This window comes from Euwallacea similis, chromosome 11 (assembly GCF_039881205.1).
Source record: "Euwallacea similis isolate ESF13 chromosome 11, ESF131.1, whole genome shotgun sequence".
Lineage (NCBI taxonomy): Eukaryota > Metazoa > Arthropoda > Insecta > Coleoptera > Curculionidae > Euwallacea > Euwallacea similis.
The window spans coordinates 2,718,093-2,986,714 of record NC_089619.1 but is presented as its reverse complement, the minus strand read 5'-3'; the positions used below and the strand labels follow the sequence as shown (position 1 = coordinate 2,986,714).

At 35.0% G+C, this 268,622-nt stretch overlaps 20 protein-coding genes across 33 annotated transcripts; 12 read left to right on the top strand and 8 right to left on the bottom strand.

Moving 5' to 3' along the window:
- The first annotated feature begins 20,585 nt into the window (after positions 1-20,585).
- Positions 20,586-22,731, top strand: LOC136412008 (tRNA-uridine aminocarboxypropyltransferase 1). The gene is made up of 2 exons (XM_066394850.1): positions 20,586-20,818; positions 21,919-22,731. Exons 1-2 carry the CDS (start codon positions 20,615-20,617, stop codon positions 22,663-22,665), a joined length of 951 nt encoding a protein of 316 aa, XP_066250947.1. The 5' UTR covers positions 20,586-20,614; the 3' UTR covers positions 22,666-22,731.
- A 280-nt stretch (positions 22,732-23,011) lies between these two features.
- ebi (transducin beta like ebi) lies at positions 23,012-26,943 on the bottom strand. Of its 2 annotated transcripts, none has more exons than XM_066394847.1 (6): positions 26,766-26,943; positions 26,424-26,711; positions 26,031-26,320; positions 25,652-25,804; positions 25,407-25,598; positions 23,012-25,118 (listed from the first exon to the last, which is right to left on the bottom strand). In XM_066394847.1, the coding sequence occupies exons 1-6, from the start codon at positions 26,821-26,823 to the stop codon at positions 24,618-24,620; spliced, it is 1,482 nt and encodes a 493-aa protein (XP_066250944.1). In that variant the 5' UTR covers positions 26,824-26,943; the 3' UTR covers positions 23,012-24,617. The 2 variants fall into 2 exon arrangements, with proteins under 2 accessions (XP_066250944.1, XP_066250946.1); XM_066394849.1 differs by having other exon boundaries at positions 26,424-26,703; positions 26,766-26,879.
- A 7,877-nt stretch (positions 26,944-34,820) lies between these two features.
- LOC136412135 (diacylglycerol kinase eta) lies at positions 34,821-149,818 on the top strand. 6 transcript variants are annotated; one of them, XM_066395060.1, is made up of 29 exons: positions 34,822-35,361; positions 42,029-42,139; positions 84,244-84,324; positions 91,354-91,493; positions 106,571-106,763; positions 107,966-108,057; positions 108,783-108,985; positions 118,765-118,961; positions 119,674-119,819; positions 119,886-120,060; positions 122,402-122,599; positions 124,918-125,088; positions 130,414-130,619; positions 131,110-131,259; positions 132,861-132,920; positions 133,386-133,560; positions 134,875-135,169; positions 135,612-135,815; positions 138,185-138,426; positions 141,509-141,712; positions 142,054-142,285; positions 142,432-142,626; positions 142,702-142,879; positions 142,940-143,127; positions 143,188-143,513; positions 143,569-143,748; positions 144,044-144,319; positions 144,594-144,857; positions 144,939-149,818. In XM_066395060.1, exons 1-29 carry the CDS (start codon positions 35,215-35,217, stop codon positions 144,993-144,995), a joined length of 5,286 nt encoding a protein of 1,761 aa, XP_066251157.1. In that variant the 5' UTR covers positions 34,822-35,214; the 3' UTR covers positions 144,996-149,818. The 6 variants fall into 6 exon arrangements, with proteins under 6 accessions (XP_066251160.1, XP_066251157.1, XP_066251156.1 ...); XM_066395059.1 differs by having other exon boundaries at positions 122,387-122,599; XM_066395063.1 differs by lacking the exon at positions 141,509-141,712 and having other exon boundaries at positions 34,821-35,361; positions 122,387-122,599.
- Positions 149,819-151,681: 1,863 nt separating this feature from the next.
- GluRS-m (putative glutamate--tRNA ligase, mitochondrial) lies at positions 151,682-154,851 on the bottom strand. Of its 2 annotated transcripts, none has more exons than XM_066394885.1 (8): positions 154,726-154,851; positions 153,601-153,839; positions 153,345-153,540; positions 153,079-153,293; positions 152,780-153,011; positions 152,519-152,679; positions 152,130-152,439; positions 151,682-151,801 (listed from the first exon to the last, which is right to left on the bottom strand). In XM_066394885.1, the coding sequence occupies exons 2-8, from the start codon at positions 153,669-153,671 to the stop codon at positions 151,703-151,705; spliced, it is 1,284 nt and encodes a 427-aa protein (XP_066250982.1). In that variant the 5' UTR covers positions 153,672-153,839; positions 154,726-154,851; the 3' UTR covers positions 151,682-151,702. The 2 variants fall into 2 exon arrangements, with proteins under 2 accessions (XP_066250982.1, XP_066250980.1); XM_066394883.1 differs by having other exon boundaries at positions 153,605-153,839; positions 154,726-154,845.
- Positions 154,852-155,100: 249 nt separating this feature from the next.
- On the top strand, positions 155,101-158,591 carry SCCRO (defective in cullin neddylation 1 domain containing SCCRO). Its single transcript, XM_066394886.1, has 4 exons — positions 155,101-155,233; positions 155,341-155,543; positions 156,455-156,845; positions 157,175-158,591. The coding sequence occupies exons 1-4, from the start codon at positions 155,231-155,233 to the stop codon at positions 157,361-157,363; spliced, it is 786 nt and encodes a 261-aa protein (XP_066250983.1). The 5' UTR covers positions 155,101-155,230; the 3' UTR covers positions 157,364-158,591.
- A 1,382-nt stretch (positions 158,592-159,973) lies between these two features.
- On the top strand, positions 159,974-164,512 carry Idgf4 (Imaginal disc growth factor 4). 2 transcript variants are annotated; one of them, XM_066395066.1, is made up of 8 exons: positions 159,974-160,155; positions 161,539-161,798; positions 161,856-161,988; positions 162,044-162,214; positions 162,269-162,437; positions 163,453-163,712; positions 163,872-163,919; positions 164,178-164,512. In XM_066395066.1, the coding sequence occupies exons 1-8, from the start codon at positions 160,038-160,040 to the stop codon at positions 164,387-164,389; spliced, it is 1,371 nt and encodes a 456-aa protein (XP_066251163.1). In that variant the 5' UTR covers positions 159,974-160,037; the 3' UTR covers positions 164,390-164,512. The 2 variants fall into 2 exon arrangements, with proteins under 2 accessions (XP_066251163.1, XP_066251164.1); XM_066395067.1 differs by lacking the exon at positions 163,872-163,919 and having other exon boundaries at positions 159,975-160,155.
- A 1,574-nt stretch (positions 164,513-166,086) lies between these two features.
- On the top strand, positions 166,087-173,836 carry LOC136412139 (chitinase-like protein Idgf4). Its single transcript, XM_066395068.1, has 8 exons — positions 166,087-166,282; positions 170,319-170,578; positions 170,637-170,769; positions 170,842-171,012; positions 171,070-171,238; positions 171,342-171,595; positions 171,746-171,856; positions 172,616-173,836. Exons 1-8 carry the CDS (start codon positions 166,150-166,152, stop codon positions 172,717-172,719), a joined length of 1,335 nt encoding a protein of 444 aa, XP_066251165.1. The 5' UTR covers positions 166,087-166,149; the 3' UTR covers positions 172,720-173,836.
- A 757-nt stretch (positions 173,837-174,593) lies between these two features.
- LOC136412136 (exosome complex component 10 homolog) lies at positions 174,594-177,877 on the bottom strand. The gene is made up of 11 exons (XM_066395065.1): positions 177,737-177,877; positions 177,277-177,681; positions 177,032-177,222; positions 176,644-176,974; positions 176,241-176,588; positions 175,844-175,992; positions 175,627-175,789; positions 175,326-175,565; positions 175,008-175,268; positions 174,825-174,950; positions 174,594-174,765 (listed from the first exon to the last, which is right to left on the bottom strand). The coding sequence occupies exons 1-11, from the start codon at positions 177,815-177,817 to the stop codon at positions 174,667-174,669; spliced, it is 2,394 nt and encodes a 797-aa protein (XP_066251162.1). The 5' UTR covers positions 177,818-177,877; the 3' UTR covers positions 174,594-174,666.
- Positions 177,878-178,686: 809 nt separating this feature from the next.
- LOC136412284 (ATP-binding cassette sub-family F member 2) lies at positions 178,687-182,635 on the top strand. Its single transcript, XM_066395314.1, has 11 exons — positions 178,687-178,844; positions 179,052-179,228; positions 179,289-179,529; positions 179,615-179,769; positions 180,725-180,992; positions 181,123-181,321; positions 181,375-181,568; positions 181,648-181,774; positions 181,830-182,021; positions 182,079-182,282; positions 182,354-182,635. The coding sequence occupies exons 2-11, from the start codon at positions 179,075-179,077 to the stop codon at positions 182,489-182,491; spliced, it is 1,872 nt and encodes a 623-aa protein (XP_066251411.1). The 5' UTR covers positions 178,687-178,844; positions 179,052-179,074; the 3' UTR covers positions 182,492-182,635.
- A 283-nt stretch (positions 182,636-182,918) lies between these two features.
- LOC136412287 (transmembrane protein 98-like) lies at positions 182,919-184,338 on the bottom strand. The gene is made up of 3 exons (XM_066395316.1): positions 184,012-184,338; positions 183,516-183,951; positions 182,919-183,280 (listed from the first exon to the last, which is right to left on the bottom strand). Exons 1-3 carry the CDS (start codon positions 184,161-184,163, stop codon positions 183,215-183,217), a joined length of 654 nt encoding a protein of 217 aa, XP_066251413.1. The 5' UTR covers positions 184,164-184,338; the 3' UTR covers positions 182,919-183,214.
- Positions 184,339-184,968: 630 nt separating this feature from the next.
- Kap3 (kinesin associated protein 3) lies at positions 184,969-188,634 on the top strand. Its single transcript, XM_066395313.1, has 2 exons — positions 184,969-185,196; positions 186,089-188,634. The coding sequence occupies exon 2, from the start codon at positions 186,097-186,099 to the stop codon at positions 188,536-188,538; it is 2,442 nt and encodes an 813-aa protein (XP_066251410.1). The 5' UTR covers positions 184,969-185,196; positions 186,089-186,096; the 3' UTR covers positions 188,539-188,634.
- Positions 188,635-190,262: 1,628 nt separating this feature from the next.
- Positions 190,263-191,677, bottom strand: LOC136412286 (uncharacterized protein C18orf19 homolog A-like). Its single transcript, XM_066395315.1, has 2 exons — positions 191,106-191,677; positions 190,263-190,899 (listed from the first exon to the last, which is right to left on the bottom strand). The coding sequence occupies exons 1-2, from the start codon at positions 191,474-191,476 to the stop codon at positions 190,461-190,463; spliced, it is 810 nt and encodes a 269-aa protein (XP_066251412.1). The 5' UTR covers positions 191,477-191,677; the 3' UTR covers positions 190,263-190,460.
- Positions 191,678-191,970: 293 nt separating this feature from the next.
- On the top strand, positions 191,971-197,782 carry Wdr59 (WD repeat domain 59). 2 transcript variants are annotated; one of them, XM_066395042.1, is made up of 12 exons: positions 191,971-192,266; positions 192,327-192,462; positions 192,527-192,794; positions 192,896-193,109; positions 193,190-193,491; positions 193,547-194,213; positions 194,709-194,847; positions 194,946-195,091; positions 195,263-195,383; positions 195,626-195,655; positions 196,991-197,221; positions 197,282-197,782. In XM_066395042.1, exons 1-12 carry the CDS (start codon positions 192,160-192,162, stop codon positions 197,570-197,572), a joined length of 2,652 nt encoding a protein of 883 aa, XP_066251139.1. In that variant the 5' UTR covers positions 191,971-192,159; the 3' UTR covers positions 197,573-197,782. The 2 variants fall into 2 exon arrangements, with proteins under 2 accessions (XP_066251139.1, XP_066251140.1); XM_066395043.1 differs by lacking the exon at positions 195,626-195,655 and having other exon boundaries at positions 191,975-192,266; positions 197,282-197,761.
- A 592-nt stretch (positions 197,783-198,374) lies between these two features.
- Positions 198,375-204,541, bottom strand: dbo (Kelch-like protein diablo). The gene is made up of 8 exons (XM_066394961.1): positions 204,311-204,541; positions 202,703-203,066; positions 202,067-202,645; positions 201,469-201,670; positions 201,198-201,341; positions 200,967-201,107; positions 199,814-200,015; positions 198,375-199,717 (listed from the first exon to the last, which is right to left on the bottom strand). Exons 2-8 carry the CDS (start codon positions 202,989-202,991, stop codon positions 199,526-199,528), a joined length of 1,749 nt encoding a protein of 582 aa, XP_066251058.1. The 5' UTR covers positions 202,992-203,066; positions 204,311-204,541; the 3' UTR covers positions 198,375-199,525.
- A 2,040-nt stretch (positions 204,542-206,581) lies between these two features.
- LOC136412143 (CBP80/20-dependent translation initiation factor) lies at positions 206,582-211,445 on the bottom strand. The gene is made up of 2 exons (XM_066395076.1): positions 209,424-211,445; positions 206,582-208,127 (listed from the first exon to the last, which is right to left on the bottom strand). Exon 1 carries the CDS (start codon positions 211,006-211,008, stop codon positions 209,671-209,673), a length of 1,338 nt encoding a protein of 445 aa, XP_066251173.1. The 5' UTR covers positions 211,009-211,445; the 3' UTR covers positions 206,582-208,127; positions 209,424-209,670.
- Positions 211,446-214,708: 3,263 nt separating this feature from the next.
- Tat (Tyrosine aminotransferase) lies at positions 214,709-219,253 on the top strand. Its single transcript, XM_066395254.1, has 6 exons — positions 214,709-215,025; positions 216,227-216,515; positions 216,833-217,030; positions 217,085-217,337; positions 217,392-217,640; positions 218,731-219,253. Exons 1-6 carry the CDS (start codon positions 214,827-214,829, stop codon positions 218,839-218,841), a joined length of 1,299 nt encoding a protein of 432 aa, XP_066251351.1. The 5' UTR covers positions 214,709-214,826; the 3' UTR covers positions 218,842-219,253.
- Positions 219,254-220,816: 1,563 nt separating this feature from the next.
- mnd (minidiscs) lies at positions 220,817-229,915 on the bottom strand. Its single transcript, XM_066395234.1, has 5 exons — positions 229,381-229,915; positions 224,039-224,291; positions 223,748-223,984; positions 223,361-223,685; positions 220,817-222,024 (listed from the first exon to the last, which is right to left on the bottom strand). Exons 1-5 carry the CDS (start codon positions 229,625-229,627, stop codon positions 221,626-221,628), a joined length of 1,461 nt encoding a protein of 486 aa, XP_066251331.1. The 5' UTR covers positions 229,628-229,915; the 3' UTR covers positions 220,817-221,625.
- Positions 229,916-236,368: 6,453 nt separating this feature from the next.
- Positions 236,369-240,947, top strand: LOC136412259 (uncharacterized). Its single transcript, XM_066395274.1, has 4 exons — positions 236,369-236,459; positions 237,866-237,992; positions 238,820-239,093; positions 239,150-240,947. The coding sequence occupies exons 1-4, from the start codon at positions 236,445-236,447 to the stop codon at positions 240,681-240,683; spliced, it is 1,950 nt and encodes a 649-aa protein (XP_066251371.1). The 5' UTR covers positions 236,369-236,444; the 3' UTR covers positions 240,684-240,947.
- A 1,875-nt stretch (positions 240,948-242,822) lies between these two features.
- On the top strand, positions 242,823-247,699 carry LOC136412120 (HEAT repeat-containing protein 6). 2 transcript variants are annotated; one of them, XR_010752391.1, is made up of 11 exons: positions 242,823-243,184; positions 243,240-243,389; positions 243,442-243,984; positions 244,240-244,382; positions 244,509-244,647; positions 244,700-244,887; positions 245,112-245,341; positions 245,408-246,317; positions 246,377-246,614; positions 246,696-246,828; positions 247,150-247,289. XR_010752391.1 is itself a non-coding variant. In XM_066395029.1 (11 exons), the coding sequence occupies exons 1-11, from the start codon at positions 243,032-243,034 to the stop codon at positions 247,570-247,572; spliced, it is 3,255 nt and encodes a 1,084-aa protein (XP_066251126.1). In that variant the 5' UTR covers positions 242,825-243,031; the 3' UTR covers positions 247,573-247,699. The 2 variants fall into 2 exon arrangements, 1 of the variants encoding a protein (XP_066251126.1); XM_066395029.1 differs by having other exon boundaries at positions 242,825-243,184; positions 246,691-246,828; positions 247,150-247,699.
- Positions 247,700-248,889: 1,190 nt separating this feature from the next.
- On the top strand, positions 248,890-259,738 carry CngB (Cyclic nucleotide-gated ion channel subunit B). 4 transcript variants are annotated; one of them, XM_066395075.1, is made up of 13 exons: positions 248,890-249,029; positions 251,079-251,272; positions 251,827-251,949; positions 252,395-252,623; positions 254,251-254,451; positions 255,594-255,828; positions 255,883-256,035; positions 256,099-256,290; positions 256,351-256,532; positions 256,803-256,966; positions 257,041-257,254; positions 257,825-258,065; positions 258,914-259,587. In XM_066395075.1, exons 1-13 carry the CDS (start codon positions 249,003-249,005, stop codon positions 259,006-259,008), a joined length of 2,250 nt encoding a protein of 749 aa, XP_066251172.1. In that variant the 5' UTR covers positions 248,890-249,002; the 3' UTR covers positions 259,009-259,587. The 4 variants fall into 4 exon arrangements, with proteins under 4 accessions (XP_066251172.1, XP_066251171.1, XP_066251169.1 ...); XM_066395074.1 differs by lacking the exon at positions 258,914-259,587 and adding an exon at positions 259,662-259,738 and having other exon boundaries at positions 255,883-256,290; XM_066395072.1 differs by having other exon boundaries at positions 255,883-256,290.
- Positions 259,739-268,622: the final 8,884 nt, after the last annotated feature.

Here is a 268,622-nt window from a genome sequence, read left to right as displayed (position 1 = left end):
TGCTTTCGATCGGGAATTGCTGAAATACCTGCTTTGTTTACCATAAGTGCCTTCAACTAGAAATATAGATGTTATCTGCTCTCCAATCAAGAACAGGTAGCACTTGTTGCTCAAATAATGCAATTATAGTTAAAAAATGATTAGCAATAATTTGTGAGGCTTGACCAAAGCCATTGTAGGCTAATTATGTTATAAATCAATTAGTCCGTCGATTTGCATAAAAATGTTGTTTGGTAAACTACAAGAATGCCGATGGTAATACGCTATACCCAATAATGGTACCTGCTAATAGGTTGAGGTAATGGGGTTTAGAGTGATTGGAGACAAGGAGTTTAGTTTAGAGGATGAATGCAAAAATTCCCCGTCTGGCCAGGTAACTGTACTTCCAACAGAAATTTTCGTAAATTGGTTACCAGTCAATGGTACTGTCGGATTCATTCTGCATTGAATTGTTACAAAACTTTGATTAAATTGCCGTCACTGCTTAACAAACGGACTATCACTCTTGACGAATCGTTGTATCAATAAGACTAAGAGGTCAGTGACTAGTCATATTCAATAAAATGTATCAGAGATCTATATCTAATCTTAGGGATAGGCGCAGAACATAGGTTTCAGCTACTGCCTGGTGCTTAAAACAATGATCAATTAATAATTATTTTCTGACAAAAAACTTCAAACAAATCAGTCCATCGACAGACAAAGATCCAGAACGATATTGCATGCCAACTGCCAATTGTACATCGGAAGCTTCGAAGAGCTTTCCAAAAAAGCTCCGTTCCGCAACACAGTTCTAAAAGCAAAATTGTATTTTATTTTGTTATTATACATACATTTGAAACGTGAAATATGTATATTCCTATTGTTTACGGTTGCGATTTGGCATTATTGTTCAAGAATAAACGTTTACGTGCGTAACAATGGTGGCATTCAAAAAGTGTCACTGCTCTCGAATTTTGTTACCAAATAATTCGGGTTTTGAAATATGATAAATTAATGTAGGAATAACACTTGTATGACGAGGACTCGACATAAGACTTGTAGAGCAATTATCACTATTAATTCAAAATACGATTTCTCGAAATTTACAATGTTTTTCAGGTTTTTTTGATATTTGCGAATTTATTGGTATTTTTAAAAAGTTTCGATTTCTTTCACGCTTTCTAGAAAGACGTGGTTTTATCGTGTTTTTTTTCAAAATTTTCCATTTTTTAATTTTTTTTTTTTTGAACCATTCTATGCGAGCTAAAATTGTTGTGGTCTTTTCAGATCGCAAACGACAATTAATCTAATAGACATTTTTTTAAATCATTTTTCCGTTTAAAATCGACGGTCTTTTCGAACAGCTATCGATATTGCACCTGTTGAAAACCAGAAATTTTCTGATCTACGTCGTTTTCAAAAGAAAAAAATGAAAAATTATAGCATGCAATGACATTTCTAGTAGGGGCTTCTACTCAACGAATAACCATAGAAATGATGAGAATGTTTCCAAGGTTATACGACTATAATGCTCACCATTCCTATGAGATCAAGATGCGCAAAATAAAAAAGTTTTCTGTATGTATAGTTAATGTCAATACACCGAAAAGATTTCTGGCCGCAGCTCTATAAGAATATCGTAATTTTACATCTATTTGTATACATATGATAAGGCCTATTAGTTTCTATAGCGCAACAAATACTACGGAGCGTGAATTATAAGTTCATCATTCACACTCGATAGCATTTATTTCTTGGAATGCACTTCAAGTACCACACTAGCAATAAAGACGAATATCCCAAGCCCCATATGTTTCCCTCTGTAATAGCTTTAATAAAATTGCTATATGCGTAACAACAGCCAGAGGCTGAAGCAAGTCTTAAGCTTTAAGTATTTAGTAATTTAAAGCCTAATGGATTTCAACGGACAATGACATGGTTCTATAATTGGAAACTCACATTAAATGCCACCAAAAGCCAACTTCTATCCTCAAATCACCTAATTAAAGCAGAATCCCTAACATAGTAGCAGACGGTCTCACAACTAAACCAAAAAACGAAGTAAAATACTTGGGACCATCCCCACTTGGGGGGTGGCCCCAAGCATCTTTTTTCGATCGCTATAATAAAGCAAGCGATAGCAATAAAAAAAAGTTCCAATGATTGGATACGGAAATATCCAACCATCGTCCCTCCCTTCTTCGAAGTTTCAGTAAATTATCGCAACAGTCCAAACGGTTGAGACAGCACACCATTTCGTGTTCACTTCCGAGAATAATAAAATAATTCAGATAAAGATTGTTCAATAATTCAAACCGTGATTACCTTAATCTCCTCACGACATGGTAACTGATCATTTGCGAAAACTACTGAGTGTTAGTTTTGGCTGGCCGGTTTTTTACCAAGCAGTAACGAAGTCCGCATCGAGACCTACTTGTCCGCGCTTGGTTGGAACCACCGAATCAAATTTGGGTTGCCGTCATTGGTTCTTGGTTTAAGGTTCATATTTCGGTACAGATGATACAGGCTTGTAATGTTGCTGCATTATAATGCGATTTTAATTTGGTTAAGATCTCTCGCATGAATTTCATCTGGGTTACTTGCTGATGCTCTTTCTTGGAAGGTGCATGGGTTCGTAACGTTGGCGTAAATAATCTCTGAGCAATACGTCATGGTTCATTATGCACCAGGTGAGTATACACGTTGGACAGAAAAACTGACCCAATTCTCAGATTCCTACTCAAACACATACCCTCGGAAATGGAATACCCCATTTCTGACCATATGGTGGAATTGGGGATAACATACACTAAACGGTTTCTGTCAAGAGGCCCCACAGGTACCAGCTTGTACCTAATAAAACTATTAAAGCAAAGCAGTTTTTATGCGTTAAACAGGGTATTTAAGTTGGGTTTAAATTGGAGGGTCCGCCGGCTTTGGCTTAAGGAAAGGGTCACATAATTACGGTAGTACATTGCCCTTGAACTTATTTGGGTCAGCCAGAGGCGTCTCGGGGATGATTATACGGAAGAACAGAGATTCCTTTTAACACAACTCATTTTTTACATTGTAAAAAAATAGGCATCGACCCCTCTAGTGCGAAGGTAGTTTTTATGTCTATGGTGTCTGCCTAGGGGAGACTAAACTCGAAAATATCTTGCCTCTGCCACTGACTTTAACGACTTAATTTATGCTCCAACCCTTGGATGATGTAAGTTTACAATCATCTAAAAGAACAACATTTGCTTTCCTTTATTGCCATTGGAACAAAAACTCTTGACTAAGACACGATCGGAGATACAGTAGTTCTTGCGGTATATTTATCGATATTGAACACGAAGGCTTTTATGGAATTTACTGGCCCAAATTAAGTTCTGTGAGACTGTAAACAAAAAATGTATGTATAATTTAGAAATGGGTTAGAAGGGTAAGTTTCCAGAAAAAATCCGGTGCAGCTTTCTTTCTCAGGACTGATTTGAGCCGTTGTTACATCAAGGGAGGTTTTATGGCACCTTTCATGAGCAACAAAAGTCATGGTAATAATTCTGAAACTTAAAAGAGTGGAAAAAATTGTGTAAGAATGTCTATATCGACGCGAGTAATTATGCATGCAATAAGAAGTAATAGCGATTTATGTGACGAGTGGAACTCGCAGCGAAAAGACCTCCCTCGATATGACGCGAGTTACAAGAAATATCATTTCCTAATGAGGTTAATATAGTGTTTTTTCTACGCTCAGGCTAACCTTATGATTTCACTGAAGTCTTATATTGTTTGCCCGATCTTGATTTTTTCCGCACTTAGGAGCAAGTAGTTTCAGATTAAACCAGATGTATGAGTAAAGCTGAATTTGTATGCATTATACAGAGATAAGCGATAATTCAGTTTTCATCATTCAATTTAAAAACGCACTGTGGTGAAATTCATGCGTATCACTTTTTACATAGTATTTCTTTAATCGCTTCAAGATCTTGTCTGGTTCTAAAGTTGTAAATTATTCAATAAAACGGTGCGTTTTTGATATGATCTCTTCCGGTTCTCCATAATTCAATGCGATATGTATTGCATTTGAGATCACGGAGCGAATATTTCAGGACTCAACCTCACAAGTGGTCAACGAATCAACTAACTCTTAAATATTTTTGAGTTTCTTGTGAAATGATTTTACTTTTCGATGAAAACTTTTTTTGAAGTGACCATTTTTTAGCTGCCTAAAAATTCCAAATTGAGCTACTCGTGTGAGATTAAGCTACTTAAAGCCGCTCCTTTGAGTCTAGATATATTATACACTTTTAATGGACAAAGATCTGCAGATGCGCTCGTTAATTTCCGATTAATCTGCCGGAAGGTTCGGTTTTAACGCTGATTTCATGCGGGTTTGGATGTGTCTCGATTTAATTGAAATGCCATTGTTTACCAGACTAGGTTAAAGATTGTTCTCGGCTTTTAAGTCTTCTAGTAGCAGCAGTCGTGGGAGCACTTTTCTCGGACGAGTTCAGGGCTCAGTGGTGCAGAAAAATGAGAAATCACTGCGAAATTTCATCACACAAATGAGTAAAATCATTCGGTTCAAGAATCGCTATCCCCTTAGTCATGCACCTATTATAACGTCAAGTTCATTAATACCACATTTCTCTATCAAGGTTGACACGTTTGCTGTACTCGTAGTAACACGTGCCTTTGCCAACATTGTCATTCAAGAACACTCAAGGTTCTCTGTATTTATGCTTTCTCTAAAGCTCATTATTTCCATACTTGCTGAAGAAAACGCAGACAGTATGACTGGTTTGTAAAAGATAGGAAAATATACAGACGGTACAAAAAGGAGTGCTCTAAAATCCCACCAAAGAACAGTTCCATAATAATTGGCACACTTAGTAGGTAAATATGCATCTAACAAAGCCCTATTGTGATTCCGTTGCATTGGTAGGCGTTATGGTATTCTGCGTCAGAACATTGTATCTACATAGGAAGTACCATCGGCAACCATGAAGGCTGGAATCAGGCCCGAAAAATTCTTCAAATGTCAATCAGAAAACAATAACATACTCTACGGTTTAGCCTCTGACCTACTATAGGCGAGTCTCAAAAAACCGATCCTAATCTTAAGTAGGTATTCACGTTACAGTTAAACACAATATATTTGTCACAGTTCGACCTACTTATCAAATGAAATAGATAACTATTAATCATCCAAATCTAATTGGTCGGTCGTGTTAAATAGATCGATTCGACTGTATTCGAATTTCAATAAGTACACAAAGGTTTCTAAAGAGGGTTTTGTGCGAATTTTGCTTTGATTCCAATGAAAAGCGACAAAAAGCCAAGCAATTTTTAAAAGTTTGTTGCAGTTTTTTGGCGGATTTTAGCTCAAATCTTCCAATCGTCCAGCTTGATTATTTGTAGACCAAAGGTTTTGTTGCCTATAAATATAGAATTTTAACTTCAACATAGAAAAAACACTGAATTCCTTAGGAGTTCTTTCACGTTAATGTGAAGATACTCAAAAATTATCTTTTCACTAGCCAAATCTTTGAAACGTTCAGGAGGTTCGTTATTATTGTGCCTTTGGGCTTCATTGAAGAATACTTTTCCCTTAGCTTTTGAATTAAGTTTTTCCTATTTTTATTTCTGAAGAGAGAGAGAGAGATGATGAGATGGCCGAGTAAGTCGGGGGGGGGGGGGGGGAGTAGTAGAAGGAATCTGCTTCGTAATAACTTTTAAATGCAAACGTAGAATTAAAATTTTACGTTAAAGTTGCAAATAGTCATTATCATTTAATACCAACGTAACATAAGATTTGATAAGATATATAGGGTGTCCCAGATTCAATGTTATAGCCATTATTTTGATAATCCTTGTAGATAGAGAGAAAATATTCACACAAAAGGTGTAGGGTGCATTTAGAGCTGTGTTAAACACAGTAATTTTTATATACGGGGTGCGTCAAAAATATTTTTGTATATCTTTTGTTTTTTAAAATGGAACCCCCTGAATATTTGTCAATTTTCGGATTTCTGTTTCAATTCTAGACTCTTTTCATATAAGGTATATATGATCTGCAATCAACGATTTCCCAATTATAATAATGTTTCAACACATTTCTGAATTTATTTAGAACTTTATTATAAAAAACATTGAAGAAAATTAAGTACGTACCTATTTACAAACATGGTTCGAAACATTCTTCGTTACGAATGAGACGTTCGTTCATTCTCCTAGTAAATTTTCTTAAGCAAGCAGCCTTAACTATTGCAGGGGTAAGGTGTGCACAAGCCGTTCTTACTCTTGTGTTTCGATCTTTTAAATTTTAAGGTTCGGAAAAATAGACAGTACCCTTTAGATAATCCCACAAGAAAAAGTCAAGTGGCGCCAAATCTGGACTGCAGCCTAGCCACATAAAGGGTCCTCTAGTTGCTATGAAGTTATTTTCATACATTGTTTCTAAAAATTCTCTGACTCTCCTAGAATTGTGAACAGGTGTACCATCTTGCTGCCACTACAACAATATTTTGTCTTCCAAGGGAATGTCCTCAAGTAGTAATGACAAATCATTTAGTAGAAAAAGTAAATATTTTTCTCGAGTTAAAGTACCCTCATAAAAATAAAAACATTATTATAATTGGTGAATCGTTGATTGTAAGCCATATGTACCTTATATGAAAAATGTCTAGAATTGAAACGGAAATCATAAAATTGACAAATATTCAGAGAGTTCCACTTGATAAAACAAAAGATATACCCTTAACTTATTTTTGACACACCCCATATACAAAAATTATTATGCTTCATACAGCTCTAAATACCTTTTGTATGAATATTTTCTCTCTATATACAAGAGTTGTCAAAATAATGGCTGTAACATTGAATCTGGGACACCCTGTTTTGGCCAGCGAGCGTGCGAACGCAACGGATGAATGGAATAAAAAAATCTCGCGTTATGTGCAAAGTATTATTACCGAACGTACATTTATCAAAGAATACACTCGGTTAAACGCTTAAATACATCTGTGGTCGTGGTACCTTTTTACCACGCCAGAGAGCTTCGTCCTCCAAAGGCTATTAAGCCCATCTATGGTGAGCTTAATAGCTCTTGCTCCCTCTCGAAGGTAATCGCCGTATTGCTTGCAGAGGAAGTGGATGCCTCATTTGCTCTTCAGTTGGTTCGCATTCATGCAGGTCGCATATGTTCGTATTTTCTTTCTTTTCATGTTTCTTTATATTGGTTCTACAAATAGCTGGGAAATTATATCGACAACCATCGCAGAGTGTTGCATTGTCATTAGAAAGGGAGTCACCCTGGAAAGTCTCCGGCTCCAGGTGTTTCCATTAAAGACACCTAAGCCCAGGCGCAATACAACCTTCAGTACTAATCGTACAACACTTTGGCTTGGGGCTAGTACCTCGACTTTTTCAGTCTAGATCTGATGTTTTTAGTTATTTAGAAGCGACACCTCTAGCAGCATGTAATGATTTACATCACGGATGTCGATATTGGCTTTGCTGGCATCCGTTGCCTGCATGCACCGTAACTCATAGAGGAGACATCCACTCCTTCACTTCCCATCCATTCAGTCTTTGGGTGAAAGTTAATAAGCAGTCTTCTTCCTCAATCGCCCTCCGAAAATGTACAGGGTGTTACATAAAGAAAAACTAATCTGGCTGTATTTTGAAGGATAAGAATTTTTTTAGGTCACTTTCGGAGTCTTCGTTTTAACACACACGCCACCGTTACATTTTTTTTCATTATCTACAGGGAACTACATAAAGGAAGACTGTTCGGTTCACAATCTCCACTGAATAATCCTGTACCTATTATACAGTATATATGTATGTATAGATATATTAAATACAAACTACACTACATACTGATTCTTTCGGAGTTCGACAATCTTAAGGTAAGCTGTTTCACGCAAATTTTAACTCGTTATTTCACGACCATAGCCCGTTTTAAAACATATAAAGAAGCTACAAACCAGAACCAGAAGCTTCTCATAACCAGGTTTAAAGAGTACCTATTAATAAGAAGCTAAGAAGCGTGTGTGCAACATGACAAACTCCAAAAATAAATATCCAAAAAATGTTTATTTTTGTGTTTTTTGGTTTGTTAGCTATCGGCGAGTCTTGAAGATTTTTCCACAGAAAACAGAATTGTAAAACAAGGTATTTATAGTATAGTACTTGTGGTAAGGTAAGTACTTCTAATACAAAAGGCTGCTTGTACAACAGCTTGTTTCTCTTCGAGGTAGGTGGCAATGGTAGTATTGAATTAATCCCTTGCCAATAAAGTACCCAAAGGAACCAAGATCAAACATCAAACCGGCATGGAACCACTTCGCGGCGCAGAGGAACTGGGCGAGTGGGTTACTGGGTCAAAGCGCCTCGCAGATGTCGGTGGTACCGCGGTACTGCATGCAAACCACCCGATGGTATCGATGTTGCCAATAACAACATTCGTAATTTTTTACTGGACTTATGTTTGCATTAGAACCCACTAAATTTTACAGCAAGAAAGAGCAAAACTACAGTTAAAGAAAGCAAAAACTCAAGAAGGCATCAAATTGAACCAAGTCCCATTTAGAGAAATTGTATAATTGAATTAAGAGATTAATGATCAGTTATAGATGTTAATTGTTTACTTTAACAACACAATGTAGATACAATGCATATGAAGTAAGTAATGTAATTACCTACAAAATGAAAATTTACAAGCAACCTGCTTTGCAGCCATTCCATTGGTCGCAATTGGTTATTGCAGATAGATAGAGAATGAAATTGATAACAGATGGTCAAAAAGTATTGCAGATAATTGAAAAGATTAAGCAAAAAATGAAATTTGATTTTGAAATAAGGGTCCAACTCAACATATATAATAAAAAGATAAAAACTTATCAATTTTTAAACAAAGTGACTGGAAAATCACTTTCTGCAGATACATGGGTGCACTTCCTCCGTTGGTGCGCCCTTTCTTTGACTAAATTTGATTAGATTTTTCCATTAATTTAATAACTTTAATCGTTAATAGAGGCTTTTGATAAAAGCAAAATTGTATATATACAAGCGATATTTGTACTAATGGAGAGTAGGTCATTTACTTTCATAGTAAGGTTACTTACGCATTCAGTAGGTACTTACCCGCAATTTGGATTTAATTTAAGTCTAACCAATACATACCTCGAAATACAATATAATCTGTCATTAAATTGCAAAACTTTTCGTGTCCTAAAAATGAAACATTGGCAACATTGGATTAAATTATAATTAATTATATTCTAAGTAGAATCTACAGTTTTATTTGAATACACCAGCATGCATTTTCGTCACGATGGAGGGTTATGGAGATTGAGAGTGAAATTGTTTTTAATGATAATTATTATTCATGATTTATCTCTTTCAAATCAGAAAAAAAAATCAGACCTGCGCATAATATCCATGATAATTAAAGTTGTTTTTTCATTGTTGGGTTGTGGTCATGTCTTGCCCAATTTTGCCGTAAGTTGCCTAAAGTTAAAACTCTAATGGCAATGAAGTATTAAATTCTGCCTTCCTCTATTGAATTGGATTTATATCCTCTTAATACGTCATAACATTTTTTTATCGCCCCAATTATGACCAAAATTGTTCTCAAAGAGCTTAGAAAAAATGGAATGATCTAGGCACTGTCCTCTAGAGAAGGAAAAGGATCTACGAAGAAATGAAATATTTTCATATAAGGCCAGGAAAAAATTAAAATGGAAACAGTAGGAAATTTCTAAATGTTAAAACGTACTTTCGTTCTACACAGAAATGAGCAACTTTGGTTGAATTTGACCCACTTCGTATCTCTTCCGGTTTTCAAAATACGGAGAGCAGCGAATTTGAATAATCCTCTATGGTAATCAACTATTCAACGTTAATGAACATATGTTCATCAACGAATATATACTAACCATTATTACTTCAATCATTATTTAGGACATCCTAATTTACATATATCAGTAGTTAAATATGTATCTGGTGGTTAATAGACAGATATCTTTAACCATCTGAAACAGTATCGAGTGATGATACCAAACAATTTTTGATTCACCGTGATAATCACCATTTACGGCTAAAATCTGGACAAATAAACAAAACCAGATGAGTAGGTCAAACTTGCATTTTCAAAGCGGAAGGTTTTCGTTTGTGACCAATATCAGCTCCTATTCTTCGGAGCTACAGTTATGTCCGCGTTCACAAGTATTACCTACATGTTTCAATAAGTGACTTATTAGCATTGTTAATTTATACTCATTTATTTTATGTGCTAAAAAAGTAGGTGTTCTCTAGTGTTAGATGGAGATGATAGATGAAGAATATAAATATAAAATATACCGCCGCTCAAGAAAACGGAACTTTTTTTTGGTCATTTTCATGACACTGTATATATTTCTCGGAACAGTTGAACTGATTTGAATGGTTAAAAAAAAATGTAAAGCTGAATTCTTTTATATTTATGAATGCGTTGTGCTTTTTTAGAATTTTATAGAGTTATGGTTATTATTATGCCTCGTATACAGGGTGTTCACCATTTTTTGGTCAATTGTAGTTCTAGATTTGTTAGTATACTGTGAGCTTTTAACTAAATCCATACCTCTAAAGTAAATTTTTAGAATTCGGTTTGAAGTCGGAGCAAAGAAAATATAAGTGCTTTTTAAAAATATGTCATTTTAATGACATTTCCAAAATTTCACCACCGTACTATCTCATAAGTTAATCGGAAGATCTAACATTTCTGGATAAAAAATAATTTAACTTTATAAAACCAGCCAATATCGAACATCCTACAGTTTTTTTTTAATTTTAGACAAAATTCATTGTTACAATTTAGTTTAATAGGGAAAAATAATTACATAAAATGTTTTACAATTAATCGTTAATTATTTAATTAATTTTTGTTAAAATTTAACTTCCAATGAAAATTCAAGACGCGACTTTTGAGACATGCATTAAGTCTAGAAGCTAAGTTATAATAATACATCTAAAGTTACAATAGAATTGGCAAAACGGTGATCACTCCAATTATAACTTTTTTGCAGTTCCTTCTGAAACATCCTGTATAAGAAAAAAAATAGTCGTAATTCCAAAAAAGCTAAGTCCTCAGAAAGATGTAGTAGAAAGGAGCTTTCAAGATCAAATTTAATCATTGAAATTAGTCGCGCTGTTCTTGAGATATTTAATCATAAAAATCACCAAAAAAAAAAAGTTTGTCTCGTTTATTTTGAACGGTAGCTGTATGGAAGTAAAGGATGGTGAACGATAAACGTAGGGCGCTGATTAGGCTATTTGCTCGGCCATATAAAAGATCTGACTGAGAAACTGATAACAAATGCCTCTTATATTTCAATGTTTACTTGAGGTTTTTTTTCATTATCACCCCTTATATAGAACGTGTTTCCTAAACATACGGCCCAATTTTAAGGAACTATTAATAATAATATTATGATGTACCTTTTAGATATGTCAGAGTTCATCCAGAAATTTCAGGGTGGTGCCCACGAAGCAGGGCGGCCAGAATTTTACGCAAAAATAATAACACCTCGTAGATTTTTGCAATTTTCATAATTATTTCTAATAGAGAAATTAAAAGTATGATTTTTTTTGTCCGTTGAAATTTTTTCGCATATCGTGTGGTTGTCGATATTAAAATTAAGTTTCACACATATCTTTGCACAACCTTAATTCAATTAAAAAAATTTAAAATAAATGTTTGTAGCGCTTTCAAAACCTATAAAAATGGTTAAAAATAACTACGACCCAATAGAGGATGCATGAATCCAATCTCCTTTTAAGTAACTAACGAACTCTTTCAAGGGCAGCTTTTTTCCTTCAGACATTTGTCCATACGACCTTTTGTTATCATTTTAACCCACAGAATGATGAATTTTCGTCGTTTTGGAAACACCCTGTACAAGCATCTTCTCTCATAGCTCATTAAACTTTACATTGCAGGACGTCTAATCAAGTAATAAATCCAGAGATTACTGAGTTGTAGTCAGCGCGCCAAACACGACTCTGTCATTGAGCCCATTTACACAGCACAATTTATTTACATTTTACATTCGTTTAAACACCATCGCCTAACACAATCATCACATAACTCGATCGATCCTAATTGGATCTCTAGGCAGTCAATAGGAAAGTAGAAAATGGGATGAAACACTAAATTGTCCATAAAGAGTGGGTTATAAAACCTTAACGTGTGTACCAGTATTTTAATGGCATGTGCATGCAGGTTCTATCTCAAGTCCCATATTCATATTATCTTAATTGAAATGTATGGTACCTATGGTGAATGAGACTATGGTCTATTCACCTTTTACAATCAATGCAATGGGTTTATGTATATTGACAGCACCAACTTTCTTCTTTTTTTTTATTTTGGTGTGATAAGAGATGTGTAGTGAGTTATAATGACTCGTCACAATGAAACTTCCGGGTACATTTGTGGGCTCAGCCAGGCTCAGAACAGTGGTCTTGTTTAGGGTTTTTTTTCGAAAATGTTCGTTCAATTTTTATTTGAAAATTTAAGTCATTTTACGACTTTGACCTGCCTTTCATTGCCGTATATTGTGACAATGCTAAATTATGTCGAATCGCTCAAAATATCCATGCTTCAAATCCTGATATGTATTTGGAAGTAATAGTTGGTGTGAGCTTTGCTGAGATAGATACATCAGGAAAAAGTATTGCTTAATTTTCAAAATTTTATATTATGCGTTTCGGGAGGAAACGGAATTGTTTTCAATATGTGTTTAGAAGGTCAAAATATGAAAACTAAGCGATAATGTTGTAGTGCGATTTTCTAAAAATTCGCTGAACTTTGGCATACATAACACATGTTAAAGGGCCCTTAGATATCATTCTTTTTAAATTTCATTGATGTTCCTTCAACTCAAATTCGTCTTCGTCAAACTTCAACCCCGTTTTTCCGCGAACAGCTGCTTTTAGCAAAAAATAGCGAACGGTAAAAGTTAGTAGAGGATAAGTTTTGGCCTACAGTAAACTAGAAAAAAGTTATGAATCTTTAAATTCAGGTATATTACAGCATACCGCGCCCTCTATCGACAAACAATAACCTGAACAAATATCCGAGTTTCTCAGAATACCGCGTTATTGTTCAAAGATATAATCAAGAAACGAAATTAAAATGGTAATTTGAATATCCTGTCCCTCGAGATCTTGGGAACTTACCCGTTACCGACCCATGTTATTATGACCTTTTCATCTTAAAAATTTTCAAAGATTCGTCCTTTAAAATTTTCTACATACTTCTTTAACACCCTGTATATCGCGCAGAGCGGCAGAGCACTAACTTCAATTTCTTTAAATGTGATTTTTCAAGAGTATTTAAATGTGACGCCTAAAGACAGTAGATTTAATCCCTTGAGAAATACTTGAATTGATTTAAAAATCTCTAACATTACATCATATCAGGTTGCTGCCATTAAAAGAAAAAAATTGCTCCAGATATTCACACTCGAACTAACGCTACGTTAAAATCACTTGTTACATAATATGATTCCGTAACAGGTATCAGCTGATTGCAGTCTATTGTCGCGGACAGTTAGTGCTTTATGTCTCCCGTAGTGATGGACTGGATATACCATGCATATCGTCTGACCCTGTCCGTGTCGGTTTTGTTTAAGTTTAGTTTTTCAACATTACGTTTTATAGGGGGCATAATTTGCATCTGTAGGAAGTCAATGTTAAAGGCCAAAGCCATATGATCTGATCCATGTTCGTTGGTCAAGCTTTCGTCGCTTACCTTATGTGTAAGATTCCTTGTGTGAAGTCCGGTGTTGCGTCTGGATCCTCCGCAGATGGAAATTCCGAAGATGTATGTGCTTAATAGTCTGAGTTTTCTAAAAATCTATTTAGCTCGAGTGTCTTGTTCCTGTTAAGGTTCAGGTCTCCACAATGATTGCGTAGGTGGTATCGTGGCCAGTATGTTTTATTCTACGTTGGAGAGTGGATGTGTGCATGTTAAAAAAGCATCGATTAGCCTAAGCAAGGGATAATAGATTGAAGACAGTTGCTGCAGGGCTCATTCAGGAAGGGGGGAATTGGCTTTGCCCCGCTTTAGTTTTGGCGTAAGTAATGCCGTTGCACCTCCTCTGGCACCATCGATGGGACGGCCATTAGGTGTTCCATACTGAAACATAAATAAATTAATGGATAAATTCTATTCCAGCAACGGCGGGACCGTCGCCTTAAAACTGGGATAGACAGGGCGCTTGATGGTAAGGCGCACAATTAAATTTCTTCCATTTCAACATGTGCGGTAACATAGAACCTATGTACTATATGACTTGCAAAAATTTGAGCCCCAACCCAAACCGCGCGATGTGTCAAATAGCAATTAATTCCAATTGAATTTAAATTGATGGTAGATAATGGCCGCGCATACAATACATAGAAGAAAAATAATAGACTGTAAATTATATTCAGCAACGAAGATCAAAAGTAGGTCTTCAAGAGTGCTTATTTTTATAACACGGCAATTCAAGTATTGTTAGAATGACGAGCACGTATTGTGGAACACAATAAGGTATTCGCTTCATGCGGCAGCGACTCCGTGCCGCGAACAAGGGTAATTATGGTTAAATATTTTCGCTTTCTAATGTCATACTAAGCATCGTTAATTCAGGTTAGTTTAAGTGTAAGGAATCAAACATCTGCGGGCTAGAACCTGTTCCGCACACATCGATTGATATGTACATGTTGTGCCGTTGTTTGGACAATAAAACCAAATCGGAATCCCGCAGATTCGTATATTTAATTGAATTAAGTGGCACATACTAATTCAGTTTGTTCGCCAAGACTAGACTGACTTAGCTACACACTGATAGAAGCGATAGGGTAAATTAATTGCTTGGCTTGTCCCGACTGACATCGCGATGGTGCTCCGTAATTGAATTTGAATGCTAATTAAATTAGGTGACCTGCAAAGTACCACAAGTAGTCGTACGTTAATGTCTGCAGAGAGCTTAAAATATCCCGAAGAACGCACTGACGTGAGGATGAAGAACGAAAAAGAAATTCAATGGGGTCTCGCCACCCTCGTGGTGGGGCGCTTCCCTATCGTACGGACGGGACACAGCCGACAATAAAATGGACCTACACAGAAATCTGCAAAGGTCTTTCGGACAAAAAAGAAAAGGTCTGCATGTATGATCGAAGGTTAAGGATTCTAATGGCGTTGCGAATATAAACATGTAACTACGTGCTTTTACTTTATTTGATGCGTATCTATCTTGTATGTAAACCGTCTATCATCCACACGACCTGATGGACACCTTAATGCCTAATAAGCTTATTATGATTTAATAAATGACGGTGACCCGTTTGGTTCTCGTATAGTGCACAGAAAAATACCCGTAACATATTTGACTGCCGACCTTTTGGATGAAACCTTTGACTTTAACTTTGCATGTTGGCGTTTTTGTTCTTCGTCGTTGTGACCTAGAACCGTGACAATAGTAAAGCTCTACCTAATTGGTATCCTGAAAGGGATTTTTAAGCGTTTAACGTCGGCAACGAGGTAAATTTGCCGTGATTTTTGGTCAAAGTAATGAGGGACTCCTCAACTAGTTGTGCCTATTTACGCTTATTTACAGCAGAAAATTGCTTATTGCAGTTTATTGATGTTTTTTGATCGTCTAACTACATACATCAACAGAGTCTAGGGATAATGACGAAAAATCGCAAAAAAATTTGATTCTCGTACAAAAACCAAAAATTCTTATATGTAGTGCTTCTAACATGTCTCATAAATTAATTAAAGTTGGTAGGTTTTAGAAAAATGTACAAATCTTTAAAAGTAAACGTAAACTGTTGCAAAAACGAAAATCTTAAAATTTCAGATTTCCCCACAAACTCAGTAAATAATGAAAAAAATTAACAATTTATATGGCCTCCTCTACTGTTTAATACGGCTCTGCACCGTCTGTTCATACCCATAATGAGAACATCAATATCGTTCTGATCAATTGCTATCCACTCTCTTTGTAAGTATGAAATGAACTGTTTCTGTGTATTAAAAGCCAGATTTTCGCATAAGACCCGTCGCTGAATCATATCCCAGACGTGTTCCATGGGGTTTAAATCTGGAAATTGTGCTGGCCAGGGCAAAACATTGATAGATTCTTCAGTCAAGAAATTTTGAACTACGCGTGCGGTATGTGAACGAGCATTATCTTGCATAAACATGAAACTTGGTCCAACAACTTCTGCATAGGGAATCACTACTAACTGAAGACTACTATCATGATAGTTAACGGCATTTAAAAAGCGCTTCAAGGAAACGAGATCAGTTCTACCGCCAATGCTAACTCCGCCCCAAACCATAATTATTCCTCCACGATAACTGTATACCTCTTGAGCAGTTTGCAGACGTTCTACCATTCCAAGTTCGCGCCATATCCTAGTTCACCTTGAATCAGGACGAAGACCAAACCGAGATTCATCGGAAAACAGAACTGTGTTCCATTGTTCATTTGTCCAATTCAAATGTTCCTCATGCCACGCGACTCTTGTTTCTCGATTTCCATGTGATAAGGAAGGAACTCCGGGTGGCCGTCTAGCATGAAGATTGGATGCATGCAAACGCCTCCAGACTGTTTGAGCATTCAGATTATGCGCAAGGTATAATTCTGATATCATCTGGAATGCTATTCGAAGTCTGTTTTTTCTGACTTAAAAAGTTATAAAATGATTTTGAATCGGGGTTGTTAATCTTTCCCGACTCTCACGTATACTGTTTGTTTCACGAAACTGAGTGCAAAGGCTACTAATGACACTTTGAGAGCTTTGCAAATGAAGAGCAACATATTGTTGGGTTGGGCCACCCTCAAGCATCTCAACAGCCCTGTACATTTCTTGTTCTCTTAAATGTCTTCTTGCCATAGTCCACTGAACTAATTCCCAACTGAGCGATTTGTGAACATTTCTTTAAAAAAAGCAAAGCAATAACCGTTTTTGCCAAATTTTATGTTTTTATACATTCTTTGTTTTGTCGTCGGTCTGAACATTTTTTCAATCTTTAAATATTCAACTGATAGCAGCGCGTCTATTTACTAACAAAAAAACTGTTCTCACACGACAACAAATAATTTGCGGTGATTTTTTCGTCAGTGTCCCTAAATTCTGTTGATATTAGTTACATTGACAAACTCGCGTATGCTCCCAGACAAAGTTATGCTTCTCTGCACCTTCTTAGTTACATCCGTTTTCTAGTCTCATCATTATGTAAGCAATTATCTATAAAATCTTACACGCTCAAACAAAACTGATTGTTATTCGACTGAAACCTCAATTCGGACTCGGGAGTAGGTCAGCCAAATTTGAAGGCCAAGGAGGTAATCTCATAAAAATCCCGTTGTCTTCAGTGAATCAGTCGTAACAATGTTATGAAACAACTCGCAATTTTTGAGCATGGCCTACACATCCGCATGGACCACTTTATTTACCGTTCAAGAGTATTGTTGATTGTGTGCGAAGGATGTTAATACAGTAAAAACATGACAAGACAAAATGAAGATTTTGTAATTAGGGCTGAGTGGTCAGGTGAAAAAGAGCATAAGTGCATGAGGTAAATTAAGAAGCGTAAGTTGGTTCGTTTTATAAAGGGTTACTTGCACGCTTTCTTTAATAGGCCGATCGTAGATTTGCTTTGAACAGGGTTTTCAGCGGTGGTGGCTAAAGGTCCTAGGCGGGTATCTTACCTGCATCCGTTTATTTCGAAGTAATCTAACTAAGCACTTTTGAAGTAATTGAACTAGGTACTCTACGGCAAGTTTATGAATCGACGAATCTTAATTCAATGATTCATAAACGAAGTTTAATTCAACTTTATTTATTTCATATGTACAAGTGCTTCAAAGTCTCTTTCGCGGCAAGATCGGATAAATTACCGAAAGCGAACGGCATTGTTTGCTGTGAATGATAAATTCTTTTCACTCATGATACATCCATCTGGCTACGTGAATGTGTTAATTCTCAAACACATCTGCTTGTTAACATTTAATTTCACATTATCCCCTAACTTTCTTATTTAGGTGTCTACCTTTCCGGTGCTAACAACCGCACTGGTTAGGTAGAACCCGATGTATTGAGCATTTACTGGTTGCCTCATTCGAAAAAGCGGCCATAGGCAGAAGTCCGAGATGATTTTCATAGATACGACGAAATTAGAACGGATCATTAGCCAGCTTCTCCATTCCTATCGAAATTATCTTGCTGGCAAAGTTATCAGGACTTGGAAAAGCCGGGCCTAAATGAGATTTAAAAAAATAGTTGTCGTTTCTTAGCAACTAGGTAAATTGTTATTGCTGTCGACCGACTATTAACACGTTTGTTTAATGCATACAAAATCGATCATTAGCGATCCACTTTAACGGTCAATTTTTCAATTGTTTTACTTAGTGCACGATTTTATTATGGTCGGGCAAGTGCACACAAAATAGGCAAAATTCGCGCACTTCCAGCAATACTCCCATGAACGCTAGCCGCATTCAGGCGTTGCCATGATTTTTTTCTTTCAAATTGAACTTATGAATTATTTGATTTATTTAGTTTGAATTTAAAATCACATGTTCACGTGCCATGACCAATACCCGCAGTCGGCGGAAAAATATTCTAACCAAAATACTAATGGACTTTTAATAATCTCAATAGTTACTCTGTTAGCGCGCACGCATTAAACCGCCTCGATTATTAATCGCCTTCATTAATACACTTATTATTTAAATATCTATTCTGAAAATACTTGATAGTAGTGCGATTACTTTTGAGTAGTTCAGGCTACTTCGGGTTAGAATTCAACGAGATTTTACTACGAGCGAGTGTCAAACTTCCTTAACTGCACGCTGCGAGATGAAAGTAGCGCTTTTTTTGCACCCTGTAGAAAGTAGCATGTGTCAAGGTAAAAATAGCCTTTGCGGACAGCATCAATTCGTAGGTAAAGAGTAAAGTTTCTTTAACTCGCACTCACGGGCTGAAAGTAGAATCTTGCCGCACGTGTGCTGTAAAGAGTTTTACCTTACATAAATAACGGTCGAATGAGTCAGTGTCAAGACTTATGCGTGTGCGTGTGTGGATATTGGACATTGGCATGCGTGCAGTAAAAATGTTTGCCACACATGTAGGCGTAAGGACTTTAGCGCACGCTAATATTTAATTGAATAATAATATGGAAGACGATAAAGTTAACCTACTATGCGTTCGTAGTAAAAGTATTATATCTGTTACGTGCACTCGATTGCTGACCGAACTCGGCTTCGTGTCGTTCGGTTAGGTAATAATTGTTTGCATAGTTATTTTTATAACATATCCATGGCAACGACGCATCAATGCGTATGTTGTATGTATTGCTTCAGGATTTCGGAGTACAAACGAGGCAAATGATACCCTTATAGACTGACATAATTACTAAAACTTCAATAGATGTATGGTCAAATGGCTTATACAATTCTCATTTTCTTGGCATTATCGAACTGGATATGCCGAAGAAAAAGCACTGTATGTGCACTACCAGAAAACAAGACAAATTACTTACTGCTCGAAGAAATTACTAGCCTCGTTCGCAACTCGGTCGCAACTCATTGCATGCTACTTGCTCTTCTCGTTCTGTAATATACTAACACCTAACAAGTGCGTAAAGGGATTTACCTCACGCGAATTGCAGTTGACCTAATAAAGCGATGTGGAGTTTGGTCGTAATCAACTAGTGTTGTAAAAATATTTACACATGTGTTAAATAAAATATTTTTCCAATTATCATATGTGTGTTAACTTTGCTATTTTCTGTTCGTTTAACTAAAGCTATCGCACGCTAAAATCTTTACATGTAAACGTAGCACGTGCGGTAAAGTGACTTGACCTCACCCATTTGCTGGCTGAAAATAGGAATTTAGCGTCCGGTAAAAAATTTTGCCGCACGCAGAACAAGGTGGTATGTGTCCGTGTCAAAATCTTCATGGGCAATATGTGTGGCTACGACTTCACGTTGCCCACTAAAATTTAAAAGAGTTTATTTAATTAAACTGTTACTCAGTTTTCAATGTTGTATAGTTTATTGGAAATTTTACATCACTAGTGTAGTTTATGGAGTCCAATGATTTCTTAGTTGCGTATGTTGTATACATTCCGACAGTCACTGAATGTAAATATTTATAATCACCTTAGCCCATAAATGATTGAAGATCCAGGTCAAGCTGATTATGTTTTTATACTACTTTAGAGCAAGCAATAAGAGGAGACAGCGATATGATCTAGAAAATATTCTTGTGAAAATATTTGCCCACATGATTTTGACATAACAATGGAAAATAAATAGGTTATGGGAATATGTGAGGTTAACATTTCTATTTATGCGTTTAAAATTTTTTAAAAACTGTTTACGGATTTTAAATAAAATAATTTGAATTAGCAATATTCTTGACTAATTATCCAAAATTTGTTAATTTATCTACCTGTAATTACTCGAATGAAAACTAAGTATTAAAATTAATTTTTATCCTAAAAAAATGTGAGAAACCGTGTATATCTACAGAATCAAGTAGATATCATTTGACTTAGCTTTTCTTCTAAGTATTCAAAAGAAGAAACAGAAATGGCAAATCCAAATGATTCCAAGGCCCACCAGCAGTTCCTAGATAAAAATCCCTTTGAAGGTTTTAAAATTGACAGTACAGAAATATTAAATTGCATTGAAGGACGACATCCCTGTCCCAAATGTGGAAAATCAAGAAAACTCTTCTGTTATTCTTGTTATGTCCCTATTTCACCATTAGAAGGAAGACTGCCAAAAGTAAAGGTTTGTGTTTTATGAGTTGCTTAGTAAATTGACTTAGTTCTTAATAAAACTTGTCTTTTCTATTTTGGATAATTTGTCACAAAGCCAAAAAATGCTTCCCATGTAAGGTAACTGCACTACTAAGGTTGTAGAAAATTAATGAGACAAGTATTGAATTGAACATTGGTATTTATGACCTGTCACCTCAAAGTTGACATGTGGATAAATTGATATTTAAATTTGACATATTATGGGTCAATTATTCAATGTGTAGCGCCGCTCCAAACAATATTTTATTCAATAACTGAGAAATCAACAATAATTGAGGAATTTAAATTTAATAAAAATGCAAATTCTGACAAGAGCACAAAAAATTTCATAGAATTTTTGGATACCATCTGCAAAAATGATTCTCTTCAGGTGCATAAGCAGGCTTATAGTTGTTATGTATCAGGTTGAGTCTAATGAAAAATTTCTTTGCCAGAGTGGCACAGTTTAATTCTTATAATACATTTATACCTTAAATTGACAATAAACTAAAGTTTTGTTTTTGAAATTACAAAAACAATGGACTGCTATTGTATAAATTATAAATAAAATATGTATCTTCTTGAAATTTAATACCTCTTTTTGTTCCTAATCAATAGAAATAGTTGATTGAATTGCTATGATTGTAAGACTGATTAGTTCTTTAAATTTTCTATTAAAATCTTCATCAGGAAATATTAATTTGTAATGTAAGAATATTTGATAAATTTTTGTACAACAGCTTGAGTGCTTTTTTCCGATTCTGTTTGAATTTTCAATGCCCGGATCATGTTTGGCACAGAATAACTTACTTGCAATTGATATTAATCCATTAAGGTTACCAGAAACATAAATTCTCATAAGTAGGTACAACTAAAATTTTGTAAATGCGTAGAAGTTTATACAAAAGTATTAAAGAAATTCTAAACAAGAAAAATAATATATGTATATGTTGCATATGCATACAATTTCCTACCTTATTACTTACTTGAAATATAGCTAGCTAAATTAAGCTTACGTAATAAAATGGAGTTCCATCATCATTTTTGAGAGTATTAACTGCTTATATTAATATTGTCGAAATTTGTTTTTAGCTGCCCCTAAAAATAGACATTATTAAACATAAACATGAAATAGACGGCAAAAGCACTGCCAGCCATGCAGCTCTTCTAGCCAGTGAAGACGTGAAAATTTACACTTATCCCAACATTCCTGACTACACAAATGAAGCTGTTGTCATGATTTTCCCTGGACAAAATGCCATCAGCGTGAGCCAATTGTTGAGTGGAGAGACCTTTGATAGCATATTGGAATTCCAGAATCAACCATTAGATCAGTTACCGGCTGGCTACAATCGAAGTACTTTAATGCAAACTATTCCAAAAACTAGAGAAGAAAAAGAATTTTCTCATAGAGTAAAGAAACTTCCAATTACAAAAGCAGTATTTATAGACAGTACATGGCATCAGTGCAAAAGTATTTATAAAGATGAGAAAATTCGAGCAATACCTTGTGTGGTAATTCAGAACCGGATTTCACAGTTTTGGAGACACCAAAAAGGCAGCCCTAGGTGGTATCTGGCTACCATTGAAGCTATTCATCAGTTTGTATTAGAAGTTCATTTGCATTGTTGGGGTTTAAATCCCGATTATCGGGGTATTAAGAATTGTTTTACTGAGAGAGGTGTTTACAAGCATTTTGAAAATATGTATAGTAACGAAAGTAAAGCATATGATGGTCAATTTGATAACTTATTGTATTTTTTTAAGCATATGTATGATGTAATTCATAGTTATTATAATCATGAGGATCTCTATGCTTATAAAAGGAGACTTATGTGATATGAACACAACACAAGAATAGTATTTCGTTGATTTGTTGTTTCATTTTAAAAGCCACTGCTCTAAAGAAAATTCAGAATCTTTGACAAAGCAAATTACTATAGTTCAGGGCGTAATACAACGTTCTATTTCTTTTTAGAATATGATTTAATAAAATGTCTAACATTACAGACCTACATGAAAATAAGACTTCCCAGCCTGATATCAAAAAATAGCACAAATATTGGCCTTCCAAAATAAATGAAAAACAATGTATTTCTATTAAATTTTAGGGGATCTATAATTGAAATACATTTTTAGCCGATTTCATGGGGAAATATTGACCTGTAAATAATACAACAAAAATATGAAAAACGTATAATATATGCTTAAAAATAATAGTGATTATAAAAGAAATCTAGAACGTCAGTTAATCTACACTTTTACACAACAATGCCTGGCAACCTAATACATCAATCCTACACTGTATTTTCTAAACACCTACATATTACTTCTTGACATGCCAAACGAGTTATATTCTATAATTAAATAACTTACCACTGTGTTTTATTAAACTAAACAAACACATTCATCTCACACACACATATTATTTATTTATTTATTTATATATATATATATATATGTATGTATGTATGTATGTATCGTATAATAAATAAAAGTAAGCAACCTGAGGCTTTTTCCCGAGTAAAAGTAAGAACATAGTTGTTAAAATCACTCCGAGCCAGTTTGTTAACAGTTGCGCACCTGGATAAAATATTGACAAGATTTGCGATAAAGATTCGCTAAAATTGAAGATTTTTATTTTGTTTTATGTTTTTATAATAGACGTTTTTTTATCTTGTAAGATATGGTAGATACGTCACGGGATACTTTGTATGTTATAATGCAGATATAGAATTTTTTTAAAGAAATTACATATTTTGAACCTTAAACTGGAAGAGGAAGGTTAAATAGTCTATTCATAAATACAATATAAAATAACTGTGAAAGACGAAATAAATTTTTCAATAGTCCCTTAAAGATTAAAATTAATAATTATTAAGGCATTGGTAGGCACAGTATACTAGGCTCGAATTTTCCACTAAAGAAGAACCACTCTAATTCAAAGTTTATATAGAAACTATGATTTCAGCAAACTTACCTGCGATAGCAATTTTATTTGTCCATAAAGGAATTGAAACATTGGAATGTTATAGCTTCGGTTAGAGCAAAAATGTAGTTGTGATCATATTAATTTGTTTAATTGCCGTTAATGGTAAAATCAATATTAGCTAATCAGAACAGTACAAATTTACTGAATAGAAGCGGGGCATTACTAAAAATGATATCTTTTTCAATAACATAAATCATTGTTACTTACATGATTGCACTTGCAAATAATAAGGATATGATATTAAAGGAATGGGATATAGGAGCGAGTTACTGAAATCTAAACCTATAAAAATAATCCGAAAATTCTGTCAATTGCCACCGTAACGAAACCAGATTCTAATATATAATATTCCAATTTACGATCAACGATTTTGGTATAGAAAAACTAACAAAATTTCTACCTTGATAAATAATGCTTTTGACCTTTTGACTCGTTTTGGCCTATTAAAAAAAAAACAATGAAATGTATTGCTTTGAAATCCCTGTAGCTCATTTTATTTTAATGAACTGGGTGAGAGGATTATAAGGTGCTTTTGCAATCTATAGTCAAGATTAATAAGTTTAATTTCCAACCTATTACCCAGGATTGACGTATCCGTATATTTCGGCTTAATATACGTAAAAATTTACCCATATTCTGACAATTTGCTAAATATGTAGATTAAATGAAAACTTCTATAACCATTACCTATGCAATCGAACTTCGATTTGGATGAGTCACCATAATAATTTAATTTGAAAACATGGACCTCATGCAGTCGCAAACGAACCTAAACTTACTCCATTGGACAAATAACGCATTAAAGTTTGCGCAAATCTAGTACAAACACGCTTCCATCGGAAGCACTGGCTCCAACCTTATCGCCTCGCGAGTTCCAGCACACTTCAAAGATACCTCCCGTTCCCTTATAACTATGTACCAACTGCCCAGTTTGCGTGGACCATATGTGGACGCACTTGTCGAAGCTTCCGCTGGCTAATAACTTACCATCCGGACTAAAGGCTACCGAATACACGGGTTCCGTGTGTTTCGTTAAAGTGTGCATACAGGCTCCTCGCTCGACGTCCCATAGTCTCACTGTTGAGTCGAAACTAGCTGAGGCGAGAATAAGGTTCATGTTGGGGTTTTGAGTTCCCGGACCAGTTGGGGACCACTTAATGGTATAGATTTCCTTGGAGTGGGCTTGGAGATCGTGAACGCAATTGTCCTGCTTCATAGACCATATTTTTAAGGTCATATCATCGGAGCATGAGGCCAGCAGGTTTCCTTGTGGGTCCCACTTGATTGCGTTTACCTCATTCTGTAGTAAATATATATAAAGTTTTTGAAATACAGAATTATTTTATGTGGATGAATAAAAATGTGAAATGACATCCAAATATTGATCAATATTACAAAATTGTGAAAGAAAGTTTTGCAATATTCAAATGTTTCTGAAATTTGACATTCCCATAAGTAAATATAAATGTAAAGAAAAGTTAGTGGGAAATCCCCAAAAGGAAAGGATTGAATTCTTAAAATTTAAAGTTCTGTATTTGATCAGACGGAATTCATAAATTACCACTCTCGGTGTTTTTCATAGTCTCACCGTATGTCCTTGAAATGATTTTATTGGCCTATCCATTGAAAGTTTGCAAACATGAATACACTGATCTGTAGAGCAGGACGCGAAAGATGTGTTTGTCTGCCAGTCCACGTCCAAAGCGGGCGCTGAATGAAAACTGAATTGTTGAGTACATTCTCCGCTAGCGGCGTCCCAAATGATGGTAGTTTTGTCAACCTAAATTCAACAAAAAAAATTTTCTCCAGGAACACTTGCTAATCCATCCTTACCCCGGCTGATAAAATGTAATTCCCTTTCTTGTTCCATTTTAAAGCAAATATTGGTCCTTTGTGTTGGCCTAAAGTACTAGCCAATATTCCATTTGTGTTCCAGATCCGGGCATAGCCGTCATAACTGCCAGTGGCTAACAGACTTCCATCACACTATAGAATCAAAGATATAATCTGTACTCTTAGTAAAATACCTAAATTGCAATCCCTAAATTTATTAATTGACATTATTAATTAAAAACAGCTTCATAATAGATTTCCACCCAGACTATAAAATGCAATTTGAACCTATTCATTTATAGAGGAAATTTTACTTTCAGCTATATTTCCAAAATGTCTTAAATATTGACATCAGCTAAAATAGGTTCACAATACTTACATTCCAATCCAATGAAGTGACATCTTTATTGCTTGGTACTTCACTATCACCTTTTCTAATACAATGCCTCAATATAAGCTGTGCTCTGTCCTTGGTTGCTGCATTATCGCTCATATCCCAAATCCTGGCTGTGCTATCTCCAGAGCCACTAGCTAAGAGATCTCTAGTTGGATTCCAAGCACAAATAAATACTTCCGATTCGTGGCCCCTTAGAGCTGTTGCTTTTGATGGTGGAATTTCAATGGACATGTCCACTTCCATGCTTTCAACTTGAGAAGGTGCCACTACAGCTAAAAAGAAACATATAATGTTTTAAATTTGTCTACTTAATGCAATTAATACAGGACTTAATTGAATAAAAGATTATTAAGTTTACAATTTTAGCTATCTTACCTTCCTCCCCATTGGCTTCCGTGGTCTCATTTTTCACAGCTTGCTTCTGTTGATTTTGTTGATTCTGCTTTACAGCAACAATATCAGGCATAACTGCGTCTATGAGGCTCAAACTTTCAAGAAGCCTATGCACAGTTCCGTCTTCTCCTATGCTTATTTCAGCCTCAGTATACTGCAGGCCCTTCTGAACAATGCTAAGAAGGGCTGCAGGTGGGACGAGGGCCCCGTTGATGTTTGACTGGGATATATGAGATTCGATGCCGAAAGTGTAGGCTGAATGCTGGAATCCTGTGGAGTTTAAGGAGTTGTTGGGTTGCCTTGTCCAGAGGAGCGTGCACTTACCAGACTCTTGTAAATATCGATAGACAAGAAAATTAACTTCGTCACTTGAGAAACTCATTATTGAACGGCATTTGCTCTAATTTCAATTAAGTAGTTCTAGAAATATTTTTCAATTTATATTCCTTAGGAGGTTGTAGTGTTCTTATTCTTTGCAAACCAAAATGCGGACCGATGAACGGAACACACAATACGGAATACTTTATGTCAAATGTCAAATGGTGGAGTCATCGATGATTAGGATTGAAACAATCGTAAATTTTACATTTCCGACATAGTAAATGTAATAAATTGTTTATTTATTTTTTTCCAACTCTCCAGGTAATGTTGTGATAGAATATAAAATGCGACGTATTTAACTTTTTATAAGAGTTCCTAACACGTGTATTGAATTTATGCTCCTGTTGTGTCTACAATGTAGACAAAGCGTAGTAATAAAGGTAATCGCGAACAATCCATGAGTAAACATAAAGGAACATTCCTTTAGGTTAAAATAAGAAAACAACTTCATATAAACCTAATTCGCAATAATTTTACTTACCGATGAGGGCACTGCGAAATGTAAACAAATGAATAAGACAAGTAGTAGTCCTGTCAAAAATTTTAATGATTGATTAGTTGGGAATGGAATATGCATTGTTCAGTTCTCAAAAAATTAATGCAAATAAGTTTCTAAATCCAACAAGAATTTCAAATTTTATGATGTGATCAGTCAGTACATTACTACACAAAGATTGGGATGGTTAGAACAGGGAGCCGGACCCCAGAAAAATAATCACCTTGTGGAGTGTCGGTATGATTTGGAATTTTTATTATGTACGCTTTAAAGCTAAATATAGCGCCTAAAATTTGCTTAAAAAAACCAAAAGAAAATTGAAAGTATAACTTCTGGTTTTATTTTTGTGTACTTTTTACCTGTGAAATCGTCCCGATTAAAATCTGAGTAACCTTATATAATATACCTGATAATTCAAATTCGCTCCTCCAAATTGGGATCTCCAAATGTAAGAGAGACAAAGTGCGAAATCTGTTAAAAATCGAACTATTAAATTAAACTCTAGGTATACTCGCTTATAGAATGATGTTCGTACATTCTTTTCTTATTTAAGAAAGCAGTGAAATTCAGTGTTGATAGATATGTATATTATCCAGCGAACAAAATTACGTCTATTGACCCAATTTGACGTCATAGTGCGACCGATATGACGTTGAAATATGACGTAGTATGATGTATTAGGAACGGTAAAATGTCACATTGAATCGATGTTTTGTTTTGAAGTTATATGACGTAGCAGCACATGTGTGTATTTACGTTTGAAAATGTTCGAAGGTAATGCGACGTGTTACCATTTTTTTGCTATAAAACGTTTAATTTAAAGCAAAGTCTTATTACAGTATTAGCTATAGAAATATCGAACCTTTAAGAATCATTGCAACCCGTGTGACATTCATACACACATGCGTTTGTTATAGCAAATTCTACTGACGAGATCAGTCAAGCATTTATAATAATTTTCTTAGAAATTCCAAATAATTGTCATTTAATACAGGCACGCATAAAGACAAATTTAAACGCAGCAGAGAAAATAAAAATATATTCGTGTAAGAAACAAATAAAATATATTATCTGAACATAAAGCGAAAGAAACTTTGTTAAAACTCAAAAGTAACAATCCATTAATACTTCATCATACGTAAAATCGATATTTTGTTGTAAGAAATTAACAAGAACGAGTTGTACAGGTCATTTTTGCCCATGCCGTCTAGCAGGCCATTGAGAGGGTCATCAACGTTGTTAAATAAATGTAGAAGCTTGCTGCCACAGTATAGACAAAAATGACCTATGCATTTTGGTGTCATTACTTGGAAATTAATAGGTATTTTAATCCGACTTAAAAATAGGTCTAAATATTCTCTAAATCCTTTCTGAATATAAATCTAAATACTCTCTAAGTAGGTGTATATACTCTATAAATACTCTACTTTTGTTCGTAAATACCTTTATTTACGACCTAGACTAATGCAAAAAAAAACAAAATTAGATACACATTAGATGCATTTGCTGCACGAACTAATAACTTGAAGGCCGTATGTCTCCATACAGCACCTGCTACATCAGCGAAACGTACGATGTACGCCACTAATAACACTCTCTTGTGGCGTTGTTTCTCATGCAACTCCTCAGCTCTCTTCAACCGCATTAAACCTATACTAATATTTGCATCAGCAGGATTATTTATCCTTACAATTCTGCTTGGGCGCCAACAACCAGGATAATCCCCTTCTAAAGTGGATATTCTAGCGTTTCAGAGGGTTGAAGGGTGATTGGCGGTTCTTTAAGCAGTGATAAAAACGTGTACTTCGCTTTGTCCGTAACAATTTTGATCAATACTTTGAGAATCAAGGAAAACACCGCAAACATAGATTTGCTTCTAATTCATAGATAAACGCATCAATAATCACACTCTCAGGATGCCTCAACCATGATACAAGATACTTAGGGTACGTTTATATTGGAAGAGATTTGCTTAGCGGATAGAGGCTACCAGCTTGCATACACAGTTGTGCATACTGTAAGCGACTTGGCCATTTTCTGCTAAACGGGACCTCGTAAATACACCGCTCGTGTTTGAACTTGTCGAATAAAATTGCTCGCATCGCCCTGGATAATGATAAATTAATCACCGCTGTTTACAATAGAATATCACTATAGAACCCCAGTGATCCTCTGCAAAAGAAGGCAGTGGAAGGGAATAGCTGCAAAACTGAAAGTAACAGGTAAAAATGAATTTTATTTACCACAAATTTACAGTATATTCACGTAATTTTTATTATTATTAATTATTCGCAATGCGCAAAATGTTTTCTGGGAGTGCTAAGTCATTTTGTCAAGCAACACTTCCTACTCCGTTAAAGTAATTTTAGAAGATTTCCCTGATATACCCTGGAACACCTATAATATTGTTTAGCTGTGAGACTTAAATAACTAGAGTCGGGGCCCTTTTTTTCCATGAGGAAATTATGTAAAATATAAACTGCTTTAAAGTTGACATTGCTGTTTCAACGTCAGTTTCAATTGGTTTTAGTAAAATTCTCCACTTACAGCCTAAAATTCCGAAACAGCACTCAACGATTCTACGTGGTCTGGATAATTTATAGTTAAATATCCTCCCCTGATTATTTAAGTTTCTTTGTGAAAATGGTCTCATAATATACTGCAAGAGTGGATATCCTTCATCTACCACTATTACGCAAAGAACTTCAAAATTAGTATTTGGGAGCACACTTGGCGATGGTACATTCAGTTGTCCGTTTTCCAATGGTGAATAAAGAGTCGATGAACAAAAGAGCCCGGAATCACTGTTGCGCACCATTCTACAGACATCAATGACGATTAATTTTCCATCGCCGTTTACTAAAGCTTGCAGATTGATGGAAAAAAAGTGTTTATAGTTAAAATAACTTGATTCACTATTGGCAGGGCACTTTATCTCAATATGCTTTCCATCCAAAGCTGCAATACAGTTAGGAAAATTCCACTTTTCGGAAAACGTTTTAACACTTTTCAGCCAGATATCTGTAGCAAGTATTCGTTTTGGAGTGCATCCCATAAATCAGTGCATGTTTCCTTCACAATGACTGAAACAGTGCTTGGTCCAACACGAAATCGCAGGGTAAGTGATCTGAATGATTCTGCACTTGCCAAAAACCTGAAATAAAAAAAAAATCTCTGGCAGTTTCATAATAACGGTCCTAATTCTTTCTTTTTTATTCTAGAAAAAGTAGCAAAAACAAAGTGGAAGAATCTTAGAGATTATTTCAGAAGTGAAATAAAAAAAATTGGAACTGCAAGGTTTGGATGTCCTGCAGGTGCTGTTTATGTTAGTAGTTGGCCTTACTTCAAACAGATGTTATTTTTAAGACATTTTTTGCTCACAATGTCGATGTTCCAATTTTACACAAAATGAAACAGTTAACGAAACTGATGAAGGAAGTAATGATAATCTCAATACAAATACTGAAACACAATCTTCAGTGAGTAGTTATGAATCGCAGTTTGTGCCAATAAGTCCTCAAGCCCTGTCCCCGGCGTTAGTAGCCTGCGAAACTTCATCTACATCTAGAGAATCTAATGCATCACGAGCATATCGCCCTAATAAGCGCTTTTGCCCAGACCTCGAATATATTGCAAAAAGGAACGAAGAATTTATTGCAAGAGAGAAACAAAAACTGCAGCTACTGGAAAGAGAACAAGCGGAATCAGATGACGACGATTTGTGTTTTTTTTAAGTTTAATCCCCCGCATTAAAAAACTGCTTGGAACGGCAAAACTACGTATTCATTCTACGAATTCGTTTCCAGATATAGGGATTGGTATTAACGGAACTGGAAAAGTTGGAAAGTTCTTGCAATCGCAACGACAATTATTATCCGTATCCAAATTCCCAAATAGCATCGCAAATATCTGAATTTCCTAATATAGCATCTTCTCACAATTTCAACCAAGTGTCTGCCTTTGATTCTAACAACCAAATATCTTTATAACGATTTTTGAACACTTTTGATTATGAGAACGGCAATGACGAAGTTTGACATATAATTAGCTGTACTGTTACAATGTAAAATACCGTTATCACTATATACAAATGTTTTCTGCTTTAATTCGGTTTTGCTTATCTCAGAGTGATAACAAGTCTTTGTTCACCACCTATCGGTTTTTTAAAATTAGTCGTTACTTTTGTCAGCACTTCTTTTAGCTTGGAAAGTAAGCGACTGAATGACTATTTAGTCATACGTAAATATTAGAAAAATTTGTCGTCTTATAAGCGAGCTTGAAGGTACAAATTGTTAAATTCACCATGTCCATTCCGCTTTTTGTTAAAGTCACGAACCGAATACGACCTGTAAGGTCTTGGTACGTCATAGAGTAGAGCCAAATTTTCTGAACAATTTTGACATCGTCATTTTAACCAAATTGCGTTCACACTACAATACAAATAATTTGAATATGTGCACCATAACTTTTGGCGCTAACCCCTTAGCGCTCCGCTAGCCTTTAGCCGCTAAGCAAATCTCTTCCAATATAAACGTACCCCTTACGTTTCACATCACTTCTGGAAGCAAATAAGTCTATATCAGGGTGGCCAAAAGATCAATAGTTGCGGTAAATGCCCGTGAGTCCAAAGACCTTACTGACTGTTGTCAAAGTGCAAGAAATCTGTTTCCGTTCCTCAGATGATTTTATGTATGAGACGTACGGAAAAATGTTTCGCTGCTCATGCCGTTGTCGTGTGTTCATATATTCCCATTAAGTTTATACGCTGCCCATCCTGATAACATACAAGTTTGATTCGTATATTTAGAGAGCGCTCACGACTTTTATTATAAAGAAACATTTTAAACACAAAAGTTGTAGGGTCTATCCTAAATCGCTAGAAAATGTCACCTAACACAACGGATGGATATTGCAACGTTCAAAAAGGACGCAAAGCCGGTAAATTTATAAATTAACACCTTATATATTTTTTAAGAATTGAATAGAGCTTTATTTTCTAATTTCAAAAATATGTAACATGTTGACATTTGGTTTAACCGTTTTCGCGGCATTTGCACTTAAAAATCGGGATTATATTGTTGTTCCAAATTGCAGTTACCATGAATAAATAAATGGACCGAACGTCATTAGTAATTATTATTTATTCAGCTGTTGCATTTTCTTCATTACACCCGTAAAATGGGTTGTACAGAAGAAAAAAACTTAGAAGTAATTCGCCTACATTACAAAAACAACAATGATGTTGTTCAAGTGCAAATGAAGTATCGGTTTCCTTTGAAAGCTTTTACGGTCCCTCATGCTCCTTTCTGTAGAATAAAAAATGGATCTAGTAGAAACTGGCATGTAGGAATGAATGCGCTGATACTCCGCTTGCACTTGAACAACATTATTGTTGTTTACATAATGCAGGTGAATTATTCTAAATTTTGTCTTCTGTATAATCTAATTTGCGGATGGAATGAAGAAAATGTGACAGCCGAACAAATAATCATTATTAACGATGATGCGTCCAGTTGTTTATTCGCGGCAACTGCAATTTGGAACAACAGCATAATCCCGATTTTTAAATGCAAATACCGCAAACTGTTAAACTAAATGTCAACATGTTACACATTTTTGAAATCAGAGAATAAAGGCCTATTCAATTTTTTTGAAATATACAGGGTGTTTCAATATAAATTTACCGGGTTTGCGCCCTTTTTTAACATTGCATTATTCATCTGTTGTGTTACGTGACGTTTCTGGCGATTTAGAATAATCCCTGCAGTTTCTGTATTTAGTTTTTCTTTTTTTTATAATGAAAGTTGTAGACGTTTAAATATACGGACCAGCCTGGGCAGTGGTATCGTTAATATTATATTATTAGGTGTACAACTTTGCTTCCGCCGTTTTTTTTCCGAATTTCGCGATTTTATTGTAAAAAACTAATTATACCTTTAGGATCCAAAGTATTGTCCATCGCTGGCCACTACTTTCTCCCATCTTTCGGGCAGCATACGAATCCCGTGTTGAAAAAATTGGACATCTTTTGAAGCGATCCACGATTCTATCCAATTTCTTACTTCTTCATAAGACCGGAAGTGTTGGTCAGCTAGCCCATGTGCCATGGATCGAAACAAGTGATAATCAGAAGGAGCTAGGTCAGGAGAATATGGCGGGTGGGGTAGGACTTCCCATTTCAATGTTTCCAAGTATTTCTTGACCACTTGCGCAACATGGGGTCGAGCATTATCGTGCTGCAAAATCACTTTATCATGTCTCTCGTTGTATTGCAGCCGTTTCTTTTTCAATGCTCGGCTCAAACGCATTAATTGGGTTCGATAAAGAGCACCTGTGATTGTTTCAGTTGGTTGTAACAGCTCATAATATATTACGCCGAGTTGATCCCACCAAATACAGAGCATGATTTTGGAACCATGAATAGACGGTTTGGCCGTCGACGTGGAAGCATGGCCGGGATATCCCCAAGTCTTTTTGCGTTTGGGATTATCGTAATGAACCCATTTCTCGTCCCCAGTCACAATACGATGCAGAAATCCCTTCCGTCTTTGCCTTGCAAGCAACTGTTCACAAGCGAACAGACGCCTGTCAATATCTCTTGGTTTCAACTCGTACGGCACCCAATATCCTTGCTTCTGAATCATTCCCATGTCTTTGAGGCGTTTTGAGATTGTTTGTTGAGTCACTCCCAATGATTGTGCCAATTCTTGTTGACTTTGACACGAGTCTTCGTCAAGTAATGCTTCCAAGTTCGCATCTTGGAAAACCTTCTTTCTTCCACCGCTATGTTGGTCTTCGACGTGAAAATCACCGTTCTTGAAGCGCTGAAACCACTCACGACATGTCCTTTCACTAATAGTGGCTTCCCCATAAGTATCTGAGAGCATTCGATGAGCCTCAGCAGCAGATTTCTTCATATTGAAGCAGAAAAGTAAAACCTCCCGCAAATGACGAGAATTTGGCTCGTACACTGACATTTTCAATTGCGAATAACTTTATGATGAAGACACAAATAGACTAATATTTTTATGAGGTTATGTTAACAGGTGCCCAAGGCTCCTGCATGCCCACATGGGGTTATTTATTTCGATCATTACTTACCGCTACATACATCTATTCAAAAACGGCGGAAGCAAAGTTGTACACCTAATATATTAAATGTTGCAGGCAGACCGATCTGCTGCAAAATACTTTAAACCAAAAAATCTGAATGTTCCAGAAAGGTAATGTGTTGTCAGTCTACTGACAAAAATCCACGTGCCTTCTACCAGTGGTTTATGTATTCGACAAGAAAATTTCCAATGCTAAATCGTCGGGTTTCAATAAAACTTTTTTGCGGCAAGAAAATGGTGTTCTCTCTTGGGTTGTTCTTGGCGTTGGATAATTGGAAATAAATCAATTCTTGCGAGCCAAATAACTATTTTGTTCTCCACATTTCCGGCACGTGCATTTTTTGCAAGGATCCCACAACAAAGTATATATCGATTTTCCCGGGAAAAACGCAATACCTACAACGACATCCTAAATTCCAAAGCAGGCAATGTCGAACACGCAATAGATAAATTCAAATCTGGGGATCGAGCTTTCCATATTTATTCCAGATTTATTGCGAATAGTTAATTAGCTCGGGTCTACAATACACATTCATCCTCTATCAATTCTCGGGACAACCTGGAGCCCGAGGCAAATCTGGATCAGCTCTGCGCGTAACACCGTTTCATGGCATATCTGGATCGAGACGCACGACCTGGAATGACCCCAGAATATGGCGCCCCCTGACAACCGTGCTCCACAGTCATGTGCGGATCGCACTGAAGCAGGCCTTTTTATTTAGGCCTTAATAAATAAGTAGGAAAATTAATATGAAAACTATGTTGTCGGTATTGTAGTGACGGTATGGCGGCGAGTTGTAAGAATGCGAAGAATTTGGGCGGAGTGTCCCCAATCCCGGCCGAAGGGGAGTCGTCGGACAGTGATGGGGAAACCGAGCCGGCCAAATCGTTTCATAGACGGTGGTCAACAAACCGCGAAATAAACAATTCGGTACGTTCAGTGTTCATCAATAAAAGAGCATCCATTCTGATTTTGTTGTGCCTTGTGACCTGGAAAAGCCGCATGCCAGTTTTTGTTCTGTGACATGGATTTCCATACAGTAGCTCCGTGCACTATTTATGTTTTTTTATCTAGGTTCTCTTTACTGGTACATTTATATCCAGTTTCAGCTTATTTACTATCAAGAGTACGTTTGGTGGTTTTTGGAGGCTTATAGCATGTAAATGGACGCTTCAATATTTGCCAATCAGTTATTCTGCAGAGTAATCATTCCTGTACATTGTTTCGTTGGAGGTCGACTTTGAAGGCTGTGAACTTGCCTGTGTATTATTTATTAAATATACGTGTACATTTTTAATGGAATGTTTTTCTTTTCGATTTAACCTTGTGTGCTCCTCAGTTGTTTAGGGTTAAGTGCACGTCCCCCTTAAACGTTAGGTACATCATGAGTGTTCCTATCTATGTATGAAGTATTGATTCTATAAAACAATCCCCTTTTCAACCGACATATATAAGTGTGTCCTAATTCCATTATTTGCTCCATAGACTATATAGAGAAATATAGACACGAGAAGCGAACAACGCCCACGCAACGTAGCGCGTGGCTTGATATTTATGAGGTAACAGGTGCGTCGGAAGGGTTGTACGTTGACGGCGTGGTAGAGGCTCTAACAGGTTGTCATTTTGGGAGTTGACACGTGATAAGCTCTAATGGCATATCTACCTTATGACTAGACATTAATCTCGAATGAACGTAGGTATCTACCTCATTGTTCATGCATAAGGCGTGAATGTGCGAGAATTGTTCATGCTTTGAATCCACAATATTTTTTACGGAATTATAGAAAATTATAAAATAATTTCATGACTTCAATTAAATCCAATAAAACATGTATACAGGGTGAATTTTTGGTGTTTCGCATTTAACCCATTGTAAACAAAGATGATTTATTTAAAATCCCTTTTTACGCTCAAAGCTGATGTTAAATGAGATAGAGCTATTGCAGTACTGATCTTAAAGCGAATATTATTATTAAAATGCAAATAGGAGTACAAAACAATGTATTATTAATTTTTTTAAAGTTTTTTGAGGCGTCGTAACTTTGTTTAGGTCGCCGTTGGCGAAAAAACTTATTTCACAGCGGAGTAGAAAGACAGAATAAGAAAAAAAATACTATAGCCATTTGACGACCTCCAAAAGACAAAGATAGAATGAAACTATAGCAAATGACCCTGTAGGCAAGTGGCCTTGTCGATGTTATTAAATTAAGAATGAGTAACAATTAATTTACGTTACGATTATGTTACGATTTGTAAAAGAAATGGAAGTAAAATCCTTGCTTTTCTAAATTATTTAGTTTTATAAAATAATTTTTATAATTGTTTCAGGACCCTTTCTTTGACCAAGTCTCCATGGCCAATGCTCTTATAATTACGCTTGATATAGTTGCCATTATAAGATTCTCCATTTAGGTGTTTTAAGGGACATATTAATGAAACCGTTACGTTTTTAGGATACTTTTATAAAACTGGATATTTATATCATGGTGTGCAGAAAGTAATAGCTCCCATTGAAAATAAAAAATTTTAGTTGGGGTAAATTGCGATTTTTTTGGATAATTTTTAATTCCGGTTTGACCGGAAAGGACATAACAAGGGTAAATCAGACACCCTGTATTTTTTTACGTTTCTGGATTCAGCAGATCATTTTACATAAAATAGGATTATTTTGGACATTATTAATAAAATTAAATTTTTCTACTTAAGTATAAGATTTTCGATTGTACTACACTTATTTTTTACCGGATTTTGTATCTTTTGGTATCAAAACATGTATAAATATCTAGATTTTCTATGTAATCACTGTTTAAAGGTACGTATTTCACCTTAAAAGTTTCAAATTAGCTTAATTAGCTAGTTCCATATTGAAATAGGTATTAACTGTCAATAGTGAGGTACGGACCTGCACGGAAATGTGACAGTGACGATAAAGGGCCTGATTCTATAGAAATATGTATATGAGAGTGAGCAGGAAAATTTTTGCCTAATAAAATTGACGAATGGAATTTTTTGACCAACCAACATCGATAAAAATTTTACTCTCGCCCTCACATGTTCCTCTAGAATGACCTTATAGAACAGACCTATAGAGTGAGTAAAATTCGCACCAGTCTCAATGTCTCTATTTGTTATTTACGTATAAATATATGATGTGAAATTGAAGCAGCGCGAATATTCGTCGAAGAATTTATTGATGCTTCACAAACATCTGAGGAATTTATTAAAAGGGTAACCTTGACCCACTTAATCTCTTACATGTTTTATGTTGAAGAAACCGGGAGACTTGGTTAGCTCGGGCACATTATCTTTTTAGCTGCCTTACTGTCTTGTAAAATTCCTGCCAACTCTAAAAGCTTTCTTACCACGTTCCCTTTAAAGCTTAAAACTAAATTTATTCTCCCTGAGGGAATAAAATGAGTTTTAAATTGGGGCGAGAACAAACTTTATGAAATATACAAATTTTAACTGATTAGGTAAATAAATGACAACTTATTCATCCGACTGCTGATAATCATAATACTCCTCTAACCAGCCATCAACTTCTGGAGAAAATGGGGCAATTAGTTAATACATTTTCATAAAGCTCCAGTCCTGAAGCTTTTGTTTTATTTTCGCCTCGAAGTAAAGGTAATATTCTCAGTCTGGGATTAATGTCCCAACAAGGAAACTACGTTAGCTGAAAACAAAGCCTAGGTAGAGACGTTAATATGGGCGAAGCGCTTTTGACCCGTTTCGGAACAATGGAAATTCAAACAATAAAATCCTTTAGCTGATAAACGAAATATTAATCATGCCCTACATTGATTTATTTCGCAATTAAGAAACGTCATTACCAGGGATATTTAGGAATTGTCGATTGGAGAATTAAATTAATTAAAGCGAGTGGCCGTAGTAATTTGGATACAATGAGAGAACGTAGTCAATATAATTAAAGTTGTCAATATGGTTGAACAATCCAAAGAGATAACCGAGGCTTAATATTAATGTAGTATTAATGATTATTTATTTAATGAGGCGGCGTCAAAGCTGCAGTAAGTACGTGTCGCAGCAACTTGATGCCTGCATAGCCGAAGTTCCAAATCTGAGAAAGAAAGAATGGCAACAGAACAACATTTGTATCTATTTAAAAATATTATATTAAACTTATTCTCTGTTAACTGAATATAAACAAAGCTTTTTAACATATACAAATTCATTCATTAGTGATTTCCCATTAATGTGCGATTAATGCATGAATTTGAGCGCGTTGGGACTGGCTTGTTCGACCATGACTGCTTGCACTTGACCAATCACCACTAATCTATGTTTAACACGTGATCACTATCATAGTGAAGAAAGTGACTTTATTGACTAATGAGTGAAGGACTTGTGGACGCAAACTGAGGGTTCTATCGGCATAGCGTTACCCTTTGATTTGACCAAATGCAGAACAGGTCAGTAGGCCGTAAGGCCTTAAGGCCTACTAAACATTCTATGATAAATATTTGTTCGGTTGTATTATACTTACAATATAGCATACAAAAACGTTATGGTATCTTCACAAATATACAGCGTTCAGATTTTTTATGTTGATTGATTTATATGTAAGAAATTATATAATATGTAGATTGTTGTTTTTGCTTTTTGGGCATATAGAAATTCCAGCAGTTGTAAACAAGGTCATACAGCACAAAATTGTGAAGTCTCAGATGCCACTAGATTCAAAATGAAAAGGAGGTTCAGAACCTAAATTAAAAAATTCAAGATTGTATTATAAACAATGAAGTTGAGGATGGTTGCAGGGAAAAAACGTCGGATGTTAAATAGTATCACGATATGGACGACAAAAACCTATGAAAATTTTGTTTTTTTCGAATATATCCTGTTGTCGTTTAGATTTTCGATATTTTGAAATTAAAAAAAATTTTTTTTGACACCTTAACCAAATGATTGTTTTTACTAACAACATTTTGTTAGATTTTAAAATACGTAATTTTTTTTTGTTTAATCAAATTTGTGTGTCTTATTTTCCTACCTGAAAAGTTTCACCACTCTCATAGACTATTGCTTAATTGCTTTAATATACTTTCCAAATATTCCATAGCTTAAGAGGGTGATTTGTTGTGCATGTTCAGTCGTTTGCTTTATTAAATCTTAATATTTCGATAACTGCTCATATTCTTTAATTGCAAATAACACATATTATTTATAGTACTGATATTCAAATAACCGATTGATTCGAAATTTTTTGAGAATCAGATCCTCATGCTGTTCATTGTTATATGGAACGCTCTGTATTGTCATTATATTACAAAGGAGACCCAAAACAATAAAGAACAATGAGCGCTTTTCTTGAAAAGGTAAAGCAAAGAATTGCAAGAAGTACACTGCGTGACATAGAAAAGAGAACACCCCGTAAAAATGATTTGATTTAAATAATTTTTGGTATGCATGTTGTTTACGCCAAAACAAATACTTCATTAAAAAGTTGAACAAATTTAATTGTTAAAAACTAAAAAAAATTTAATAATTTGTCGGTCCTCCGCGGTGTCTTTTACATTCTTGTACACGTCTAGGCATGGATCTAATGAGGTGATTGATGTCCTCTTGGGGGATCTCATTCCAGGCTAACTGGACAGCATGACACAGCATCGCTAGGGTTTGCGGGGGATGGGGTAAATTATGCAACCTTCTACCTATAATATCCCATACATGTTCGATCGGTGAGAGGTCTGGAGATCGAGGTGACCAAGGTAGCAAATTGACTGCATTTTGTTGGAAGAAGTCCATAGTCACTCTAGCCACATGTGGTCGTGCATTGTCTTGTTGGAAAACTGGATCAACAAGAGTTTCCAGATAAGGCACAAGATGAGGTTCCAGGACTTCTTGGATGTATCGCTGGGCTGTCATACTGCCTCTGACGAAAACTAAAGGTGACCTGCTACCATATGCAATGGCACCCCAAACCATTACCCCAACAGTCTGATGGACATGCCTCTGTATTGCAAACTGAGGATCCCATCTTTCACCCCGTCTCCTTCGTATTCTTGCCCGACCATCATGCATACCGAAACAGAATCTGGATTCGTCACTAAACACGATATTATCCCATTCCAGAGTCCAATGTATCCGCTCTTGGCACCACTGTAGTCGATTTTGACGATGATTTAATGTGAGGGGTAACACGAGATAGGGACGGTAGGAAATCAATCCAAAACTTCTTATGCGGCGATAAATGGTTCGTATCCCAATGGGCCTTCCATACTCAGCGAACCACTGATCCGCCAGCGTCCTCGACGAGACGAACCTATCTCTTAGGGCCATAATTCGGAGTCGGCGATCTTGGCGTTCTGTAGTTCTTCGAGGTCGTCCAGTACCTGTTCTTCTGCCTGTTTGCCCTTCTTCGAACCATCCCTGACAGCATCTCACTATAGTGTTTACACTACGGTTCAATCTAGTGGCGATTTCCCTAAATGACAGACCAGCCTCTCGTAGACCCACTATTCGACCCCTATCAAACTCGCTCAATTGATGAAAATTTCGCTCTATTCTGGTTCTAGGCATATCTCTACGCAGTTTCTAAGCACACTACACTCCAATAAATGTTATTTTCCAGTTGTATTGTTGATATTTTATTGCAATTTTTATATTTAAAAAAAACCTAAAATTCCGAATAACTCGTAAATACGTAGATAAATATGAGTGAAATTTTGATCGTTTCTGCTATACATATAAACAAACATGCATACCAAAAATTATTTAAATTAAACCATTTTTACGGGGTGTTCTCTTTTCTATGTCACGCAGTATATATCAACATCAAAATAATAACTCCTGTTATTACCTCTATCTCTTGATCATACATCATAAACTCGATTGTCGCGGAAACTTTTTCTTTCTACTGTAAGCTGTTAGAGGAACCACCCAATTCCAACATATCCGTTATTTTGACTCTTTGCCAACTGGCTTCAAAGAATAAAAACTGAAAAATAGCGAGACATTTCTTTGAAAACCCGCCAATGCTTTGGATTTTGTTACTTCGCCTTAAGATATATTGTGACCAGAAGATGAATTTACGACTATTAATGCTGAGCAAACTTGAAATTATTATATAGAGTAGTTTCATTGTCTATATTCATAACTTGAATTTAAAAATAACTCTGTCCCCTCTAATTGCCATAATCCATTACTCAAGAGTTATGCAAAAATAACACCTTCGCCCGGCTCCTGCAGCTCATTTTCCATTATGATGAAAACAAATTCTTGGAAATTAATTTAGCGGGTAACCTTCGCTTTAATGTGGCGAAATTCACCTTTATAAATCGCCGATATTAATTTTAGACCGAAACCCTTGTTTATTCTGATTTAAGCAAACACGATCTTATGACCGCAATATTTCTCCACATCGAAGATATCGCCTTACGCTCCAGATATAACAGGGTGATGGCTCTTAAGTTTTCATCTTGGGTTATTGGATGAATTGATTGAGGTCAAACCCATCATCTTCGACCCTTATCTTGGAAAGTTTATATGAGAAATTTCATTAGATCGTATTAATTCGTATAGCGTAAAATGTTATAGTGTACCTTCGAAAATAATAAGGAAACGTTTGTTCTAGGCCGCCATCAAGGAAGGCTATTTGTTGAAACACACATGGACCTTTCAGAGGTGGAGAAAACGTTACTTTAAATTAATGGGACGCAAATTGTATTATTCCAAAGACCCTAAGGTAAGTGAATATTTTTCATTTTTGAAGACATATTTCAAAACTCCTAACCCGCATCAGTCTATGTCGCAGCGCAATCTCCTATTATTTGTTATGGTTAATAATAGTTTTCGTGGGAATTCAAAAAAGGAATTCAAAATTTGTGTGCATGGGTTAATATGGTTATCAGATGATAATTTTACTCACTTTTGAGGGATCGATCAAAACTGTCGATATTCTATCAACAGTCCTAAGTAATGTGGTCTTCTCCAAAAAAATGCAGTGGAAAAGTGAAGTCCAAAAGACTAAGTTGCCATAGCAACTGTATTGTGTAGCATGTAAGCAACTGTGGAATAAAGGATTTTAATCGCATATTCCTGTGGCGTTAAATCGATCCGTAATCCATCCATGGCCAATTGTTAGTTCTTGAATTTGCTCAATAAAATATATGTCTAGCGCCAGTGGCAAAAAGCGTCTCAAACAAAAGTCACATTTATTCAAATCTAGTGATCGTGATGACCAGTATTGAGGGAAATTATTTCCTCCATCTACCTATCGATTTGGAAGTTCTTTGGTTTGAAAAATTTCCAAATATCCATAATGAAATGCGGCGGCGCATCATCATGTATAAACCACATTTTGCCAAAGCTCACGTTTCCAACTCAAGAAGAGTAAGAAAAACAAACAAGTTAAACTAAATATTGACCAACAATATTTACCCACATGACAGCTATTGATAACAATAAAATTGAATTTGCCACCCAAATGATCTGTACATTCCCAATCCCATCCCAATTTTGTGTACATGTGGGTTATATATGTAAAAAATTGATAAGAAGATAGACTTTCTTGGTAAGCTGGTACAGAACTCGAGAACATAGAGCACATTGTAGTGTTCAAAACACACATACAGCCGCATTTCACCTACTGTAGTTCCCTTTTGTTAGCCTACTCTAGCGGAAAAATGAGTCTCTCCAGTTGTTGCAATCACCTTGTACACAATACGTTATTCGGTATTCAGATTAACCTACTTTCCGGTACCGTGAGCAACTCGTGGAAGCTATACACATCAGTAAACCATTCCTCGTTTACCTTACTTCACGAAGTCTATGAATAAAGTTAAATAAGCTAAAGGAAACTCTAGAGCTTGAATGCTTGTATATTTCATTTTCATGTAGATATGCACTTTATTTTAAATTATTCACTTCATCTATCGCTACAAAAACAACCTTTGAAGTATGTCGATTTAATACTTCCTTCGCATAAATTTTACATTTCGCCAAAGTACTCATATATTAAAGCGCAATAAAGCTCCATAAACCCCGTTAGAAACAAATTACAACTCCAAAACGGTCTCCTTGAGAGCGTTTAAAGTAGGTAATCGACTCTAAAATTAACTTATCAAAAACTAATTTCACAAACAAATTTATGTCTGGGTAAATTGGAATTTCATGTGGAAGTTAAATAACTTTCTTGGAATGACAGACAAGCTTTTTAGTTAGATTTCCGCCCTGGTAATGTCATACTCATGCTAAAGTTGCCTTGAACTGATTTCGAGATATGCATTTGCCATGAAGTTTCTAATAATTTGTCACAGTTTAATATGGAAAGTAGGACGTGAATAGAGGAAATAACTTTTTAAATTTTATCGGCGGATAAGAACTTGTAAAATAGTCTCAACGCAGTTTCGCGACATTCCCTAATGATGAATTTAATGAAACCTGATGCAGCTTTTCATTAAATCTTGGAGCTTTGCAATGAAAATTTGTTCAGGTTCGAAAGTGTGAGCAACACCAATTTCTCATATTTAATAGGACTTATTTACATATGAAGTTAATATGTTATCAACCTTGCAAAAGGCTGCTTTCATACGGGATATAATAAAGTTTAAAAAATAAAAGCTTCCTTCCTTTGAGTTCCTCGAAATATACTCCTGTAAAAGCTTTTTGGACGTAGGTATGAGGTTTATTTATTCTCTACCGCGAGGCCATTAACAAAATTTGGTAAACGAAGCTTTTAGCACAAGCGTCAAGTTAGATTAGATACTTGCAGTAAGGGCCCAACAGCTCCATACACACCAAAACATTGTTGATTTTTAGGCTGAAAATGAAGTCGAATGTGAATAACTTGCCAGTGTTATTTCAGATAGAAATCTCACTTGTTTTAACGTTTCACATTTATATCGTTTATTTTTAAAGCTGTTACTGCAAAGTGGACTAACTTCAATTATTAAAAAAGTTATAAAGTATTTTTTTAAAATAAAACTCTAAAATTACTTCAAAATCTAGGATCTCCTCACCTTGATCGCTCTACGTTACATTACAAACTTGAACAAAATGATCAGTCTTATTTCAAGGCATTTTCCCCAACGTCTTTGGCGCATTCAAACTTTTTTGAATACCTTAAAAACCAGAAAAATATCTCCAGACTTCTGTTGATGTTCAATTTTGGTTATTATTTATATGTGAAAACTGGCGTGATTCCAGTTTGAGTTAACCAAAAAATGACGTTTTTTGTTGCCAAAACTCGGGAATTTATAAAATGGCCCTCTAAACTACGGACTGGATATTCACGTTCGGGCTACCCCGAGTTCGCAGTCTCAGAGACACTATTTCATGCGAAAAAACCAACAATCTTCTAACTATAGCTAAGGTTTACTTTACTGGTATCGTACAATAGTATACGTGTTAAAAACAATATCGAAAAGAACGAGTAGTTTGCATGAATCACGAGATAAAGCGAGCAAAAGCCCCTTTCGAAACGTGGTGCTAGCTAAGGGTCTAAAAAAGTGTCTGCTCTCGGATTTAAATTTAAACATAAACATAAAAACGTTCTCCGATGGATGGCGATGTTGATACGTCGAATTGGGACTTATGTGCCTCTCTGCACACACCCAAATAAAGACGTTTGGCTCGCAAAAAGGGATGTTGAAGTTTAAAATGGGGATTTAAACTTAAAAGCCTTTAGGAGATTATATTTAGATATTAGGATATTTTCATAAGTTCGCACAATACCTGGAGAACATACTGTAAAAATTCGTTAAAAATCTCGAAGATTTTTTGACAAGCCTCAGAATGTTTTGGATTACTTTGGACGTGCCAATATTCCTCCTTAGTCATTTTATGGAGACCATACTATTATCTCTATAATTTATCCCCTAAAATTTGTTCAAAGATAGGATTTTTAATGTCGTAAAGAATTTCAATGTGTTAGGACAAATTCCGACTATTTTTAAGATCATTTGAAAATGCTTATTTGTTCAAGTTAATTCAGGTTATTTCGTCTAAAGTAATTTTGGGTATGAGTCGTATTTGAATTAAGCAATTCAGAGACAGACAGATGAATGTTCTTTTCGTTCTCGACTAGTACTATCAAATTTATTGGATGTTGGTTGGAATCTCACTGGAAAGATAAAAAAAAATGAAAAGGGACTGAAAAGAAAAATTTGTCTAGTATCATCAGAGACAAGGGTCCAAAAGGATTTTAACATTTTCTTGTTTTGGATGGAGATGTACGATCTTAGGCGGCGATTATGCTGGATGCGGATTCGTACGAAAATTTGAGGAGAAAATTAGGATATGAAGAATTTGGTTCGAAAGAAATTTGTTTATACGAATATATGTGACAAAGTGGATAAGCACAATTTCTTCAAAAAACTACACACAATTTCTAATGAAAAACCAACTCTTTTGGTCGTACCAAAACAAGCTGTGAAAAAAGTCATATAATTGGTAACTTCAAAGGGATTTTTGCAAATTCGTACAAAGAATTTTTCGTACAAATTCGAATCCAATGTAACCGCCGCCTTAGGTTTGAAGGGCCAGTCGAACTGGAGACTTCCGCATCACAGGAAACGATGGATCAAATTAATTGGAATTTGACCCTAGGCTCACCGACATGAAGGAGCAAGAAAATGTGAAAATATGCCGAAGACAGGAAATTTTCTTAAGTATCTCTCAACTCGAAAGAACAAAAGTAACGTAAACATTTTTGTCTCTTTTCCCTTTCGAAAGCGAACGAAAGGACCGAAAAATTATGGAATTTGCTCATCATTGAGATTGAGGGGCAAAATGAATTATTAGAAATTGGCAGAAGATTCACACAGTTAACATTTTCTTAAAATCCAAGCTCTTGCACATCTCTGAACAAATTTAAAATTCAACTTGAAAATGTTAATAATGAAATTAAAGCTTTCAAAGTTAAATTTGAAAAATGAAGCCAGTGGGAAATGAAAAAATTACGAATATTGCTAAACTCTGAAGCAGCTTTGTATATGTGTGTAATGATCGTTGGGAACTGAATAGTATTTTATTGGATGGACATATAATGAAGACTGTAATGCTTTTTCGAATAGATTATTAGTTATTTCAATTTTTCTACTTCTCTGAAATTTAAGACATGTTTGGGAATATCTAATGGAAATATTTCAATACTAAAAAGACAAAAATATCCTCCCCTCATAAAGGCATAATTTTAGTTCCATTAGCAGGCCTCACTTAACAGTAGTGTCAAATTTTCTACCTTAGTTGTGCGTGTTAAGATTTTACCGCACACTAATATTTAATTGGATTTACAGAAGACTATAAAATTCACAAACATGCGTTCGTAGGAAAAATATTATATTATATAATAACTAATCTGTGCGAAAATTCTACCTCACTGTTACTGACCGAAATCCACTTCGCGTCGTTCGGTCAGTTGCGGTGTAATATCACTTTCCGCACTTGTTAGTTAAAAAACTACTCTGCTCGTCGCAATTTAATGTTCCAAAAGTAATGCGACCTGATATTCCTTCCTAGACAATTTAGAGTCCCAAATGCTCTCTAAGACAACAAGATTATTTCAAAAGTTATTGCCAGGACACGTAATATATTCTTAGATGCTAAGACGTAATAATGAATAGTGTTTATGACGGAATAATAAAGAAGTACTGAAACAAATTGTCAACAACATGCCTTGTAATGAAAACAGCCACCCTAACAAATCTTTACTCTAATTAATAAGACCAAAGCTCTTATCGCTCTTTAGAAAATGAAAACGAAAACTTTACCATTCTTACCAAGCTCTGTAAATGACGTCAATGTGAATGCCTAACAACTTCTTTACTTAACAAGTCTCGCCTTGGAATCACAATTGGAACAACTAAGGAAATAATTAAAAGAACTTCTGGGGCTCACTAGAAATAGAGCGAAATCGCAAAGCGAGCGTTCAGCATTCATTCTAGACTCTCTAGGTACTTGAAAGCAGGCATTTGATTTGTTCAGGCTCCATGGACAGAAATATTTTTGCCCTTTTGTCTTTTTTTCCCGTCAGAACAAAGGCCTAGCCATGCTGAGGTTGGTAATATTTTATAAAAGAGAAATCTGTATTGTCGCGAAACTTGTTTGTTTGGTTTTAATTAAGAATTCCTTCTTGTAGGTTTCATTAAGGGGAGGTTTTTATAAGAAGGGAGGATTAGAATTTTCATTAAAACTCCTAATTTCACACAGCGTTAAATCTTCTATTCTAGAAACTTAGGAGCAAAGTAAAAGGCCTGAAGCTTAGCAGTAACATCGTGCTAGGCAAATTGTAATGCTTTGGAGATTATTGAAAGTTAATTCATTCGTTTGTATGAGACAATGGATTTAACATAAAGTGGCATTTAGCTTTGAACTTTAGTAACATGGGTTGACGTTTTCCTTGCGGACAATGAACTGGAAGAATTGTTTATCTCGGCATGATGCTGAACAGGAATAAAGACACATGCTAGCTCTGGATAAAATAAAAATGTCGCTTACGGATAAAGGTCAACGTATACCCATAGAATTTAAAGGATCGGAATTTACTCCAGACTTGACTTTCAGGATACTGAAGGTCGCATCTTTTCCTCGCGATAATTCGAAGACTAGAAAACATATGTATATATAGATGCTTTAATAAATTTTGTATCCACTTTCCACGGGTATCAAATGAATGTGTTGCAATTTATAAAATAATTACAGTTTAATTTTTGATGGTTTCCTTCACTTGATCCTAAGAGCTGGTGACATTCCTGGCGTAAACGGATACATAAAATTCCAATCCGTGACTGCTTTCCGATTCCAAGTAAATATTCACATAAGGGTGTCCCACTCCTCCTTTTGTAATCGTAGCAGTACCTCCAGATTTCTGGTTCTCAGCTTCAATGCAGAAAATAATAGCATCTCCGTAGTGGGTTATCTAAGAGGAAGACACTAATATATTAACTTCAATTCTTGATCGATTTAAAATTATACTCACAGTTTCAGATCTTGTCACAAATGGAAAAGCCATTTTGTCCACATGGACATAAGTAACTCTGTTAGTATTATTGAGATGTGTACAAGTTCCATCTACAATGTCGTGGCCAGAGGTGTTCTTCAATGTTGGTGAACTTTCTGTTAGGATGAATAAGGTTGCGAGGGCAAAGATCATACTTAGGGAATTCATTTTGGTATTAGATTTGCTTCTTCTAGTGGGAATCTACTTTGGTAACAAATGCTTGAACTGATTGATGATGTACAACTTGTAGCAGTGTTTTTATACTAGACTGATATTATCATTTTTATCTGCTACTTACAAAATTACTCGAACGTTAAATTACTTTATACACATTCTCAAGAGTTTCTGTTATCCACATTTCCATGTATTGGCTTGAAAGGTATAAATATAATTTTTTTAGAAATTGCTAATTCATACTTCCCCGATATAAATGTGTACATACTTGACTTTTAATGAGTTCCATTAAAGAGATAAGGATTCTGTGGAGCCACTTTTATACAATAACTGATGTTCTAGGGCTCTATTGTTTTCGATTAAATTACTTATTAAGAAACCTAATTTTCTTCATGTAAGTGGAATAATGTCTGAGTAAATAAATAATGAAATATTTGAAAGCTTAGTGTACACAAATATAATGTATGAACCTATATATTCAAAAATAAGAAAACTATTTAAATATGTAAAATCCGAATTAGAACCTCAACTAACGCATAATAATCTGAGCTCACCTAAATCCAGCAACTAAAAACCTCTTGAAGCAAATTCTTTGAATTTGTTGACGAAGTTACGAAATGAATGCATCTACCTATTTTCACTTCATACCTACTCCTAGTTGCAAAATTTAACCTGCTGAGTCACTTACTTTGATTACAATACCTTCACAAGGTCAAAATTAGAAAAATGGTCTTTTATTATTTAAGATTTTCAGTTTTAAGCTCGAATTTCAGAAACACTTCTTATTCTCTTGGAAATAAAATCTAAAAAAAAAGAAAAACACGAACAAAGAACACTTTCCATTTGATCCATATTTCTCATGTTATTCTCATTGCGTGGCAAATTTCACGCTTTTTTCGATGATGAAAAAGATTTTCATTATACCACAAAGAAAGTGAGTATCTTTCAGTTGAATAATCGTTTTGAAAATATTTCTTTCCGAGGAGGGCACGGGAATATACGCCTTTCGCTTAAAAGCTCGCAAAAATTCTACTTTCTTGACTTTCGATGAAATTCAAAGTTTAACAATGAACAGCATTGTTCATTACACGCCCCGAAATACAGCCACTAGTAGCCACTGTCTTTCAAACCAGGGTCATCGCTATTTGTATCAGTGTCAATGTATTGAAATTGGCTTCTCAGAATTTCAAAATAGAAGCAAACACCTGAAGATGTTTCTTTAAGTGTGGAATTGTTACCTCAGCGTTCGAGAGTAAAATGTGTAAAACGAGAAAACGAGTACATATTGACGGATTATTACAAAAAGGAAAAAGAGAATATTGCGAAGATTGCATTGAGAAGATTGCACGAGCGATATTACTGTTTCTTGATCTGAGGACGTATATTTTTTTTATAGAATTGATGTTTGCTATAAATTTTACCCAATTTTTTAAAACAGCAGGATTTTCTTATAAAACTATTTCCAAATCCAAAAATTCATTTCTGAAGCGAACAGTTTAATTACAGATATTGTTTATCTTTCTTAGAGTCTAATAAGGAAAAGTATAATTCATTACATGTCTGAAATCTACTTTCCCGTATTGGGCTTCGTCTTGCGCGGGAAACTGTCAAGCACGGGAAAATGTTACGAGTTCGTAATAAAATTTCTAAATTTATATCTCTTGGATTCATTTCAATATAAAAAAAAATTATCAACAATTCATGGATATGAACATACACTGAGTATAGATATTATTCCTTGAAATCTATTAAGATAAACTTTTAGGCTTGAGAGTAGAGTCACAGGTGCAGAGTTGGAGATCAAAATTTTAACGTAAAGTTAAAGGTTGACCGCCACAAAATTAATAAGATTTTCTGTTTCCTAACATGTCTCTAAATATATTGAATAAAGCAATTTGCTGATCTGTTAATTCTTATGAAATACTCAATTAAAAAGAATAATTCATTAATATATTATAAATTCTCCTTTGTCTGCTATTTTGCACGGTGTAAGCAGAGTGGTGATGAGGATCCCTTCGAGCAAAAACAGCATGAAAATTTAATGGATGAAAACACGAATTTTCCGGGCCTCTCCATTGTTTCTAATTCCATTACGTTATTTGGATAATTTGTTATTGTGAACGTGAAGTGCTCATTCATTCCTGCTGACTGATCGATAACTGTTCCTTTTTGACTTGCTGTCCATTATCTAAAAGTTTCTATTATTTATCCCTCGCCAAATGTAATCCGCCTAGTTTTCTAAGAATTTTGCGGCATTAAAAATAAATCCTTCGCAACAATACCCTTCCAAAAAGCGTCACTTTTCTGATGTACGTAACTCCCTTTTGAATAAACGTTGCATCCTATAAAATATTTCGGCTCAGCTTCTGTCTCATGGGATGAATTTTGATGAGACACAAGCGACTTTCTTCCCTTTAGGGCTTAAGCATGCAAAATGCGGGCTGTTGGTTACCTTTTATACAAAACATCAGAAGTGTTTTATTTGTGTCAATTTGCATTGAAATCTGCAATAACTCCGATTCCGGGCAAGAGATTTAAATTGCGACAATGGAACTTTTAAGAAAAAAATCGTAATGAGGGCACATTTCACCAAGCGACAGCATGCCAGTAATAGAATAGCTTTAGAGCAATTAAATACCCTAAAATGGAAACATTTTGTCGGTTACAAACTACACCATTTGTTTGGATGAAAATGTTCCAGAAGAGCTCCCCAGGGCAAAACTTGAATATCCAGCTTGAAAGAGGTTGACGTGGATAAGATCTGCCTTGTATACTGCGTTCTGGTAAAAGGCGTAAAAAGCCCTTGAATTTTTACTGAAACAAGATATTTTTGGAGCTAAATTTCCCGCTGCTTTTTCAAAATTTATTTGATAATGTATTTCCTTTTACGTCGATAAGCACCCGTATAATTGCCAACCTGGTTTTCTCTTCAATTCATGATGGTGCCACTATTTATGCATGTCAAATAACATAGAGCTTTTCAGGTAAATTCTAAACAATGAAACAGTGTTGAATAATCACATGTGACAATTTGCGGTGAAACAATAGCCGACCTTAAAATACATAAACAGATAAATCTGTTCCATTGTTCCAAATTTCGCTCTAAACTCTAATGTAAGTCTTAAGCTGTTTTGTCTCCATATCATAAGTTAATTTTATATCAGTTTAACGTATTTTATAAATACCTGTATATTAAGTTCTTAAGTAATTTAGGTAAATCACTGTCTAAAATTGCAATTTTGGATGCCCGCATGCAGAAGTAACTGTTACATTCTCTAGTTTTTTTAGAAGCTAGGAATAGTTTCCTAGACATAAGCACTTATACAATTACCCTGGCTGAGAAAAGTATTGTGATGAGTCTCATCTGAGAGGTTGAATAACATGAGTCTAGCTAATTAGCTTTAAAAAGTACTATGGAACCCTTTTATTTCAAAGTTAAAGTCTCATTCATATGTTAATAAAATTAATTAAACTCAACGTGTAACGAAAATGATCATGTATACAGAAAGGTGTTCGAAAGCAAAGAAGAGGAAGGAAAGAGGTGTCGTTCAAAAAGGTATTAAAAAAACTTTTTATTTCTCGAGTATTTTGTACTTGCGAAGAAAAGTAAATAATTAATAAGGAATTGGATTCACTAAAAAGAATTTTAAGCAAATTGTTAGTGGATTTCTTGGTATGGACTATTCCACTACACCTGCGCTTTTTCAAGGGTCCAGTATATCTCGCCAAAACGTGGATGAACCGCTAAAAGTGGCCCTAGACGGACCCCACTAAGGGCCAAAGGAATTCTCGGAATTCACTGCCGCAGTGCAAACAATTTAACTATATTATAAGTTTTAAAGAAGCAGGGCAGTAACAATACCTTGGTCACCTAGGAAAGTCTTGAACACTCCAACAAGTTCTTCACTTACCTCTGCTATGGCTCATTGTAACCAAAACGGACTGATAACCTTTGATTTCTTTACCTTCTGTTTACCTTGTATTAGAACCCCCAGAAATGGCTAAAATACAAGATGTATCCTACACATACAACACAATTTTAAGACCATGTTTCTTGGATTAATGCAATTCAAAAAATTAAAATAAATGGAATTAACGTTTTAAAATCTACAATAAGGGTTTGAAATTACTATTATCAATACATAAATCCAATCTACTTCCAAATGACTCCAGTCATCTTCTGAAAACATCAGGCTTGTTTTTTAACACCCTGTATTTCAGAAATGAAACAATTTCCGACATATATTAATAAGAATTTTTTCCTTGTTTTGACCCAAGAAGTAACATCTTACTCAGGTCCCTGTATATGTTAGATTACTATTTCGAAACTTCAAAAAAAGATTTATTCTAAAAATAAAGTAAATGAAAGTTAAAATAATACGTTTTAATTTCACTTGGTCTTAAATCTTTGAAACTGCAATAAGAAAACGCCGTATGCGAAAGGCGTTATAATTCATGTGATTTTAATAATATCCATTATCAACGATTTTCAAAATGAGTCCTGAGACCATACGTTGACTCCACAATTGCTCCAGTGGTATTTCGAGACCTCTTGGATCTAAATTCTTGAAAGCCGCAAAGAACACTTTTTTAACCCCTATTTAAATAACATCAAAACTCGTAAGAACTTTATTGATTAGATATTAAAAATTCAATAAAATGCGTGACTTTAAACACTAAGACTTTTCTTCAAATATGTGTTATGATTAGGATACTGTTGTAATAAATCAATTTACTAATCTATTCACTTATTATTTGTCAAGACGACCATCGAAAGAAAAAATGCATTAAGAATTAAAGCAAATGTTTATCAATCTAATAAATATGTAAAACATCAACTTTTTTTATTGTCTATTTTTGTTTGTAATGGAATGTCGTTTCGATAAATTTTCATATTATTTTACGTGAAAAATGTTATTTATTTACTTGTGATACTGGTCGATGTTAATAGGTATTCGAATCAGTTAAAATTCATTGCGATAATTTCTATGTTATGGAGAGTAATCTTAAAAATGGTATACGCAATTCAGCAAAGAACTGAAATTATTTGTATTTATGGGAAATAAGGAAGATATGCAAGAAGAACAGTGGAAGTTTTTAATCTTATAAATTCTAATTCTAATGAGACACAGATGCATTTTGGACTTAACACACAGTTGAGACCTGAAGCACAAAACAAATTCGATTGCAATTGCTGAAAAAAAAAGATTTTAGTCTTCAAGACAGTTCGAGTTTGGAATTCATTTCTACTTGAAGCAGTAGCGCACACAGTTGAAACCTGAAACACAAAAAAATTCAATATTAATTCCTGAAAATAATTCAATATTAATTCCTGGAAAAAATTCAATAATAATTCCTCAAAATAATTCAGTTTTAATTCCTGAAAAAGTAATTTTACTTCCTGAAAAAAATTCTATATTAATTTCTGGAAAAACATCTTCAAAATATCTAGAGTTTCGAATTAATTTCGTCGTGAAGCAGAGATGTACACAGTTAAGACCTGAAACATAAAAACAAAATTTTAATATTTGAAACAGTTCAGGTTGCGATTATCACTTTTCCGCCACGTCCAAAGATGATCCTAAGTACCTTCCAAAAAAGCCAAAAGTGCTAATAATTTCGAGTTTCAATTAAAATTCTAAATACGTCGTTCTTATTGATTTAACAGAACTTAACTGTGAATCACAAGAAATAATAATCAGGACTCATTCCCGAGTACTAAAAGAGTGAACCAGAATCATATCAGCAACATCCACGTTTATTCACAAAATTTAAATTATAGATACATTAACGGCGTACCTTACGAGTCTTTAGAATAAAAGAAAACCCGATTATCTCAATTATTATTGCAGACCGAATTACAAACATCCTGCTCATCACAGTACTAACATTCGAGTGAATCACCTTCGAAGTGATATCGGTACTACCTGCCTTTTGTCAAGATCCAGCTGATCGGCCTTAGAAATGAAACATGCGATTTTTCCAGATTTAGTAAAAGGGGAAATAAGTTGCATATTCAAGGCAACGAATTTATTATGCAAACATACCCTGACAGAATAAAAAATACATTTCTCATTGCAAAGAGAACTTAATAGAAAAAGAAGTTAAAGGTTTTTCGAGAACAATACTAATTAAGCCATAATAAGATTAAAAACGTACTTAACTATTAAGTGTCACGTCACCAAATTCAGAATAAAAAGGGCTTCACGAATCCAATTTTAGAAATCCAAGACCGTATTTAAAAAAGTTAAGTTGATGATGGTTTCTAACAATTGAAACGCCGGATTACTAACGTAATATTATCACGTTGTAGAGGGGCAAAAGTTGCAGTGGTAAAATGTCGCTAGTTTTTAATTATCTATTCAAATAAACCCTAGAAAAAATATAAACAAATTTTCAAAATTTTGGTTTTTTCGAATATCTTCGAAAGTGGTCAGAAGTTTTCGATTTTCAAAAAAGCGTTTTACTGAGCTGTAAATTGCGCAACTTCACCCTAATTTAATGAACCTTGTATCTCTTCAAATAACTAAGATGCTCATGTGGAGGCTCTAAAATCGGGTACCCTGTATAATAAAGATAAACCCACTACCAACCTTAATATTTTGTCTCAGTTTGTTAAAACTTGACAACTTGGAGTGCTGAATAATATATGTGATCTAATAAATTTAATTCTCTTATGAACATTAGTCATAAGCATCATGTTGTGATCCTGCAGGAACAACGTGTTTTCCAAAGAAGAAGTGAACATTGACAAATAATTTCGGCTCAAACCAGAGACTCACATAATTGATACTTGAAACATAAAAACATTGAATTTAATTTCCTAAATTACCATTAAAAATCTTAGACCTATGTTAGTCGTGGATACCACCACTGAAGTCGTGGAGCCTTGGAAAGGCACTTTTCGGACCTTCATTTTTAGAACCAAAAAAGTGGTAAAAATTAGGGACAAAAATGATGCTGTATCTCAAAAACTAATAAAGATATTACCAAAAAATTTTCATTTCAAGTTAACTTAAAGATGAGTTTATTTCGTATTTCGAGTATCTTGTTTATCATGCCACCACTCGGCTGAATCATCTAAGAATCGATATCTGTACGAGGCATAGGACGAACGACAACAATGATGCGATGGCCTTCAAACATTCAAATAACTTTTACACCCTTTTTTGTGAGCGCACAGCTCGTCGGTCCAACCATGGAAACGACACGCGAAATAAAATAATATGTAGCGTGTATATGCTTGGGAAACGATATATAAATAGTGAATAAAACCCACTTAGAGTGGTCACCACCAGAGAAAATAAAATTAAACGAAGTTAAATTAAGTACAGGTTGTTTCAATTTGGAGTGTTGTAACAGGAAAAACCTATTAGATAGATAGGAGAAAAGTGATTTAGGTATCACGGGCTCGATTTTTGAGAAATGTTTAATGTCAAAAACCGTTTCCCGATATCATCAGTCCATTAAAATATAGAAGATTTTTCGATTTTTGGCCATATTGAAAATCGCCAATAACTTTCTTATTTATTAAAATATTGGAATTGCGTAAAAATGTTATTAAAGCCCTTTTTGAGAGGAATCTAATGAAGTGTTCAAATTTTGTCTGCTGTTCACCGTTTTTCTACAAATTGCTACAAATTCATTTTTCCAAATATAAATCATATGTGGCCGTGGCTTAACAAAATAAACAATGTTAAACCCTTTTCAACGATATGTATAATTTTAATATTTATGTTTAATATTGATTCTTTTCGACAACCGAGGAAATTTATTAGATTGATAAACATTTGCTTCAGTGATTTTTCCTTTTGATGTTCATTTTGACAAATAGTAAGTCAATAGGCTAGTAAATTGATTTACTGCATGTTTAGTATTTTTTTTTATAATTAAGTATGTTAGTGTATCCCGATGCTGCATCAGCAGTTTACGTTGGAAATCACATCAATTTCATTGTTGAGGTTCCTTCGATAAACGAAAACCACGAAAACAACAATTTGGTTTATGAGAGTGGACTGTATTAAATTTCATTTATATAAATAATGGTAAAGTACTGGTCTAAGTATGAAGTGGGAGTTTGCTTAGTTGGGAAGATTACGAGTTACGTTTACGATCACATGTCTAGAGCGAGCACTGGTCAAAGAGAGCAAAATTACTGCGATCATCCCTTAAGTACTAAACCCGAGGAACTCCATCCAGGGGCGCACCAATACCAGAAGCCATTGCGGGCAATGGTCGCGCCTAAGGTCATAAAATCGCCGCCATCTGGCAAATACCTATACAAGTCGCTTTCATTGAAGTATTGCGATCCGCCGAATTGCGGATCGCGGCAAAGGTCCAATTTAGAAAGCTTCCTTTGACTAGTAGCGTATTTCCCAGCCATAAAGAGCCCTTCGATATGGCCTGATGGGTACGATGGTCTGGCGCCCAGATGGAATCTTTCAAATACGTATCGATGCCCATGGGCGTAACTTAAGGGATGAAAGTACAAAACAAATTAACTAAACAAACTACGCCAAGAAACAATAACCTACAGTCCTTAACATGAATAACCTAAAGTCCTTAACATTCATTATTGGCCAAACATCCGATTTTAATTGCTGACCGCTTCGCCGGCAATAACTAAAAGGAATCATTGTCCAGTAATCTAAACTGTTAGGCGCTAAGGTGACTCATGGCTGAGTAGCCAAAATTGCCATGCTTATCAAGGGTACGCCTATTAACAGCCATCCACATTTTATTATTTAATCTCCGTGAAATATGATGATGAAAATCAATATACTTTGAGTTTTTGAACCGATAAGTTGTGGCTGGTACTGAAGCCAGCTATGTTGTTTCAATTCTTAAATACCCCAAGTATTTAACACTGCAACTATTTCCTAAACGTAAGACATGTTTGAATTTTAAAAAATTTAGTTTCAACGCTATCAACACACTAATGGGAAAATGGTTTTAAAATGATCATAGACGTCTGACTGCATAATGCAACGGCCGACTGTAACAAATGAGGTATCAGAATGTAGAGAATGAATTACCCTTTAATATGCTATATCACTTAACCCCCTTTGCCATTTAAAATATTTGAGAGGGTACTCTCTTAGAGGGTTGAAAGAGGCGCAATGAACACACAACAGGTGTTCCCCCTTGATAACAAATTGACATTTAAAAAAAAATCTATTCTTTTTCCAGATAATAGGGGTGGGAAGTTTTCAAATTGACATGCTATATATACAATATATCTTAGGCGTTAAGATAGATTATCATCAGTTCCTGAATAAAGAAAAAAAAATCATTTGTGTAAATTATTGCGTTTTTCTCAACTTATTAGCTTTTGCACAATTAAAACGTTCAGATAAAAAATATTACTCATTTTTTAATGCTTCTAGTCCTTATGTTCACTGAACTTGATTAATTATAGTTGTCCAATATTACACACCCCCCACTATTTCATAACCAAAGCAAGTTTCATCACGTTTACCTATCAATGGTGGCCTAGCCATAAATACGTTTTAATCCCATACATACATATATCGAACAGAGGATACATAGGAGGAAATTTTCAATTACAGGAAGTTTAAATAATTCAATAATATCGGACTAGCAATGTTTGCTCAGTCATGCCTGACGCAGAATTTTAGGGTAAATTTTGTTATAATGCTCCAAACAAAAAGACCACTGACGTGCACTTAAAGTCGGAAAACCGCGCTATAATCACGATTTTACCGAAAAATTAAAATTTTAGGTATTTCTTGAAGGTTTGAGATTTATTTTTAAAGCTCGAAAATAGGTTTCATCATCTCAAACTCGCTCAAAATTTATGATTAATTTGTTTATACGTTTTACATGTGGCCATAAAATATATTCATTTTTGAAGTGTGTAACTATTACGTCTGTAATATCGGCGGCTATAAAATGGATATTTCGGCATATGTCATTATTACTTCGAAAACTATTGGCAGTAAAAACTGATTTGGATATACATTGCAAGAATTTAGTGTAATATAATCAGATTTAATATTTTATTTTAGTTTGCATTGAAGTTTCATTCGTCAAAAACGTGTTCTAAACGGCAGATATCCCAGTCCTAAAGTTTGAAATTTACTGTTTATGCTCTGCATATCTAAAGCTCTAACCCAAGGTCTATCTAGTCCAGAGTTTCTACCCAACGATAACCAAAACAATTTAAAATCTTCTTTATGATGACAGTTTGCCAAGAAGGGGTTTATTTCTTGCTTGACCATATAATTCGGATTTATAGCCTTCTCAAATTTCTCTATCGCTCTAGCTTCCCTGGGGGTTCAAATGTGCAAACAGTGGGCATAAATCAATAATATCCTCGCCGGATAAATAATTTATGTATGTAATTCTCCCTGGTGGACCCTCAGGTATTTCCTCAGCAGGAATAATCTCATCGTGTTGAGAACTAGATTATTGATCTAAATTCTATAAAGGCCGTGTAAGGTTAAGGGGTCAATTCGTCCCCCCCGGGTGATCAATCTGAAATTTTTACCAATTGTCCCTATCACTCAAAGGACTTACCACATAAAATTTCAACTTCCTAAGTCTCACCATTCAAGGGTAAGACGGGGTTGAGGGTGAAAACTTTAAAACGCCATATCTCGGGAACTATTCATCGTACAACGTGGGGAAAAATGGTGCGTCCTTCAGTAACCACCTTCTTACTTTCATATACTTGGAGATTTATCGGTTGATGCCAAAAGGCCGAAATCTAAAAAAAAAAAAACTTAGGTGATTTTAGAGTATTAGGTATACTATACCTATACTTTGAATCGTTAGATCCCAAATACCGAATTTGATACAAATCTGATTCAACGTGGGTAGATACTTCGAGAGGCCCTCTACCCAGTGCGCAAAAATGGTTAGTGTACCAAAGTGTGAACTCCTCTAAAATCACCTAAGTTTTTTTTTTTTTGAGATTTCGGCCCTCTGGCATCAACCGATAAATCTCTAAGTATATGAAAATAAGAAGGTGGTTACTGAAGGACGCACCATTTTGCCCCACGCTGTACGATGAATAGTTCCCGAGATATGGCGTTTTAAAGTTTTCACCCTCAACCCTGTCCTACCTTTGAATGGTGAGACTTAGGAAGTTGAAATTTTATGTGGTAAGTTCTTTGAGTGATAGGGACAATTGGTAAAAATTTCAGATCGATCTCCCGTGGGGGCCGAATTAACCCCTTAACCTTACACGGCTTTTTGCGTTTAACATCTGTAACTTTCAAATGAGCCCCGATTTACTAGAAATAGTCTCCAGTTTTCTTTCAGGTTTTTAGCTTGGAAATTGTTTCAGCAAACCAGATAAACACTTTGCATAGTCAATCAAGAGGAAAAGTGTTATAAAATTAACTCTCGATATCTTTTGTGACATTTTCATTTCCATTTTCTTCGGCTCGCTGAGCAGAGACATCATTATTATCCTTCGTAAAGACTTGAAGAAGTTGAGAAAAGTATTGCTGTTGGGCAACTTATGATAACGAATAAGTATCGAAGCAATTTGTGCAAATATGAAATAATGAAATTTTAAGGAGTTTTCAATTATGCTGAAGAAATATGAAAATACTGAAAAAGAAAGAGTTCCAGTAATGTTTGAATTAAAACGTGATGGGGCTTGAAGCAAAAAGCCCCGTTTACATACAGAGGGGTTCTAAGAGACGAAAACTTAATTTGTATGCAAAAGAAATTTATTTGGGATCCAAAAATGTTTTGGCATCAGATTAATATTAGTCCGATCTTCTCCGACGTTCTCAGAATATCGCCCATATTGGACCTACATACATATATGGGCAAAAAACACTACTATATACATGATAAAAATTTCAAACGCCAAAATGTCTCCTTCATGTTATCAAAAACCTACTTGAAAACAGCCAACTAGAAGCATGAATTGACGACACTCTTTCTTTCCCTTTTTCTCCCGAATAAAGGCTTCCTCAGGGATCGCCGTTTTCGTTCATGCTTTATATTATATACTTTCTTTTAACGAGATTAAGGGAAATCTGCTAGACAGACTTCGTGGACTTGGTTTAGGTGATCTCATGTGTCCACTTAGTGTCAGGTTGATGTTCCTTTCTTGCAGTAACCCCCCGACCGACCCCCTGTTTTAATGTCTGGAGCGGCTACTTCGGACAAATTTAACTTCCTGTCTTCATCTAGTCCTTTCGTGTCCTATTTTTACTTCATTACTGTCCTAATCATTTGGGTTACATTGTTTCAATATTCTTCAGAGTGGAGGAGCAAGTTCGCTATGTTCCCTATTTAGAATGCGTCTCATTTGGTTTTCAGCAAGTTGTCAGTCGTTGACCATTATTGAAAAAAATAGGATGTATCCAGGGGTGGCATCCTCTTAATGCTAGCACTTTGGACTTTCCTATTCTATTCAGATATTTCCAGAACATCTGATGGCCAACTAATACTTGCTTTATGTAATAAAACAAGTTACCCCATTTTCTGCGTGTCCATGTTTTGATATCCTTAATAAATATCTCGATTCATCCATCATATAAATTAGTTTCCATTACATACGTATATTAATTTCCATTTTGCTTGCCATTTTTTATATGTTGACTGTTTGATAATATTGCGTTGTTCCTTTCTCGATGAGTGTAGTAGGGTTAGTTCTTATAGTCTCAAGGAATCGATGGAATTCCTGTTATGACCAGTAGGTTCACCGTGGGAGCTGTCCTGTATGCTGATGCTAGTCTCATTGCTACTAGTCGCATTATTGTTAGAGCATTTTCTTATAGTTTTCGTATATGATTGCTTCGATCTAAATTGGCACAACATACCCCACTATTGAGTTTATGAGTGCGGTTATGAGTTTTTGCTATTTAGTCTGTCCATGTTTCTTACCACTCTTGAAAGTGTATTTATCATATTTATTGCTAATTTTGAAGATGTCTGTCACGCGCTTTGTCATACACTTATTAGTGCCAAAGTAGACTCCCTTATATTTGTCTAGATTTGAGTTGCTGACTGCGGCCTCTTGTATGTTGATCTCTATCTCCTTTAGTTTTCCTCTTGAATGTCAATCATATTTGTTTTATGCGGCGCTATCTGTATTCTCATATCATTTGGATGATGGGCTATTTTCTTTAGAGTGCATTCAGTCTTTTTTTCAGAATTTTTGCATTTCTTCTTCGTACGACAATCGTCAAGTCGCCAGCATATGCGTGCATACAGAGAGATTCATAACTATGGAGTCGAACTTCTAGGGATTATTTAATGTAACAATAGACATCTGAGTATAAGAACCGTGTCCGAAAATGTCCGAAAATGTTTCCCTAAGATGCTACGGCTTTAAAATGCTTAAGGCAGTTATTTGCATAAATGTGTTGTATCAAATTTTAGTATATTTCATTTTAATATATTTGTACCAAATGACACTGCAGTAATTGTTGAAAGTATCGTATTTGAATTGAATGCACCTGTTTAAACAACGTACATGGTTTTTGCGAACTTACCTAAAAATTTGTTAATCGTTTTGAATGGCTTCAAATTTCCCACTAATTCGTGCAATCAGGTCTTGCTATAGAGCAGGAAATAGTTCCACTCGCGTTTCATAAACCATCGACTTTTATATGTTCCCACAGAAAGACATCTAAAGATGTTAGATCGGGTAACTTACCTAGCCATGGAACTAGACGCCTCGGCCGATCCAATATTGTCCGAACTGATGGACTTGAACAGAAAAGGCGCACCATCATTTTGCAGCTACATTTGCTGTCGAACGTTTAATGGGAACTTTTCAATCAATTCCGGCATTGAACATAAATAAAATAAAATAATTCGATAAAACACATTTTTGCACATACTAGCTGTCTTAAAGCATCGTAAAGCTGTAACACCTTAGGGAAATATTTGCGGAGATGGGTTCTTATACTCAAATGCTTTTTATTGTTGCATTGAATAATCCCTTAAAATTTGATCCCATAGTTCTAAATTACCCCGTATAAAGTGACTTTCACGTTGTTGATTGCGTTAAAAAACTGTTGCGTATAAAACACGACTCCTGCAGTTGTGTTTCTGTTTAATTTGAAATAAAGTTCTACCATGTCCACTTTGTCCTTTCATTTTGTACAATGTGTCCTGCCACGTTCTGTTATAATTTTCTGCCATTTCGATAAAGCGATTTTACACAGAAATTTCAAATCAATATGCACGATGGAAGAGAGGAACTTCCAAATTCATCTGTGGCAAAAATTTGAAAAGCTTTATAAATGGTAAATCCGAAAATTATTTTTAAAACCGTTATAAGTTTCCTAAAATTCTCTCTATTTAAGCAATTCTGTCTCTCTTACGGCAACCAATATCCGCATACATGCAAAACCAATTTGGATCACCCTGTACATTATTTAGAATATTTCATCATCCCTCTCAATCTCTTCGACGTTCAGTGCTCAAGGCATTTCCCCTTTCTCTCGGAAAACTTCGCTTTATATCTCACAAGATGTATCTTATTGAAGTCCCACTAAATTGGGCCGAACAAAATTGCTTTGGGCAATCTTTCCGCTCGTTTGCGCCTGTTCAAGCAGTCACGAGTTATACATCCAAATGGGTCCTTTACTGGAACGAATTTCGACATCGTTTGGAAAACGTTTCAAGCTCGTTTTTGCATGTATTTGTGCTTACTTTTCACCTTCTCAAAGATTGTTTACATTCCCTACCTACGTGCGACTGCTTCTTTTGGTGTTTGAGGATCCAAAGCCAGAACAAATTTGCCTTCGGCAAGATTAAAATTACACTTTCACGGCAAAGATTTTGTCGCGTGTACAAGAAGAATTAAAATTTGATTAACAAGATACAGCTAGGGTCGACCCTCTCATCCAGGTAATGCAATCAACATGCAGATAGCGACCCTCTATGAGAATGATGTCGTTTATGGCCACAGTTATGGCACATTTCGTCGAACACAAACGGCTTCGTTAAATTTTACGCCTCCCAAAATATTGGTACTTTCATATTTTATCGCACGCAAAGTTGATACATCAAATGAAAATGTTAAAACCAGGTCGGACAAACCGGATAAAAAGGGAGAGAGAAAATGTAAATCGAATTTAAAATAAGCTTCAGACTTGTTTATTGTTTATGAAGCAATGATGGTTGTGCCGAAAGAGGCCATTATGAAAAGTGTTTATTCGAAGTTTGCTAACATTAACTCCGGGTCGAGAAAAAGAATATTCGATAGGAAAAATTGATACCCAAAGTTAATAACAAACCTAAAATATCTCGCCTCACGCTGCTTTTGATCAGTGTGTTTCAAGATTTTGCCTTGCCTTCAAAGTTTCAATAGAATTTCCTCTCAAGAAATGAATATAAAGTGGAGTAGCGGAGTGAAAAGCCAAAGGTCTTTTTATTATCGATTCGGTGACAGAAATAGAGCAGGTAATAGAAACTGATATTTCGGGTTGTGACAAATTTTCCGCTCTCTGAAGGATTTATCAGCTGGGGTCTATATTGATTTGTTAGACAGATGAATTATTTCCGTACCAGTGGAGCTTTGAATATGATTTGCCCGGGGACGTATTCAAATTGATAGTTCGTGAACATTTATCATACTTTGCCCGAAGTAAATTGAAATGGTAGCTTGTTATGGAAAAGTGGAAAAGGATGGCTGATGATGCTTAGGGTTCAAAAATTTTGAAAATTTTGAAAATTTTTCGAAAAATTTTGGTCCCAAATATTGGAACTACAATAAAAAAAACAACGTTAACAGAATTCTAGAACGTCTGGCAACTGTGTGCTGTGCAGCAAGATTTAAGAAACTCAATAAATCTCTGAAGCTTGAAACTGATATAATAATAATAATGTTTTGATATAATAATAAGTACCTGGAAAAATATCATATTATTGGTCGATGGTGTGTAGTGATGCTTGCAAACTTCATCTAATTATGGAAAATATTCTAAAGATTAGTATATTGAACCAATCTTATTGAATCGTCTATAGCAAAGATTTTTACCAGGCCTGGCTAATCTTCAAAGGTTAAATCAAGAAAAGACAAACAATTCGCCTTATTACCTTGTAAACGCCAATAATTGGCGGTTTTGAGGTTTGGCTTAAATGAGAACTGTGAAACAGAGGAAACACACACCTCTCTCCTGTTCTTTGAAAACGCTACTAATCATCGACTCTTTAAAATTCAATTAAAATCTTCAAAGGCGACTACATATATTGAACTAAAGTTCAATTGATATTAAAATCATCTGGAATCATATTTTTCTGAAATTCTATAAGGTTTGGAAATCAGAGCTGTGAAGCAGAAATCCTGGAATCTCAAAATTCTCGCCTAAACTTTGATAACACGAAAAGTTCTGTTGTATCCTGGAGATGTATCAAGCGGAACTTTAAGAAATTCTCTTGTGGTAGAATTCTCAAAGTTTTAAACTTTAAAACAGAGTTACATAACAGAGACACAAAATTATCGTACAAACTTTGAAAACACGAATATTGTGGGTTCTAAATTCAGCAAAAATCCTTGAAAATGCGAAAATATTGAAAGTCTGTACAAGAAGACTTGTAGAAGTGCTGTGAATTTTCATATCTAAAAGGAGAGGTCCAAAAAAACGTTCTCCTCTAAATCATCAAAGCACCTATAATTTTGATTTGAAAACGATTATTTGAACGTTGTGGGATCTTTTTTTTTCGAGTTCTAGAAACGTTTCCTGGGGAGGGATTCGGACGGATTCGAAAAACCCGAAAGTCTCTAATACACGTAATCCTCTAAATCTCGTAAATACTCATCATGAGAGTTGAAAGTTCAGGAAAAATATTTTCTCGAAGATGTATATAGCCAATGAACGTTATTGAATCCTATGTCAATTGGTCACCAAATATTATAATTTTCTTGAATCATTCGAATTTTTATTCGAAGAATTTGAAATTTCCAAAAATTCATTTGGTTGACATCTTATACGATTCAAGTCTTAGATTCGTCTAATTACTACTCTACTGAAGTCATAGAAACTTCTGCTTACTAACCAAACATGAGGCAGAATAGATGATGCTAGTAGTATATTTTTCCTGCTAGCCCAACATACTTGCTGTTGACACTGTCGATTTCTGCTTATGTTTAATTGACCCTCGATGAACCGAACTGACGAGAATTATTAGGACTGAAACCTGTCTTTAGGGTGCTCGAGTTAATTATATACAGAGTTGGAACAAGGCATAAAGTCGCAATGGACCTTAATCTTCTCACATCTCTTAAGCTGTTTGTCATTCGAGTGAAGCACCCGCGTTACTTGAATACTATTCTTGTCCTTATCCACCCTACATAACCACTTCGTATGCTTAGGGTAAACTTATAAGTATTCGAAGCTAAGTTAAGGTAAACTGTGCAATTGTGTTTGTGATAATTTGAAATGAGGCCGCCAGTAACGTTCCTTATAGCTCCTTGTCCTTGAGCACAACCCTGAGCTCCAACCTTGACAATATCTCAGACACCTACGCTACAACTACACGAGTACTACTATGCCTATACAAAACCGTATAGCACGACTACAATAATTGAATATCGTAATTATCCAGCTTTGTCCAACTCTCCTTGAACTCCAGGCTGGCGCGTCCCGGGAGCGTCGCGGCGCCCCAATCAACAAAAGGTCGTTTAACCGGTCGGCGTGGCTTGCGCGTCGCACGGCGTCGTTGTAGCGTACTCGATGACGTCACAGTTGTAATCCGGCTGACGAGATACCAGAGCGAACTCGGGAGTCTCTCGAAACTGGCATCTGTGCCAGTCGAACTCTGACGCTCATCCAGAACCCGCCACATCCAGAGCGTCTCCAGGCCGACCTATACGAACTGTCGAACTTGCATGACCGGAATTTTGGCGCGTTTTCCGAAAGCCGCTTCTTTATGGCTGATGAGCTTGGTTAGGGAATAAGGTTAGTCCTTCTTACTAGGGGAATGAGTGTCGTTTAAATAGTTAGAAATAACTGCATGAAATATTTTATGCCACATATTAAAATTTTCAAAGAAAGTTGAGTAAAACTATCAAACATAATGCTTCAAAGAAAAATTAAAACGTCATTTTATTCATTTTTTGCATGTCGAAATTTTCATTAGGAAATTATTCATTTTATTTTTCCCATAAAAGTTAGGCACAATATATATAAATGAAATTGAAAAATGGTACAAACAGTGGAACCACGAAGCGAAATTTTATTTAAGCTTCCAGAATATTTAAAAACGTATATTTAAGGTTTACGTCCAGATATTGGCAATAAAACTTTGTAGCTTAAACGATAAAAGGTGATCATGAAAATCCCTCAATAGGCGTCGAAATATAAGGCGTATGTCTTGGAAAAATTCATATACCGCGCGGCTCTAAATTGACCCTACTAAACTTTTTAACAAATTATTATTCTTTTTTAATTCAAAAGCAATATTAAATAGGACAAAAAATATTATTTTCTTAAATATTGCTTACGTCACCGGTAGCGTCAAATGGACGATTTTTTTAAATTTAAACATGGATTAAGTGACATTTTAAATTAAAGAACTTTCAAAATTACATTCAATGGTATATTGAGATTCAAAATCGATCGATTAGTTTTTGAAAAAAAGTTATAAATTTGGTAAAATATGTAATACAAATTCAGTTAAATAGTTCATAAATAATGAAAAAACTTGTTTGTTTATAGGAAATTAGTTTGTGTTCGATTTTGTGCTCACAGATAGTCTTTAGTTAACAAAAACAAAAATAATAATAACAATAAATAAAAATAAAGACTATCTATAAACAGAAAATCGAAAACAAACCAATTTCCTATAAACAAATAAGTTCTTCATTATTTACATACTTTTTAACTGAGTTTGTATTGCATTTTTTACCAAATTTATAGCTTCTTTTCTTAAAAACTAATTAATCGATTTTGAATCGCAGTACGCCATTGAGTGTAGTTTTGAAAGACCTTTAATGTAAGCTATCACTTGATTCATGTTTCAATTTTTAAAAATCAACGATTTTGCGCTACCGACGAGATGAAGTAAGGAATATTGAACGAAAAACAAACATGCTGCTTTAGAATTATTAAAAAAAAATAATTTGTTAAAAATTTAAGAGGGGGTAGTTACACTTTAGAGCCGCACGGTATTATCAGTTGCCAATCCCGTGTTACATAGTGAATAGCCAATTGCTTAGCCAACGCCTTATGTTAGCAGTTCACAACCGACTTCAAGGTTTTGCCAATGATCACTAGTTGCGTCTAATATAATTAAATAACAAGGTAATTTTGACCGGTTAATTGAACTAAAGAGTAACTAATCGTGGGTTTTGGGTCTTGGGCGGTATAGGAAGATAAACTTTTAAGTTGCCAAGATTTCGATTATTTTTACTATTTTCAATAAGGTACTGGTGTTTAATTAATGGAAAACAAGCTAAAAACATTGAATCAATTCTGTTACACACGATCCAGAACAAACATATTAAAAGTGAAATTAAATTGGCTTTCCGTGTTTTCGGTCTTGGGCGGTAAGAATTTTTTTTGCCGCCCAATACCTGAACCATAGGATTCTCAAGTCAAAGTCAACTGACTGTGACTTGAGAATTTTGGTCCAGTCTTGATGATCAATCGTCAAGTGGCGTCAAGTGGTAAAGTCACAAGACTCAAGATCAGTTGACTTTAACCGACAACGGGCTTTACCACATTTCAAACTTAAATGTAACTTTTTACTTCATTTTGTAACTATGCTGAATTTCTTTCTCTATTTATCTGTGATGAGAAATGCAATCAGTGGAATGACCGCAATGTAGATTTACTTTGAAATTTCCATTTCGTAATTTCATTACATTGTAAATATTTCTGTGTAAACGCTAAAAATTCGAAACTTAAGCTATTTCTTGCGGAAAATAAATCTTCTCTGCGACCTTCTTTTAAAGGCGTAAGTAGCGGTTAAGACATGCCTCTGATTACCCTTTACTTTCCTCTCCTAAAATATCTATGCAAATTTTGTGTAAACCTATTTTCAAACGTCTATTTAACCTTCCCACTCCTCTTTTATTCAGACGGACTATCAATTTTCTAAAAATCTGGTAGGTTGCAATTTAAACCCTCAAAGCATGTAATATATTCGAAACCCTCGTTCAAGCTTATTTATATTCCTCGAACGTTCAAGTAGGTTTTTAGGTTGAACGTCTCCGAAATAATAAGTAATTTTATGGTTTTTATTTAAACTATATTGTTTATCGTTAAAATTCGCATGATGTGCATAAACACACTGAAATTATATAGGCTGATACAAACGCTTATTCTCAGCTAACTTAATATTGTTTCAAATACTCTAAAGTTATTGTGTTTTCTAGTACAAATTATATGTTTTTGTTCCTAGAACGACCCACAAAAACCAAGTTAAAGGAGTCTTCCTTGAATTTCAGTGATTTAAAACTATGTTTGCACGTCACTAAATGTTCCTTTTACAATTTTATGTACATTTAGAATTTCGGTTTAATTTGGATTAATATAGCATATCCTACATGGCACATATGTTTTCAGTTTCTTAAAATAAATCCCAAATATTTATATTAGATCTGCATTGTGGGATTATTCGATTCCTGCTATTTTAAGGAAAAGTATCACTAGTAAACTTGGAGTAATACTCGTAATATTTCAGTTTTAGTAGTACTTACTATTTATGCAATTAAACGCCAAAATAATCTCATATGCACAATCGTAATTATCAGTGTTAAAAGAAATATCTCTATACGTATATGGAGGTCCCCAATAGTGTATCGAAGAGCTTCATATTCTTTTCTACTTTTATTCCTTGGGAGATTCTGTGTAATTTCAATGAAGCCTTCTCGGTGCTTAACTTCTGATTTTGAAATAACGTAGTACAAAATTTTCAACTTTTCTTGCGTAAAGAACTGAATTTCGCAAACTTTTTTATATAGAGAATGGCGGTTTGCACTTCTTACCTTACTTCCGCAAAATCTATTCAATAGCATAATATTGAAATTATCAAAAAGTAAATATAATTTAAAAATTAATTTTAAATGTTTTAAAAATTTTCTACATAGATTTTATTTCCGCAAATTTCACAGCAACTTTGCTTATTTTTTAAAAGGTTTTAGTGTTTCGTTTTGAACAGTATTTAAGTGACATGTTAAAAAGTAAATTTTTGGACTGCATTTCTAGCAACCGATCTGTATTTTCACAGTATGTAAATTTTATTAATCTTTACCTCTTCTCTCCGCATTTCCAACGAAATGGGGAAAAATAATCCTGAATATTTCCCCTTCAAACCTTTTTGTACGAAATTTCACGGCAATACTGATTGTCTCTTAAGAGATTTGGTAACCCGTTTTGAATGGGTTTTATATGAAATGGAAAAAGTGAACTGTTATTTTGTAATTTTCTGTTAACAGTTACTTTTTGTATCAGAAGTTCGATTTAATTCTTACTTTTCATTTTCCAAAGTTTCATATATGTGTGTTTTATTTCTCTACGAGTTTTGGAAAAAACAGAGTGGAAGAAATGCCTAACCTTTATTATAAGATAGTTTTTAAGGGAAATGACACAGTTTTACTGATTATGTATATAAATTGCACAATATTTAGGTGTATTATTGAGAATGCAATTTTTCCTCATATAGTATAGAAGATTTTACATATTTAAAAAACGACCCAATGTCTTGTGCAGGAATTTGTTGATGTGAAACTAGCTTTACCTACTAATTGTTTCATTGGGACGTTATCAGAGGCGTTTCGAATGGAAAAGAAAGAGTAAGAATCCATTTTAATTGTTATTGTTCTTACTTAGATTTTCAATCGCTAAAGAGCAGCAATATTTGTGGGTCTAGAGAAAAAGATCATATTTCCCAGTAGCACTAAATATTAAATAACAAGCAAAGTGGTAGCTGAACGTGAACAATAAAATTAGTTCTGAAACAAAGGTCTCAGCTCAAGTATTTAATATAACATAATTAGCAAACCAGGAAGTCGACTGGGACAGAATTTCAGTGTTGCAGTGAATGTCCGTTCAATTAACACTTGTGACCCGTTTTGTTGCTGATTGAACATGAAAGGTCCAAAAATTCGGAATAATCTAATTCCAGCCGCTGCTACTGGAACTTTTTCAGACTTGTAAAACTGGCACTACTGTGCCAGAGTAACATTTCATGCCCGTTTTATGCCTTCTTTCAAATGGACTTCCTGAATAATGAATAGCGGCTGGATTGAATAAACGAATATAAATGTACGAAGCAAAAATGCGGTTTAAAATTTTGTGAAAATAGCAGAAACCGGTGTATCAGTGCTACCTGGAATATCAGACATACGAGGTAACTTATGATTCATAAGACTTTGTTTCTGTGTTTGTTTCTTCATGATAAGGCTTTTAAGTAAGTAATTAGGAAAATATTTTACATTCTGCCTAAATGGATAAATATTAGGTAATCGCGAAATTACTCCGCTTGTCAAGATTTACACTTGATTTCAATATGTGTTGTGAGCCCAAACAATATCTCTCGTATATGGTACCGCTATGTAAATTTTCCCAATTAAGTATTGTTAATAAAGGTAGTTGTGAGGATTTAAGAAAAAACATCGGCAATTCATAAGGGAGACATTTTTAAAATTCTATTTGGGGATATCAACAAGGGTTGTTGGAGCGACACACTATTCTCCTTTACACTTAACTGAGAATAACATTCACTCATTACTGAGGGCTCGGACGACGAACCCTTGTTTCGGTGATACAGTACATAAGTGATGTCGTCATCGTAAAAGGTTGAATTGAGTTAAGTGGTGGATATTTTGTTATTGTCCCTAATTTAACTAGCCATTTTTAAAATTACTTTCTGAGTTGGTAATTTATTGAAATGATATTTGTTGCTGTTTAGTTCCTTTTTATGCATCTGAGCTTGCCCTCTTGCTCAAGCGTGTTATCCATGCTTAGTGAACAAGAGGCCACATATAGGTTTTCATTAAATCAAATATATGGGCTTCCTTTGATTTTACGCTTTATTGACAATGGTTCCTTGGTTACGATTCACGCATCGTTCCACCTAATCCGGTAACCATTATCAAAGGCTCGCTGATATATGAAATTTTCTATTTTTAAGATAGATTTGATGCGCTTTAACTCTATTTTTTGAAAATTTCTTACATTCACACGAAATTTTACTTAAAGAGAATCAAAGAACAGGTAAAATATATGCCATCATGTCTTTAATAATGGTCACGGGATTAAATGGAACGATGCTTGCATCGTTGCCAAAGAACCACTATCAAAGAAGCTTAAAATCACAGAAAGCGTATATATTTTTCCTAATGAAAATCGATGTGTGGCCTCTGATTCCTCGATTTTCTATCCCGGCTGATACAGCCACCGCTTGTTCTTATCCATCAAAATGATTGCTATGAATAAAGGGCATTTCAACTACAAAAATAGCGACTGAAAATTAATCCCATGTTGTTTTGTTGGCAACGAAATTGTTTTAAAGGTCGTAGCAAAAGTTTGGCAGTTTCTATGCTACCGAAATTTTAAGCAATCTTATAAAACAATTTGGCTGCTTTGTGTGAATAACTTCTTTAAGGATCCATCGGTGGATATTCAAAATTAAACTCTGGAAAGTTGCTTCTTAATGCATTCCTTAAGTCGGTAACATTTTCCTGTATTTCTATGACTCTGAACAAAGCCAGAAGCCACATTTAGTAACAAAACTTGACCAAGGTGCCTCACTCTTAAATTCAGATATGATTGCGTGATGTTGTCCAATTAAATTCATAGTCGTTAGTTACATCGTTGCGCTTTTCGTTTTCACATTGGAGGAATCGATTTAACTTAAGTTTGTCTTCTTGTCACTCGTGAATATGAGTTTAAGCTAAATAGCACATTTGAAATTTCAATGCCATGCAACGAATGAAATGAAGACAGGATTTTACGGACTGTCGGATAAAACTTGGGACCAAACATTTCTTGATATTATATATTTCTGTATATAATATTTTTACGTAAATTCTAAGGTGTCTTGTTGATCATTTTTATTTCTAATTTAATTTGAGGCTACTGGGAATCTACGAAACTATTTCATTAAATTTTAATCCATGTAAGTTGGACCCACGTTCAGCTTTAACGTGTGAATTAGAAAATGTTTCAAGATTGATTTAATCCTGTAAAATTTAACTTACCGCATTTTTCTTTCGAGAGGAAAAACTCTACATTAACCTTCAGATCATTAATTTCCTTTTTACCTATTAAAGATGACCAAGGTTACAATTTCTAATTTGTAACTCCGAATCTAAGCACCTTATACCAAATTATAATTCCTAGTCCTTCCTCTGATGCTCGTTTTTGCCAGTAATAAATCTTTCAGAAACGCTGTAATTTCTCGGCATTTACCAATTCACTCCGCCCCAAAAGGTCACAATTGGGGCAAAGTTTAATCCTCGTTTAGTCTGGAGTTCATTCCATTCCTGCTGGGGAGACCGTTTTTGCCTATTTTTAAATATCTCTGCTTTAAATCTGCAAAAATATAAGTGAAATCATACACGTTAGATGGCAAAACTTTCGGTTTAATTAAATTTTTAATTAAATTAAAAATTTTTTAAATTAAAATTTTATTAAATCTGCAGTTATGTGGTTTTATAATTGGTCGAGAGGTAATTAAATTCCATCATATTTTACAAAATAATGGAAATCGCTCAACTTTGAAAACGCCCGGTAAAAATAACAGACCCTATATTCGATAACGACCTCAAAGTTGTTACAGCATCCAATATCATAAATCAAGAACACATAAAAAATAGAGCCCTCCATCATGAACGCCGGAAAAACTTCTCAAACCTGTCCAAGGATGCATTCTCTTCTATAGACGCAGGGTAAGAAATGTGTTATCCTTTTATATCAAACCTCATTTCCAGTTATTTTTGTTCACAATTTCGTATTGTTTTCAATGATAATAGAAACAGATTCTGCCCCTAAGAGCATTATGTTGTTTGAACAAACATTCCAATGCTATTCCAACCACCGTTTCACAGATTCCGGGCCAAATCGACAAGTCCCTTTAGAATTAAACGCGAATTTGCTTTGAATCATTTTATTAAACTGGTCCATACTAATTGTTATTGTTTGTAAATATCCTTTGAAGCAATAATTAATCGGCTGCAAAAGTGCATTAAAATTACTTATAATTTTTTAAATGAAAATTTGCCTATATTTTAGAAGCTTATTTTGATATTGTGGTGAAGGAAACTGTTTTTTTTTCTTTTTAGTTATTTAATTTAGCTTAACTCCCGTGGGATAAAAAGCATTCAATTCTTGGCGTAAAGAAAATAATATTAAATTCTTTCAGCAGACGACGGTAACGTTTTAGTCGTAATGGACTATGTTACTTATGAACAAAAAATTGAGGGCTTTTTAAATGATGGGAATTACATTAAATTGAATAAAGACCCCACACAAACATTAGAGAGAAAAATTTATAATAAAAATAAAAAACACAAAAATAGTTTCACGCACGTAGAAAGATACAAATGAACATCTCACAGCAGCAAAATAGCTCATTTCTCAGCGACTGAGATAAAGAATTTCAGGGCGTTTCACAAATTTTAGTTATTCACTTTCTTTACATTTTAGTGAACTACGAATTAATTTTCATTTTTCTACTCATTACTTTGTCACCGAAACGTTTACAATGATTTTAAATCTGAGACCTCACTATGAGGGTGACTTTTATTCAGAGTTAGTTTTTAACTGAAACAGTGTGCAATTCCACCGCTTCAGCAACCCTTAGTGGTGTGCGACGCGTTGTTCCAAAATAATAAAAGAAAAAAGCTGCTTTCGCAGCAATATTTTAGCATTGCGTTGATCACATGCATAATTTAACACAGAAGGAAATTATTCCTAAAATAGAGATCATAAATTCTAACCCCCATTCATTGGCATCAGTGATACCCTGGTTTATAGCGCTACGAAGTGAGAAACTGTATCCTAACAAATTCAATTATGTTTCCCGAAAAACAATTTTCGAACATGTGTCCACTACAGCAGAATTCAATTACGGAAAGCTTTTGCTAGCTTCAAAGGGATTTAGTAACTTTTTTCCTACAAATTCCCGGTAATTCTCCCTAGGCATGCAGCTGAATGTTTTATGAAGGTTTCGAGATTAACCGGTTACTGTAAGATTAAATTTACCTTACGTGATTGGTTTTTATTTGGTTTCGATTCGTATAGCAATAAAGCAAATTGCAGGTTCTAATTAAAATTATTTACTTTCTTACATATCACTTTTCTGATAAAAATATTAGAAAGTAAATAGATTTATGTCTATCTTATTTTTTATTATATACAAACGAAGACGCGTATTTAAAGGAGAAATTCGTCGTTTAGGTTAACGTAACAAGTTCTTCTTTTCGATTCAATTTAGAGTGCATTAAACCTCGCGTAGCCTTGGTAGAAGCAAACTCAGAAAATTTAATTTCACAGTTTTTTATTTAATCACGACCGACTTGCTTTGCCATGTAAAAATGAAACTTCCAAGTATCATGGTATAAACATTATATAGGCCCAAACCATATTTTTCGAAAACGGCTCGATTATCAAAAGCACTATAAGGACCAAATCGTCAATACATGGTGCAGCTTTATGCTACTTGCAGATAATTATTTTTCTTTAAACACAGAAAAGGATGACTAGTTAGATATCTTTAAATCTATTAAAAGATGGCTAGAATCTATGAATCATTATGGCTGAACACCCGGGAAATTCATCAGAACTGGCAGGCTAGCTTGTTGATTTATGTTGCAAGTATATCTTGTTCAAAACAATATACAATCCTGGAAATTTTAATGATTGTTGTGTAATCTGGGAAACTGCAGGAGTTTCTCATGATGTGAAATAACAAATTTATTATTTTTTTGTGCAGAGAACAGCAAGTTCAAAAAAAAGCCCTTTCCGAACTGAACTCACCTCTGTCGAAACGCATCAAAATCGTAGAGACTAGTAGTTGTTTTACATTTATTTAGCTATGAAATTAGCATTTTCAAAAGGATTTTCCCAAACAGTTTACAAACAGGAAATTTCTGCTGTTTGAAGCCTTGATGCAATGTAGGAGATTTTTTTCCACTACGAACTTTAAAAAGCACTATTATTGGGTGTATTGAATAACTGTGAATTACGTCTTCTCGCCTTTTTTCTAAAAGAATTAAAAACCAGATAAATAATGAAACATATGTGGCTTCGTTATTTACCTAGCCAGCTCTCCTAAGTAAATTAAAGCACACATTTACAAGCTGAAAGTAGCGTTTCTGTCAACATGAAGAATTATAAATCATGCGCGTCGAATCTTCTTTAACCACTGCGCGCACATAATCGTGCACATTTTCAGAATATAAATAAGATCGACCATCCATTTGTCTCATCAGTCATCGTCAAGAAACGTAGGCAGTCACTCCGCCCTATGCTCCATCGCCTTTAACAATGTTCACTGCAGATGTAGACGGAATGTCAAGAAGAAATTTGCTTTGAAAACCGAAATACATTTTTGAAGATAATCGATGGAGTAATTTTTGTTGTAAAACTGGTAAACAGATCTAACCGCGATATTCTTGTTTCGAGAAACACTATTCCACTCAATCTATTGTAACGTAATCCCAAAGTTTTGTTCGACGACTAATTTAGCAAATTGAACTTATGTGTATTTCATCATCTTGGAACTAAGGCCAAAATCGTACCCTAACATCATTCGAGAGAATTATGTTTCCATTTAGCGGTTTTGCCCATCAATATGAATTCAGAAGCTTTAGGCCCTTGAGTCTAACTCAAGCATACTTAATGCAAAATCAATTAACAGTGAAAAGTTCAGGACAGATTATCAGCGCTTAGTGTTATAACTACTTTACACAACTTCAAGAACGTTGAGAGGCACTGGACAAACTTGTCCTAATACATTTAATTCCATTACTATCTCATCGACCTTAACTCATGAAATATCTAAAGTGCTTTAGTACATATATTTTTCAGGCATGCCGAAAAGAGACTGGTTAAGGGAAACATAGAAAAGTAAATTTGAGAAATTGCATTGATGAGTTTCTTAGTTTCTCGTGTTGAAATTTGTAGTGCATGTGTAGATTATGTAGCCCAGAAATGATGATATTAACTCAATGAAAAAGATATTGTGTCGTCGACCCTATTGATCATCATCTTTGCCGATCAGGGCGTGATTGATAGAGTAACACATCAATTTACCTTTTTTTATAAAAATGGTCCCCATGTCGCATTTGGGTCGACGTCGGTGATAGTTAATGTTCAGTTTCTTGGCGCGAACAGTAATTTTTTTTATTATAGAACCTTTTATATCCGGAAATGTGGAATGGGGGAAAGGGGAACCTTAATCGAATTTAGCTATCTGGTTATCGTTTTATTATACTTAACGTGTAGTCGTTACTGAATTGCTCGTCCACCTTATGTTCGATGCAGCACTCTAAAGTGTTTATACAGCATATAATAAAACAAGTGGATAATTAATAAATAATTAAAACAAAAAGTATCTTAGTTGGGTTAGAGTAATTTTACAACAAAGCTAAACCAAAAAAATCGTAGTAGTTAAACAATATCACATAAATAGTCGTTTCGGACACAGTAAATCAATATATACTCAACATAAAATCACATGAAATGCTGAATATTTTAACGAATAAACAACAAAAAAATGCGCCTTTTATAGATTCCGCTCAATTTATTCTTAATTTCTCTTGTTGTGTCATAAAAAAGAGCAGTGCCCATGCTCATAAAAGAAGACGGAAATTTAGCCTAAACTGGAATAGTTTGGAAGTAAAGTTATTTTAAGAGTGAGGTGATCGAAAAATGGCGAAATAACTCAATATATTCAAATCAACCAAATTAGCATGCGAAAACTGAAGAAACCAATGCCTACGTCAATGAAACGCAGTAAATCCCTCTTAATAGCGGTTAAATAATAGGTACCTATCTAAATTGATCATTATGCGTATAAACCCTTTATCTAATCAATACCAACTGTCCTGAAACAAGGGCGTTACTGATTATAAAGCTTCAATATATGCCTACTGATGAGTGATAAACTTAAATTAGGGAAGTTTTCATAACAGCCAGGGATTATATCTCAACAAGCAACTAAGCCATATTTAAGTCAGACACTTTGGAGGGAAAGATTTCGTTTAATTTTGGGATCTACTTTCAGGAAAGCTGTTACATGTTGAAAGTTTCCAAAGAAGACTTCAAGAATTTGAGATTTCTTATTTATTTTTAAAGAAGGTAATTTAGCGCTCTAGAGGCTTTGGAAGTGATAAGAATTCTGGAAGAGTCTGTCACTTGCACGTAAGCCATACTTGTAATATTAAAGATGAATAACAGCTGCTCGTTGAAACTGATCTTTTTAGGAAAGTTTAAATACTTAAGCAAAAAGTTTCGCCTCTCCAGGAGTACTTTATGTAAAAATGATAAAGTCACGTCAGGGAATGTAAGTTTTAAGGAAAACTGTTTTTAGTTACGTGTTGAAATTTTATGCTCTCGACAATAGGAAATAAACTAAGTGTCCAAGAAGTCTACTTTTTGCACAATAAATCTTTATAATCTACATAAAATTTGCGGTTATTGAGTGGTTAGTTATATATTAGTCTTTTTTCTTTGGAAGACGAACAACTACTGTCTATACACAGTAAAATGTACACTCCCATTAAACTCAAACTATACAGACATATATGTTATGTTACTATACGGACATATATGTGTTGTTTCTGAAGAACTAAAATAAAAATAATTAGTAATAGCTCAGATATCTGGACAATTAAAAAAGTAGATTCAAATCATACGCTCACATGCCTTGATAGTAAACCACTTAAATAGACAAAAAAAATAAAGTTTAAATGTTCTTAATTTTAAAAAATTATACATTTCATAGAAGTTGTGATCTCGTTTCCAGAAAGACGCAAAGCCGAGTTCGGTTGACAGTGCAGGAAAGACACTTTTCCCATAAGAAAGGAAAAATATTTTTTCATAACTTCATAGCTTCGATTCGGCTACGAATAACACTACGGCAGTAAATTTGCTTTTTTTTCGCCTTGTGAAATAAATATCTATTATTTTTAATTCATTTAATTTCCAAGAAAAAATTACCTACTTCAAATTGGCAGGAAATCGCCAAAAGTCTCATTAAAGTCGCTTGAAAGTCGCAATAAACTTCAGAGATCCGCTTGAAAAGTCGAAAAATCTAGAACTATCTCTCGAAAATTACAAAAATACCTCGAAATCGAATGAAATCTTCTAAATCAGGCACAACCTAAAAAAACTATTTTCATGATTTCTAAAAATACCTGAATATTTCTCGAAAATGTATGTAGTGTTTCCAGGCTTCCACGCCTTAGTTATTGAGGTAACTTCAAAAATTTCGATTTTTTATAGCAATCCCCAAATGAGAAGAAGGTACTACCTACTTTCTGCTACTCTCAATCTGCAAGCGCCAATATCTCAGAAACACTCCCTCCAAAATAATAGATCTATAAATAAACTTGTTTTTTTTTGTAATTATTGGCATGGAATACGCTGAAACACTCAGTACGTGCACTAGATACAATAAATAAATAATGAATACTCAGTGAATATTCTCTATTATTTTTAAATTTGTAATGCCAAAAATATGTAGGACGAAATTATGAGTTATTAAAACAACGAACTTGAATGAATTATGGATAAAATGGAAATCGCTCCGCCTTTTTTCAATATTAAAGTCGGAATAACAAAATGAGAAAGTCTTGGGTATATTTGCCTCTTGTGCCTTTTCATTAAGTAGATAAATGAAAGAAGATTTCTCTGGAAATATACTGTCATTGAAAGATATTATCGTTAATATTCTCTAATGAAGGTCTCAAGGGACTGAAGCCCTTATAACGTAAATAATTGATGAATTCATTGCAAGTCACCTCATTTTTCCCCATTTCCCACCTCAATTTTGGTGGAGGTCCAAAGTCGTTTAATAGAATATTTAGCTAACATAAATTAAATGATCTTTCTATGCCGAATTCCAGGTAGGGTGGGCTATTTAATTTTCACCACATCATTCAAACCTCTTGTTATGAACAAACTGAGAATTTAGACGTAAAAGTGCTTCTGCTGTATATGTTTCGACAACGTTTTAAATTTTTATCAAGTATTTATTATAGCCATTAAACGAAAATCGCTCAGATAGTTTAGGAAAATAAATCTCCAAAATGTATGTATAAACCTGAACTACATACGCGTATGCACTTAATAAATGATGCGAGAAATATCCATAACCTCTCCCGGTAAAAGATCTTAATCAGGGCAAAATGGACGATTTTATCAGTCGGGCCATTACAGTTATGGCCCATTAAATCAGCTTTAGTCCTGACCTGGTAAAATCGAATTTTTTATGTCCTGAAAGCTAAAGCTGGATAAATAATAATTGATGGGCGTCCGTCAAATCAATTTTAATGTAGATTGTCGAGTCAAAATTTCATTTTGTACAGCAGTTTTATGCCCTTGTTCTAAAAAATAGATATAATTCTTCACATTCATTGAATCTCTCTAATTGGCTTTAGGTTCTTTTTCCAGAGTGTATCCCTGTTAAATTTATCCGTGGACTAATGATATAGCTCAAAATAGGGACCTTTCGTAGAAGCGACACGATGGATGTAATGAGATGAACCTCAATTTGTCTCTGACAGGGAAACATATTATATGCAAAGCTGTTTGTGCCCTTGTAATCAGTGTTAGTAAGCTGCTCTTTCGCTTTAGCTGCTTGCCATTTGTCTAATACCTTGATGGTATTTGCTGTTTGTTTGCTGTCGCAATGTTGTCCCAGAAGTATCCAAATGTTAGCTCGACTGATTGAGAAAGAGCACACAGCCATGACTTGTTTCAGAGAGTCTCTTGGTATTGGGAAAGTCGCATTATTTGATTTCTCTATGCCCCGGAGAATGTCGAGAAATTGTAACATCTGGATACTTTAGCGGAATTTTATTATGTTTCCAGAATGACATATGTATTTGTCTATTCAAAATAAGTGAAAACTATCAAGAAGTCGGTAAGGGATTTGATTAATGGATACATCAAACTTTTCTCTTTTCTCTTATCTTATACAATGTCCTTATCGGCACCCTCAAATTCCAGAATTTAATCGAATCAGATCGTTAGACCCGGACGTTGTAAAACTTCTCTATCATTCGTTAACTGAATAGTAATACTAAAGTGATCATTAAAAAAACCCTTAAGTAGATGTTCAAATTTTCTAGGCATGGTGTTGAAATTTAGAATTTTTTTTTATTTGAAGAGCTCGTATGTTTTCTTAACTGAAAACAGAATTTCTTGATCTTCCAATTACCAAAATTATCAACTTCAATTAATATTCAATGTTTAAGATTTCCTTTCTGTATTCTCGCATGTGGCCTTTTCTACCTCGTTTAATTTGGCCTTCTCACTGGATTTTTTCATTTGATTTGATTAAATATGCAGGGCTATAAAATTTATCTTGAAGCTTCATTCCTTTAAGCCCACCATTCAAGTGTTTGATTTATTTTCTTCTTGATCTGGATTTATCCTCTCTTATTCAGGACGTCAGAATCAGTCTTCCTTAAGTTGTTAAAATTTATTTTGTTATTTTTTTCTTAATTCGCAATTTTTTTTCTATTTTTTTCCATAAGTATATGTTGCTATTCGCACTTGATTTTTTTTGCTGGTTGTTATTGTTGATGATTTTTTAACTGATGTTTACTTGATGTTCCGTATCGTGGGCAAGTTGGGAATGGGAAGATTTGTGAGCTTTACATAACACGTTGATAGTCCAATTTCTTCTATTGCAATTTTCCGTGTAAATACTTGAAATATGAGTCAATACCAAGGGAGTATGTATAGTATTTTTATTTACCAACTCTAAAAGCCCTTTTAACTAACACAGAGGCGCGAAGGATATCGGTACCAGTCTTTTTCCACCAATTTAATCGAATTTCCAGCAGCTGCAATCGCTTTGATGTCACTTTTGTATACACACTCATTGTGACTATTTGTTTCTCTTTACGCTGCTGCTACAGTATTTTTATAGCTTTCAAAGGTTTATTTTTAGGGGAAACATAAGTAGGCCAAACTGCATATTGGGATTAACGCAGCAACAAAATCGATTATGTTGACACAAATTGCCTTGTTTTGGTCATAGTACAAAATACTGATACTGATTTACTTATGATAATAAAATATCTTGATATCCTCGTACGCGGAAATGGAGCTTATCTTCTTATAATCTGATAAACAAAGAGGAAGAAGGAAAGCTATCGAGACTTATAACGGAGATATGCGAGGGAACTAATAAGAATCCTACCTCCATATTAGATTCCATAAAAATGGAAATTTCCCTAAACCGTGTAAGTAAATTTTCTAATAATAGAAGGAGGAACTTTGGGATCGGAGTAATATATATTAATCTCCTCTCGATTCGGAATAGCATTTGAAAACTTGGAAATATTGAACCTTCAATATATGATTGAAGGCCCCAACCAAAATTAAATCCGGAGATATTATTAATTATTTATTTTAAGTGCAAACAATGTTTTCAATCGCTATTAGGTTAGAACCCCTGGTTGATCTGGAACCTGACAATTCTGTCTAAGTTATATCAGAAACTAGGAACTCGTTAGATTGTTTTCACGGTAAATTCCAGGTAAACCTTTGAGTTGCATTTTAATCTTTCAGGGTCGCTTTGAGAAAACAAGTTTTTCCTTGTTGCATACACTATTAGATCAGGAAACTTACCGATGTTACCAATTTTTTCCCAAGTCAAATTTCTATTTTCCATTCTAATGACCTAAAACGGAATTTCACGAACTGTAAGAGCATCTCTCTCACACACATAAAGGTCGAAAGGCATGACGGTCTTGGAATCCATTTATAATTAGATGGAAATTATAAAAGGCTGAACAGCGTTAATGCAGGCATAAAGGAGTCTATTGTGAGCAAATTTAATTATGTGAAGGCTTATGGCACTTTGCTATGAGTTTTATGTCAGAGCGGTTCCTTTAGTGGACGTCTTTGTTCGAACTTGCTGCTGGAAATAGTATGACGTTACGGCTATGTCGTCAGATGCATTAAGGGGTTCTAATAAAGGCAATAATGGAATTAACAGTTTCAGATCTTGCATTTCCTTCTTGTTTTCAATTCTTTAACTACAGTTTTATGTTTTTATTAAGAAAATATGGTTGGTTAAATATTGCTAAGAGACTAATTTTCGTTAACGATTAAGTTCTCGAAATACAGGGTGTTGAAATTAAAATTTCATGTTTTCATTACATTTTTGAACAGTAACAAGCCATTTTGGCTGAATTTGATATATCGGGAAAGTTAATGACTGGAAATTCAAATATTTTTATTTTATTTTTTTACCAATATAGTGCATCGTGTACTTAATAGTTTGTAGATATTCATTAGACACTGAGAGCTCTAGAGTAAATATATGTTTGATTGTGTTGTTATGGTTTGCTCTCAAACTTTTGAGATACTCTGATATATTCTAGAATGGTCGATATTTTGGACTGTCCCGAATCCATATAGTTTGCATCTCAATCAGTAGGGAAGCCACCAAGAGCAGTGTAATATTGTAGAAGAGGGAAATAATTACAATAATGACAAAGATATTCATTTCTAATACAGCTACAAACAAATCTACTTAACAGAGCGATCAAGGTTGCGAGTTTTTTAATTTTTTACTTTGATATTTCTTAGGACCAAAATGAACAGAAACACTAAATGAACTTTCGACCATTTAGTATTTCTGTTCTTGTGAAAAAAACATGTAGATCACAAATAATACATAATCATTCCTAGAAGGCAAATAAAAAAGTTTCCATGTGGGACTCCTGCAATACAGTCGCTGAAGAGAAAAGAAAGTAGGATTATCTTATTTGCTTTCTAAAGCAAAATGGATTCAGAATGGTCCAGTTGTAACGATTGTCTCCATTTTTCTTGAATTTATAGCGATCTTTCAGTTATTCTTACTATTTGTATGGGATTCATATAGTAACTAGTTGGATGGATGATTTACCGGGTTGTTGGGTGCCTGTTTTCTATAATCACTCTTATTGCATTCTGTTTTGTTATTTGAATGATTTGTTTAATTTTTCTATTGTATATGCCCTCAGTATACGCCCGGAGTCTCACAATGTTTTGCAAATGGTTGTTCGTCTAATCAAAGAGTGGATGAATGGACGAGTGTGTCGATTTAAAGCCACATTGACATATGCTTTAGATAGATTTAGGGTTCGGGCTAAAGGACTGAAAGCCCTCTGAAAATATCTAGCAAAGGCGTTAGCTCTATCGTTGTCTGTGTAACGTTTTGTTTCATTTTCGTTTGACTGTTCTAATAATATTTTTACATTTTTTTGGCTTGCGTTTTCATCCGTCCATTTACTGCTTTAAGTACTCGTAGTTTCATAAGTCTCCATTACGTTCCAGGCACATCCATAATTCTCTATTATGTCACAAATATGCAACTACAAAATATAATTCAACTGGGATCGAGCAGTCGTCCTTAGGGAGCTCTTGCATATAAATTATTTATAAAGTTTACAATATCCCAAAGATAGATATTTCTTATTCAGATGAAGCTCAAGAAAAGAGTTTTGTAATATGCATTGTTTGTAAGGTATTTGCTAATAAAATGCATGTTTGTTTCAGGCTGTGATTTTCGATGAGATCGAACTCACCGACTTGTGCCTAGCCGAGTGTTCAACTAAAAACGTCAATCACAGTTTTCAGGTACGTTCTTTTATAAAACTTACGATAAAATGACCTCGTAAATTGCCTAATAAGGCTGAAAAGATAAAGTCTAGTTAAGGATGGATGAGACTGCTTCTCAAAAATATAGCAGCAATATGAAACAGCAGCGGTCCTGAGATAAGATGTCTCGTATTTTTCTCCCTTGCCCGAGTTGGTAAGAGCGTCATTACTTTCTATGAAACATCTGTGCTTTGTATAAAAATGTGAAAAGGAAAATATACCGCTTTCCGTAAATGTAAAGCTTTATGAAATTGCATTCCAACATTCTGACTTCCAGGAAACACCTGAAATTTTAATTCCGTTGTGAATTCCAGAAATATGCAAATTTTATGGCGGGAAAATTAATTCACTCTTTGTTCCCACTCAATATATTTTACCTAATGATAATAGCAAAGGCAGTTCAAAAGATATTTAGTGCTTTATAGGGAGAATTATGTCTCTCTACCATTTTTAAACTAATAGAATTTTTCTGTCCAAAATGTCATCTAAAGTGATCACTTCGGTCAGTTTCTTCGCAGCAGAATTGCGGCTTCGCCCCGAGAAATTCACAAATCCGAATCTCCCTGAAACGTGAGCCTCGATTATTAGAAAATAGGTAAAACAGATTGAGCCTGTATCGCTAATAATGTTAATTCATTTACCCACCCACTAATTTAACTTGGGTGACGAACAGTCAAGATTATCAAAGTGCAATTTAACAAGATCTTGCTGCCTGATGGATTTGTCGCACGTTGCCTATGTAGGGAAAGACGCAATTTAATTAAAGGATAATGCCCTAGCAGCTAGGCTTGGTTGGCTATTCATTAAGATCGTTAGTAAGTATAAACACAAGGCAAACATTACCTCTAATAATAGACGCTTTCCTAAGGTGTAGATCTCCAATTCCATTCACCTTGTGAGTTTGCTAAAAACACTTTTTCAACTCCTCGATAATAATATAATTATATCAGCCGTAATTTAACTTTTAAAGTAGGTTATTCCTCCCTCCTTCTAGGAGGCGTTCCCGACGAAACAAACTTGAAAATAGTTACAAGGCAGTTTTACATTCAGGGGAAATTAAATAGAAAGCTCCCGCTTCACTGTGGCCATTCCTTGATTTCCCATTCTGGGACAAGAAAAATCGATATTCACTTCCGCATTGAACATTCTAATTTGGCTCTAGATTGGGAAAATTGTAATTTATGGAAACGTCAGCATTAAAGTGCTGAATAAAGTAATTAAGCATTTCGTTAAAACCTTAAAAAGCATACGAGCAGTCTTGAGTGCTGTTAAGCGAACAAGTGTCTATCTATATGTAAAGCATGCGAAACGTGAGTGGTTAAGTGAATTTTAATTTGTGTATTTAATTTGAAACATCGAGGGAATGAATAAAGAAAGAAACAGGTGCATACAGACGTATGTATTAAATGAAATTAATAAGTTGCGAATTTACCTTGATATATATTTTTTAAAGCTGTAGTAGCACTTGCTACAGAGCACTTGCATATTTAGGTTTAAATACAACTGCCCACAGCACTGCAGACTCCTCCACTTTAGCTTTTCAAAGATCAACGACATTTTCGCTTATTTTGGCAAACTTATCAATGCTCCTTATGAGTGGCCTCTCAAAGTTTTCGATCACTTAAGCAACTGTCCTATTAAATGAAGAGAACTATCTAAGAACCGTAAACACTTTAAAATTCAAATTGGTGCTTAACCAAAGTTTAATCTTCAAGAACTATTAGTAGATGAAATACCACGGAAAACGGATGATCACATCCATATAGCCTACAACTCAAAGGTGGAAGGTGGCAAAAACCGCTCTTCCATTCAGCATTGCTACTTCCTAGCTTGGTAAATGCAGGTTATAGCTTTGGTTCGATCCATCCGGCCCAATGTAGGCGGACAGGGCCCTTATTATCATGTGTCATGTGAGTATCTCGTGTGGGAAGGGCGGTATCAAAACCCATTAATATGTAAGGAGGTTGGGTTTCTACTCGTATGTCCTCTTTAATCTCACTTCGGGGAGATTAAAGAAGACGGGTAGATTTCATTCCGCCTGGTTGGACTAGGCTAGATCAAATCTCACAAATTTTTGGGCAATTGACAATACGTATATTTTCTCTAGGAGATTATCACACAACAGATGAGAATAGGTTCCTCGAAATCGACAATATAAACAACAAGTATGGAGTGTTAGTAAAAATGGTAAGTTGTAAGGAAAAAGTCATACCAGCGCCACTTGTCCAAAGATTTGAACACATCGTGATTGGAATGTAAAGGGTATCCCTGTTAGTAATTACTACTAACGAACAGAGAAAGAGAAATCGATCGTCAGGTGTATTATTTTCAAGTTTAAAGCCACGTACCCAGTGATGATGAAACAAATCTTGGTGTTTCCACCAAGAACTTTTTTGTCAAAGACCACCTTCATGGATGCAATTCAAGAACACGAGTGACCTTGCACAACTGCAAGAAAACTTGATTTCCCAAACTCTCGCAGGTCTTGGACGAAGCCATAACATCGCTCTACTTTATTCTGAATTCTTCTAAAGGGCTGTTAGTTGGTCGGTGTAATGAACTTGACGATTATCAGAATAGATTATGGGACGTTGAGAATCTATTGATATCACAAACTTACCTTTTTTGAATGCTTCTTAAATTTCAATTTCGAAGACTCTTTTCGACCAAAAATTAATATCATCAATAATTTGAAGTTTACGGCTCCTGACTTGCCTTATCCTGGCTATTATAAAAAATTTGGACATAAAAAAATATTTAATTAAAAAAGGTTGACGCCAAAAGTACTTCAATAAAAAAACGGCAATACTACAGCAAAACGCACAATATAAACCTCCCTATCTGTCTGTACTATGGGATTTAAAAAAACCTACAAGATCGACCTTTTAAAGGCATTTAAAGACTGCAATGCAAAAAAAACTACACTATATAATATATAATATATATAATCAAATATTATGTTTAATTTGTGAATTAATGTATATAAGGCAAACATATTGATATTTGAAAACCAGGATTAGTGAACTTAAAAGAAGTGAAAGACCTGCTTAACTTTTAAATTGTAAATAGAAAACTGCCTTCATGAAACGTTTCGGATGACCACTCACATCCCTTTGATTTCGACAATACGCGAATGATTAGCAAATAAATATTAGTATTCAAAGATTGTTTAGTGAAGCAATACACGTTGGAAAAAAGTACACAAAACATCAATAAAAGGAAGATATAGAAAGATTATTCTCCTCGAACTTCAATATCATTATATTTACAACAGTAATAAATTTACTACCCGAAGAACAACAAAGGAAGAGGAAAAAACAAATAAAAATATCAATATCTAAAATATTTGTTTCAAACTCGCACTTATTTTGTTCCCATTTACCGTAACCTTTTAGCAGTTATTAAAAAAGGAATAAGGTAATAATAACATAAAAAATCCACACTGATTTTACTCGTTAAGGTTTGATTACGACATACACGAGGATTAAAGCAGTACTTTTGTGATACTGATTCGTTGAGTTTAATTATTTTCTGGAATACCTGTAATGTCTTTTAACAAACAAAATTTGTATGTTAGTTATACTTTGTACATGTCGAACTGTGATCATACTTACCAGGTATATTTTTAATTAATACCTGTTGCTTAGTGTCTTCAAGTTGCCATTTGTTACTTTTTTAGCATGCCCGTGTCCTCAAAATGAAGATATGATTACCCATGATTAAAACTGGGAATGAAATGAGCCATCAATTGATTTTCTCATTCCTTATAATATTTTCAGATATTTGATAATTTCCCATTCAACACCGATTAAATAATGAAGCTCTAGCAATATCAGATACTCAATGAACTACTTTTTATTAGAGCATGAATTCGATAGCACTTCCTGCCGTTTAGGAAACTGATGATATGTCTATCATTATTTCATTATGGAAAATCATCGATCATTTAGTTTACAATCTCGATTTACCCTACTAATAAGTTTAAAATTCTCTGTAACAAAGGCCAATCTAAGATTGCGCCTAAGATTATTGTTATTTCTAAAATTGTGAAAATACCTAAATATCTAAATGTAGAATATAATGAAACTACTGTTAGTACACTTCCACAAGGATTTTTCTAAATAATCAATGGTTTCTTTACGTGGTATCATTTTACTCTTTGTAATATTTTCGTTTAATAACCATCTTCTCTGTATGCTTAATTTAGCAGATTTTTTCGCTCTATGTCCTGCTCTTCTCTCTCTGACCTACATCTACCCAAATGAGTAACACAATAGCTTAAACAGTACAAACAGACAATTAGTGAGGTAACCGAAGCTCCCTTTGAAGCAGGCAATATGGCCAGATTTATTGACAGAACGCTCGAGCTTTGCATTGCCCTGTAATTGACGACAAAACTTTAAGTGGTGCCGAACAGTCTACAGGAAAATGGCAGTCAAGTCAATTTCTCATTGTCATGTCTTTATTGTGTCAGGATACTACAATTAACACTTCAGCGAACTATTTCAGGAACACCTCGAGTTTCCTTATAGATAGACCCTCTCATCGAAATTCGACTCAGGTTCTCCTCTATTTTTATGTATTTATTTAAGTAGGGTGTTAGCATTTTAAGAGACAATCCAGGCTGCTATTGTTTGCTCGCTTTTATCCGTTTCAGAGACATTCACCACCTTACTTAAGATGTGTTTGTCACGAAATATCAAATAGATAGTGATACAGGAAAGACATGGAGAAAACTTTATTTAAAGTTTCACTACATGTACAGTAGTTCGTTAACTATTTCCGGACACCTTAAATGAATAACAAAATTAAAGTGACACTTCAGCAATTATAAATCGATGATGTCTAATATGAGAAGCGTTTACTTAATTAGTTGCAATATAAACCAATTAGCAGGAAGAGGTTTCCTTTATGAAACTTTTCACGGAATGTGATAGAGCACGGCCCTCGCGTTAATTAACTTCGTTATTCTCTTTTGAGTCTCTACTCTTAGTTGTAGAGGCCATTAAAAATATCCCCCGCTAAAATTAAAGAGACGTCTGATGGCGTCACTACGCCGACCTAAATGTGTCCATTCATCGAGTTCATTGAGAACGTAGGTCTATTTTTGAATCTCTTGCAAGAAGAGACTTCTGACTAAAAAAGAATTGTTTATAGAAGTTGGTTTGATGCATTTAATTATTATTCTGGAAATAATTTACATGTTGTTATAGAAGAGAGCTTTTAGCTGAAAATTATGGTGAAAGCAGCGATAATGGTATAATATAGAAAAACAGGTTTTACTAAAAAGCTAACGAACTTACTTATCAAGGCAAGAACTTTAAATCACTGAAAATGTTAAAAGAGTATGTCTGTAATACAAGAAAATCGGGAAAATATAAAATCTTGCTTCCTATAAACGTTTCCATTGTTTCGAATAGGTCAATCCACTTCTGGAGCTCAATTCTCCAAACGCGTGTAGGAGTATTATACAGGGCATTCCTGAAATGACTGTACAACACTCGACCAAAAATTCCTTAACCAAAAATAAGGCGTTCTAGAGAAATTTACCTATATCCAATATTATTTTGTTTTGCCGTTACAGCGCGCCAAAGTTCTTAAACTAATGTCATTTTTTTTCTAAATAATTACTAAACGCTTTTATCGATTTTAACTAATTTTGGAACTAAGAGTTACTACATAAATTTGGGTGTTTCGACATAAGCGGGATCTTTTTTAATGCGTGGAAATATTAAAAATGGCGCATGGTTCGTAGATAAAAGTTTGTATTTTCGTTACCCCCTGTATATAAATTACTTTTTTTGCCACACTCTGACTTTATTTTGAAATTTTTTTGTCTCTTATAAAATTTACGCCAGACATGCAATTTCTCGGGAAAACGATTATTTACGGTACCTTGCAATTCATCACTGTTGTTTAGTCAGAACAAAAACATGAAAACAGTTTTAGTTCTAAATCACTACCAACTTAGTTTAATTTTTATAAGAAATGTTCAAAATGTTGATCATTTCCCGGAATTCATAAATTCGTTTCAAAAATTAATTTGTACTTTGGGAATCGGGTTGAGCTTCTCATCTCAAAATTCTTCTGAAATCTAATGAAATATAGTAGGCAGAAGCAAAGTCAAGAGATATTGAGAAGTTAAATACAGGTATATATATAAGTAGTTAAATAATTAACTTTTTTAATCTTATGTAAGGGTAATGAGGGAAATATAAGTCTCTGCTGTAATATAAATACATTGGACGCATTCGTAGTACAGGGCCATACAAAGGCTCAACCTTGGAAAATATTCACTCATAAAACATAGAGCTTAAGAATTAAAATATCTAGATCGGTCTTTAATCTGTTAATTTTCGAAATTTACAAGATTATGAAATTTCGCAAAATTTTCAAGAGAGAGCTAAAAAAATCGCAAAACATTCTAATTTAAACCCATTCAGTTACCGCTTGGACGGTAGCTATAGTGCTACATGCCAGATGGGACACTTTATGGAGCATAAAGAACAGAGAATATGTAGAACATTCAGGGTAACCCTAATAAAAATGAGCTCTATGGGAACTTTTTAAATCATGTATAAAAAAGAAATACGGAGATGATTAAATGAGAAGATAATTGCATCTTAGTGAACCCTGAAACGTAAAATTTTTAAATAAAATAGGAATATCCGATTATTTCTTAAAATATTTGTTAGCGAGAGTTGGATAAAAAAATTCAGTTATGGTATATGGTGGCAGGCGAAAATCGAAATTGAGCTCGTTAGGAAATATTCTTACCATTTGCAAGACTAATTCAAAAATACATTAATATAATGAGCACATAATAAGATATTTCTAAAATGACCAAGGTTTGCCATAAAATATCGAATATCTCGGTGAATGATTTATCATGTCGAAAAAATAATTTTCCTGGGACATAAGTCTGGCCTGTATTATTTTAAAGAACTTTTATCAAACGGTAATTTATAAAGTTCAATAGTCCTAATAGATATACACTTTCTTTTTCAGCTTATAACCCCATTCAGATCATTAGTACTTTGCTGCGAATCACGTAGAGAAATGGAGGAGTGGCTCAGCGCGTTATCTGCTGCTTCCCAACGACGATACCACGATTTAGAACCAGACTGTCTTTCAGGCCAACATCATTGGTAAGTCTTGCGTCTCGTCAGAGTTGTACAAGCACATATCTCTGACTGAAATTCCAAATTAAGAAAACCATCAATTGCCTGAGCTGCCAAGAGCCCTCTTCAAGTGGGCCTAAAGCGAAGCTACGACCATCAAACAAGTCGATAATATTTCTTTACGCGACGCTGCTGTGCAATTTCGTAAAAGCTAATTTTTTATTCTCCCATCACCATCAGTTATGAGCAATAATAACTTACTGTAATAAATAGCCATGCATTCACAAACATTTCCAAATAACAAAATTCCTTTCATTTCAAGTAGATTTCAAATATAAATGTCTAGAATATCACGTAACATATACTAGGATATTACAGTAGTTGTTTACTATCAATATTATGAGATTCTGCAGTCAGAATGTCAGACAAACTTACTTCAACACACACTACACATTTGATTTTGTCGTAGTTCATGTATTAAAATTCAGAAAATGAAAATTGGTTGATGAAAATAACTATATTCGAGATATCGGTTTAATGTCTCTCTATCATTGGAAATGACTCTCAATCATTGCAAATGATTCCACAAACTCCCTAGGTATTTGAGCTAATTGCGAAATTTAATCGTGATTTGATTAGGGGGATTATGACGATTGTAATTTGGGAATGGAAGTAAATCATGTAGGTATGTGAAATTAATTAGCTATACGTTCTCTTAATATGCGTTGATGAATTAATTTTGAGGATCGCGCTTTTGGTGTTCTATAGATTACAGTGGGCAGTAGATATGCCCCGTTTCAACTAAGATAGGATTTAACAAGTAAATAAATAAATATGCAGTGTCCCAACGAGATGGTTGCATCGCTATTTATGACTCTTACAGTACATTTAGAAAAAACGCTCGAACACGTCAATTTCAGCGTCTAGGAGGAGATCTTTTATGTCCTATGCCTATCTTCAACCGTTTTGACTATCGTTTCTATGCATGTGTAACTTCGAAACAATAATAATCTTTTTCAATAACGCTTGTTTTCAATAATCAATTGTACAGAGCGATTTATAAAAAAGATAAAAATATACAAGGCGTAACATGTCATCATGTAGATATTTCAGAGGGCGATCATACTCTGCAAAATAGCAAAAAATTGCTAATAGACCCATAGTCAAAAATTCACCATTTTCCATATACAAGATGGCAAATTGTCACATTGTTTTCAGAACTGAACTCAACTCAACGCACACGTGACAAAGACGTCAAATACGAGAAAAAAAGTGAAACTTCGCCATCCTGTACATCGAAAATGGTGCACTTTTGACCATGCGTCTATTAGCATATTTTTGTTATTTTGCAAAATATTATCACTCTCTGAAATATCTCTATGATGATATGTCATTTTCTATAAATGATTTCAAAAATTCTATAAGCTTTCATTAATATAGCTTAGCGGTAATCGCAAGAGGTTATTACTAGTTTAATGGTATTGTCGGAACGATTATCTACGATAATTCCTAACGTCTCAACCTTTCAATCATTATACTTTTGAACTTGAATCAAGCAAATGCGTTTAAATTGAGAATAGAGAACGAATCGAAAGTAATACAACATTTATTTGAAACGAAAGATCAATAGAAATGTAAGGAAAACTCCTACGAAGAAATTGACCTCAATTGAAAAAAATAAATCATATTCATCATACCAATTTACTAAACCCTTCAGGTAGAAGTGAAAATTATATAAAACTTTGTTGTTTTTGTCTAAAAAATAAAAATGTATCGTAGCCTCTTCTTTATGAATCACCCTGTATAATGAAGAGTTTGTGTGAGCGTGAATGCCTTTTTCTAAATCTATCAGGCTACTCATAGAAATCAATGCAACCTATTCGTTGGGTCACTCAGTTAATTACATTAATATTACTGTAACAAATGATCCACCATTGTTTAACTAGTGGGTTTCTCTAGTAACACTAAGATCGTGGAGAGCTTCTTACCTCTATAATTAACGATAGTCTATCAACAGTCTGCCGATAACTCAACAATGGTCTTTTTTATACAAAAACCCAAAAAGACCTCGACTCGCAATGGCATAGAAACATTAATTTTCAAATTTCTGGAAGGGTTTTTGTTTAGTTTTTGTCTACGAATATCACTGCATTCCAGCCAATCCCTAAATCTTCTCATAAGGTAAAACCAGATAAAAACTATTTAACATGTATGGAAGGCACCATAATAAAAAATAGTACATAAACATATAAAGTAATATTTTACAACTTTTTACTCTCATTTTTAATTTCGAATCTCCGTTTTCCGTGGCTGGACTGTTCATTTTATGTCGCAATAACAGCACAAAGGCTAAATCCCAAAGAGCCTTGAAATTAAACAGGGTCTCTCGTAATGCCTTATAAAAACATTTCAAATATTAAAATCTTTTAACTTCCTAAAGTTATAAAACATTAATAAGTGAAGCTCGGAAATCATAATGTACTTAAACTCTTCTGTTTAAGTCCGTAAGTTTGGTGGTCGATATTTTAGAGTTTTCAAGGCAAACTTGCCTTACTCTCGAAAACTAGCAAGTTTCTTCACAATTCCCAAAATATTCATAAACTTATTGAAGCTTTAACTAATTTTATACAATTCCTCTCCTCTTCAGAAATACATATATTTTTACTTTTCTTGGAAACGTGTGTTTTTGTATTAAATAATGAACTTTCCATAAACTTCCTTAATTCGAGCAACGTTCGTTCCCTCCATCCGCATAATAAAGTTAATGGATTTGTATAGCGCACGTGCCGATCGGAATAAATTTGAAATATTTTTAATAAAAATCGATGTAGAAAATAATACAATTCTCGCACGTGGACCATTTCCCACAGGATTAACCAATTTTTTTTAATGAAGCGCAACTGCTATGCAAACATTTGTGGAAAACAGCAGTGGACTGACTGCCACACATTCAGCGCGATGCAACAGTAAAGTTTGGAGGAAATTGTTATTTTGTGGTAATGGAAATTCTTTCGAGAATTTCATTTAAAAATAATGTTATGGGCTAGAGGCGAATAGGGTGAATTCAGGGCAGTTTAAGTTCGCCAATAAAGAAACAGTGTTGAAATAATAACTAGAAATTCCGCAAAACTCTGAATGTCAAATACTCGTATATGACTTTGTCACCCACGCGAAATCGTTTTGATGATTTAAGCAGAAAATATCATACAGGGTATCAATTTGAAAACTCCCAACCCTCATTGTCTCGAGATGGGATAGATTTTAAAAAAAGACGCCGGCACACGTCGGTTTTGTTAGTGCAGCTGAATAATTTTTATATAGAATTAACTGCGCCCCTTCCAACCCTCTACCCCACAGAGGCACCCTCTCAAATATCTTAAATGGTAAAGGGGGTTAAGTGATACATCATTCTAAAGGGCTATTCATTCTTCAAATATTGGTACGTCATTTGTTACATTCGACTGTTGCGTTATCAAGTCAGACGTTTTTGATCATTTTAAAACCATTTTCCCCATTAATGTTTTGATATCGTTGAAACTAAAATTTTTTAAATTCAAACCTGTCTTATGATTAGGAAATCGTTGCCATAAATCAATTTCCTAACCTATTGACTTATTGCTTGTCGAGACCACCATCGAAGGAAAAGATGCATCAATCACTAAAGCAAACGTTTATGAATCTAATAAATTTTCTTCATCTCACAAACATTTACATATGTAGAATATGAATGTTTTTATTGTTTCGATAAATTACGATATTATCTCGAGTGGGAAATATAACTTACTTACCTGTGATACCGGTCAATGTTAATAGGTATTAAAATCAATTAAAATTTCTTGCGATGATTCGTGTATCATTGTGAGTAATTTAAAAAATGGTATACGCAATTCAGCAAAGAACTGATTTTTTTTAATTTATGGGGAATATATGTATATAAAAGTGCTGCAGGAACAGCGGAAATTTTAATGCCAGAAATCCTAATTCTAATGTGATTCACAGATACTTTTTGAACTTAACTCACAGTTGAGACCTAAAACACAAAAAAATTCAACTTTTCTTCCTGAAAAAAATCAATATCAATTCCTGAAAGAAATTCAATATTAGTTCCTGAAAGAAGATCAATATTATTTCTCGAAAAAAATCAATATTAATTCGTGAAAAAAATCAATATTAATTCCTGTAAAATATTTAATATTAATGGGTGAAAAAATCTTCAACACGGTTAGAGTTTCGAATTAGTTTCGATTGAAGTAAAAACGTACACAGTTAAGACATGAAACACAAAACAAAAATTTCAACCTTCGACAGTTCAAGTTGCGATATTCTTCGACCCCATCCAAAGATGGTCCTAAGTACCTTCCAGAAGAGCTAAAAGTACAAATAATTTAGAGTTTTAATTAAAATTCTAAATACGTCGTTCTCAACGACCTGAGAAAACTTAACTGTGAACCACAAGAAAGAACAATCAGGACTTACCCCCGAGCACTAAAAGAATGAGCCAGAATCACATCAGCAACATCCATTTTTACTCACTAAGTCATGGATACATTAACGGCGTATCTCACGAGTCTTTGGAATAAAACGAAACTCGATTATCCCGATTATTAATGCAGAGCGAATTACAAACATCCTGCTCACCACCGCGTTAATATTCGAGTGAATCACCTTCGAAGTGATATCGGTACTACCTGCCTTTTGTCAAGGCCCAGCTGATCGGCCTTAGAAACGAAATATGCGATGTTTCCAGATTTAGTAAAATGAGGGAAAAGTTGCGAATTCAAGGTAGCAGATCCATTATGCAAACATACCCCGACGGAATAACAAACACATTTCCTATAGCAAAGAACTTGATCGAAAAAGAAGTTGAGGTTTTTCGAGAACAATACTAATTTAAATTTTCATACATCGTGTTCATAATTGCTATGCAGATACAGGGTTATTCACTCAACCCGCTGATTAAAAGTTTAATAGGATCTAAAAGTGATACAAATTTGAAAATTTGGACTTAACTTCGACGTGTACTGTTTTTTAAAAATATTTTCAACGTCCTGTCACTTCCGGTTTAACTGGAAATGGCTGTCAACTTGCTTATTTCAAATGGGATCTTCAGTATATTGTTTTATTTTTAGATTCTATGTAATATTTGAGACACATTTTCCGTATAATGTCCTACACTTAAGCCTTACCGTTTTTGAGATATTTGACCTTGAATTAAAAAAGCGCCTCCATAATGACCAATTTTAAAATTGCATATCTCCGTAGTTATTAAAGGCATAATCTTGCTATTTTACAGAATGTCAATACATAGTCTTAAGTTTACACTTTTGCTATTTATATGGCTTAGTATTAAACAGGATGCTCAAAATTTAGCTCCTCACATTTGCATTTTTGGAGTTGCAGAAGTCCGTCTTTTTTTTAAATGGGACGCCGTATAACTTTAAGCAGTCTAAATTAGAGAATGTAATTCTCTGTTGAACTGTATTATGTTACCTATACCTATTCCAAACCATTTCCGAAATAATTAAGTTTTACGTGAAACTAGTAGAACATATTCATTTTGGTAAATAAAAAAAACGTAAAAACAAAAAAAAATATAAATACAAATAATAACTGTCATTTTTTCTTTTCCATGGCCAATTACGTGAAAAATAAAAATTTACCAAAATGAATATGTACTACTAGTTTCAACTAAAGGCGCACACGGTTGACACTTGAAACATAAGAACATTGAATTTACTTTCTTAAATTATCATTAAAAATCTTGGACTTATGTTGGCCGTGGATGCCACTATTGAAGTTGTGGAGTCTTGGAAAAGCATTATCGGACGTTCATTTTCGGCAGCAAAAAATCGCAAAAATGATTTTATTCAACAAGATATTTCGAATATCTTGTTGTCCTGCTACCTCTCGGCTCAATCATCTAAGAATCGATATCGGTACGAGTTATTAGATGAATGATATCTGTACGATGGCCTCCAAACATTCTAACACCTCTACACTCATTTTTGTGAACATACAGCTCATCGGCCTAACCATGGAAACGTTACGTGAAACGAAACAATATACAACGTGTATACAGGGCTATTTACGTCATGCTACACGGAATATTCCTGCTAAAGTATTTAATATTTAATTTTATTTTCTTTGCAATGTATAGAACTCAAATAGAGGTACATTCTAAAATTATTTGCCTTTTATACGGGAGATTGTAAATAAGTAAAAAAATATAAGTTATATTTTTCTAAATGGAACACCCTATGTATTAGTACCATTTTAGATTTCTTGAAAAAGAAAAATAAAAGTTTGATTAAGATTTACCTACCCTAAACCTTAAGGATTTTGAAAGAATTGAGATTTTGCAAAATTGTGGTGTAAATTTAAAAATTCTGCTTTAAAGAAAGTTTAAACTGTAGTAAGCCGAAATTCCCACCAAACGTCAGGCATAAGGCACATTTCATGCTATAATCATGAAAATTTAGATATATGTTATACAGTGTGTCCAAAAAATAAGTTGAAAAATGTATTTATTTTGAAGAATGTTAACTTGCTTAATTTAAATGGAACACCCTCTATTTGATAACATGCAGTAGGAGTAACAGAGATATTCCTCCTAATCGAAAACTATTATACTTTCCTATACTTAAATATACAAATTTTTTTCGAAAATTAAGATTTAAAAAAAAGTAGGAAATCCTGTTACTTTTTGTATTAGTTACCATGGTTACATCTAAAATGCAAATATAAAAAAATCATATCTTCTTGTTTCGGATTTTTTTCGAACATTTTGGAAACTCCTACTAGACGGGCTGCGCCTTTCTTCCTCTGTGAGGCTGAAGATGCGGAAAAATACTGGAGAGCAGCATAATATGCAGCTGTCTAGTATTGACTGATTTTGAAAAGCATTCTCTTTAAATCAACGTGCAGACTTGTATGCTTTAAAGGTTTTACAAACAAATTCGACACACTGCAAGTTTTGATTAAATAACTTTTACAAATTCGACGCAAACATACCCGAAATGCAACGGATAATTTTTTCCATATTTTGATTCATCGAGCCAGTTCGGGAAGTAAAATTACACACGAATTGTTAGAGATGCCGATTAGAGTTGAAACTCTGGGACTTTACTTACCACGCGAAATTTGTGCGTATGCACAAATACTCGGGCTTGCAGCAGACAAACTCTCCAGACTTAGAATTGTAACTATCAAGTTTTTTATTTTTTATTTCTAGACTATATGTCCGTCTGACGGCACGATAAACGCATGTTAAGATTTTCCAGAAATAGACTTAAATATCGTTTAAAATATGATGGAAAGATGCCTAAGCACTGGAGCAAGGACTGCAAGAAAATTGTGCCCTCTTTTATTGGATATTTTAATCTCGCAAGGAGCAATATCTCCATTCTTTGATTAGTGTGTGAAAAGTGTACTTTTCACACTCAGGAGTATCCGCAGCGCGCGCATGCGTATATGATTTGTTCTTCGTGTCAGCTTCGACTTTGCATTTTGAAATTATGTTATTACAGTATTTTCGTTATTCTAAATACAATCGTAGAAAAAGCAATTTATAGGCATTCCAAAGAAAGTGTGATAGACAAACAATCGATAGGGAAAGCTCCGAACAATTTTATGGAGCCGAATGCATTACGGTGTCTGTAACAGGAAAGTCGCAAAGTGGCCTCAAAGTCAAATTTCCGCCATTGTTTGAACTTGCAGATTTTGATTTCTCTCCACTGTGACTGCGACCTATGGAACCGCTTCCGATGCAAAAAGATAATCCAGGATGTGCTCTTCTCAGTGGCGTCGTGCAAAGTCAACATGGTTAAAATAATTCCGAGAAAAATTCCGGAAGTGAGCTGTTCAAGCGTAAAATTTCACAAATTTAGAAGGCTTCTCACGATTTTCCTATTCGATCGATTTTAACGCTCATTAATAGGCTTATGTGGGTCATTGAAGTCTCTCGATCCTCCAAGTTTCGTTCAGATTAAACGGCATTTGCGATCTGTATTATATATTAACCAAATGAAATTAAATATTTCGAGTTTCGTACGCCACTGTTCCGGTCCCCCACATCGAATCGATTTCACGCGGACATCGTGAGAATGCCCAAACATTTCTTTTTCAAACGAGGGTCCGCAGTATCTCGTAGTCCAGATAGAACGGCAATAATGGCCGAAAAATGAATAAAAACCAAGTAAATTTTAGTCAGTTTTTGGCTGTGAGGACACCTAACACTAATTTATATCCAAACCCCATTTTACGTCTGATTACCAAAAGCTTGAAACCACTCGGCCAGGCCAAAAAACAAAATATTCCAGTAGCCTGGATACTTTCTATGGATGATATTCGAAATTTTTCGGTCCTCAATTTACATAGGTTCTCATCCGCAAGAAAAAAAATTATAAACATTTTGAGGATCTCTATCACGCAAGGAACTGAAAAAATAAGATAAATAATAAGATAAAAAATAGATTTTTGAAGGTTTTTATCAAGTTTTCACAAAGATCTTTTGTCAAATGATTACCCCCAAATCAAGACAAAGACAGGGACGGCGTTAGACAGTTTTTCGTCTTATTCAAATTCAAATACCGTTTTTTTGTAACATTTATATGTAATTTATTTTTTACTCCTGATTATTTGACGCACTTGTATATTTCGCCCATTTTTGTACACTGACTTGTACCGATCCTTTTCAAAGAGACTTTCAAAAGTCTTAAAAATCTTTGAATAAATCCATTTAAATCAGTACTGTCAACCCAGTTTGTACCTATCTTGATCCACACATTAAAGAAACGTTTTTTCAAAAAACCACTCTAAAATATCTTCTAAGCTTTGAAACGTAAATTAAATTGATTAAAAACCATTTTTAAGTAAAGATGGCTGCGTGGTGCAATCAAATTCAAATTAAACCAGTTAATCAAGGCATGGGAGGGCGAATTTATTTTCCCTAAAACTCATTTTCTGGATGAACCTTAAAGACTATGTTAATTAAGCAATAACAGTGGAAGTTGTGTATATAAATTACAGATTAAGGTGTCTGTTGGATTTTATGTGACTCTTATCTGGGACAATATTTCATAAACTGACTTCGGAATGGCAAGTTTTTGGTATGATTTAGTGAACTCACAAATAAATTCGCTTTGTTTTAATAAAACTCTCCGTTTCATAATTAATAGAATAGTCACGCGTTTTTCACTTATTTATTTCAATTTTAATTAAAATTTCATTTATTGTAAAAGCAATTTGGCCGATCTATTCTCATTAACTTTTTACGCTCTACATTTGCGCTATTAGTCTGAAAATGTCAGACAGGCTATTCAAATAAATTGGAGTAATGCCATAATAGAAACGGGACTTTTATCGTGATGTGAGAGGCATATCTAATCTAGAGAACTCGAAGGGGGAATTCATATTATTTGAACAGCGTAACATTATCTCTATTTTTCAAAATCAGAAACTCGCAATTCCATATTTCAGGTTAATTACGCATAATACATAACATAGCGACCTTATTTCCAGAATTTTATCTTCAAAAAACCTTCAAAGTCGATTCCATCTAATGCTCTTTTTTGTTCCTGCACCTGTGTCCAAATATATTTATATAGATAATTGACTAGAGGTAAATGGTAAGAATAGTGTCTTTGCATATCTAAAACTTTCTATGCATATCCAGAGAACGTGGTTTTAATAATACTCATAATTCCTATATAGGAAACCAAACTGTTTTCTTCCAGATTTCCCTTAAATTTACAGCAGAAAAGGGCTTCCCGAGGTGTTTTTCTATGTATATTTGGAATTTAGTTTTTGCATAATTTTCTTTTTCAGCTAAGAACTGCCGCTTGGAAAATTTTATTTTTAAACATCTTTGAGGATCTGAAAGATACCCATGCATGTCAAGGTTCAATAATCTTATATTCAGAGATTTTTATTCATAACTCTACAAATCGGAACTTCGTCGAATAATTCCTATTTTTTTCATTATATGAAACTCCTCGTCAAATGAAAACAAATTGCTTTCCCTCGTTTTTGCTTTGTGTTTTTTACTTCAGTTTACATTTCTATATATAAACTAAATGCCGAAAAGTTTTTAATTAGAACTCCATCTTCTGTTACTAATTATTCAGGGAGTTCAACATTCTTTTTATCAGCTGTTCTTTGTCTTTTTTAGTATCAAACTTCTCGTTCTATCCCAAATTGTCGTTCTAATTCAGAGCAACTTCAACTCATTTTTCAATATCACTTTACAGTTTTTATGAGTTTCTACATTAAAAACACAATTATTAGTACTATTGTACACCCCATAATTTTTTATTAGTGCCATTGTGCTAGTCCATGTAAGCAACAAAATTGGAAATTTTATTTAGATGTCTCTCTTCCGATTCCAGTTACAATTCTCAATCTCACTGTTGTGTGTAACTCGTTTTTTTGTAAATTCGCCACGGGCCTACTTTTCCGTCAACAGCGCTACTAAGCCGTATTCCCACGTACCTTCCGAACACTAACATCCAGGTTTGTATCTTAAATTAACCACATATGACCTGGCAATAAACATAAGTAAACCGCTAACTTTCTATGTACACAACAAAGCTTTGACCTATTCGCAACTCTAATATTCTTATCACTACTAGCTTACAGCCGTTTTGAAGATAAGAGCTGTAAGCTGTCGAAGTCGATTAATTTAGAAAAAGTTAGAGTTTTTGGAGCCCTCTAACATATCACATTTACTATATCACTAATGTGGGATCCGCTTGTCAGACCGCTTAGTGTACATAGTTTGTAGATATCCTGCGATAAGTTAGGATTAAGGATTAGGGCATGAGGGCGAGTTATCCCTAAGGTACGCCCATGGTTGGCATTACCCCGTAACCTGGGTTTTTTCCACGATGCTCTGTTGGCATGGGAAGTACAATGCTGGTTCCCTTTGGCGAGGTCTTCGCCAAGGGCTGGGTGCCAGATGTGGACGCAGCGGCTCCGTGCGGAGGGCTGTCCCAATGCCTTCAAGTATTGTTTAAATGGTACGCCCATGGTTTACGATCATGGATGTTCATACTTAAGACTAGGGAGAAAGCGGATCGCTCTCTTTTTCCTGGCTTCCTAGTGGACTGAAGACTCAGGGGTCGTGCCCGCGCTTTTTTACTCAGTTTTCTATCTAATATATTCATATCGTTAAGTTAACGTGGCTATCATTGAAAGATCCCTAACTATCCCTAAAACACAATTGCCGAAGCTCCAATTAATAAACCCCTAGACAACGGAAGAAAAACCTACACTAATTTGCTTTAAAAACCTCAATAAAAAGCTACCTCTCTCTAAATGAAACGACTTTGTAACTGGCACCGTTTCGATGACATAAAGAAAGACACAGCATTTGCGATACTCTATATATTACGAGCAAGTTTTTCTTAATCTTAAGCCACATTATTGCTTAAAGTCCATTGTTTTAGAAAGTTAAAATTTGTCATTGCAAGTTCCTCAACCTGGTCTTCGTAAGTCATCAACTGTCCTAAATTTTTCATGAGCCTCTGTGTTTAGTATACGAAATTTCCTCTTCTGTAGGACGATAATTTTAACTCATTTCTTAACTAACAGAAAAATCCGATATCTGGTATCGATATGATTAAATTAGTTTATTAATAAAGTGCTTCAATTTTCTCCATATTACTCTACCATTAATTATCACAGGGCGGCAGCATTCTTATATTTCATTCCTATTCCCTAAAGAAACCATCGATATCAAATCTAATCTGTCACCGATTTATTTATTACACAAAAACTATAATAGATTCCATTGGAATTAGGTTGGATGGTACGGAAGCTTTGATATCCAACAGTTGGAAAGTGATTAATCATCCTATCTCTCCCAGTAGTTTCAAAAAATGCCTGAATGATGGATCGGATATAGGATGAGGGAATTTATAGCAAAATAGTAGAGCGATAAAAATAAACTAAACCCTGCCTCTCATTTAGGTGTTTTTCTTTTCATGCTGTTTATGAAAAGGCAAATGAGTTGGAATCATCGATCCGGAAAGTCAGGTAGGATTTCTTAATAAAATTTTGTTCGCTTTTTCCTTCTTGCCCAAGCATTGATCCAACGTAAAACAAGAAGACATATTATAGAAAGGCTTTTTTTATTATTTTTTTATTTTTTATTTTTCTTTATCCTTTAAATTACTATTTATAGTTATTATTTATTGCCGTCGATCCCAGTTTCTTACCTAGAGTTTAACGAGCGTTCTGTTGAGACATTCAATCGTAAAAACATTACATTGCTTGATACTCTAGCATCAATTAAGCTTTTTATGTTCTCTGGTTTCGCCAAATTCGATGTATAATTCACTAACCCCCTCGGTGGTGAACCGAAATCTGAGAAGTATAACATAATACTTCTTGTATGTATGGTGGGTTCATTACGAAGGGTTTAATTAAACTTTCATCAAAAGTTACTAATCTCCTGACCCGAAAGGGAAAGGGCCCATTTTGGGTTGTTAAATTCCCTAGAAGTACAAAAACTGTGCCGCGCTTTAACCCATTTAATTAAATCCGAGCAATACACGTAAACTTAAATTTTAAACCCCATTTGCAGTTTATACGGCCAGATCGCTAATGCTGGTATTACCTTCTTTTAGATGCATTTTGCTAATGGTGCTTGCGCCGTTAATAAAATTAAGCCAAAATTGCTTATCTATCGTAAACAATAGCGAAAACCAGATTTACTTTTCTCATTTTTAAGCTGATGGATGAGCAAAATGAACCTAAAAGCAGAACATTCTGGGAAATTTCAAAAACTTTTTAATGACTTGCTTGTTTAGGCGCTGTAGGGTGTGAGGCAAAGTAAACAGCTATTACTGACCAGTGTAAGCTCGCATTAAAATGACTGCTATAAAAATTTTTATCCTCCCAAGAACAGAATAATGTCAGGGTTGTGTAATTCGTAAAAGAAGTCATGAAATGGCAGTAAAAAAGAAACATTATTCTCTATCTATTCCATGGGAACGACACGTAATAATTGAATTAGGTTACGGCATAATGACCGAGACTGCAATCAATTTAACGCTAATATCAGCGTATATGTTGACCGACTTTGCTATTTAGAGGACAACAGAGAAAAGGTGCAACTTATCTCTTTGTTGTCATTTCATCTAAAGATTTTAAATTTACATTACGTGTACAAGACTCCATTCTGAATTTTTAGAAAATTTTTCAGTGTTGTGTTAGGTCCGGTTTGGCTGGAAGTGACCCTAACTTTTAATTTTGAAATAGAACACTCTGTGTTTTTTTACATTTTTGTATTCAGCTGATTATTGTAGGATTATTTTGAATTTTTTAATTTCATTTAAGAATTATGCGATGTGGAACGGTGTTGTATTGTTTTCCAGCATTTTGAAACTTTTAGCATCAAAATGGCATTAAAAAAAAGATTTATAACAAAAATAAATGTCGGGAATTCAGGTGAAAATAACTATTGAGAAGCAAAAAAACTCAGATTTCGAATTTTTCTCGCAATTGGAATTCGAGAAAAAAGCGATTTATGAAAATAGATATTTTTAAATGAAATGTTTGTAAATTAAATAGGAAGGGCATAATGCCAAAAGAAAAATCCAAAATAATTCGGTTGTAGATAAAATGGCACGCTGAATACAAAAATTTCAAAATCGAAGGATCGGGCCACGTCCGATCAAACCAAATGTAACATCAAAGTCATTCAAAAAAATTGTAATGTTGTCTTACATATTTTTTATTGCATATTTTTATATGAAATAGGAAAAATAATTACAGGATTGAAATCGGGAAGAACAGAAAAACTATTCCCAAGGCTAATAACCCTACCGACATTGAACTGCACAGTTTTTGCCGACCAGTTGTTGGGGGAAATTAACTCTAATGATTACCACAGGCGATTACACTCTCATGCTGAAAAACATTCCATAATACATCAGTGAACACAGATTTTCAGGCCAGGCGATCACCGGTTTCATGCTTGTTGGCACTGATCAGACGAGCGCAGGTAAATGTCCCGTGTAAGGCATCATTGAGAGAAATCTCTTAGATGTGAAGAACTTCTTCCAAATAGCCATAGAAAAAACAATGCAGTTTAACCCTTAACCGATCTTAACCTGGTCTGACAGACTACACAACATAAATAATTGTTTGCTCTTACTTGCTGGTATCTCCGACTTCGTTCTCATCGCATGTAATCCTTCATCCATTATACGGTCCGCAGCTAGCTGTTTGGCAATTTCAGTGCCACAATGGTAGTCTTGCTATAATATATCTTCAATTCTAGTCCAAAAATGTTCACTTACTGCACGGATTGTGAGTAAAAGCTATTTTTCTTAATTTTTTTTTAAGTTTATTTGGGGCTCCACAATCAAAAGCTTTCAGACTCCGCTGTAATTCCTTTGCTCCGTACCTCCTCACCGGATCGTCTCGAATTGGAATTTATAGTGAGAATCAACCTCACAGGATTCAAAGAATGTGATTTTACAATAGTGGAAAGCAATTCGCTGATACATCAGTTAATTTATTATATACAGGGTGTTTCAGAGTTAGAGTGACAAAAGCGTAGGGGAGATTCCGCTCGGCAACATATGGAAAGAAGTTCATACGAACATGGGTCCAAAAATGCTTAATTTCCAAGACACAGGATTATAAGTTTTTTTTTTTAATTGAGTTTTTTATTAATGGCTTAAAAACGCTTTAGCCGATTTTAACGAAATTTTTATGGTTTATTAAAACTATTATCAGACATCTATTGGGCCAGTTAAGTTTGATCCCGAATTTCCAGGGGCGTATCCGACGAGCAAGTCGCTTGTTTTTTCAGAAAAAAATATCACCATGTAATTTTTTGCGGTTTTCATGTAATATTCAGTTAAACCCACTGAAAATAATTTTTTTAAATTAATAAGTGGTAACAAAATTACAACGAATGTTCAAACTGACAACCCATCTCGGAAACAAAGAATTTTCGAACCCATGTTCATATGAACTTTTTTCCATATTTTGCTTAGCGGAATCTCTCCTAGGCTTTTGTCACTTCAACCCTGAAACACCCTGAACATAAAATACATGAAAACAAATTTTGAGTTATTTTTCTTCTTTTTCAGGTATGCACCATCATTTGATGCGAGGCCAACCTATTGCAACGTGTGCCGATACAAAATAAACGCACGGCATGTGTTGCGATGCGAAGTGTGCAAGTTCAATGTGCACAAACGTTGTGCAGCCAAAGCAATAAACAACTGTAAATGGACCACCTTGGTCTCGGTAGGGAAAGATATTATAGAGGATAAACAAGGGGTGAGTTCTTCTTATATGCCATTCGGGAGAAATTGTGCCAACTGCTTCTATGCCCAGTTTCGCATAGGAAATTCGCACTTTGTTATTTTATCGAAAAAGTTTGTGTCGAATAATATTGTATTTGCGAGTTTATGTATTATCTTGAAAGCTTTTTTGGCTTTGGGATTGAAAGGAAAAAAACATGATAAAATTCAGTGGTTCTGAACATGTTGCGACTCTGAAATTCGCGTTTAGTATATCTCAAACTAACACTGTTAAACGTAGGCGTAAAATGCTCTTATTAAATGTTAACAAAAATTGATTGAGAAAATGAGAAGGAATGTCATAAGACGGAAAATAACGACGAAATTTGGCAAGTCATGACGAAACCTAAACTTGAAATCAGAAAAAATAAATAATAAAAAAATAATGAACAAATTTGAAATAATCGCAAAAAAACTGAAAAAGCATTTTCATGAATTTAATTTAACTTGGGAATAAAAAAATGTTGTAAAGGAATGAGTGGAAAAACCAGCTGAACTCCATAACCATAAAATGAATATAAAAGCAATAATCATCTGAAAGCAAAAACTTTACGAAATAAGACAAATTTTGCATATGCTAATAGAGGATGGATCTTTTTAAAAGGACTCAGTGCCTTTACTTATAGTTAGTTCAGGTTGTTTTAGTTAGTCTAGATTGATGAAATTTTACGTACTTAATCCAACATTGTCGATTACTTTCTGAGAGCTAAAAAAATTCTGTTTGCTTACATTTATTGTACTATCACTAACTTTGTATCCTCTGTGTATTTTAATCTGCATCCTGAAAGACATGACAGCTGTTCTCTTGTATAAATGCACCAAATTTAAATACTAAATAATTACTGTATGTTCTTAAAAGTTACTCGGAACCAATCTCTACAAGAACTGTAGTAAACCCATTTAAAGACTTTATAAAGTATAGATTAACTCGTCTGAACCGTCTTTCAAATTTCCCAGACATAAAAGGAGATTTTACTAACATCTGTTACTAGCTACGACTTTGGGTTTTATAATACATTTACTGTGCATAGAATATAAATCAGTTTCGTTTTGGGCCCTTTATGATACAAAAGAAATACCATGGTACTCAAAATATTTAACACATCTAAAATTAGAGGTATTTAGGGACATTTTCGGCATTTTTCATAATAATTCTAATAATTTTGTTATTTGTTATAGAACATCGTTATGCCACATCAATGGATGGAGGGCAACCTTGCAGTGTTATCCCGATGTAACGTTTGCAATGCCGTATGTGGCTCAGTTTTAAGGTAAGCTCTCTCGAAACCCAATATAATATATCATCCAGTAGGAAAAGTTAGTGACAAGTTCGTAAAAGGAATAGAGCGTTAAGTAGAAATGGAAAAAGGATGTTGGGTAACCCGACGACACGTGCTTGTATTTATTGGCTTCATCTGGCATGTGTTCCATTTCCATTTCTTTCTTTTCTCTTCTTTCTTTCCATTTCCTCTTGGACGCTGAGTCCTTCTGCGGACTTGCTACTAACTTTGCCTACTTTTATGTGCATTTCCATAAATTTTTCCACCGTTGAACTTTATTCAGTTTTTCATTATAGGCTTGGCTATAAAACTTGTGGCAGTCATCCCATGTTTGAGAAAGAAATATATTTCTGCCGACTATAGTTGTCTAGTACCTCTATTAAATTCCCATCTTCCGGTGGATGTCTAGCGAAAATACATTCTATTGAATTAGGAACATCCTGTCCCAGAACGATCCCAAATCCTTTATTTAACCCAACGGGAGCCATTATTAATAACGAGGGAAATGGCGACCTGGGGTAAAATTTTTGCTTAATAAACGGATTTTTCAACGTTGAGACCCGAAGACGTATCATCTCGGTTTGGCTGTATATTTCCCTAAATAAATACCTATTATACTAGAGTTTTTGCCAGCAATATTTATTTATAAAGATATCATTGTGTCTGTTTATAAAAGGGTGTTTACTCGCACAGATAAGATATTTTCGTTGTTTCAGTTTGCAAGACTGGAGATGCCTTTGGTGCAATGCCACAGTTCACACCCACTGCCTATCTGAGATGCGTAATCAGTGTCCTTTGGGTCCATCTCGGGTCAGTGTAGTACCTCCCATTGCCCTTCATTCAGTTCAGGATGAAGCTTGGGAAGTGGTACGACCTCAGGCCTCGAGTCCTTTGTTAGTGTTTGTCAATTCCAAATCAGGTAAGAGATTTTACAGTCGACAGAAAAATTTACTCCAGAAATTAATAATAACTTTGCTTGAAACTATGATAGCGATGTGGGACGCGAGTTTTACAATTCGGCATTAATAAATTCACTGTTTTCTTCTTGAAAGGGGGGTTCTCGGTATGAATATCTCTCAGTCTTGCGAATTTTGCGTTCTCGTAAAACTACAACAAAAATAGTGATGCATACATAATAAAATAATAAAAATTGCATCAACGAGTTTCCCATTTTTAATGGTTTTTCAGCCATCGAAAATTCAACCAATTTGGCTATTTATGTAGGTTATTGCATTACACTAATAGGTCTAGAGCTTCTATGGGATTCCTGGGGGATTTTACCATATTCGAATTTCCTGAAACTCTTTTTAATTGAATTTCACTTCGATTTTTTATTTTGTCATTATATTGCACACATATTACGTACAATTATTTTGTCAGTTACACAAAAGGAATAAATTTGACGCTCCCATACTAAAAGCAACCAAACTTTATTAATGGTTTCTTGTATATAAAGCTCATACTTCCTGCCGAAAAAGTTTCACCGAACTCTGTTTCGAGGAACTGAGAACTTTTATTTCTCAAAATTTATAGTATGCAGCCTGAAAGCAGCGCTTTCGGACTAAAATTTCTTCTTTCAAAGAATTATATTATAAATGATCTATTGCGAAAGGTGTTATAGGCTTTGCCTAAGTTAGCTACATATAAGAAGTCTGAAGCAACTGTTAGTTCTTACATAAAATTAGAATATATCTTATATATTTCTGATGTCGTTATTTAGACCGATTTTATAAAGAAATACGTTGGAATAATTTTAAAAAAAGTGCAAGTAAAATATTGCCCTCTCTAGGAAAGTAACTTCTAATGACCTCTGATAGGCGGGCCACTTCATCGTGCCACCGAGTAGCGCCACTCGGTCGCTTATATCACCCATTTTGTCTTGCCACACAATAGTTCATGTGGAAGAGAATCAAGAGAATAAAAGATGACACGACGAAGTTTAGCTACAAATAAAATAGATCCTATTGAGGAAAATTTGCTTTTTGCTCCTTTAAAATAAAAACACTACCGAATCGAAATCAAAATTTTTTTTAAAGTCATTTTTGTTCACTCGCACCAATGAACACGACAAACGCACCTGGAATCATTTTTGGGCGTGTACAGGAACTTCTAGTGCACGCCAGTGTCGCGCGCGACAGTGGCTCGAAGTAGCTTCTCTAAATAGGTTGGATCGAAATGAATTCGATGAAAGGCATTTTACAGCGACCGAGTGGCGTCGCTTTAGGTCATCTCTTTGCCGGAAGGCATAGAATTAGCAGCGTTTCGTATGTTTCTTTTATTGTGATTTCTTGCGCTTTTCTTGAAAAACTCCTGTAATTTCAAATTTCTATATGGTACATTCTATATATAACTTCAGATCTCACTTTAAGACCAGAAAATGTTACTTTCTATTTGGACTGTCACGTGACCGTAGTTAATTTATCACGTGTTACGTGCTCGCATGTGCGTTTACTTCTACGTGTCGCCAAATTATTTTTCACGTGATCGTGGTTGTTTTAATCGTCCCGTGGTCAGATACGTGGGCCGGTAACCCAGTTTTACTCCCTCAATTTCAACGTTCTGTAATGTGTCCCAGCTAAGAATGTTCAGCATGGGATCTCGTAAACGGAAATTGATACAGTATAGGTTAAATAGAAGAAAAGTTGGGCGTTCAAGGGAGTGGTTTCCCGATGCAAAGAGATCTGCAAAATTATTTTTAGTCTTTTAGTTATTTGGAAAAAACCGAAATTTTTGAAGATTAAAAAAATTTTTTTCAATAAATTCACCCTTAATAATTTACACAATATTTTAGTTTTTAATTGTCATTTTACTATCGGTTATTAAATATACCGAAAAATGACTTCTTGAAATTGAACGTACTGAAGATATAAATACAAAAATCTAGAGCTGGATTTGTTTTATGCCAACAAGGGAACCTGCCCTTTATATATAGAATTTACTGGAGTCTCCCACTCGGTGATGATGAAATCCGAGGGACATTTTGGTACATACAGAAGTATGAATGGTACATACAGAGTATCAAAATTTTCCGCATAAAATTATTTGAATAAACACCAGAATTTTCAGTAAAAGAAATACGATTTACCAACCTAGGGAGGAACCACGTGTCTACAGCATTGCGAATTTGGGTTTTAGGTTCTTTATTAGAATGTATTTGGTACACGAATAATTGGTCCTTTGTTTCATAATGCTCCCTTTTGAGAGCCTTGAATAATATCCCATTGGCTTTAACCCATAACTACCGGTTCCAACACGTTGTACAGATGTGCGGGAATATCTATCATATAGATTTCCTGGAAAATGGATAGGCATATATTCGGAACATCGTCGACCAACCGTCACCATTTATTGCCACTTGCTAACGTGATCTATAACTACTCCATTCCAAGCATGTATTATAAACCACACTTAACCTTCCTATTACTGCCAGAATTCCCTTTACATCATACCCTCTTCATGTTGCCCACATTATTGCTTTAACTAATTACCAAATGCTAATACCTTTGTTCTCGAAGACCAAATGCATGATTAACCTATTTCGACCCTCCATAATCGAATCTCTGCAGTTGTCGTCAACAGGGCACATTAACTAAAGTCATAATGGCCTATACGCAATATCAGTATTATTGCTGCTGTTCTGAGTACTGTTTTATTGTTAAAAGTTTGAGGGAAATATAGAGTTGAAAGAGTTCTCAGAACCTGCACGTGTTCTAACTATGTAACGTGTTCCAAATCCGAAGTGCTATAATTGCCATCTATTAAACGGTAAGAATTACAGGGTCGATTAAATTAGAAAAAAATGTGCCAAGTTTAATACTCTTTTGAGAATTGAAAACAATGCTGCCTAACGATTTTTAGTTTCCAAGTTATTATGTAAAAACTAAATTTCGGCCAAATATAGTTTTCCAAATAAATTGAAAACTAAAGGTTTTTCATTAAAATGTTTGCTACAACAATTTTATAGTTTCCTTGTGTCTACAAACCAATAAATTTCTAAATTTTAAATATTGCTTAGCTTTTGAGATAACGACAACAACTTGAGTTTTTCAAATACGGACCTGTATATTTTTCGACAGATTTTTAAAAGGCCTAAGTAACCCCTTTACATTGAAATATCACATGATAAAATTTTTTGACATTTAAGTTTAATAAAAGTTATCTTCATTTTTTCTCGTTAAGTGAGGCCGGTCCTGGAGCTCTAAATGAAGAATGCAATTATTACGTCGCTCAAAAGTGTTATGTAGGGAAATAAAGTATCAATCAGGCCATAGATAATCAATAACAGATTAGTAATAATAATCTTTTAATTTAGTACATTTCCAAATTTGAAAGTATAATAGATTATGAAAAGCGGAAAAATAATATCTGAATAAATATCAGTAATAATTATTATTTATTATTAAATTATACTGTATTATTGTATTAAATTATATTATACTATTAAATTATAAAATATTATTAAAACCTTTAGTTTTCGATTTGTTTAGATAATTACATTTGGCAACATTGTTTTCAGTTCTTGAAAGAGGATTAAATTTGACACATTTTTTCCAATTTAACCAACGCTGTAACTCTTACCATTTAAGAGATGACAACGATAGCACATCGGATTTAGAAAATCCTGTATAAAATGAAATTCTTCTTCTGCAAAGATTAATATCTGTGCTCGTTGTTATTTTGAAAACTGACTGAACCTGATTTTCTAAGGCAGCGTTTACGTAAGAAACTAATTCCTCACTAAACGTTTTTCAATACTGATGTTTTTCGTTCTCCTGCAATCATTGAAAAATGGCAGCAATTTCCTTCTTTTTCTAAGTTTCCATACGTCTTTGCCATTACTAGTTAGAGAAATGCACTCTTGATCGTTTTCTCCAAAGAAGATAAATGATGTGCGAATTATCCGTTACTTGAAATTGGGTTTAACTAAATTTACCTCTTAAAGCTGAATGTTCGTTTCGCCGGTCAGCATTGAGAAATACGAGGTGCTTGATATCCCCATCGAAGAGATCGTTTGTTTTAAGGAGGTCGAGCCAGAGCAAAAGAATGCGTAATAAAGCGATATAGAGCTGTGCAGAATGTGGAAATTAATTACTTACGCGGCTAGATTATAAAGAAAACGGCATTAAATTGCAACCATTCTTATTCAATTTCCTATCGCCATTATCTTTTGAAAGCAGACCAAACTTTTAGCTTATAGAATGCCTTTCGGTAATAGTTTCAAGTAATTTTAAGTAAGTAAATCTTACTCTCGACCTGGAAAACCTCCGATGTTATTCTGAAGGGGATTGGATGGGACTTTAACCAGAATCTCCGCTCTCGTTTGAGAGAAAGGTAAAGTTCATCGAGTTTCTGTTTGAGTTGCTTTAAGGAAGGATCCTGTCATCCTAGTGATTCCAACTATTTTCACGGTTCGTGGCCTCTCTTTTTAAATTCAATATTTGCCGCAATCTTGAAGTGCGAAATTCCGATAAATTGTTTCTGAAAATAGCCTTTGGAGCGGAATTCAATTAAAACCTTATCCCGATAAGTGTTCTATTTATAGTCAACAGGAAACCTGTTCGGTAACTTGCCAAAGCTCCTTACCAACTCCCAATTTCAACAGTGTGCATCTGTCGGAGACAATTGTAGGTAAATCCACGGGAAGTTAAGGTTAAACTTTTGAGAAGTAGAAACTTTAATAGTTGCATCCAAATATATCTTGTTTGAATTTAAATACAGTTAGACCTGCGTTATTTCATCAATGGAACATATAACTTGGGTGTTCAAGCAACCATTTCTGCAATTCCATCAGAAAGTTATGATGAAGACAGATTCCATTAACTAACATTTATACAGTTCAAAAAAGCTCTTACATCAAATATTATAAATCTGACTATCTCAGAGATTGTTTTCTTACCACTACTTGGACTATATCACTAATGTTACTTGACCGTTGCTGAATTCACACATTTTTTCTATCATATTAATGCTAAATTTTTCATATAAATTGTAACTGCTTAAAACTAAGTTCCATAAAAACATTAAAACATTTCCATGGAATTTCTTTGCTAAAATGTGTCAGGTACCTGCCTTGCTTTGATTCTACTCGTTAGCTTATCCTCAAGAGACATATGGACTTAGATTTATATCCCGTCACAGTTTTCCTCCTCTTTCCCATTTAGTCACGGGTTTTCATTTCGAAAACTGGCGCGATATTTACCAAAACCAGACAAAATATTATGTTGGATTGTTTGCAAAGTCATTGCGTATTTTACAATGTAAATAAAAGGCCATTTTTTCCGCTAAACATAACATTATTAATTTTTGTATTGCCCATTTTGTTCAATAACATTTCTCCCTCTTTGGGGTAATTTCATGATACCGCTCTCGTAAAAATTAGATTCTTTTTCGACAAAAACTGGCCCAAATACGTCGTTATATCTTCATCAGTCGCGACGGTCTTTCCATTAAGGTCATTTTGCAGCGATCGAAACACATGATAATCCAATAGTGCCAGGTCTGGGGAATAAGTTGGACGTGGTAAAACACTTTATCCGAGTTGTAGCAGTTTTTGGCGGATAGTAAAACTTTTATGTGGTTTAGCATTATCTTGGTGAAACATAACGCCTTTGCGAGTTACTAATCCTGGGTGCTGCTTCATGATTTCGTTACTCAATTTATCCAGTTGACGACACCTTTGTAATCCCACCAGACGGATCACATAACTTTTCTTTGGTGAACATCCGCATTTGGAGTGTTTTGCACTGGCGCATTACGCTTGGTCCAAGATCTTTTGCGTACGCCCATGTTTTAACATCACACACATCACATAACCTTTTATGACTGTATACTTTGACATAACAAATTTGCAGATGCAAATGAAATTAGCAACAATTTAAGGCAGTTGAACTCATTCAATGGAAAAATAGGCAATTAATTTATGGGCAATCCAATGTTTAGTTCTCAAAGAAACTTACAGGGTTTCATTTAAAAACTAGTTATGCGACGTAACCTGTTTGGTCGCCGGTTCTGACCACTCTTCCCAAAATTAGAAAAGTATGTGTTAAAATTTGTCCCTGAAACCATAAGAAAAACTCGTTTTTATATATAAAATTCCCTTCACAAATGGCCTAATAACGGTAATTATCACTATTTCATTCAATGCACCTTTAAAAAAAGTGTTCTGTGGGACCATTCATCGGTATCATTAACGTAAGACTGTGGAATCTCCTCCGAAACCTGCTTCAATCCAGAAGGTGTCAAACCAACCATTCGACTCATCAATATCTCTCCTATACTGGATTCAAAAACATGTTTTCATCAAGACTTTGGACAAAATTTGGTTCGGTTTTTTCATGTGTATTTTCAGTTCGCTCAAGAACCTGTGGTAAAACTATTTTAATTTGTCCTCCAAAAAGGCATCTAGACATTTTAGAGGTGATTTTTTAATAACTGCTTTCATCTTACATCTCGAAATATGACTCAGTTATGAAATCCTTTTGAAATTAATCTCTACAGAGGAGGAGGGTCGAAACTCCGTCTCAACATTATTATATGATTGTGATTGCTTCTCGTTGCCTTCCTCCGTCAACGCTTCAGTTGTAGCTTGTAGGTTAATTAAGATACTCACGAGAATCTAGACAAATAAAAGAGAGACCGCAGAAAGACATTTAGAAATACTGAGCAAACGATAATTAAACCCATATCACCTACATCCTAGGCCCCAACCAACCTACATTCTAACTTGTAATTCACGACCGTCTTTCGCCGTTCTCTGGATGAGCCCGGATTAGAGGCGGTCAGAAGTAAAGGTTCTTTTCCTTCCTGTAATGTCATGATTTTCTCAGGCTTCAACGGACGCATCAAATAATCAAATTGATTTTTCACCCACTTAAAATCTGTAAAATGCAGAAGATAAAGTTAACGAAAGAACAACACTGCACTGGACTATCTACATTCTAACAGGTGTTTCTCCATGCTTTTAAAGGGATTTCAGTTAGGATTTTAGCGTTGGTTAGAAGTAGAGTTTTTCTCCTGGAATGTCATAATCTCGGAATTCCAAGAGGAATCTGAAACACAGTATTATGGATCTTTCGGCCATTTAAGTTCAGTCAAGCTCGAATGCTTGGTTAATCAAGAAAGGGAGGTAATTAAACTAACAACACTAACACCCTACACCCCAACCAATCTACGTACTAACTGTTGAGTAAACAATTCTTGGCATCAATCTCTGGATAAGTTTTCAGTTGAGATTAATTTAACGCTGGTCCGAAGTGAGAGTTCCGCCACTCCCCAAACGCCATGGTCCTTTATATTCTTTACTTTGCTCCTCACTTAGAAGTATTTGTCTCTTATTACTGACTCTGCTAGGAAGCCAGTCCTAATGGTTCTTTTGTGGTTCCTTATCCTACGTTTTGCGGTTTCTTTATCACAATTTCTCTATATAAAACTCTCATCAGAACTTCTTCGAGGATCATTGGCAGCAAATAGGGGCCAAGATAAAGTCACTTCCAGAAAGCACTTTCCTTACGATAAGTGTTATTTCTGCTTCAGACAAAGTATGTTTGAGGCCAATGCAAAATTTCTCTGCAAATTTGAAGGTAATGATCACAACTGCTTTGGCTCGACAGATTAACTTTAACAAACCGTTTAAGCCTCTACTCGATATTCTCGTTGTTCTTCCCATGAAAGTGGTGTAAAGCCTCGTATAAAGCCAGCATTTCCATAGTTTTTATCTGTTAAACTGGCTTACTTCAAGGATTTAATTAAAAACTTGCCACTCCCAAGGGGCCCGCATATTAAATGTCCGAGAACAAAGACCCATTTTATACCTTATTTTCAACCAACTGATAATCCTCAAGGACAAAGGGATTTCCAGTTTCTGATTTTAGTTAATCATAAAGCGGCCTTTATTATAAAACTCTCGAAAACTTTCCCAATTCTCTCGGCCTCCTAGTTGTGAAAGTTCTGGAGATAATGTGCATATTAAACAACTGGATCTAGATCAAACTATGTAGAGGATACTTTTGTTATCAATATAGACCTGGCCCAAATGAAATGAATGAGGTACCCGAGATCTATAATCTCCAGAATGTGATTATTCTTGGAATTGTACATTTATGAGTAATGGATTTTTATTATAACAACTATCAATCATTTTGCGGAACCGTTTTTTGCTCTTCCTGATATCATACCCACATAATCGATATGGAGCGAGCTTTTCATTTGCAAGGTGTGTAATCGGTCGATATCTTTTTTAGCGTTAGAGTCAAAGCAAAACGTTAAATATTAAAGTTGTAGAAAAAAAATCTGCGCATTTTTTACACTTATAAGAAAACACAGGGCGTAACACATCAAAACATAGAGATATTTCAGGCAGCGATAGTGCTCTGCAAAGTAATGAAAAATACAAATAGACCCATGGTCAAAAACGCACCATCTTCGATATACAGGTAGGCAAAGTTTCACATTTTTATATGTGTTGGGAAAATACCCAACATCTTCACCTAATAATAAATTTCTTTCTTTGCCAACGTAAACCCTTCTTAATCACCCTTAAGGGCAGTGTTTACATTATCCAAATGCATACACATTCCACACTCTTCCCACGCTCATAACTCTTCTCACCCATCATTTTTCTCACACCTTCATGGCACCGTATTGATAAGCAATCCTTATTCCCTTGCACTAATCATTCACACTCATTGGTATGACTATGAGGTGGTAAAAATATATATGGATAATATAAGGTTCATATTCGGTGGGAAAATTAAGTTTTTGAGACGGTCTCAGACAGTCTTATATAGTCTCTCACACAACACGCAACGCCTCTTCAACACCTCTCCAACTCTCTTTATATACTCCTACAGCCTTAGTAGGATCTCAATACTGCTCTCAATTAAAACATAACATTTGCCCTGTTCCAAAAAACTCCCGATCGTCAAAGGTTCTTGATAATAGGTGGTCGCTTGTGGTTCTCTAGTTTACCCTAATTTTACACTTTGTTATGACTTTTGTCACCTGTGCAGTAGTGTTGGACATTTAGTTAAATAAAAATAAGTGTTTTGTTATCAAGTGTGTTTGTTCTGCATTGGTTCAGCGCCAAATAAGCTGTGGTCCTTCGAACAAAAATAAAATCTAAACAAAAGAGATACAGTTCACCTCGGCACTGCCAATCAACTGTGCCCCCCTTGTGTCTGGGGTGAGACAGCAAGCAAAACGCAAACTTGCCCCGTTCAATATGTACATGACAAAAAAAAACATAACTCCCTGTATAACGCTACCGACGATTTTATTGTAAAAGGTCTTAAACAAAGTAGGTGTACGAAATTTTAAAAATTCAAGTCGAGGCATACGTGAGAAAAGCGCAAAATATGGAAAAAAATATGAAACTTTGCCACTCTGTATATCGAAAATGCGTTTTTGACTATGAATCTATTAGCATTTTCTTATTATTTCACAGAGTATTATCGCGCCCTGAAATCCATGATGATATGTCGCACCCTGTATGCAAGGTGTCAAAACCTACGGCATTCCAAAATTTAGTTTTTTTAATAGGATAGTTTTATTATTATCCCACCCATTTATAACACTATTTACCGAAACACCATTTATATTAAAACAACTCTGGTGTTTGTTTTATCTCTAATGGATTTTAAACGACCAAACTCACTTTAAATGGCACGTCATCTGAATACTGAACACATACTTTGGTTTCAGGAGACAATCAAGGAGTAAAGTTCCTGAGACGCTTCAAGCAGCTCCTGAATCCTGCACAAGTGTTTGACCTCATCTCGACAGGGCCTCGTCTCGGTTTAAGACTGTTTAGACACTTCGATCCATTCCGAATATTAGTTTGTAGTGGAGATGGATCTGTCGGATGGGTTCTCTCCGAAATAGATAAACTAGATATGCATGTAAATATCTGCATTTTCCGGCTAAAATCGCAGTTTTTCTTTTGTTTTATTTGGAAAGGACACCTCACACACAAATAGGACTTGTAGATGGGATTGCACGCCATTCTCAGCTAAAGCTAACTAAGAATAATCTGAGAAAATTAAGGTCTATTACGATTTTGTGCCGTTTAATTAGTTGGAACGTCCCAGAGACCGGTTTCGATCCTATTAGATCTCCTTTCGGTTCATCTCGAGGCAATCAGACTCAAGGAGAAATTGACAATGTCGACGGCAAGGATGTTAGATCTGCAGAAAAATATTTTGCGGGCGCCATCTGCCGTGCCCTTTTTGCTGCATCTCCATCAAATCATTAGCAGGACTGAAAGCACAGGGACGGCTTAGAGTCGAAAGCAATAAAGATGAGTGCAATAATAGTCTTAGGAAAAATCAGAGAAGATTAAGCTCTATTTGGATTTTACGCTTCATCACAGCTTTCCGTTTTTTACTTATCTCAAATTGGTGACAGATTTGTCACTCAGACGTTAACAAGGGTTTCCATTCGAGCCCTTAGTAGAGAGTGTCTCAGTTTTAACTGAAATTGCTATGCAATTCCAGCACTCTAACAATTCTTGCTTGTGTACGAGGTATTATCCACCTCAAACATATAGAAAATCAAAGTGATTACTTTTTGGCAAAGTCCAGTGGCAAAGTGGCAATTAATCTTTGCTTTCAGAAACAGTGCCAAGTAGCAGTACTTCCATTAGGTACCGGCAACGACTTAGCCAGAGTGTTGGGTTGGGGTGCTAGTTGCGATTCCGATGCGCATTTACCTCAACTTTTAGAAAAGTACGAAAAGGCTAGTGTGAAAATGCTAGATAGGTAACTATGCCATATAAGTCTCAGCAGCAAGTAGGGACTAAAGTGACTCTTATTTACCTGCAATAGATGGAGCGTGATGGCCTTCGAAAGAACGATAGCAGTACCAAAGTTGTCGCTAACCCCGGGACAGCCCGATGGTCAGTTACATGTCCAAATAACGCAATATGAGGAAAGCCTGAAAGGCCATCTCCAGAATATCTTGCAGTCAGATGAAACTTCCATTATTATCAATTCAGCAAAGGTAGGTAATCGCCATTAGTGAGTATTCTGGTTAAAAAGTCAACGGTATTTGTGCAATTGATAAACTAGAACACGTCTCTTGACCGAAAGCCTGAAAAGCTCATTCCATTAGTTATAGCAGGAAAAAGTTTTGACGTAAAATTCCACAGACAATACAAAGGAAACTTTATGTAATAGCTATATCTACACTAATTACGGCATGTGAAATGTTCACAAAGCGAACTTATCGAATAAGTCAGAGCTTCTGTTAAACATTTTAGAACTGACTAGGCAGGATGAAGCAAAATAAAAAGGTAAGGAAGCTTAACAAGTTTCGTCTTCCGCGTTTAGTTCCCCTTGCTACCTAAGAATTTCCGCTTAAACTTGTATGCACTAAACCTCTCATGCCATATTAGTCATTAAAGCAATAAATTCAACACACAATCTCGGAAACTATAAGCGTTAAGTCGGCTAAATGAGGAAAGTTCAAGGCAGTTCTGCCAGTAACATCATGACAAACGCCCTTTTGTTCATTATAGAATAAAGAACCGTAATAAACCGTTTTGAATCGGCCTTACAGCCAATTCCAGTCAACAAAATAAAAGGCATGAAGTAAAAATAGCTCAAATCAATTGCGTCGATGCAGCCTATATGCCTGCATATGCAGGTTTGCAAAATCTCTATTTGTTTCTGCGATATGGAGATTTTTAATGTACTGTAAAATGAACGCCCCTAGAAATGTTTTCTCACGACTCCAAGCCTCAACTGAGGTATCCACAGTCAATATAGGACTCGTATTACTCCATTAAACCGAAAAGTTACATGTGAAAAATTTCGAAATTTTTCTAAAAATTTCCAAAAAGGGGGAGGGGTACTTCCTTTTTCTCGCTATTCAAACTTCAAATGTCGATATTTCGGGAACACGTGGGGCAATTCCCTTAAAAAAATAGCTCAAATTAATCCTCTAGATTCGCTCGATGTTGGTGCACAACTAAATTAGCAAAATTTTCTTTGTTTTTTGAGTTACGAGGTCGCGTTAGCACCTATTTTTTGCGATTTTTCCCGGTCGCATATATGAGCGATACCTGGACCTACCCGAAAAAGTGACTTTCGCGGCGTCAAAACTGGTTAGAATTTTATTTTTTTTACGATAATTGCAAAATGGTATTAAGACACAAATTCGATAGGACAGCTCATTACCACACCAGTTGCAGCTTGCGAAACGAAGTCATAAGCTTTGCAATCGGACTTGTCAATAATGCCACGCAGTGAAACGAAATAAAAATTGAAATTTGGCAGTTAAGAAATCGAAGGAGCCCCCAGGTGAGCGAAATTTGGAGAACTCAAATGGAACCATCCTGTATAAAAGAAAGGAATAACATAAATGGCAGAAGAATAAATTAAAAAGAATGGAGAAAATGTATTCAAAATCAGGCTATCCCGAAGTTTCTAGATCTGTAATGGGCTCGTAACGTTGTAGGAATAGAAAATCGGATTAAATACAAAAGAGATAAAAGGAAATGCGAAGATATAAATATAGTTTTAATCGCACGGGGTAGCTCATAAAAGAGCATCAGATATTTTCATTTTAAATAAACCGATCATAGCCGTTGTCACTGTCACGATGCATTATCTATGCAGGGAAACACGTCTGAATTCCATGGCGCTCCAAAATTTTTAATAAGTAAAAGTAATATATTGGTCAGTCCAACCCGTTATACATATATGCGTGTATAGTGAGTAGTGACAACGACCATGTCATGTGTCAAATTTATAACCTCACTCGTTTGTCAAATACAGCTGCTATAATTATTTATTATCTCTTTAAAAAGGAAAAAAATGTCAACATAGATGTCACTTATCACAATTTAAATATAAATACGAATACAATTATCCTTGTCAAATAAGAGTGAATCTCAACTCGAAAAATTGACTAAAATACCTTTAAATAAATCTATAATGATCCTAAATTTTCCAGGTAAATCCAATTTTCTCTAAAAAGCACTTTAAAAGCTAACTTCCAAAGCCTATTGGATAAGAAAATCGGGGTTTTCAAAGACTCCTGCTGAATCAGATGGGACAAGTGGAAAGGGGAATAATGGAGTGACGTCAGCCCAACTTGTTAAGCCCTAAACGGGATTTGTTGAGACGGGTATGAAATAGGGCCGTTAAAAGTTTATTCAAATCGCCTGGATAGGGTCGCTCGTGGCGCAAAAATTAATGAAATGGCCTCAGTTTTCGGTGAAATGGAATGAGCTTTCCGGTTAACTTCTTGTTTCCTTAATTTTTTTGGAAGGTAAGAATCACAATTTGAAGCCTAAAGTAGCAACCATTGCATTCAGCGTTAGTTTCTCTATTTCCAGGTGTTATGCGAAACTGTTAAAGACCTAAGGTTTCAAATCAGCGAAAGCTCCATTACCCGAAACGATGAACAGCTACAGAAGCTGAGCGATATTCTGCAACAAAAGCAAGACATGCTGCTGCAAGCCTTGACTAGTGATGTCGACGTTGCCAATTTCCCTTCAACCTCGACAACGTCGGATGAAAGTGGAAAAAAACAGGTAAGACCATAGAAGCTTACTCCTGCGGTAGGCTCAACCCATGTAATTTCTTCAAAATCAATTTTCTCCCCAAAGCACATATAGTGGAAATCAAAGACCTAGTTTAGACTTCAAAAGAAAAATTACACCTTTTTCTTTTTAAACATGTAATCTAGATAATGTTGTCGTCCATACACATAAGCCACAACTCATTTTTAGTCTGATATTCGCGATTCAATTATCCTTGGAAATCCGAGAATGCGAAGGATAAAATGGAAAAAAGCATAATTGAGTTTCCAGCGTGGCACAGAAAACGGAAAGTATGGATAAAGATGCTGTAACATTTTTTAATTTAATCTGTCGAAGAAAACAGGAGTTAAATTGCCGTTTGAGAAACGAGAAATTTCAAATTTATGAAAGTTGTTATGAATGTGTCACTAATGAGGATTTCAAGTTTTGGAATAATAACGCATTTAGACACTCGAGCACACTCTTAATGCTGCTTCAGCTTTATGGAGCAGGCACGACGTAATGAAATTTTCATCATGCCAGAAAAGGGAAAATGGAACAGTGGTTCGTTTACTAGTCCAAACTGCACAAATACTTAACAATGTTGCAATGACCATAATTTTTCTATAGATCATATGAGGGTTATACGACTACAACGAACATGTAATACTGTCCATAAAGTCTCCGCATCTTTCCATTAAGTGAGTTCAATTACTTTAAATTGTTGCTAATTTTATTTGGATCTGAATATTTTTTACGTCAGAGATAGTCATAAAAAGTTATGTGATGTATGTGATGTTAAAACTTCGGCGTACGCAAAAGATCTTGGACCAAGAGTAATGAGCCAGCGCAAAACACTCCAAATGCGGATGTTCACCAAAGAAAAGTTATGTGATCCGTCTGGTGGGATTACAAAAGTGTCATCAACTGGACAAGTTGAGTAACGAAATAATAAAAAAGCGCCCAAGATTGGTAACTCGTAAAAGTTCATCAAGATTATGCTAAACCACATACAGGTTTTACCATGCACCAAAAATTGCTTTTGCAAAAAAACAGTTTGGATGGAATGTTTGTCACGTCCACCCTATTCCCCAGACCTAGCACCATTGGATTATCATGTGTTTCGATCGCTGCAAAATGTCCTTGATGGAAAGACCGTCGTGACTGATTAGGGTGTAAAAGCGTATTTGGGCCAGTTTTTTGCCGAAAAAAATGTAATTTTTATGAGCGCGATATCATGAAATTGCTCCAAAAACGAAGAAATTTTATTGAATAAAATGGGCAATGTATAATTTAATGAAGTTATCATTTTGTGTGAATAAAACTGACCTTCATTTACATTGTAAAATACGCAATAACTTTGTTGACAACCCAATAATATCGTCGTTTAAGTAAAGAAGCCAGTGGGCGAAAGCGTTTTGTTGTTGTGATATAATTAACCTCCTGGGAAAAATACCTTAACTCATAAAAACGTTATAATGAAGATCTATTTCATGCAGAGCATCCCAAATCGAAATTGTTCGAAAACTCTTTATTTAAATTTTAGAGCTTTTTGAAGATGAGCATCTGTTTGATTATTTTCTTTCTTTTTTTCGGAAACGCTCTGTAACATATTGAGATGAAATTTGAGAAACTTTTTAACTATTAAATACTTTCCCAACAATACAATGGTAAGGTAAAGTAGCTTTACAACATGCATTTTCTACCTAAAAATAGCCCTCTATCGCACGTGTGCAATAAGAGTACATTGAGGGCAAATTTCATAAAACATTTTCGGATCAACTCAAATTTGTAAAACGATGAGTGAAGCAACGAGTTGGCAATCGATGAGTGGATTAACAAAAAAGTTTTTTTTACGGTTTTTGAGAAATCATACAGGGAACATGATATAGTTGCTATTTTTAAGTTAACAGTAACAGGAGCGTTTCATTTAAAATTCCTCAATTCATATGATTATTTCACAAATTTGGCAACACTGCTTCTCTTTAAAAAAATTTGGAGGAATGAACCCGAACCATTTTCAACAATCCTGTTCATTTTTTAACTAGTGTAGAAATAAAGGAAGAAGGATGGAAAAAGGCTGCAAGACGAGATCACTAGTTTCGATAACTTTCAAGCTTTCACATTTAAAACACAATTTTACTGAAATATCTTAAAAACTCTATATAAAATCTTTGAGACATTTAGCCTCTTTATACGAGACACGAAACTTTTCAATATGAGTTGCCTTGAGATGTTAGACAGGCGCAAGATATGCAAGAATTAACAAGATACATAGAATCAAATCAAATTTATCCATATATGGAATGAATATTTTCTTTTCGTTTAAGGACGACACCGACAGTGAAATATCATTCGATAGAGGGAAGAGCGAAAAGTCCGAAAAGGACCTGAACAACTTCAACTTTCGCAAGCACCGCAGAACGTCCAGATTCATGGAACGGGAGAAGGACGCCTTAAATAACAGAGCGAATAGTTTGAAAAAGGCCTTAAGAAACCTGGTAAGTTATTTCGAGCTATTTTCGTTCCGGAAGAGCCTCTTTTCTGGTTCGGCCTACGGAAACTTAAATAGAGCAAAGGGACACGAAACATATCGGTAACTTACCTCGGCGTTTGCCACAATGAATCACTACAATGTTCCTGGAAAGTAAGGGTTATTGATTGCTTTTGTGGATGTAGGAGTTTTGATAAATATTTTAGTGAACAATATATTATGCTCCAGAGTCGAGAGAGAACAAAGATTTGTTTAAGATACGAATTTTCACAACTCGGAGTCAATGATGGAAATGGCATGTTGTGTAATGGAAATATTCTTTTAAAGTAAAGTAATTTCAGGTGATTTCCAAAAAATGAAAATATCAGTTTCCTCTTTAGTATGCTACTTAGTTGAATTTGCCATAAGCCGATACCGCAAATGAAAGCATTAGATTTTGGTTCAACTTACATAAACTAGTAGATGGGTGTTACCATATGGGGCATGCAAGCCTCTAAACAAATTTACAACAAAAATAGATATTAGCAAAAGCATTTCATTCTTGGGTATGAAAACTGCAGAAACAGTCAATGTGCAGTCCAATCTGGCATTTGTAGCACATTGTCTGACCTCAGCTGTACAGTCCACACCACCATACCTTTTAGCGTCCGGCACGGGAATTACATAAGATGTGCTAAAGTCATTGACCGAAGCTTTTGGTCTATCAGGAGATCATGTTGGATTCTGCCAGGAATTGTTGATATTTCTTGATATCTTTTTTTTCTCACGAGGAAAATCTTTAAAGCCTGGTGTTCTGGCGACCGGATAATGTGGAGCCCCACTAAAAACCTCAAGATGAAAAAACATTTTCCGACTCCAGAATTATCCCCGAGGGACATAACGCCAGGGTCGGAGAGGACTGCGAGTTGCTACTATCTAGTCAACTCGTCGTCTGCTAGTTGTTCCGCGCTCTGCTCATCTGATGTAATTTCGGAAAATTACTCCCTACTGTCTTTTTGGGTCGTTTCCATTCTGCTGTAATTCTTTTCGCCCTTCATGTCGTTGAGACGATCTTAACGATGGCTTCGCGTCTCCGCATGCTCGATATATATCCTCAGGAGGATAACTCAAAGCATGCATAAGAAAAACACAAAATATGAAAAAAAAAATGTGAAACTTTACCAACCTATAAATTGAAAGTGGTGCGTTTTTGACCATGGGCACGACAGCATTTTTTTAATGATTTCGCAGAGTATTATCGCCCCCTGAAATATCTCCGTGATGATATGTCACACCCTGTATATTTCGGGAGAAATGTACATTTCTTGTCTGACTAATCTAAGAAACGACTTCACTTCGGCAGCAGGTGCAACAATACAATAAACACTATGAAAAGAATCGGCACTAATAAAAGCGGCTCAGCATATCAGAGTGAGAGAAGGAGAAAGCTCAGGTAATTGTTAAGATTAAATTTGTCTACTGCGTAGACTCCTTTCCACTGTGTCGCCTCTCCCCAATAATGCTTATTAGCCATTTAGCAGATGACACTTCTATGCCGTTTTTACCTCCTAATAATTTCCCAAATTAATGTTTCTCCGACAATTTGTATTTTCGTCACGCTTCAGCTCTCCAAAATCCCCGAGAATTGGTTTCTAACTGCCCAAATTTAATCTGGCAACAACTATACAGAACGGGCGGCTTAAACGAAATTCACCCGCCCAATGTAAATATTTTGCCTTGTTTTACGCTTTCCCGATTTCGGGATATGCACAACATAATTTTCCTCTCATCCTTTTTTACTGCTCTTCGCCTTTTTTCACTTAAATAGGGCGGAAATTCGTCGAGTGGAAGGATAGTTTATGCCTTGATTTCGGAGTGTATACGCCGTAATGGCTTAACCTTCGTTAGGTTTTACGTATTCTCCTCTAAACTACTCCAATTCTTTATTAAAAACGTCTTTGCATCAGGCATACATGTAGAATTGTGTATTCTTGTATATAGATTGTCGGTATTATTTTTAAGTTGTATTGATGAGGGACACCTGGGATTGATACACCCTTGAGGTACGCCTTTGGTAGGCATTAGTTGGTATCAGGGAATTTCCCGTGTTATACTTTGTTAGCATTGGAATTCCTTCGCAACGTACTTTATCGGCCCTCCAATTCCCAGCTAAGACGCCATGATTTAATGCGACGGGTAGTGCAGATGGCACCCCAGCCAGGGTACGCCTATGGTTTATCACCATAAGTTTTTTAGTATTTAAGAATTGGCAGAGGATGTACAGGGTAATTCTTCTTGGTTCGGTCTGTTGCTGGCAACTCAGAAGCCACATCCAGGCTCGCAAATTCATTGCCCTCCGCTTTGTTTCACTTTATATTAATAAACGCACATTTCTAATCCTTTCTCCCGACCTGTGATTTCTTTCATAGATATAAACACCATCCTACATCTACGCTAGTATCAAAACCTGATACTACGTACTATACATGTCTGGTTTTAATAAGATCATGACTCGATTTGGATTACCTACCTCCGAAATCTAATGAATTTGTGAAAGGCAGGATGCTAGATACGCAATTCGCAGGAAAGTTCGAAGAAAAGATTTTGCAACGATAGATGATATTAGCGGGAATACAGTATAAAACTTTGCCACCCTATACATCGAACAGGGTGCGTTTTCCACCATGGGTCTGTCAGCATTTTTTTATTATTTTGCAGAGGACTATCATCCCTGAAATGTCCCCATGTTACGCTCTGTATTGAGGGAGGAGCAAACATAATTCCAACCCTTAGAACTAAACTTCCCCAACGCGCGGAAACTAGAGCTTGTGACATAGACATATTGGGAAATGATACAGAAAATTACCTTGAAGATGCCCGCCCCTCCAACAATTGGAAAAAGTATCGAGGAGGTAACAAATGTAATTCCAACCCTTAGGACTACACTACTCCATTACACGGAAACTAGCGCTTGTGATACATTGATATTTTGAGTAATGATTGAGTATTTTACCTGAAATATACGCACCCCTTCAGAAACTGGAAAAAGTATCGAGGAAGAAGCAAAAATAATTCCAACCCCTAGAGATAAAGCTCGCCGTTAAACGGACACTGGGGCATGTGGCATGTTGAAATTTTGAGCAATGATAAAAGACAACACCGCAGACATCCCTACATCCTCAAAAATGGGAAAAAGGATCAAGGAGGTAGCTAAGGAATTTCTCTACATTTTCCTGATTTCCTTTCATTCTACCTCTAGTTCGAGTAACCCATGCAAACGTAATACATTCCAAGACTGTTGAGTAAGAATTGCAGGAAATTAACCGTTCTACCCTAAGAGTATCTAATTTAATCCAACTAAATTGAAAAGAACTACGGTAATAAAAGTCAAATACAGATGTAGAAGATAGAATGATAAGAAAATGAGAACGTCCAGCATGAATATCCCGTAGAGGGCCAAAGATACGAGGTTCGTTAAATCAGAAAAGGGAGACCCAAGTAATCCGTGGAAATCGGCCCAATAATGAATATTCCTGGGGCAAATTTAGAAGAATTAATCGAGGTACACGAGGCATTCATTCCATTCTATTGTTGGTTTGACCTCTGAACTACAAAACAGATAAAAAAATACAGCAGTATTTTCAAGTAATTACAGCAGCCCACTACTAACACACACAGCACAAACGTTGCTGAAAAATTGAGCTACGTCAGATTAATGTACAGAAAAGACCTTTGTTATTTCTGTATATGTAAAAATATGTTTTTCTGTGTTTATGGTAAAACATTTGTCAGATGAGAATCGCACGGGTTTAAAAAAGCTCCATGTGATTGTTTTATCTTAATTTATTATTACTGGACCCTTTTTACTAATCAATGGCTGAATATACATTTTCCAAAACCGAAACGCATGCATATTTATTCAGGACATTTTACGAATGAAATGAAAGGGTTTTTGTTCCAATTCGAATACGAGAGAACAGAAGCTTTCAATTTTAAATAAATACAAACTTTTAATTACGAATTTCTACCCTATTTGAATTCATGTACCAATTAATTAGGTTACTGGAACGTACGCATATTGTGTTGGAATTATTTTTGTAAAATGTTTGACACGAGCTTTTGTGCGAGATATCATTTCTTTTTTTTTATTTTCCTAAATTTTTTAGAATTCTACTAGGTACGGACCTGCTTTCTGGCATCTCTGAACTAAAATTATTTTAAAATATGAATCAATTATATGTCTTTTTCCATTTTTTTAAAGAGGGTCAGAAAACCTGCTATACAGACATCTGGGGACCCAAAGACAATCTTAATTGTCCACTTAATGTCAGAATGGCATCCTTTCAGAATTAAACTCCTCCCCGATACTGACGTGAGACATTCCTTCATCGACCGACTAACCTCTTTCCCTCCACCCCGATACCAGTATCAGCGACTCCTTCACCGATCGACTAAGCTCCTCCCCTCCTCAACGATACTAACGTGAGACATTCCTTCACCGACCAACTAACCTCCTTCCCTCCACCTTGATATCGGCGTCAACCACTCTTTCACCGACTCGCTGAACTTCTTCCCTCCTCCCCGATACCGACATGAGACATTCCTTCATCGACCGACTAAACTCGTTCCCTCCTCCCCGTTCCGCCGAGAGACATTCCTTCATCGACCGATTAAGCTCCTTTCCTCCTTCCCGGTCCCGCCGTGAGACATTCCTTCAAGGACCCCGTTTCAGTCTTTAATTCCAATTTCTCTGGATTTTGACTTTTGCTTTCATGATATCATTGATCATTTTTGAGATTACTTCCCATTTTCCCTTATTGCTTGTTAGTAAAGTTCCGATATCTTCTTTTGTAATGTTTCGTCCGCATCTGGTATTTGCTTATCTTTCGTTCCGTAATTGGTCCCATTGAAATATACAATCCTCCAGAGAGTCGACTTCTCCGCAATACCAACAGTTATCCTCGGTCTACTTTCAGCGATATCTCCATATGAACTGCGTCTAACTATGTACATATGTATATCTCAACAATAAAGTTCGAAGGTGCTTAAAAATTGAAACAGATATTACTAGCTGTTCGGTTCGAATGGAAAGACCAAATGTGGTTTAAAGGTAAAGGAACCAAACGTATGGTGTGGCTCAAGGGCCAAAATTATATGATCCGGTTCGAGTACCAAAACGTAAGATCCGTTTCATTTCGAAATATGGTGCACTCTGGAAGTTGACTTTCGTTGAGCCCCATAACACAATAGTCCGGCTCTTGTTGAATGATTATTATAACACTCCCACAGAGAGTTCGCGTTCGAAGATAATTTTGTGAATTACTCACTTAAACACCACTACCAACAATTTCAGGTCCAACACACAGAACAAGTATTCGATGAAAGAACCAGGCAAGCAGATCCCGAAATTCCTGCAGTAAAAATTTCCTTAAGCAGCGACATTGAAAAGAGCCCATTATGTGCGAGGAGGAACATAACCCAAATGGACTCCTTAAAGGTGGTGCATAGCATTGATTCCGGATCCAGTTCAGATGGAAGCTCTTGTCCTTCACCTACAGGGTACGAGCTACTTACCTTAACTAATAGTTTTGTAAGAAAATTCCTCATTAAAGGAAAACTCTTGGCTCGCTCAGCCTCAACTTTGGCCTTAACACCTTGAAGTATCAAGTAAAGTATAAATTGCACTGAACTTGATCTCGGTTCCAGAAATAAACTTGCAAGGTGAAATGTGGCTTTGCGAGTAAACTTACGAACAGGAATATAATTAATCAATTTTCATTAATGGTATTAATAGTTGCCTTCGTCTTCTATTTAATAATAACCTTAATTTCTTCTTTTTGAAAAGCCCCCCTCGGAAATTTAGGGATCTAAAATATAAAGATTTCTTTTCAACCGAAGCCCCATGAGACTTAGATTAAAATGTTCAAAAAATATAGGTCATGAGGCCAATTCATGCGAGAACTTCGCTAATGCAATATTAATCTTTATAGTTACTAAGGCTCGTTTTCGGATACCCAAAAAGCCCGTTTTTAATGAATATTAAATTTAGGTCCGTCGCAACCGCTCGTCTCGTGAATATCTCCCCTATTCCGGATATTCGACGGGATTCGGTAGCCACGACCGACGATCCAGATTTGCTGACTCTCCCGGTTCCACCTGATTTTGCCGATAGCCGGAGATCGAGCCGAGTTCAGCAATGGTAAGTCTTTTCTAAATTGAAAATTGTTCAGGCTTTTTTGTATTATACTGAATTAACTGAGCGATCCACTATGAAAGAGGAACGAATAGGTAACCTCTAAACTCAAGATTTCTTACCCTGACGGTGCGAAGTTCAATGTGAAAATGGATGGTCACTAAAAGTGTAAAGTTGATGGAATTAAGGGAAATCGACAATTTAGTCTTTCTGCTCTTGTGGCAAAAACCCTTACGCCCATAGATAGAGAATCGTTCATCAAACGCAAAGGAACAAACAAATTAGGAAATACTCCAACGGAACGTCCCAAAGAGGGTTCCGCATGGTCCAGGTGTGACGATCGTCGTTCCATCTTGTCTGAATTTGTTGCAGTCTGTCAGTTATTTCTGTCATGTGTGTGCGTCTGTATAGCAATTAGTTAGATAGATTGTGTAGCGGATTGTCGGGGTACCTAATCTTTGTGATGAGTCTTACTGCAATCCGTTCTATTGTTTGTACGTATTTTTTGGTTTTTTCCGTTGCATTTACAGCACCAGTCTCGATATCGCTCTGGCACACCAAGACCGATAACTGAACCGAGATAATCTGGAACTCGGGTTCGAAATCGAAACTGTAGTCTCGGTCTCGGACCTGGTCTCATGCAAGGCCGAAACCGAGACTCGTCTCGTGATCTCGTGAAGCTCTACCATTGACTGTTAAATCGCTTTAGTTGGTTTCTGTACTCTGGATTAACAGCTGATTAATCCACTTTGGTGCGACTTCTTCACCGTCTTTTGGCAAATCTGAGGTGGGTAACGCGAAAGATTTTACTTCTTGTTTAGAAGGAAACAAGGAGTTTTCACCTGATTTTTCGATATTCTGTTTTGAGAATCAGGTCTATCCCCTTAAAATCGTTTTTTTTTTATTATTTACTATTTAGGAGCCGCTCGGCATTTTTGTTAATCCTTTACTTGCGAATAACTTCTTCCTCCCTTGCGATGTAGGAACGTGAACACTGAATTTTACAACACCGTCCCACAAACGTATTTGCCAAACTTTTACGTGTATTAGCTGGAACCCTTATACCTGCATAATATACACACAAATACTGATATAATTATTTAACTTTCCCCCCTTAATTCTCGTTCCATACCATCGCGATACGTCTCCCGAACAAATAGCAGCATCCCCCGAGGCGGCATTTCTCGTGGATTTCACGGTAACATGGATAATTTCTGGCAAAAGTTCATCCCCAATCCAGGCCACGACCCAAATAGCTCGTTATTCTGTGCCACTGTAGTGGCGTAAATTTTATTCATTAAAGCAAGAATGGAATTTTCCTTTTATTAGCATAAAATACCACACTGAGAAGGTATGCGGTTATTCACCGTGAATAAATAAAGAAAAGTCATTTTTAGCTCCTGTGAAAGTGAATATTTCTATGCGATATTAAATGGTATATGTTGGCGCAGGTTTTCCGAAATATATTATCAGAATGGGAAGATAAACGATGATTGATGACTGTAATACACTGAAGGGGTTGAAATGCATGGCCAAGTCAAAATTAGTTAAACCCTGCTAAAAACAAAGACATTGTTATTAATCTGACCTAGTTTAATTTATTATAGGATTGACATGGTTTTTCTCCAAAATACCATCAGAAACATTAACGTTTCTCATCTTGTCAGGTAATTAATAACCAATAAGTTTTCTGTTACTAACCCGTATTTCATAGTAGGAGTTAATGCATATGTGCACTCAAAGTAATAGTACCTAAAACCTGCATCATTTCGTACTTGTAGCTGGCCATAGCTCACTTAACTAAGTGCTACAAGCTCTAACCCTAGAATAAGGATTGCTTAGTATACCACTAATAATTGCTAATTTTCTGTCCGGTTGAGTTCAATCATTCCAATGTAAATACTATTTCTGGTACTTAGCCGTTGATGCGTGGACACTGTTCCCAAACGAAATAATTAATTTAATGGACAGCGCATTTTCGAAAAAATTGCTTGGCCTTCCTCGACACACCCACACGTTCTACTTTCATCCATAGGCACCTAAAAAGATCGAAAATTAAATCTAATTATTCCTCATAATACGATAGTAGAGCTCGTGAATTTTCTTCGCCCTAAATTTCCAATTGCTTTTAGTGCGGACGATCAAACTCACACAGAAAAAATCCTCTTCGAAACAGTATCGACGCTCATCAATATAGAGAGACTGCAGCAATCTACTGATAAACCGGAGAAAATTGAGATTGAGAAGTTGCGAAGAGACTCCAAACCGGACCAAGATGGAGACAAAAGCTATATTGATGATGAAAAGGTCAGTTATATAGCAATTTTTTTATTTCAGGTCGGTTCGGGTTAGTCCAGGTTACATACCACCCCCTCCCGAAGTAGCGGATGTTTTATAAATGAAATACAGCGGTACTAAAAACAGATTTTTCATAAAATTTTGAACCCCTGCAATATGTAAAAAATAGCACTCCTGCGCCTTACCTGGACTGCGCCATCAGGCTACATTTTCCCAAACACTTTATAAATAGCACTAATTTAATATAAATACTATTCTGTCCAAACTCCCAGATTTAACAGGAACTGAGGTCGTGAAAATCTGTCTTGAGGATAAGAGTGACTGGTGCCATAATGAATTTAGGCTAATATGGACAACCGAAGTAGTGGAAGGTCCCGAGCTGAAGGCTTTTCTTAAAGAATATGCCAGAAGTGATTTCGTGGGTATCTACCGCACCACTATGTATGTCTAAACATATACAGGGCGTAACATATAATCGTGGAGATATTTCAGGGGGCGATAGTACTCTGCAAAATAATAAAAACACTAATAGCTCCACGGTCAAAAACGGACTATTTTGAAAGTACAGGTTGGCTAAGTTTCACATTTTTTAAAGGACAGTTTCAACGGTTTTTATACTGTGTTTATACAGTGAAAGACACGAAGATACTGCAAAAGACCAAAAAGCTAAAAAATTGAAAGAATTTAAATTTGGTATCAGAATTTGTACAGGGTGTTTCAAAAAAAGATGCAGAGCATAAAATAGTACATGGCCCAAAAAACATATCATCTTATATATGGCATACGTGAGAAAGAAGCAAAATATGAGAACAAAATGTGAAATTTTACCACGCTCTGTATCGAAAATGGTGCGTTTTTGACCATGGGTCTATTAGAATTTTTTATTGTTTGACAGAGTACTATCGCTCCCTGAAATATTTCTATGACGATATATTACACCCTGTATATAATACATATAAATTTCTACAATTAGCTTTAACTTGAATAAGCCAACCCACAGAATTGGATTTGTATTTCATCGAGGAATACATTGGCTGAACATTACTTGAAAATTTGATTACGCTAATTAAATTTTGGCTCCCTCGTTGGTCGAAGCCATGCAGAATTGTCGGTTGACGATTGAAATTAAATTATTGACAACGCCCATTACGTCCATTTTCCAAACGGAAAATAAAACCCCTACGTTAGCTCTAAATAATTAGTTTCCCGACGGAGAGAATGCAGTGCTTGCACTGCGTAAAATGCGCGCAAAATTAGGTCAATCAAGAAATGACTGACTAAATACTCTCCATGAATTTTGCCGAATTTCAATAATTATTTCAGGAGTGTTCAAGCATCATTTCGGTGATATCCAACGAGGAAATGAGCATCGCGAGCGAGATCCTGGAAAAAGGATCGTTTGTCCCAAGAAAAGGTAGCGATGGAGAAGATGTTAATGGACACATTTGCCATATCGACTCCCCTGAAACCGACACCTACCCCACCTCCGACGTTGTCCAAGGAGAATCTCTAATGGATGACATTAGTTCGATGATTGGAGAAATGCTTTACGGTTATGATCTGGATAGCGTGGCAGACACGTATACGGACGACACCACGTTATTCCATAGCGAGCTGGGTAAGTTTGCGCTGAAAACTATTGAATTAGGGGATATTAAGAGAAGTTTTGAACACCCCATGTAGATCTGGATAGGGGTAATTATTATCTTGAACGCCGACATAATGTAATCTAAATGCCAGAACTTACGCTCCGCTAGTTGCCGAATTTAAATTGTGTCAGCTTTAATATTGCAATTATGTTGGGCATGGTGTTTAAAGCGTTTCCTGAAATATAGCCCCCATTTCATTGGAGGGAATTGAACACGTGCACAACTACCATTTAATACAGTAATAATTGTAATTGGACTTTAAACGACGGCGAAGAGCCTAGAAAGGGGAAACTGCAAGGCGTTTAATATAAATAGAGCTTCCACTCTGATTAAAGTTAATTTTCCACTGCTGTTTGTCTTAACTTAACAAAAAATACGGTTTAATGCAATTTTTCATTATTAATCCATCAGAGAGAAAACTTAGCGTCAAAAAAGACTCCCTCGAGCGCAAGAAACGCAACAGTCTCCGCAGGAAGTCAGCACCAGGAGCTCCAAGAGTAGATGAAGACGCTCAGTACGGTTTTGAAAATCGGGCCTTCATGTCGCAACATGTTTCCTTGGACAATAGATTCGATCAACCCAAGAGATATTGTAGTTTAGCCCAGTTCGTTGAAGGTAAATTGCTGAACTACAATAAGACTCTTTCACCTATTTGTCAATGTGGAAAGTTTCAATGCGAATGTCTTACCAACTAATTACTACGCTATCACACATGCATACTTTAGTTACGGGGTAAGCCACACTTTAGTAGTGGGAATTTACTGAACCTTTTAAGATTATCGAAATTCAAATTGATTTTTAAGGAATTCGGGTTTAAAATGTTAGGAATTTGAAGTACAGTTTTGGATCGTTTATGTAATTTGCAGGAATCATTGAAGAGTTTTTGAGAATTTTCAAGGAACATTAAAGAGCATTTTAACAACTTATGTATTGTTTAAAATTTTGTGTTTTAGATTCTTTAAGATCCTCAACTATTTTGAAACATCTGTTTCTGTCCATCTTGAGATAATTTTCAGCGGCTTTTTGGGAAATTGAGAAAGAAATAGCGCATCCATAGCTAATCAGAGAAGATTCCAATCTTAAACAGTGGACGGTTTTCTTCGAGGAAAAAGTTAAATTAAATTGCTTAAACAGTCAGAGTGATATAAGACAGGAAATTCGGAATTTATAAATTCTGGTTGTTTCTGTTTGGACTGAGTATTTACTACTGCCATCTTCGGTGCAGTGACAGGGTTGATTAAACCGAGTAACTAAAATTATCTCGTACGGGATTGTCAGATTTCCAAGAGTTTCCGGGATATGTGGCAAAATGTGAAACCCTTCTAGAACTTCAATCTCTGCTATTTCACAAACTATACAAATATCCCCAGTTCAACCAAGTGAAAACATATGAATTATGTAAGTGGGAGAAAGACCATTTAAGGTAATACGTCTCCGATAAAGACCAACGAAGTGGATTGCAAGCCTAGCGACTGACATAGGCGGAGTCAGTCCAGTGTTAACCAGATCTCTTACCGTTTCAGAATTTTTAATAATATAAGTTCTAGTGATGGATTAATTTTTTTTTTGTTTCATTTATTAATATTGCTGCTTTTTGCTCTGATATTTTTAAAAATTTCCATCGCCGTGAAGCAGCGAAATCGATACTAATCTAAATATGTGCATGGAAACGTCAGCCGGACTGAATCCGCCCACGTCAACTGCCAGCCTCGCCACCCACTTCGTTGGTTTTTGTCGGATACATATTAAACCTTATGGAGTCCTTCTTACAGTTGCACAGTCCCTATATTTCCACATGAATAGGTGATACTTCTACATCAATTATTGACACTAACTTAACTAAAAGGGAAAATGAACAATCCACTGTAAAAAAACTGTAGTTTTTTACTATTAAAAAAATCTTTTTTGATGACGTTTTGTCATTCCAAACAATTTTTTAGATTTTTTGGAATTTTCAAGTTATGTCTAGGGCTTTAAATTTCACGATTCTTCCATGAACTTTGAGAGGTTTTTAGGGATTATCAAAATTCACAGTGATTTTAAACGCGGTGCAGCTTTTTCATAGGTTTTTTACAATTTCGCGAGATTTTCGCGTACATTAGTTCTGGTTTTTAATAAATATTTAAAGATTCTATTGATTTTGAAGTTACTTTTTTACCCATTTTACCTGACTTTGTAGAATGTCAGTTGATTTTAAAGAATTCCACCTACATTTCATGAAATTTCGACTATTTTTTAAATTGCTTGTTATCTTAAAAAATATCCCTGGTAATTCCCTGGAGATTTTGAAGTAATCTATAGACATATCTGTCGAGAATCTGTTAAGAGAATTTAATAGCATATCCGAAAATTTCTTACAAATGGTGACACGATTTAGGATATCTTATATAAATTGCCTCTGAAGGTATCAATTTGGACAACGCAACTGCAGAGAAATTAAAAAAAAAAATTATGTCTTCTCGACGAGGCTAAGTATGCGAGTTCTTACGTAAAAGGTGATCCCCTAATCCAATTGACACTTTTGATAACCATAAGCGTACATGGCTTATTGGAAGGTAATAATTAAAAGGAAATCAGATTATTGTGAAATAAAATTTTTAATTTTTTCGATAACCAGGTTGATACGCCTCTGGTTTTCAAGGGACCGACGTGCGAATTATTTCTGCAAATAATACTCCTGCAATCATTGTCCCCCTTGTGATATTCAAACAATTTTAGCAACTCTCAGCCGATGTTTGACGTTTTCAAGACTTTTTCGGAATATTTGGAATAAATTCTTTTAAACATTTTAAATGATTTATAAATATGTTCTATAAATTTGAAATAAATTGTTCATCTTCCCTTTTACTTTATTTGGGAATAACGCCTCAGGCACAATTAGGGATTGTCGGATCGGTGGAATTGCACACTATCCTCAATTAAAACCAACTGATATTCACACAAAAAAAAAATTATACTGACACCCGGTATAAACTCTTTCACAGGCAGCGACATCGCTCGGAGATCTTTCAAACGACGTGCTCAAAGCAAAACATCCAAAACCGAAGCCAATGTTACACGGCAAAGCACTTTGCATGAAGAAGTTGAAAATTCGACTCCAAGTTATTTGGGTAGTGCCACCAGCCTCAACAAGCTGGCCAAGGAGCTATCCAACGTGTCCGCAAGTACTGTGAAAAAGGCGATGGACAAGGACAGTGAGAAAGAGAGCGATAAGGAAAGTGAAAAGGTAAGTTTGAATGAGTGTTTAAGTCATGTAGCATTGATTGCCATTGTATAGAGGCTCAAAATTGGGGTAAGAGAATCTCTAAAACGTAAATGAGTCTACTTCTGAAAAAGGCTTATTTCCACCAGGGTGACAATTTTGTTGGTACCAAAGCTGCAGCTTTCATTTCCGCTAAATATTCCATTGCTCGGAGTTCGTTTTATTTCTCATATGACTTCAACGATAAATCTAATTGTAGGGCATTCCCTTAGGATTTCGAAGGAATCCCTGAAGTACATATAGATACAAGGTGTTTCTTAAATATTAGGCAAAAATTTAGGGAACTATTCTCTAAGTAATTTTAAGATGTTTTTGTCCTTCGATGATTTTTGGAAAAATGCTTTGTTTCCTAAATACAAGGTGATAAATGTTTTTCATTTTATTAAAAGCTAAAATAATTGTTCAAAATGACTGCTGCCAGCTTGGATGCATGCTTCTAATTTTCTCCTCATTGACAGCCGCTCTTTCAAAAATACCAAGACTGTTTTTTATTGATTTGTACTCATCAATTAAGCGATTTCTCAAATCTTCCAGGTTTCCCACTGGATTAATGTAAACTAATGATTTTAAATGACCCCATAGGAAATAGTCCAGAGGGTTCAGGTCTGGAGATCTAGCTGGCCATAAGTGAGGTCCATCACGATTAATCCAACGATCTCCATATGGTTCCATCAAAAATTCGCGAGCACTCCTACTAAAATGCGCTTGTGCTCCATCATGCATAAACCACATTGTATTTCTGATTGCCAATGGTACATCTTCAAGGAATTCAGAAAGCGATTGTTCCAAAAAGTTACGATAAACTGCGCCTGTAAATATTTCTGGTAGAAATATTGGTCCAATTAGCCAATCACCCACAATTCCAACCCAAATGTTTAACGAAAATTGGTGTTGAAAATTAACTTCTACTACTTCGTATGGATTTTCTTCGGCCCATATATTATTATTACGAGAGCCGTTTGATAAGTCAGTGACTTTTTGAATTTCTCACGTAATAATATTAAATGCAACACTACTCCCGTCAACTGTCATCTGTTAGTAGGCTACTGTCAAATTTTGAGCAAGCTACGTTATTTAGTTTGTATGGTATTTAACAGCCATTGAAAGCAAACGACCTCGTGAATTTCGACGAAAATGGAAAAAAGTTAATTTCGTGTGCTGATCAAGCATTATTTTCTACGTAAAAAAACTATCACCGAACCTAAGGAAAGGCTTGATAAATACTATGGGGACTCTGCACCATCAATTTCAATGGTTAAGAAGTGGTTTACTAAGTTTCGTTGTGGTCGTACCAACACAAGTGACGCAGAAGGTTCAGGTTGTCCAAAAGAGGTCCTCACGCCAGAACAAAACATTTTTCCTAAAATCGTCAAAAGACAAAAAATTCTTAAAATTCCTCAGAAAATAGCTAGAGTTTGCCTAACATTTAGGAAACACCCTGTATAATTTTTTAATACAATTTTTCTCACCGGCACACTTCAGCGATTGAGAAAAGGAATTTTAAAAGTGTAGCATACATTTTAGTTAACTATTAATTTTCGTTTTTATAACCATTTTTCCATAGATTCTGAAGACAGATTTACCGTCGAAAATTTAACAGAGATTTCTGATCCCATTCCTTAATACAGGGTGAATGATATTTTCAGCTAGCGGTAACTGAGAATACTGGGCAATTCTACCACTCTAATAACCCTCGCTTGTGTGTGAGGCATTATTTCCAAACGGAAAAAAGAAACAATGAACAATCCGCCTCGAACGTACACAACGTATTTACTGTTTGGAGTATATTCCTCTTACATGATACGAGGGCTATTTTTTCCGAGTGCCTTTTGATTATGCCAACTGCAAGCGAAGCTCCCTCCAAATGTGAGATTGGTTCAGTAATTCGTTTCCTTTAAGGTGCATCGTTCTGTGAAACTTTTAAACATCTAAAAAGCCATATGAAGCAAAAGGAGAGGTATGTTGTCATCATACTTCATGACAATGCACACCCCAATACAGCAATACAGACTAAAGAGCTGCGTAAGAAGTTCGGATGAGAAGTGTTGATCCACCGCACAATCCTGAGATGGCACCAAGTAACTTTCACGTGTTCGCTAGGATGAAAGTGCGATTGGGAAAATAGGGGATCAACATAAACGAGTAAATGAAATGGTGTGTGCAAAAGTGACAATGACTCAATGTTCTTGGTGACTATGTCAAAAAGTAGTTCTGATACATAAGTAACTTTTATATAATGATAAGACATGTTTTATCTATCTTATTCGTTTTTGCTAGTTCACAGGTACTTGAAAAAATAGCCCTGGTATCTTCAAATAAATCTTCACTCGTGTGTTTCTTTCGTCACTCCACACCTCACCTTCTTCGGTCCTGTATTATGTTGTCTGCCTAATCAGTCTTCTTTTAAAATCATTTAAATATTTTTAAGCCCTTTTTCTGCTCTCTTTGGTTTAGATGTAACTTAACGCTATTTGTACGCTGTTAGCTTTGTATTACCCTAAAGCAATTTCAAGGTAATAACGTTTCTTGTATGCTTTTTCATGGTTTTCACAAATAATTGAAATGACCTGATATTTTCGAGATCCCCAATTTTGGACCACTTTCGGCCTACGAATGATTGAAACTGTGTTTAGAGCACTTCCTCAGAGCAATTAAGAACATGTGCACAATAATATGTTATTTAGTTCTCACAAAAGTGCTGACTAATTAATTCGAATATCACACAGTCAAACATATATACTAGAGGGGTAGTCAGTTCTTCAGCGCTGCATGCATTCAACACAAGAAATGAGTTTTTTTGTTAATAGAGTACTAGCGAGTTTGTTTGTAGTGAAATTGGTAGCCTGCATTATAACATCAGTCAATGTGTAGATGACCAATTCTCGATCACCTACTGTAACTATGTACGTAAACAACACTTGTACAAAAGGATAGGATTTCGAAACACGTTGTAAAATGTTGATTAAAAACGTTGTCAAAATGTCAACAAGTGTGCCTGTCCCCGGATCTCTTCATGTCCATAAAACCAGGGCGTGTCCTTTTCCAGTGCAAATTCCCCCCAGTGAGCGTGATAGTAGAACCCCCCTCCCCGATTTTGACGGAGCAGGCTCGAGCTGAGCGCATGGAGACTATCCGTATCGAAATAGAGAGTGTGGACGACGACATCGACCTGCGCAATCTCTGTTCAAAATCCGACAAGTTGTCGGTCAGCGACCTGAGCAACAACAGTTCCACCACCAACTTGCTGACGGTTAGTACCATATCAAGCGGTTCCTGCTGCTTTGTGATCGTCCTTATGCACCCTGTGAAGCGTTGATTGTTCACTGTTTTTTTGCACTGCATTGTCTGTTTTCAGTTCGTTTAAACTGCTTTTTTATCTCTATTATTTAGCTGAAATTACGTTAATGGAATTATTCCAGGTGCTCTTATCACCATCTTCTCGTTGAACCCAGGAAAAATACACATTTGCAACCCTCCGAGAAATACATATTACGTATTTCTTGGTCTTTCCACAACCACTCGCCTATTCTACTAATCTCACACATAACTCTCTAGTTTGCTTCTCTGGGTCAAAAAGAATTTCTTCCTCAGGTTGATCACGATCCTTCAGTCACCCGATCTCCCGCGGCTACCAGGAGGATTTCTTGCTGCAGCATGCTGAATCCGCAGGACGCAGCTGCGTTAGCTGCCACAGCCGCAGCCACTACCAAATTTTACCACGAAAGCGAGAAAAAGGAGAAGAAAGGAGAGGACAAAGAATTAAAGAAGAAACAGAGAAAGTTGCCGATTATTAATCCACTCGTGACGCTCCCAACGTGGCCTAGTGAGTACAAGTATCATTATAAAATGGATCCTGTAATTTCTTGTGGTTTAGATAGATTCTGCTTTGAAATGTCTTTGATCATAGAGTTCATTCAAACTAGCCTCAAACCAGTTATTATGATTCACCTCGAGTTCAAATTCTTCTAGACGTCACAAACAGTAAAGGCTTCATCAGCAAATGCTTGCTCGCCAATGCTGACACCCTCTGTGCCGCTGTGAGTCCTCTGATGGATCCTGAAGAAACGTTGATGGAAGGCTTCTATGAACGATGCGTCATGAATAATTACTTCGGAATCGGCATCGATGCGAAGATATCGCTTGATTTTCATCATAAAAGAGAAGGTACATTAAATGACCAATAATCTACTGCTCCAGGAATAAAACTAAGTACTTCAATTAAAGTGTTTTTTTTTATAGAACACCCAGAGAAATGTAGATCAAGAGCTAAAAACTATCTGTGGTATGGCGTCTTGGGAGGGAAGGAACTTTTGCAAAGAACATATAAAAACCTGGACCAAAGAGTACAATTGGAATGTGATGGGCAGAGAATTCCTCTGCCGAGTTTACAAGGGATTGTAATATTAAACATTCCCAGGTGGGTAATACATAACCCGGCATGTTTATCGAGAACTCAACAATTTTCTAAACTTCCCAGATTTATGGGTGGCATTAACTTCTGGGGTGGGACCAAAGAAGACGACATGTTTCTGGCACCGTCCTTCGACGACAAGATCTTAGAAGTAGTAGCAGTTTTCGGCTCGATGCAAATGGCTGCTTCCAGAATGATGAGGTTCCAACACCATCGAATCGCTCAATGTCAAAGCATCCAGATCACCATTTTAGGTATTTGCTTAAATAATAAAACTTGAGAATCAAATGATTTAACTTCTCCAAATAACTCAGGAGACGAAGGAGTCCCGATACAAGTAGACGGTGAAGCCTGGATCCAACCTCCAGGCATCATCCGTATCATGCATAAGAACCGCATGCAAATGCTGAGTCGTAATCGGAATTTGGAATGTTCTCTCAAGAGTTGGGAAGAGAAACAGCGACAGAGCATTGCTGGTCAAGGTGGAAGCAAACCAAGACACTCCGTATCTGGAGCGAGTCATGACAAGTCCAGAAGCAGTATAACGAGGCAGAGCATGCCTGGACACTCTACGGATACAGCAAAGAGCTTCTTGGGTGTGACTGTGGAGAAAATCAGACAACACTCATTTAGTGGAGCTGTAAATTTTATTGGTTTATTGGTTAGGTTGGTTTGTGAAAAATTAACATTTCTAGGTACCACACCATATCGAGAAAGAGAAACACTGTGTCACCTTCGTGGAACGTCTTCCCGAACGAATGAACGTGGAGATTCTCTTCGGCGAGGAGGAACATTACTTGCTTCTTAACTTCATTGAATGTGCCACTTCCCTCAGCAAATGGATTAAGATATTGGCAATTAGCCATAATCTAGAGGTAATAATAATAATAATGACGTATATTGCATATATTAAGAAAACAACGTGATTTTCAATAAATTAAATAACTCACTACGTTCTTAAAGCCACTTTTACAAGTTTTGGTTAGTTCGGGTTAGAAAACAGTGATATCACCATTTTTTTTTAATATCTCCAGTTTAAATTGGACGCTTTAGCTGAAGTATAAACTGAGCTTACACGGTAGTTACAAAAGTGACCCTAAGTGCTCGTATACATTAGATCGTATGTATATACTTTTGCCATATCTTTATTTTATTACTGTGCGTGTTTAGACGGATTTATACTCTATGGCAACCAAAACTGACGCCTCTTTGGAAAACATTCATCCTCAAGGCAAACTTCTAACTGGACCAGCATTAAGAATAGAGTTCACTAAGCTTGTAGATGCAGTAAAGCAGCTATATGAAGAAAGTTGTTGCCTCCTCCACGACAGAAGTGATAAGTTGAAGTTGAGGGAGGACTTGGAGAGCAAACTGAGTGTCGGGCTAGCGAATATGGAGTTGGAAATGAGAAAATGTGTTATGTACGATACTCCGGAAGGCAGTCTAGTAAGTGTCTTTAAAAATCCCTAAAAGTCAGTCTGTGTGATATTAATTTAAAGTACGCAAACGATATTTATGGAATAAAATACGCTTTCGAACTATAGTAGAAAAGTACCAGGTCCGTATTTGAAGAAAGTGTGTTGATTATCCAGCTTGCAACCTATTGTATGCTTACAGAATATGGAAATCAACAACAAAATCCTAATTTTATTGTAGCTATCTTTATTTTCATGTATACCAATATAATATCAATAATTGTTATTTTAACAAATTTCCTCAGGTATACCTTCAAGACGTACCAGAAGAGAACGAGCATAAGAAGAAAGGCTTGTTTTGGCTTAAATTCAAGAAAACGGTTACCACGGAACGTCGCATGTCCAGCTGCAAGCGGGAGGTGGCTTCATGGGGCACCCACGAAGTGGCCACCTGGTTGGACACCTTACAGCTATCAGAATATATCGACAGTTTTGAAAAGAACGACATTAGGGGACGAGAACTGCTGACTCTGGCTCGGAGAGATCTAAAAGATTTGGGGGTAACCAAGGTAAGTCAATATCTTGGATACCAATTGCAAGATGAAACAGTTATTTCTAAATTTGACCACAAAATTTCCTTTTTCCCTCAGGTGGGCCACGTGAAACGAATTCTACAAGCAATCAAAGACCTATCACAAGGTGTTTAAGATATTGAAATTCGGTACAATGCAAGTGCTTACTAAATTATCATATCATCTACGACGAAACGGGTTATAAGCGAAATAATTCCAAAGTTCCAATTTAGATTAGACGATACCGTATGTTTTCATCAAAAACAACCAATATTCTATAGTTCTAATAGGACATTTGTTACCACTACAACCCATTTGAGAACAATTTACCGTGAAGTCTGAATCCCTTATTTATTACTTAATAGATCTTTGTAGACAACCTTTTTATAGCCTTTATTTAAGACAGATATATTAGGATATCTATTGATTTTTATAATAATCGTTCTCTCTTCAAAGTAAATGTTGAATGTTTAATAATTATATTTATAGGCCCACTGTGATTTCCAAAGTGTGTTACTTCTAAAATAAGCAAGAATAGCTCTAGAGTCTAAGAATATATTTAAGACAACCACCGCATATGTATTTAACATTTAAATATTCCTAACTTCCACAACTAGCTGCTATAGGAATTGTATGCAGTTTGTCCAAGATAACGATGCCATATAAAAGATACCCCCATTTAACCGTTTATGTCTATTGCCGTTTAAGAGATTTTCATGTTGAATATGCCTGTCTTGGATACACTGTGTTCATCGAAGAATTTGGTTTCCAATAGAACTGGTGCTATATATCTAATATTTTCTGTATTTCAAAGTAGAGATCTTAATTATAGTTATATTTACATACATGAGGCGAGAGAAGGGTGTTCTTCAGTGTTCAAATATTAAGTTATGCAAACATACGTAAGTCATACCTATGAATTTTTAATGTTACTCTACTGCAATCTGGATTTCTCTAACAGCAAAGGAAATAAAATAAAAAATGAAGCAAGAAAGAGTACGAGAAAAAGTACTTGATTTACAAGATTCTTTAAGTGTTTCTTAGGAATTTTTAAGATGACTGGTTCAAACTAAAATTATCTAAGGCTAAAATTTGATTATAACTAAAAACCTTTTCGGGTAAGTTAGTGAAATAATTAGAAAGAGTCGTGTAGCAAAAGATCCAGACTTAATAATAAAACTCATTAAATACCAAGATCATATTGGCCTTGATATTGGTACTGAACCTTTTTTCGCCTCGAGTATTTCGCTCAAGTCAGTATAGTCTGAGTATTGAAATTGTAGAGGTCCACCATCAATAATGATGTCACCTCTATATGGTAACGTATCCTCAATAAAATTTACCTTTAACGATTTTCTGTTTCCGTTAGAAGTACTTTTATGGTAAAATTTAAACCGTCTCTTTCTTTCCAACAAAATCTTTTTTTGTGTTTACTATTCAGATTTAAACATGACAATGGTAATCCTGAAAACCTCACTATCAAGAGATATTTAGGCTTTTGCCTCCAAAATAAAGTTTTTCTCTCTAACTAGAAAAGCTTGTTTTGTATCATGTGCATACACTGAGCCGCAAAAAACCGGCTACACCGTTCTTTAACCAAACCACTTACGTGAATGTTCATTTATTCAACTTAACAGTGATAAATGTGTTGAAAATATGGTTCGAATAAAGATTTTAAAGCATTAAACCCAAGAAAAACTAAATGAGTTTCATCCAGTGAATATATCTAACTGAGTATGGCAAAGATATGACGTAGCTCCACAAGTTCAATGCTCAAACTTTACTACAATTTTCCCACGATTCTGTTTTGATGTGAACTGAACTGTGACTAGATTATGTACCATCTAATTTATATTCACCAAATTCTAAATTTAAAGCAATTATCCTTGTTACATAGCAATACGAACACCTTTCTCCTACAACGTACTCTTCTATATTCATTTATAACCCACATTCTTAATCCTTAAAATGTTATTAAAGTTCACCACCAAAGGACGCAAACTCGATTATTCAGATTCTTTGTGAGGAGTATATTATTTGTCGAGATTACATAATTAGATCGACCGCTCTTAAATACATACTTAGATCATGTTGAGAGAACACCCCATTGAATAGCAATATAAAGGTTATACAGGTTACACCAGTTCAAGTGGAAATATAGAGATTGTGTAAGCGGGAGAAGGACCGCATAAAGTTTAATATACCTCCGATAAAGACCAACAAAGTGGATTGCCAGGTTAGCAGTTGACGTGAACGGGGTCAGTCCAGTGTTAACCAGATCTCTCACCGTTTCAGAATTTTTAATAATATAAGCTCTAGTGATAGATGAATCTTTTTTTTTTCATTTATTTATATTGCTGACTTTTAGTCTGATATTTTTTAATTTCCATCGCCTTGAAAGTAGTAAAATCGATACTAATCTAAATATCTTAATAGAGACGTAGGCCGGACTGACTCCGCCCATGTCAACTGCTAGCTTCGCCACCCACTTCATGGGTCTTTGTCGGAGGCATATTAACCCTTCTGCGGTCCTTTTCCCACTTGTACAATCCCTAAGTTTCCACTTGAACTGGTGATACTTATATAAATGGTAGTGTTCCCTTGCTGTGTTCATTGCTGTTACATTTTTGAACACATTTGTGCAGACAATCATTCGTGGTGTGTTTAGTGAACATCAAGCCCAAAAATGTTAGTTTCCACTAATAAAGACATACCACGTTGTTCGTTTATCGTTGACACATTACCTGAAATATATCTAAAAATAGATATTTTACTACTTTGTTGTTTGTTGTAATAGTAATAAATCTAACCTTCATTTGGTATGAATAAGAAATTCTTGAGTTAAATGGGAGTATCCAAAATCTGAACTAACTCAACTATTTGCAATTATCGGTTCTTAGTGGAAATACAGCAATTAGTAATTCAATGTAAATTTTCAGTTTCCACAGCTTCTAATAAATAATTTGGTTAAATAAATACCATAAACTCTACTGCATACTCCTATTTAATTTAATTAAATTAAAAAAGAAAAAACGCAGTATTTTAAGGATTTAACAAAAAAATGATTTAAAATGAAAGTGATGGGGACGATATTTTCTGTGGAGTGAAGAGTGCGAAGTGTGAAACCAAAAAAATATATTTATAAGTACCCTAGAAAGCCTTAATAATAGTCCGGCAGATAGCGACAGATTTTAGCTATAGCTATACACATGCCATTCGAGGAGCTCCATAATGCATAAATTTTAATTACGAAAAGGGACTTTTATTAAAATAAAAACGTTTTATTTATACAGGTAGAACTAGTTGAAGTAGAAATATAGGAATTGTGGGAGTGGGACAAAAACCACATAAGGTTTAGTATGCTTGCGACAAAGACCAAAAAAGTGGGTTGCGGCTAGTGGCTGACGTGGGCGGAGTCATTCAGGTATTTGCCAGATCTCTTACAATTTCAGAATTTTTACTCATAAGTTCTAGTGACGGATTAAATTAGCTTCGAATTTTCATTTATTTATAAATTATTGCACATTTCCCCATTATAGCATAATTTAGTTACGGCATTAATAAAAATGATAATCTGAATTCGCTAATATCTGAATATTTGTTTATGATCTTTTGGTGGGTCGAAGACTGAGCCGGCAGCACTGGCCTCTCTAGATTTGTTTACCGTTTAAAACGATGTTCAGTACTGATCAATTGTCGTGTGGGAAATGTTAGACATCAGATAATTCCATCAAAACCATACATAAATACGCGCGTTTTTGCACGTTTTCATTTCTTATCGCTGTTTTTTGCTTCGATTGTTTTTTAAATTTCCATCGCCGTGAAGGTACCTTAAATCGGTACTAATCTAAATATCGAAGTGGAAACGCCGGCCGAACTGATTCCATTCACTTCTTTGTTGGTCTTTGTTGGAAGCTTATTCAAACTTATGCGACTCTTCCCTCACTTGCCCAATTCTTATGTTTCCACTTGAAATGTTTTTACGTGTATAGAAAAAAGAATATTTTATTTTCTCGCTTACTCTGCGTTTTGCTACAATTTTTCTCAAGTTGCCATGTAATCTACGCTAAAGATGAAGGTAAGATATCCTTACACTTACTATTAAACGTCCATTTTCAATATGAAATACACTCTCTAAAAAATCCCTTTTCGTAACTAGAATCGAGGCACCATCAAGCCTCTGGAGACGCATACTGAGTAAAATTACAACTGAAAATTTGTCGTCATCTGTCGGACTATAACAACTTACTGTACTAATTACATTTCTCTTCCCTAAATGGAAGGTCTACCAAGTAAATTATATTACTAAGGAGGGGTACTTTCAAGCAGCAGTCATGAAGAATTGCGAGCAAAACTCGAATTACTTTTGGGTAGACTAGTAGGATAGATACTGGCTTATAGAGGAAGTAACTGAAATTTTGTAGAAGTAAAATAATTTAATTGGCTAGATCACCACAAAAACAAAGAATACCTCTTAAATGTGTCCTTTTTGGTTACAGCCAATTTCGTCTAACGGAATTATGAATAAAAAACATTTTTTTCCATACACTGATGTATTAATTCATTAAATATACTCATTAATCATTAATTCAAAATAAAGTAACGTTAACTAATTATTACAAGAAATAGTCTTCTTAACTTTTGATGTTTAAAATAGGGTCCAATAACTTACCCACAACTCTTCTATTTATTCATCGCATTCTGAGTAATTCGTTTCTTAACATACTTGCTTAGGGATATTTATTCAAAATAACATTAATTGTTATGGGAAGAGGATTCGTTAATAGATATTGGCTGTAATCAGTATAATTTTAATATCAAACCGTAAGCATTTAATTATGATCTCATGATAGTTATAGTTGTATTGTTTATCGTTTTCTAGTCATTAGTTATACAAAAATCTTAATTATCCATCTCAATAAAATTGTATTACAACAAAATAAAACTTTTTAATACACCTCTACCCATCACTATTTACGATATTGATAGATATACCACAGGCTTGCAGAAGACGACACCTCGGAATAATTGAAGTTTATCATAGTAAATTATACTTTTTCTGTTAATATCATAGCCCTTCTCTCATCTAACTCTGTGTACTCTTCAGTTATTAGAAATCTAAAATTTCTATATTAGAATCATCGTATTTTAATATACGTACATTCTGCAATACAGTCTTAGAAAACTCCTGTTCAACATCAATTTACAACGAGTGGCACTAGAAAGTTAAAGATTATTCCGCTGTTTTATTTAGGTTCATTAAACCCACTGTTCTACAGATATTAATACCTTGGTTGGTTTGTAAAGCGTATTTAGATGCGCTATTAAATTTCTACCTTACCTATTTAGATCCTAGGAACTTAAGAATAAACCCAAAGCTTGAGTAACATTTCCCACATCATTATTTATTTTTAAATATATTTTTATTAGTTGGAACAATAATGATTACAAGTTCTTTGTGAACCCTGGCGTAATTTGACGCCTACGCCCAGAACCCAGAAAAAATTAGAGACCAGAAAGAAAAGAAAAAAATATTTCATAAAATATTGAAAACAGTTTTCAAAAATAATTAACAAAATAAATGTAACAATTGACAATAATTGTTACTCAAACATCTTAAACCATCTAAAACGCCACGCTGTCATTAAGGTTTTCTTCCCTTACCCCTAAGTAAGTGGGACTAAAATGAACAGGGCACAACGAATTTTTAAATAGGGTCATCTAACAACTAAAGAGGCCTTAATAGGGTAATCCCTGGTTGTATTACTGTACAAGGTGATCCAAATTCGAGGCGTATCATTGGGATCTCAGAAACTATAAGAGATACGAGGTCGCTTAAATTAGGGCAAAGTTGCGCAATTTAGTGCTCAACAAAATGCTACTTCGTATGTGGAAAAATTCCGAATATTTTCGGAGATATCCAAAAAAAATTGAAATTTTGCTATATCAATTTTATTTTTTCCTGACTTTATTTGAAAAAATATTCCAAAACAGATGTTACTTCATTATTGCCACTTTTTCTTCCATACAAGATGGTGTTGTGAAATTTGAAATCCGACGTTTCATCTTTGAGCAACCATCATCAACTTAATTTTTTTAAATACGGACCTGGATTTTTTATCTTGTCTTTTATTACCTTTTGCCCTTCTTAGAACAATGACATATAACAATCACCAAGAAAATTAGTAGATATGATAAAAATACCCTCTTAAAAGGTGCATATATCTAGCACTCTCCCACATCTTTTTTAACATAGGTTTGTCTTCCTTATGCTCATTGTTTTATTGAGAAATTATATACAATGAAAAATAAAAAATACAAAATTCGAATTCGGATATCTCCGAAAGTATTCGGAATTTTTCCACATACAAAGTAGCATTTTGTTGGGCACTAAATTGCGCAACTTTGCCCTAATTTAAGCGACCTCGTATCTCTTATAGTTTCTGAGATTCCAATGATACGCCTCGAATTTGGATCACCTTGTACAATTAAACAATCACGAGTTAAGTTTAATTTTATAAAAAGTAATATTTTCATTAAGGGGGAATTATATCTTACCTTCTCCTTTTTTTTGTTCGTTTAATAGCTATCTTTTAGCAGATTATAATGATGTTTGATATATTTATGTTTAATAGTTTGTGAACAATGTATTTTCCCCATAATAGCGATGTGTTATAAAGAAACTACTTGTTTCAAATATAATGGGTAACATGTGTTACCTCTTATGAGCAAAAAATATCTACCGGCTTATTTACTGCCGAGCATATATCGATGTACATGGCGATTTCACAGCAGTAAGCCGTAGTTTACTTCCTTTTTCTGGTAAAAATAAATCTAAAAAATTACTTCATAGAAGTTGTTTTATTTAAACACAAATCCAGCCTTCTAATTGTATCTTCTTTACCCAATATTTCTATCATTTCTGCTACACTCGGTCCTTCCTGCAACAAAAGAGCATGTCTGTAAGAAACAAAACTAATAATAGCAAACCATTTTTCACAGAACTTTGGACTCGAAATTTGAAGTTTAATTAAGTACAAACTGCTAAAGGTAAATTGTCAATAAACAAACATATGTATGAAAAAGTTGAGTAGTTTTTACGAACCACCCACTGGATTCTAAGAGCCCAATAATCATTCGCGAACTGAGGACTCTTCACACAGGAGCAAAATTTTGGTATTTAAAACTTGGGACATCACGTAGATATAGTAAAATTAACAAAATACATCTTTTCAGTATTTTAGTTGTGCACAATATTAACTGTATTACCTTCAATCCACTTAGTATCACTCTCAAACTCTTCATAAAAAGACCATATTTCAAGCCGCGTTCATTACTTATCTGCCTCAGAAGCGCGTTCAATTCATCTTTGTTAATAGCTTCCATTTTACGAAGTCCTTCCTCAAGCACAGGTATGGCTATAGAAATATTGTCATCAACATTATAACTCGTAGGTAAAGTCCAAACAAATGCCAAACTGGGAGAAAATAAATCGGGCAACTTTTCTATCCTGTTTTGGCTCCAATCAAGTACTCTCCCGATGAACTCATCAGATAATTGAACTGAGTTTCCTGAGTTCCTATATAAAACAATGTTGGCTGAGAATAGAACTGATACTTTTAAAACTTACCATTTCACTAAAGAAATTTCACACGTACCTTATTTCAAAATGCTTCTTTGCTAACGCCCTAGTGTTTTCGATCAATCTCTGTCTTTCATCGTCATTTTTTAACTGTCTTTTAATTTCTAAACGATTAAACTCCAGCAATCTATCACCCATTAATTTGCCGGAATGAGAATTTATTTTAGACAAATCAAACTAAAAAACCAAATGGAAATAATGCTGAATAAGATAATCATTAATTAAGTTATTTGCACACACAGTGCAAGAAATTTGCTCTCTAAAACTCTAGACTAACCTGCTCACACAGCTCATCAATAGAATAACATTGTGGCTTTAAATGTCTCTCCTGATCCTTTTCGAAACCCCCTCCAGAATTAACAATAAAATTTAATAATGTTAGTGGAAATATGTAATTCTCTCGATAGCTACTAATTCTGATATCATTTTGCCTTTTGCTTAATTTGGTACCGTCTGCATTCATGAGAAGTGGTAAATGACCGTAAAGTGGAGGATCCCACCCAAAAGCCCTATAATATAACGCTAAGTTAATGTGTAAATTCTATTCCAACACAACATAAAATGTTAATTATTTACCTATAAAGAAGCAAATGTTTAGTCGTCGATATCTGCCACTCAACCCCTCTAAGAACATGACTAATTTCCATCAAATGATCATCGACTACATTGGCGAAATGATAAGTAGGGTAACCGTCAGATTTAAATATCACGGGATCCCCTTCATTCAGTGATACATTATAGCTAATCGGACCATATATCAAATCATGGAATGATTCTTCTTTATCACTGATCTACAACAATGTTCTGCTAAGACTTCCCAATGAATCATAATAATAACATACTTTAAATCGCACACAATAAGGTTCCCCAGTCCCCATCCTTCTTTCTACTTCCTTAGCAGATAAATGACGACATTTGTTATCATATTTTGGTATTTCTTGGGCACGATTTGCCTCTCTTTTAATCAACTGCATCCTTCGGTTTGTACAGAAACACGGATAAGCTGAGCCATTTTTTACTAGGATGTTTACATGGTCCCTGAAATTGGTAAATTATTTCTATAACAGTTAGAATCTTTACTACAACAATTATACCTACTCACTTATACACCGACAATCTTTGAGACTGAAAGTACGGGCCAAAAGAACCTCCCTGTATCGGTCCCTCATGGATTTCTATTCCGCTCCAGAGCAAGTCCTCCTGTAGTGCCTTTGTAGCCCCTTCGACTTTTCGAGATTGATCAGTATCTTCTATTCGTAATACGAAGATGCCGTTATGTTTTTTGGCAAAAAGAAAATTATAAAGGGCAGTCCTGAGTCCGCCCAAATGCAGAAATCCTAAGGGAAAACCGTTATTAGATTCAAAAATTTCATTAAAAGCAATGCTTTCAGATTTACAGTGATTTTGTTCAATTGGTTCAACAAAACACGTGTTCTGGAAAAAGTGTTGTAATTTGGGCTTGGAAGAACAATAAAGTTACTTATAATTTTATTTCATCAATTTACTTTGAAGGTATTTTCAGGCATTTCAGGATATATCCTGGGTATTTTGGTGCAGAAAAATTCATCAGTGATCTATCACTTGTTTTCAACCAAGGGATTGACTGATGATCATCAGAGATCAGTCAATCTGATCTAGATTGTGATGTTTAGAAAAACTCCAAAAAATTGAATTTACCTGAATACAAGAAAATTTTGAGGAATCAGTAAATTGAAGATGTCAGCAAAGAAGAATGGCTAAAACTAACCATTTACTTCCAAGTTGATCCATTTGAATACAATGGAAGGAATGAGACATGGGATAGAAGGAAGCATGCATTGAAAATGCAACACCTTCTCTGTTATATCCAGATTTTGAAGCCAAATTCCTGATGAAACTGATATTTACTTCTCATTATTGAATATACTGAATGTTGTTTTTAAAAACTCTACAAAATATTTGTAGTTGCACATACTGTATAAATCACAATGAATGAAACATTGTTAGTTCTATAGTGAGAATATCATGCTACAGAGCACCTTTGTGCTCTCAGCACGTCACTGAGCCGTGTTATAGGAGGGTTTACTGTAGTTATTAATTTCAATATAATTATGAAAATGAAACATGTATCTGTGGAAAGACTTATGTATGTGCTTCAACAAACTGCAACTACTCATTGAGCTGATGGCTTGGCAAATAGTTAACGAGAATGCCTACTAGAAAACAGTAGAAGTACACACCAACCTGTTGGGCTTGGGGCAAACCTCACCCTGACGCTCCTCATGCTGTAGTTCCGCAAGCCACTTCTTTCCAGGACTGTGGAATAACCACATGTCACCATTTTAGGCAATTTTAAAATCATATTGATATTATATGTAAATTATCGTTTTTATCTCAGCATTAGTGCTTCCTACTGTGTCCCCCTTTTGGTCCCATTCATCCCCTCCAATCAAGGCTCCAATCAAAGCTCTTCACTTTCCTTATTTCTTGCAATATTCTTCTTTGGTTATGTGTTATGTCGTCTTGTTGTATCTGATATTTGAACGATTAATTTATTTTTTCTTTAATGTTCACCTTTTACTTATTTTATTCAGATTTCAGTCGACTTTTGATTTGACAGCTGTGCTATGTTTTTGAGAGTTTTTTAGGTTAAGTCACTGAAACGAGAAAATCAGCCACAAAATAACATAAATCGGGCAAATGTTTCCTGTTTATTGATAAATTGCTAGTTAGGCGAACTTACTTTAAAATGGTAAGTAAAACTTCCCGTTTAAGAGCACCAAACTGTATCTGACTCGTTCTTGTCAGAGTTGATTGATTTCATAACCAAACATGGGCAAATTTCAACAAAATTTTTAGCACAAACTAAAGTCGTCTCAGCGGGAAAAAGTGAAGAAGTTCATATCTTTCACCCAAACCGGTGAGAACACGGCTATTTATTGTCTAATGCAGAATGACTGGAAACTAGACCTTGCCAGTGACAACTATTTCCAAAACCCAGATGCATATTACAAGGAGCCTCGGAGTGTGGATAAAAAAAAGCTAGAGGCACTGTACACTAGGTAAGCAACTGCAGTGCCCGTTGGCAATCTTACTTATATGCCTGTGAGATTGTCACACATTTTCTGTGCATTGGTTATGGCTAGTGCCTGCCTTGCGTTGAGGAACCATCCAAACACCAAAGTGTCATTGACATGCTTATGCCTTACCCCAACATTATTATTATTTCAGTGCCTATTCTCTACATAACAGTAATATGTATGATCTTTTAACCTCTTTCTTTTAATATTATCATGTCCAAATGGGAGCATGGAACAAGGTAGGAGGTCTTGTTTTTTATTAAAAAAAGGGCTGTACATAGAGTATCTCGAAATGGAATTGCTATGTTTAACAACATATTCTACATTAAAAAAAATAGTAATTTGCAGTATAAACAATATTAAAAAAATGCTTTATTACTGAAATATAGGTTGTTAATAATTGGCTAAAAAAACAAATTTACTAATTATTGCTAAACAGGCTGGAAACATTTGAACGAAATTTAGGAGCATTAACTGCCATGACAGAAGCACGTTTTGCAACAAAAAAGGTATTTCAGTAATCCTCAAAATAATATTTAAAAAAAAACAAGTCAACCTGAACTTTTGAAAAAATATATTTTTTCCCTTTTACACATATTCATTACATATGCAAAAGTAAATGTTTCTGTAAGTTTACCCTTATTTATATCATTTCCAGTCCAAAAGTAAGATGAATAGATGAAAAATAAACTTATCGATGCAAATGAGATACATTTATTTTGTAGACACAATTGATCTTTTGTTGACACACAGTTAAATATTCCACCAAATTAACCATGATTACAATTATCACCACAATGTTTTGTGTGTAGACTTTTCACAACTATTTTGGTGACTCTCATTAGAACACTTTTGGGATAATATTATCTAATAGAATCTCGTTCTTGTTCCAGGTATAAAGATCCAAATGAACCAGATAAAATCACAGTCGACGGTATAATGAAATTCCTTGATGATCTTGGACTCCCTCCAGAATCAAAATTAGTGTTAATAATAGCGTGGAAATTCAAAGCCGCCACGCAATGCGAATTCTCAAGAGATGAATTCATGAATGGCATGACAGAAATCGGTTGCGACAGCATTGACAAGCTTAAGCAAAGGTTACCGGCCTTGGAGAACGAGCTGCGAGATAGTTATAAGTTCAAAGACTTTTATCAGTTCACTTTTAACTTTGCGAAAAATCCGAACCAGAAGGGCTTAGATTTAGATATGGCAATAGCATACTGGAATATAGTGCTAAAAGGAAAATTCAAATTTTTGGAATTGTGGTGCACGTTTCTTCAGGTGAGTGACTTTCAATTGTATTAATTTTTATAACGTCTCTATATTTTGCAAATGGAAATTAGTTTGTATGCGTTTCTCGACATTTTTTGTGTTGATCGAGTTTGAGTAAAATCTTCAATGGGGAATTATTATTTCCTAACAGCAAGGTTTCCGATCATCATCAATGGCGTCCATGTAAGCAAACCACTGATGAAAATTCGAAACATCTTTACTAAAGAAATAGTAATTAGCCAAAAATTTGCCCAGTTTGTGAAAACAGTAGTTATCTAACTGAGATATCCCATGGTGACAACGAAATTTGACTACAAGTAAAGTGTTTTTGTTTTCAGGAAAATCACAAAAGGTCAATCCCAAAAGACACATGGAACCTACTCCTAGACTTCGCTCAACAAATATCAGACGACATGAGCAACTACGACGAAGAAGGCGCCTGGCCAGTGTTGATAGACGATTTCGTTGAATGGGCCTCGTCAAAAGCAAAGGAAAGCCAACCACACAGTACTAGCCACTTAGAATAACACTCCCTACACAACTCAGGTTGTTTTTGTAAATGTGATTGGCACCTCCATATTTCCTTGATTAATCCATGTTTAGTGTGAATACCATTTGCTACATAACAAGCTTCGGGTAAAATGTGTACATAAACAAAAAACATGGCTGCAAGTTTCAAGAGATTTAGAATAATTGCAGCTGGGATTGGCGTCCAATAGACATGTTTTCCTGCCGGTTAAGTCTTGATAAGTAGACTAATACGGCACAACAGAAGATATTGTTATTTTATTTGATGGGTATTATTTGCCAAAATATATGCAGTTCTTTACGATATCTGCATTTGCATTGAAATATTTTTTTAATTTTAGCGAGTGTTTTGGCTATTAATTATAACTACTTAATGACATAGCGATTGCAATACTTAAAAATCCATTCAGTTTTTGGAGAAATTAATAATCATCAGGATCATAATCATCCAGCCATTGATCAATGTGCATAAGTGTGGGCGTCAAAAAAGGACACATCACGTGTAGGAAGCTTTTTTATAAAATTTTTAGCTTTATCGCTCACTTTACACTTGCAGTGTCTTTTGCTAAAAATTTATAAATCAATGGGCCGATACATAATTATATCGGATGTCGCAATTTCTATGTCAATGGGCACCTATATTGCAACAGGTTGGAGTGTGTACCACAGCATTTTAAATTTGTTTCTTAACATTTTCTCTGGTTTGTGGTTTTTGATAAAAATTGTAGAAATATTTTAAGGTGATAAGTTTGTAAAACTATGTTGAATTTAATTGTCAACATAATAATAAGGAATTATGTACATATAGAGTGTGATTGAAAGTTGATTGTATTATACCTCTATTATGGTGGCGTATCATAAATTGCTTACTGCGGAATAAGTGTTGAAATTACATGAGTGTTGATATTGACAATCCGCAGTATTTTACGTAAATGTACGTAATCATGACTGGCCACAATGTTAATGTATAAGATTACTTTAATTACCAATAGGTTTCTTATTAATAATCGTAATGTAAATTTGTCTATAAGGAACGAAAAGCCTCCATAATAGAACCATTTTTGTCCGAGTTCTAGAGATAGATTTCCCTATTCTTTATTACTTTTACTGATAAGTTGTTTTGTATATATAATTATTTAATGTCACAGATAAATAATAAATTACTTTAGGCCTTGGTTAATTATTAGATAAGTGTAATTATTATAATACCTTTTTCAACTTTCGCAATGATTAACTACAGGACGACAAAAAAGCATATCAATTCAATTAAAAATTGGTGTGATTTTTAATAGAACCAGTCTAGCATGTTCGCAAGGTATCGTTCTCTAACGGGTTTGCAGTAATCATAACCCTGCCCTCCCCTTAAAGGTGGATTGTCACTATGCATTCCGTTTCAATACGAAATCTGTTCCGTAAATGAACCTGTGTACATTTGTCCTTTGCCTCTAATGTGGTGATATCGTTTTTAAAATAGGACGATAAATATTTAATAAAGGATAGGGTAAACAGTATCTTTCAGTCAAAGTTTAAAAAATGTTTAGGAAAATCATAATCATAAGATTTATTGCGGATGTCATGGATATGAGACACCCAACATTTAGAAAATCCCTTATAATATTTCCTGATACATAAAATGTATTCTAGAATATAAAAAACCGGTGCATCAAAAACCCAATCTGACGAAACTTCCTGCGGCACGATTCTCTTTATGATAACGCCAGAATAATTTTAAGGGAAACCTTTTGAATAGTGAAGTATACAACAACAAAATCTAACTCATATAGCTGTTGAAATGGGTAAAATTTTCCGAACGAAATGGCAAATACACTTGATACTATTTAATGTTCACCACTAGGAGAATTCTACAGAGTGTCGTAGTTAACTAACAAGAATTATTTATCATTTTTTTAACTCAAATCTTCATTAGTGCATATTTCTGGACTAAATGGTGGAACTCTACTGCATTTATTACACTACTGAGGGAATCCCATGATTATATTTGATGGAATCTTTTAAGCCCTGTTTACATGAGCTTAATGCTAATCGTTAATACTCGCTACTTGTACTATTTTTTTTGTCGGGAGTGTCTCGCTTCGCCATTAATTATTTTATACAGTGGGCTTAATTAGACAAATTATCTTTTTTTAATTATTTTATTTTATTTGTTAAAATTGTAACATGTTTATGTATAAATGTATTGCTGAACTTCATGCGAATTCATAGATTCTGATACGAATTCCTATCTCTGGATTTTCTCCTGTAGCGTTTCAAGTGCCTGAAAAATTCCTTTACAGACGTCTTCAATAAACATGGTGTTTGTAAATAGTTGGATGCTATACAACACATCATAGCGCAATTAATTAATTCCTATTAAAGTTTTTAAAGCCTCGAAGACCGATCGTTTTTTCAACTGTGTATTGAAAAACACTAAGGGGAAACTAAATTGTTGTCCTATCCAGTAGATTTTGGGGACAGTAGTAGGTAGGTGTTTCTGGTCGTTGAGGGGCACCTTTACTTTACACATATAACAATCTTGTTTACTGTTTTTAAGACCCCCACTTGAAAATTAAATTAGCGATTATTTTATGCGCAAAGTCGAACTATTTTTTCGCTTTCGAAGAATCGGTAAGATCTCTCATTGTTCTTGCCCAGTGCGGTCAGTAGTCCGTTGCCATGGGGAGCGTAAAAACTGTCTTCTTAGCAATTTTCGCCCTAGCCATCAGTAGTACCGAATCTGCGACCGATAGTAAAGTTGTGTGCTATTACAACAGTCAGGCCTTCAATAGACCAGGTTTGTCAAATTTTGATTCTTATTTTTTTACTGACCTGAATATCTATTAGATAAATAATCTATTTCTGGAACGTTTTTTGGATATTTTAATTATCTTCTATCGTGCCTTTTAAAACCCTGTGAGACGCCACAGTTTCTTGGTAAATTAAATTACAAATTTATATGTTTACATGAAATACCCAGATTTTTTCAGAATTTGCCTTTACTGCAGACTCTAAAAATTACGTTCTGGTCTGATTAAGCAGAAACGTATGCCCTTAATCAGCTAATTAAATTTGAAATTTACTTATTTACCCTGAAGAGTTCACTCAATATATGTAGGTATCCCCAGACATCTTCCGGCAGGTAAGTAGATATTCCAAAATGAGCACGCATGTATTAATAAACGCTATAAAAAATTATGGTATTAGTTTTTTTGTTACATTTACACATACAGAGTGGTTCAAATTTTAATTTCAAAAAATTAATAGGCAATAAGACTCACAAAAATGACCTGGAAAGTTCACATGAATTAAATTACTTTCGAAGGTTTATTGGCTGTTAAATGTTCCCGATTAAAACCTGAATTCCCCTGTATTGCATTACCTAAAATTTTATTTTTACGAATTAAAGTTTACCCCATCAACTATTAGCTCGAATAAACTCAAGAGCAGTGAACTTTTAGCTCATTGGGATATGGACTATAAGGGATTTTTTATTCCAAAATTGTCGACATGCAAATTGACTAAAAACATTCAAAACAGAGTAAAAAATATAGAATTTTAACGGGTTGTCTATCAGTTCCAATTTATTCCAATACAGCTTCGATTTCAGATGACTAACAGTTCATAAAAATATGTATTACCGCATTATCAGCAGTGTGACGGTAACCTTTTGCCTTCTTAGTAATCCCGCAATTTAAATAATTAGATCATGTTTATGTTCAGATACATAAATAATGTGTACACTATGAAGATATGATTTTTAGGATCGTCTATTATTGCACGTTTCATTAACGATTCAAATAGGAGAGTTCTCTGAATAAGGTGACAAAAAAATCAATAGACCTTTTTTGTTGTAAAACATTAAAAGAGTTCAAAAATAATAAAAACATTTAAAAAAACTGGTATTTTTTAGGCATAATTAATCATTCGGATCTAACCATTTAGTATCAATATTCATCGATTACATGATTATTAGGATACTAACAATAGCATAACTTAAAACGTTCACTACCATTGATTCATTTACCACATTGTGAGCAACCACATGATTTTAGAGTTTGTTAGTACGTATCAAAGAAAGTGTTAATTGAACACCCACTGTTGCAAACTTTGAACTTATTGTTCACAGCACTGTAGGTATCTCAGTTATTTACTCTTAGGTCCTTAATGTTCTTTCCAGGAAATGGAAAATTTGACTTGGCCTTCATCGACCCAGCGCTCCAATTCTGCACCCATCTAATATACGGCTATGCCGGAATCAAAGAGGAAAACAACAATATAATTCCTCTTGATGAGTCCCTGGATATCAATAAGCAGAACTACAAACATGTGACTGACTTGAAGCGAAGATTCCCAGGTTTAAGGGTGCTCTTGTCCGTGGGGGGCAATCAGGACATCTCTGGCGAGGACAGCGATAAGAATTTAAAGTACAGAACTTTGGTGAGAATTCTCTCCGGTGGCTTCATTTCGTATTATCAACTAGGGTGTGAATTTTAGTTAGAATCAGTGGAAACTCGTCTGTCCTTTGTCAATTCTGCCCATAATCTCGTAAAAACCTATGGTTTCGATGGACTCGACCTCGCTTGGGAATTCCCCGAAACAAAACCAAAAAAAATCCGTAACAAAATCTGTATGAACAAAATTATCTTTTGTGGTCACATTGTGATGTTAATTGGATGTTTTAGCTTCGTGGTTTGTCAACTTGAAACATAAAATTGTTGGCGAATCTGTAGTGGATGAGAAGGCTGAAGAACACAAGGAGCAGTTTATAGCTTTGGTCAGAGAGATCAAGAACGTCTTCAGGCACGACGGGCTCTTGCTCACAGTTTCACAGCTACCCAACGTAAACAGCACCGGTAGGCTCAGGGGTTCTGCAACATTAAATGGTTAAAATAAAATTTTTGTTACAGTGTACTTTGATCCTCGCCAACTCTCCCCAAACGTCGACTTTGTCACTCTTCAGGCTTTTGATTATCGCACCCCGGAGCGCAATCCTAAAGAGCTGGACTTCCCAGCACCTTTATACGAGCTCCTGGACCGAAAACATGACGAGAATGTTGATTATCAAGTTAGATACTGGTAAGTCGGTACTTGCAGAGGAGCCAATATTTACCAAACCATCTGACTCTTTAAGAAGTTGATGAGGAAACCAGGTAGGGGACATCATCACTACCTTATACACTTCAGTGTATCGAAAAAATTGCCTTATTAATATGGTAATTATGTTCCTAAATATGTACGAACCATCGAGAGAACAAGTTTGCTACAATGACCTTTCTTTCAAGACATAAATAAGGAATTCACGGTCGGTGCTTGTAAATGCTCAAGGTTAATTTATATGCAAATCACGATTAGAACTTGTTAAAGTGAAGAAATGTATCAATCTATGTTTATGTAAATCTGGCCCTGTACTAGTTAGCCTCATAACTCGAACAAAACGTAAAATATAACGCATATGAAACTTGATTGGGATATCAAGGGCTACTACAAAACAAAACCTTTCTGAGAGCGAAAGCCATTTTCACCAAAGATGTCTGATATTATGGCAATGAAAGGGCTGGGATTCTTACTGCAGCCCTATTCAGTAGGTAGAATTGATGAATCCAATCACTGAGAAAATCATGTTTCGAGAATAAAATCTATTGACCTATGCATTTACTAAGACGATAGTGGTTAAAACACATGAGCGCGCATGCGCCCACCCAGCCACGCCCACCTCCACCCTTGGTACTACGAAAGTTGACGTCACAGGCATTCAGTGTTTCTCCTGGTAAACCTCCAGAAGTACATATTTTCAAGCTGATTAAAGGCACAAACTACGACACAATTTCCGATACCAATAAAACTTCGCTTGAGATGGAAAGGCTGTTGGTTATTTTTTGCACAAATCAGTGTGCTCGAGACTGGAAACTCAGGGTGGCAAATTGGTTAGTCTCGCGGGCCATTTTACAAATCCTCGAATTTCGCTAACATCGTCGAAACACGCCATTTTTTTCTTTCTTTTCTTCACTTCGAGCCGGACCTATATACATCGTTTTTTGATCCTTTGAGCCGGATTTGCAACATTTTTTTTAGCTTCATTTCCTTCTCTCAGGTTGAGTCATGGTTTACCAGCCAACAAGCTCATTCTGGGTATTCCGACCTTTGGCCGCGCATGGAAATTGAATGAAGATTCCGGGCTCACCGGTGTTCCTCCACTAGAAACGGACGGTCCAGCGGATCCTAGTCAATATACTAACGTGGCTGGCTTGCTAAGCTATCCCGAAATTTGCAACAAAATCGCCAATGCGAAGGAAATTCAGGCCGGATATCTTGGAAAACTAAGGAAGGTTAACGACCCCACTAAAAGATACGGTGAGGATTCTCCATTTGTCTCACATTTATTTATTCTCACAGAGAGTTCTAACTATATGAATACAATGATGAGATGAATATAACAGTTGAGTAAAGACAATTTGCTTCCTTAACGCAATTTACTCAATTTAGTCCCAATCAAACATTTTCTTCTTTCAGAACAAGAATATGAGTATTGGAATGTTAGCGATGTTACTAATAGATATGGTAGGTAGTCTTGTAACTAACAGTCACGCCAGTACTCTGGAATGTATTGAATTAGATCAGTGAGCACTCTCTGAATTAACTCTCTTGAGATTTTCAAATGTAGGGGAATCTGCATGGAAATCGCAGATAATCTTTTCTAATTTACGTAAAAAGGCCTTCAACAAATGCACTTGGTTCGACTTTTTCCTCTCAATCACCATTAGTTCTCTAAGATACTTCCCGCAAGTGCACAAGATTTCCTACTTAATTTTTTTCCAGGTTCTTACGCCTTCCGTCTTCCCGATTCCAATGGAGAGAATGGTATCTGGGTAGGATTCGAGGATCCAGACACTGCTGGCAATAAAGCTAGTTATGCCAAAGCTAAAGGGCTCGGAGGAATCGCCTTACTCGATATCACCTTGGACGACTTCAGGGGAACATGCACAAGTGACCATTTCCCCCTGCTGAGAGCTTCGAAATACAGATTGTAACAAAGATTAAAGTTAATTCAAGCGATTTAGGTTAAGAGTTCGTCGTACGACTTGTGCTTTAGAGTGTACTTTAGTGTCCGCTTAACACATTAAGAATTTTCAATAAATACTTTATATAAATAACTGTGGGTTTTTATGGTCATAATCAAGGCAAATTGAGTGTGGTTGTAAGACAGTTGAATAACGGATCAATAATTACATGTAGAATAAGTCATTACTCACCTAGTGAAGTAATCGGCCGTAATATTACCATCATCCCCGTTGTTTTGTTGGTGGTCGCAATGGAAATGGATGTGAAATGGAACGTTAATTTATACTATTATTCAAGAGGCATTGTCCTTTTGTGTTTTGGATTTAATTCATACGTAATTTAAGTAAGTTTATTACAATTTTGAGAAATATAGTTAAATTTAGTAGTGGAAAAAAGTGTATACAGGTATCACCAGTTTAAGTCTTGCTGAATTGAACTTAAGTTCTGAACACAACGCCGTCAAGAAAATTGGGACATTCCATTTGAAATAAACAAGATATTGTCGTTTGAAACCATGCAAATTCGGAGGCGTGTTTGGAGGGTTGTGGAAGACTTTTCCTCAAATTCAAATACGTCAAAGCGTAGTTTATTAGGTCCTCTCTTAGTCCTAAAAGGCTGATTCCAAAATTTGCAGTAATTAGGGAACAATACGAATTTCCGTGAGACTTTGCAGGTCAAACATATCAAATTTTGCGGAATAATTCGAAAACGGTAAATTTTAAAGATAAGACACCTTACATAAACAGACCTTAAAATTTTATGAGAAGTCTAAAAATGCTAAAAAAATTGGAGGGTTCCGTTTAAAATAAGAAAGTTTATGTCACGTGCAGGGCAACAGATCATGCACGAAGAGGGCGAGGACATTTTTAAATTCTACTCCTAAAATGAAGGGGGATCCCTATTTAAATATTTTTTTAATGTCAAAAATAGAGAAATTAGACGAGGGGTAAATTGTTAATGGGACATCCTGAATACTCGTTATGGTACTAATTTGATGCATCCAATCTTCGATCAACCCATTGTCGCATCCACGTTCATGCTTTTGAACTAATACTTACAAAAATTATTGTTCAGAATTTAAAAAAAAATCATGCTCGTCGAAATGATATCAGCTATAGCAATTTTGGCAAACTGTTAAAGTTAAAAAAAAATGTTTCCAGAAATGGTAAACAATCTTCCATTTTGGCTCAGTGTATTAAATATCTATCTTTTCTGATACTAAGACCATGAGTGTTGTTTAATAGTTATTCGGTATTTTCCTGACCATCAAAGCCTTCAGAATCTAATCCCCAGTATTCTCGTTCATTTACGACACTATTAGTCCTTTCTGATTTGAATTGATTTATATCTTTGGTTGATTACATAATCATTTATCGCATTTTTTTAATATATTTTATCATTTCTTTGTATTCTTAATGGTTTTTTTCCTCCCTCTTCCTTTGATCTTGCGCGTTTTGCCAACACAGTTTCTGTACTGACAAGTATCTGAACACGTTAAAACAAGTTTACAATCACTAAACAAAAATACATTTTTAAGTGGTACCTATCTCCCTAATAGGGGATACCACTACTAAATCTGTTAGTGTATGGTCGGCTTTAAAAGTTAATCCACCGCCGGCCATGCGGCTACCGGCAATTCTACTGTAAACAAAGATTACTGCAATCCGAAAAAATATCCAACCATGGTCTTAGCAACAAACCTTGTCAGTAGTTCTCAACCTGCAACAACATGAAAGCTTCAAAGCTTTCAGCAGCTTTCTTATTCACGTTACTTTCCAGCACATTTGCTGCTGTTAGCCCCCATAATCCAAACAGTAAAATTGTTGTGTGCAACTATGAAACAAAATCGCATTTAAGAGAAGGTAAAGTAATAATAGTTATTTTTTTTTACTAAGGGCATAATTAGACTTTTGCGCCTGCAGTTGAGAGTTATTGCCCGCGCTAGAGCAACAATCAGATGAGAGCGGAAAAGGGTTTTTTGGTAGAGGTTCGATCAGTATTTTGTGATACTTAGTTCCTAGGTCGTAAATGTGGTTTAGGCCAATTAATGAGAAAAAACATCCAAACGTACAAAAAGCTGTTTTGCGGTTTAAACCAGGCTAAAATAATAGTTAAAGGCGGTTTTTGTCTGAAATTTTGAAGCTAATACGGATGGAGATAGATAGACGGATATAGATGGAGAGTTGATCGTTCATTTAGAATCTATGGGAGATTGAGTTTTGTAATTTGTTATTGTTTAATTTATTTGACTTCTCTGCTAATTTATTGATTTTGGGATAAACAGGGTTCCGTACGGTAAGTGCCATATTACAGAAGAGCAGGTCTGCAAATAATTATCGAAATTTTATAAATCATGGAGATCTATTCTTGAATAACATCAATACGGGCCTTATGGGGGGGGCGAGGTTGGCGGACTCTCCTGGCCGGCGGTTTTCTTGGGGGTAGGGGGTGGTGATTAAAAATTTCGCTCAGGGCTTCGAACTTGCTAAGACCGGCCCTGGATATCACGTATCCATAAGAATCCGTTCAAAATGAGAAATTTTGAAGTATGAACTGATTAGGTAATTAGTGCCTTATTTATTTCTTAGTAATTGGTTTATCGCAAGGTTTAACACCAAACATATTTGTTGAACCCATTATCGGTCATTACTTGTTTTCTTACATTTGTTTATTACTGAAAATGAACTGGAAAAGTTTTATCATTTTCCTGGAAACGAGAATCATATCAGACTTATTTTTAAAAAATGTATTGCTCCAGATTCACTTTAGTTCACACATAACATAAACATATACCTTATAGTTTCATAGACAACCGCCTAAGCAGAATGTGGGGTCTATGTACTGATTAGCTCATCAAATTTTTTGAAAAAGCTTAAAGTTCATATTTTTTTTTGCAATAAGCAACAAATACAAATGACTTCTAAATTCTTGATGACCTCGTATCATATTTGTCGACCTCATATCTCTTTTTCACCTTCATCGATTGCGGCCAGGATCACCATACATGTGCAAATTGAAACATTTTGTATGATTTCTCAGATATGCGTATGTTCACATGCGAATGAAGGTTGAAATTATTTATTGTTTCACTAAATAGCAAATAAAAATAAGTTTAAGCGCGTACCTTTTTTCCCATCTTTTGTCGTTGGGTTGTTGAAGCGGTGGAATTTCACACCATTCTCAGTTAAAAAGAATATTGTTTACTCTTGCTTTTTTGAGGGCTCAGGCAAAGAAGCGCTCGCCAACGTTTCAGTGACACTTTTCAGAACCTAGGGAAAAAATGTTAGAAAAACGGTAAATAACAAAACTAAAGAGTGTACAATCTAAATACAGGAATGACCAGTTCAAGTTGAAATATAGAAATTGTGCAAGTGTGAGAAGGACCGCATAAGTTTTAAGATGCCTCCGACAAAGACCAATGAAGTGGGTAACGAAGCTAGCGGTGGAAATGGGCGGAGTCACCCCAAATCCAATTACCAGATCTCTCACCATTTCAGAACGTTTACTGATATAAGTTCTACTGATGGATATAGAATGTGTCAAACATTTCTTCGTCACATCTGGGAATGACAATTTTTCAATATGAGTAATGCTCTCATTTTAAAAGGTGTATACAGAGTGTAATATATTATCATGGAGGTATTTCGGGGGGCGACAACACTCTGCAAAATTATTTAAAACATGTTGATAGACCCATGGTCAAAAACGCACCATTTTCAATATACAGAATGGCAAAGTTTTACGTGTTTTCTTATATTTAGCGGTTTTCTCACGTATGCCTTGAGTTACTCTCCTAAAAACCCAAATCAAGTATGGGGAGGTACGAAGCCATCAGTAGTTTACGACTAAAAAAACAAAAAAGAAAATAATAGAATAAATAAAGGAAAATAACCAGATTGGTGGTGAACATAAATTTAGAGCCGCACGGTATATACTTTTCGCATGATTTTACGATTCTTTAGTACTGAATATTATTCTCAGTTAATTTTAATTGAAAATATTGTAAAATTTCACCATTTCGACAATCCCGACTTGTGTATGAAGCGTTATTCCCAAAACGAGGTAATAGAAAAAATGAACAATCTACCTCAAACGTGTAGAATATGCTTCGAACTAAGCAAGACCAGCCTTAGCAAGTCTAGCGCCTTGAACAAAATATTTAATCACCGCCCCCCTACCCCCAAGAAAAATCACCAAGCAGGAAAGTCCGCCGCCCTGAGCCGTCGCCCCAATTTAGTCCCCCATAAGGCCGGCACTGCAACTAAGATCATTCCCTTAGTAGATAAGGAATATTTGGCTTTTCAACCTGCCATTGATCTAATAAATAATGATTGTATGAAACGTGGAACGGTAACATGGAAAATTCATATTTCCTATAAGACCTCTCTAACCTTTTTTTAAAGACCAAATTCACAGTTAATTACTTCTAGAAGTATGCGAAAATTAGTTTTATTGCGCAACACCTCCATTTACATACAATTACTGAGAAAATAAACAATACAAAATATTTCAATTAGCCAATTGCTGCCCACCTCACGTTGATCTTGTTTAGCAGCTAAAAAACACAATGATCTCATTTCTCATTGACGGTCATGGTCAATTTAGCAGACAACATGATTTTTAATTCGAGATAACAAGAGAGAAATTGAAGAAACGTGGTGCCTGCTGGGTATGTTTTCAATTCGTTATCGCAATAGAGCATCAAGATAAACAGGTAAATTGCTTGAATGCCAATAAGGCCTAATCGGTCCTCAGAATCTTTAATTCCACTAAATTTTTTAAGTGAGGCAAATTTCTCGTTTTCGAAGCACATAACATCTAAAGATTTTTTTTAATGTTATGCCTTTTTTAACTCCCCCCTGTATCATATATTTGGGTTTGGTTTTAAATATATTGGCCCCAAACTCACAAGAGCACGATGAGGTATTTGGAGCTAGATCCAAATATTTCCAAACGGGAAGCTGGGGAAACTAGAAGGAAAATAGATTTTTTGCATTGAAAACATATTGGGGAATACGAGTTTTATACCAGGTAATAAAAAAGTTAAGCTGTTTTCACTACCGGCGTTAAGAGGAGAGAGGGGGCAACATTGGGCGTCGGCTCGGAGCGGCTGACTTTTCTGGTCAGCGGTTTTCTTTGAGGTAGGGGAGGGAAATTTAACATTTCGCCCAAGGCGCCAAACTCGCTAAGGTCAGCCCTGGCTGTTTTAAAGAGATCTGACCCGACACGGACTCTACCGTGTAGGTACATCAAAAATTGGCACTCTCGTGCGGTCATAGTAGAAAGAAGCCTAAAACGAAAATTTACTCTCATGTTTTGCAGCTAAGGCAATTGGGTCAAATCATCGTATTTTTACCTTAAGAATTAGTAATGAAGTTTTGTACAAACGATTTAGGAATACCGTGTATTTTGTAAGGGAAATTTAAGGTCCACCTGACCCTCTTTGTGGGAAAGGGTGCGAATATACTGTAGAATACTTTAAAAGGCCCAACAAAAACATACAAAAGCATCTACTGGGCGATAAAAAAAATTGTAATATTTAAAAACTTTTAACAAGGTATTCTTTAACAAAAAAAATGCAAAAAATCCATAAGCGCTCCACGCTCCTTCTCACTCTAAAGACTCAGAGATTAACAACGTCAAAAAATTGTATTTTTATTGTATTTACCTAATGCTGCTTTTGAATTTAAAAAAATAATGTATTAAAAAGTTTAGAAGGGGAGGGGGGACAATTTAAAACCACGCAGTAAAAATTCACTAAACATTTTCCGCTTCCCCGTTAGGTGCAACATGAATAATTCTAAAGAAGCTTCACTCCTAACATGACTATTTATGTCGCTATTTCCAACATGTTTATGCAAATACTCAATAGCAATTCTATTTCTCGTTGCCTGGCAGGTCAAGGCAAGTTTGACTTGTCCTTCCTCGATCCAGCACTGCAATACTGCACCCATTTAATATATGGATACGCAGCAATCAAAGAGGACACCCTGAAGCTCGTTCCCCTCAACGAGCAATTCGACGTCATAAAGGACAACTACAGGCACGTGACTGACCTCAAAATCAGATACCCCAAACTTAAAGTTCTTCTTTCTGTGGGGGGTAATGAGGACGTCAGCGGAGAGGGCAGTGAGAAGAATTTGAAATATCGACAAGTTGTAAGTTGTGTTTAATCTTTAGGTGTTAAATGAATATTATTGTATGAGTTGGTATTAGTTGGAATCATCGACCCATCGACTAGCTTTCGTCAACTCAGCTCACACTCTAGTAACTGGATTTGGCTTTGATGGCATTGACTTGGCTTGGGAATTTCCCGAGACGAAACCAAAGAAAATTAAAAGTGGATTTGGTAGGTTGCAAAGCAAATTATGACTCCAATATATTTGGTTTGAGACCACCGTCGTGACTAATATTTAAATAGGTAAATTCTGGTCTTCCGTGAAAAAAACTTTCACCGGTGAAACTGTATTGGATGAAAACGCACAGGAACACAGAGACCAATTTACCGCCCTTGTTAGAGAACTGAAGAACACCTTTAAACCTGATAATTTGCTGGTCTCCTTAACCGTATTGCCCAACGTCAACAATACTGGCAAGCCAACTAAGTTTTAAATATTAAACTGCATAAATTCACAGCTAAATTCTTTAGTCTACTACGACCCAAGAGCTTTAGCCCAGCAGGTGGACTTCGTCGCCCTCCATGCCTTCGACTTTTATACTCCCCAACGCAACCCCAAACTTGCGGATTACCCTTCTCCTTTGTACGAACTGATTGATAGGAGGCCAGATGAAAATGTTGATGCGTGGGTTAAGTATTGGTAAGAATTCACCATTCCAACTTAGTAACCCTTTCCTTAGCGGGATGTAAATCGTTGTTGTAGAAATGCCTAAGTACGTGCTTTTCAATATTTAAATTTTTAGGTTGAGTAACGGGTTTCCACCCAACAAACTAGTCCTTGGAATTCCCACCTATGGTAGAACCTGGAAATTGGATGAAGATTCAAAAGTTGACGCGGTTCCTCCAGAGGGACTGGATGGTGCAGGTGCGGCAGGTCCATTTACCAAAGATGCCGGTATTTTAAGTTACCCTGAGATTTGTATACGGATTCAAGGTGGTACTGGAAACGTATCTCCTGCTGGATATAGGAAAATTCCGGATGCTACTAACAGACAGGGTAAGTAGGCTTTTGAATGAAGAGGGACTAGAAAATGGCTGGAGAAACCTATCTGTTTTCTCGGAAACAGCGGGATTATTTATGAATTTCCTTTATTATAGCCAAATAAACTATAAAATTTAAAAGTTCTTTCGCACTCCTTATTTCTAGGTGTTTACACATACAAACTACCCGACGAAGCTAAAAATGAAGAAGGTATCTGGATCGCTTATGAAGATCCGACATCAGCAGCCACCAAAGCTACATATGTGAAAAATAAAGGTATCTACCTACTTAAGGAGTACCAATTCGAGATACTAATAATTTTGGCATACGAATCTCCAGGAATGTAAGAAATACAAAGTCAATTAAATTAGAAAAAATTGGACGGGCTCTATACAAGGCATTTAAAAAAAATATTTTTTTATATTTTAAAGTTATTTTTGGGGAATTTTGTTAATTTATTTTAAATTTACTTTAAAAAAAATTTTCTCAATGCTCACATTTTTAAGCTCTAAAAGATGAAACTTTTTTTCTAATGTTTTGTTTCCGAGATATCATCAACTTTATTTTTTATATAGATCGAAAAAGAAGTACATTTGATATTAGACAGGCCTTTTTATAATCAATTAAATAAGGGTTATGACAATATGATTCACAGCGATTATTGCGTAAAATAAGGACATTTTAATAATGATATCTCGAGAACAATACGTTGGAATTTTACTTTTTAGATATTCTTTGAAATTATTTCAATTTTTTTTTAATATAAAAAATCGCTTTTTACAAAATATGTAAACAGCAAATGAAGATAAATAATTTTTGAATAAGTCGTGTATATAATCTCCTCATAGCGCAATTTTTCATTACTTTAATTGACTTCGTACTTTTCACGGTTTTCGAGATTCCCATGCAGCGCATTCTCCTCTTGGCCACCAAAAGCCAAAACTAACTAATTCTCTGTATTTATTTCGCCCCTTCTATAAATATTAAGCTCCTGTTAAAATTATCTGAATGTTCTTACCTGAAGGATTTATTTAGGTTTAGGTGGAATTGCTGTTGACGATTTGACACTGGACGATTTCAGGGGAGTCTGCAGCAGTAATAAATTCGCCATATTGAAAGCAGCCGTCTCTGCATTATAAACTTTGGGCACGTACCAGGGAAAGAATCCAAATATCCTCAGCCGATTTGAATGAAATTTTGCAGAGAACTAGTTTAGACCTATCCAAAAATAGTGATGTATATTTTACATGCCATTTTCAAGGTTTAAAGAGTGAAAATGATCCCCAAAGATTTGCCAATTTTTCATTTTTCGACGATAACTTTTGATTTAGATGAGTTAGAACAATAAAAAAGCCAAATGTTCCTTTTCAATTCGCCATCGGCCTGTCAAGATTCGGAAAAAATATCGCTTTTAGTTTTTTTTCAACAATTTCATTTTTTTGGCCCCGTTTTTACATGCGTCCAGCTGTCTCGTTCAATTTCTTACCATTTTATAGAGAAAACATTCCTCAATAGAATAGTACAAAGCAGAGATTGACACCATATTTCTAACAAACGTTATAATTGTTTATATAAGTGTGCACGTCACGTTCAACCGTTTATAACAGCAGAACCGCAGGTCGCAGAAGATAATTTCTCATAATAAAAAAGGCTTTATTTAATAAGTACTATTGATGTAATTATAATAAATAAATCTCTGGCCTAGGTGGTATCATATAATCCGCCAAAATAATATTGTCCGTTTTTATCCCGTAGAAATCTACGCAGAAGTTAAAAAATGACTATTTCTAACAATCATCATTACTTCATAAACAAATAAGAGTTCTAAGAAGTACATATTCCACTGATCCAAATCCTAAATTATAAAATTTGTAGTGGGTACTAGCACCGAGGCAGGTCGGTGGTGAATTGAAAAAGGAACATTTTGCTTTTTTTTTGTTTTAACTCATCTGAATCAAAAATTGTCGTCAAGAAGAGAAAAATTTGCGAAACTTTGAGAGTAGTTTTCACCCCTTAAACCTTGAAGATGGCACGTAAAATGTACATCACTATCCTTAGATAGGTCTAAACTACTTCTCTGCAAAATTTCATTAAAATCAGGGAGGGACATTTGGGTCCCTTATTAGTTTAACTAAAATGCTTAAACCCGCTGAAATGTATGACTTATTACAAACTATTGGAGTGCATGACCTAGTATTTGTTTAATGTTTTCAGTTATTGCTTATTTGGCGTTTTCAAATAAATGTATAAAATATTGTGGTGATTATCTTTTGCGTTCCTCTGACACAATTAAGGACGTCTAAAAACTGAACTTTTTTTGTCTCGAAGAAAATCTTCAAGATACCCGGTCTGACGTTATGGCGACCAGTTGTTGGTAAACGTACCTTTTCGAATCCAACATAGCCCCCTAAAGAATAGAAAAATCTGAGACTATATTTCTTGATTACTCAATGGTAGCTCAATGGTAGCTCGAGCAATGGATTTCTCAGCTACCTCTTTGAGGATTACGTCCATGTTACCCTATTTAATATACTTTTAAACGGTATACCCACTTTAAGGATTCAAAACTCTTTTGTTCCGAAATACCGCGCCAAACAGTTAAAAACAACAAACATAAAACATAAAAAACACTCCTCATACATTAATGTTTGGCTTTAATAAAAATCATTTTTGTACGTTAAGTCAAGACAATTTAAAACCTGAAAATAAGGAACAGGTTAAAAATGGATTTACAAGGTGAAAAAAATGAAAAAGTAATTCGATATAAAACGAAAAGGAAGACCCAAATATAATGTAAACGGTTTGGTTCTATAGCGAGGAGGAAGCTCCAAAGACGTCAGTCATAACACCGAAGATAATATGGAGGACCACACAAAGTATTGAAAGTCTTAGGAACCGATCGCTATGAAATTGTGTCTCTAAAGGGAATGAAAGGTTATCCACAATATTATGCATTGGTTTCTTACCGATACTGAGTAGTTGTGGCTTATTATTGTTTACTACTGTTCTTTACATTTTTGTGATTAATTTGTAATAATTATTATAAATTATTTATCTTAATTGAATAAGATCTAATTAATATTTAGTTATTGATTTATTTGGTTCAGTGTAAATGATTCATTCTTCAGTTCTGATCGTAATAACGACATAGAAGCCGATAACGAAGGTTGCTGGCGGTGCGATTTCTGTAATCCAAGGTTCGTGAATTATTCGGTAAAAATTATGTGTAAACAAAGTCATATACCGTTATCGTGTGTAACATTCGTTTGAGTTTTTTGTTGCCACCTAATTCCACGAGAGACTTTTTCTGAGGTTGTTTAAGTGGAATGCCTGCAGATTTGCGAGCCAGCTGTAGAAAATGCTCTCGAACCTAGAATCAAAACTATTAAGGAAAAATTAAAAATACAAACCATAAAAAATATCTTACAGATTCAATTCTCTGTTCATCAGTACGAATATCCAAATCTAATTCAGTGCCTGAAGACACAGGAGTTGGAACTTCTGTTACTAATTCCCGCTTTTTACTCTTTTTTTTCTTTTTAACTTCTTCTTGTTTTGCTTTCTCTGCTGCCAACTTTTTGTCCTTGGCTTTAATAAACGGACGTACTAGCTGATAACGCTCAAAAGGCCCCAAAAATTTTAAATTACTTTTTAACTTTTGGTCTTTTTCTTTGGGGGACTCAACGCTCTAGAATTCATTATTAATTTTTAAAAAAACTTCAAAAACAATAAGAATATCTCAAACCTTAACACTTGTTTTGACGTTAAAAACTGAGCACGCGGACTCATATTGTTCAATATCTAATTTAACCGATAAAATGCCTTGAATTATCTGCTGAGTGGTGGCAGTGATAAGAGTGGGCAGATCATCTCGATATTCTTCATTCCTGGTCATATCATGTGGACAATGCAACGGACTGTTCACGTTGATTTTCATAATTGTGGTCGTTGATCCCCTGGCTCTGGTATTTTCTTTTAATATTGGCTATAAATTATTTTCCATGGAAATTTAATAATGTTGTTGGATGTCTGTTTTTACAACTAACTTGCTCAAAAGGTTTTTCTAAAGCTTTTAAAATAATTTTATGAATTTCCAGAAGATTTGCTCTAACCAAAGGAGGCACTGGGCTGCAGCAGGCTAATATGCTCTGCATTTCTTTTGGCAATCTTTCAGCTATTTCCAATAACATATTGTTCGGTAATACATAGCTGTAATTATCAATGTTAAACTAAAGATTTCATCAAGCCTTATAGAAAACTTACCTAAAACTTTCGTCTTCCACCCTGGCAATTTGATCTCGCCATTTATAGATTTCTTTTAATGCAAAGAGTTGCCTATTGTCAAAGTTTCTACTGCATCTGCTGTAAAACTCTAAATGGATGTTCTCATGCCATGTCGGTTTGAAATATCTCTAAAATGATGCTATAAGTATAAAAATATAGAGAAAGTATAAATGGATTTTAATGAGTTTTTGCCATAGAATTCAGTAACATGGTTGGTTTTTCCAGAACTGTATGATTTAGCCTCACTTAACTATAATTATAATTTTTTTAATCGGGCACATTTATAGCAATTTTATAATGTTTAAATAAAATTTTATTTTTTGGTGAATCTGTCTATGGATTTATTTACGAAAAAAAAAACACTCTTATCACTTACCTTTTTACATAAATTTGTGCTATTATCTATAACAACTTTAAGCAAGTTAGTTTCACCATGGGCTTTATCAATAAGCTCATTCCTCATGTTCTGATAAATATAAATCAAGTAATGTGTATCTTCTCTAGCATAGTTTTTCAATTCAACAGGCAAAGGTCTCATTCTCCAGTCAGCTAATTGAAACTGCTTATTTGGAATGAATTTACAAAATCTATTCATCAAGAAAGCTAAAGACAAGCCTGAGTATTCCAACTGCTTTGCAGCAAAGTAGGTGTCAAACATATTAATTACATAGAGTGACAAATCCCTCTGAAGCCACACAATATCTGACTGCGCCCCATGAAAGACCTACAGTTACTTAGAGGTTTAATAAAAATATCCCACTAACATAAGATAAAATCACCTTTACTATATCTGGTTTGGTGAAAACTTCATTTAAAATCCACAAGTCATTCCTCAATGCCAAAGTATCTATAAGATAATCAGTATCCTGAGTGGAAATTTGCATAAGGCAAGTTATTCCCATAAAAGACCTGTAGGAGTGATGTTCCAAGTCAACAGCAATTATTTTGTGCTTTCTTAGCTCCTCCACTAAATCAGACAACTGTGAGGATTCATTTATTTCAATCAATGGGGTATCCTTTATCAGCTTTGGTTTGTTTAATTGTGTTTTGGTCAGTAATTCATCAGAAGGTGCATATCTATCTAATTCATACTCATATGGATGAGAATACCTAAATGAAGATATTAAATTTATAAAGTGGTTTCTTAGCAACTAAAACTTAACTTACTCCCTGCCAACATCAGTTTCTTCTAAAAATATAGCAAGGGGTTTTAGTGAGTTAGGTTTATCTTTAATTTTTGGCTCCCAGGGATCATCATGACAATTGTTAATTTTATCTGAAAAAAACTTTTGAGGTTTCACAATATTCTCTGCAGCCAAAAGCCGAATTGTCATTTCCTTGGTTTGGCGGGAGACAACCTAATTATTACAAATAAATATGACACAGTCACCAAATTAATGTATGGCACTTACAACAGTTGGGGATGATGATGAAACTGAAGCATGAGCATTAGAACTTCTATTCCAAGATCCATTGATGTTAACCGGAGTCTGTATGCTAACTGTCTGCAATGAGACTGGTTCACTGCCAATATTTTTTTTAATACCATTCATCTCATCTATATTATTAGCCACTCGCTCAAGTATTATATCATTGGCATCAATTAGGATTTCACTCTTTTTGTCTATGTGCTGATGTCTCATGCTGGCACCAACCTCATTCTTCTTAAGAACAGATGTTATCCCATTCATCAGTCGTTGGGACTCTTCGTTTAAGATCTTGGAAAAAGAATCAAAAGCCGAATAAAAGTTACGATCTCGACCCGTTGGAAGTTGGTTAGCATATTTAGTGCCCTCCATTAAAAATTTGTAGCCATCCTACGAAAAAAAGCATATGGTTTTAATGGACATGAAATTATATTTACACATTTACCTTGGTAAAGTCTGCAATGGTTTTATAGCCAAGAATAGGCTCTTCAGATGATCCGCTGTCATTTCCTGATTTCTCAGTCATTCTTGTGTGTTTTGAATCTCAGTCTAAGGGAGAATATTTGCCTTGCTTTTCTGTAAAGGTATATTTACCTTACCATGAAAGGGTTAAAAATATGATTTAAACGGGAGAAGAAAAATCTAACCACACTTTATCACACACCATTGAATTTGATTTTAATTTGACATTTTACAGATAAGTGAATTTTGATAATCGATGAAAACTAGAAGGAGCACTCAGAACAACTGCGAAAAGGGAACAGAACACCGAGATTTGTAATAAACTGTTTACCGAAAAAATCATTTCTCCTGATTTTACTTAAAAGCTTCTATGTTTAAAACAAATGAGTAATTACCATAGGTTTGCGGATCACCACCTACTGCGATTTTTTTTTACTGAGCACCAGTTAGAACAATAGTCATTCGTTAAGATCTTCATGACAATCAGGAGGACCTTTGTGAAGTAAAATATTGTTCTATTATTCTCACTATAGAAGATAGGGGATTTCTTCTGTGTTTGTTTTGGTAATCGCTTTAGGCAGCGGTTAAACCTTTAGTTATGATCAATACCATTTTAGTATTAATTAACGTTCGTAAAGTTTCATATCTTTATTAACAGTTATAACGGTGTTTTTGATAATTGTAGATCACAAAATATACGCTTTCGTAAAGCAAATTTATATTTCTGAAGTTGCTCCAATTACCTGTCAGTGTACTGAAAATACACCGAAAATACACTTTTTAGCTCAGAACCCATACACTGGTATTTGTTACTGACAATTCTCAGTTCAAGAATTCTTCTCAAATTACCAACACTTAGAAAAAAAAATAACTAGAAATTTACTGCTCATTGACGTTTCGAACTTAAAAACTTAGAAACAAAACCAAATACCCTAGTGTGATTGACTCATTTCTTTGAGTTTTGGTCGGTTTCCAGAAAACGTTTCAAATTCCGTAATCTCATTTCTTTACTTAAATTTCTTTTATTTTAACTGCTAATAGCTTAATTTCGTCTGCATATCCCCGCAAAACCCGAAATTCATATAATTTAGGTAAGTTTCCGTCACGATCCTATTGAAATCAATTTTTTTTTAAATTGTGGTTATGAGTATAATTAACCATACCTACCAAGATTTCCTGGAAGATTTCCTAAACGGGAGTCAAAAAACCCAAGTGAAAGTACTCATGGGTTCACGCTCCAAATAACTTGTCTTGTGTCTTGATGTTAAAAAGTTGTTATTAAATTCCTTGTATAATAGGTTGCAAACCCAGTTTAGTCAATATGCCTTCTGATGCTAAGAAACGTGAACAGCAGCGCAAAAAGGATGCTGCAAAAGCCAGACAAGGTGCGAAAAAGCAGCAAAAACCCAAAGATCAGAATGAAAAACAAAACACCAATGGTACTCAAAATGGGTTCACTGAACTTAGCGCAGAGGGTAAGGGAATGTTCTTCACTAGAAAACTGTTAGCAAATTAGAAGTGTCAAAAATTTTTAGAAGCTCTATGTGCAAAACTGGAAGCTGACGCAAGATTAAATGCAGAAGCCCGGTCATGTACTGGTTCTCTTGCAGTCCACCCAAAGTCAAGGGACATTAAAATTGAAAATTTCTCAATTACTTTCCATGGTTCTGAAATGTTGCAAGATGCTTTGCTGGAGTTGAACTGTGGACGGCGCTACGGGCTGATCGGACTCAATGGATGTGGGAAATCCACTCTTTTGGCTGTGCTTGGAAACAGGTAAGTATCAAGTTTCATAAGTAAATATTAGGAGCCTTTACTTATAAAAAGTCATGTTTTTATTATTAATCTTTTTTTTTCTTAGAGAAGTTCCAATTCCGGAACACATTGATATTTTCCATCTAACTCGAGAAATGCCGGCCTCTGACAAGAGTGCTTTGCAGTGTGTGATGGAAGTTGATGCAGAAAGAACCCGACTTGAGAAACTTGCCGAAACTTTGGTTGCTTGTGAAGATGATGGTAAGTGTTTAAGTATGATTCATAAGATAGGAGATTAGTGGGAGTAATAAAAAGTAATTTGATACGAGTTTTTATGTTATGGCTTTATGAATAGAAAAAAATTAAAATTTTTATTTATTCAAAGTCAAGTTATAATAACTCTTCTGAGTGGTCCTTGAGAGGGAGATCAACTGAAACAACTACTGAGGGCTAACATCTTTACCTATTCTGAACTATTCTGTTTTTGTATGAATTCTTGGCAGCCCTGGACAAAAACTTAGTTAATAGTATTTAAGAATTTACTCAGCTTTTGCATATTTATATTTGGGATAATAATTGATGGCAAAAGATTTGTAATTGGCAAACAGCTTCTTTTTATCCTTCCAGTAGAAGTAAATATTTGTAAATTGTAATTGTATTTGCACATAAGCAAGTATAATTACACATGTTATGTATGTATATAAAACTTAAAATAAAAGCAATAAAATCGAAGGCCAGTCAGGCATTACTTTTACGTTTGCATAAAAACTGTTTCTGCATGCCTAGTAGTTTGTTATAGAAAAATTTCATAGCACTGTAAAAATTTTACAGACAATCCCTCAGATAATCAGAAGGTTTCAATATTGGTGTATTCAACTAAACCTCAATTGACACATCACACTGCTATCCAGTTTTAATAGGAATACTGGTTCCAAAGATGTTTAACTTTGATTAAAAAACTATTGGTCATAAACTTATATCACCTTCCCTATAAAATTGGTTCAGGTTAATATTCATAAGGCCATTTTGTATATGTAAGATTGTGAGCTCAAGCCATGGTTAGAGAAGAAGTGCAAATAATATTTTGCCATTAAAACTATTCAAAACACATAATAAATAAAATATTGCATACGGCAAAAACAACACTGTATATTTTTGATATTTCTGTGTAATCCCTGAAAAATGTTAGTAAATGGAAATGACAACTCGTTTCCAGAATCTCAAGAGCAATTAATGGACATATACGATCGTCTAGAAGAGATCTCGGCAGACACTGCAGAAGCCAGGGCTGCAAACATTCTTCACGGTCTAGGGTTTTCTAAGGAAATGCAGCAGAAAAAGACAAAAGATTTCAGTGGAGGTTGGAGGATGCGTATTGCGTTAGCCAGAGCTTTGTATGTAAAACCTCATTTATTGTTGCTTGATGAACCTACAAACCATTTGGATTTGGACGCTTGTGTATGGTTGGAGGAAGAATTAAAACAGTAAGTGTGTATCCCAATAATTTCATTCATCCATTTTTTAAACCAATTTTCAATGTTGCTGTAATATTTTTGTTTTTCACATATCATTGTTGAAACTCTCTTAATAATAAAAAATAACGCTTAATTTCAGTTACAAGCGGATATTAGTTTTAATATCCCATTCACAGGATTTCTTGAATGGTGTTTGCACAAACATTATTCACATGAATAAGAAACGATTAAAGTATTATACTGGCAATTACGACGCGTTCGTCAGGACTCGTATGGAATTGTTAGAAAATCAAATGAAGCAATACAACTGGGAGCAGGATCAAATCAATCATATGAAAGTAAAAACTGTTGTTCAAGATGTTGCATAGAAACTATGTTATTTTTCTTCCAGAATTACATTGCTCGTTTCGGTCACGGTTCAGCTAAATTAGCTAGACAAGCTCAATCCAAGGAAAAAACTTTAGCAAAAATGGTAGCTCAAGGACTTACGGAGAAAGTGGTCAGCGATAAGATTGTGACATTTTATTTTCCTAGTTGCGGCACTATTCCACCTCCTGTTATTATGGTACAAAACGTTAGCTTTAGGTATGTATAATTGCGTGTGTGTTTAGAAAAAATTGCTGTTTTATAGTTATGTATAAATGTACCTTTAATATCTTCGCAGGTATAACGAAAATACGCCTTACATCTATAAGAATCTAGAGTTTGGAATTGATTTAGATACACGATTGGCCTTAGTAGGGCCTAACGGTGCTGGAAAAAGTACCCTATTGAAATTACTTTATGGAGATGTGAGTCAATGTCACAAATTAAAGATAAATAAATGCACATTTAACTCAATTTCAGCTTCATCCAACTGAGGGAATGATTAGGAAAAATTCTCACTTGCGTATTGCCAGATATCATCAACATTTACATGAGTTATTAGACCTGGATTTATCGCCTTTGGAGTACATGATGAAGTGCTTCCCCGACGTGAAAGAAAAAGAGGAAATGAGGAAGATCATTGGCCGATATGGACTGACGGGAAGGCAGCAAGTAAGTTTGGATATTCAAGGAATAAAAATTTTTCTAAATAAGATAATTTAAAATTAGGTTTGCCCCATTCGTCAACTCTCAGACGGCCAACGTTGCCGAGTAGTATTTGCGTGGCTTGCCTGGCAAGCTCCTCATCTACTACTACTGGATGAACCGACCAATCACTTGGACATGGAAACTATCGATGCTTTGGCCGAAGCCGTCAATGATTTTGAAGGCGGACTAGTGCTCGTTAGTCACGATTTTAGGCTCATTAGTCAGGTAAAAAATATCTTTATTAGACTACTGACTTCGTTATTTATTAAGCGGTTTTGGTTTGATTCTTTTTATAGGTCGCAGAAGAAATTTGGGTATGCGAGAACGGTACTGTAACCAAATGGAAAGGTGACATTTTAACCTATAAAGAACATTTGAAAAACAAGGTGTTTAAAGACACCGAAAAGAGCGCCAAGCAACAAAAAAAACCTTAGTTCAATTTAGCGGACGAGTCTCTTCTCTAGATCAGAAGTATTTGTGCACCATTTAAGGAAACCTGTCTTGCATTGCATACTCTTAACACTCTCGATTTAACGGAGCTTTTAATGAATAAAATGGTGTTCCTTATTTTGGATAAAGTGTTTTAGTGGGTTATGCTTTGTTGTTTACTTAGCGTATTGGTCGTCAATAAGATTAAAGCGAACAGTAGAGATGAATGTAGATTTAAGTCCCAGATATAACTGCGTGGAAGAAGTGGAACATGTAAAAAATTATCTTTACTTATGATACTGAACATCACGATTATTGATTATTTTAATTTAAAAATGCTTAGTGTTTGGTTTAATGATAATTTTACCTAATCATTCACCTAAACTTCGTTTTCTTTACCTTTTGACATGAAAAGAATAAAAAGACTTTCAATTCCAATTAAAAATTTTATTTCAAAAAATATAATACATATATGCATTTCCAATTCATCAATTAAATAACATATTTATTTATAAAATGGGAATATGTAAATGTAAAATGCTATATAAAATATTAATTAACCATATAAAATGTTGACTAATATATTAAAATGAGATATTTCTCCATATAAGCATTATATTGAGCATTAAAAATTTCTATACAAAATAGACAACAAATTTTTAAAGAACCAGTTATAAATTTCCACATACATTGTAGTTGTTTTGCAATTAATGTATTGCAGTAGCCTCTTAAACTCCATTAGTCATAAGTGGAAATTTAAGATCTTCTTCAAAGAGTGAAGCTTCTTTCAAGAACTAAAAAAAATTATGAAATCATAAATCAGCATGTTCATTTGAGTTAATATAATGATAAAATTATGGCCATAATATTGTTATTCATCAGCTGTAAATGCCTACAGTGTAACCCTTAAACCTTTAAATATCCATATTAATGAGGTTATACTGAATTTAAATAAGAGGATTCTCTTTACTAATGTTTTCAGATAATTAACTGTTAGTTATGTAAGTAGTTGAGTTAAAATCAAATTACCATGACATGTCCATCCATCTCCCTCAGGAGCTTATCAATATACTGCAGTCCAGCTTTTTCTTTTTGTCCACACTCATATTTTGCAATCAAAGCCAAATGTGTGACTGCTAATGTGAGAGCAGCAGCCCTAGCTTCCAACAACCTAGGATCCAAAGGTGGGTACATACTTCTCACCATATCATCAACTCTACTTGAGATTCTCTTTGCACTCTCTACAATTTGTCCAAAATTGCCAGATACAGGAGTGGAATTTAACGCTAATGTAGTCAAATGTTCAGTCAGATATCTGCAGGTTTTCAATATTGCTAAACAATGGGGTATAAGGCCTGTTGCATCATCAATCCATTGTTCGTCTGTTAGTATTGTATCAAAGTTGAGATTTACTTCTCCTAGTTCTAATTCTGGACGATCAGGCTCAATTAGTTGCTTCTCGGGTCTAAAATTTATGGACACTTTTATGTATTCTTTGAAAACATTTTGAGAAAGCTGCTCATACCTAGACTCATGATGGAGGTCTAGAAAATTTGCTTTATAGAATAGTCTTTGCCTGCGACAAATCACTATCAAGATGACAAAAGCACTAACAAATATAGCTGAGAGTACTCCAAATGCTATAGCTGCTACCATTTCTGCATATTCAGGAGACATTTTGGTGGGACCTTGGTTAAATGTTATTAAAGTACCATATGCCTAATTACAGTGTTGTCTGCAGTAGGGGCATAAAGTGGATAATAATTAATTAATAACATTCTTTAGTAGGATGCTTAACAGAATTAATATTTAGATCTCTAATTCAATGTGTAAAATCATCTTGTTGATGAGGCACAACAAGCAACTTAAAATTTAAAAGGAACTAATGATTATATCTTTTGTTAACAAACGAAAAACACCTAAACAACAAACATTTCATATAAAACCTGTCACTGTCAAAGTGACGCAGAACGCAAAAAGCCCTTACAAGGTGTTCTAGATAGAATAGTAACAAAATTGGAATTTCCCTGGTTGTGAGTTCTAACTGCACTGGATTTAAAAAAATTAATATGAAACTATTATAAAGAAAATAAGGTATAAAATGTTTTAAGAGCAAAGTAAATGGGTAATTAAAATATAAAAGAGAGGAATGGAGCTTATCATCTTGTTTGGATCCAACTAATTCAGCGTCAAGAGCAGAATACTTCTTCACTATTTGATTCAATATAATAAACACGAGTGTAAGCCAAATTGCGAGTAATGCGAAAAATGCGACAAGAAAAAATAGAATCAAGCAAAGAAAAATATAAGTCAAATCAGTTTATCGTACACCTGGGCATAATGTAGCATTTGTCAAACCAAAAGTACCTGTCAAACGTACCATTATGTCATCGGTTTTCCCACATAACGTCCAGAATCTGAAATCGATTGATAGACATTTGACGGATCGAGAATAGGTTTGGAAAATATTTAAATTCTGTAGGGAATAAAAATTAAATAAAAATACAGAAGTCCGTAAATACCTTAAAGTCTGATCCACGGACAGGCAGGGGGGGAGAAAAGCTAAGAAAAACATTTCAATGGGTTTTAATTGCTTTCACGCTTAGTCATCTTTTTCCTAATTCTGAATACAAGGTCAAGGAAATAATAAACAAATTTCCTTTACACAAGGAAGTAAAAGTGTTTCTACAAGAACCAAAATATCTTTCTAGTAAGTAATTTTTGTTAAACATTAGTCGAGCATTTGAACGACTAAAAATTGCTTCTTGATGCCATTCTTTCATCTAAGCATATGTTCTTTACACATTAGCTACCTTCATATTTTGCTTTGCATTTTGTTAAATTAAGGGGTAATAAATCAACATTTTGCTAATTTTATCAAAATATCAAGAAGTTAAATTCCATTGAAATAGAGATACTGGTCAATGCTATATAGACTCCAATTTCGTTATTTCTATGGGCATTAGGTGTGAATTGTTGGTAAAGTTAGGTATTACCAGGATATTGATATACAAGGTGTACCAAAAAGATTGTGTCAAGCTTAACGAGGTTGTAAGGGACAGTATGTGTAAATGTGATAAGTGAATAAACTTATAGGTAATATTTCTGGATATTCAGTCTAGCCAAGCTTCTTCCAGATATTTGAGATAATTTTATCAAATGAAGCAAAGGTGATATGGTCAGGGGTGGACTGATAAATGAGAGGAATATAAAAATAATTTCACTAGTAGAAATAAAGTTTAAAACAACTAACGATCAAAGTCCACAAATGCTCTAAGTAGTCTAACTGCACTTATATCTCATTTGATCAATCAAAATCTGCAAATCAGCAATTTTTTACGTAGTGTGTATTGCATCGCTTTTCTAACGTTATAAAAATCTCACAAAAGGTTAAAACAGACTTGCGGCGCATCTCTGCTGCGCACCAAAGGTGTTGGAAAAATAACCGATTTCGTGATGTAGATTAATCAAATTATGCGCATGCGCGGTCAGTATTAGAACATTTGTGAATGTTGATCGTTCGTCGTCGATCGCAATTTTTATAGTCCTCCCATTTATGACGTGACTATGTGGTTGATTTTAATGGCCTAATATTGTTTCAGATAACATCATGGACCCCGAAGTTGCCAAGTTCATGCGAACTGAACGTAAACCCGGCTCTTTAGACGTCCATCCAAACATCGACGCCATTGTTCTAAATTACGACATTGATGTGCAAATCTTGGGCCCTAAGGACAACCCATTGTATGGAGAGAAGAAGACCTTGAAGAAAATAATTGAACTTCCCATGATTAATAGCAGGACTGATTGTCACTGCGTTGCAAAGGAGGTTGTTAATCAATGCGACTTGATTCATCACGCGCGCACCTCAGAAGTGGAACAGATAATTTATTATCTCAAGAAAAGGAAGCTACACGGGCCTGCTAAAGGGGACTATGATAAAAACGGGGAAGTAAATAATGGCATGGAGGCTAACTACAATAATTTAACAGATTATATTGATCTACTATATGAAGGCATGCCTGAGAAGATAAAAGGGGCACAGCTCATTCAAGCTTTGGCAAGGGATCCTGAAAACTTGGAGGCTTTATCCAAAAATGAAACGCTGATAAGCGCGTTGGGGCGAGTGCTTCGCGAAGACTGGAAAAGAAGTATCTCATTAAGTACCCATCTAGTTTTTACGTTCTTTTGTTTCTCCATGTATTCCTGTTTCCATTACATTATACTGAAGTGCAAGGTAGGCTCCATTTGCATGGACATAATTGATTTCGAGTTGCGGAGATACGACAAATGGAAGGCAGAAATGGAAGGAGGAGACGTCCCTTCTGATCATCCAATAGTCAAGAAGACTTGCCCAAACAGTGCAAGCATGTCAGAAATTCCTCGCAGCAGGATTCCTGAACCGGTACGTCCAAAATCTGGGCATTTCTCTGATCTGAATATTAAAGCTGCAGTAGATGCCAATAAAGCCAATACAGGAATCAGCAAAAGTATCAATGGAAGTGTATATGATGATCTTACAATGTCAATGGAGAGTTTGGATGATAAACAACTCACCCCCGAACAAAAGGTCAAGCGATTTCGAACCTTAATTAAGAAGCAGGAACATCTCCTGCGTGTTGCATATTACCTTCTTTTGAATATCGCAGAAGACGAGACAGTTGAAGAAAAGATGTCCAAAAGGAACATTGTGGGCCTACTCGTAAAAGCTCTTGAAAGAAACAATGATGATTTATTAATTCTCGTCGTAACTTTCCTGAAAAAGCTCTCCATTATGCAGTGCAATAAAGACGTAATGGCCAACTACAACGTTGTTGAAAAGTTGCCAAAGATGCTTACTTCGAAAAGTGCTGATCTCGTTCATTTAACTCTGAAGTTGCTGTTTAATTTGTCTTTTGACAATAAGCTAAGAAGCAAAATGATTAAAAACGGATTTATTCCGAAAGTAATAAATTTTATGGGGGATGACAGGCATCAAGAAGTTGTGCTGAAGCTCTTGTATCAGATAAGTTACGACGAGGATTCTAAGCACTATTTCGCGGAATCAGTGGAGTTTATTATAGACATGCTCTTGTTGAATGTCGGGAATGAGGGCGATAAAGTTATGATCGCACTTTGCGTTAATTTGGGTGCACATCCCGAAATATCTCAGCTAATGGTTAAAGAAAGTCGTCTACGGTCATTAATTACCAGAGCTTTCACCTTTGAGGATAGTATGCTTATGAAGCTAATACATAATATTTCTAGGAACTTACTAGTTTCCCCCTCGTTCATCGAGTTTGTGGGGGACATATCAAAAGCAGTTGTAGAGTCTAAAGATCTCGACTTTGTTACTGAGTCCATAGGAGTTTTAAGCAACTTACATCTTCCGGACTTAGACTGGGCGGAAATATTTAAACACTTTGGAATGGCAAATTGGATTAAGCAGATAATTTCAATTAACAATACCGACCCGGAATTGGTACTGCAAGTGATAGTCTTACTAGGAACTGCTGCGGCTGATGAAAACTGCGCCCAGCTTGTATGTGAAAGCGGCATAATAGCCACTTTAATAGATCTTTTGAAAACCCACCAAGAAGACGATGAAATAGTCTTACAAATTGTTTATGTTTTTTACGTGACTCTTTGGCTTGAAAATAACGTAGATTATCTAATAAGCAAAACCGACGTTCCGGCTTATCTGATAGACCTCCTGCAAGACAACAATAAGAACATAAGGAAAATTTGCAACTTGTGCCTAAACATTATTTCCGAGTATGATAGTTCTTGGGCAGATAGGATAAGAATTGAAAAATTCCGACACCATAACGCTCAGTGGTTGCAGATGGTCGATTCCCAGCAACTCGAACCTGAAGAGGAGGAGGAGGACGAGCTTCCACCTTACTTGAATACCGAGTACTTAAGCCAGGCGGTAGTTCGCCCAATAACTGCCGTTAATAAAATAAACGATATGGATTTATTAGAGGATAAGGAGGTCGATTATGATTACTTTGCCACTAACGGCGGAGATAATCTGGATATTATTGAGGATTATGATATGGAGGACTTGTAATGTGCATCAATCTGTGAGAATGAGAATGTTTACTAATCTAGTCAAATTGTTACCTTACGTAGTAATGCTATCGACTAAATATATTTTTTATTAATATAGCGGGTGATCATTAAAAAAACCTCTCAGTAGGCGTAGGATGTCGATGATATTATTTGCTATTTGTATTGTATTACACTATTAGGGGTTGTTAACGCGGTGGAATTGCTCACGCTTCTCACTTACAACTAACAGAAAATAACATTAATACTTTGCTTACGGCTTGGACGAAAATCCTTGTTAAAGCTTCGGTGACAAATTTGCCGTTGCTGTCAGAATCTAATTTCTTGTCATAATCGTTGAAGGATCACTATTTTTGACATATTTCAAGATGTTGATTTGAGATACTCATGCGTACTGAAGACGTTACACATAGGTTTTAATTAAGTAAAATATACGTGTCTTTGATTTTATGTTTATTTTATAATGGTTTTTTGGCAATTCTACAAGCATCGTTTCAAAAAATTTCAAAACCAGTTCTTAATCTTGCAGAATGCACTAAATTAAACATAAACCATACTCTTTAGTTCCGGTAGACAAAAGATTAAATACAAAAAAAATAATCTCAAATTTATAACATATTTACCTATCTGAAATTTCTTTAATGATCGCCCTTTATTATATAATATTCATTCTAGGCATATGTGATAACATTATTTTAGTGCTATTAATATAAAAAAGCGTTGATTGCAAGGCCATTGCTACAGCTATAAATTTACCAATTTGAACAACACTAATACTACTGTTGTAGTAATTGAGTTATTAATTGAGTAAATTTTACTTGGCAGAACAATCATTAAAAGAGCTCGTCTTTGCAGGCCGCGGTATTTCGTCTAGTCATTTTTACGAGGTGCAGGTTCCAAAATATTTGTCCCCTTTATGTTAGTAACTTTTAAATTTTAGAAACCTGCGCGTTCTTCCTTCAAACTAAGTCGATTATTAAGATTAGTTTCATCCGATGCTCGTTATTATTTTATTTTTAATACTTGTTTATGTGCTTTCAATTTTGAAATATACATATATAGTTTTTTGTCACACATTTGCATTTCTATGAAGGAGTAATAAGGAGTTCTTACTATTTTCATTGAATAGGTACCTATTCGCAGGAGAAGGTATAAATAAATGAATATGACTATTAAATGAGCATGAGCTGGTAAAAAATACAGTTCAATTTTGCAAGTTTCTATAAATCATTTGGATCTATTAAAATCCTACACAGACTTGCCACGGAATGTATCGACATGTTATTAATTAACTCTTTGATATGGCGCAACAAGCTAGTGGTATACTTAATTACATTTGCAGAAGAACAGAAATTTTATGGTCCTACGTAGGGGATCGGCAAGATAATAATAATAATTGTTAAATTCTTAATTCTAGTCTAAGTTAGTCCACGCCTATAATAGAATCTACAATCATTTTCCTATTTGTTCTGATGATGCATATGTACTATAACTTGGTCAATTAAGTCAATAGAAACTTCTGTTCTTTGGGTTAAGTTCAATTGTTCCTACTGTTTGAGAATTAAAAAAAATTAAAAGACATTGATAAATCAATAAATATAAACTTATATTTTAAAACTTAACAAATAACAGCACCTTCAATTATACATTAAATGATTATTCATTTGACGAAATTCTATGTAGCATTTATGGCTACCGCGTTAACCACAACTTTACTTATGTACGGAAAGATTGTAGAAACAACAATAAAAACAAGTGTTCTACATATCTAATTTCATAAGAAAATTCTGTACTGTCATGATTAAAATATGAGAGTTTTTAACAAAAACAAAGATTTACATTGTGCGTTAGAACCCACAATGTACCCAATAAATACAATAATACAAAATACTAATCCCTTCAGCACAAAACAAAATGTTCCCACTATGATTTGTCTTTCTTGTTTGTAGTACTACTTATGACTTTTTCTTTGATATTTTTAATACTTTCTTTAGATTCTTTTACTGTGGAAACTAAACTGTCCTTCTTCTCTTTGATACCTTCTTTAGTGTCTTTCACTGTCTGCTGAATATTGTGCACAGTCTCCATCAAATTTTCTCGTTTCTCCTTCATGCCCTCTCTGGTTTCAGCATAAATCTCCTTCAATCTCTCTTTAGAGGGCATAGGTTTAATATATCCCCACTTAGTTAAATAATTAATTGATATAGTGGTTCCTCCTAATGTGACTGTGTAACGTACAGGTGTGGTGATTTTATATAAACCATAGGCAATTGCCACATATCCCATGCTTGAGTTCCTCATTGTATTTATGATTTTATCACTCACATGCATAGTTTCCAGTAATGCAGGAACATCGACGCCACTGTAACGATGAAATATTTGAAGATACATGAGACTAAAGACTATCTAATCATTCAATTGATATAATAAAAAGCAAGCCAGGGATATTGTGGTCAATATAAGAACCAAAAAAAGGCTCTGGCTATGAACCAGTCTTTTCATGAGGTCACTTATTTCATTACGATACCTTTAGAAAAGACCATATACACAATCAATGCTGTAGCTCACCTGCTAGCAAGGTAATAAAAACTCCCAAACCAAGCTGCTGAGGTAACTAAATGCACTGGCACTAGCACATACCAGTAGTCCCTATACATTTGCTTAAACCTTTGGAACAAAGACAACTTCTTCTCATCTTTGTCTGCCTCTTGTTCTCCAGTATTTCTGTTACTTGTGGAACTATATCTTGCAATATTATGCAGAGAACACTTGTTCACTTTGCTTGAACTCAATTTTGTATAGCTGCATGTTGTTGGCTGATTATAATAAGTAAAATCAGACTTTGATAATATAAAGCAATGATAAGGATACAATGAGCTTTTTGCTATAACTCTTTGCCTTAAACAGGAAATGAGTCTTCTGGGGAGCACTAAAGACATGTTCTGGCAATGAAAATATTTTTGCTTGATTTTACAAATAAATTAACAGGACAAGTTAATAAGACTTCTTGAGAGCATTTGAGATTTTGACTGATGCAGACGTTGATACTGCTTTTATATTGAATAAAAGATAGAATATTGGAAATTTTAGAATATATGAAATCGGCAATCGACTCGGCATTACGAAAAAATAGAAACATTGGTTATGTTGTGATTGATGTTTAAAATTGCGGTCATGGCAAGTCTGACGTTTGAACTATACGAAATGTCACACTAACAGCTATGGAATATTTGTCCGTCTTTGTTCAACCAGAAGGAGATAAGGAACAAGAGAAAGCGCCTGCATAGAACGCTTTCCCACCATCAGTTGTTTATGTTCTTGTTATTGTTGTTTTTATAATTTAAGGTTATGTATTTGTATCAAGTTTTCTTAAAGTATCTTTAAAAATTCTTAAGGGTAGATTATACTCATATTTTAAAAAAATGAACATAAGAGCTTACAAAACTGATTCCTATCTCATTTAATAAATAAGACCTACTGGCATCTTTACTTCAAACAAGAAGCAATACAAAATGTAAAATAGGGCATCCTAATCCCCATTTTATAATGTTCACTAATTTTTTAAGTCCTTATTGACACCAAACTTTAGGAAAGCAATCTGAGAAGAAAAAATATAGCAAAAATGAATAGAGTTATTACTAATGATTACTACATTGCCTTGGAATGTAAAGACCTTCAGGCAAATGCTATGTCCATAGATTGTACAGGAACTTATGTCCTTTTAGCTGGGTAAAGTCATCGATGCTCTATTCACACATTTTCTTCATGTATATGTTTTTCTCTATACAGTCGTAGATGCATTGCCTTAAGGAACTTAGATGAGGAATATGAAAATATTTTTAAGTTTCCAAGAAGTAGTAAATATGATGTTGGAGCTGCTGAATGGAATCCAACACCCCAAAATAAAGAGTTATGTGCTATATCAGTAAGTCAAAAATTGTTGCACAATAAATTCCAATTCAATATTACCTACTTTGTTGCATAATCAGACAAATGAGAGATTAGAAATTTTAAATTGGAGAGATGAAACCCTGTCTGTTTCACATTCCCTGAGGGCCCATACAAGGGCAATTACAGGATTGAATTGGCACAGGTTTGACCCCAATGTTTTGGCTACGTCCTCAGTAGATACATATGTTAACATTTGGGACATTAGAGATCCTAGAAAACCGACATTGTCACTGAGTAATGTAGCTGAATCCTCTCAAGTAAGATGGAACAGGATTTCTCAGTACTTGTTTGCAACTGCCCATGATGGTTAGTAACAAAATAAATTTTGAAATGCTGGAATCTTCAGATTTGATGCTAATAACTATTGTAAAAGAGATTTGTAGTTTAGTCCCTAATTAACCTTTAAGGTGATATCAAAATATGGGATCAACGGAGAGGACCTCATCCTTTACAATACATATCCGCCCATTTAGTCAAAATTTATGGTCTTGATTGGAGTCCACACATTGAAAACCAAATTGCATCAGCGAGTGAAGATCATACAGTTAAATTTTTTGATACTTCAAACCCCAGAAAAGCTGACTATTTATTAAGCACTGGTTCACCAGTTTGGAGAGCTAGGTATGTGGATACACTATCATTAGAACATGAAGTGTGAGTAATATTCAGGAATTCAAGTAGTTTACTCTTGTTTGGTAAAGGTTTACTCCTTTTGGAAATGGAATGGTTACTGTGGTGGTACCGCAACTCCGCAGAGGGGGAGACAATTGTCTTCACCTTTGGAATATTGCCAATAGAGCCACACCCATGCACACCTTTGTCGGTCATAGAGACGTAGTGTTAGAGTTTCAGTGGCGGCCGTCCAAACATGATGATCCAAATTTGCAACTTGTGACATGGTCTAAAGATCAAACGTTGCTAGTCTGGAAAATCGAACCTATTTTACAAAAACTGTGTGGTTATGAACCTGATGATCTTAGTATTTATGATGATAATAGTTCTAGTGAGTATTTTTACAGTTTATATGTCTTCAGCAATATTCAAAATTGACTTTACAGTTGGTGCCATCGACGACGTAGCAAGCACTATATCTTCAAAGAAAACTTCCAATATTCAACCTCTGCAGCAAGAATTCTCCTTGCTGAACGTCCACATACCTAATCTAGAGGTTAAGAATATGGATGTTCAAGCGAGAACAGTCACTGCTTCGTGCAAAATCAACAATTCCATGATCAGCATGCAAGTGTCCTTCCCAAACGCGTATCCACATGGAGTTGCCCCCGTCTTTCAATTAATGCCTGGTTCTAATATAAGCGACACAACCAGTTCACAATTGTTGCAAACTCTGAATCATTTGGCCCTTCAACGAGTTTCCAAAAATCGCACCTGTTTGGAGCCCTGTTTGAGGCAGATGGTTCTTGCTTTGGAGCAGTTATCAGTGGATGTTGACAGCGTTCGGTCATTTGAACGTGTTTATGTTGAACCATCAATAAATGCTGGGGGCTACAACGATGCTTATATTCCTTTTCCAAGGACGTCAGGGGCAAAGTTTTCTTCAGTGAATACGTTGGTTTGCTTCGGAAGGCCAATTTTGACAAGAAGGTTAGGGAGTAAGATCGACGCTGGTACTCCAAGGGCTCTGTCCGCGCTGGAAAATATTATGGCCAAACGATCGGCTGATCAGATGACCGTATCGGCATATTATTTCCAAAAGCAGAAACAAAGGTAAGTAAGTGTGTTAAACTAATATGGGAAGAGGAAAAAACAAGTCCTACCCCAACGAACAAGATAGTTTTGTAATTCAGCTCATGTTTTCACTTCTTTTTTTAAACCTATACTATTCGTTTCACCTAAATCATAACATGAATTTATGTCGAATTTGATTATAAAGGATTCTTGATGATGCTGTTTTGCGACCATAAACTAATTCATTATTGCTCTAGTATGATAAAGTTATATTTTTGAGGTATTCACAATCACTGAATAATGACTGATAGACTAAATAGTTATTTGAGTAATGAGGGTCTTATGAGATGAATAAGTTTGCAGGCGCAGTTAATTCATGAGTTCAAATTTTTGTGAACTGAACGAAGCAAACTCGTTACATGTTGTTATAATTTCCATGATGTTTATGTTGCTGGGTAAAGAGACAGCAGATTTATTATTTTTCTTTCAAGTTGCCGACTAATCTATCGATTTTGCCTTTTAATTTAATTTTAGGTCTAGAACGAAACATGCCCTCTCGAAAACAGCCAATAAAGCAATGGTACATGTTTATGATGCTACGAATTTATTTTTAGTCAGTCGTCAGTTAGCCGAAGAATACATCTTGGATGGAGACGTGGCTACAATTTGTAAGGTGAGGATGTCTTTAAACTCAACAATACGTCCCATTATGGCCAACTTTTCACCTCCTTCATGGATTTCTTCTAAAGTCACGATTTTTTGATTATCTAGCATAATGCGGCAGCCGCCGCAGTGGTCGGAAGAAAAGATTTGGTTCAAGCCTGGAGCATCGTTGAACTGACTTTAACGAAACGGCAAGCGGAAGATGACGGGCGATGGTCGGATCATCCTTGTGGCGACAAACTATTGATCTCACTGTAAGAAAAACTTTTCCGGTTTGATACCTGTTGTTTAATTGATTATTAAAGTGTCTCCTAACTGACGAGATTCGATTGCTCAAATTTAGTCTGTAGTAAAGTTTAACAATATATTCAATGGTGACTTTGAATTAATCTTCCATCCAACTGAAATTGGAATTTCGTCTTTAGCATCAAACATTACGCCTCTCACGAGGATCTTCAGATGGCTGCCATGTTATGTTGTATATTTGGGAAACATCAGCAAAATTCTTTAAGAAAGGCTTCGTTGAAGTCCATATTTTCACCAATGGTAAGTACATTTTTAGTTTGCTTAGAATCATATAGGGCGTCCTTTTTAAGCACGTTCACGTACTATTGCTACCTCCGAAACGGTTTAAAGTACAAAATCGAGGAAATGCGAAAAAAGACATTTAAAAAGGACACTCTGTGTACAACGAACATTATTAATTTAATTTTGAGTAAATTTCCTTTAACAAACAATAGTACCTACAACTGTATTCTAATAAATATATTCTCCAATTTATGTTATAGCATCTAGCGCCAAGCAAAAGATGGTTTAAGGTAACTAATATTAACAAGTATTAGCTTGCGCCGGTATTGTTATTTTTCTGTAAAGCTTGTGTAATGCTTGCCTATGGCCAGTAGTATTGATGTTAAGCCAGATAAAGATGCGGGATTCGGCGGTCTCGAATAGCGAATATTCGGCATTCACCAAAGGCCAACTACTCCAATAGAATTCGCCAGGTGTAGATTGATCGTTCTAGGCAAATATTCGTTGTTTGTGGTATTCTTCGCCATTCCCGCGTGACATCGGTAAAATATACCGAATCAAATAGACCGGTATAAATATTGCCAAAGCGCATGTATGTATTGAGAGCTCGTTAATTTGACAATCATAATATGGATAGTGTGGTAAATAGCCAAATCGCGATTATTTCGGATTCGCGGAGTCCTGCATGTCTGGATTTTATTAAATAATTATACACAGGATTCCTGTTACGGATGCGGATCGACCATACGTCTTAAACTATGAAGAGTAGAAATTCCAAATAGACATCTTATTAACGAATATGATAACGATAATGGTGATGCTTGGGTAATAAAGCTATATCCAAAAATTGCCCTAATTAAAAGGGTTGTCCTTAAAAAATCCTATAAAGTTACTAATTTGGCCTAGGACTGGTAACACTGCAATAACGCAAATATTTTTGAAATTGTCACATTCTTAAATAACAATGTTATTTGGAACTTCTGCTATTTATAATTTTCCAGATGTGACCACTTCGCATCCTTAACGGGCCTGCCTGCAGACTTACCATTAGTAAATTTGAAAAATTAACAAGCATTTCTAATCTATGTAGCTTTTATTTGTCGTTAACCGATATATGAAGGCAAACGTATTGTAAAATGTGCAGGTGTACTTTCTTGGAGACTTGCCTTAATATTGGGTAGATGTAGTATAACACGAAGTATTTCTAAATTGGATATTTGTTGTTTAGAGCTATTATAAATTTGAATTTATAACCGTAAGTATCACGATCGTGATATGGGCCAATTATTTGTATTAGTAGTGGTTTGAAAGGAAAATATTGTTCTAGCTGTATAATGAGCCAGAACTGTATTACGTTAGGCTTAATGTGGAAGTTCTTGAAGTAAGAACTAGTTAATGTGCATTTGTAGCAAATTTTAGTTATTGTAATATATCTACGTAGTGACTTATTTATCGTTATTTATTGTTTCAGTCAAATCTCAAACCAATTGCAACTTACAGAGACCCCAAATTACATTAATCTTGTATAAAGAACCCGTATTTTTGTTATCCACTATAAGAAAATATATTGAAATTATCTACCTTCTAAGTATTTAGTTATAAAATTGCAGCATTGACTCTTTTAGGCTGGTGGTTCCCCCTATCACACAATTCCTCCCGCAGACATAATCACCGAAGGCCGGGTTTTACCGATATTCAAGTCGACACGTTCAAACTCCTTGAACAACCTTAGAGTGGAAGATACGATGACTTCTCTTGCTCCTCCAAAGATTCCTTACGTTGCCTTGTATGAGTACTATAAGATTGCCTACGCTGAAACCTTGCATCGCTGGGGGTTACTATTCAATAGGGCCGAGGTATGGTAATCAATAAATTAACTTGTTATCTTGTGTTGTTATGTATTTTATGATTCTTAGGTAATGAAGTTCACAGCAATTCAATCAGAGCCATATAAAGGAGCCGAATTTATTCCCGACTGCCCGACCTGCCAAACTCCGACCAAAAATTCAGTTTGCGCTGGTTGTAAAAAAATTCCCCTGCACTGCATTATCTGCAAAATGGCAGCAAGGGCGTCAGTCAGTTGCTGCTTAATTTGCGGACATGGTGGTCATACTGATCATTTACAAATGTGGTTTCAAAGGAAGAACGATTGTCCTCTATGTGGGTGTCATTGCCTCTTTGAGACTGCATATACTCTTGGGACCTAAGTTAGCCAATGTTTCTTAAAGGAGTCTTTAAAGGTCAAATAAGGTATACAGGGTATTTTGAGACTTGCGTCAAACTGTTGCTGGTTTCCAAAGTTGAATTATTGGCCCCAATTGATTGTTAATATAGATGATAGATAATAAAACTTTTACTTAGAACAGAAATTACTGAGATGTAAAATCGTAGAAAAATCTAAGCACTATTGGCTTGGCGTTTGTGCATGTGTTCCATCTAAACTCCATTTCAAGGTTGTTAATTAATGTTTATAGGTAAATTAAACATATTTTGGTGTTATTAAAATTAATTGCAAGAATACATAAACTATTGTTTCTGTTTGGTTTTTTGTCTCTCCAACTACTGGCAGCTTCGACCTGTTTAAATTAAGCGTGACAACGACGTTAGAAAATGTGCTTGGTACGACATTATGAAATAGAGTTTGCCTTTTCTTTGCTATTGACCAACTTACCAAACTTTTATAAGCTTCAACGTTTACGCCTTTTTTTTATCTACATGTCGTATGTGGATATTCGCGTAGAAAATTGTCATTTGCACAGATATTTCCTCGTAGCGTTATGTGTAATTTCCAATTCCAATCAGTTGAAATGGTAAGTATTCTTTCTTATAGTAATTTTACGTACGATTCCAGAATAGTAAATTTAGGCTTAACCATTTATTAGGAATCACGATCATATTGTGAGTCGAATGTGGGATACCCTATAAACTATTCCCATCGTACGAATATCTTACCCTTTAGCAATGTATTTTAAGCAGTTAATGTTGAAATAATGACACAAAATTATAAAATTGTTTTCAATTACGTGTATTTCGGAAGCACAGAAGAGAAAAGCCTCTATACTTGCAATTTGAATAAATAAAGCTCTTTCAAGTCAACGAAATTATTTTAAAAAGTAATAGTGGCTAAATTAATTCGTTTAACAAATACAACGAGGATCAACGAAATTTTATTTTGTAATAATTGTGAATGTTATAATACTATGGTAATATTTGAGATAAAGCCATGAATTGTTGAATATTTGGTAAGAAAAGGGACAATCTACTTTATTGGAAAAAAGAAACCGTTACTCAGATAACGATTTCCATTATATTTTGATTTTAAATTTTTCATAAAGACGTTTTCTGTAATATATACACAAGCTTTTCTCAAATAACACCATTTTTAAATCCCTATTTAACAATCTCGTATAATATCTTGAACATGATGCTAATAATAATAATAGATGTAGTATTCATTCGGTAGAATTATACCCACAATTTATTTACCTACCTAATGAATATATTATCCGTAATTTGTCTATTTACAATTGTGACGCCACAAATTAAGAGAGTAACACCTGAAATAAATATAATATATAAAATCAATAGTTTAATCTATATAAAAACTTTGGCCTAATAAGCAGAATCGAATACTCCAGTATTTTTAAATTGCGTTTCGTTAACAGGTATAATTGAAGCCTCGTTAAAAATTGCCATTATTGAATCTATGATGGAACACATATGTTATATAATAATCAAATGTAAAATTGCAATATTTCAACACGAATGATGAAGAAAATGTTTAAAAGTTTGCCTCAGTGAGTGTCTATTATACCAGTCATGCCTTCACGTTTCAGTTAAACCTGATAACACGACAATAATCAGTTTCGATACTGTTTTCCTTACAATATTAAAGTCGAATTAAATTTTTCTTTTAATAAATTATTTATGAACCTGCACTGACACAGAAGCTAAATCAATGTTTTCTTCAACTCTAAAATGCCTAACTGCTAACAATAAGTCCTCAGAACACAGAAAAAGCAATGCAAATAATAAAACATACCTCAAACACAATAAGTCTCATGAGAATTTTACTTCATCAGCACACAGTTTTAATTCTCCCACCGAAATCAAACTTCGTCTTGAAAGTATAAATAATGTGGCGTCAACGGGTGCGAAAACTACCATATCCTATTTTCAGTTTGGGGCGCGCGCATCACTCCAACACCACCGCCAAGGCGGCGGTAATTCATGGACCCGCACAGACGCCACTGATTTTGTTCAGTATCATAGAATTCAATTGTTTTTAGGTATGCTGTTCCATCGAAACCGCCCACGGCATAAAGCTGCCCGTTAACTACAGCCAAACCGACCTAAAACATAAAATTGTGTTGATGTGAATCAGCTGAAAAATGTGAAAAATTCTAGAAAAATAGAACACACACTTAATATTAAAAATAATTACTTACCCCACTTCTTCTCGACGTCATGGCAACAATAGGACTCCATGTATTAGTATGCGGATTGTACCTCTCGGCGCTACTCAATTCCATGCAATCATCCCTGCCTCCTACTGCATAAATCAAATTATTGAATACTGCGCACCCCAAGTGTTTCCGTCGCGTGGACATCGGGCTTACCAAAGTCCACTTATTATGCCTTGGATCGTACCTGAAAGAAATCAATGAATCATATTACAAATTATTTTCAATTAACCACTTATTATAAATTGAGTCACAAAATTGTCGAACGAATAACGTTTTTAATTCACGATCTCAAAACGTTATGCGTTGGTCTAAGAACAATGTTTGTGTTCGATTTGAAAATGTTAATTGTTTTACAATCCCCGCTTTTGATTTAACTCGCCTTGTACGAAGATTTTTATGCGGACCACGATGTCGTAAAATAGAACCTTAAAATAAAATATCACACATTTTCGTATTTTTTTATGTAGATGGGTCGATATCTCTTTTATCATTGTAGTTAGGGCAAAAAAATAAATACTGTAGTTATAGAAAGAACTGCTATGCATATATTAAAATTATAAGAAATATATAGGGAGTCCCAAAAAAGTGTGGCATTCCTAAGATATGTTTTTTTTTAATAGCATGTCCTCTGATGTTATAATAATAATATATCTTTATTCACAAAAATTAAACAATCAGAGGGAGTAGAGGATTGGGGTGGCGAGATCTAGCTAATGCTACTCACCTAACCACCAAATATCTATCCTCTTTTTGACTAGGAAGCATGGTCGTCAACTACGAGGCATTCTTTCTATCGTTCCAGTTTCTTCATACCAATCTATGGATGACTGACACTATAGAAGAGATTAGAAGATATAGAGAGAACAGAAGAATCTTGAAATATTCAATTCAACCTATATATGCAGATCCAAGACTTTTGACGTATGTATTTACCATTTACGAGACACCCATGCTGGATATCTTATCTTGGACACGCTATATACTTACAAACAACTTTAATAGTTTTTGAAATAATTTAATATTAAGTTTTCGTTTTTTCACGGTTTACGCGGGTCTAATTTTTAACTGTAGTGATAAATGACATATCGACCAATTACACCCTCTTGGGATATTTTGTACAATACGTATAACAAACCTTTCTACGGTATTTAAAGGCGACTGTCCATCAGAGCCACCGATGGCGTAGAGATAACCACCCAGAACTGCTACGGCGACACCTAATCTTCGAGTAGTCATCGGAGCTACCTTTGACCATTTATTTTCTTTGGGATCATATCTAAAATCAAGGATAAAATTTTACTTCTCAAAAAATCAAATTGCATGCTATTTTTTTAAATTTTTGCAGGCACAAATAGGAAATACTTACCGTTCCACGTGATTCAAACATTGCACGCCATCTTGGCCCCCAACTGCATAAAGTAAATTATCTAAAACTGCCACACCTACACTCGTCCGGCAAGATGTCGTGGGAGCTACATCGCAGGACCATTGGTCGGTTTGAGGGTCGTACCTTAAAGACACATGAAAGTTAATTAATCTGCTTTCGTTAAGTTCACAGGGACAGTGGAATGTCATATTATATTAAATAAGATCTCCCTTCCAGAGTGTCCTTTACCTGTTATGGATGGTGCTCTTACCTTTCAATACTATTCAGATAACTCTGTCCGTCATGGCCACCAACGGCATATAGTAAATCGTTAAGGACCGCTACACCAACCCCACATCGGCGTTTACTCATTGGGGCTACCATTTTCCATTCCATTGTTTGTGGATCAAATTTTTCTACAGAAGCGATCGCGTCTCCGCTACACCATCCTCCAACGGCGAACAAGACTTCGCCTAAAAATACGCAGAATATACAGACATCAAAAATTCAATGTTGGGAATGGGGTTCATAAAATTAGTTACAACTATGTGGTGTGCTAAAAAAGAACATCATAAAGTGTTCATTTATTGAAATACGTGTATTTTAATCACATGATAGGATATTCTCTTGCATCTGAGTTAGTTCTTAGCTTTTTTAAATCCAAGGGTGAAATGTCTTGAAGTTATGACTTTTTGAAAGAAATTAACATCGATTCGGCATTATTGCCAGAGCTTCGTTATTCGGCTGTTTTTAGCAGATAAGAGACAAGTTATTGCAAAATTAACTTGTAACCTTCCTACTAGTCAAAGAGTTTTGTTATATTTATTCTGAGCCAAAGAGCCTCAAAACTTGAAAAAACGTTAACATACCTCTTCTAGTAGGTTTTCTAGGTCTTGTTCGAGGTCCTTGCATCAGCGGTCTTTCTTGTGGCAAAAGCAAATAGTTTTTGGCTTCGTCTACTAAATCCCGGCAAGATTCATCCGATCTAACCAACAGGTCCGACCCCACGGTTCCAACAAGAAATTTCGGACTCAACAACGGCAATCGCACGTGCTGCAGCACTGAAGGTAAATGTTGCCGCCTTTCTGCTACGTTATATTTAACCCAAGACATTACTGCATTAAAGACTTGTTCTTCAGTTCGCACATTCAATTCATCGCTGGCTATTATATCTACTAGTTGGCCGACTGGCAGAAGCATAAATTCCTCAGATTCCATTACTTCTTGGAAGTTATGTTGAGTGAATTTATCTGCTATTCTAAGCAATTCCCTGCACGAGTGAGTATCGGCAAAGGCGCGTATACCAAGGCAGTTGGAGGGATCCAACTGCCTTTTGAGGAACTCGCAGCAAATATCTTGGATTTCCGTCAGTTGCAAGAGACACGCTGCAGGTAGTAACATTTGCACATTGGATTCTTCCACCACGATGTGGGAAGTGTAACAAAAATCTGCGTATAATGCTTATTTCAATCAATTGCGTTGCATTTTTTGCGAAATGTACTTACCAATTAACAAGTCCATAGCTAGCTCATCAATGTCCCTAATAGTAATTTCAGTCTGTCGGGACTCTGCCAACTCCCCTGTGAACATGGCCCGAAAATAGGGGCTGCACGCGCTTAGTATCACTCGATGGGCGAAGATCTTTCTTCCCCCCACATTCAGGACTACGTCGCACAACTCTCGATGGCGACGCAGTAGGTTCAATTCAGTTAAAGTGTTTTTTGGATGCTTGTCAGAAGTATGGGACAATCTGGCTGGGGAGGGGGGTCGATCCCCCCCCGTAGATTCTCCCATGCGACAGCCGCCACGCGAATGCGAGGCGAATTGGAGGCGTAGGGGCGGTGACGCCCAACCCCACACCGAATCTATCTGCAAAAAGAAACATAATTTATATTTTAGGTATAATATGGTTAATAATTGGCAGAGCAGATTAGCAGAATTAAGAATTTGTCCTCGATAATGTAATAATTATTCTAATTTGAGTATGTCAGGGTAAGAGCCAAAATCCTCCAACAGCAGGTGGACCATGTAATGACATGAATTGTTATTATGTATGTACTTGATATTAGTGAAGGATTGTCAAAACTGTACTGTTAAACTGAGAACTTGGACGTCAGGTTGTCATCAATAAGTAATGTTTACAGTTAAGCTAAATATCTCAGTTTGGAAATGTTGAGGACTGCTTATTATGAAACTATACATTTAGGGTTGAAGTTTGTTATTATATTTTGTTCAGAAATTGAGAAGTTATATTGACCATAGTTACTAAACCTCATCCTTTATCCATTTGTGAAAATGTATAATTTCCCTTTTAATTCTTCCAGTTCCAATTTTTGAATGCGTAATATTCTCAAAAACTAATCACAATCTATTTCATTGCTCAACAATCCACATATAACAAGAAATACTTAAACCCAACATAACTTTCCACAGCACAGATTAACCTTAACAGAAGACTGCAATTATTTGCTTTGAAATTTTTTTAATGGTCCTTTTAGGGGATTTTGTGGTACACAATTATGCAAACTTTTAGAAAAAGTCTCTTTACGTTACTAATAAATATAGAAGCCTTGCAGTTTTGAGCAATAATTTGATCAAAGAAGAAATTTATAGTTTACATCTTGACAAACTTTGAAAAATTACATATAATTTTGTCTTGAATAAAAGCTGTTATGGGAACATATGTTTGTACAAAGCTCGATGTGATGCTAAGCTAAACCAAAAGCAAGTCAACAAGCTTTGACTTGAGGACTTGCTTTAATTTTACATTTTTTTAATTTGATTTTGAGTTTGCATTCAAATCTGTGTGTTCATGTCTTCCAAGCGGTAACACATCTATTTGGTATTGTTACAAGGTGTGTGGTGACTTTATCAACAGTGTTGTGTATATTCTCTTTATTTTACCTTGGTATGAAAACGTTTGATTAAATTCAAATGTGATATGATTAATCACTTATCACTTGGGTGATTAGGGAATCTCACATATACTTGTTCATTGTTTAAAAATGAAAATAACAGTTACACTTACAAATGAGTTGAATTTATCCAATTATTGAATAAACCATAAAAACAATTAATGTAGGGCAGACTTATAAGACAAGACAGCATCTTACCTTTAGGTCGTTGATAAACTCCGGAGCAAAAATGATGGAAAATTATATTTGCAATTTCCTCTATAATCAATTTGCTTTCGAAGGGCCTTGGGAAAGGAACTGGGAATAGAATAAGCTTTGCTTATAAACCTTCTTGGCTACGATAAATACACACTACACCTTCCGAATTTTTTCTTCTTCTTTTTCTGGGTTACGATGGCCTCTCGACGTTTAGCCAGGTTAATTCGAATCTTTTATTTTTCTTGAAAACCAACGTCATGTAGCATAAGAAGTAACAGTGACACCGTCACCTTCGGCTGTCTAGTATGTATTACAACGACTGCGTGAACATTGATCACGTGATCAATGATGAAGGCACGTGATAACAACCTGGCAGCCATTTTACTAGCCATAAAATGCTAATGATGGCAATTTCCAAATTTATATTTCATTTTCATTAGTATTTTCTTTGCGGCTTTTCCAAGAAAGTTGGGTGAACGTTCTTCGACTTTGAGGGGATGCAATAAAACGTTTAAATTGCCTACACTAGGCCAGATATCGATGCGTTTTGTAACCGTTATATACTCGTTATATAGAAACCTAGAGACAATGAAAGTAGCATTTATTACATTTTACGTGAATATCGTTAGGGCAATTACCAATATTACTATGATAAACAATCGGTATTTAACCTTTAACTTATGTGGGCATGACGAACATTTTATTTGGGGTCTAGCTCAAAATTCTATTTTTTACAAACCTACCTCATTCGGAATTTTTTCAGATGGGGAGAAATGTCTGAATTTCGATTTTTCACTTAGAAATTGAATTATTTTTGAGACTCCTTATTTATATGAATAATATAAAAATTCCCAGGGACTATAAAAAATCTAGGACTATTTTTATCTAAGTTGTGAGGAACACAAGTCATAATTAGCGGCGACGTTTCATTGAACATCCATTTCCATGGCAACCATAAAAAAGTATCACCATGGGGGTGATGATGATATTGTAGCTGATCACTTTGTTAAATAAATAGTGAGCCATACATGGATCATTATTAATCTGTTATTCAACTGCTTGTTACAATTAACAGTCTGAAATGAGTTTTGAACAATTAGGTAAAGCCACTAAAGCAAATTTTCCTGATTTGTCCAGGGTGTTTCTAAATCTCGTGTGAAGAAGTCGGAAATTAAAATAACGATTTGATTACGGCGTCTTCAACAAGGACCACTATCCGTCCTTACTTGTGGTAAGCAATTTATTTTCTTCTTCTCAAAATGGCGAATGTGCCACTTTGAACAAGTTTCTTCCATAAAGAAACATTTTGTTATCTTCTTCAAATTGAGTTATTTTTTACTGACATTACCTTTTTGGTATCTATATGAAGTGGCTGGAGATAAAGGGGTGTACGTAATATTAACATGGCTGCTGCCAAAAATGTTCCCCCTAACAACCTTTGAGATTTCCATAAACCGCATTTCAGTATCTCTTTTCGTTCTGAACTTATTGAGATGGTAAGTTTTTAAATGAACACACTGTATAAAGGTGTCCATCGTTTTGTGATTGGAAAAATTTCGAATGTTTCCAAAGATATCCGCAACAAATCGAATTTATCAAATTTTATTTTTCTTAAATGAATCGGTGAGAATTAAAGGGAACTAACTCCAACTGTGTTTTACATATAGTTTCTTATATGAAAATACGATGTAACATTTAAATACTGATCTAAATTATCATAGATATGTGTTCTCAAGATCCACTATAATTATATGTATTTGATTAAAAATACAAATGTACTTTGTTTTTTTTTATTTCCCAACATTTTGATTTTTTGAAGTTAGTTCTTTTTAATTGTCACCGATTCAAATGGTATAAGAATTGCTCATTTTAAGAAAATGAAACTTGAACGTTCAGATGCTTTTTATAACGAAAATTGTTCCCAACATCTAAAATGCAAATGTTGCAGAAAAAAAAAAGTTTTTTCCTTATTAGAGCCATATTGAAATTGTACATGCATTTGCCCGTTTTTCAAAAAAATACTCTACATTCCAAGAAAAAGTCTATGTTTTACCTTCCTGCATGAGTCAGATTCCTAAAAAAGACAACGATTTTTAGCATTCGCCTTTATTGTTACAAGACCAAATGGCTGTTTATTAGGAAATTTTGAGTTTGGTCGGAAAAAAAAGAAGTGAAAACCAAATTAAGTAAAAAAATTAGTTAAAAAACCGAATGTTTATTAATGATAAAATAATTATAGATAAACAGTAACAGGATGTACATATAATTTACTCAAGTAATTAAATTCCTAAGGATAGGTACCTACCACAATTAAAAATTTTTTTTTCTTTTTTTAAATTACTTTATATAAAGAAAACATATTTTAAACTATATCTAAAGTTTGATGAGTATCATTAACGTCGGGTTAAGAGTCTGCTTTACCTTAAAATAGCTAAATACCTTGTATATACAGGGTGTACTATATGATGCATTTATTTCAGGGGGTGATAGTACTCTGCAGAATAATAAAAAATGCTAACAGACTCATGGTAAAGAAACGCGCTATTTGCAATGTACAGGGTAGCAAAGTATCACATTTTTTCTTTTATTTTGCGTTTATCTCACGTATGCTTTGAGTTCAAGTTTTTTAATTTCGTACACCTATTTCCTTTAAGATCCTCTACAATAAAATGTCAAAATCGTTGGTAGTTATGTACAGAGTGTTATATTTTTTTGCATCATGCACTATTTTATACTTTGTATTTTTTTTTCAAACACTTTATATAAATTCTGATACTAAATTTAAATTACTTCTTCAATTCTGTAACTTTTTGATCTCTTACAGTATTTTTGTATTTTACATCATTTTCGTAGAATTTGCAAAAATATATATCTATACGTAAAAGAAAAAATAATCATCTCACTCAGTTATCAAAGTATCTGAACGAATTCATAACATTTAATCAAATTCGTTAAAATAAAAATTAAAAAAATTAAAACGAAAAATATGAGAAAAAATATTAAACTTGCCACCCTGTATGTTGAAAATTATAAATTTTTGAGTATGGGTTTATTAGCATTTTTTTGGTATTTTGCAGAGTATGACTCCTTGAAATATCTCCATGATGATATATTACATCCTGTATGTGTGTAAGATGTGTCTTCTTTAAGTGAAAACTTAACAGCCTTTCATTTTTGGTTGCTCCATATTAGCGCCTATATCTACTTCACATGAGTAATAAGTAGAATGTAAATACGAAATAAAAGGAATCCAAATTCACCTTCTAATAAATCCTACTTGAAAAATTATGATATAACAAAAAAATTAAATTATTAGAGAGTTTTTAAAGAAAACATTGTATTATGGAGATTATTTAGCTGAGAACAGAAATTCACACTTTTAAGTTACAAGTGTCGCAGTACAAAAGGTTAAAAAATAATTAAAATAGACATGTCCTGCCCAAGTGCATGCATTTAATAAATAAATGGTTGCAACCAGTACCGGCCTTTTGGGATTAGGAAAGGCAACGGAACTTCCTTGTTGGCGGATTTTCTTGGGAGTAGGAAAGTGGTGATTAAAAATTTCGCCCCAGGGGCCAGACTTACTACGCTGGTCCTAGTTGCAACAATAATATATTTATACCATTATTAATATTCCTTTCATTGTATATACCTACGTCGCTGCTACTTTACATTCCTATTGCGACCTACCATGATAAATCATTACTCATTTATAATACTATAATAATTATGAGCTTGAACAGCCATCAGCCTTGCAGAACTATGGCATTAAGTTGATTTCACATTCCCTTGGTCGTCATAGAGTTTGGCTGTCTGTCTACAAGGGAGAAAGACTCAATTCAATAAGGAGTTAGAGTAAATGTTAGTTATACAAGGCATTAACAGCCTCATGGGCGGGAGGGGGGGGGGGGAGGATAATGTTGGGCGGCGGCCCACGGCAGCAGATTTTCCTGGAGGAAGGGCGGGCAGTGGTTAAAAATTTCGCTTAGAGTGCCGGACTTGCTAAGGCCGGCCCTGATATAAAGTAATTCAAAATTCAAGTCACAAACGCAAAATGAGTGCAAAATGATTTTACATTCGTACGTACGATCGGGCCTATATACTCGTCATCAATTGTATCTGAGAAAGCTTTTGGAGCCAGCTTGTCTCATGTTTGTGTATTTAATATGGTTTGGTTTTATTTTAAAATTAACAATTTTCGGACAAATGGCTTTGAAGAATCGGAATTTTTTACACACCTGTAAAACTAACACCATTCACGTTAGAAGGTCTGGACTCGTAGATACGTTATTAAAAACTAGGGAATGAAGGTGCATGTGATTTTATTCTAACATGAATGGTTTGCTTTAACAGCCCTCGAAAAAGTAAAAATTTTGTTTTTCAAAGTTATTTCCTCGAAAGTGGCGAATTTTAGAGACCAAGTTAAAATAATAAAAATAGTTGTGATATAAACCTCTATCCAAAAATTCCGAAAATACAGGGGTGGTGTCTCTAAAATCCTCTCATCTCATTGGTTTCGAGTAAAACTGGCCACGCTGCAAAAGCTAACACATTTTGAAAGTGTTTCTGTTGGTCAAATTCCTGAATAGGATTTTCGGTTTCGCTCGGAAATACAGGGTGATAAAAAAAATGCAATAGTTTTTTTCCTAATAAGTCTCTTCCGGCATTAAATATTTTTATGAAAATCGGGTAGCGTAAAATAGTGTAAAGACACACTTTTTAAGGACAAAACAATATTTTTTGTTTTACTAGTTGTGTCCCCATTGATGTGACCCTGAATATTTTAAACAAAAAATATGATACACCACTGTTTTTTTTTAAATAAAGATAATTTTCTGAATGTTTCATGTGATGATGTGTCACCCTGTATAATAACCTGCTAAAAAAATCATTTCTTACCCAAAGTGTGTATTAAACTGCCTCATTCAATAATTTCCAATAAGTTTACAGGGTACTGTTGAATATGAGTAAATGATTGTATGGATGAAGAAACAGTTACTCATACAACGATATCTACTCATATTGCAATTCCCAAGTTTTCGGATTTACTCGAAGTAGGATTTTATTGGGATCAGTATACTTTTGGATGCAGCTAAACTCTAATACAACTTACCTTTAATACGGACGTAAGTCTTTGTCTCGAACATACTAAAAATACATTACTAAGCTTTTTAAAAGTAATCACGTTATTAGCTCATGACCCACACTTAATTTAAACATCTAAGTAATTCCATGAATTATTCAGAATCCTAAAACCATTAGAATAGACAACGACTCGTCACTCGGCATTAACGCAGTCCGTTCCGATCATTCATCTCCTCTGACATCACCACGTTCTCAAACCCCATCGCATGCTAAAGTTACTTTATTCTTGGATAGTAGTAGAGTACTGACGACCCTGGTAATTGCCAATTCGAAGCATGTAACTCAATTAATTGGAGCAAAGTACGACGTACACTGGCTGACCCGGCACTTGCCAGGAAACCGTCCCGTACACTAGCCAGCAGTTGATCTAATTGTTGAGGGATTTCTGCTTCTAAGTCCCTGCCAATGGACGTCAACACAAAGAACAAGCATTCGGTTTCGGACAGGCATTTTATGGGCAGGCTTACGCAAGCTTGGCAACACTTCGCTAGCACTGTTAACAACACTAATTCCGGCTGCAAGGACTCTACTTGATCCTTGATTTGTTGGCGCTTTTGCTGCCCGTAAAGCTCCGTCAAAAACCACATGAACGCCGTAAACCTCGTGCCGTCTCCAGCTTTAATGCCCCGAAGTATTTTGTCTCTTTCCTGATACCATTGCTGGCATGTGTTCAACAGCGATTCAAGGAAAGTATGGTTCGTCTCACCTTCTATTATGACTACGCACAACTTGGCTATTGACTCACTGTACTTGATCCCCTCCACTGCTTTTTCCATGATGATTTTCACTAGGTCCATCAAAGTTCTGGAAGGCAGCTGATTGGGGTCCTCCATGGCGATCTTGATGTTGGCCCGATCTTCCTCGGCAAACACCTTGATGTCTATCTCTTCCTTTACGATGCTCTTGAGCTTGGATATTAAATTTTGCGAGTCTGCAGCTCCCATGCTTTTCGATCGCTTCAGCGAGGGGGCCGGCGCCGGTGGGCTGCCCTGGTGGAAGTTGGTCGCGGACCAGCTATTTTGGTGATTGTAAACCTGGGGCTGATTCTGCCCCGAAAACACTGGATGTTGCATCAAATCCGGGGCGAATTGGTAGTTGGGTCTGTGCATTGCTCCCACCAGCTGGGCAGCCGAGGCTGAGTGCAGCAGAGGCAGGGGCATGCCCGCGGGCAAAATGGGGATGAATCCTGGATGGTTCAGGTGGCGCAGGATGTTCCCGCTTGATTTGGAGTGCTGCAGCGGCATTGGCTCGAAGCCCATGGCCAAGTGGAGATTGCCGCTGGATTTCGAGGACTGCAGCTCGTTCATTGTGAACTCTTTGGCGTGCACGTTGAGCTTCCCTGGCATGTGCGGAAGGTCCGTCCTCACGTTGGGGGGTCTGTAGATCTCCATGGTGGGTTTGCCCGCTCTGAGGGTGGCCATGGTCTGGCTGCGCCTCTTTAACGAATCGCGGCTCGCCTTTACGAAGCTCCGTTCTCTCATGATCACTCCCGGAACACCCGCGGAGAAGTCCGCTTTTTGACTGCGCTTCAGCTGGGGGCCGTGATGCGACATTTTCCCCTCAATCACTAACACTAAAAGTAGAAATTTAGTTTGTAAATAAGTTTGACTAAGAGGCGGCGATGGCTACCACGCAACACCACCAATTTTGGCGCGAGCAAGGCTGTATCGCGGTACTAATCTTGACACATACATCGTTTCCTGCCCGGAATGTTTAATTAACTTTTATAATCCGACAAAGTTCTAATGCACCTCAAAAGCGAAAATCTTATGAGACGTGCGTTGCGTTTTTGGTGCGATGCTGGGCAAAACTGTTCAACTGAACGCCATATAATTAGAATGTGTATTTTTAACTGTGGGATATAAATAGGCGATGAAAAATTCTCGGTGTACATACACACATGCATTATGTAAGTTTATAAAAATCTATTCGACATAAGGTCTATTGTTTGTTGACTTAATTGGGCGGATATTTGCAGTGGGCGTGTTTGTTTATTACTGCCGCATAGTTCTGACAAATGTTACGTTCCATGGGCCTGAACGCTCCTCATCAGTCGATCATCAGACAGTAATTACTCAATTATTAATCGTACATAAGTTTACTATAATGCGCATTTCCCTTATAGAGAATGATAGATATTTGCACTCAGACTTCCCACAGATCTCGCGTCAGGCCTCGTTTTCTCAGTTCAAACTTCTATGGGTCGTGCCATTGCTAGCATTCCGTGTGCACCTTGAAGAATAACAGACTCATCATATGTCAATTAAATATCTCGGAAATTTTGCGTTGGAGGGACCGGCAGTGTCAATATCTTGAAAATATTATAGTTCAATGCAGGACCGGCCTTACCAAGACTGGCGCCCTAGGCGAAATGTTTAATCTCCGCCTTCCTACCCCTAAGAAATACCCCCCTCCCCCTCCACGAGGTGCGCCTCCTGTACAGCAAGGGGGGTCGAGATGGAACGTTGCACAATGTTGAAATTTCGAAATTGACGTTATGGACAACTAATTCAGTTGCACGGGCTATTTTTTCTATAATACAAAACGTCCGTTTCTAGAGGTCATCCATAGGGATCTTAATAACAATAAAAGATACTAGATCGGTTAAAATGCCGTTTTAAAATTTGAAAAAATCCGATGACTTTCGGAGGCGTTTATTTGAGAACAGTACAAAAATATCCATTTTTTCCAAATTAGAGTTGCCTAGTACCTTTCACCCTTTTTGTGTCCCCAGGGAACTCACTGTATTTGGGACGCCCTGTATATAGTCACTATGTATAAATTTATACTAAGCATACAGTCCGTTCTGTCTCTTTCTTAGAATTTCTGTATTTAAACAGTTATTCCCACTCCACTTGCAGGAGCCACATTATTAATCTTGATGTATCACTGTGATGAATCGGTGAGCAGCTAGGCAATTTATTTGAACATGATTTTTTATAGATTTACCGGGAGTACACAGGGCCGGCATCAGTAATTATAGCGTCCTGAACGAAATTTTTAATCACCGCCTCCTTACTCCCAAAAAAATCGCTGACCAGGAGAATCAGTCGCGCTAGGTTTTCATCCAATCAGGCCGGGACAGGTTGTATGTCCAACCTTTTTCCTCAATAGATTGACGTCTTTCCTATCTCCCCTTAGAGTGCATTCTATATTAGTGACGTCAGTTGAGGCAGATATATCTGTTAGAATTTGAAAATTTCTATATTGTGGCACTAGTTCAGTAAAGCACCAATTAGATTTGCTAGGCGGTTCAATTCAGTAGATAACAGTGACGCAATTCATATGAGATGGTTCAACTACCAGTTTTGGTGACTTCAAGTTGATACAGATTCATAAATTTTCAAAGAATTAAATTTTCAAGTTTCTGCTAGTTGTCTATCTTAGTGGGGCACCCAGTACGTCTGAATAATATGTCCAGGGCGATATTGAAGTTGCGAATTTCCTTGTACCAGAAGATTAATATAACAAATAAGCATGTTTTCCCTCGTCTTTTTTGCGAAAAGTCTAATTTTTTCTTCAAAAATATTTAATGATCTACTGGTACGCTTGCTACTATTGTATTTGCCGAACGCTCATAAGATTCTTTTCAAATATCTCAAACAGTTTTGCAGAAAATGGTAAATTTAATTTTTTTTTAACTGTAACACTTTGTATTTCCAGTAGTTTTAAGATTTTGGAAACGTGATTAAGGAAGACATATTTATTTTTTAGCAAGAAGGAAATTCCCACCATAAAAAACATTATGTGTGTTATTTATTACCGAATTCTGATAATAGAACTATAATATTTATTATCAGAATACAAAGGCACGCACAAACTAATAGTATTTAGGGAATCACATAAACAGGGAATGTGATGAGTCTTTTGTTGGGACATATTTTACCCACTTCAGACGTGAATAACGAACTTATACCAGGGTGACCTATCCCTACTAGGTGGTGGCCTTTGAGGAATGCCGATTGCTCGCTATTCGGAATTCGTCAAATGCCTCATAAGTGTGCCCTCCCTTACGTTTATGATGATTTTTTAAAAGCGATATTTCTTTTTTTTGTCGAGTTTGCCAATTTAGTGTCTGACCAATTGAATTTTGTATCTCGTTTTGAGTGGGTAAGTTTAATTTATGGTAATAATCTATTTTATTGCTATTATTGACTTAGCTATTGCGTCGCATATAATTAATTTGTTTGTTCGGCATTACAAGAAACAAGAAAAATTATTATGATTTTTGCGTCTCGTTTTGAATCAATACACAAGGTGTAACATATCATCATGGAGATTTTTCAGGGGGTGATAATACTCTGCAAAATAATTAAAAAATGCTAATAGGCCCATGGTCAAAAACGCTCCATTTTCGATATACAGGGTGGCAAAACTTCACAATTTTTTTCACGTGTCTCTTTGAGTTAAATTTTTGAAATTTCGTTAAGACCCTTTACAACAAAATGTCAAAATCGTCGGTAGCCATGTACATACAGTTTGTTATGTTTTTTGAGTTATGTATTATTTTATGCTGTGTGTCGTTTTGTGGAAGACACTGTATGAATTCTGATACCAAACTTAAGTTCCTTCCTCAATTCTTTAGTTTTTTGGTCTCTTGCGGTATTTTCGTATCTTTCACCGTTTTCGTAGAATTTGCAAAAATATCTATCGATGCAAATTATTTTGAGAATTTAAAGAAAATAAGGAAAAATAATCATCCGGCTCAGTTATCAACTATCTGAAGCAATACAACATTTAGTTAAATTTCTTAAAATCAAAATAAACCTAAATCAAAACAGAATTATAAAAACTGTTGAAAATGTCCTCCTATTAAAATACAGAACTCGACTTTTTGCTTCATAGACCAAAAGACTCTCTTAAATATTCCAAGAGTATTGCGGATGATGCCACATGAATCCACTATTCTGTTTTGCAATTTACTCTTCTGTTTCAATTTGGTTTTGATATACTAACGATTCCAGGTGTTTCACAAAAAAAGTCCCGAGTATTCAAGTTGGGGGATCTAGGAGGCCATTTATACCAAATAATTTTTTCTGGTTTTGTTTTTTCGTGCCGAATAAACAACTTAATATACACTATAATATGCGACGCAATAGCTAAGCCAATCGCTGCATTAAAACGAATTATTATCATAAATTATACTTACTTACTCAAAACACGGTGCGAAATTCAGTTGGCTAGTATACGAAATTAGCAAACTGGTTGAGAACAGCATTTTTCTTTCTCTGAGAAAAACGATATACAAAATAATATATTAAAATCATATTCATTGGTGTTTTCGCCATCACAAGTTATTTTGTTATTGAGTGAACAAGACGTAGTGTCCCTTTTCCGCATATTTTTGAAAGCTTTTACATAGTTAGTGAGCATGCTAGACAAGTTAATCAAATCGAGTGATATTTTCATCGATTCTGCAAAACCGAATTTGATTGAATTAGGGAAAAGGCATTTATGGAAAGTTGAACCTACAAGTGTTGCCAAAAACTGCAAGAATGTGATCCGGGACGTAGTGGAGAACCTTGATCTTCAGCCTAATCCTGAAAAACCAGTTATCGCGCTTTCGTTAGGTTAGTATAGGGGAATATTCTTTTTGATTATTATGCATACGAAAGCATTTTTTAATTGCAATATCGAAACCTTGAAACACTGTGTAGAACAGAAATATGTTAAGAAATGAGTATGCACTTAAGAAGGCGCAATAGACAAACTGGTTTCAACAATGCCCACATCATAGAATATTCTCATTCGACCAATGATTTGCCTGCAATCCCTATTGTGCGATAGAGGCATGAATTTAATAAGATGGTAGAGAATAAAGTGCCTCATGAGTCAAAAAGTTCCTCACTAATCAATAGTTTAGGTGGTACTATCTGGTACTTATGGATTTTATTGCAAATTATTTCAATTTCAAGTCGACTAGGATGAAACAAAGAAAGAGGAAGGTCTCGTTTTTCGTGTCAACTTCAGCTGTGAAAATATATTTGACTTTATTTAATGTATAATTTTCCTAATTTCCTTAAAAAATTAAATGTTATATAAGGTGTAATATATCATCGTGGAGATATTTTAATACTCTGCAAAATAATTTAAAAAAATTTAATAGACCCATGGTCAAAAACGCACCATTTTCGATATACAAGGTAGCAAAGTTTCACATTTTTTTCTTATATTTTGTGTTTTTCTTACGTATGCCTTGAGATAAATTTCCGAAATTTCGTACACCCATGTTTTTTAAGACCCTCTACAACAAAATGTCGAAATCTTCGGCACATACAGGGTGATATGTTTTTTTGGGTCATGTACTATTTTATGCTCTGTATCTTTTTTAGGGACACCCTGCATGAATTCTGATATAAAATTTAAATTATTTTTTCAACGAATCAGGGAAAAAAATCGTCCAGCTCAGTTATCAACTATCTAAAGCAATTCGTAATATTTAATCAAATTTTTTGACGTAAAAATAAATCTAAACGAAAATAAAATTAATAACGCAAAATATGATTAAAAAAAGGGGAACTGTGCCATCCTGTATAACGAATTTATTATTTTACAAAGTTTTTTTAAATATTTCTACAATGATATGTTACACCCTGTATACTTCTTCAGTAGATTTCTCTAACATTCAGGTCTCACTTTCTTTAGTAAAATAAAAATCCAGACAATCAACAAAATCCTACCACTGCCCTTTCCCTAAGTTTCTAAATTAGGGATATATAGTAACTATTTTTTCACCGGGAACAATTGATTTGATTTTGCGCTAATTTCCAGGTGATCCGACGATATACGGGAACTTGAAACCTTCATCTGAAACTACGAAAGCTATGATCAATGTCCTCGAAGAGGGCAATGCCAATGGTTACAATGCGGGAGTTGGGTCTGAAATAGCTCGTAAAGCTGTAGCTGAGTACCTCAGTTTCGACGGGGTCCAATACCAACCCAAAGACATAATTTTATGCAGTGGATGCTCGTGCTCTTTGGAGTTATGCATTACTGCCCTGGCAGATCCGATACGGGGGCACAACATTCTCATGCCCAGACCTGGATTTTCCATATATCAGTAAGCGTGATTTTAGCCGACTTCGTTCCGAAAATCATAGTTTAGATAATTTTATGAACCATTTCCGTAGAAACGGTGAAATGAAAGCAAAATTACTCTCATGGGGGTTTCAATGGAAGCTATCTTCCAGATAGAATTAACAGTAAGTTGATCAACTGGCTATAAGTGCCAGTTGGTCAACTAATTGTTTAAATAAGAAGTGCCAGGAAGTTGAGAGGGGATACAATTTCCATGGAAATATAAGAAACTTTATGGCCGCACTTGTTAGCACATCATAAGTTTAATCCTTTGGTCATCTGCGTACGTTTACTTTTCAGAACTATTGCGGGATGTTTTGGAGTAGAAGTGAAATACTACAACCTTATTCCCGAGAATAACTGGGAAGTTGATTTGGACCATCTGGATACTCAAATTGATAGCAGCACTGCTGCTATTATCCTCAACAACCCATCTAATCCATGTGGATCGAATTACAGAGAGGAGCATTTAAGGAATATTTTGGAAATTGCTCACAAGTACTATTGGAGATAGGAAGTTACAAAAATGTAGTTGAAACTCTATGGTTTTAGGCATCGAGTTCCAGTTATTGCAGATGAAATCTACGATCGTTTAGTGTTTCCAGGCAAAAAGTTCACATCCACTGCAGCCTTACATTCCGAGGTACCAATTCTGGTTTGTGGTGGTCTGGCCAAACGATTCTTGGTCCCAGGCTGGAGACTAGGCTGGATAGCTGTTCACGATGAAATTGGGGCATTTGAACATGTCAGGAAGTCCCTGGTCAGTTTAAGCCAGAGGATTATTGGAAGCAATACTTTAGTGCAGGTTAAAGTCTGTTGATTTCTTAATAAAAACAGTAGTTGAATTCTTAATCTTCAGGCAGCTTTGCCAGCAATTCTGCAAACGCCCTCATCATTCCACCAGAAAGTTATGCAGATATTGGCTGCAAACGCGCAGGTGGCCTTTGATCGTTTTGGAAAAATCAAAGGTTTGATACCTTTCATGCCGGAAGGTGCCATGTATATGGTGGTGGAGATTGACATGAGACACTTCCCAAATTTTGAGAGTGGCTTGGAATTCTGCAAGAAGATGATGGAGGAAGAATCTGTATTTTGTCTGCCTGGAGAGGTGAATCTATGAGTCTAGAGATACTTTAATTAAAAGTGGTTTCAGACGAAGAAATTACTTGCTAAATAAAAAAATGTAGACTGTGATTTAGACATAGACTCCCCGTATATCAAGAGATTCAATCTGATTGCGATCGACTCGATTTCTCGTCGATAATACATCAACAAAAAAAAATGTAAATTAATTACCTTTATTTAATAATTGTTCAAAATTTAATAACATTTTGACTTTTAAGTTCAGGTTAATGAAAATTAGTAGTGAAAATGTAGTTCTCACTAATAATTTAAAAATATCTAATTTGCTCTAAAACGATTCGATATTTGTGGATAAAAGAAGAGATTTTAACAAATTGAAAAAATATTAACTATGGGCTGAAAAAAGAAAAATAATAGAATTGCTACTCATAAAAAGATTACGATTAAATTTATCCAATTTTAAATACTCTTTGACACAGCCCGGCCCGTAGTCGCAGGAATACTTTCGTAGTGTATTTCTCGCGTAGATACCGAAAAGAAGACCTTTCAAAAGCATTCAGTTTCACATATAAACTGCGCATCAATTAGATTTTTTTATTCATAAATTTATATAAATTTTAATTTTGCCTTCTGGTTGTGCTTCAAAAAATGATAAGAAATTACATTAAATTCAAAAAATAAGTAAGACATTTTTTTTTCGTTAAAAAAGTTGCAATTTAAATGTTATAGTCGGTCATTTGTTATTTGATTTAAATGCCATTTTAAATAATGTTCGAACCAGAATTGGGGAGCAAAGCCCAAATTTACCTAAATTCAAGAATATAAAAATCCCATATGATCTGTACTTTATATGTCGCACTATATAAGAAAACAATATTTTTTTAATCAACTTTGAAACTCTCTATGGCGAAAACGAAGCAATTTTAAACATTGAGCTAAATCGGTGTATTTTCACCTGAGAAACGTGGTATATATATTTTTGTTTGCGATTTTCTGGAACCTTGTGTATGTTGTTCCATTTTAAAATTAAATTGCTATCTTGCTATACGGATAGTCAATAGATTGATTATAAATTGTCTTTTGCCTAGCTTCCTAATTCAATTTTTATGTTTCAGTGTTTCCAAATACCTGGATTCATGAGGATTGTACTGTCAGTTCCGAAAGAAGTTTTAGAAGAGGCATGCGAGAGAATTGCCGAATATTGCAACCGTCATTACGTTGACTAATCTGGGCATCTATCGGCTTAATTTGATGCAATTTAGTACTTAATGGCCTATTACACATTGCAAGTTTTAGTTGCAAGTTGCAAGAAAACTGGCACACAATTCGTACATGAACTGTCCTCATCGGTTGATCTTTTTCTCTTCTGATCGTTTCGTCGAAGTTTTTGCTGAGCTGATTGTCTTAATCCTTCCCTTAACCAGTGCATGCTCAGTCTTTGAGCATGCGCCCGGTAATTTTATTGCAACTTGGAATTAATAATTGCAATAGTAATAGGGGTTTATACCGATTTTCTATCTACCTCATAATTCGTTTTACCATGGAAGACTGATGTTACGTTTAAAACGCATTTAGGATTTTCGTCGTTAGTAGCAACTATTTGATCTAAGTGTAACATTACATACTTATTAAGGAGAATTTGCTGGTGATATTATTTTGTACCTGACATAAACGGTGCTTGGGAATTAGATGCGTTATCATTTCAACCTTTACATCATATTAGCAGATTTGGAGCTTTGAAAAATATACTCAAATCTAGTTAATACTGCGTAAATATGATACACACGGAGCTAAAAATTGATCCCTTAAATCAGTTACTTATCAGCAACAAGTATAGAAAAAAATATTAGGTACAGTGGACACCATGCTGACCTCATGGGAAGGTAGGGTTGGGCCACGGCCCAGGGTAGCGAAATTTCCTGGTTGGCAGTGTTTTTTTGGGGTAAGGGACCGGTGATTAAAAATTTCGCCCAGAGAACCAGATTTACTAAGGCCAGGCCTAAGTGGGCATCGACAGACGACATATTGCCCAATATAAATTGCATCCTGTATGAACACCATCGGCGAAATTATTACATTGGTGAATGCGCGAAACCCTACCTACTTTTCAATACATTCAAGATGCACCCTGAATCTGTAAAACTACAGCAACCATTGTTGTTGGATTATACAATGGGGGTACCATCTCTCATTATGTAACTAGTTACGAATGAAATGAAACCCGTTCGAACGGTTTTGAATTAAAAAAATATTATTTTATTTGTCAAAATTTTAAAAATTACGTATTTTCATTGAAATCTATTTCTACTGGGTAAATAGTGACCGTTTTTCAAGTAAGTAGTGATGCGTACGTCTCATATAAATAGACAACTGGAGCTTAAGTTGACAATTTTACGTGCAGAACTGGCGATTTAAGCCATGCTTATACTTAAGCTCGGCTTGGGAACCTATGGAGAATACGGGGGTAAGCAATATTTCTAAGCAGATACTTGCCCATTTACCTACAATGGTTGCAGATACTAAATATTATTACAAATGTCGACTAACCAGTCAGTTTTGTACAGTTATTTTCCAGTTTATTTTCCATTGAAATCAGTTAGGAGTTAAAATAAATAACGTGTAAAATTGTATTATACAAACCTTATCATTATTCACTTTAGTAAACAAAGCCACTCAACCGCATATAGCAACAATGCCTCATTTAATCTTATTACAGTCAAATCAAAGAATTAAAGCAACACTTTCAGATGTCACATGACTACAATTATGCAATTTGTACGAAGGATTTTTGTACTAGAAATATCTGCAAATTCAGAGAGTTTGAAGCTGCTCACTCGGTAGATAAGTTAATTGTTAACAAAAACTTAAGAAAAATACTTAAAGTTACCTTATACAATAGGTATACTTAGAACTAATAATATAATTAAATAATGGAAAAATATTATTCGAGATAATAATATCTCCACTGGAGAAGATACTATTGGAGTATTTTAATAAAGAGGTAAATCCATCCAGACCGTTAGAAACAGTGAGAAATGTGCGCAATGCACCGGTCGGGACTCCACGAGCACATATTTCAGACTGTTTTTAATGATCCGGAATTGATTTTCTTTGAAGTTGGATCAGAACTTATATGGGCCTTTTGGAAGCAAAAGCCCTGCAGGATTGACCCAAGCAACAGAAATATTACAAAATATCTCTAATTACAACTATACTTTAAGTCACTTTGAGAAATTTAATAAATAGTTCAATATAAGCGTCATTTTGTCGTCCTCCCCAACATCAGATCCCTATGTTGTCAAAGTCAATGAAAGTCCTAATTTTCCCTTTCTTTACCACTATACAGGGTGTAACATATCATTATGGAGATATGTTAAGAAGCGATAGTTCTCTGCAAAATAATTTTAAAAATGTTGAGAGACCCATGGTCAAAAACGCACCATTTTTAATATACAGAGTGGCAAAGTTTCACATTTTTTTAATATTTTGTTTTTTTCTCACGTATGCCTAGAGTTAAATTTTTGAAAATGTAAAATATCAAAAATCAAAAAATTATTAAAATGGCCGAACTTCAGCCATGGCGTCCTAGATTACAAACCGGAATATGTAGGATGGATTTTCTTAATTTGCATCGATAGATATTTTTGCAAATTCTACGAAAGCAATAAAAAATGCGAAAATACTGAAAGAGACCAAAAAAGCTAAAGAATCGAAGAAGGAATTCAAATTTGGTGTCAGAATTCATACAAGGAGTCTCAAAAAAAAGACAGCCTGAATAATATAGCTACTGACGATTTTGACATTTTGTTGCAGAGAGTCTTAAAGAAAATATAAGTGTACGAAATTTTAAAAAAATGCGAAATATGAGAAAAAATGTGAAACTTTACCACTCTGTATATCGAAAATGGTGCGTTCTTGACCACAGGTCTATTAACATTTTTTTATTATTATACTATCACTCCCTGAAATATCTCCATGATGATATGTTATACCCCGTATAATTATTCCATTTAATCACAGTTTTCACGAACTTCTTCAGGTATGCACATGAACAACTTGGCACAACCATCATTGAAGTCGTCAAACAACCTCTGCAACCATTTGGGTTTGTTTTGCCACCATATGGTCACCATGTACACAGGAATTCCCAGGAATACTATGGCTACACCAACTCCAACTTCTACCGGACTTTCGTGACAAGGGAATATGACCAGAAAGGCGCAGATGATCAGGAAAGTTATCGGTAGCATGTAGTTGACTTTAATGGGCCTCTTGGCGTTTGGCATCTTGTAGCGCATGTAGAGGAGACCTAAGACACTTATGGTGATAAAGAGGGCTTCTACGAATTGAACGTAGGTGATGAGGGCGTAGACATCACCAGCCATTAGGAGGGCCAGGGTGATGATACCCTAGAAGAGAGAAAATTAAGGTAGAAAAATAGACATATTAAGTTAGAGGTTGAATTTGGTGCTATTTTTGATAAAAGTTTATAGCAGAATAAGTATGATTTGTTAACTTAGCCCGTTATGGGTGGTGTAATGTTGGCCTGGCGGCATGGACTTGGTCAACGGGTGTCGTTGCGTCATGACTTACATGAAATATTCATCAGAAGACCTAAATATAGTGTTTTGAAGGGGTACCCAGCAAGATTTCAGAGTTAGTCGTAGGTAAGGCTGGCACAATAAGAGAGCCTTCTTAAACACAAATTCCAGCGCGTGGAGTGAAATATTTTTTACGACTAACTTTAGCTGATAGGTACTTTCATTTCTTTTTTATAAATGTTTTATAGATGATTTTACGAAACAGTGACACAATAGTTAGTGTTTTACGCTCGCCAGTCAATGTTTAGTCATTACTAGTTCCAAGTAAACACAAAATGTTATCTTGCTTTGCACCCGCTTTATTTTACTAGGATTATAGTGGATCAGTCTACGGCTTCAAAGCATGAAGAATCCTGTATATCGGAGCCCAAATGGGACATAAACATGTTTTTAAAACCATTTGCGTTAGCTTTAGAGTACAATTTTTGATGTTTTTTCATTTCTATTGTCTAATTTCCTCCATAAAACGCTCTTAAAGTGTCTTTTTTCAAAAATATAAGGTGTCCCACTGAGAATCGCCATTAGATTTTTTGGGAAAACTTTGAATAGCAAAGTTACGAAACTTTAGTAGTTTCATAAGAGCCTTGGAGTGACCTCATCTAAAATATTTTCAATGGCGTCACACTTCCGGTTGTACCGGAAGTTGATACTTGTTTGCTTATTTTAAATGGAACACCTTATATATTATTGCATTTTTTGATTCTACATTCAATTTTAATATAAATTTATTCATACATTAGCTTTCTTAGAATTAATAGTCTTTAAGATACATGCAATTGAATGTTGAAAGTGACAGATGCAGATGTGTGCAGAATTGCAAATTGTTAACGAACGGAAAGATATTTTGTAATTATTTTTTACCATAATACTGTAGATGGTCCATATCTTAGTTTGCTCCCAAGCTTTGCCTAATATTTGCTATGGGGTGTCTACAAAAATGAAGTCAACTTGGTTGTCAAAAAATGGTCAAAACTTAAAAATTTTAAATAAAACCTTGATGATTTAAAATGTTCGTATTTAGTAAAGCCTATAGTAAAGTTGCATCATTTTTGAGTAATTTCGTTTTGTCAGTTGATGGAGGGAAAGGACGTCTCTAATTATTCTCGAAAACGTCACCTCACTTGATGCATTAAAAACGACTTACCATAAAGACCAGAGAAGGTACTGGAGTCAAGCGTTTAACATCAATCAAAGAAATGGCCCGTGGCAGATGCCCATTGCGAGCTCCCACGAAGAACAACCGCGAAGAAGCGAAAATGGCTCCATTCAAAGACCCAAAAGTTGCGCATGCAACAAACACTGGCATCAAAAACGATGCAAATCCTAACATTTTATCACCAAATGTTATAGCAACAGCATCAGATGCTAAGATATCATTTCTGGTGAGAACTGCGAAGTATGCTATGTTGGTCACCACGTAAATGACCGTGACTACCGGCATTGATATGCAAATTGCTCTAGGTAGGTTCCTGAAAAAGGACAGAAATCCCAAAGAAGAGCTCGACATAACATTGTAGTGTAATATACCTACTTATAGGGGTTCTTCAATTCCTCTGTGACATAGTTCAAGTAATTCCAGCCTGAATAGGAGAAAAGCCCGCTGTAAAATGATAGAGCTATATGTGATGGGTCCCAATTGGTGTTTTCCATAGGGGTCTGGAAATTATCAGAATGGCCGGTGAAAATATGCACAATGCCGGCTATCACTATGATTATCAGGGCGAATATTTTCGTTGCTGTGAACGTGTCCGTTACCCTGGTTACGCACCTATGCAATTAAAAATATCATGATATCATATTTGCAGGTTCATAACAAGCTTACTTGACGTTATAACAATTTATTAACGTTAATCCACATATCGTCGCCGCAGCTAGCAACCTTACAGCCTCGACAGGAGCCTTGCAGTCCCCCCAAAAGGGTTGTATGATGTACTGGGCGAAGGTCATGGCAGTGATGGCATTCCCAGTTGGAACCAAAATGAGCAGGGCCACCCAAAGATACAGAAAGGCTGGTAGCGGACCAAAGGCCTCCATAATATAGGCGTAATCCCCTCCTGATTTGGGTATCATTGTGCCTGGAAGTGTTTGGTTATAATTAGCTAGCAGACCAAGAAATTTTAATTCAACTAAGGTCAACTAAACAGTGCCATTGAATGCCTCTTTCGGGTTGTGATATCTCCATCATTTTATGCTGCAAAATATTGGTAAAATCCGATTTTTACTAATATTATAATAAATGTCCCCCATCAGCAGCGCTCCAAACTTGCTATGAATCACTGATGTTAAACTGTATTAAAATAGAGGCCAGTTAAGTACCAGTTAAATGCGTTTTCATTAGCTGCACTTAGCAAGTCCGCTTGTCTAATAGCAGCCTTTAGCCGACTAGAAGGTTTGAGGTGATAATTTGCTACTTTATCGCATATCATTAGCAATTACTAGCCCCAGGGACTGCTTAGTGAATAACCTCATTACTCACTTAAATTTTGTTTTCAAATGAAATTCATACCTACATTTAAAAAGAAATAACTCTCGCTATAGATGGGACTTTTATGACCATTGAGGATAACATTTCTCTTAGTAAATCCTTAGAAATATTTAATTAAAGAACAAAATGATGACCTTTGGAGTCACAGATTCAGACCACTGCACTACATGAGCTCTTGTTGGTATCCAAATTTCCATGTATCGTAAATTTTCGAAACTTCCCTGGAACTGAAAGATGACTGAATTGCATAGGAACAACCCAAAGGCACGGCTATTGGATCCATTTTTCTCCTGAAAGCTGAAGATAGGCGAAGTGAGTGACAGAAGATGGTTGACAGGATCTCGAACTTGAAAGCGGGTTCAATGGGACTCTTTTAAAATGGGGAATTTAGAGACGAAGAGCCTTCAATACTATGGATGAAGGAGGATAGAGAGCTGGTGCCTGATGATAAAAAGTATAAGTTCATCGAAAATGGGATTTTTATGGTGCACAATACTAAGGAAGCTGATGGGGGTACCATGAATGTCTGGCTATGAACCTCGAGGGAAGGGTTCGCTCAAGACCTCCCAGGATGTTAGTTTATCCTTTCTTCCAGAACGAAAACAAGGGCTACTATAGCGCTCACACTTAATAAAATTAAACCTGTTTGGTTTCCGGTAAGATACCTCGTATAAAGTCTATTGGTATGATAGTCAAGTCAATTTTTAAAAAAATCAATAAAAAAAATCATACAATGTTAACAAGTGCCAGTTACAAACTTGCAGGGTGTGTAGATACAGCAAAGACCAACCATTCATAACGATCAGCTCATATAAAAAAACTCATTGTTTTCTAGCTACAGCAGTTATCTACGTACACATTAGATAAAAATTATATTTGCCAGAAAATAGGGGCGCACTGGGTAGATTACGAAATCATCCAAATGCATAGATATTGATTGAACTGGTTGATTTATTATCAGCTTAAAGGCTGACCTTCAAACGAGATTAATGGACTAGCTTCCCGGCCGCTTTCCTGTTCTGGCTATGATCTCCGAATATAGTGCAGGACGTTAAAAATCGTATAGGAAATTTTTTGAACTGCAAAAATGAAAATTAGTGGTGCAGTCCTAAACAATTTTTGAAGGCCAGTGAGCCTCTGTAAAATGTGATTTGTCGCTCGCTTAAAACTTCCTCTAAGACGTCCCTGATTTTTTTAGTAATTTAGTATTAAGGCTAAATTTATATTGAGGAACCTTAAGTGACAAGTCAGTGGGTCTTTAGAACCGCCAGTGAACATTAGATTTGGCAATACCTACTTATTTATGTATTAAAAAAAATACTAAGTGCTTAAGCAATGTATGGAGAATTAGGGAGCGGCAGTATCGCAAAAGCGTAAATATTTTAGGGAGGGTTTTGTTATTCCCTTTATGCAATGCCGGCCCTATGGATAGCGTCGTGGATAGATTTCTTGGTCGGTGATTTTTCTTGGGGGAAGATAATTAATAATTTCGCTCAGGGCGCCAGACTTGCTAAAGCCGACTCTGCCTGTATGTATAGCAATCAAATATTATTTTATATCCAGGCAAGTTTACATACATACATATATGAATTGTTGCAGCAACTTCCGGCTTTATCAGTTTGGTTTCTATCGTATTTCGAGGTATACTGAAACTGTAAAAAAATTGTAATCTTTTCCACTATAATCTGAGAAAGCAAAACCAAGAACACTTAAATAAATACATTTTCTCAGAAACTTAATTTCATATAAATTGAATAATAGCCACGCATTGAGTGTCGCTGACAGTATGAGTATGCCGGCAGCTATGATTCTTGAAATGATAAGTCATGATCAACTCAAACCTTTGATAGTTAAACGTGCTAGTTTAAGCTGGATTCCACTGTCTTCTGAGGAAGTAAATATTTATTGAATAAAATATTTACAGGGTGTCTCAGAATATGTGGACAATTTTTCGGATTCATAGGAAATGCATCAAAGTAATGTGGCAAGTTTTATAAAACGTTTTTTCAGACTCTCTCCACGGAAATGCAAGCTCCTAAAGGACGCCTCTGGAAATCAGTTTTTCTTAAATAAGTTTTAAAGTACTTAGTATAGTTTTTTAGTATGATGGATGTTATATGAGGTTCCTTAAAATTATACCATTTAAACACAATTGACTTGTTTAATTTGCCAGGAACCAGTCAACAGCTTTAACACAAAAGTTAATTTTTCTACGCCCTGCATCAATAAAGGCATCAAAATAACTTTTTTAGATAGCCTCTACCTTAGGCTAAAAAAAGGTATTCTTGCTCGTTATCGCAAAAATAAACAGTTTTCGAGAAAACACAATTTTTACTGCATATAGTTTTCATTAAATAATTTTGTATGTTGATTCAATATGGACTCCTAATTTTATGCATTCCCTGGATCTAAGAATTGGAGATTGTTAGGCTCTCCACAATGCTCTAAATTTGTTTCTCATGTCCTCACAATTGTAAAGCACCCCAGGTTACGCATATGTATTATTGTATTATATATGTATTGACCTCTTACATTGTCACTTATATTATTTTCTCATGGAAACCTAAGGACAATATTAGAACTTAATTAGAATGTATGTTTACGTAGAAACACAAATTCCTTTGTCTGATATAACTAACCCATCAAATTGTAATTAAGCTGAGACTCAAAGTCTCAGTACTGTTTAGGGTTCAAACTACCCTTATTAATGTACTTTGGTAAAGTCCATGTAGATATCATATATATAAATAGGGTACGTCTACACAGTCAGTAAGTCAGTCAGGCAGTCAAGCTCAAGTCCAGCAGAAACCTTCACGACTCATCTTCACAGACACTTACATAAAAGGGTTTTTACGCCTCGCTTCTGCCCTTGTATCATCGAGAAGTTAATAAAGTGTTATATTTTTGACTCGCGTATAGGTTTTCCAACCCGGCACATTACACAATGAAGAGCAATTCTTTCCAATAAGATTTCCCTATTGTCTAATAAAAATTATTGCAAAATTTAAGACACTGCAAATTATTAACTGACTAGCACATAAACCAAACTTATTCGGTAAAAATTGTTTTTTCTCGAAAACTGTTCATTTTTACGAGAATGAGCAAGAATACCTTTTTTTTAGTCTAACATAGAGGCTGTCTAAAAAAGTTGTTTTAGTACCTTTATTGATACAGGGTACAGAAAAATTATTATTTTTGTGTTAACGCTCGGTCTCTAGCAAACGGTCCCTAGCAAACTAAACACCTCAAATGTGTTTAAATGGTTTAATTTTAAGGAACTTTATCTAACATCGATCATACTGAAAAGTTATTTAATTACCTCAAGTGCTTTAAAACTTATTCAAGAAAAATTAATTTCCAGAGGCGTCCTTCAAGAGTTTGCACCTTCCTAGGGAGGGCTTGTAGAAAAAACTTTTAGAGGAATTTGTCATATTATTTTGATGCATTCTCTATGAATACGAAAAATTGTTCACATATTCTAGGACACCCTGTACATTGAAGAAAGGTTAAGCCGCAAACATAGGGCGTAACTCCGCTTTTTGCATTTAATACTAAACTACTTCAGGTGCTTTCCAAAAATGTATCTTGTCTCCGGCTTTTTTTCTTCATTAAGGAAAAAGGGAAGGAACATAATTAATTTGACAATTAATGATACTGAACTTATTAATGAAAAAAAAAACCTTGACAAGGGATTAAACTAAGGACCGATTATTTAGGCACGTTTTGCAATATCTCAGGGTGGTGCCATAATTCTTTGCGGAGCAGTACTGGCCTTATGGGTTACGGCCTAGCAAGGCAGCGGACTTTCCTGATCGGTGGTTTTTTTTAGGGGGTAGAGGGGCGGCTATTAAAAATTTCACCCAAGGCACCAGACTTGCTAAGATCGGCCCTGTCGCGGAGTGTATGTTCTGCTTTTCGTTGTTTTTTTCTCTCTTTCAGTATCATTTAGAAAAAAAAACCTAAATAGGAACATCATATATTAATACGTAAATAAATAGCAAAAAAAAGATGCTTTATCATAGGTCACTTATCATTCATGCGTTATTCATGCAGTAGTAGGAAGCCTAATTTATGACCGAATTTTAAGGATGACGCAGGAAATGACGCAACTGATAAATCGAGCCATATGGTAGCATGAAAATATGAACATTGCTAAACAGTAACTTAGCATACTGAGCTTAAGTTTGTAATTAGGCCTAGGCCACTAAGAACGTAATTTTTAATGATTCAATTAACACTCGATATATGGTGAATTTATAAGCACCTGAAAGTAACCAAAACCAATTTATAGGTAGGTATACCTAGTTACATGCGATCAGTCTGATGCAAGATTATACGAGAATTGGCACAACTTCGGACAGCATGTCCTAAAGGATTTTGTAATATGTAAGAAATTTCTGTTGTTTAGGGTGATACCTAACGACCGTCCGTTTGACTGTAGTGCTTACCTGGTTGGTTCCCTAGTGGAAGCAAGCAGAACAATGCACCCATAATTAAGGGACATTCGCTAGTTGCAAATGTTCCTCAGAATATTAGATTCGATTTTGCGCGAATATGGTGACCTTTAAACTAATTTATATTCAGGACTCAGGTATATAGCTGCTTTTTAACATTAATACATAACATGCTTTTAAGACATTAATAAGTTAGCGACCATTATAATAAACATACATACTTACCCAATTCGGCGTAACAGAGTGCCCCTAACATAGACAATATCCCCGAGAGTATCCAGACTATTATGGCCATACCCATGGAACCCGAATACATTAACACCCCCTTCGGAGATACGAAGATACCGGAACCCACTATGACACCCACTATAATAGAAACTCCGTCAATTAATGTCAACTCTTTTTTCATCTTAAAACCGCCCTCCGAGGAGTTTTCACCCGAATCGTCCGACTTTTCTTTAGTTTTCGACATTTTGTGAAAATTCGTCTACCGGTTAGTTATCTTTCACTATGCACAGGTAAGTGCTACGTTATCGTACGAGTTTGTTCTGAACCATGCTGGGTTACCACGTGTTCGACAATGCCGTGTTATCGTTTGCTAAACTTTTACACACCATTGTAGCCGTTACCGGTCCCCCTCTTTTCAAATCGGTCAAAGCTTTTATTTATCCACTCCGTTTTGATGATAGGCGGTTTGAGCCTCGGGAAGGACTTGTTACTTGTTTTACTACCTACCTCTAGTCTCCTCTTTAGTGCGAATTAGTGCCCCTCTCTTTAAAACCATATTAGAGTATTAGTGACACAATAGAACACTTCGGGTTCTCTAGGTCAAGTGTCTATTCAACAAAGCCCCGGATGTTTGCTTTGATGGACTGGAGTTAATATTTTTAATAAAATATAAAGGACCTTTTCGGGAGGTGGTGTTAGGACGGTTCTTCCGCAAAAAGTCAAATTACCATTCTTTCGTGCATTTACATTAAGAATCACATACATACATATGTATTTTTAAATCAATGAGTTTTAAACTCGCATCCCTACTAAACTTACGGGCTCTTGTAAAAGGCTTAGAACCGATAAGGTTCCCTCCTAACCTGAACCTATAAGGTTCTGTGCCCAAAATTCAAATCGTTCAACAGTGGTTGCGTAGCTGGCCGTGGAAATTTCCAATGTTATACCCTGTATAGTGTGACAAAAAAGTAACATATAGGGAGTCCATTAACAACCCCTCGGGCTCTCATTTTTTAAAATGTTTATTTGTGATTTCATAGGAAAATACATTATGGGGATGTGTACAGTGGCAAGCAAAAGTCTAGGTATACAATGAATTTTTTTCATTCAAGTTAATATATATATACGCATATATATACGCATAAATAACTATTATGCGTATATTAATTGAATCCAGAAATGATATATTTGAAAAGTTTAGTGTTATGATTGTTTAATGTGGATAATTAATTTAAAAAAAAACGTATTTCTTAAATTATTACAAATTATTTTAAAAAATAACACATTTTAAAACGCAAAAATCTAGGCACAGTTTAGGAAATAAAAGAAAAAACAAGAAAAATCGATGGAATAGAATAACAACCTGTAAGGGTGTTCCAAAAAAGCGTCATCAAGTATGTTAAAACTTGAGTAATCGACAAATCCGTCGATGTCCGTTTAGTTTTTGTGTATAATTAATTTGTGTATGTTTAGGTTTAGTTTAGACCTTTAATCAATCACCCTTTAAGTGGACGCAGTTAGCGTCAATTTCTTAAATTCATGACTGTTTATGTTTAAGTTTAGTCTAGACCATAATCTGACACCTTTTTTTACATTTAGGTAGCACGGCAAAATGTCCAATTATGTTTTGTTTATGCTTATTGATAGTTTAAGTTTAGATAGTCAATCAGATATCTTAGGAATTCAGTAACATCTTAGACTAATACACGTTCAGATACGCGTTTAAATTAGAATATAGACGCGATTACATTTAAATAGTTTTTCAGAATTATTATATCATTAAATCAATAAATCATCAATAAAATAATAAAAGTTGTTGATCAATTTTATACGAAACAATATCTCTGATATTACAAACTCAAGGTGGTCCGAATGTGTTACCCAGTCTGTAAAGTACCCAAAGTTACGCCTATGTGTTCTTCTCTTACATTACTTGTATTACTTTCTTATGGAAACATAAGGGCAATGTTACAACATAATTAATGTATATTTATTTAGAAACACAATTTCTTTGTCTGATATAGCTAAATCATCAAAATTGTAATTAACTGAAACCAAAGGTCTCAGTACTGTTTAAAGTTCGAACTACCCTTATCAATGTACTTTAACGAAATCCATATATGTATCATATATGTTTATGTATGTACAGGGGAAGTCTACACAGAAAGGCAGAACCAGTAAAAACGTTCTCAACATGTCTTCTCAAACACTTACTACATTTACACCAAAGGGTCTTTGCTCCTCACTTCCGCACTTGTATTATCGAGAAGATAATAAAATGTTATATTTTTGACTTGCGTATAGTTATTCCGACCCGACACACTGACAAGTCCAACATCATCTTAATTACCACTTTGTGGAAATCTCATATTTTGACCATAAGGAAGATTAAATTGGTACTCAAGCCGTACTACACAAACTTAGCTCCTCAACCTCAATTCACATTTAATCTTTCCATTTGAACCTCACAAAGTGTAATTTTTTTAATATCTTTCACCCTTTTTAAGATCCCCAGGAAATTTATTTGGAATACCCTGTATAAAGCAACCTCGTATAAATTTGTGCTAAGCCTGTAGTTAGCTCTATCTCTTTGGCAGTACTTTTGTATTTAAACAGTTGTTGTCCCTCTATTTACAGGAGTCGCATTATTGATCTTAGTGTATCACTGTGATAAATCGAGGAACAGATAGGCAATTTATTTGAACATTTTTCTTTTTAATTTACTGGGATTACACAGGGTCGGCTTTAGAAAGTTTGACGTCCTAGACAAAATTTTTAATCCCCGCCCCCCTGTAGTGTGCCGAGTTAGAAAAGCTATACGCGAGTCAAAAATATAACACTATTAATTTCTCGATAATACAAGAGCGGTAGCGAGGAGCAAAGATCCTTTGGTGTAAGTGTAAGTGTCTGAGAAAACGTGTTAAGAACGTTTTTACTGGTTCTGCTCTCTGTGTGTAGACTCCTTTATTTATATATGATACATATATAGGGACATCGTTAAAGTACATTGATAAGGGTAGTTTGAATTTTAATCAGTGTAATGGAACTCGCGAAACAAAACTCGGGAACACTTTAGTAGATTTTTTTATTCCGCTCGTTATGATACACACAACCCTTAATCGTTTACAAAACTAAAGATCTCGGGATTAAACTGACATTTCAATAGAGAGAGCCAAGAGTTAATGAGGGAAGTGACAAAATTCCGGAAGCGTCGAGATATTTTATTATAATGGTCTTTTACAAGCTTCGAGGTATCTTAAGTACCAAATCTGGGGGTCAGTACCCATAGGCGTACTCCAGTTTTAAGCAATTAACAAGACAATCCACAAATGGTAACTTTCTAAATCCTTAACCCGTAACGTCAAGATAATGGTAAGAAAAGATGATTTACGGGGGTGTTGCAGCTATAGTGAGATTTTAGCAAAATGTGGATATTTTAGACTTTTGTCTTGACGAGGAAAAGGAGTGAAAGCTTTTTATGAAGGGTAACCCCTATTAGAAGATAATGGGTTCCCAACATATGGCCATTCCGGACATATCACTAAAGTAGTGAAAATTCATAGACGTGGCCTAAGGGTACATTACATCAGTACCGAGACCTTTGGTCTTAGTTAATTACATTTTGATGATTTAGCTACATCATACAAAAAAATTGTGTTTCTAAATAAATACACATTTTACTTATGTTGTAACATTGCCATTAGGTTTCCATGTAATAGGAAAACGCATAGGCGTAATCTGAGATACATTACATCCCTACTCCCAAGAAAAACTGCCGACCAGAAAAGCCCGTCGTCCAACCTTTAAATCAACCTGAATTATTGTGTGCACAAGGAAAACTGGATAGTTTTTCTTGAAATTATCACTTGATCTAATGGCTGAAGTTGTATTCTTTGGTAAAAAAACAACTTTTCCATTTTCGTGTCGTAAATCTGGAGGATGATCTGGTGCATGATCAATTAATAGAAAAGCCTTAAAAGGTAACAGTACATTAACATTACTAGGTGGGAGTCATTTCCAGCATCTGCTATAAAATTAAAAAATTATCATATTAAATAAAGTTAAGCTTTCGTTTAAGCTTGGTTGATCAACACTGATGTTAATAATTGCATTTGCAGGAAGCAGTTGCTTATTACCGCGAATATTGCCTCGATTTAAGCGAAATTTTGCAGTAGACTGAAAAGTAAGAAAATTCAATGCAGATTTCAGAAATTTGTCTAAAAGAATCAAAACATTAACAGAAAAAAAAATGTGATAAATGAAAGCTCAAGACCCATCAATCCGCATTACCCCCTGAAAATGAAATCAAAGTTCGAAATTTTCCGTTTGTAGGAATCCCTCGACATATGATATGTACAAATTTTCGGCAAGTTCCGATAAAAAATAAACAAGTAATTTAAAAAATACGAAAAAAAATTTTTTTTTAACATCCTGTAGATCGAAGACGAAACATTTTTGAACATGTCTTTATATGAAGTTTTCGTCTTAAATTTGGCTCAGGATTCACCCATTAAAATTTTTACCATCTAATCAGAAACACCCTGTATATTAGTCCAATATGTTGGATACTCATCCAAAACACCACCTGTTATGAATTTTTCGAATTTAACCGGTAACCAAAATGCATAAATCGCTCAACTTAAGGGATGTTCTGGTTTGACCATGAGAACCAATATGTGAAATATTCACGCGTACTCTTAACACACCATGACTCTATCGCGACTCATCAGGTGTTATCAATAATTTGGCCCTTCGTAGAGTAGATGTATTAAGATGTTAATTGCTATAATCTTTTAAGGTCTGTTTCTTTTCATTTAAACGAAAATCCCAAATTCATGGGAACGTATCTAATCTGTGTTCTAATTGGTCAATCAGAACAAAATGGACAGATACCAAACTCTGCTCATTTTTACCAGGTTTCTCTTTTTTGACTAGATAATTAGAATTAGAGTAGAACTTGAGATGTAAAGTTAGATATATAAATTGCTTCAAACTCTGACAACACTCTTAACTTCATAATTGATCGATCAAGTACAAATAAGTTTCATCATTTCTGCTAATTATAGACTTTGTTGATATTAACAATAGTGCTTTTTCTCGACCATCATCCTGATTTCCATGGCGGTATTCACATATAAAATAGTCGCTGGTGTCAGAACGTTTTCCCGAAAACACCAACAAATGCAAGATTTTTTACTTTGATTAGAAAGTTTTTATTTGACTTTTAAAGTGCGTAGTCTAATATACTGTATGTGCGTATATGTATACAGCCTAATATACATGTTTAACGATTTTTGAAAATTCGTTAATTTATAAACCATTTAAAAGTGAAATCGTGTAAAACATGTGTCGTATAAATCAGGGATTGAGTTTACACTTGATATAAGGCACTGATATTAAAATTAAATCATCATTTTTTACTTTGTGCATGTACTTTCATATCTTATCAAAATTTAATGTTAGTGTATGTGTATCTAGGAAGAAATTTCTACATCACTGTTCCTTGAACTTCAGCGGAACAGTTATATACAATGTGAAAGTTTTGGATTAAACAGTCCATATAACTAAGATGCCGAACATATGCGGCTAAAATGCTCGGATATGTTGATTTTTATTTTCTTTTGCAGTTTTTTCATGGTAAATTCAAGTATACAGGGAAGTCTAAAAATCAGGTATGATCACCAACTTTGTTTTTTCAAATGGAAACACCTATTTTTTATTTCATTTTTGAATTCAACGGAAAATTCTAAGTGTATTTCATATATGTATGTATCATGTCCTAGACCTAAACACAATAGGTTTCGAAAAATTTACGATTCAACATATCAAAAACTAAAACTTTTGATTTCTTTTAAAATGTCTTTGGTCCTGAAAAGGACCTATTTAATACAAAATAAAACAACAAGCAATAATTAAATTAAATGTTCAAATTGGTTCCCACCTATTTCTTGACAGTAAGCAAAACGATGAATAAACTCCTGTTTGACATTTTGAAGCATTGCTGGAGTAATTGCTTTTATTTCATTACGGATTCTTTCTTTTAAGGCTTCCATAGTTGTTGGTTGGTTAAAGTATACCTTACTCTTAAGATAATCCCATAGAAAGTAATCTAAAGGCGTGAGGTCAGGTGATCGTGCCGGTCATTCAATTACTCCTCGTCTCCCAATCCAGCGTTCAGGAAAAATGTCATTTAGATAAACCCTAACATCAACGAGGTAACGAGGGGGTGCTATTTTCTATTAAATCGGTCCTTTTCAGGGCCAAAGAAATGAAAAGTTTTAGTTTTTGAAATGTTCAATCGTAAATTTTCCGAGTCCTGTTGCATTTAGGTATAGGACATGGTACATGAAATACACTTAGAATTTTGCGTAGAATTCAAAAATAAAATAAAAAATAGGTGTATCCATTTGAAAAAACAAAGTTGGTGGTCATACCTGATTTTTGGACTTCCCTGTATACTTGATTTTACCTTCAAAAAAACGGCAAAACAAAATAAAAATCGATGTGTCCGAAGATTTTGGCCGCAGATGTTTGGCATCTTAGTTATATGGACTGTTTCATCCAAAACTTCCACACTATATACCAACGTCAAGAACAGCTCAATTTGTCTACTGCGGTTTTTAAACAATATATATATATATATATATATATGTTTGTAATACATTTTTATCTAATGCATTTTCATTGTTGCATTTCCACAAAAAAAGCTCAGTAATTCTTTTCTTGTAATACATCTTAGGTATTCTATCACTCATAATGCTGTGTCGCGTCTATCTCAGAACTAAATCGAAGATATCGAAAATTTTGATATAGTGATATCTAGCGATAAATTAGTATATAATTAATAATATTTTCACATGAATCTGATAATATTGCTCAATCAAGAGCAGTGTCAACACTAATATTACTTTTCCCCTTCTATTTTAACTGTATCGCCCTATCGTTAAAGGTTTTTGATGTTTTGAATCATATACATTTGAAATGTGTGATTAGAACGTACTGGTTATCGATAATATTACTTCATGCAGCTATAATTAACGCACATTAGGGAAAATATCAGGATGACTTATAGGCAGGTGAGTTAAGGAAATTTATATTTATGCCCATAGTTAATAATACATAATTGAACCACATGTCTAAAAGTATATTTATAGTTCCCGAACAAAACTGATGTTCTTCAGTCAGAATCTGTGATTTAGTTACGTGTAATTAATTACGGGATCCCCTTTATATGACGATCACTGTACGCATTTGAGGATTAGTTTAAGTTAGACAAAGTTCTGGTGGATCTTTGGGTCTCAATTTGAATTTCTTAATGAGCATTTCTGGGTTCCTCATTAAAAAGCGTTAGTCTTTCTCTCACTTAAATGAACCTTTTACTGCCTTTTCTAAAGTCATCCGGACTGGTTAAACTACCAATACTTACTAAGGTCGTACAACAAGATTTTAGGAAAGTGGGAATTATTATAAGTTATATATTTTTATTTCTCTTTATTAAAAAAAACATATTAATTGTTATTTATCTGAACCTTGACAAATTTCCTTCAAAAATATTACTGGTGATGACATGTTTTTAGTAATATAATTGATTAATGGGATTGAATATAAATGATTATAAAAAAAATTATATTAACAGGTTTATTTTAAGTCTATTACATTATATTGTACTTTAATGACAAAAATGTGGAATATGATTGAAACAAATTGATTCGTAATCAATAATACAGGTAAGTGCGTGACTTTTATTTTCTTAGCATGAATTATAGGATATAATTATATCCTATAATCCTATATACTATGTATAGGAATATAAGGATCTCAAAGGAGCAATGCATTTGTTGTTTTTTTTTAATGGGCCATCAGGTTAGTTCAGGTCGGTCCAGGTTAGCATAGCGCTGTAGCCTACATCATATTAGGCCGAGGGCAATAAAGCCAAGGGTGTCGGGGGAGAGTGCCTGGGGTAAATTCCTTGTCGACAAGAGATCAGATCGGGTGCCTTGTGAAAATTTCACTTCATGAGAAAAAAAAAGGTTAGCGGTTCAGTAACTCTAAAATGATAAGGCCAATCATGGAATCAAAATATAAGCAACTCAACTTGTTCGAAAAAATGCCTTACAGTAATGTCGCATGCGAGGAAAGGGGGCTTTACCGGTGGAAAAAAAAAGTTAGCGGTGCAAAAAGTGAATTAGCGAGTTGAATAAAATCTACTTTAAACCAAAAAAATATATATATGAAAATTTCTAATATATACTTTATTTTTCAGAAATGAAGTAATGGGACAAATTAGTTTTTAACAAGACAGGATTGAGTCCCATAAAATGAAATTTTAAAGTCAGAGTGTTTTACCTTTTATAAGAATCATTTCACTTATTCAAAAACGTACTGAAGTAGAAAATTGAACAATTAAGAAAAAAGTTATAACTGGTTCTGAATTGTGAGTCAAAGTCAACGTATCATATATTTTTATTTGAACATTTTTCAGGTGCACCAGGTCCCACGAAGAATTTTCACTTTGATAATCTTCCTGTTCGTGACTGTGTTTATACTTTTCAGTTATATAAATTTGTATAATATAAAAGTATTCGAAGTTGGTAGTCTGAACTTTCCAGGTGAGTGACACTTTTTCCTTTAGCCGAGCTTGTATTGTATACAGGATGTAACATATCATCATCAATATATTTGAAAGAGCGACACTATACTAGTAGTACTCTGGAAAATAATAAAAACATATTAATAGAACCATGATGAAAAATGCACCATTTTCAATATATAGCGTGGCAAAATTTCACTTTTTTTTTCATATTTTGCGTCTTTCTCACGTATGTCTTCAGTTCAATTTTTGATATTTCGTACAACTATTTTTTTTAAGACCCTCTACAACAAAATGTCAAAATCGTCGGTAGCTATATACAGGGTATTATGTTTTTTTGGGTCATATATTATTTTATGTTTTGCATCTTTTTTTGGAACATCTTGCATGAATTCTGATACTAAATTTAAATTCCTTCTTCGATTCTTTAGCGTTTTGGTCTCTTGCAGCATTTACGTATCTTTCACCGTTTTCGTATAATTTGCAAAAATATCTATTGATGCAAATTAAAAATGTAAAGGAAGAGAGGAAAAACATAATCATCCGGCTTAGTTATCAACTATCTGAAGTAATTTGTAACATTTATTGAAATTTTTTAAAATAAATTAAATTTAAACGGAAAAAAAATCACAAAAATTGTTGAAAATGAGATATTTTGCCACTTTGTATATAGAAGCCGGTGCGTTTTTGATCATGGGTCTATCAGCATTTTTTAGTATTTTCCAAAGTACTATCGCTCTCTCCCCTTAAATAGCTCCATGATGATATGTTACATTCTGTATGTTATTACCATTTTAGCTCGCTGTCTACATCTACTTCAATACTGTTTTAATTAATCAATTTCAGTATATGTGCAACTAACGTCGAGAAATAAATACCTAATTAACACCACTGGATGTAAAATACCAAAATTAGACGCCCTCAACGAAGATGTTTTCCCCTTTGTCCACAAAGAACAATATGTGTCATGTTCAAACAAGGGTCTTCTAACATACATAGAATATTCAACATCCCCACCAAAACTGATGATCAACCAGTCTTTGGCAAAACTTTACAGCTACATGTCAATTACTTGCTGCTATTCGTACATTTACAGAAAAGATGGTGATAAATGGGTTAGGTGAGAATTTCTCTGATATTGCTGGATTACTTAAATTAACAGAAATATATTTTCAGCTACTCATCGTGTGAAAATTTTTTAACAGAAGTCGACATTTTTCACCCATATGTTTACGTAATATGCAGGAACACTATTTTCTTAAACGTATATGAAAATTCACATTTTGTAATAATCAAAAGTTCCTATAAATATATTAATGAAGATAGTGCTAGCAAGACCAAGTGGAGGATATTTGCATTGGGCATTGATAGCATGTCATTGCTTAATTTCCAACGTACCATGCCGAAGTCTTACCAACATTTAGAAGACAATTTTCTAAGCTTCAAAGGCTACAACAAAATTGAGGATAATACATTTCCAAACCTCATGGCAATCTTTACTGGTCGTAGTATGGACACTTTGGAACCTGACTGCCTGAGAAACCAAACATTTGACCGTTGTGACTTTATTTGGAGGTATTTTAAGCAAAGCGGATACATTACTGCTCTCGGTGAAGACGAGCCACAGATTAACACCTTTAATTACCTCAAAGACGGGTTCCTAGAACCCCCCACTGACATCTACCTACGACCTTACCTCCTCGCCGCTTATAATCTGTGGAAAACCTCTAAGTCTCACCGAGCTATCTGCACAGGGCCTGAAAATTCTGCCCAACGCATTTTTAATGCTGGTAAAGATTTTCTGGATATCTTCCCAAATAATCCAATCTTTTCCTTTTATTGGACGAACAGTTTCAGCCATGATAACGTGAATTTGCCCAGTTCCATGGACGATACTTTCTACGAATTCTTAACGGATCCCATAGTTGAGGGTTCTATGGACAATACCATATTAATATTCTTTAGCGATCATGGCTTTCGTTTTGGCGATATCAGGTTCACTTATTCAGGTTGGTTAGAAGAGCGATTACCTTTCATGTATTTCAAATTCCCAAACACTTTCAAGGATAGTTATCCCAGTTTCATAGAAAACTTCAAGATCAACGCAAAAAGTAGACTCACAACACCTTATGATGTACACATGACTTTGCAGCATATTTTGAAGCTCTCTGATGATAGTTATGTAATCAAGCCTAGTTTAGGTTGTCCCAAGTGTAAGTCCCTCTTCAATCTGATAGAGGACAATCGTACCTGTGAAGATGCTGCTATTGAACAACATTATTGTACTTGCGGAGGATACCAAAGAGTACCTGTTGATACTTCGGAAGTTAGGCATGTTGCAAATTATATTGTCTCTGAGATAAATCGGCTAATTATAGATTTTAAAGAAGGTAACAAGTGTGCCAACTATTTCTTGACCTCAATTGTATCAGCTAGTGTCTCCAATTCTGTCAGCAAAGACCAAATTGGAGGCTTTCCTGTGTATCTGGTATTGGTGCAAACTTATCCTTATGCAATGTTTGAAGCCACAGTCAAAGTAAAGAATGGAGAAATGACACTTTTAGGACAGATAAGTCGATTAAACAAGTATAAAGAATTCAGTGAATGCGTGAATAATGATATATTGAGGAAGTATTGCTTTTGCGACACGTTGATCAAAAGAATTTTGAGTAAATTTTGTACTTGGGCCGAATGTCCGATGTGGTGGTAAAAGAGTGACTTGTCCATTCGATCCCATTCCACTGAATTTGAAATAGATCGATGAGAAGATGAAAATAAAGTGAAATATAACTAATCAATCTGTACCAACCATAAGTCACAACAGTATATTAGGTCAGACATACCTTTATTAAACAATAACGATGAGAAACAATTTGTGTCTTCCTTTCTGCAGAAAAAACGTTCTACTTAATAGATCTTTCCATAACTGATCCATGGAAATATCGATGAAAAACTTTTTGTAATTTTGATAAATAAAATGACTGTTTTCGTACTTAAAATTGGTAACTAACGAGTTTCATTTCGTAATTACTCACGTATGGAGTGTTTCAATTTTAGTTTGTGTTCTTCCAGGGAGGTGGTAGAAAATTGCAAAATAAGATGGCTTTATGAATAAACATTATTTGAAAAATGCGTATTAACAAACATACAGGGTGTTTAATATGTTTTTGATTTTTTCGTCGTAGCTCTTCTAATTTTATAGATATGTAGTTCAAATTTATAATTAGACATTTTTCATAGCAGGTACGTCAAATGACCTTACGCCCTTTTTTATTGCCCTAAACTTTTTTGTGTTACGCCACTGATGTCCACTAGTCAGAATTTCAATTTCCCCTTTTAGTATAGAATCTCCTATTTTTCCATATCTGTCACCAGTTTTCTAACGATTTACAAAAATATCAGAATAAACTTCTCATTTTTACAAAGATTATCCAACATTCGGAGCACATCAGTTCTCTGGATATCTTTCTGGATAGGTGGTTATTTAATAGGAATATTAAATTATAACATTTTTAACGTCACTAGAGGCAGAGTTACGAGTGTGAATTTGGATTTAAAAAATTGTAGGATCCTATAAATTTCGTAACGCCTAGTAGATATTACCTTTAATTTAAAACCTTTAGTCTAAAATCACATTCGTGAAACAAAACTATACATTTCCTAATCAGCTCCATAAACAGCTCTTTTCTAATATTGACGAATGAAGTAATAATTATTGTAATCAAAACTTGTAATTAGTAATTCATTTCATGACGACTTACATAAAGAAAATTTAATGAAAGAGAGTACTTTTTAAAAAATTAAAATGGGGAATTTTTGCTTTCTTTCCCAACATGACAAGTAATAGCTTGAAGAATTAGTGCATTAGTGGTAATAATACATTATATACCAAGGTTGTGAAGTACATTATTATGACCCTAACGTTCACTTTACATCTTAAAGCGTGTAGCGTGTCATAAGTACTTTACAACTCTGGGGTAAATACGATTTATTCCACTAATTAATTTAATTAAATCATTTAAAGCTACAATTAACTTAAGTAAATTAAGTATTAATTAAATCCGAAACACAAGAAGGCAACGCGTCTCGAATGTAAACATTAATGGTGACGTTTCACTTGACATTCATTTCCATGGCAACCACTAACAAAATAGCAACGGATGATGACGAAATTTTGGCTGATTAGTTCGTTAGGTAAATAACAAGCCACATGCGAGTCATTATTATCCAGTTATTAAACTGTTTTTGAGAAAAAGGTGAGAAAACGTACTTTACGGTCATTTAACACGCCTAGTAATGATGTCTTTTACGGCTAGTAATAGTATTCTTCTGAAATTTTAGCTAGGCGCAATAAGAAATCTTCACTAGCCGGAGTGGCCGTAGTATCATTTGCATGCTTTGTATATTCTATTTCGTTTAATCCCCATTTAGGATATATATTTATTTTCCGTTTACTATCTGATACACATATTCGACCAACGTTACTTCATGACCTCTCGCGGTCACCACAAAATAAAGAATTTTATATTTACATTTTAATTACCTTTCTTCCAGCGTTCAGGAGCGTCTTTGGTTATATCACTTTATTGAATCAGACAGCATCACGGTAATTAAAGTTTTGTTAGATGTCGCAATAAGAGCATCCTAGAAAAGAATTAACTGGCATTCCTTATTTTTTTATTACTTCATGAATTAAATTTTAAAAATTCGCTTCAAGTTCCTTCTGCCCATTTTTTTGTTTCGTATTTCGCCGCCATAGCTTAGTGCCTAACTTATCAAGGACAGACAAAAATGCAATTAATAATGCTATATCCATTTCTTTTAGGTCTCTATTAGCTGACCTTCAACCAATCGAATTAATTCCTAATGATAGCGAGCCAATCCTATTGGTTGAAAATCAGCTGATAGGCATCAATCCTACCTAACCATCAACCTCAAAAATCTGACATCAATTTCAACTTCTGTGATTTCAACTACATGTTTCAACTTCAAGAAATCAACAAAATTTTCAAGTGTTATTGAGGTTGATATGTTCAAATTCAAATTTAAGTTTACAAAATGATGCGTTCAAGTGAAACTTTTGATACCTTGAGCTCAAAAATTAGCCAGTTGATGATTACAAGAACAGTGGTAGATCGAAATGCAGTGGCCAAGCTACTGGATGACTTAATTGGCCTAAATTATCATGTGTCTATAGTGAAGAGCCCAACTGTAAGTTTCCTTTCGTTAGGAAGATACAATTCTCAGCATCACAATTTTTGTTTAGAAAGCAGTGTTGCTCATAAATCAGTTCTGTACCTCGGTTCATCCAGAAGATGAGTTGTTGGTCTCCAAATGTTCACAATTCACTGTAAAGCTGCTGACCACTGGACAAAATGTCATTATTGAAGGGCGAACTCTCACTATTGCTATTGATGTATAATTTTTAAAAAAGGCTTGCATCTGTTCTCAAGGTGGTTTTATTTTAGTGGTGCCTACAGGCAATAAAAAGCCAGACTTTAAAACTGGCCTCAATCAGAGCCTTGGAAGCTTTAACTCGCAATAATGTCCATAACATTGCACCCACTTTATTGGATGCTGTTTGGAAGGAGGTTGAATTTCTAATACAAACAGCTTTTGAGCAAATTACAGAAGACATATTACTAGCTTCAGTAAAGTGTTTGGAAGCCCTGACAGTAGTTCCTAGTGATTCCAATGCTTCATCTTATTTGTTTGATCATTTGGGCAGGTGTGCACATGTATTCAGCATGCTCCTGGGCAAAACTGATCATCCTAAGGATTCTATTGTTTTCAATAAGATGTTAGAAACTTGCCTTATAGGGCTTCAAAATATAATCACTGTTCATAGAGATTATTTAAAATCAGAGTTCAGTTTAATTTTGGGCTTAATTAAAACATATATGGTGTACAACATTGATGGAATTGACTTCTTGCCTCCTGCGAAATTGGTAGCTCAAACACTCAATATGCCCGAGGCAGGATCAACAATGAAAGAGAGAAATGGGGGAAAAGTAAGTACTTTCTTATTTAAAAAAAAAAAAAATTTTATCTTAATCACAATGGTTGTTAGTAAATTGTTTGGTAAGTGACAAAAATTACTGTTTCTGTATATTAATTTTATTATTTAAGATTATTACTTTAAATATATAGTTAAAGTAATTATCTTAACATTTAAAATTATGGTAAGACAATCAACTTTTACTAAGTAATCAACACCACATAGCTAGTAGGTGAATGAAAGTTTGACTATAGATATGGATGGTTAGGTTACCAGGCAAAGAAGACAGCGTCAGAATAGGAAGAAGGACCACAAAAGTCAAGAACAAAATAGCCTGTTTGATTTTAGACAGACCAAATATTCACCCTCAAGATCTTGGTGGGACTCCAATTCAGACAGTACCTCTGGCCAGTAAGTTTGAATCAAATCAGAGTCAAGAAAAGCTTTTTTTGAAAAATAAAAATAGAACGTGTCTAAATAAATATTGATGTAACATAAAATAATGTGTTGTGTATAGTTCTTGGTTCCTTATTTCAGATTGTCGTCGACGTTGCACCATGTGACAACCTCCGATTCAGAGTATTCTGACAACGAGGGGGGAACTAGAGTGAAGCTACTTTACAGTTACAGTAGAATACGACAGGCGGCCCTCAACTTTTTCGCTGAAGCAATAAAGGTTTGTCTCATACTGTCTTGTCTTCTTTGCGATAGCGCATTTTTTATCATAGTTTTCAGAGAAGACCACAATGTTTACCTATTGGTTACACTTCTTTCCTGATAATTTTACTTCTGGAAAACACAATTTGGTTTCTTGCTTCCTAAGGGACAAATCCCCAAAGAGCAAGATGTGTGCTTTGAATGTTCTAGTTCTAATGTTAACGATGGCCAAGCCGTTTTTATGCCAAGCCGAATTCAGGTAGTGTTATAATTTGTCTAGTTTATATCTACTCAGTTGTATCAGATGTACAGGGTTTTCACGAGAAATTGCACCCTCTTTTTAACATTTTTATCTTTTTCAACTTTATATCTCTTATGGTCTACAAGACCTCAATGGAATGTAACTCCAAATCCAACTTCGAATTTGGGGCACCCTGTACGTTTAACCAGTTCAGTAAATGTCAGTAACTTTAATTGTTACAGGGAGAAGTCGATGTCGAGTTTCACCCCGTTTTCTATTATGCTTGGACTGACATTGGTGGAGCTTCATCGAAGCCTTTGTCTGAGTTTAAGCCATCAACTTTCTGCACCAATATTGGCACAGTCTCTAAAATGCTTGGCTGCTCTGGTGCAGGCCACCCCGTACCACAAAATGCCGAAAGGTCTGGTAACAAAAATTGTGCGGAATGTGAAAAATTTCACTGTTCATAGAGGTATAGAAGTAATTTAGCTTCCAAGATTTCAGTTCTAGTTGTTAATGAGTGGAATTAATGTCTCAGACGCCTCCGTGCAGGTTACTGCGTTAATCGTGATCGGATGCCTTCTTGCCTTGGACCCGCCTGTGACTGAAACCGAACAGGCAATGATCAAGATACCAAAAAACACAACAATGCGTGACGAACGGGAGGACACTTCCGTGCAGCACGAACACACTTCAGAAAACTTTGATTATGCCCAGTTCTCATCAGAAGACGAAGGCGATGCGGAGGAGGACACCGGTCATAACCAGCCTGCTCCGTGGCTCTTGCAGATTTGCCTCGCAAATTTGGGAATCGATTTAGAAGATTTTGTTGGCAAAAAAGAAGTACCCGCTCCAGTGAAACTCGAATCTCTACAGATACTTTTGGTCATGAGCAGAAACTATTTCGAATCTTTGATGTGGCCGTTACTTACTCACATCACTAAGGCCTTGGTGAACGGCATGAGCGACCAAAACCCAGACACTGTGCTTCATGCTGGCCGTGCCGTAGACTTCCTAGGGGAGGCTATGACGAAAAGCCATCTCGCGATTGAGCAACCGTCTGTGTGCTTGAATTTTTGGCAGACCCTTCTGAGCGGCCCTCTAGTGTCCGTGATTCAGAACGATCATCATTCGACGCTCCGCAACATCGGCTGCGATTGTATAGGCATCATTGGACCTAATTTTTTCCAGCAACTTCCGAAAGACAAACAGATTTTGTGCGTCACCTTATTATTTGGGAGAGTCCAAGACGAGGAGAACTTAGTTAGAGGATCCGCTGTTAGAGCTCTGGCGATATGCGTTGGTTATCCACCTTTATGTGCAGACGCGGGATTTGTTGCCGACACAGCAGAAGCCGTTCTGCGTGTTCTCAATAACGAAAATCTTAATACGCGAGTAAAGGCTTCCTGGGCTTTGGGCAGCTTAAGCGATTCCCTTGTCATGGGCGCGTAGGTTTGATTCTCGCATAAATTCGTCACTGTAGATGTAATTTGTTTTTTTTTTTCAGCCAAGTAATTGAGGATCCCGATGAGACTCTTCCTGAGCAAATGCTTCTAAGGCTAATTGAAGCTGCCGTTATGACCACACGCGACAACGAGAGGGTGAGAATGAATGCAGTTAGGGCGCTTGGTAATTTATTGCAGCTTCTCGACGCTAGGATGCTAAGTAACTATAAATTTAAAACCGTACTTCTTGAGGCATTGAATGCATTGGAAAAAAATAGCACTACGGACACCAATATGAAGGTACGTACCACACGCGTGGTCAATTAAAGTTAAGATATTTTACGTGACAAATGACCGAAAAGAAAATCTTTGGTAGGTCAGATGGAACGCCTGTTACGCTTTAGCGACTGCCCTTAAGAATCCATGCATATTTACGGTGTCGCAACCAAACGGCTGGCATTTGAGCGCGTTCCCAAAACTAGCCGACATCGTAATGAACTTCAAGAATTTCAAAGTATGTCTATACTTTAAGGATCAGTTGCTCGATAATATTTTGTTTCTCTCATTAAAACTCGCTTAAAATTGCTTCATTAAAAAGATAGACATAAATATGGTTGCACAACTGGACTTACAAGTAGAAAGCAGAAAACAACATACTGGGTGCTTTTGCAAAGTATCATAATAGGGAGTAAAATATCAACATATTCAATTTTTGGACGTATTACATGATGAAAAGTTTTTTTTTTTTTCCCAAAAATTGCGCAAAGATTTGGGGAAGAGGGGTATTTTGTAAAAATAGCCGGTATAGAATAGAATTTTTACATTTCTCTATTAGGTTCGCATTCATGCTACTGCAGCCCTTTCGGCACCGAGTAAACGCGAGCACTACGACAAATGCTTCATTTCCGTCTGGAGTGCCATGCTCCACAGCTTGGAAAGTGCTCAAAACGTGGACGTTTTGAGTGAATATAAGCACAGGGATCAACTGGTGGAGCAGATCTGTCTGTGTCTCAGCCATTTAACTTGTTTGTTAACGAAAGATGATCTGCCGCAACTAGAACGTTTCTTTCTTCCGTACTTGGACCTTTTCAAGACTCACATGCAGCGGACCATCGAGAGACTGGTACCCGAAAAGTCTACAAAGTTGTTCTCTGCTGCTGTTCACTTGAATAATTTGGAAATGCTGCTAGGCGACATTAATTCTTCTTCGGAGAAAACAGTTATTGATAGTTTGAAGGCTGTGTTTGTGACTCACTAATACTACTTTATACGCGCTCATAATGCTATTCTAACTTAAACATTCTTTTCATGGAAAGTAAATGTTTTTCACCGACCGATTCCAATAATATGATGTACCATGCTGTTTATATTATAGGTTGCCGAAAGTCTTTGTATCTTTCAAATAAATTAGATCCAAAACAGACAAGCAAATTTTTTACGTTCCAAATTGCTCCGAACGAATTGCTCCATTTCCTCAGACGCAGGTTACGATTATTGACTAATGATTACTAAATTTTTTTCGTGAAACCAAATAAGTAGGTATTATATTTTTTTCTATCGAATGGAATGTTTTTTTGCTTTTTACACTAATGGCTTGAGACTAACGCAGTTACATTTACTGCATTACCGTTACGCCATTAGTGTTACAGTCAATTTAAAAACAAGAAAAAATCCCAGAGATTTTTCTAAGTGAAATTAGCTGAGAAACTTTTTTCCGCATATTATACATGAAACTATTTCTGAGGTATGGCCTCATTTTTGCCCACCCGGTACAGGTAACGTAATATTAGCCCTTGAAGCAAAAAACTGAAGAGATCCCGTCATGTATACGTATCATTTTGTAATCGAATTTACTTTTTCTTTTTAAGCTTCCCCGAGTTTCGATATTTCATCTCTCCGACTCACTGACATCTCACTTCATAACACCATCCTATTGCATTGGTTTAAATTGCCTTTTCAAGTATTAAGATTATACTGAGATATAATTTTAATACTTGCAAAAGGTTAAGGGGATAATATTTACTGGGTAAAGCTGTTAAAGAATTTTCCCCCTCAAATAACTAATCTGCATGATGCTCTTTACATACCTTCAGCTCTCTAAAACTAAAGATGTTTAAATCAGGCAATACCTTTAAAAGGGCAGAACCACGTCCAAATGGCTTTCTTCGGATTTTTGTTGATTGTGCAGTTCTAGTTAACCATAATCCAGTAGTAAGGCAACCCTTGAAGCGTTTACGATATTAGTTGTAAATATCGAGTCACATGAAGGGATAAAGCAGTAGTTTCCGTTTTAAGTTGATCACACAAACAGCCACTTTAGGTTGCCACACATTAGGGACTGTATTTTTCATGCGGAAACTTGAAGCTGGACAGTACCCCAACGAACAACCCTAAAAAAAAAGAAAATTTAGGGTTCACCGAACAATAGGTCGGTGCCGGCTTAAAATGTCCTATCCTGTATTTTGTAAGGCATAACTATTTGCTCAATAGTTAATTTTTTCCCTCACCCTCGTAACAAGTGGAAAGGCATTTACAGGAGTTCGCTTGCCCATCGCTGCCACACAAATAATAAAATTCGATCCTGGTTTCTATCCTGATCCTGCTCAGTCTTGCGGCCTCGTCCTGCCTGTTTTCCCATTCTCAGTATAAACGATCTGAATGTCACGCAACGAGCGCCATTAGCCAGAAATGGAAAACATTTACCGACTCAAAAAGGTAAGCTAATGAATTTGTTTTACTGTTGGTGTGGGTTACTTAGCTTAATTGTTAGATTTAATTGCAACCTACGTTTTGGCTGGCATGCAAGCATAGGTATTGCTTATTGTTCCCAAAATCAACGGATAAAGTTCTAGATTATTTAAATCGTATTAGCATTTGGTTTTTTCTTGTCTATGTAAAACAGCTTTAAAAATAATCTAGTGAGCTACGTAACATGCAGATCAGTGGTTCTTTGCGGTAAGTTTTTTAACAATATTTTCCAGTATGCACAGGGCTATATCGATAATATCTATTTTACTATTGGGGCTGGAAAATTTTTTAAATATTAAATTTTCTCTATGATTTTTAGAATAGTATGTTTTCGGAAAAAATAAGCGAGCATGAGAAATTATAAAAACTTTATTTTTTAATGGAACACCTTGTGTATTGTTACTTATTAGGAATATTCCGAGAATTTGGAAAAACGCTTTTCAAACATTAACATGAGTTCGTTATAGTATAAGGAGTTATTGAGAGATTTAGAAGTTATTTTTTTATTTTTTTCATGCGGGCCTATAGTCTAGGAAATCACATTTTCCATGACCATGACGTGATACCTCGCATCTCATTCCATCTCCATTAATTGAACAGGCTAAGAGAGATGAAAACCTGTGCCGTCACGGCCAATGGGCATTTCGTACGCGGTAGTGGAACTTGTGCGTGATCGCCTATTCCTTCTTGACCATATTTTTATTAGAATCGCATTTGCGATTATAAACTTATTTTATATCGGTGAAAAAGATTTTTTAAGGTTCCAAAAATATAGCACTACATGTACAGGGTGTTTCATTCACAAAAATAAACTTAGAGAAATTCTATACTCTCCGGTGTTCATTTGTTTTTTCAGACTGCGTATTATGAAAATTCAGAAAAAATTAAACTTTAACTATTTATGGCTATAATATTTATGTAACTAGTTAATGAATGCTGAAATGTCTTATGTAACGAATGGATTCTGCGGGACGAGCGAAGCGAGGTGACACAAATTACATAAAATAGCGTTTGAGATATGATTTTTTCTCATTTTGCTGTAGGATTAAGGTGTCACAAAAATTGCATAAATACGTTCTACACATTTGACCCAGATTGTGCAATTTACTCTTATTTTGTTAGGGAATAACGCCTCACCCACAAGTAGGGGTTATTGGAGCGATGCAATTGCACACTATTGTCAGTTCAAAACTAACAATTGCCCTTTGCTAAGAATGAAGAATGGATGTTGCAACTCTGAAGTGTATGGGATGTCAGCATGTAAAATATGTAACACACCCGGAAAATTTCTCGTCTCGTAATCCCTGAAGAATTTCCTTAAGGTCATTTTCCAACATATTGACGTTTGACCTTATGGAATTTTGTCATCATTCTTCAGCATACTGACGTTTGACCTCATCAAATATTGTAAGATACTGACATTCCATATACGTTTGTTCTGTTATTTTTCGTTTTAACGACAATTTTTCCCTACGTTGGGAAGACGATGATGTGTAGGAAATGAAATCGAACATGAGAAATCGATACCGTAAAGTTAAATTTCCCCAAAGAGTGTTTTAAATCAACATGAAAAAAAGGTATATTTTTTATCCCTGTATAATGTATTATATAAATTCAACTTTAATTAGAAGTCTGAATGATATTCTCTCTACCTGCTGAAAAAATTGTCTAAATTATGGAAACAATACAAAAGTTATACAGGGTCATTTATTAACAATGGGACAACCAAAAGCTAGATATACTACACATCAAATAGTCGATTGGAGAAAATATGTCTCATCCGAAAGTTGATAGTTTAGGATATATACAGGGTGTTGCGTTAATAATTGTTACATAATATTAAGTAGATTTTTGGCGAAAACATGTAAGATCGTACTTTGGTAAATTTTTAACTTGCTCAACTCTTTTCCATCCAAGTGTAATATTTATAGGACTTAATACCAAGCATAATAACTTTTCTATTAAGTTGTACAAATAATTTGCCATATTCGAAACATCTTTTTTCTCCTTCCCTAGAGAATGGTGTACCCAGAAAAGTTAATTATTGACCAAGTAGTCGAAAAAGCGACGTCTGGAACTTCGTGGTGCAGTGAGCCTTTGGAAGAAAGTAGCAGAGTTATCCGTATACAAACGGAAAAGAATATTATTCATAGTAAGGGAAAATGCGGGGAACCTATAAATAGACCGTTTGATAATATTTCAGCAGAAAAGTAAGTAACCGATGCTTCCTTACTTAAAGAATTTGCGTCTCCACTTGTTCCGTAAAAAGCAGGTGTGTATACAGGATGTTTCACAATAGCATGCCATTATTTCAAGACGTGAACCAGTCGATAATTTTAAGCAAAAAAGTTCATATAAACATGTCTGCAAATAATTTGTTACAGAAATACAGTGTTAAAATTGTATTCTTCGTTCGTTTGTTCTTATACCTCCTACAGTTCCTGAGATATCTAAACCAAATTAGAAATCAAGTCATTTTTTATTATCTACGTCAATGACCATATTTTATTTTATTATTTTAAAGTGGCGTCATAGAAACACTAATGCATGGCGGCCTTACCGCCAAAAAATGAGATCAATTTCAATGAAATGCCGGCAGTTATTTGCTCTCTCCACTTTCTGCATTGTTGTTTAAAACCAATCAGAAAGAGCTCTCAGGAATTAAGTGAATTATTAACCATTTTCATTGTACTTGTTATATTATATTATGAATATTTTTAGCAATGCATCTCCTCGACAAATAAAAAAAAGTTTATTGTTTTAGTTCCTCCGAAAACCATCATCAATTCATTCAAGATAGAATAAGGCATCTAGTTGATGCATTTTCTACTCGAGCGCAGGCTGTGAAAGAACGTCTTGAAGGCCCAGAAACTCCTTCTCCCCTAAGGTAGATCATGTAAATTATACATTTTTGTTATTTATATTTTTCCATGTACTAAAGACAGGTAAGTAGAGAGAACATGAAATTTTTTTGACCTAGTGCTGTAACATACAATGTGACCTTAAAAATTAATTATTCTTTATGGAGAATAGTGTACTCAGTATTAAATGGGGCTCTCAAAAATTGGGGTTGCCATCTAAACAGGAGCAGCTGCCGTAATATCCGCGACAACAATGATGTCAGAAACCAAGATTGTCAGAATTTGCATTTAAGATTTAAGTTTGACGTGTCTGAGCGATTCTTTCTCTCCGCTACCCACATCTCTTATTGAATTTGTTTCAATTGTTACTCCCTCACTGCATAAAGTCCGCTGATCAGTTACCTAACATTACGATGATAATGATGAGTATCTTTTTTGTTCTTTTATTCTAAACAAGAAACATAATTTCAGTTCGTCTGCAGAACTAGAAAGTAGCAACAGTCCCGCGAGCAAGCTTCCTCGTCTCAGTGTTTCATTTTCTGATAAACATATTGAGGAAGATGATGAACCTGAAATTAAAATAACAGTGGGAGGATGTTTAGGAAAATGTTTGCGACACATAGAAATAATAGATCCCAATGGCCGAACCTATATTTTCTGGATGTGTGTGGTTACTTTGGTAGTGTTATACAACGCTTGGGTAAGTTGGGCTGGGAATTGGGCTGCTATCACTCTAAGTCCTTTATTTTTCTTTATCACAATGAAGATTATAGTACACCGAAGTGTGACTGACAATAAATCATATATTATACAGAGATCTCCTCAAATGACTGTACAACGCTTGACCAAATATTAAATGTATTGTCTGTACGTTCGTTAATAAAAGTTTGTATTTTTGTTACTTCCTTTATAAATAACTTTTTTTTTTCTTTGCCACTAACTGACTTTATTTTGAAACTTTTTTGTCTCTTGTAAAATTTTCGCCAGATATACAGCTTCTTTACACAAAAATTATTTACGATAACTTGCAATTCATTGTTGTTATTTAGTTGGAACGAAAACATGAAAAAAGGTTTCATTCTAAATAAGTACCAACTTAGATTGATTTTTGTAACAAATGTTCACAATGATGACCTTTTCCTAGATACACAAATAAATGTGTTTCAAAAAATTAATCTGTACTTTGAGGCATTATGTCGTTTTTTTTTTAAGAATGATGAATTGCAAGGTATTCTAAATATTTTTTTTGTAGAGAAACTGCTTCTCTAGTAAAAATTTTACAAGACATAAAAAAGTTTCAAAATAAAGTTAGTTAGTGCCAGTAAAAAAATTAAAGTCATTCATACAGGGGTAACAAAAATACAAACCTTCATTTACGAACCACGCGCTATTCTTAATATTTCCACGTATTAAAAAAAGATCCCGCTCACGACAAAATACGCTAATTTATGTAGGAACTCCTAGTTCCAAAATTAGTGAAAATCGATAAAAGCGTTTAGCAATTATTTCGAAAAAACGATATTAATTTGAGAAGTTTAACGTCTTGTAGCGGCAAAACGAAGTAACATTTGATATAGTTAAGTTGCCTAGAACGTCTTATTTTTAGTTAAGGAACTTATAGATATTACACCGACCACTGGTGTTACTACTCTAATTTGTTAATTAAGTTATAAAATGTTTATCCAGTGTTTTCATTATGTAACTCGTTGGTAAATGAAACCGGTGCAGTTACCAACAAAGCTGTCAGTTTATTGGATAAAATTGGAAAAAATAAATTGCGTTGAAACTGCATTGGGTTTGCTAAGAGAACCCTATCATGCCAACCATGTATCATATACAGTGATCGGCAGAAAATACGCACCACGTGGGATTAAAAAATACAAATAATGATATTTGTATGTTTTTAATCTTCTCTTAAACGAAACTGGCTTATTAAATAAATTTGTTATATTTTTTATACGGGATAAATCATAAAAAAATCCGAAAAAGTGTTTTATGGAATAGAATTTTCAAACTTCATTATTGGGCTTATCTTTTAATTATAACCATATTTTCATAATACATGTTTCTAAAAATAAAGGTACTTATAAGCCATTTTCATAATTTTCGAATCTTCCCCATATGAAATAAGATATTCAAATTTTGTAAACTGCATTTTGAGATTGCAGGAATGCACAAACTTTTATCAAGAATAAAATTTTCTGATAAATTCGAAAAAATAATTCTATATGGTGCGTACTTTCTGCCGGTCACTCTAGGTAGGTATCTGCCTTTAGTTAATATTTCTACTGTTGTTTAATTATTCTGATTAATTAATATCATTGCAGGTTATTCCACTCAGATCAACGTTTCCCTATCAGTCCGAACACAACAGAGCATATTGGATGGCGATAGATTACATATCGGATTTAATTTACGTTATTGATATGCTTCTAATCCAGCCTAGAGTTAAATATTTACATGAAGGCTTCTGGGTTACCGAGAAAACCTTGCTCATACAAAATTATATTAAAAACAAACATTTTAAGGTAATTGTGTGTGATAAAAACTGACTCTAATGCATAGTTATTTAATGCCTATCATTCACAGGGTAATTTCTCTCTTGATTCTATGATGAGTAGCATTTAGTAAAGGGTGATCATAAAAAAAAAACTCTAGTAGGTAATAAATTCATCTATTATCAACGCCGTAAGTTTAGTTTATGACCTATTGCGAGGTTTTTTTAAATGATCACCCGTCATATTATGCATGGGTCCGTAAACCCTTCGCCCCCGGAATACCGAATACTCTGAAGAGTCGAGAATATACATATTTGTCTTTTATTCACAGCTCCTGCTCTTTGCAATATATTTAATTCAGCTTGGGGATTCAATTTAGGACATGCGTAAACTCCTCAATTAATACTAAATGTGTACAGGGTGTCTGAAATTCAATGTTTTTACGGGGCATCTCAGTTATTACGAAAGCTGAATACATACCTATGATATTCGCAATTCTGCGCGATTTTATTTAAAAATTTTTAATTTGTCCCTCTCAATACAAGACAACATTACGAATTTCTCTGTGGTAAAGTAGCCGTTAAGCAGCAGAGTGTATTCATATTCTGTTGCCATCCGGTATAATAGTTTTTCCGGAGCCATCGCTCGGACTTTATATTTTTTATAATGCGTCAGACTAAAAATGTTTTTCTCCTTGTAATTTTTTAGCTTCTAACACCGTTTTTTAGTTTCACTCGCCATTCGGTTGGATATTCTATCAATGCACACCAGAAAATCAGGGTTATATTCTTATTTGAAAATTTTAACGTACATTTTATCTTTAGCTAATCTTTCGTACAAGGTGTTTGAACAAAATTTAATCCTCCCCCAACTCCATAGTTTTTTAAACATTTTTGTTAACCATTTTAAAACAAAACGTTAAGTACAAAAGTTGTAGCAATTTTGTTTATACAGTATGCTCCGCACAATCGTAGCGGGCCGAACTTGAATCGTTTTAATGATACGTTGTATATTTTATTTAAGGGTCGTTTTAAGGTAATTTTCACCAGAAATTTCCAAATAAATAGTTACAACATTGGTATTTCATGTTTTGCTTTATAATGATTAAAAAAAATGAACGAAGGGGCTACCATTTTGATGAGACACCCTGTACTTGTGTATGTAACTTTTAGCTTGACGTATTGTCTCTGTTACCATTTGATTTGTTTTATCTGCTTGTGGGGCCGGACTTAGTTATTCTTCGTCTTCCGAGGTTGTGTAAGCTGCACACCTTTTGGGAGTTCTTCAGCTTAGTAGATAGAAGACTAGCTAATCCTTATACAATAAGGATAACTAAAACCTTTATTTATATGATGTATTTAATTCATTTAAACGCATGTGCTTATTATGCGTTTTCGATATATGAAGGTAAAAGAAAGCTGCACGATTTTTCTGCCATATTTAGAGGGCTTAATTTTTTAGGAATCGGCAGCAATAGTTTCGTATACAACGGTGAAGGTAATGCATACATAAAATGCTTCTATTTTGCAACGAAAACTGCTACTTCAATTGGAAAAAATCCAAAACCGTCGCAGGAATTTGAATATATTTTCATGACATTTTCCTGGCTTATGGGTAAGAAATACATTTTTAATTTACTTTTGCCTTTCGTTTCACCTTTCCCAACGCATCCTTTAGGTGTTTTTGTATTTGCCTTGCTAATTGGACAAATAAGGGACATAATTTCGACTGCCACTAGATCCAAAACCGAGTACAGAAAACTAGTAGACGAAACATTAGAGTACATGAGAAGAATGAATCTACCACAAGATATACAGCGAAGAGTACAAATGTGGTTCAGTTATACCTGGGAAACCCAACACACATTGGGTAATTGGTAACGCAGGCACCTACAGGTAATTTTATTTTACATCCCATGTTTTCTTCCAGATGAGAAAAATATAATGGACTGTTTACCGCATAAAATGAAAACGGACATTGCGATAAATGTGCACATTAACACATTAAGCAAAGTAAAGCTATTTGCTGACTGCGACGAAGCTCTCAGACGGGAATTAGTTTTGGAGCTGAAGAGTGTTATTTATCTTCCTGATGATATAATATGCAAAAAGGTAACGTATAAGCAGAATCAAGTAAATTTATGTAAACAGGTACTTACATTGGTTACTGGTTTTAAAGTTAGATGGTACCATTAAAAAACTGTCTATAAGAAATTTTTTTTTTTTTATATCCATCTTCCTCTTGCCCTTGTTGAGAAAATAATGAATAAAACATTTCAAATCAATAAATAAAAAGTTTAACATTAAAGGGCAGCGAAATCCGTTTAGAAAAAATATACATCGTGAATAAACAAAATGTGCAGTAAATAAAACTATTTACAGGGTGATATAGGCATTGAAATGTATATTATTCGATCTGGAAAAGTGCAAGTATTAGGTGGAAAAGATGGAAACGAAGTTTTAGCCACTTTAGCTGAAGGAAGTGTCTTCGGGGAGATAAGCTTACTTGGTATTCCTGGGATGAATAGGCGGACAGCAGATGTCAGGTAAAATTTTATTTTAATTTTGTCCCACTATAGAACAATTGTTGCACTATTACCCTGTTGTTGTTTTATTTCAGATCCTACGGATATTCAAATTTATTTGTCTTAGATAAAGCTTCTTTGAATCAAGCATTATCTCATTATCCGGAAGCTCAAGAATTGCTCAATAAAAAAGCGAAAATGCTCATGAAAAAAAATGCTGCAATGGAAAGAAAAAACAATGCCATGATTGTGATTAATAATCCCACTTCTCCCGAAAAGCATGCTAAGCTACTGGACACAGTCCTGCAAGTATGGGCATTTTACTGTTTGATCCCAACTCTATTTTTTAAATTGGTCAATAATTTAATTTGATGAGTATTGTATGGTTCATTTATCTGATTTTTTCCTCAACCACCGTGAACTTTCTAATGCCAAGTTATGCTTATCACTAAATTAATTCTAAATTAATGCGATAAATGTTACAAAATAAAGCAAACTACGTATATTTTACCGCCAAGAAACGAAATTAATAGGAAGTTTTTAACTCACTTATTTCAACATTTGTTAAACTTAATTTGACATTTTGTATTTCTTCCGCATTTTCCTTCTCTTTTCCGTGTTTTCTTTTATTATATTTTCAACATTAACGCTAACGTTAATTAGATTAGCGTTAACAGAAATGTTTTACTCGCCCATAAATTATTCTATGTGTCTACCTTATTTTTTTATGGTATCTAGTTATCTTTTAACAAGACCCGATTAGTTTTTCTCAGTCATAAAATTTCATGACTTTAAGGTCAGTAAGTTCGCCGGAGAATTCAGTTTTTATACATAATAAAGTATGTTAAAGAAAACTGCTTTCTTCATTTTGGGTTTTAGGTGTTACCCCCTGATTCAAAAACGAACAGATTGTTAAGATATGGTAGTCGACAGGGTCCAAGAGCACGACCGGAAAATGATAGATTTAAATATCGAAATAGCTTACCAACAATCAAAAACTACCACAACCTTGATGAATCTGGAAATGAAAATGGAAATATCTTTAATAGTTCAGATGATGAAAGCGAAGATTCCATTGGGTCTGAGTCTGCAGCTGATATAACAGTACATAAATCATTAAGTTAGTAATATCTTACTAAATGTATGGCGTCTTATATTATGTATTGGATATTATTTGGAGAATGCTGGAATGAGAGAGAATGCTAAATGCTTAAAAAATTGGAAGAGCTGAAAAAAAAGACGAAAAAGGATCTGAAACTTTAATACGCTGTATGTTTGTTAATACTTATTTTGTGCCTTTTTACAACTCCCTGATAGGGTACAACGAAAACATCTCATATGTCGCATAGTTTGGGCATAATAAATAGAAAAAGTAATAGAAAAAAATTAGAAAACATTTTAAAAATCCGTTTTTTGGTATTAACGAGTCGATTCAAAATATCTAATAATATATAGGATGTCCCATTAAAAATTATAATTTTACTCAATTTCAGCTAAACCATATGTTACAGAAAAAATCAAACTACGCTTCTGCACGGCCTCCGTTTACACTTTTTTGAAACCTCAAAAGATTGCTCTAGAAGGAAGATCCCAAAATAGTAATTTTTCAAACTCACACTATATATACTGTATATAGGATGTTTCAATTTTAATCTGTATCTTTTTAGGGAGTGCTATAAAATCACTTTAAGCTTCTTTCTATCACAATTTTTTGAGATATCCTGTATATTCGAGAGTACCTCGGTTTTAAAGCTAATATCCTAAAACTTTTTAATTTAACGTTTTGCCCCGCCCACTACAGTTTTCCTTACAATCGACCATTTCCATAGATATTTCCAACCCTTATCGATTTGATGAGCTGATATCGATTTTTCTAAATAATTCCGTTCTGGAAATATAACGTGCGGGCCCAGCTTTTTTGATAAAATTACTTTTATTAAAATATTTTCTAATTTCATGCTTTTGCAGAAAGAGTTATAAGCGATAAGACCCTGCATGCCTTGCATGAACCCCATACCAATAGATTAGTTAAATTCAATATAATCTTTGAGGATGACATATAGAGAAGTTTAATGAATAAATAGGTAAGAAAATGTTTTATTTAAACAACGTATAGTGTAAAAAGTAAACTTTGCCATAAATGTTTGCCAACAACATTGTTTGTATTACATAAATATGATGCCACTAAAATATTTGAGCGAACTTTTAGAAGCGATAAAGCTCATCAACTTAAAGGGCCTCGTCTTCGTTCGAAAAGTGTTTTATTTTTTTATTGTGATACACAGGGTATCGAAATTTAAAAAATTCAAATTTTAATAATTGATATATTTAAAAATGCTTTTTCCGAATCTTTTGTAAGAAATGTGTTTAGGGGCAAAGAATTGTGGGGTGAAGAACCAATAAAATTAATCAGTGAATTATTTTATCGTCAAAAAAACGCTTTTCAAAGTTTTTTTTAAGGGAAATTTTTTGGTTTGATGAGCTACCTCACATTTCAAAGTTTGTCTAAACAGTTTAGTGACACTCATAAATAAAAGTGATTGAAATTGTGTTGGTAATTAATTATTTTTGTTAGGTATATTGTATAAAATCAATTTATAATTTATTTTTACTAATTGATATACAATTAATATACATATATTCCGGAATTGAAAATTGATACAAATTAAAACAATAAAACTAAACGATAAAGCAATTTATATTTTGTTTTTTTCAGATAATACATTTTCAGGGTTTTCTGTGAAAATATCTATTCGTTCTTAGTAATAAGCATTGGAAGCTCTTTTGTCGTCGCAGATTGTACTTGAAGATCGAGATACCACGTCATATTTGAATTTCAATAATTTCGCACCTTCTTTTCAAATGGAGTCAATAGAGAAATTCAGAGAAAATAAATCAAGCGAGCTTGCCTTCCATTTAATGCATAGAACTTCGTGCAATTCACTAACCTGGCAAAGCAGCTCGTCACTAAGGAATTGTCTAAAGTGGAGGTGCTCTAATTTTTTAAAGATAGGACCGCATGTGAATATATAAAACTATAGGCGGCCGAATATAAAGTTTTATACAAAAGTAATATTAATAAAATGACTTTTTGATTTTTTTAACATTTATGAAGATATATAAAATTAGCAAACAAAAATACAGATAGATACAAATAAGCAAAAATATTTAATGTATTTGATGTGCTTGTTTTGTAGATCTTTTTCAGATCGCTGACGAGTGTCTAGGGCTGGATTTAACCTGCGGGCCGTAGTTTGGAGACCCCTGGTCTAGAGGGGAGTATCACCTAGGCTGACATGATCACCGCCGACACTACAAGATTTCAGTAGAATTTGTAGTCTCAAAACGTACTCACGTTCTTGATTTCGATTTTTGAAATCAAAAACAATTGTAAGGTAAATTTCAAAATATCCAATTAAGATGAATGAAAAGAAAATAATTTTTTTATACTTGTGTAACGCGATTTTGCGCAGTGTCTATGTTTGACGAGAACCAAAATATTAAATCAACTCCTCTCTATGTTTTCTCAGCATTTGCTTTATTGAAAAATATTTAACAGAATGATTTCAACCTGTGTGATCAGGTTTAGGAACTGATAGTTATGAAATGACATCCCCGTGAAACACGAAATTTGTGGAGCGGGTTCCTAAGGTACTAGCTATTTGACGCATGTCTGATAAACAACTTTTCGAAGCACCATTGATGTAATCAGTGGCAAAGCCGTGAATTTTTTTAGGGCAAATAAGTTATTTCTTAACCATTAGACTATTTGTCTAAAATTAGCCGTAAAACACACATTTGTGCTTCTAAAAGAGAGGGCAAAGTAGTGATTTTACGAGGTATTTTACTTAACTAGTGATGGTAACGATCGTAACGGCTGCTTGTGTTGTTGCGATTGGTCTGACTTTAGTAGACAACTGACATATATGAGTGCTAATATTGTTTCATGTAATTCCTTTTAGTTTGTAAATGATTCTTAAAAAAAGTCAGTTCGCAGGCGTAAATTTGACGTATGATTGATATTTGTGGTAGCTTTTTGATTTTGATTTTTTTATTATTAGGCCACATAACAGGAGTTAACGGTGCGAGTAGTATTGCCCTTAAGACCTATATATATTTCAAACGAACTACAAGAAAAGAAATACAGTAAGAATTTGCAAAATTTATGGCGTTATAACAAAAAAAAACACCATCATGCCTAATATATCATTTCACAAGGCACAAAGAAATTCACCTTGTGATTCCCTTTGCTTAGTCTCCGTTTTACAAATGTCTCCACACGTGTCTAGTCAAAGTTTTGAAGCAGAAAAAAATAGATTCAGGTGAGGAAAACTTTTATTGAAACTCTATTAGACAAAAATTATAGTTATAAATAGTCTAATAATCCGATGACAAAAGGAAAATCTCTACAAAGAAATGTTGTAAGACCAGGACCTTCAGGTTCAGTTAAAAATGCTCCCGCTTCCGAGGATACTTTTGGGGAATCAGAGTCAAATATTTATTAAAATTTTATTAATCAAATTTAGTTAAATAAATGCTGCCAATGAGACATGCGCATTATAAAATTTTGTATCCGGGGGTTTCTTAAGATGAGAAATTCAAATTTGTGAACGATTTAGTTGTATCTTTTAGAAGGCGCCACCAGCGACCATTAGGACACCTTTAAACAGCTGCAATTTTTTTTGTGTCACGCTGTATATCACTTTCGAGTGGAAAAATCTATTGCTCTATCTTTTCTACTGAGAAAAGGTATACCTTATACAAGTCGCTAGAAACAACAGTTTCCGAGAAAAACGCATCTCAAGCTGACCATGCATGCAAATTATTAAAACAAAAAGCCGAAGTCGTTAAATAAAATATCAATAAAAGAAACAAAACTTAAATTGTTTATTTATTAAATTTTACAAAAGAAAAGTGATTTTTTTATTACTGTAAGAAAATTATTTTAAAAATATCAATAATTATTAACGTTACTGAAAATTAAAAGTATTATTTAATTTTTTTTTGTTTTAATAAATTGCATGCATGGTTAGCTTTAGATGCGTTTTTCTCGGAAACTAAATTGTTTATAAATTTGAATTTTTCGTCTTAAGAAACTCCCAGATACAAAATTTCATAAAATTAGCCTGATGGAGTCGAAAGTTTTTGAAGAAAATGTGATTTATTTTTTTCAAATTTAACACCCTGTATCTCAGTTATTATTAAATTTTTGGTGTATTATAAATTTATGTAAATCGGATTGTTTTTACACCAAGAATCCACTTATACTCTGTGTCCTATTAATTAAGGACCACTCTGCATATGCATTCGTATAGGTTTAAATTTCATTATCGATATATTTCAATAAAATTCCTCTAAATATTATTTTCTATTGGAACTTTCAGAATGCCGTTGAAATTGAGCCAACTGAATTATTGTGGATACAGGTTATTTTCATTAATGTAACAATGTCAACATAGATATCATGTTAATAAATAATCTGGTATTCGCGTGCTGCCTTTATATAATTTTAATACAATTTTTTCAAATAACTGATCACGCAATATTCGAGGTAGTTCATTAATTTAAATTTTTGCAAGATTTACGGTTTGAAACCCCAAAAATTTGTCATCGCGGGTTAAGTAAAGCTGTGAAAAACTAATTTATATTGTTTGTGTTTCAATTGAAATAAAATATAATAGCGAAGAAATAAAAGAGTAACGTATATATATTATTATATAAATTTTAGAGTTACTTGTTTGAAAATAATGCATTTTAAATGCTCTGTAATATGAGGTACATATCGAGGTAGGGTGCTATTTAAAATTCTGGACTCGGGGTGACTGGGGGTGAAGAGGTATACGTAATATTCACGCTGCTGCTGCGAAAAATGTTCCCTCTTACAACCTTTGAGATCCTCCTAAATGGTATTTCAGTATGTTTTTTCGTTCCGAACTTGTTGGGATGGTAAGTTTTTAAATAAACACACTGTATATTCAAAATGTCAGTTTTGTTGTTCGCGCAGCAAAATTTGAAAAATTATGTCATTAGGAAAAGCTAATTTGTCTAACTTGTGACGTATTAAAAACAAAATATTTCCTAATTAGTTAGATAAATAGGTATCATGTGACAACTTAGAAAATGTACAGTTTTTTATTACGTGTGGTATTTTGCGCATTCAAGAGCGCATATTCAAGCTACGCCCTGTATCTATATATACAGGGCGTTAATTAGATACATGTACTTGTTTCAAGGGATTAATCTTTAACCGACTTTATCACTAAAAGTTTCTATGATTGTAGGTTCGCAATGTTTTCGTTTAAGAACTAGAGGGTGTTGAAATTTCATTTTTAATTTGGTTCTTTTTAATATTTTCGGATAGAAAAATCTATGAATGTATAGAAGTGGGTGGTGGCCATTTTCAACAACTATTGTAAGATTAAATTAATTTTGATTATTTCTATAATTGTTATTAAATAAATTTTACCCAAGTCATATTAATTTCAAATTCGTTTATTTGCAAAACAGTTACTTCTACAGACATTTTCCAAAAGTACGTTTTTTCAATAGAAATAAATGTACAATAAGCCTATTAATACAAAAGTGGCATACAGTATACCGCAAAAAAATTAGGGCTAATTAAAATGTGATGGATCCCTGTATATGGCGTCCTCCATCAACAATTAAAAAATTAAGATAATATTTGGATTTTGCGTCATAGAAAACCCCCGTGTATCAAATTTTGTATTTATTTAAATATACGATTATTACATATCTGTTCGAAAATATTTAAGAAAAAACAAATTAAAAATTAAATTTCAACACCCTTTATTTCTCAAACGAAGACGTTGCGGACCTACATTCATAGAAGCTTTTTGTAATAAAATCAGTTAAAGATTCATCCCTTAAAGTAAGTACATGTACTTAATTAACACCCAGTATAGAAGTATTGCTAAAGTATGAACTGGAGGTACTTGCTTCCATTAAGCGACTATTGACATCTGTTTAATTGTCAGGTTCGAATGCAACTATCATCATTTTATTGGCCAAAATTAAAAAACAAATGTAATTTCAGTTTTTAATGGATCTCAAATTGCTAGTATCAGCGGTTTGCTTAAATACACGTGGAAATACAAGGATTACAATGTAAGTTAGATTAAGTTCAATTTTAACAACGTGGATTTCACTATCGCAGCGTTTACGTATGTACCTTCACATATTGATTTTGTTATTTTTAATTATCTAGGCACCTGCATATTCCGTATAGATCTACTAATCTGTTTCATTAATTTGGTACGTAAACTTGCTAACGAACCGGTTTTAATTAGATAAAGAATTTTGCCAACGAAAATTCTCTATCGCAATGGCTGTTCAGTGAACTTTTGCTAATGGAATCAATTTTCAGTACAAGAAATTCCACTGGAAAGAAAATTCAGACAAAATGTAAGAGACGATGTTTACATAAGTTAATTGGAAGCCGAAAGATTGGCATTTAACCCCACCCCAGCTGTGCTAATTTCCTTTTAATTAATTCCAATTAATTTCAAACTCGCTTGGTTATAGCACAGGAAGTCTTTGCGCGTAGCTTAAAACAAAACAGTAAAAAATAGCAGCTGAGTTGTAATTGCTGCTTGGACCGTCCTGTAAGATCAGCTCTCATCAATAGTCACAACTTAAACCCATTTCACCACAACGGTATTATTATGGCATGATTCAAGTACCGACTTTTAGTTAAATCGAACTTAAGTCATGATTGCTCAGACATATGTTTCACAAGGCAACACATCGCCTAACAAATAGATGTTTGATGATTGCTATAACTGCTTTATGAAACAAATAATCATAGTTGAACCGTTACCAGACTTGGACGGGCGGGATCCCACTGCCAGACTTAGATGCCGGAACCGTCCTATTGAAATTTGACCGTCAGAGTCAATTTTTTAAACCTTGATTGCTGGAATCCCACGATTCGACCTGGACGACCGGGGCCTCCCTTTTAAACCTGGACGACAGGGGTCTTCTTTTCGGACCTGGATGTCCGAGGTAGCCTCCTTTAGCAGAACTGAAACTCATTATCAAGAAATAAGTAGTGTGATATACCGTATACAGTCTCTCCCAGACAAGGATGAACAGCATAGGGATTTCGGGAACAGTAATAGATACAAAACTGCTTAAATTGGGTAAAAGTTGCGTAATTTAAAGCAAATTAAAATCTATTTTTATATCGGCTAGTCATTCGGATGGCTCAATTTTTGTTTAGCGATAATCAGACAAAAAATGAGTAAATTCGAAAATGCAATGAAAATCCAAAATTATTTTTAACGATGACTTTAAAAGCAGAACAGTTAGATCGGGTTAAAATAGAGTATTAAAATTATTATGAAAAAATCGGCAGCGAGTTTTAAGACTTTTGATAAGTTTCCGTGTTCAATTTAAAATTTTTGTATTTATTTGTCTTGTAATATTAAAACGTGGCCAAGTAAGGGTTTATCAATATGCCACCAAGTATAAAGAATCAACTTCCCCTTAGCACTTTTGTTAAAAAAGATCCCAAAATGGTAACTCACTCTGTATATCGACCCAGAAAACAATGGTTAAAGTTTAGAAAATATGTTGAACACCTTGTATGTAACCTTTTTGTTCAAACTAGAGAATGTTTTAAATCGTGGTGCATATGGAAATTTTATTAGACCTTTCCCGAAAGGGAATGTATATGCGGGTTTTGGGATGTTTATTATTAATGGGGCGTATTCGAAGAAACAAATGCTATCACTGTAGTCATCATTCACGCTCGATAGCATTTGTTGCACTGTAGGGATTAGTAAGCCTTTTCATGTGGTTATAGATAGACGTAAAATCAGCATATTCTTGTAAAGCCTTGGATAACTTTAAATAGGTTTTCTGCTTCAAAACAGCCCAAGCCACAGTTGAATTAGTGTAACCGTTTTCAAATTACGATATTGTAAATATGACCCAAACAATACCTTGACCTGGTCGGAATGACAAGCAGTTCGTAAAAAATGCTCCAACAATAAAAATCTCGGTCTCCGTAATGGGTATAGCTTAAAAAAAATTGAAACCCCAATTTCACACCAATTCAAATACACAAACATTGAATACATTCATTACTTAAAGAAAAGGCTTTTAAAAGAACCGAGATATAATAGCGTCCTTCCCAATTCCCTTAGTTATTGCTATATCGACAAAGTCAGCTGAACAAACGGTTCGAAGCTTTAATTTCCAGCGACAACTTGTGCGATTACCACCAAGGGGGGCGCCTAAAACCACGAATGCGGTTTCCTCGGAGACCATCGCAATCAGTCTGCTCTAATCCGCCGTCAATCTATAGATCAAGTTCATGTTTCGCCACCAGTTTTGATCATCTAAAAGACTTCAGTTTTACCCGGGATTGAAAAACAATTTAACAGATTTTTGATAGAGATAACAAAGACAGAGTAAGTGAAATGCGAATTAAGAATGCTTCGGAAAAGTTAAATTGGCAATTAATGTTATCTATGAAGTTGAGTAAGTTATTGTATTTAAAGAGTTAGCTGTAAATTGGGAGTTAGTGGTAAGCGTCATTTATTTATTTTTGGTTCATCCTTGTTTTTTTTTTAAGTAGAAAGTTTCAAACAATTTATGAAAATCTTCTAACTTGTTTAGTTCTCCTGTAATTGAGCCGAAAACCACCACCTTAGAAAACTAGAATTAACAGTGTTGTTCATGATGTCAAAAAGTACACATGGGGAACTGTATAGACTACAGACTTTTGGTTCTGTCACGTCTCTTTGATATCACAAATCCCTTCAACGTCATAAAGTCAGTCTTTTGGAGGATTTATACTTATCTGAGAGCTCAGAAAGGCTTATTGTCCTCCTCAGTTAGTCAGCCATCTCCTTGGGCAAACACTGTGAAAATTAATATTAATGAAGATGATTAATGTTACTGAATATTAACGAACCACTGAAGAATATGCATGCTCAAATTGCATAAATATGAAATATCCCAAACGAGAGAATAAACGTATAGCGAGGGACGTGCAGTGTCCAGGACATTACAAACGGGTAACCACGTAAAGGGCCCAAATAAATTATTAGGTACTTTTTTCTGAATACCCAGCTAAGGATCACAATTTATATTAATGATCTGATGAATTAATTAATTTTGTATTAATGATTTGATCGATTACGTAAAAAATTCATTCGAGATCAATGAAAATAAAAATTCAGGCAATAAAACGCAAATAAATTGGGTCATGATTAGAGAATTTAATGCAGCGTTGGTCAAGACTGAAACAAAAATTGAGGGTTGAAAATGTGTTGCAGTCAACAACTTTAATGAGTATTTCATCAGTGTTGTTTCAAAATTAGTTTCGGAACTTCAAGTAATACGGTCTGACAGTAACATGGGATTTAGTATGGCAGATATTAGTTTAGAATTATCGGATAAAGAAGAAATTCTACAAATTGTGTATAAATTTCAAAAAATAAATTAAATGCTGATCCTGTGTCTAATAAGCTGACAATTGATCGCAGGTTAATTAATCAAATACGGAATCCCCTGTCACATATATTAAATAACCCTATTACCTTCGGTACATTTCCTAATGAGTAGAAAAGGACATTGGTTCCTCCTGTGTAAAAAACAATTAATCCAAATCAATAAGAAACTATCGACCTATAAGTCTGCTGTCTGTATTTTCCAAAATGATTGAAAAAGTTATATGTATGTGAGGATACCCTTAGATTTACTACGGAACATAATATGTATGCTAAATAAATATCAATATAGGTATATCCTGGGTAGACGTACAAATACGCCAATGTTTGAAACCACTACGAGTATTTTGGAAACAATAGAAAAGGGCAATGCGCCTGTGGGGCTTTTTCTCAACTTAAGCAAAGCTTATGATACAATGGATATTTACATACTGCTATACGTATAAACTCAAGTGTTGTGGAATAAGGATGGCGTTAAATTGAATAAAATCATACTTGACCAAAAAAAAAAGATTGTTGCTTTAGATGAAAGGGGAGATGCAGTATTATTGGAATCAAAAAATGCAAAATGGGACTACCAAGGGATAGTATGGTGGGTCCAGTGATGTTTAATTTTTATTTTAATAATTGAACTTATATGTAATCAGGAAATATGCCAAAGGACGAATTAGTACGCCGACGACATTAAGATAATATAGCATATAATAGCAAAAAAAATAGAATTAAGCCAGACATTGAAAAATAAAAAAAAATAAATGAAGCAAAGATCAACATCGTACGCTTTGCTTTGATCATTGCACCTCCATTGAACTCGTCTTTAAAAAATAATTATTTTCCGTATTGATGATTACTCTATGTGGCTTATTGAACAAGAGGCATCATTTACACGTGATTTTACAATAATACGTTATACAGGAGCAACCCTTTACGTTAAGAAGGCTTTGGAAACAAAACAATAACGCTTCGGTTATCGGTGTTAAAGGGGTCACCGCGTTTCCTCCTGTTTCGCTCGCGGAAATTGTTAAATTTAGAGTGAAAATGTGGAAAAAATTTGGAAAAGTTTGTGCAGTGTTGAAGGTTAATTGAATAGAAGCGTACTGAGCTTTCCTACAGGATTGTGCCTGGTTAAAAATAGGTAAAAATCGTACTTTTAAAAGTCGGGTTTATTTGACAACACTGGGAATATCGTGTCGGTTACG

Bases quoted from the DNA above. Each gene is read 5' to 3' on its own strand.
- LOC136412008 (XM_066394850.1), top strand. From the start codon at position 20,615: ATGGCAAATCCAAATGATTCCAAGGCCCACCAGCAGTTCCTAGATAAA. The intron at 20,819-21,918 runs GTTTGTGTTTTA...ATTTGTTTTTAG, and splicing joins GAAGACTGCCAAAAGTAAAG to CTGCCCCTAAAAATAGACAT.
- ebi (XM_066394847.1), bottom strand. From the start codon at position 26,823: ATGAGTTTCTCAAGTGACGAAGTTAATTTTCTTGTCTATCGATATTTA. The intron at 25,805-26,030 runs GTAAGTATTGTG...TTGATTCTATAG, and splicing joins TCACTTCATTGGATTGGAAT to TGTGATGGAAGTCTGTTAGC. The intron at 25,599-25,651 runs GTAAGGATGGAT...TGTTGAATTTAG, and splicing joins ATTACATTTTATCAGCCGGG to GTTGACAAAACTACCATCAT.
- LOC136412135 (XM_066395059.1), top strand. From the start codon at position 35,215: ATGGCGGCGAGTTGTAAGAATGCGAAGAATTTGGGCGGAGTGTCCCCA. The intron at 119,820-119,885 runs GTAACTATGCCA...TACCTGCAATAG, and splicing joins AGTGTGAAAATGCTAGATAG to ATGGAGCGTGATGGCCTTCG. The intron at 120,061-122,386 runs GTAGGTAATCGC...ATTCAGCGTTAG, and splicing joins TTATTATCAATTCAGCAAAG to TTTCTCTATTTCCAGGTGTT.
- GluRS-m (XM_066394883.1), bottom strand. From the start codon at position 154,843: ATGATTTTAAAATTGCCTAAAATGGTGACATGTGGTTATTCCACAGTC. The intron at 153,840-154,725 runs GTTGGTGTGTAC...GTTTTCCCTTAG, and splicing joins GTTTGCCCCAAGCCCAACAG to GATTTCTGCATTTGGGCGGA. The intron at 152,680-152,779 runs GTTAGTCTAGAG...TTGGTTTTTTAG, and splicing joins TTGATGAGCTGTGTGAGCAG to TTTGATTTGTCTAAAATAAA.
- SCCRO (XM_066394886.1), top strand. The intron at 155,544-156,454 runs GTAAGCAACTGC...TTCTTGTTCCAG, and splicing joins CTAGAGGCACTGTACACTAG to GTATAAAGATCCAAATGAAC. The intron at 156,846-157,174 runs GTGAGTGACTTT...TTTTGTTTTCAG, and splicing joins TGTGGTGCACGTTTCTTCAG to GAAAATCACAAAAGGTCAAT.
- Idgf4 (XM_066395066.1), top strand. From the start codon at position 160,038: ATGGGGAGCGTAAAAACTGTCTTCTTAGCAATTTTCGCCCTAGCCATC. The intron at 160,156-161,538 runs GTTTGTCAAATT...TGTTCTTTCCAG, and splicing joins TCAGGCCTTCAATAGACCAG to GAAATGGAAAATTTGACTTG. The intron at 163,713-163,871 runs GTGAGGATTCTC...TTCTTCTTTCAG, and splicing joins CGACCCCACTAAAAGATACG to AACAAGAATATGAGTATTGG.
- LOC136412139 (XM_066395068.1), top strand. From the start codon at position 166,150: ATGAAAGCTTCAAAGCTTTCAGCAGCTTTCTTATTCACGTTACTTTCC. The intron at 166,283-170,318 runs GTAAAGTAATAA...GTTGCCTGGCAG, and splicing joins AAAATCGCATTTAAGAGAAG to GTCAAGGCAAGTTTGACTTG. The intron at 171,857-172,615 runs GTATCTACCTAC...GGATTTATTTAG, and splicing joins TACATATGTGAAAAATAAAG to GTTTAGGTGGAATTGCTGTT.
- LOC136412136 (XM_066395065.1), bottom strand. From the start codon at position 177,817: ATGACTGAGAAATCAGGAAATGACAGCGGATCATCTGAAGAGCCTATT. The intron at 175,790-175,843 runs GTAAGTTTTCTA...TGATAATTACAG, and splicing joins GTGGAAGACGAAAGTTTTAG to CTATGTATTACCGAACAATA. The intron at 174,766-174,824 runs GTATATGACTTT...CTTGGATTACAG, and splicing joins GAATGTTACACACGATAACG to AAATCGCACCGCCAGCAACC.
- LOC136412284 (XM_066395314.1), top strand. From the start codon at position 179,075: ATGCCTTCTGATGCTAAGAAACGTGAACAGCAGCGCAAAAAGGATGCT. The intron at 179,770-180,724 runs GTAAGTGTTTAA...ACTCGTTTCCAG, and splicing joins GGTTGCTTGTGAAGATGATG to AATCTCAAGAGCAATTAATG. The intron at 180,993-181,122 runs GTAAGTGTGTAT...GCTTAATTTCAG, and splicing joins TTGGAGGAAGAATTAAAACA to TTACAAGCGGATATTAGTTT.
- LOC136412287 (XM_066395316.1), bottom strand. From the start codon at position 184,163: ATGTCTCCTGAATATGCAGAAATGGTAGCAGCTATAGCATTTGGAGTA. The intron at 183,952-184,011 runs GTATGAGCAGCT...CATAAATTTTAG, and splicing joins GACCTCCATCATGAGTCTAG to ACCCGAGAAGCAACTAATTG. The intron at 183,281-183,515 runs GTAATTTGATTT...AATTTTTTTTAG, and splicing joins AGATGGATGGACATGTCATG to TTCTTGAAAGAAGCTTCACT.
- Kap3 (XM_066395313.1), top strand. From the start codon at position 186,097: ATGGACCCCGAAGTTGCCAAGTTCATGCGAACTGAACGTAAACCCGGC.
- LOC136412286 (XM_066395315.1), bottom strand. From the start codon at position 191,476: ATGTCTTTAGTGCTCCCCAGAAGACTCATTTCCTGTTTAAGGCAAAGA. The intron at 190,900-191,105 runs GTGAGCTACAGC...TCATCGTTACAG, and splicing joins TTTTATTACCTTGCTAGCAG to TGGCGTCGATGTTCCTGCAT.
- Wdr59 (XM_066395042.1), top strand. From the start codon at position 192,160: ATGAATAGAGTTATTACTAATGATTACTACATTGCCTTGGAATGTAAA. The intron at 193,492-193,546 runs GTGAGTATTTTT...TTGACTTTACAG, and splicing joins TTATGATGATAATAGTTCTA to TTGGTGCCATCGACGACGTA. The intron at 195,656-196,990 runs GTAACTAATATT...TGACTCTTTTAG, and splicing joins CAAGCAAAAGATGGTTTAAG to GCTGGTGGTTCCCCCTATCA.
- dbo (XM_066394961.1), bottom strand. From the start codon at position 202,991: ATGGGAGAATCTACGGGGGGGGATCGACCCCCCTCCCCAGCCAGATTG. The intron at 201,108-201,197 runs GTAAGTATTTCC...CCTTGATTTTAG, and splicing joins TGTTTGAATCACGTGGAACG to ATATGATCCCAAAGAAAATA. The intron at 199,718-199,813 runs GTAAGTAATTAT...TTTATGTTTTAG, and splicing joins TGACGTCGAGAAGAAGTGGG to GTCGGTTTGGCTGTAGTTAA.
- LOC136412143 (XM_066395076.1), bottom strand. From the start codon at position 211,008: ATGTCGCATCACGGCCCCCAGCTGAAGCGCAGTCAAAAAGCGGACTTC.
- Tat (XM_066395254.1), top strand. From the start codon at position 214,827: ATGCTAGACAAGTTAATCAAATCGAGTGATATTTTCATCGATTCTGCA. The intron at 215,026-216,226 runs GTTAGTATAGGG...GCTAATTTCCAG, and splicing joins AGTTATCGCGCTTTCGTTAG to GTGATCCGACGATATACGGG. The intron at 216,516-216,832 runs GTAAGCGTGATT...TTTACTTTTCAG, and splicing joins CCTGGATTTTCCATATATCA to AACTATTGCGGGATGTTTTG.
- mnd (XM_066395234.1), bottom strand. From the start codon at position 229,627: ATGTCGAAAACTAAAGAAAAGTCGGACGATTCGGGTGAAAACTCCTCG. The intron at 224,292-229,380 runs GTAAGTATGTAT...AAACACTTCCAG, and splicing joins ACTCTGTTACGCCGAATTGG to GCACAATGATACCCAAATCA. The intron at 222,025-223,360 runs GTAAGTCGTTTT...TCTCTCTTCTAG, and splicing joins TACCTTCTCTGGTCTTTATG to GGTATCATCACCCTGGCCCT.
- LOC136412259 (XM_066395274.1), top strand. The intron at 237,993-238,819 runs GTGAGTGACACT...AATCAATTTCAG, and splicing joins TGGTAGTCTGAACTTTCCAG to TATATGTGCAACTAACGTCG. The intron at 239,094-239,149 runs GTGAGAATTTCT...ATATATTTTCAG, and splicing joins GATGGTGATAAATGGGTTAG to CTACTCATCGTGTGAAAATT.
- LOC136412120 (XM_066395029.1), top strand. From the start codon at position 243,032: ATGATGCGTTCAAGTGAAACTTTTGATACCTTGAGCTCAAAAATTAGC. The intron at 244,383-244,508 runs GTAAGTTTGAAT...TCCTTATTTCAG, and splicing joins TCAGACAGTACCTCTGGCCA to ATTGTCGTCGACGTTGCACC. The intron at 246,829-247,149 runs GTATGTCTATAC...TTTCTCTATTAG, and splicing joins TGAACTTCAAGAATTTCAAA to GTTCGCATTCATGCTACTGC.
- CngB (XM_066395072.1), top strand. From the start codon at position 249,003: ATGGAAAACATTTACCGACTCAAAAAG. The intron at 251,950-252,394 runs GTAGATCATGTA...ACATAATTTCAG, and splicing joins GAAACTCCTTCTCCCCTAAG to TTCGTCTGCAGAACTAGAAA. The intron at 256,533-256,802 runs GTAACGTATAAG...AACTATTTACAG, and splicing joins ATGATATAATATGCAAAAAG to GGTGATATAGGCATTGAAAT.